This window comes from Amphibalanus amphitrite, unplaced genomic scaffold (genome assembly GCF_019059575.1).
Source record: "Amphibalanus amphitrite isolate SeventyFive unplaced genomic scaffold, NRLGWU_Aamphi_draft 000388F_arrow, whole genome shotgun sequence".
In the NCBI taxonomy this organism is placed as follows: domain Eukaryota; kingdom Metazoa; phylum Arthropoda; class Thecostraca; order Balanomorpha; family Balanidae; genus Amphibalanus; species Amphibalanus amphitrite.
This window is the reverse complement of record NW_024881882.1, coordinates 104,707-381,929: the sequence shown is the minus strand read 5'-3', so window position 1 is coordinate 381,929 and position 277,223 is coordinate 104,707. Positions and strand designations below refer to the sequence as shown.

Below are 277,223 nucleotides of genomic sequence, written 5' to 3'. Positions count from 1 at the left end.
TACCAAGTGCCTGCAATTGCATATTGCATAAGCCATAACGCCATTACAAATCAATATAATATGTACCAGTGGCAGATCCAAGGGGGCCACATGGGTCATGACCCCCTTGGTGCCCGGGGGCACCACAGGCCTGTCAGGGGCACCACCGGCCTAGCAGGGGCACTACCAGCCCGCCAGGGGCACCACAGGCCTAACAAGGGCACCACGGGCCTGTGAGGGGCCCCACAGGCTAGGCTTGTCAGGGGCACCCCAGGTCTGTCAGGGACACCAGAGACCTGCCAGGGGCGCCGCCGGCCTTGCAGGGGCACCATGGGCCTGTCAGGGGCACCAGAGGCCTAGCAGGTGTACCACAGGCCTTACAGGGGCACCTTGGGCCTGTCAGGGGCACCACAGTCCTGTCAGGGCCCAGGGGCACCAGCGGCCTAGCAGGGGCACCACAGGCCTGCCAGGGGCACCACCGGTCTAGCAGGGGCACCACCGGCCTCGCAGGGGCACCATGGGCCTGTCAGGGGCACCACCGGCCTCGCAGGCATCACGGCATCACGCAGGGGCACCTTGGGCCTGTCGGGGGCATCACGGGCCTGTTGGGGGCACTTTAGGCTTGTCAGGGGCACCACAGTCCTGTCAGGTCCCAGGGGCATCAGCAGCCTAGCAGGGGCACCCTACTGTTAACGCCAGACCCCTTGAGACCCTAATTTTTCGCGATTACTTTTAAATGCGTGAAGGAATTTCAACCAAGCTCAGGACATGGCCGTTTCAAGACAGGCCGAAACTTTTACAATTTAGATATTTTATCGCCATTTCAACATTTCAGGCACTTGTCATTGACTCGTAATGTTAAATTTCGAGCAAGATTTTCATCCGGTGTGTAGAGGCTATCACCAGTCAGTCTGTGATACGTTATGACGTCACAGCTAAGCCCCGCCTCTGTGGTCTTGGCCTGCGGCGGTTTCGGGCCGGCGCGCGGTCACTCTCGCTGTGGCGGGGAGCGGGGACGGGCGACGGTCGAGCAAGGGCGGCGCCACCGTGGGGGCAGTGGGGGCAGACTGCCCCCACTGGCAGGAGGCCGTGGGGGCAAGACTATGTTTTTGCCCCCACAAAGTTTGGCCGATGTTAAAGAGGGAACAGAAGACCTGCGCAACATTCATGATAGGCGGTTATGATAGTGCGCCTGTTTTTGACGGTCCCCGTATCAAGTGCATCAACAGAACGTTCGTTCTCGGACCGTCTGTCGCATATCTCCTACTCCCACTCATTCTCCTACTCATTTTCATTCACCAGAAGGCTGCCCTCGAGCTTGGCCTCGAGGAGGTTGAGAGGCAGTTTGTCAAAAGTCGGCCAGAGAAGAGATCACCCTCTTTTGGGAACCCTTAGACTGAGACTGAGCTCAGGGAGGTATGACAAAATGCGATAGGGTATGTATATCCTGGAAATCTGGAAATATATGTGAGTCGCCCTAATGGAATTTATTCTGGTATATCAATCATGTGTGAAAGAATCGCACAGATAAGTGCTACGGGACAAAAGATCTAGGTACTAATTATTGTTTTGAGGAATACACCATTTTACATCTCAACGAACAACAAAACGCTTTCACAGGTTTGTGTCTCGCAATCTAGTTTTATAGTTTTATTTGCTCGCGACCTTAACCCGGCCGGGCCCGGGGGGTAATCCCAACCACCGCAGCCCGGGGGTAGCCCCCCCCCCCCAGCGTAATTCTTTTTTCCACCCAAAGGAAGGCGCTATACGGAGAATATCCCATTGCGTCATTGAAAAGTGACTTACACCTCTCACCGGCCAGCTGGCTGCGTGGTGTAGTGGTGACTGGTGAGCACACTCGCCTCGTGATCTAATAACTAGGGTTCGATCCCCGCCGCCGGCCGAACTTTTTGGCGCGTTGTAGGTTAGGTTGTAGGTTTGTAGGTTGTAGGTTTGTAGGTTGTAGGTCTGTAGGTTAGGTTGTAGGTTAGGTTGTAGGTTGTAGGTTTGTAGGTTGTAGGTTAGGTCAGGTGAGGTTAGGTTATGTTTGTTTTTGTTTGGTTTGTTTACCAAGAAGCATCTTCGGGTATAGCGCCTTCCTTTGGTTGGAAAAAAGAAACACGCCCCCCCCCCCCCCCCACCTGTCTAACACCGTAAATAAGGCAGCTACGGAAACAAAAATGGTACAAAACGAAAGGTATCTACGATAAGATTCTAAAGCATCTAAACTTTTGACCCCAGGTCAAAAGTGGCGGAACGGGGAGGGCACCGGGGCACCGTGCCCCCCTTTGATCTTGGCATTTTAACATTAGCCCTATGGGCGTTGCATGGAAAGAATGGGACCAAAAGTCGGCAGTGTCTTGATTGATGGTGTTCCGGCGCTACTGCGTCAGGTCAATTTTCAAGGTCAGAAGTCAAGGTCAAAGGCAAAAACCGGCACTTTTGTGTTGGTCTCAAAGTACGTGTTTCAGAGGACGGCATGGTGCACAAAACCGGCTAAAATGGATGTTAAACGAAAGAAGAGAGTCTGGGGATTCCGACGATGTGCATAACATTCAAAATCAAGGTCACGGTCATGCTCAAAATTTACCACAAACTTTGCACTTTTTCTTATATCTTGTATACTAAATTCCGAGATGTACTAATTGTTTTGAAGCTTAGTGCTTTAGGTATTTGTGCTTTAGCTTACGTTACATGGCTGCTACAAGGTCAAAGTCACAAGAGAGTATCCTTGCTAGAGGATGTTTCACTTACTCAAGTCAGGTATAATAATTAAGACATGTTTTGCCATCCTGAGGCTCTAAATGAATGCTTAGAGCGGAATGGATCCCAGAATCGTGATCAGCGGCTAGGAAATCATCACAAACGACCTTTCATGTGTCAAAGTCAACCATAGGTCATTCGAGGTCACATGAGGCCAACATAAAACGTGACCTAATACATATGTCATTCGACGCGTCTCGACGAGACGAATGCGAAGGTAGCACTGCCGTAGCTCTATGACCATTTTTGTTGAAGTTATTTTCGAAAAAAAAAAAACACTTAAGCTCCTGCTCCAGCTCGGGGTCGTTGATCTGACCTCTGACCTCAGGTCACCAAAGTTACTTAAGCATTTTGTCTAGGTCAAATGCTACACAACCGTGCTCGTAATTTATCTTCATCTCTGAAACTCTTTTTTTGGCAGCTGGTTGAAGTTCACGTCTGTGACGTCGAAGTTTGTCGTGCAGGAGTCTAGAAAAATCGGCCCTGAGACGTTATCAAGGAGGCTAGGTCCAAATGTTTTGCTTCAAAAGATGTCAAATTAATGGGGGATAGGGTACAGCAAGTTTCGTCTTTCTATCCCTAAGCGTTCACGAGATATCGTAAATATTCGCCAGGGGTTGGTTAAGCTCAATACGTAGGTATGCATGAAACCTGAAACCATAATCATTTTGAATGGCAACACCTAGGGGCAAGGTGCTCATTGGATTTTGCAGATCGGCGTATCAGACAACAGTCGGGTCACCTCAAGCTTGCCCCCACTGGCGAAAATTCGTGGCGCCGCCACTGCGGTCGAGCGGTGCCGAAAGCCGGCGGAGTTGTGCGTAGCGTCTTGGCTGACAGTGCCCAGAGAGCGACATGATGACTAAGGAGTCATAAATGCTCAATGCGCATTGCTTCTACAATGCTGATATGTTCGCTGATATTTTTTTATATAAGCTGCATATGACGGGCAGATGGCATATAACTGACATAAGGTTAGGAAATATTCACCTGTATTTAAAGCCTATGGCGTTGCAGATAATGCGATAATGGGATGTCGGATGTCACCAAGTAGCTGCCGATTTGTACATCGCTATGCAACCATCGAACAACGCAATAATAAGTTAATTGCCTGAGCTTCACATCATACGGCTCGCTCGTATTTCAAACAGATACCCTACATCGAAAATCGTATTTGTTAGGAATCGTTAACGTTTGTTCGAAGCACGACTGAGTAGTAGGTTGAGGAGTGATGGTCCTCTTGGTCCTATATACAAGAGTCAACAAGAGCCTAACATTTACTTGACCGTCTGCTGCAATTGACTCATAGCACGTGAAGCGTCAGCGAAATTCATAGTCCTTCACAGATGACAGGGGTGTCGTTTGTACAGAGGTCGCTGATGGGCACGGGTCAATGCCGCAGTCGTGGGCGGAGCCTAATGTCATATGACGTAGAAAGCCTCTATCCAGGATGGAAAAACAGTTAAAATTACGAGTCAATGACAAGTGCCTGAAATATTGAAATGGCGATAAAATATCTAAATTGTAAAAGTTTCGGCCTGTCTTGAAACGGCCATGTCCTGAGCTTGGTTGAAATTCCTTCACGCATTTAAAAGTAATCGCGAAAAATTAGGGTCTCAAGGCGTTAACAGTAGGCCCGCCGGAGACACCACAGGCCAGCCAGGGTCCAGGGGCACCACAGACCTACCAAGGGCACCACGGGTCTGTCAGGGGCACCTCAGGCTCCCGTGCCCCCCCCCCCCTCCCCCGGATCCGCCAGTGATGCCACACCACGCGAAACACCGCCAACTCCCAGCTACTGCGCCATAAACACGTGCCAACAAGTCTTTTTTGAAGGTCGACTCCACTCGCGCAACTTTTGACTGACCCTCACTGCTACCATATTGCTTCCATATTATGCTGTGGAAAGCTTTACTTCACCAAGTGGCTAAAAACCTCCATCAAGGTATATTTTCTTGGCAATTTTTCTTACGTTTTGGGGGGGGGCCAAACAGGCCACTTTAGGCCTTTGGGGGGGCCATGGCCCCCGTGGCCCCCCCTGGATCCGCCAGTGGGTGACATGCCGTGGGCGGCTTTCGAAAGAGCGTAAAAAATAATGCAGAAGTTACATTTGTCACGTTTACCGTCTGGTCAAACGTCAGGTAACCAGAGGTCATCAAAGGTAAAATTTAGCCAATTTCCAGGTTAAACTTCGACAAGTTTCGACCAACCGGCGCATAGCTCAGGAACGTATAGAGCTACAGCGCCGTGGAAAAATGAATTCAACAGCTCTTTTAACGACCTTTTACTAACATGCCTCAGATTTGACTTAGGAACAATGGCTGGTTTTTGCCTCCTGCAAGGGACAAAAACTGCCCAAATAGACGCCTTTTGCGGGAACAATTTTTCAGCAACAACTTTTGATCCAAAACTTGTACCGGCTTATCTTTACAAGCATCGTGTTCCTGTCGTCGAGACACATAAAATGAACAATAACTTGATCCTGAAGGGTCAATTTGAAAGTTTTACCTCAGGTCAAGGTCATGAACTACCCGGAAAAGGTCGTGTTGCATATCAGTCGATCCGTATCGTCGAGCTGAAAACATATGACGTGTTTTATCACTCTAACATGCCTCTGTCAAAAGTTATTAACGAAAAACTGTTACACTTACCTTTTGGGGCGTTCCACGACAAATCGACAAGTGCCCTGCACCCTCATATTTTATTTTTTGCTTAAAATTGGTCTAATGGGTTGTGATGGGCGGGGAAGCCAGCTGTGGCAAGGATTTTTTTCTTCGAACAACGGTTTCCGAGATATAGCCTCGGGCAATTCCTGGATGTCGCGTTGTAGCCCTATGTTTGGCTGCCTATAACTAAAAAACTATTGGTTTTCTACGATAAAAACTTCATATGGTTCAACTCACAATCAACCAACAAACATTTTGGCTATCTCGGATTTTCAATTTTTGAACATTTTGATCACGTGACCTTTTGACCTATTTTTCGAAGAGTGACCTTGATATTTTCCCCACTGAAAGTTGCAATTTTGTCTGATGACGATTAAAGCCTTATCAATTTTCATTCATATGCGAAAATAAAAAATGTGGATATCGCCCTGCGTTGACCTCAGGTCAGGTCATTTTTATGACCTGTCCATTATTACGAGCGGGAGCGACAGCGAGATCTCGAGAATAAAGCAAGATAGCGACAACCGGTAAACGGTGCAGGATACAAATGGATAAGGTCTATAATTTTTACTCAGGTCATTTTCAGGTCAGGTCAAAGATGACGTCACAGGAGCAAAAAGGAAGTCAAAATTGCGGCACTACATATATATGAAGTTTTTCTCGAATAACTTTCAAGGTATCCCAGCTAGGAACAAACTAATAGCACCATCGTGATCCTCTCGTCGATCCGCATCGAAACATATGTATGTTGATCTCGAAAGGTCGAAAGGTCAAAAGTTGACCTTAGGTCACGTGACCTATTAGCACGTGACCTATAGGTCACGTGCTATTAGTTTGTTCCTAGCTGGGATACCTTGAAAGTTATGCGAGAAAAACTTCATATATGTAGTGCCACAATTTAGACTTCCTTTTTGCTCCTGTGACGTCATCTTTGACCTAACCTGAAAATGACCTCAATAAAAATTATAGACCTTATCCGTGTTTACCCTGCACCGTTTACCGCTTGTCGTTATCTTGCTTTATCCTCGAGATCTCGCTGTCGCTCCCGCTCGTCACGTGACCTAAGGTCAACTTTTGACCTTTCGACCTTTCGAGGTCAACATACATAAATTTCGATGCGGATCGACGAGAGGATCACGATGGTGCTATCAGTTTGTTCCTAGCTGGGATACCTTGAAAGTTATTCGAGAAAAACTTCATCTATATGTAGTGCCGCAATTTTGACTTCCTTTTTGCTCCTGTGACGTCATCTTTGACCTGACCTGAAAATGACCTCAGTAAAAATTATAGACCTTATCCATTTGTACCCTGCACCGTTTACCGGTTGTCGCTATCTTGCTTTATTCTCGAGATCTCGCTGTCACTCCCGCTCGTAATAATGGACAGGTCATAAAAATGACCTGACCTGAGGTCAACGCAGGGCGATATCCACTTTTTTATTTTCGCATATGAATGACAATTGATAAGGCTTTAATCGTCATCAGACAAAATTGCAACTTTCAGTGGGGAAAATATCAAGGTCACTCTTCGAAAAATAGGTCAAAACGTCACGTGATCAAAATTTTCAAAAATTGAAAATCCGAGATAGCCAAAATGTTTTTTGGCTGATTGTGAGTTGAACCATACAAAGTTTTTATCGTAGAAAACCAATAGTTTCTGAGTTATAGGCCGCCAAACATAGGGCTGCAGCGCGACCTGCTGGAATTGCCCGAGGCTATATCTCGGAAACCGTTGTTCGAAGAAAAAAATCCTTGCCACAGCTGGCTTCCCCGCCCATCGCAACCCCTTACACCAGTTTTCAACGAAAAATAAAATATGAGGGTGCAAATTTAATATTTTATTTGTCGATTTGTCGTGGAACGCCCCTTTTTTGACCCGAGATGACTCCAGGGACATAAGAATTGGTCACGGGTGCCATTTTGCGGTTCATTGTGTCATTTTTCTTTGTAACTCGGTGTTTATGATATAATGACATTCGTCCAAAAAAGCGCTGTTTAACTTTCTCTCATTGACCTACAATGGAGAGAACGCAAACCGACCTGACCATAGGTCACCGATATCAAAATTCTGTGAGATATATTTCATGTTACCTACTGTCAACAATTGTTGAATGTTTCAAAGCGACCTGTCGCTAGGAGTAGCTATGGCAGGCATTGGCACCTGTTTTGAGGTGAGGTCACTTAACCTGGCTTGGTGACCTGACCTTGAGAGGCCTTGGTCTGAAATTTCCACAGCATGTGTCAAAAAGGTGTATGATGAGGTGTGCCGCCGTTAGCGCTGTCGCTTTTTTAGATATTCGCGGAAAACCGCAGGGTGGGGGGTTATCACTTATCAAACATCCCCGCAGGACGCGGATTAATATAGGAACGCGGGTTTAGGTATAACATAAGTATTTGCCATAGTATTGAACCGGATCGACGGTTACCAGCAGCGCACTAAACTCTTTAGTGGGCCCTTCAAGCTTTTTATATCTATGGTTCTATGAGTCGCATTGAAGAATATTAAGTTGTCCGAGAGCGCTATTGATCATTCTTTCTAGACGCAGTCTATTGTGTGTCCAATTTCAGTTCTTTCACACATTTCCTCTCCCCGCAGGTTGTGTGTGGACGTCATCAGTTTTACTCCCGGAAAGTCCTCAATCAGGGCGCTCTGAACCTCAAGCTCACTCGAATCATCTCAACAGTATGATTCGCGAAACCAATCAAAGTAGGATTTTCTTAATACAATGCTTTCTCGCTGAATGATGGTGGAGAACAAAGCGAATCAAGTGCAATTTATGCCGTGAGTTCGTTGCCGCTTTTGTGATTGCTCAGTCAGATGGACCGAATTAGAACTGAATGTTGTAATTATGTTCAACATGGTTTGTTCCAATTTCTGAATGAATAATTTGAGCATTAAAAAACCTACAATGGATTGACTACAGCCCTTGTAAGTGTGTATGAAGTATCTACAATCTACATGTTCCGTTAGTATCTGCATGTCCTCTCTCTGTCTTGTCTCTCCTTCTGTGTCTCTATTTTTCTCTCTCTCTCTCTCTCCCTCTCCCTCTCCCTCTCCTTCTCTCTCTCTCTCTCTCTCTCTCTCTCTCTCTCTCTCTCTCTCTCTCTCTCTCTCTCTCTCTCTCTCTCTCTCTCTCTCTCTCTCTCTCTCTCTCTCTCTCTCTCTCTCTCTCTCTCTCTCTCTCTCTCTCTCTCTCTCTCTCTCTCTCTCTCTCTCTCTCTCTCTCTCTCTCTCTCTCTCTCTCTCTCTCTCTCTCTCTCTCTCTCTCTCTCTCTCTCTCTCTCTCTCTCTCTCTCTCTCTCTCTCTCTCTCTCTCTCTCTCTCTCTCTCTCTCTCTCTCTCTCTCTCTCTCTCTCTCTCTCTCTCTCTCTCTCTCTCTCTCTCTCTCTCTCTCTCTCTCTCTCTCTCTCTCTCTCTCTCTCTCTCTCTCTCTCTCTCTCTCTCTCTCTCTCTCCTCTCTCTCTCTCTCTCTCTCTCTCTCTCTCTCTCTCTCTCCTCTCTCTCTCTCTCTCTCTCTCTCTCTCTCTCTCTCTCTCTCTCTCTCTCTCTCTCTCTCTCTCTCTCTCTCTCTCTCTCTCTCTCTCTCTCTCTCTCTCTCTCTCTCTCTCTCTCTCTCTCTCTCTCTCTCTCTCTCTCTCTCTCTCTCTCTCTCTCTCTCTCTCTCTCTCTCTCTCTCTCTCTCTCTCTCTCTCTCTCTCTCTCTCTCTCTCTCTCTCTCTCTCTCTCTCTCTCTCTCTCTCTCTCTCTCTCTCTCTCTCTCTCTCTCTCTCTCTCTCTCTCTCTCTCTCTCTCTCTCTCTCTCTCTCTCTCTCTCTCTCTCTCTCTCTCTCTCTCTCTCTCTCTCTCTCTCTCTCTCTCTCTCTCTCTCTTAGCCGCCGCTGCTTAGATCTACACTCTCATCAGGACACGTCAACACCCGCCCCCTCCGACTGGTATGTATGAAAACACCGATCCCGCGTCCTGGGTGAACCGTATCACTGCCGGCGGCAGATCAGGGGACGAACTAATGAACGCTCTATCGGCAATGATCGCTCGGAGGCACGGCTGTGGGGCGCGTCATTGTCACCCGGGTCCTTGCCACGGTATGCATGGCTGGGCCGCTCCTGTACGGCTTGCTGGTGATGTTCACACCTGCCGCCGTTCTCAGTGACATCGCCGTCACCCTCACAAACTCCTCAGAAGCGGTCACAGGTCAGAGAGCTGCTGTCACTGTTGGTGCCCCGAGTGAAGATCAGCAGGCAGTGTTCACGGGTCACCAGGTGCCCAGGGTGTCGTACACACCGCCAGAGAAGCGGCACTATTGAGGCTGTACGAAGATGTCCCCGGTAAGGTCTGATCGGTAGCTTTATGACATATGTAGTACATATGTTACAGGCAAAGTGAAAACTCGGGCATTTTGCAAAATGTCTAGGCAATTTGCAAAATGCCTGACCGGCTGGGCATTTTGCAAAATGCCCAGGCAATTTGCAAAATGCCTGACCGGCCAGGCATTTTGCAAAATGCCTAGGCAGTTTGCAAACTGCCTGGCCCACCAGGCATTTTGCAAACTGCCTGAAATTATTTTCTCAGGCAGTTTGCAAAATGCCTGACATCGAACTCACACCAGCGACGATGCGTAAGCATTATTGTAAGTGCCGCTTACAGGGGTTAATCACAAGCGATACGCACCAAGTGGGAGGACACACAGTGAGACATTCTCCGGGTAGCGCTGCCGAGTTCAGGGTCACTGAGCCCCAGGCAGCGGCCCGACTACCGCGCCGGCTGCCGGGCGCCCGGCGCGGTTTTATCGGTAAACACGCGTTAACCCTATTCCTGGCGGGCTCCGCCGGGACAAGAAACTGGCGGGGGGGGGGGGGGGCGATTCGGCCCCCCCCCTGAGATCTCGAGAACGAAGCAAGATAGCGACAAACGGTAAACGGCATCGGATACGCACGGTCAAGATCTACAATTTTTACTAAAGTCATTTTCAGGTCAGGTCAAAGATGACGTCACAGGGGTCGAAAAAGTCAAAATGGCGGCGCTAGATATGGAGAGAGTTTTTCCCGAATAACTTTCGAATTAGTCAAGATAGGAACAAACTAAGGGCATCATCGTGATTCTCTCGTCAATCCGCATCGAATGATATATATGTTGACCTCGCAAGGTCAAGGTCAAAGGTTGACCTCAGGTCACGTGACCTCGAGGTCATCATGTATATCATTCGATGCGTCTTGACGAGCTGAACACAATGAGACCATCCACGCGTCTGTATCTTGTTCCTGTACGGAGTTATTGGCCAAAAACCTTTGGTGACCTTTGATGACGTCACATGACCTCACAGCTGCCCAACAGCAAAACAGACCTCAAGGTAGTGAAGGTTGATCGTATATGAAGTCATGTATGGTATAAGGGGCCATTTCCGACCCGTTTTAGTGGTAAAAACAGGGAGTTGATTTTTCCCCCATTGACTTATAATGGGGAGGTCGCGAAACTGACCTGACCTTAGGTCACCGATATCAAAATTCCGAGATATACAAATTGTACATACTGGTACCCTAACTAAAGCCTGAAGAGAAGAAATTGATCGGTCAAAAACTCTAGCTCTGGCGTGATTGCAAACTTTTCTGAGGTAGGGTCACCAAACCGCCTCTGGTGACCTGACCTGAGGTCAGATCAACTCAAAATTTTGAGACATGTTGCGTTGAAGCCTTTTAGGAAAAGTCAGAAAATTTGAGCTTCCTAGCTCAACGCGTTTGGGAGAAATAACCAAAAAACCTCAGGGGGGGGGGGCTCCTGAGGCCCCCCCCCCCCGCCAGGAATAGGGTTAAACATGGTAATGTTTCTAAGAGCCTTGCTGACTCTGGAAATACTTTGGGTAGATCTGATCAGAAAAGAATGTTCTTTCGATGTATGGTAGTTTGATTGGCGGGCCACACGCCTACATTATCAATGCATTGTGACTGTGTAAAGATGAACATGTCCGTTGAATGTAAAACTTGTTATTTCTAAGCGTCTTTTTATTAGAAAGGTGTGCACGTGGGTCGTGGATGACCAAAAACTTGCTTTTCTGGAAAAGCCACACATGTTCTTTTAGTCTATGGAATGTATCTCATCGCATTCCAATGCATTGTTTATAAATGCTGTTTTTCCTGAAATGTACCAAAAATGGCTGATTTGTCAAGATATAGACTATAGGCCGGAACACAGCACTCGCTTGCAAATCGCGTCGAACTCGCGTCAAGCGCGGAAATCGCCTCGTCCGCTGTGTTTTCACTTGCAATTCAGCTCACAACCCGCGTCGAAAACGCGTCCCGCTTGGAAAACGCTCTGCGCTCCCAAATCGCGGCTGAAACGCGTTGATTTATTGATTGCACTTGACCTTTGCACGTGACATCTTAGCATATCAATGCGTCTGTTTCATGACAAAATTTTGTGCGGCTTTCTTTCGATGAAAATTTTTTAGCTTTGATATTTTAAATGACCTTCTCCTCGATCATTGATTAAAATCAGCACAGGTTAAAAGTTACTTTCTTTCGTAGGAAATTCCTTAAAAACAGTTGATGCCATGCCACACAGGTAGTTCATCATGCCACATTGGAACTTAACTATAATTTGTTCAGCCAATTTTAGTATTTTAGTCAGTATTTGTTTGCCACGTATCATGGTCACAATCGGTTGTTCAGAAGTTTTTCAAACGAATACAACACCGCTCTTGCAAATCTAACAACTGTTATCGTTCAATCTAATCTAGCAATTCATTCAATCTAATAATCCAACGATTACCATCCGTAAGTAAACTATGTACATGTTTCTCCTTTTGCGTTATGCAAATCACAGGATATACTTAACCCTCGCCCGCACATGCCATTTTCCCATCCTAGAACGCACATGGAGGGGGGGGGGTGCCATCCTCCCGTGCCATTTCGTTCCTGTTGGAGATAGAGCTTCGTGGTAGGGACAAAAAGATTCTTTGGGAAGAGACAAATCCAATGATAACCAGTTTTACCTTCTCAGGTCAGTCATTGACCTTCCAGGTCAGGTCAAACTAAAAAATGTTGCTGTTTTGGGTCACCGTTGGATATCAAGTGCGCTGCTCATCATATAGGTACCGATGACGATGCCGTTTTGTGGTGCCAAACCAGTTAGAACCTCTTTGTCACACTATCCGACCAGGTTTTTGCTGCTGAGGTCCTTTCAGGTCAAGTTAGGTCAAGGTCAATGATATGTGTTTGCATGTCTGTGAGTGTATGTGTGTATAATGATGTGTGCACCGATTGTTTATGTGTCCATATTAAATGAGATCATGAAATGAGAAGGTTTTACCAAAAATACAGTCAAAGAAACTTCACGAAAAGTAAATTCAGCTTGCCTACTTATCGCATTGATTTTAAATGACGTAGGTTGACCTTGACCCTGACCTTGACATCTGTACATCGTCGAACAACATGTTCCAAGATAGGTGGAAGGTAAGACTGGCAAAACAGGCCAAAATCAAGGTGTCAAAGCTCACATGACCCATAGCCAACGCAAGATATTAACCCGGCACCGCCTGGGCTATTTCCGTACCCACGACAGCCTGGGGGGTCGGATCCGACCCCCCCCCTGTTATCTCGAGAACCAATGGTCGTATCGAGCCCCGCGAGGCGGCGTTCCAAAGGTCTCTACGAGACCTTCCCAAAGCACTCTTAAGATTTTAAGATTGAGGTCAACTTTCGGGTCAAGGTCAGGTCAAAGGTCAAATTCTGGGGTTTTGCATGATTAGGCTTACGGACAGCGGAATCGATAGCTGCTGCTCGAAACACACCACAAATGACCTCAAAGACCTAGTGAAGGTACCATGTGCGTATAGGGGTCATACTAAGTACGGGTCAAGGTCAGGTCACGAAAGGTCACGGTTTTCACTTTCTGCTACATGGGCGTGCGACACATGTTTTATGGCTTATTTTTCACGCCAAATCCGATGGTAATGGTTATATGTGACCCCAAGTCACTGTGCTGGTGATAAGTGTGCATTGAAAGCATAAAAAATCGTTTGTACCATACATAACTAAACGAGGGCTAAGAAAAAAGTCAATTTTTCAACTTTTTATTTTTGACATAAAAATGCACTTTTCTAGACGAGCTTTGTCCCAGGAATCTAGTGGTGCCATTTGTTTTCACATGCGATGTTCAGAAGTGCCTCTAATGCGCGAAAATGCTTATGACGTCACCATGCTCTATGCATGTTGAAGCTATTTTTTACAATTTGGGGGTCAAAAATCGAGATAGAAAGTTGAAATTTGGGACATCTAATGTTCTAATAGAGCTCTATAACATATATTCCGTTTTTTTGGAAATTCTCAAAATTTTGGATTTTATTAGCTGTTTTCCAAAAATATAGTTTTTTGAATTTTTAGGGGTGAAACACGCACTTTATGGAAAATCCAAGATGGCCATTTTAAAGAACTCGTTGAGCTGCGTCATTTCATGTCCTTAATTTGCAATTTGCTTAAAAACTGGATTTTTGGCGATTTTTTAAACATTTACCACTTTTTGACCGAAAACGCCATGTAGTTACATTACTAAAATCGATATATCTAAAAAAAATTTGAAACTTTTTTCTTAAACATTGCACAGGAGACGTCAAATTGATGAGGGAGAAAGTATGCCAAGTTTCAAGTTGATAACGCAAGCGGTTCATGAGTTATTCAAGAAAAACGGAGGGGGGGTCGGATCCGACCCCCAGGCGGTCGCGGGTTAACCCGCGCACCGACGGGGGGGGCGGATATCCGCCCCCCCTGAGGTTTTTCGCAAATAGCGGGAAAACCGCGGCGCGTAGCGCCGCGAAATTTGGTATGACTATTCCCTTATCAATTTTACACATGGTGTGCAAGTTTGAACCTCCTACCTTTCAAGGTCAGGTCACCAGGTCACTTTGAATGACCCAACCTCAAGTCACTTTTTTGCAACTTTGTCACCGTGCCAGAGCTACAGTAGATGTCGGAGGCCTTTGAAAGTCGCAGGATGTTATTAGGTCATTAGTAGCTACAATTTGTATATCTCGGAATTTTGATATCGGTGACCTAAGGTCAGGTCAATTTCGCGACCTCCCCATTATAAGTCAATGGGGGAAAAATCAACTCCCTGTTTTTACCACTAAAACGGGTCGGAATGGCCCCATATACCATACATGACTTCATATACGGTCAACCTTCACTACCTTGAGGTCTGTTTTGCTGTTGGGCAGCTGTGAGGTCATGTGACGTCATCAAAGGTCACCAAAGGTTTTTGGCCAATAACTCCGTACAGGAACAAGATACAGACGCGTGTATGGTCTCATTGTGTTCAGCTCGTCAAGACGCATCGAATGATATACATGATGACCTCGAGGTCACGTGACCTGAGGTCAACCTTTGACCTTGACCTTTCGAGGTCAACATATATATCATTCGATGCGGATTGACGAGAGGATCACGATGATGCCCTTAGTTTGTTCCTATCTTGACTAATTCGAAAGTTATTCGAGAAAAACTCTCTCCATATTTAGCGCCGCCATTTTGACTTTTTCGACCCCTGTGACGTCATCTTTGACCTGACCTGAAAATGACCTTTGTAAAAATTGTAGATCTTGACCGTGCGTATCCGATGCCGTTTACCGCTTGTCGCTATCTTGCTTCGTTCTCGAGATCTCAGGGGGGGGGGCGGTCATCCGCCCCCCCCCCCCGTCGGTACTAAGTTGGCGCAGACCCCCGTCGGTGCGCGGGTTAAGTATTTGTCATTTGGGTCATGACATGACCTGAAGAACAAGGTCATATCTCCCGAAACCAAAAACTACAGGAACTTAAAATTTTTCAGTGGACATCAGGAAAGGATAGAGGAGCAGCTATACGAAATCAGGCTTTTAGCTCTAAAAATGTTGAGTGCAGAGCAGAAAACTACCTAGGGGGGGGGGGGGGGGTGGCAACCACCTCCTCCCCCCCATGTGTGGGCGAGGGTTAACATGGCATTGCAGTCTTGTTTTCGAGTAAACGTGTTGCTCATGATATTTTCATTATTTTGTCAAAAATGGAGAACAGCCTATAAATTTACAAACGCAAAGTGTTTAATGCCTACAGAATAAAAAATTAAGTGGGAGATTCAACAACAGGATTGAATTGTAGCTAAATCACGGCATAATTTGGAAGTTGGATGAAATTCCTCTCGGTTTTCTACGAAACCACTTAGCCCTCGCCCGCACATGGCGGCATGGTTACCACCCCCAGGTAGTTTTTACTGCTCTGAACTAAATATTTTAAAAGCTAGAACCCTGATTTTTCGCTTTTTTTCGATTAGCTGCTTCTCTATCCTTTCTCAGCGTCTGATTAAAATTGCAAGTTTCTGTGGTTTTTTGTTTCGGATATATGACATTGTTCTTCAGGTCATGTCATGACCCAAATGACCAATACCCTGCAATATCTTGCGTTGGCTATGGGTCTTTTAAAGCTTATTTCCAAAATGCCTTGACATATTTTTGAAGCTTACCACGCCCCTATTTGTGGTTCAGCCTACGAAACAAGGCTGGCCCCAAGTCAAGTTAACCCGCGCCCTGCTGGGGGTCCTGGATTTCCACGCCCTGCTGGGGGGGGGGTGTTTGAACACCCCCCCCCCTTCTAACTCGGCTCCTGGGTCACGTAGCGATACGCGGAAGGCGGCGTTCGAAAGAGCGTCAAAAATAATGACGAAATCACTTCGGTCAATTTTTTGGTCAGGGCAAAGGTCAGGTCACCAGAGGTCATTGAAGGCAAAATTTCGCCGATTTCCAGGTCGAATGTCGAAAATTTCCAAGAAGCCAACGCATAACTCGGGAACCAATAGAGCTACAGCGCCGCGGAAAAGCGCATTCGATAGCCCTATTAACGCCCTTTCTGAGTAATTCTCTCAAATTTGACCTAACGTCAACGGTTTTGCCTGCAGGGGGCAAAAACTGCAAAAATAGCCGATTTTTTCGAAAACAGTTTTTCTGCAATAACTTTTGACCCAAGCCTTGTACGAGCTTACTTTTACCGCCATCGTGTTCCTCTCGTCAAGACGCATCGAATGAACTATAACTTGACCTTGAAGGGTCAACTTGAAAATTTGACCTCAGGTCAAGGTCATGACCTGACCGGAAAGGGTCATGTTGCATATCAGTCGATCCGTATCGCCGAGCTGAACACATCTAAGGCGTTTTCATCGCTCTAGAATGCCTCTATCAAAAGTTATTTGCGAAAAACTGTTAGATACCATTCGTGACCTGAGATGACCTCAGGGCATAAACAAGGGTCACGGACACCATTTTCAAGTTCAGTGTGTCTAAAACACTTGTAATTCGGTGTTTGGGAGTGTTTATAATGTCTTTCATCCAAAAGAGGCTCATTTCAATTTTCTCCCATTGACTTATAATGGAGAGGTCGCAAAATTGACCTGACCTTAGGTCATCGATATCAAAATTCTGAGATATACATTTTGTACATGCTATTGCCCTTAGCAATCGCTGACAGTTTCGAAGCGATCGGTCACTCGGTGTAGCTATGACAGACATTGAAAGTTTTTATGAGGTGAGGTCACTTCAAGTGACCTGGTGACCTGACCTTGAATGACCTTGGTCTGAAATTTTTACAACATGTGTAGAATTGATGTATGATAAGGTGTACCAAAAACGGCGGCGCTCCGCGCCGCCGTTTTTGAGATATTCGCGAAAAACCACAAGGGGGGGTGTTCAAACACCCCCCCCAGCAGGGCGCGGGTTAACGCAAGAGTATCTTTGCTAAAACGAGCGTGTGCGCCATTACGAGACGCAGCGATTGGTACCCGATTTCAAGGTCCCAAGACAACCGGTGACCTCTGAGGCAGGTCAAGTGGCCCAAGAAGCGGGTTCGTTTTTTTGGTAGGGGAGGATGGGGTAATTTGGCCGCTTTTTTAGGAAGCGCTGTAGCTCGAAACTGACGACATACTCGTACTTCTGCACTCTCTCAAGGCTGGCAGGTGTAGCATTCATTTTACTTTCTTATACACAAGCTGAAAATGATAGAGCAACTACTTATGACTGAATTTTGTCGTTCTACAAAGGTCTGCAAAGCAGCTAAATTGCCCCGCTAGCAGGGTTATTTGGCCGTTGGGGTAGAGCAATTTGGCCGGTGTTAATTTGAGGCCTGGGTTTTATGCTACGGGCAAGGCAGCTTCAGCGCCAGCAATGGCATGTGTCTTTTACGCATTTTTAGGCTGACTCGATGTCGGACTTATCTTCGAATGATTTTGACTCAGGTCTTATTTCAGCATTTTCCTGCACAACTGAGAATGTGCTTCCTTAGCATACACTGCTAAATCAAACATATGCATTTTATTTGTGGTGAGAAAAACGTTAACTGTTTATTCTAGTAAGGAAATAATCGACTAATTTCAATTAAAAAATTCTTAGCAATCAAAGAAATAACTCCACTCAGTCTCAAATCCTCACATCTCATAGGTCTCCGATGTCTGCAAACGAGTTGTTAATAGTGTTTACTAGCTGGAGATGTGACTATCAGTTTGGTTTGAGCAGAGCCCTAGCAACTTCGTCGTGCTGCTTTGCGCAGTGTCTTGATGAGCCCCTAGGAGACAGACTGTGCCGCAATGCCACCGCCAACGGCTATAAACCCAACCAGCTCGGTACGACGACCTTATCATTACATAGGTGTCGGAACCGGGAACGGAGGGAGCACCGGGGCACCGTGCCCCCCTTGATTTTGCCATTTTAACATTAGCCCTATGGGTGTTGCATGGAAAGAATGGGCAGTGCCCCCCCCCCCCTTAATTGAAGGTGTCTCGCCGCTACTGCTTACCAAGTCGGCCGTTCCAGCTTAGCGATCCTGAGAGCACCGTCAAAGCTGTTCCACTAGCACCGGGAAAATTACCCCGCATTGCCACTCTGAAAAGTTTTGTCTACAAAGTCGTTATGGTTTTACGGAAATACATGAAATTACTCTTTGAAACGCTGAACATCCTAAGCAATGGGACCACAATGTCAAAATTTGTCTACAGCCCGAATTCTACATGCCAGGCATATGATTTTTCGAACGGAAGTAAAAGTTACCATTTTCAAATCAAATTTAGGTATGTTTTACTGATTTTGAAGAAAATTACGAAGGGGAAATTTTTGAAAAAAAAAATTTCCACGGATTCCTCATTTTATGTTGACCGCAGTACAAGATACCTACGTGTTAAGATTTCTTTAAACATCGAAACATAAAAACTAAACAATTTAATACGTTGTACGTATCAAATTGTCAATCAAATGAATACCGATGTGCTGGAAGCAGGAGGCCACGCCGGTATTTAGTTAAAATTGCCGTAAGCCAAGGTGCTTTATTTGGTTTCCATGGTTACTGACGCGATTACGCTTGCATTTCGCGAGCAGAGAAGCTGAAAAGTTGAAACAGATTCAACTTTTCAGCTTGCAACTCGCGCCGGACTGATTTTGCTTGCGTTTCGCTCGCGTTTCGCTCGCGTTTTCCGAGCGGGATCCGGCGTGATTTCGCGGCGTAAAAGCGAGACGACCTGCGTGTTGGGAGCTGAAAATATGCTATGCATTGCAATGGGAGAAGCGAGACGCGATTTGCGAGCTGAAAAGCTGTGTTCCGGCCTTATTTCTTTCCACGTGACACGTGATTAACAAAAATGCTTATTGGATACGATGTCTCTGTTCTATCGATCGAGCTGGCAAGTGGCAACCCCGTGTCACTGCGGCCCTCTGTTGCCGTGATGTAAGTAAGCACGGGAAGCGAAGAATGTCGGGTCAATATTCGGCCGGTCGCCGCGTTTTTCCGCGCCCATGTTTTTTTTTTTCTGTGCCCTGCTCCGCGCCCCATCACAGCATTCGTACACACGCACGGCTACAACTCCGTATACGAAAAGTATAGGGAGACGTTGGCTCAATCTACACAGTCCATTCAGTAGTGGCTCCATCTCGACGGAAGTGGCCGAAGACGTGGATATATTCGTAAATATTGAATGTGCTTGGGGCTCAGGCACATGGGAACGACGTGGTCAACGCCTGTGGTAAACAAAAACGGTAAAATAAATGAATCACAACTCAGGCATTTTGCAAAATGCCTGACCCGCCAGGCATTTTGTAAACTGCCTAGGCAGTTTGCAAAATGCCTGGTGGGTCAGGCAGTTTGCAAATTGCCTAGGCATTTCGCAAAATGCCTGGCCGGTCAGGCATTTTGCAAATTACCTGGGCATTTTGCAAAATGCCTAGCCGGTCAGGCATTTTGCAAATTGCCTAGGCATTTTGCAAAATGCCCGAGTTTTCACTTTGCCTGTAACACATACATGTAAGGAACGAACTTTCAGAAGTCTGTGTTCAGTTCCTCTTAAAGAGACTATCCCACCTTCTAAAATGTTGTTAACCCGGCAGTTGCTGGGGTATTTCGCCACCCACCGTTTGCTGGGGGGGGGGGCGTTAAACGCCCCCAGCCGATAACTCGAGAACCAATAGGCGCAGCGAAACGCACGAGGCGGCAAACGAAAGAGCGCGACGAGACGCTTCAGATGAGTACTTAAAAGTTGAATTTTGAGGTCACAGGTCGGGTCAAGGTCAGGTCAAACACCTGAAATCGGGCTTTCAGTAGCATGGACTTCAGGACTTCACAATGGGCGCCTCTCGCCATAAACTCCGTCAAAACGGTGCACAATTCACCCTATAAGACCTACAAGAGTGTCAGCTCCATATAGGGGTCAGTCAAGCATAGGTCAGGGTCAAGGTCAGGTCAACCGGGTAGGCACATATCCCCGAAAATCAAAACTGATATTCGCAACCTGTGACACATGTTTTATAGGTAATTTGGGGCGTAGAACACGATGGTTACATTCATTTTATCATATGTGTACGTGTTTGGCTCAAAAACTTCAATTCAAGAAATTCATGTATCATGGTCGTGAAGTAGTCACGAAAAATTGCCAAGATTTAGTTCAAGATTTTGGAAAATGCGGAACGATAATCAATAATCGAAGATAGCCATTTGATTGATCATGGTATTGGCAGTCTAATGGCGTTTACGGCATGTGTGTATGTCTATTCTGTGATTTTATATGATTTTTTGAACATATGCCGTTTTTGGTCGAAAACTCAGAAATCATGACGTCACTAAAACCTCGATATCTCAAAAATTTTCCGACCGATTTTTTTGAAACTTTGTCACAATAAACTTCAATCAATTCCCTACAGGTACTCAAAATTTGGCGCGCCTGCGGCGCGCCGTTTTTTTGCTATGGCCCGGCGAAAAAAGTGGGGGCGTTTAACGCCCCCCCCCCCAGCAACTCGCGGGTTAAAACCAGTTAAATTGTGCCCGACTTTATAGATTGGATGACCAGGAACACGGTTCTGGCATTTATTTTTCATTAAACATCTTAGGCTTCCCATATTCCAAACACAAACTTTCAAATATGTGACGTCACAGCCCAAAATTACCTCCTTCCCCAGGGGGCATTCCACGATAGATCGTACCACTTTTTTCCAATTTGACACCCTCATCTCTCGGAATTTGACGAGAATGGGGTTGGAAACTCGATTTTTGAAGAATGTATAGAAATGATCAGACTATTTTTGCAGAATTTATGGTGCATACAGTTTCCTCATAAAAGCATTATGCTGAGAGAAATGGGGGAAGACAGATAGAAAACATATTTTTTAAAGTTCTTGAAAAAGACGCTCTTGATGCTGTTACGTCACATGTCACCTTCTGCGGTTGACAAATAATGGCGCATCTGGCGCACCACCGATTACATGTTATTTCTATATGTGAAAGAGGTTGTTTGTTTCACTCTGCCATTCGCGCTGTTTTTAGCTTTAAATTATCCTAAAGCATTCACGAATGAAAGGCTCAGTGTCAAAAATTGATGCGTCTGCCGTGTACTGTTCCCATTTAACACTGAGCGCGTGGTAAACATTTTGTGAACCTCGAATTTTCTAATGAAAAACATGATGAATCGGAAGATGCTGAAGGGCAAAAGCCTTTCCAATACGCATTTGGCCTAATTTACAATTAAAATCTTAACATTTCTCTAATCTTATTAATAATTGCTTTGTTCTTTTTCATAAAAATAAATTAAGGCGTTGAGAACCGAGGTAATTTCTATCTACCGTGCCTTAACTTACCAGCAACAGCAACCTATCTACGCCCTACGGTGGCAAGGGAGACTGTGAAAGAAGCGTAAGATGGATTCTAAACAATTATTTTGTGATATACTGAAGGGCAAAGTGCAGAGAAAAGCGTACAAGTCCTGTTTTGTGCCAGGCTGTTGCAGTAGCACTTATGAAACTCCGAAAACGATCTTCGTTTATGTCCCGAACAACATCACCCTGAGGAGATGATCGTCTGCAATAGCAAGAAGAGCTGATGCAAGTACTTTGAAATCCACTATCAAGTCGGAGATATTGTAATGATCACTGTGAGGTGAGATATTTTGTGCAAGGGCTGAGTGTAATGCCCAGGAGATGCCACCTCCATTCGCCCCCTGACCGGTCAGGGTTATAAAATTTGAGTGGATGGCGGTCCGTTTGGGGTTCAGATGTCAATTGTATTTTGTTACTGTCAAACAATACATGTTATGCTGGCAGCGAATGTGTGTAACGTCGGTTTTCGAAACAGAAGTTTGAACTGTAACGGCAGAGTGCTTGCTGGTCTCATCGTAAGTATTGTAACAGCATTGTAAGCATTGTCAATATTGTAAGTATTGTGAGCATTGATGTATGGTAATTGGTAGATATCACCTCACATGATCTCGCCCTCAGATAACCCTCTCCGGTGTCCCTGTCAGTAAATGGCACCTGGATCATTACAGATTAGATAATTTGTCATAATTTTTAAAGAATTGGGCGGTTTTGACTCGTTTACTCGAGGCAGGTCGCATTTCAATATTTTTCATAGGCTTGCAATGTAAAGGTCACGACTCTGACCTAACCTCAGGTCACAGATAAAAAATTCTGAGATATACAAACGACACATACTGCAGGTACTGTTTTGAAGACTTGATGAGAGGAAATAACTTCGTGAAAAACTCAAGCTCTGACGTGATTGCAAACTTTTCTGAGGTGGGGTCAACAAACCCGCTCTGGTTACCTGACCTGACCTGACCCGGCATTTTTTTTTTTTTTGCTGAGATGTGCGCAATGAGCATTTAGGAAAAGTCACCAAATATGAGCTGAATGTCTCGCGGCGTTTGACAATTGTACAAGAAAATCCTGAAAGGCCTCCCCCGTCCGAAATAGGGTTAATGTGTATATGAAGAGTTGCAGATGCTAAACATAGCCAGATCTAAGACTGCAGTTCCCAGCGCCGCTGCAACGTTTTTAAAACAAACATACATACATATAACATACAAACATGTTTATTTGCATCTGTTTTGGATAATAGCAACTCAAGGAGCCATCACCCGCGAGAACTGTTAGGATTTGAGATATATTTTTATTTAGACCATTAGTTTGGCTGTAACGTTTATTCATATTAGTTGGGCGGAGTTTGGTAGTTTTTTATTTAACTTGTGGTATGTTGTGCTGATTGCGGGTTGTTCAAACCTTTCAAATGTAAGGACCTTATTGAGCTCAACCCTACCCCCACACTACCCTCTGGACATTTTCCAAGCCCACAAGCATCACGACGCCGAGATGGCATGTAGCCGGGAAATCACCCTCGCCATCTGCTCTACATAGAGCTAATCGGTGTGGGGCGGCGTGTGGGGCGCCGCTTAGCCTATGGGGGTGCACTTCTAGTGGATGGGGGACGGGGGTGCACCTGCACCCCTTTCATATGGAAAGTTACTTCCCTGATTACAGCTCCCCGTATTGCACCTAATCAGGGAACGGCCAGCAAACGAAGGAACTATTTCTGGATGACAGGCGAATAGCCGCTCACGCAAGGAGCGGAGCTCCGCCCCGTCCAAAGTGGCCAACAAAGCAGAGACAGAGGCAGTATCACATCTTCCATCAAAGAACTGGTTTCTGGCTTGGAAGATGAGCTCCATCTTTGCATCTGAGTCGGTGCTGTCAGGAATCAGCTGGTCTAATGGAGTGAGACGACTAGCCATCGTATCGTATCAGAGCTGCCTGGTCCTCGTAGCATTTGCACCGATTCTTCTCGATCGGACTCTGAATTCTGTCCCTCCTGCGTATTACTTGAGGCATTGCTATGTAGCTAAATCTTTGGCAGTTTCGTTATCCGTGCTTTGCAAACAGTGCCATAACAACGCAGTTAATTAATCACCAAGCTTCTTTGCAAGTTCCAATACAGTTGAATCGCACGCGATTTGAGTGCAAAAATCAAGAGAAGTGCCAACTTGTTCCCGTAAAATATTTTGAATATTGACCTAGAAAATGAGTAATTTCCAGATAAAATAACAGCGAAATCAGTTTTCGGTTGCCAATAAAACTCACAGATATTGAAGCTCCACTATTAAAGGAACATTTTAGTATATGTCATTCTTGATAAAACTTCTTAGCCACGCAATACCAGCGCAAAATAAAGAGACACTGAATAAACGACCAATCACTCCGATTTACCATAGGGAAATACATAGAAAATGTATGCCTCAACTGCGCCAAATATACAGACAGCTATATACCTACATGTGACGTCATGATTAGCCCGACCAATCAGAAGCAAGTTGTTTTCAGTCACAATTAATCAATTTTTGAGCTAACTAGGCATTTTTTAACAAATTGATTTTAAATTAAATCATTAAAAATTCTGAGCTTTCTTATTTTACCAAAACATACAGAGCATGCAGATAGGTCCCAACCCTATTGGTCTCAAGGGTAATCAGGGGCTCTGAATCCACCTGTAACAATTTCAGGCTTATCAGATAGGCATTTTTTGAGTTATGGTGTATAACATTTTTTGGATCCTGCTTGCAGCGCTAAGTTTGGCGGGCTGTAACTCTAAGACGGATTATTCAAATGCCAAATGTTATATAACATTGAGCTTGCAATGAAACAGAGATTAACATGTATTTTTGAAATTTCGAAAATACGCTTTTTTATATATGACATATCGAGTTTTCTTTCATTTGTATTTTTTGGACTTTGGGACCAATTTTTTTTTGAATTTTTATTTCTTTGAAAAATATCTGGCTCATTGTAAACAAATATGCAAAAAATTAGGAAGGTGTTCTTTCTATAAATGTATTTATTTTACGTCACGATAACGGTTTCGAATAGTGATTTCTGGAGGGGAGCTTACAAATGGCGTGGTAAAGCTGCCTAGTGACATCACAGGTCACTGAAATTTCAATTGAAGTCTGAGTCATCTGAAAAAAGTGAAAAGAGGGTTCATCCAACCTCTTTCCTATAAGCGCGAGGGTGAAAAATGCTGTTTGGTTCTGACATTGTTTTGGACGCCAACGACCATAGCTGTCCGAGATGGAAGTTACAGGACGCATACATGGTGTCGTTCAGAGGTCTCACAACTTGTATATCTGGGAATTTTTCAAGGTTACATGAGGTCAGGTCGGTCACGTGACATCACTGTTATAAATCAATGGGGAAATATAAAAACTGTTATTTTGGCGCCGAGAATGATCTAAAACTATCCCACGTACATGGTATCGTGATTTCATGCACTCCTTGCAAAGTCCAATGATTTACTTTTGCATTGGTAACCTTGCGTGACGTCATTTATGACGTCACTAGGGTCGTACGAGTTTTTCGTCAATAACTCCCGATCAAATGGAGCTAGAGAGTCAAAAAAGCCACCAATGGACTCGGGAAGACCTTCCGAATCGAATGATATGCCATATGATACCCTTTGCCCAGCTTCGTGACCTGAGGGGCTCTGACCTGAACTTGATCCGAGGTCAACTGCTTAAAGGAAAAGGGCCACCTTCGTGAAATATGAAGATATCGTTGTTTTTCATTTTGACATTATTATTTTTCATTTTCTTTTTAAAACTGGTGCCAGAAGTGCACAATTCACGAAAAAGTATTTAAAACTATTTAACATATTGGTACTATGTTGATACTCTCTACGGCACCTACTGTATGATGGCATAGCGATGACGTCACACTCAAGCCAATCAGCGTTCAGAAGACAGACTCGTCGGATTGTGTCAGATAAGCTGATTGGTTAAAGCTGAGCTGGTTGGAGCTGATTGGTAAAAAACCAAAGCCTCGCCGCGCGTGGCTGTATTGTCGGATAAGAACGCATTCCTGGGATAAGGACGCATTCCTGGCGTATTTTCTTTTAAAATTGCCGATAACTACGAATGGAGGCCGAAATCGGCCGTAAGGAGGTAGTCAGACAGGTTTTCGGACACGGGCTACAAGATAGCTATCTCAGTTTCAATCCCCATGTTAAAGGTGGCCCTTTTCCTTTAAGTTGACCTCACCCTAGCAAAACGTATACCATTCGATGCACCTGAGCTAGGCGAGCACAATGATGCCAAAATCGAGGCTCTGCGGCCATTTTTTGCGAAGTTATTTACTAAAAACCGAACCAGTAACTTCAGTCGCTTGACCTGACCTCAGACGCTACCGGTTAAATTGAGACCTTAAAATCGGGTACCAATCGCTGCGACTTGTTGCGGCACACACGCTCGTTTTTTCCGCGAGGCTCTAGCTCTATTAGAAGCGAAACGGCGTGCTGGGGTCGTATCAACCCCTCCGAAACCCATTTTATTTGCGGGAAAATGAGGATTTTATAGAAAGAACATCTTTCTAATTTTTTGCATGTCGATTTGCAATGACATGAAGTTTATTTTGAAAAAATAAAAATTTGAAAAAAATTTTGGTCCCAAAGGTCATTAGAGGCAAATGAAAAAAGATTAAGGTTTTTGCTCAACAATGAAAATTTTTGTTTGGAATTTTTACATGGTAATATTAATTTTTGATTCATCGCAAGCTTAGTGTTGTTTACTGTTTGCTGGTAGCTTAACCCGTTCTTGAGCTATAGGCCATCAAACTCACCGTTACAAACCAAAGTTAAAAAAATGTAATGCAATATAACTCAAAAAGTTTTGATCTGAGAAGTCTGATATTTTGCCAGGCATCTTTGGGGCCTATGATTACCCCTAGGACGGATTTTCATTAAAATCTGAGAGATGAGGGTGACGGGCCTGGTACGATCTATCGTGGAATGCCCCCCAGGCCACATTACTGTCATAAAGCTGATTCTTTTTACTCTGTAGGCACCACAACAAAGTTCAGACCAAGTTTTAAGCGATTTTTCAACGAACAAACCCATTTAAATCAGAATGACTAAACGAGGTGACGTCACACTAACGGTCGCTCCATGTTGAAGATAGGGCCTTGTACAAGGCCCATTTTCAAATGAAGGGAACGAGTTTCTTCAACACCAAGAGGCCGCGGGGGTTGCAACCTAGATAGATAGTGGTTTCTGAACCTCGCCGCAAACCTGGCTATCTCAACTCAAACCCCATCTTAACCCTCGCCCATGTAGGGGGGGGGGGGTTGGTGCAACCCCCCCCTGAGGTTTTTCGGAAATAGTGCAAAAACGGCGGCGCGCAGCGCCGCCAAATTTTGGGTACCTTATGGGGCAAACCTTGCGCATCTTTTGATAAAAAAAAATTTGACCGGGTCATGTCAGGTCACGGAGTTATGACGTCACAAAGGGAACAGCCTCCGGCCGGATTTTCACAAACTGAGTGCCAACGCCCGAGGTTTCCTGCCGGTGGTACGGACATCGGTTGATGGATCGTGATGAAACTTCCCATGCATGTTAGGGCAAGTATTGGCTATCATATGGTATAAGAAACTTGACCGGGTCAGGTCAGGTCACGGAGCTATGACGTCACAAGAGGAACAGCGTCCGGTACTATTTTTGAAAAGCGCCCGAACCACTATTTTGCTTATTCTTGTCACCTCAATGGGAATATGCAGCAATATTAGCTTCTATAGGGAGCAAATGGACCTCCCAAATCCAAAAATACAATCAGATTTCAAAAATTTAAATTTTGATTTTTCGAATTTCTGCCGCCGACTGTGACCTTGCCGACTTCCGGCGCTCCCAACGCGCCATTTTTAGAGCTAGGGAAACGAAATACATACCAAACGATAGAGAATTGATCAAGGAACACGATAGTGAAGGTTTCAAGTCGATATCTCCCACCGTTTTGCCGCAATCGCCGCGGAAAGTTGAAAAAAGTCTATTTTTCCGAAAATTTGACCTTTGACCGGTCAAAAGTAGGTCAAATGTTGACCTAGGACCAAAAAATATACCACCAATCGCGAGATCTCGGCGAGAGCAATCCGTTGGTCTTTTCCGCTAAGCTCTACGACGCTCCGTTTTCAAACGCCAAGGGGGGGGGGGGGTCGCACCAACCCCCCCTGCATGGGCGAAGGTGGCAGATCGCCGTTTACGGGCGAGGGTTAAAGGTGGGATAGTCCCTTTAACTGTCATTACACGTATGACGTGACAGTTGATCAAAACACGTATAGTTTTTTGCCTGCGTCATAAAATAAGAACAAAGATAAATGTTAATCGTGTCATGACTTTTTGAGGCACATTATTTACTTATGGCAACCAAGGCCCTATATACCAGGTAGGGTCGTCCGGCGATTCTACCTGATCGTGACGTCAGCTCGTGACGTCATCTGGGGGCAAGTCTTGAAGTCCCGTTTAACACGCGCAGTGGAAGGGGGGGGGGCGGATTTCGCCCACCCCTCCTGTTTTTCGCCAATAACTCGCGCTGCAAACATAATATTAATGTGAAATTTCGGCTACCTGTCCAGAATTGAATTGCGGATCTTCTCGTGCAAGAAAAAAGAAAATCGGTTCACAACTTTTGTAGTAATAGCGGTGTAAAGTCAAACATCCTGCGCGCCGGGCGGCGCGGCGGCCGGCGCTAGCCGTTACGCGCCGCCTGAATTGTAGACTGTGCCGGGGCGGGACGGTTCCGTCTTTACATCGCGCTCCTTACCGCTGATTATATTAGATTCGCGTCGAATTCGGTGAGAAGACTGAGAAATGTACAGGCAATCATATGGTCAAAGAATTTTGAAAATCGGCCGGTAACAACTTGAGTTATGAGAGTGTATAAACACCAAATTGTGATTGCCGCGTTTCCCGCGTCGGCCGATCCCGCTTCAGCCGGCGACATCTTACCCTTAGCAGGCTTCTAACCATGGGTGTCGATTTGTATACCTTTGGGGGTGCTGCAGCACCCCCAATGCTCAAATGAGCACCCCCAATGGTTTTCCGGGCACCCCCAATGATTTTGTCCCTCAATAACTCCCACTAACTCTGCTTGAGGAAAATAATTGTTCTGCAGTCTTTCACTAATAAAAATAAAACAATTACGCAATTTACAAGGCATGAAATAAAGATGTAAAGAAGAAAAGTTAGTTTTAAGAAGAAGAGCGAAAAAAGACGTCAAGTTGTAAAGACACTGGTGTGGGTCCGTCGTACACGGGTGTCGGACCTTTAGAGCTGCTGGCGCGTACCCTTTACAAGCCAGCAGGGGGCTCCAGAGACCGGCGACGGGCCCTCAGAGGCCGGCTAAGGGCCATCAGAGGCCGGTGGTACCTTCAGAAACCCTGTGGGGTCGTCTTTAGAGACCGGGACGGACTTAGACGCCGATGGAGCCCTCAGTCGCCGGTGTGGGGCCTTCAAATGTCACCGGTGGCAGGGTGGCCGTCACATGCGCACTTGTGGGGCCTTCAGAAGCTACGATGTTGGGCCCTCAGAGCCGCCGATATAGGGCCTTAAGAGGCACTAGTGTGGGGCCCTCAGATATGGCAATGTGGGGCCCTCGGACTGGAGGCGTCGGTGTGGGGGCTTCACAGTCGCCGGTGACGGCCCTCACAGGCGCCGTTGTGGTGGCTCTCAGAGACACTGGTTTAGGGCCATCACAGGCGCGCATGGGGCCCTCAGAACTGTTGTTACGGAACGGGCCCTTCATAGGCCGACAAGAAGATATCAAGAGGTCACCGGTGCCTTCAGGAGCCTTGTGTGGTTCTCAGAGACTGGCATGGTGCGCTCAGACGCCGCTGGGATCCTCCGAGTCACCTGTGTGGGGCCGTCAGGGTCGCTGGTAACTGTCAAGGGCCCTCAGAACCGCCCATGTAGGGTTTTTAAAGGCATTGGTGTAGGGCCTCAGAGTTAGGGGTGTGGGGCCCTCAGAGACGCCGGTGTGGCGCTCAGGGGTGCCGGTGAGGGCCCTCACAGTCGCCGTTATAGGGGCCCTCAGAGAAATGGGTGTGAGGCCATTACAGGCGGGTGTGCAGCTCCTAGAGCTGGCCCTCTATAGGCCGGTTAAGACCCCCAGAGGCCCGCAAGTGGCCCTCAGAGGCTGGCTTGGGCCCTTATGGAGATCTTAATGTTGGTACTTATGGGCCCATGAGGTGTTCTTACGAGCCCTGTGGGGCCCTTCTGAGTCCAAATATAGCCAACCTGGACCCTCAGCGGCCAATTGGCGCCGCAGTGCCCCTCAGGCCCGAATAACCCGATGGGCCCCTGAACCTGATGGGGGGGGGGGGGCATGTGCCTCACGGGCCCACCTGGCTACGCCACTGAGGAAAATCGTAAACCCATAAATATCGAAATGCGATCACCTGTCATTTTTTTAGCGATTATTGTGATCGTCTGATTAACGCCAGAGCCTCCTAGCTATACCGTTGCCTCCCGCGCAATGTCCGCCCCTGTGGACCGCAGGGGCTGCTGCACCGGTGCTAACCGCGGTCATCGGTTTCTGTCACCTTATTACAGAGGTGGTGGGGCTGCTGCCGAGCTGCCGGCAAATGTACGACTTTTTTCGGAAAGATGTTTATGTAATGAGGCAGCCAAGTACTAGGACGAGCAGAATGATTTTGAAGAACGTTCAACCTTTGGGAAATATTAGTGGAAATCCCGGGATTATCAGTACCTTATGGGGATACCCAACCATGCCTTGTACGGTTGTGCCCCATGGCAAAGCTGCAATCTTTCACCCGGTGCAGGGGTTGAGCACCCCCAACCATTTTGAGAAATCGACACCCCTGCTTCTAACTGCCGTATTTATTGTTGGATTATCTAGAAATTCACCATACATACTCACAAAAGTTTGTTCTTTTGTATAGTGAAAGAAAAAAGAAAATCGGCCGGTAACTTTTTGAGTTATCGGCGTGTAAACGCAAAAAAGTCGCTCATATGGCAGATTTGACCACATTTCACCTCATTTGACCTTGAAGATATTGACCTAGGCCCTAGGGTCATGAAATTCACACACAACAGAGTTCCCCATGGCCCCCACCTACCCTCCAAATTTCGTCTTTCTAGCTCCAGTGGGAGCTGAGATCTTAGGGGGGGGGGGGCGACATCCGCCCCCCCCCTTCCACTGGGCGTAGTACTCGCAACCCTTCCACTGCGCGTGTTAAAGGGACCCTCCCACCTTCAAAAAAGTTAATGAATTGGCATGAAAGTGATGTCGCTCGGTTCAGAAAGAGCAAAAACGAATATCTACCAAATTTCATCGAAAAATATTCACCGGTTTTCAAGATATTAGACTTTTACTTTTGTTTACTTTTTGGGATCTCCGCTGTTCCTAGCGACTTTATTTGAAAGTGCGGCATTTGTTGCGCGCAAAGCAGCATATACCACCGCGTGCTACAAAACGTTTTAGTCAAACATTTAACGGACGTTAGAAAGCCTGATGACGTCATCAGATTCCCGTAATGGTTAAGAGATAGGGACCACGCTGGTCCCACCCTGCAAGTAAAGGGAAGAAATTTCTTGAACACCATAAAGCTGCGGGGGTTGAGACCAGGATAAATGGTGGTTTCTGAGCCTGGCCGCAAACTTGGCTATCTCAACTCAAAACTAATGTTAAGGTGGGAGGGTCCCTTAAGTCCTATGCAAATGGGCGATTTTTGAATCGCTGTAGAACAAACTGCTAAAGCTAGCACAAAGCTAAGTGTATCATCGGAAAGCCGAGACATTTTTCTTCGAATTATCTAAGAAGCGTTTTTCACTAAACCCATAAGTTTTCCCAAAAATGCGCAAAAAAGCCCCATGCCTCCGCAGCCTCATTTCCGCCGGCCGCCACGCCGCCGCGTTAGTGTAGACTGTAGTGGTTAGGATGCTTGCGCCGTAATCCAAAGATCGTGCGTTCGAATCTAGGCGCGGGTCGTTCCTAAATCAAAATTGCAAGCAGAATATGTGTTTTTCTTGATAAATCACTTATATTACAGCTAAACGTTCATGAAACTATCGATAACAATTGACTGAAACCCAAAATATAGAATACATTCTAATAAAACAAATTCAAATATGGCGGCCGTTGCGCCAGGCTCCGCCCCCGACTCCGCCCCTTCGTGTGACGTCATCTGTGCACTTGGACACGCAGGGAGATAGGGGACGACATGGGCCTGATGGCAACAATAATTATTGCCAATAATCCTTTAGTCACCCCAAAAGGCGTTATACTGGTTTAATATCGTGATTGTTATCAACACCAGTAATATTTGCCAGCGAAACGTACTATATCGTAATTGTCTTGTAACAATAATCGTTGTCTGATAAGGCTCTTGTCATTCAGGGTCATGGAATATATGAGCTTCATCGATGAAGATGGCAAGCCTCTCGAAGTGGGGACTCTAGAAATTGTGAAGGGAACGTCACGGAAGGGCGGAAAGAGGCCTGGTGCCTATGTCCATCGGTTCATTGACAATAAGACCCATCGGAAGACAAAGTATAACAAGGCAACCAAGGTTCTCATTGAGAAGGTACCGTAAACCGGGGTGACAATGATACCCGGGGTGACTATGAACAGGTCAGGGTGACTATGATCAGCAAGCCGTTTGGGACATACTTCAGCACTGCACTGTTGTTTGCCGTGTTGTTGGGGAAAGCTTGGGGAGAACGTACAATGCCCCTATCGGATCGGGGGACGGTCCGTGTTCCCCATCCCTTCCCCGACTGTATCGGTAATATGTTCAAAAAACATGGGAAATCATACCGATCCCCGTACGGGGAAAGAGCAGCATTCCCCAATCAAGCCCCACTGTTGGGGTTCGGTGGGGTAAAATATCAGATTCCCCGTACGGGGAAGGGTGCGTTATCCCCGACCCATTTTCTAGAACAGTTTGATTGGGGAAAAGTAGGGGAACTGTTGAAATTCCCCGCTCGGGATTTTACACTTAATCCCCAGACGAATCCCAAGCGCCAGTAGGAGCAGTGTCGCCTCAACACAGCGAGGGGAGGGGAGGGAGGGGTAGCAACGACCGACCGCCGTCGGTTCCGTCCGCACATCTGGTTGAGGGGCGTCTCCTGTCGCCATCTGTCATCGTGAATGGGGCCGTGCCGACGTGTCAGACGGGACGAACGGGGGAAGTCGGTCCAGAGTCACTGCGCCGCGCGGTTGTGGGAGCAAGCCGTGGGCTAGGTACCGCTCCAGGTCAAATCATGGTTGGCACTGAAGAGTGCGGCGACACTACAGAGCTGTGAACGAAGACGGTGAACGGCGAGATGTGGTGACCGCTTGTCTGACCAGTGCCCAAAGTCGTGATCTACCGCTGGGGTCAGTGCGTGAGAAGCTGGACACGGCACCAACGGAGGACGCAGCTCGACGAGGAAGGTATGCTGTGTTGGTAATGAACTAAAGCACTTAATTGTAACGAATCCATGACAGATATAAAATGACGATACTAACTCAAGTTTATTGTAAAAGACAAAGCTTTCGATACACACAATATCTTGATCACTGTCTAGGATATGCAGAATATGACGTAAAAATGACTGAGGTCATCAACCTCCGTCTGAGATTATCTTTAAATTGCCCGGACAATATAATGTCATCAGCCTAATGCTTCATCTGCTTCTGTTCTAGAGGGACGTCTGCCGGTTACGACCGGAAGGTTTCCGACGGGACTTGGCAGAACCCACAACAGCAGTATGAACCCGGCGTGAAGTTAATGCGTAATTGCTCGCATGAGCAACCGAAGAGCGACTTCCAGGCGAAGCTGGTAAGCAGTTTATGGGGGTGGGGGTTAGCTTAGAGCTGTTGAACAACCTGTCCTTCACCCAAGTCTTACGGCTGAGACACACTCTTTCTACAGCCAGAAAATCTCATGCGAGAGCCCATTAATTAAATACATGAAATCACGATCGCATCAACCGCTTACAGGGATGTGCGAACGATTGACGCGATTGTAATAAATGACATGCATTTTGAATAGGCTCTCGCACTCCATTTTCTGTCTTCGGAAAAAGCCTGTTTCAGCAGCTCTACTACACAGCTCTACTTGTGAAAGGGACTTCATTGTTATCTTGATAAACTAGCCACCGATTTTAACTGTCAAACGGCGTTCATTTAACTGTCAAGTGCTTTCGCGAAGAACTTCGTAAGGCGTAATATAGACGTAAAACATTTATTACCTAATGACTTTTCCTGGAATGAGAAATGTTTAGAAGTACAAATTTAATTATTGAATTTTTATTTCCTCTTTTAAAGGTAGTGTGCCAGCTTTCTTGGACCGTATGGAGTTAATGGCCCAGATAAGGAGAACCGGATTTTTAGAACTTATCCATACCTTCAAAACTCATGGAAACGTCTTAAATTCTTCAAATTTTGAGTACCCCAGTGCGAAATTCGCCCCGACGGGTTGTCGGTCGTACCCCAACCACATTTCACACCACTATGAACAATAAATGCACACACTGAAATCGCTATTACCGATATGCTCATCCAATCAGGTTTCGATAAACCCGTTCATCATCATCTCCTGCGGTTTCGAACACGCCTGTTAGGTGGCTTCTGATGCTCGTCGAGGTCGGAATTTCCAAATACGCGTGGTGCGTCGGGCCGCGCGCTCTGACTTCGGCCAAGAAAAATGCGTCAGCTGATCATTGTCATTTCTGCCACTTGCGTGTGGTGAAATGGGGTCATAACTTATAAGACGGCTTTTTCATATCAATTATTTTACATAAAATCATATTTCAAACCATAAATAATGTTCGACAGCCAAATAAAAGAAACAATACCAATACGGGCTTACAGTTTAAGGCTCGACATTGTGTTGTCTACGATTAGACAGCTGATAACTCATTCCCGTACGTCGTATGGTCGTAACACTATAATGACCTTTGCTTATTGTCACAAGTGCGCCGCATTCGCGATTGTTGCCCGACGCCTGTTTGCAGGTGAGCCCACTACAGTTGTTATACATATCTAAAAACCGAAAAACTTTTAGGCGAAAAAGGCACTATTCCAGGCCCATTTTTGATTTTTTTTTGCGATATTATGTAAAAACAGAAGCTTCTTATCCTAGGAAAAATAAAATGGGAAATCTTTCAAAGGTGGCACACTACCTTTAAAGTGATAAAAGTTGATCAGTCAAGCCTGGTAATTGGTGAGGATAGACCTTGACCCAGGTTCTGAAGCCCTGGCCTGGTGTTCCAAGTTCCGACTTTCGAAGGATAGGCCATTTTGAGTTGTTTTGGCCTTGGCGGAACTTTGGACGTGTTGACCAGTGGCCCTGGCTGGTTTTTGAGACCACGTGACTGTGGTGAAGCCTCGTTGAGTGCAGAAGAGATCCTAAACCTGCTGAAGCTTCATGATTGGTTTCTTGGACTTTTGTTTGTTTCTTTGAGCCATTAATTTGATGTGTAAAGACCATAACTTGTGTTTCTGATAGTTGTGGCAATGGCGCAAGATCTAACAACACTTATCAAGAGGAGAGTGGCTGCCAAAGGGTGGCTAACACGGACTATCAGTCGTGCGAACGAGGCCATGAAGGAAGATAAGCCTGATCGTGATGTGTTGAAAGACATTAAGATAGAACTGGAGATGCGCCTCAACACGCTGGACGAGATCCAGGGTGATCTGGAGATGATGATTGAATCTGAGTCAGAAATGTTGGATGATATAGAGAAAGCTGGATGCTTCCGTGACTCTGTAGTTGGTGTTATCTCGAGTGTGAACAAGGTGGTGGCTCGGGGGGAGACTGGGTCTGAGACTGGTGTCTCTGGCAGTCAGAATGTGAAGCTGCCAAAGCTGAACTTACCAAAGTTCAAGGGTGATGTGCTGGAGTGGCAGTCTTTCTGGGAGATGTTTGAAGCTGCTGTACACGACTCAGACCTACCCGATGTGACTAAGTTTTCATATTTGAGATCCTTGCTGGATGGGGAGGCAGCCATGTGCATTGCAGGGTTACCATTGAGTGCAGATAACTATGCTGCCGCATGTAAACTGCTGGCTGACCGCTTCGGTAGGACCGAACGGATCATATTTAACCATATTCAACAGCTGCTCTCCATCCCTGCCTCACGGTCATAGAATACTAAGGTAACACGGAGCCGAAGCTTCAAGCCAGAGGACACGGGAGGCATGCCGTCAGCTGATTGTGTACATGAGTTTACCCAGGGCCCTATGGGAGAGAGTTAACACGTGCTTCTATGGGGCGAATTCGATGCAATAAATGGCGCAGTAGCGACATTACTTTTGTTCGATGTCTCTCGGACGACAAAGATCCTACGCCGTTTGGCCAATCATATTCCATAATCGCAGCCGAGCCCCCGTTGACCTAGAACGGGATTGGCCGGACGACGTACAATCTTCGTCGTCCGAGAGACATCGAACGAGGGGTACATCGACTGAATATACATTGCGATTCAATATTCAGTGCCTAGGTATTTTATGACCGTGATTGCAATTTGCATTTGAGCTCAGCAGTCGAGTAAGTTGTGCCAAAAATACCAGAAGTGTTGCATGCCCTGGATGCAGAAAAAAAGATTGAGATGAGTGGATCAAGATGTTTCTTTCGTGCAGATGCATCAAGATGTACCTTTCACTTAAGATCCATGCAGGTGAGGTTCCAGTGAAATTTGAATTCGATAGGTACGTTAGGCGGCACGGGCGGACATCGATAGCAGCGCCTCTATCGGTCACTAGGGAAAGCTGGGCTGTAGGCGACGAAATACCGGCTGAGTTGTCACAAGTTAAATAGGTTTATAGACATCCGTCTTGTGAAAAAGTTGAACTTTTGCCTTCAATATTTCTACAGGCAATTTTAGAAGTGCCTTCACATAGATTACAAAACAATTTGAATTATTTTATTCACCTCAAGCCTTCCCTATTGTTCTTGATAATGCGGGAACTATTTCTAATTAGTGTTTCTAGCTTAGTAAAAGAACATATTGTGCAAACGATGAAAAAAGCATAAATGGAAGATTTTAAATGCAATTTTCTGTAACAAATAATGGTAAATTCTCTACACATCAAGGAAAAGGTGCACGCTAACTGATAATTTAAAGTTCTTGGGGCCAGTTGGTTTCTTCTTTTCTTACGTCGCCCCAATGGCCGCGAATACACTTGTGATAACGCCTATCGAGGTAGCCATTTTTGCTTTTGCTTTGATACTTGTGGTAAGGAAACATGATTATTGTTGCATGAACCGCCCACTGCCCATTGCTGTCTTGTCTCGCGTTTGATATCCGATCACCATTCTGATTCTTAAATAGGTAGCTCACCTTACCACATGGAAATCAGATTTTAGGAGGCCACTAGGCCTGTGGGGCCTGGTCTCAATGAGCTCCCAGTGCTTAGGACAGTCAGGCTCATATGTTGGGTAAGGTGAGGTTCAGGTAGGCCAGTATGCACTCTGCAAAGCATGGTAATTTCGACAAGATCTCGTCTGTGCCGGCTTGTCCGGCTGGTGAGGGTTTGGTGTAGCGTGGATTTAGCTTGGTGCAGTGCGGATTTTGTGTAGCGCGGTGCGGCTTTGGCCTGGTGTGGTCAGGTGGTGGGGGATGTAGTGTAGTGCATTTTAAATGTGGCTTGGTGATGGACATGATGGACCCAACAAAATGGATGGCCAAAATTGAAAAAAGCATTAATGGAGCTTTGACATGCAATTTAGTGTGCTCTCGGGCTGATAGGTGTGCGGTGGTCAGAACGGACTATGCCAGTGCTGGTGCCTGGTGGTCCCACCAATCATGGGTGTCATCCCCTGTTGTGACCCAGGGGGTCTAGTCAAAACCTTACCTATTTCTGCTAACCTAAACCTATTTCTTACAAATTAGGCAAAATGTGATTATGGTATAATAATAAAATGATTCAAAAGTCTTCATTTCACTCATCTATTAAACCTGGCCCTTTTTCAGGCGCAAGCTCTGGATGAACTTCTGCGGTGACGTCGGCATTCTTACAGGAGAACCCAAGATTCGCTGTACCTGTATGCATTTCAAAACTGAATAATTGATAGCAACAAGTAAATATTTGAAGTTGCAGCCAAATGCTGTGCCTTCTCTGCTGCAAGAACTACATGTCACCATTGAAGCAAGGTAAGTGTTAAAAGAAATTGTTCACCTTCTGTGAATAATTTGATGAATAAAATTTAAAAAGATGTGTTAAAAATGTGATGAATAAAATTTAAATGCATTCTGACTTGGAATTACACACTTCTTCTAAAGGGATTTCATTATTTTAATGAGTAAAGTTATGAACACTAACAGCTGAACAACCTATCAGCTGCAAGGGATTCTGCTCCTGGAAGTGCTCTCATCGCTGATTGGCCACTGTGTGTTGAAGAGGTTTCTGCTAGCTGTAAATGAGCACTAGAACATGAATTTAAGCACCAATATTCACTGATAAAAGGTGAATATCTCAAACGGTTCAAATATAAGGCTTACGCATATCTGTTCTATCAGACTGCTATCTCAGTTTAAAATCCCATGTTAAAGGTGAACTATTTCCTCGACAGGACCAGCTCGACTCCTGCAGTAGGACTCCAGCCTCGTCCAGTCGTCGCCGCTCGCCAAGACCTGCCGGACTCCTGCAATAGGGGTCCAGGCTGACCCGTTCGTCCAGTAACCGCCGCTCGTCAGCACCAGCTGGGCTCCTGTAGTAGGGGTCCAGCCTCGTCCAGTCGCCGCCGCTCGCCAAGACCAGCTGGGCTCCTGTAGTATGGGGCTAGGATGGCCCGTTCATTAACCGGTCCTGAAGTCACATCGCTGTCAGCCAGCCGAACTCAGTACATAAGTCACCAACCCTGAATGTTGCCAGCCAAAGTCGGCAGTTTTCCTTCGGACAGTCATCTCACCAGTGTTGTACAGTGTACAAGGTTAGTGACGCAGTTAAATGCGCCAATTAAATGCGAGGACGTGCGCTTGTATGCAGCGTTTTGTCATGTTGAGCTGCATGGGTGTCGATTTTTACCGAATTGAGGGTGCCCAGTGCCCACTGCCCGGGCGCAGCAAATCCGCCGCCGCCTTAGCGGTGACCTTGACCCGCACCGTCTGTTGGGGCTCCAAAGCCAAGCCAGGCGAGCCGGAGGGGAATTTAGAGAGCTTGAGCACCCCCAACCCGGCGGAAATTGACACCTATGTTGAGCTGTATGGATGCGTTTTAGCCTTCCGCCGTGGTGGTAAATAGCAGTCTACATGCAGAATTAGGCAGGCTTATTAACGGACTCATTATTTGATTCATTGTGTCACCTTTGTCGGCACGTGTAAGATGTGCTTAACTGCCATTGGCTCTCGGCCTGGCGACTTCTGGGGACCACGTAATGGGGATGACAATTGGGATCCTGTGCCTTAAGCCGGCCATTTACGTCCATGGCTATATACCCTCGTACTAGGGCCAGTTATGACGTATATAGGGATCCACGAGATCTTTTTTGATGAATGGGTTGTGCAGTGTTGAGATCCGCGTGTAACGTCACTGTTTGGCCAGTCTGCCCTCAAACGCGTCATCTTTACTCGTATTTTATTTACATGAACACTTTGCATGGTCCAGTGGTTTATATAGACATCTTCCTTGCACTAGCTAGTTTTATGTGGCCAGGTTGATTGCCTGTCAGCGCGGTCACGCTGTCGTCTTTCGATTGGTGCGCTTAAATGCGGCGAGATGAATGTAGGATTTCCCTATTTAGTACCTGCGCCCAGCTCAACTGGAGCCTTCGGACGGCGCACCTCTTGGCCGGCGTTGTTATCTGAAACTTATTATCTCGGGCGTATGTTGCAACTTGTTGATTGCCAGCGTCGTTGTATTACGTGCGCGAAAGCAGTAGCGGCGGAACACCTTCAATTAAGGGGAAGGGGGAGGAGGCACTGCCGACTTTTGATCCCATTCTTTCCATGTAACGCCCATAGAGCCCATGTTAAAATGCCAAAATAAAAGGGGGGCACGGTGCCCCGGTGCCCTCCCCGTTCCGGCGCCTATGCGCGAAAGTACCAACAGTTTCCAGTTGTTTGTGTCCCAATGTTTTTTATGTTTTTATTATGTACAGGGACCGGTTGTCGATATCAATGTTATCGGTTGTTACTGGACAGGACAAACGGCTAGACAAGGGATTCGTGTACAGTAGCAACTGCTGGTCCCCGTACCAGCATTGAAACTGCACCAGTACCAGCATTGAAACTAAATATAAGATATCTCAGAAGGTTGCGCTTTTGGAGTGAGTTGTGGTGCTTTACGCCGTACCTACATCATGCTTAATGAATGTGACCGTCGTGTTTGTGGGATCCCCGTCGGTACTAGTCAGCCCCACGAATCGTGGTAGATCATAAAATAGGCATTTATTTTAAAAGCGATTTTCCACGGCCTCTCAGCAGTAGCGGCAGAACACCTTCAATTAAGGGGGGGGGGGGGCACTTCCGACTTTTGGTCCCATTATATCCGTGCAACGCCCATAGGGCTAATGTTAAAATGCCAAAAGTAAAGGGGGCACGGTGCCCCGGTGCCCGCCGCCCGGCCCGTCGTAAACCATCCTATCGTAAACCATCGGACGCTCGACGCTGCATTGGCATTGGTACGATGTGCCGGTAATCGCTCGCCGAGAATGATAACGTGGCAGCTTTACTGATATGTAGGATTATCAATCAAATGTAATAGAAACGATATTAAATCCACTACCTCTTTAGAAGCTCGTGAAATAAGCCTGGCTATCTGGTTGTCGAAGCCAGGCAAATATATGCTTGGAATGGCATGTCCATTGTCCATGATATCATTTAATTGAATTATTTTCCTTCTTAGCACTTAAAATACATTCCAGCGACACAAAACTCCCAAAAGTCTGATATCTTGCCCGTGGTATCGTGATACGATCGGCGAGTACCTTCCTTCGCAATGTCCATGGCTATGCGAAGTCTAAGGTCGGCCTACATAGCCTTGGGTTGGCCTATGGTATTGCCTGTTTATCCTATTTCATATCGTATCTATGAAAATAAAGTGTTCACGATCGCATAGCGAAACTGAGAGCAAAATATTTATTTGCAAAACTCCGGCAATACCCCTCGCTTGATACTATAAAAAAACATTGCACACGATCATGCGAAGCCGTGAATCCTACCGCCTTTATTTAGCGCCGGCGTTCCCGCGTTAATAATTTCTCCTGAATCGGAGGACCAATAATCAGCTGACGCACCGTTGTTTTGATGTCGGCGGGCATGTTTTTTAATCCCACCCAGAAATGACAAACAAGCTCCCTGATTGGCCAGTTGCCGGCCAGTTGGACTTGAGCGGTCGCCATGGTGGTATCGGTTAATCGGCCGGCCTCGTTAGGTGTTGAATTATGTGTTTCGTTGTGCTAGATATTGCCAATTTGCTTTGATATTTGATGAATAATGTTAACTTTTTCTTTGGTGACCTCGCATACTAATACGACGATATTTAGATGCCGATTATTATCCATTAAACATCTTGGGACAAATGTGGCGATTTCCACGCCCTTTTGCAGTGCCCCTCCCCTTGTGTTGTGATTTAATAGGCTTGTAAGAACCAAGGCTACATAACCGCAGGTTGTTTGAAAAGACAAACACTATTCGTTAGAATTGTGTTTTTCTATTGAAAAACAACCGGAGCGGTCCTTCTCCGGGCTTAAACCGTAAGAACGAAGTCAACCATTTTTTAGTCAAGTGGTCATGATCGTCCCTACATCTAATGGATAATAGTCTTGCTCAAACTTATTAGGGATGGCCTTGTTATTAGGTACTGGAGGAAGCATAATAGTTACGATTTTGGAGTACGCAAACTTGATATTAAAAAATTCAGGTATTTTGGCTATATAAAATGAGAAGAAAAGTTCAATATCATTATTCATTACAATTGCAATAATGATAATATCATGATAATTGTACTGCCAGGTATTGATAATAGTCATGTCACGTCATGCCACTACACACAGACACAACACATTTTCATCTTAATGTATCTATCTAGGCATAATGTATTACAGGCATGTTTTTGCACACCCCTCATGTGCGAGTGGGCATGGCCTGTTTTACAGTTTAGTTTTGGCTGATTGTACTCAAATTTTGTAAGTGGCGTGGAAAGGTCACCTACATGTAAAGGGATGCAGAATGCAGATACAGTTAGTTGGGCACTCTTCTTAATTCAGTTTTGTGCACCACTTCCCGCTTTCACCATGCTGTGCCCACTCCGCTTTACAGTGGACAGCTGCTTCTGTGGCACGCATTAATCTTGCGTTCATTGAAACACTTAGTTTTGAGTGTTTTGACTCAGTTTTGTTGTAGCGTTACCTGTGTTTATGTTTTCAATAACTTGTTTTGGGCTTCTCATATTTATCTTTTTTTCTTGGCTTAGCAGGTTTAATGTAAAACAAGTTTAAGCTGACATATTTAGATGTTTAGATTACATGAGTGCATACATTTTATAAAAGCTATTTCAAAGTACTGTAGCCATGTGTAACATGCATATGTCTAAGTCAATGACTACTCAGCATGCTGCTTGGTGTTCAATGGTAACAGTTTGATTTGTTTTTGATATCAAATAAGATTTGGATTTTTGTTTCTGAGATTCCAATGTTATTTGTGGCAAATATTTTCCAAAAATCCTCCATCTAAAGCTTCAACTGAATTCTAAAATGCCTGCATTTTCACCAGAAACATTATCATTGATACCTGCTACAATATTTCATTTTGTCACTAGGTACCTGGACTTGTGAAAAGTGAAAACTGAAATTCATCCATGTCACCATTATCCTACGACCTATTCACCTAAATGGAATTGATCTTGTTTCACAAATGAGTTGTACAATGTCTATCAGCTGATGTCTATTGTCTATCTCTTTTTCAGCACAGAAGATCCTCAGTCATAGTTAACAAAATGGAAAAATTAGCTGTGTTTTTAAGATTCCAGTCATGGCCATCAACTGCTCAGGAAAGCAGCCCATAATCACTCCACAACAGGTATGTATGTTGATGCATGTACGTACATTGACATCAATGTCTGAATGCTGAAGAATTGTTGAACAGGGAACACATTTACCTAGCCTTTAAAAACCACAAATCCTACATTACTTACATGCCTAAACATTTTTCTATAGAACTTATATTATCTACTTTCATCTAAGGCTTTTTTACATTATATTCCCTCTGTTAAACATGAAAATATGATGAGTTATAGTATAACAAGCTGGTAATTATATCTGCCTTGTCAGCTTGGCCAACATCTGCATCATGTCTATCACAAAATATGACTGCTTTCCTGACATTTACATTTGTTCCACTCACCAATTGACCACTTCTACCATCTGCTCGCTCTATGCACAGACATTGTCATAGGGTCTGTTCCAGTCGCACTTCCTAACACCTCTTAACTCCTCCAAGATTGCTTCCCTGTTCCAGTGGCAGCTTTCGCCCCCCTACAAAGCCAAGAAGGGCCTTGCTCCAACCAGGGCTGCGGAGTCGATGGATTTACGGCGACTCCGACTCCGACCCCGACTACGACTCCGGCTTTCAAAAACCAACTCCGACTCCGACTCCGACTCCGGGCAGAAATGTCGACTCCGATCGACTCCAACTCCCGACTCCGACTCCGCACACCTGGCAGGGCTGCGGAGTCGACAGATTTTCGGTGACTCCGACTCCGACTCCGGCTGGGGTTTCCAATATCGACTCCGACTCCGACTCCGACTCCGGTCACAACTGTCGACTCCGACCGACTCCGACTCCGACTCCGACTCCGCAGCCCTGGCTCCAACCTCCTCTATCTTGCTCTTGGAGGAGTTTAGATGTGTTAGGAAGTGCGACTGGAACAGACCCATAGCAAAACAGTTTCATCTCCCTGAGTCTGTACTGTCTTTTTTCCAGGTTTCCAAAGGATCATCATTCATCAGCACAGAAGGGTGGGAAAGAGAAGGCTGTTCAAATTCTGAAAAGTCAGAGCTGCAAAGGTCAAAGATGCAGTGCAGTTGGCCCACTCAGAGTTTCACTAGTGGTTCTTATGTGGACTGGGGATTACACGCTGGATTGAAGTGGCCGGTCTGGAGCAGCTGTAATTCATCATTCGTGCTGATTGTGGACGAGTAAGAGCCCGCGTTGGCCCCGATCGGCGATCGCTGGCCAAAGCCCACCACCAGGTTGGTGATAGGCGTTGGCTGTAATATCTAGTGTCACTATGTGTGAAAAGGACAAGTTGATAACAAAACTTGTTGCGCCATGTTATTAACCCGCGCCCGGATGGCCCTCAGCCAAGTTGGTGGGGTGGGGGGGGGGGGGGGGCGTAGTAAAGACGCAGCTGGAAAGACGCAGTAAAATTAATATGTAGCTCGCTATTTTTCTTCAGAATCATACAGGTCATTTTCGATCAGGTCATCGCTGAGGTCACTGGAGGTTACCAAAAGTAAGATGATGACGAATTTTGGCTCCCGATTTTGACAACTTCACGAATTGGTTCGTAACTCGGGAACCAAAGAAGCTACAGCGCCGCGGAAAAGCGAATTCGATAGCTCTTTCGAAAATCTTTCAGGTTCTTAGATTTGAGCTAAGGTCAACTAGGGTTAAGCCTCCAAAGGGCCAAAACTGAACAATCGGCTTGCTTCGGAAATCGTCTTTTCTTTTAAAACTTTTGATACCAACCTTTTATTACGTTGATTTTACCGGCACTGCGTTTCTCTCGTCTTGTTGACCTTACAAGGTCAACTTAATAAATTTTACCTCAGGTCAATGTCGCAGAAAATGCCATATTGCATGTCATCGATTCGTTACATTGAAATTGAGATTAACATCAGTAGCGGCGGAACACCTTCAATTAAGGGGACATTGCCGACTTTTGTCTCATTCTTTCCATGCAACGCCCATAGGGCTAATGTTAAAATGCCAAAATCAAAGGGGGCACGGTGCCCCGGTGCCCTCCCCGTTCCGCCGCCTATGATTATGATGTTTTTAGCGCTCTGGCCACGTTCCATCTAAAATCAATGTACAAAAATAAACTGTTGGAGACGTTACATGACCTGAGATGACCTCAGGAGCATACGATAAATCCCGATGTTTGAGTGTTTTTGTTTCAAAAGCAGAACATTTCGAGTTTCTCATACTGACTGAGACTGGAGACGTCGCAAAGTTGACCTGACCCTAGGTCACCGATATCAAAATTAAAGATATTCAAGATGTTGGTTCTGATTCTCTCATGCAATAGCTCGAGTTTCAAACTTCTACGTCATGGTGACCTGACCTGACCTTAGGTGACATGGGGTTACATTTTTTCACAAATGATGCGAATCGATGTAATATACCTACATAAGTTATACTGAGTTGCGTGTCGTTTTATTTATGCAAGCACAAAATTGTCAGGTGTGACCGAAAACGCCCCCACCCACCTGGGGGAACGCTAAAGCAGTGGTGTATTATTCGGTGTATTCCACGATGCATCGATCGGTGTACTTGATAATGCATTATTTATTGTTGCGTGTCTACGCTTATGCTCTGTTCAGTGTGATCTGTGATAGGAAAACTACCGATATATCTCCACGCGCATGACTGAAAGAGCTGGCATGATCTATAATATTGTGCGTCTGTTTTTGTTTGGCATTTTATAAATACTGAGTCAGTTGTGATCGTTTGATGAGACACTGGGACAGCCGGCCTGTATGATCAGCGAACGGCAGGCGGCGGGGCGGTGGTCTGGTGGCTGCTGCATGGGACTGACACCAACAGATTCAGAGCTGCGATACGCGGACGTTATGTTCACAATATTTTTGCAAAATAATATATAATAGATGTCATCTCCTCGAAAATGTTCTTCAATCAATATGATGTTACGTCCTGGCTTATTCCATGGGGGCCAAAACCGATCGTTTTATGCATGCCTTTTCTGGGCCTCGTTCTCCTCTAAATGCGTGTAGGTAGCAATTTTATTCAAGGGACTATTGAAAGTGCCTCCGATTGGTTTTCAGCGTAGGTGGGATATGGCCGTTGAATGTGAGGCAGTCGATAAGGAACGTCGAGCTGGAACGGTCATTGGGTAGGCATGTGAAAGGCAGCAGTAGAAAACAAGGAAGGGAGACGTTTGGTGTGAGGTTTCAAATGCTCTATGCATAAGAAAAGTTCATTTGATTATATGACACCGTCCTTTTTATCGCGATACGTGAGCAACGCATGAGACGCTCACTGTTCAGACTTGTAGCGTTAGAGAATGGGCCGACAGGCTGAGAAGGGCTATTTCCGCGAAAGGATATTCTGGAATTTGAATTGAAAGGCATTTAGTTTGAAAGCATCCGTACTTCTTAACACGATACTGACTCATTTAAAATTTCAATTTTTCCCCATTGCGATAACATAAGAAACCGAGACTGCGGTGTCCCCGTACGTAGGATTCTGGAGACTGTCGGGCGGATGTTAGTGGCTAAAAGCTTTTGCTCTTTATTAAATAGAGAACAATCATTTCTTTCAATACTTTGTAACACCTAACTCGCTAGAAACAATCTGTACGGGGCACGGGCTTCCAAAAAATGTTATATTTAACATGTAAGATCCATTACAATATTTTAGCTGCCCTAACTTGTAAATGTAACGTATGCGTCATTATTGAAAGAGTGCTAAAGCATAGTATTCTATGGCTGACAAATATTCTGCGTCTGTCAGCCAAAACTGGCCAATCAGAGGCTTTGTTTGTCATTTCTGGGTGGGATTAATAAACATGCTGTCGGCGGACCGTGCCAGCCTGCCCTGCCCCCTCTGTACCTGACGTGCATGTTCTGAGGGGCTTACAGGATAAGCTGTTGACTCATGTGAGGGCTTTGGAGGCGCTAGGTGTGAAGGGTGATGCATATGGTGTGATGCTAGTACCTGTGATTTTACAAAGACTGCCATCTGCCATTAGGATGGAGTGGGCACGGGATGGCGTTGGACATGAGAGTGACCTGAGTTGGTTGCTGGAGTTCCTTGACTCAGAGATCGGGCGACGCGAGAGATCAGGTGCCTACTCTCAGCACCTGGCTGCTCCTGCTGCCTCGGAGTCGAGGCGCAGCCAACGTGTGACCCGACCACAGAGAGCCTTGCACCAACGAGCCCCTGCAGCTGCTGCGGCTCTCCAGGCTGTCTCTCCAGTCTGCTCCTTCTGCGGAGGACAGCATGTGCCAGCTAAGTGTGCTCACTTTTTGTCGATTGATCCAAAGGCAAGGTACCAGGAACTAGGAAGTAAGGGCTAAAAATGTGTGTATGTCCTGTCTGCAGACTGGACATCATGCGAAACAGTGCGCTAAGAGATGTGACTGTGGTGGCAGACACCACCCTCTACTGTGCTGGTGTAGGGGAACTGATGGCCCAGTGGGATCCAGGGGTGGTGAGGGTGCAGGTAGACCTCCTCAGTCCACCTCCTTCAGACCTCAGCGGTCTGATGGGGGAACGACTCAGTCATGTCAGGAGCCACAAGCTAGAGTGTCTCTGTCTTGTACTACGGGGAGCGTGTCACTGCTTCCCATTGCTCAGGTACTTGTTGAGGGCAAAGATGGCCCTGTACCTGCTACCCTGATTTATGACAGTGGGGCTGACAAGAGTTTTGTGACCGAGAGGCTGATGAAACAAGTGAAAGGGGAGTATCAGGGGTCAGTGGACATAACATGTGCATCGTTTGGTGGGGGTAGAACCTCAAATGTGTGTAATGTGTATGAGCTCAATGTTTCTGCCGCAAATGCTGCTTGTGTGCCGACAGCTACTAAAGTTCGAGTGGTGGAGGTGCCAGTGATATGCGCGCCACTGATGCGGCCTCGAGTCCCTGCCCAGCTCCTCCAGCCCTTCAGCCATCTCCAGCTCGCAGCAGACTGCACGTCGGACTGCCCACTGCACATTGACATTGTTGTTGGACAAGACCAGTACTGGTCACTGGTAAGATCTGGACTTGTCAGAGGCCCTGACGGGCTGGCTGCTATGGAGACACCATTTGGGTGGGTCCTCTCTGGTTCAGTGGAGGGGGCCCTGCTGGTGTTGACTCAGGTATGGGATGTCAACTGCTTCTGATGACCGCCCCAACTCCCAGTGCTAGTGAGATGTGGTCTCGGGATGGGTTTGATCCTGGTACTGAGATGGAGTCTGATGATGATGATGCCGTGTTGAAGGCGTTCAACAAGTCCATCCAGTATGATGGCAGCAGGTACGTTGTTAGTGTGCCCTGGAGGGACAACAAAAGTCAGTTGATGGAGAATCGTGATTCCGCACAAAAGCGGCTGATGAGTCTAGAGCGCAAACTGGACAGGAACCCCCAGCTGCGAGCTGACTATGATTCAGCTCTCAGTCAGATGGTAAGTGATAGTGTCATCAGTGAGGTGCCACCTGATCAGATGACGACCAGTGACGTCATGTTTTATCTCCCGCACAGACCAGTGGTTAAGGAAACCAGTAGCACAACAAAGGTGCGACCTGTCTTTGACGCTAGTGCAAAGGGACCCAACGGTATCTCTTTGAATGATGTAGTCCATGTGGGACCCTCTCTGATGCCGAACCTGCTGGAGGTGTTACTTCGTTTCAGACGATGGCGGTTCGGGTATTCGGCTGACATTGTGAAAGCATTTCACCAGGTTCGTCTGACGTCACATGACCGAGATGCCCATCGCTTCCTATGGAGACAAGGGGGCCAGATTCGGACCATGCGGTTCGAGCGGGTGACGATGGGTGTCGCCTGCAGCCCGTTCTTAATGAACGCCACCATCAGGTATCACCTGTCGCTGTACCCAGAGAGTCCGGTCGTCACCGAACTGAAAGAGTCGCTGTATGTTGATGACCTGCTGTCAGGCTCGGATACAGAACAGGGTGCTGTGGAGATGTTCCAGGAGGCTCATGAGATTATGAGAGCGGCTGGGATGGAGTTGTCCAAGTGCAACAGCAACTCATCTGTGCTGGCCGAAAAGTGTCAAAAGGGACATGTGACTACAGAAAGTGTGATGAAGGTTCTTGGGGTGACCTGGTGTAAGGAGGAGGATGTTTTCTCTTTCACAGGAGACGAGCTGCCTGCTGGCATAGTGCCAACGAAGCGTGTGGTCCTCAGCATGATGGCGCGGATCTTCGATCCAGTAGGATTTTTGACGCCATTTAGTGTGGTCGCTAAATGCCTGTTTCAGGAGCTGTGGGAGCTCCAGCTGGAGTGGGACGATGAGCTGCCGCCTGACTATGCAGAGGTGTTCACCAGGTGGTTGGACGGTTGTCGGATTTTGAAGAACATGAAGGTCCCACGATGTTTCACAGTGCACTCTGTTTCAGACTGGTCAGCTGCACCGTCTCTCGAGCTGTGTGTATTTGCTGATGCATCCCCAAAGGCGTATGGTGCATGTGTGTACATCCGTATCAAACAGCCTGATGACTCGTACAGCGTCTCCTTCGTCATGTCGAAGGGGAGGGTGGCCCCCCTGCGTCAGCGGCTCACGATGCCGCGCTTGGAGCTCTCGGCCTGTGTGCTGGCGGCTCAACTGGTGCAGTTTGTTCGTACGGCACTGCACTTGCCTGCTGACACACCGTACAGGTGCTGGAGTGACTCCATGATTGCTCTGGGATGGCTACGTGGTAACCCGAGCAGGTGGAAGCAGTTTGTGTCCAACCGGGTCAGCGAGATCCAACGGCTTACTGACACAAAGAACTGGTTGCACTGCAGGTCAGCCGAAAATCCGGCGGATCTCATGACACGCGGCCTGTTAGCAGAGGATCTGGTGGCATCCCCTGTGTGGATCAGCGGACCCGACTGGTTGAGGGAGGCTGATGGTGATCCGAGCGTGACGCGAGAGCCGGAGGTTGGTCTGGATATGACCGAGAGCACTTCTGTCCCGCAGAGACCAGACGCAGAGCCGGGTTCGACTCCGGACCAGGGACAGGACCTTGACACTGATGGTCAGCAAGAGGCTGATTCTCTGGATTCCCTACCAGAGTCAATTGTTTGTGACAATGTTGGTGTTTTCACGGCGGCGAGTGTAGCGGCGGGTAACACATCCGATTTTCTGCAGGTGGAGCGCTACAGTACGCTCAGCCGAGCAACCCGTGTCATGGGCTGGATCTTGAGATTTGTTCACAACGTGAGACAAAGATCGCAGCGCCGTCAGGGAGATCTCTCAGCCGAGGAGTTCTCGACGGCTCGCGTGGAGCTGTTACGCTTGGTGCAGGCTGACAGTTACCCTGAAGAACTGAAACTGCTCAGGCAGGGCAGTCCGGTGCACCGAAGTTCCCAGATTTACAGACTGACGCCGTTTCTCGGCTATGACGGGCTGCTACGTGTGCGCGGCCGTTTGCAGTTGTCAGAGTTTTCCTACGAGGAAAAGCACCCGGTGATTTTGCCAAAAGGTCACCTGGCCGTCCTGATTGTTCGTGAGCAGCACCTGTGTATGAAGCATGCTGGTGTGTCAACTCTGATAACTGCAGTGAGATCAGAGTTCTGGATCGTGGGTCTGCGCACCATCGCACGACGGGTCGTGAGGGGATGTGTCGCGTGCCGCAGGCAGGATTCTCAGCCGTGCTGTGAGCCCGCCGCCCCTCTCCCTCGAGACAGAGTTACTCAGAGCAGGCCGTTTCAGGTCTGTGGGTGCGATTTCGCAGGGCCAATCTTTGCTGTGGATTATCCTGACAAGAAGCTTTACATTTGTTTGTTTTGTTGCTCGCAGGTGCGTGCTGTACACCTAGAGTTAGTAGACTCACTCTCTCTGGATGATTTTATGTTGGCTTTTCGCAGATTTGCCGCCAGGAGAGGCGTGCCTTCAGTTGTGTATCTCGACAATGCCCGTACATTCCAGGCTGCTGAGAAGCTGATGCAGCGATATTTCGGGCGTCTCGCTCCCAGGTTCAAGTTTTCTGCCCCCCTCGCTCCGTGGTGGGGTGGGCAGTACGAGCGCATGGTGCGTAGTGTGAAAAGTGCTCTCAAAAAATCCCTGGGCCAGCGACACCTCAGTAGGGCCGAGTTAGAGACTGCCCTGACGGAGATTGAAGGGTGTGTCAACTCGCGGCCACTCACCTTTGTTGGTGATTCACCAGACGATCCAGTACCATTAACCCCCAACCACTTCCTGACGGGTCACAGCGTAGGCTTTTTGGCCAAAGAGGCGGAGGACCCGTCTGAGGTCAGACCTGATGAGCTGAGAGCTCGGTCACAGGTAAGAGAAAAGCGACTGCGAAAGTTCTGGTCCGTGTGGAGTCAGGAATATGTCAGAAATTTGCCGCTCTCAGTACGCAAATTTCGACCGCAAGGTAAGTTGGCGGAGGGCTCTGTTGTGCTTCTACAAGATGAGAAGCAGCCTCGCATGAAGTGGGACCTGGGCGTGGTGACCAAATTGTTCCCAGGGAGGGATGGTGTCTCCAGGTCCGCAGAAGTTAAAACTAGCAGGGGCAGAAAGACGAGAGCAGTGCAGCGGCTCCATGACTTGGAGGTCTCTGATCCAGAGTCGTCCTAGACCGGCCGCCTCATCCTCCCCCTGGTCCCGGTCCGCTTGTCCTGCCTGCCGCGGCGCGATGTTATGGCATTTTTTATTGTACATGTATCGTGTGTGTATCGTATGTGTTGGTGAATGATGTCGCGCTCAATGTAACGCTATTCACCAAGGGGGAGCGTGTTGAGAAATATAGGTATAGGTAGTGTGGCCGAGATGAGTACGCTCATCGCTCGGTGCAGCAGTGGCGACAGCTATAGGCCGATAGGCCGACGGGTGCTGCCGCCTGGTGGCACAACTCTTAGCCACAAATTACAGGTAGCTGAGACAGAGGACAGGACGTGCGTACTGCGTAGGATAGCTTGGGTGTGGTCGGCGTGGCGGGGTTGACACGTGAACGGCGCAGCTGAGACGAGTGCGGCGATGACGTGGCAATGTTGAGTTGGATTTGTTGTGACTGCGTGGCGGTCAGTTGTTGGTTTGATGGCTCCCGTGCCTGTGATGGGAGACCTTTGGGTGATTGATGCGTCAAAGTTCAAGGGCGCAATAAACCCAATTTGAATTTCGAATGTTTCCCGGTTGTGATCAGTGATGAAGATGGGAGCATAGGCGGCGGAACGGGGGGGGGCACCGGGGCACCGTGCCCCCCCTTGAATTCTGCAAGGGGGGCACCAATAGCAAGGTGCCCCCCCCCCTTAAATTTGATGTATTAGTACCATGGGCGGATTCGGGAAAACTCTAAGGGGAGGTTCATGAATCGAAGTGGTGCCCCTACCTATGCCCAAAATTAAAACCTCAACGGATTTCGGCCACTCAATTTTGGTGGTGCCCTATTTTCAGTTTTTTTCTTTATTTTTGGTTAGTCATGTGATGACTGGTGCCCCTGCTAAGCCGCTGGTGCCCCTGGAAAGACTGTGGTACCTACCTACCTTGCCCCCTGACAAGCCTACGGTGGGCCCTGACATGACTTAGGTGCCCATGGGCCCTGACAGGCCCGTGGTGCCCCTGACAGGCCTGTGGTGTCCTTGCTAGGCCTGTGGTGTCCCTGGGCCTTGGCAGGTTTGTGGTGCCCCTGTTAGAACGCAGGTGCCCTTGACAGGTTTGTGGTGCCTCTGACAATCCTAAATTGCCAACGACAGGCTTGTGGTGCCCTTGACAGGCCCATGGTGCCCTTGCGAAGCCGGTGGTTCCCCTGCGAAGCCGATAGTGTCCCTGACAGGCCTCTGGTGCCCCTGGCAGGTCTGTGGTGCCCCTGGAAGACCTGTAGTGCTTTTGCTAGGCCGATGGTGCTCCTGACAGACCTGTGGTGCCACTGACAGGCCCGTGGTGCCCCTGCTAGGCCTTTGGCACCCCTGGCGGGCCTGTGGTGCCCCTGTCGGCTGTCAGGCCTGTGGTGCTCCTGGCAGGCATGTGGTGACCCCAGGCCCTAAGTCATGACCCATGTGACCTCCACCCTGGGATTCGCCACTGATTAGTACTGCGATGGCTTCTTGGGAATTATACATGTAGGATAAATGGAATTTATCAAACGACAATAAGGAAGAGACAAACATGAAACACATAGGTACTTGAGGATCAGCTTAAAGTTAACCACACATCGGGCAGGGGTGTAATTTTCCTAAAATGATTGTGGGTGCCCAGCTGTAGGGGCGCCCGGCGCCAGGCCGTTTTGGGGCGCGATAGATATTCTTTATGTGGGAGCCTAAATTAACACCGAATTTGATAACATTGCTAGCCGAATGGCGCTTCAAGTGACGTGTCTGACTAAGCAAATACACGCTTAAAAGTGCAGAAACTGACCGGAAGGACGTAAAAAATATGTAGAGAGGCGCCATCCAGTAGGAGGGGCACCAAATGTGGAGGCGCCAGACGGTTACGACTTACGAGGGCGCCGTGAGACGAAAGGGCGCCATTCTCTTAGGAGGGCGCCGAGTGATTGAAAACGCTATGTGGTCCAGGGGCGCGAAGGGCGCCGCACAGTCAGTAGTGCTACGTTGGTGGGGACGTGGGGGCGCCAGATGGTTACGTGGGCGCCTTGAGATCATGAAAAGGGCGCCATTCTCGTAAAAGGGTGCCGAGTGATTGAAAACGCTATATGTGGTTCAGGGGCGCTGAGAGGCCAGAAGGGCGCCGAATAGTCGAGGGATGCACGGTGAACAGAGACCTAAGGACGCGAGACGGTCAGGAGGGCGCCGTTAGACCATGAGAATGGCGCGGTGCTGTCAAAAGTGCGCCATTCTCCCAGAAGGGCGCCGAGTGATTAAAAACGCATGAACGCGAGACGGTCAGGAGGACGCCGTTAGAGCATGCGAAGGGCACCGTGCTCTCGAAAGGACGCTTGCAGCCTTGTAAAAGACTTGTGGGTGCTTTTTCATCATTGTGGGGGCATAATTCAGGATTGTGGGTGCATATGCCCCCACAAAGAGATATAAAATTAGGTACAACCCTGCATACGGGGGTGAACTGCCATTTTCGTTTAGTAAAAAAAAAAAATAAAAATAAAAAAATCATCGTGTCAGGGCTGTGACGAAAAATAAGTGGCCTAAATCCGATGAGAAAACAGGATTTGGGGGTACCCTAGGTTTGGCTCCTTGAGCCATGGTGCCCCCCCTTGTCTCAAATCGTTCCGCCGCCTATGGATGGGAGAGCTTTGATTCCCAGACAGATACAGCTTATACAGCTTAGGCATACATTTTTTTCTGCATTAAGATAATATTCATTTATCTCCATAGAATATGGTAAATTAGTGCTGCTGAAGTTCGCTTTCGAAGCGTCTCTTCCAGGCATTCCACAGCTCTCGTGCCATTTTGGATCACGGAACATGGCTGGGCGCAGGACAGGTCGTCTGCGAGCTTGGACGGACCACGTGACCACCTCCTCCCCTCCCCCTCACTCCCGTCCCCTTCCCCAGCAGGGCGTCCGATCTAACCGCGCCCCAGGCAGTCGGCTCGGTCCGACCCTCCCTGGTCGAGCTTCGGCGCGGTGCCGCCTGAGTTTGTGCCGGGTGCAAAACTGGAGCAGTAACTAGCGCCGGAACTAGTAGTCAGCACGACCATCGTCAGATGGCAGGAGTAAATGGAATAAGCGGTTCCAGGTTTCAGAAGGAATGGGGCAGGAAAAAGCGCTGAAAACAATGTTTTGCTGATATAGCCATAAAAAGTTCACTGAATTTGGAGAGCAGCACATCAGTTTAAAGCAGGGATGCGGAGCCGTGGAAATTTCAGACGGCTCCGGCTCCGGCTCCGGCTCCGGAGAAAAAAATCGGCTCCGGCTCCGGCTCCGGCTCCGGGTGAAATGTTATGGCGGCTCCGACTCCGGCTCCGGCTCCGAGTAAAATGGTCCGGCTCCGGCGGCTCCGGCTCCGGCGGCTCCGGCTCCGACTCAGTACATCCCCTATGCAATCAATTAAATACGGGTGGAAGAAAAATTGGATTGGTTATACGCGTTACTCTTTGCCATGACCGGCTCATGACCGCGTCCCCGCGTAAACGCACCTCGGAGAGAACTGGCAGAACAAGGACTAGGAAGCGATGGCATTGGAAACGCAGTCGCCGCGAATCGGAGTTCACTGAACCATCGTAAGCTGACACCCGTCTCGGCAGAGACGGTGCTGGGAGTCGCAGTCCACTGCACTGGCTTGAAAACAATGGCCGTCACCTGATGACCGGTCCTCATGTTCTGGGGATGCAGTAGACGTGGGTGGGGGGGGGGGGAGGAGCAGACAGGAAGTTGATTGCGTACTGTGGGATACTGGGGATATTCGGCTTTTTTCATTCACTTGATGGCCCATGACGTAAGAACATACCATATGTTTCACTGCCTTGTACTGTCAAACCGAACTAGGTCAATTATTTTTTTCCTCTTCAAAAAATAAAAAGGAGCCGGAGTCGCCCCCTTTTTTGGCGGCTCCGGCTCCGGCTCCGGCTCCGGTCTATATTGTTTCACGGCTCCGGCTCCGGCTCCGGCTCCGGGCAAAATATGCCGGCTCCGGCGGCTCCGGCTCCGACTCCGGCTCCGGCTCCGCATCCCTGGTTTAAAGCCCTTCAGATGGTGGTTTTAATAAGCACACAATCATTTCCCAATTCGCCTCCAACGGTGTCACAAGCAAAGAATACGCTGAAATACTAGTGTGTACAGAAGCAACTGCGGGTCCCTGTACATTTCAGGAAAAGCATTATCATTTAAAAACAATGCATTGTAATGTAATGAGATGAAATGAATTCCATGGACTTCAAGAGCATGTGACTTTTCAAGAAATGAAGTTTTTGGTCGTCCACGACCCACGTGAACACCTTTAAAATAAAAAGACGTTTCCATATTACAAGTTTTACATGCAATGGGCATGTTCATCATTACACGATCATTATGCATTGATCATGCAGACGTGTGGCCCGCCAATCAATCTACCATACATGGGAAGCACATTCTTTTCTGATTAATATCAACCCAAAGTATTTTCAAAAAGTCATCTAGGCTCTTAGAAACATTGTACCGTGTTTAACGCGTGTTTACCGATAAAACCGCGCCGGGCGCCCGGCAGCCGGCGCGGTAGTCGGGCCGCTGCCTGAGGCTCAGTGACCTTGAACTCGGCAGGGCTACCCGGAGTGTCTCACTGTGACTGTCTGTGTGTCCTCCCACTTGGTGTGCATCGCTTGTGATTAACCTCTGTAGGCGGCACTTACAATATGCGTACGCATCGTCGCTGGTGTGAGTTCGATGTCAGGCATTTTGCAAACTGCCTGGGAAAATAATTTCAGGCAGTTTGCAAAATACCTGGTGCTGGTGGACCAGGCAGTTTGCGAACTGCCCAGGCATTTTGCAAAATGCCTGGCGGGTCAGTCATCTTGCAAATTGCCTAGGCATTTTGCAAAATGCCTGGTTTTTCACTTTGCCTGTAACATATATATATATATATATATATATATATATATATATATATATATATATATATATATATATATATATATATATATATATATATATATATATATATATATATATATCGGTATATATATATATATATCGGTATCCCTTTTCGGTGAGGATCTGACTCCTCCGGGTGTGACTAGGCTCTGTCCCTCTTCTATAATGCAAGCTTTGCATGCGCTTATTACCACTAACCCCTGGATCACTCTCTCCTTCTCACTATCTTCTTTGGGAATGGTGTAGCGGCCAGTCAAGCTACATTTAGTCTTGACTTCTTTGCCTCTTCTTATGACATTTTACTAACTTACTAAGTATTGTATTTAGCTTTGTTTTGTTTGCTTTCCTTTTTCTTAGCAGGGAGTGTCGCGACTTTCTTCATATTTTTGTCTTGGGAGGTGTTAACGTAAGGTGCTGTTGTCGCGTGGGTCAGTGGGTGGACACTCCTGGTCGTCTGATCATGGGCGGCGGCTTAGAAAAATATATATATATATATATATATATATATATATATATATATATATATATATATATATATATATATATATATATATATATATATATATATATATATATATATATATATATATGTTACAGGGAGTTTGAGAAATCCGTGAGTTTGCAAACTCCCTAGTGAATTTGCAAACTCACTGATGGGTCAGGGAGTTTGCAAACTCCCTAGGGAGTTTGCAAACTCACGGATTTCTCAAACTCCCTGTAACATATAGACGGTAAGTTTTTTGTTACGTAACTCCGCTTGCCGAGCGATTCCATTTGAATCAGTACTATGTCCTTTTAGTCACAGAAGCCGAAATCTGTAAGTTTAATCGCAAACGAGTTATACGACGACTTCTAACAGGGCTTTGATGTTTATTTGGCATCGATTGCTTATAAAATCACAACCCATTTATTCGATTTTAAAGGTAGTGTGCCACCTTTGAAAGATTTCCCATTTTATTTTTCCTAGGATAAGAACAAGAAGCTTCTGTTTTTACCTAATATCGCAAAAAAATGGGCCTGGAATAGTGCCTTTTTCGCCTAAAAGTTTATCGGTTTTTCGATATGTATAACAACTGTAGTGGGCTGACCTGCAAACAGGCGTCGGCAACAATCGCGAATGCGGCGCACATGTGACAATAAGCAAAGGTCATTATAGAGTTACGACGTACGGGAATGAGTTACCAGCTGTCTAATCGTAGACAACACAATGTCGAGCCTTAAAGGTAGTGTGCCAGCTTTCCTGGACCGTATGGAGTTAATGGCCCAGATAAGGAGAACCGGATTTTTAGAACTTATCCATACCTTCAAAACTCATGGAAACGTCTTAAATTCTTCAAATTTTGAGTACCCCAGTGCAAAATTCGCCCCAACGGGTTGTCGGTCGTACCCCAACCACATTTCACACCACTATGAACAATAAATGCACACACTGAAATCGTTATTACCGATATGCTCATCCAATCAAGTTTCGATAAACCCGTTCATCATCATCTCCTGCGGTTTCGAACATGCCTGTTAGGTGGTGCGGTAGACCGCGCCCAAAGCCAGGGCCCCGGTAACGTGAGGTAGCCGAGTCGGGGCAGCGTGCGCTGACCCGAGCCGGGGCCGCGCGTCCTCCCGGTGTCATGTGATAGCCCGGGGCTGCCCGCGGGGATGCGGTAGACCGCGCCCAAAGCTGCGGCCCCGGCTTGGGTCAGCGGCCCAGCGCACGCTGCCCCGACTCGGCTACCTCACGTTACCGGGGCCCTGGCTTTGGGCGCGGCTTCTGCTCATACTTTGTGGTGCGGTGGTGGTGCGTCGGGCCGCGCGCTCTGACTTCGGCCAAGATAAATGCGTCAGCTGATCATTGTCATTTCTGCCACTTGCGTGTGGTGAAATGGGGTCATAACTTAACCCTCGCCCATGTAGGGGGGGGTTGGTGCAACCCCCCCTGAGGCTTTTCGGAAATAGTGCAAAAACGGCGGCGCGCAGCGCCGCCAAATTTTGGGTACCTTATGAGGCAAATCTTGCGCATCTTCTGATAAAAAAAAAATTTGACCGGGTCATGTCAGGTCACGGAGTTATGACGTCACAAAGGGAACAGCCTCCGGCCGGATTTTCACAAACTGAGTGCCAACGCCCGAGGTTTCCTGCCGGTGGTACGGACATCGGTTGATGGATCGTGATGAAACTTCCCATTCATGTTGAGGCAAGTATTGGCTATCATATGGTATAAGAAACTTGACCGGGTCAGGTCAGGTCACGGAGCTATGACGTCACAAGAGGAACAGCGTCCGGTACTATTTTTGAAAAGCGCCCGAACCACTATTTTGCTAATTCTTGTCACCTCAATGGGAATATGCAGCAATATTAGCTTCTATAGGGAGCAAATGGACCTCCCAAATCCAAAAATACAATCAGATTTCAAAAATTTAAATTTTGATTTTCGAATTTCTGCCGCCGACTGTGACCTTGCCGACTTCCGGCGCTCCCAACGCGCCATTTTTAGAGCTAGGGAAACGAAATACATACCAAACGATAGAGAATTGATCAAAAAACACGATAGTGAAGGTTTCAAGTCGATATCTCTCACCGTTTTGCCGCAATCGCCGCCGAAAGTTGAAAAAAGTCTATTTTTCCGAAAATTTGACCTTTGACCGGTCAAAAGTAGGTCAAATGTTGACCTAGGACCAAAAAATATACCACCAATCGCGAGATCTCGGCGAGAGCAATCCGTTGGTCTTTTCCGCTAAGCTCTACGACGCTCCGTTTTCAAACGCCAAGGGGGGTCGCACCAACCCCCCCCCCCCCCTGCATGGGCGAAGGTGGCAGATCGCCGTTTACGGGCGAGGGTTAAGAGACGGCTTTTTCATATCAATTATTTTACATAAAATCATATTTCAAACCATAAATAATGTTCGACAGCCAAATAAAAGAAACAATGCCAATACAGGCTTACAGTTTAACCCGCGCCCCGCTGGGCTATTCAGCCATACGCGCCCTGCTGGGGGGGCAGATTCTGCCCCCCCTGTCTAACTTCCGAACCGATGGTCGTAGAAAGACGGGGAAAACGGCAATCGAAAGCTCTCAACAAGGCGGATCTTAAGAGCCCAAATTTTTTTGCTTAAGTAGGTCAGAGGTCAGGTCAAGGTCAGGTCAAGGGTACAAAATACAAGTTTCTACAGTATCGGCCTTGCACCGTAGTTGCCGAAGAATGGACTGAGACTGATTGCCCAAAACGTGTTCTTAGACTACCAAGACAATATTCGTTGCACACAATGTCATTCAAAGGTCAAGGTCAAGGTCAGGTCAGGTCAGGTCAGGTCACCAAAAACAAAATATAGAAAAGGGCATGTGCGACACATGTTTTATGGGTCATTTTACTCATGGAATTCAATAGGCACACTCAATAAGTTATATGGACCACCTCTGGATGAATTTCAGGTCGAGGTCAGGTCAAGGTCAGGTCAAGTGAGGTCAAATTTTGAAGTTGGTTGTTAAGGCCTAAAAAGGTGTCTAATCGATGCAGTTTTTCACGGCGAATCGAATGGTGCTATTTTTGTTTCCGTACGAGGTCTAGAACTTCCAAAAAAATCATTTTTCAAAATTTTTGTGTGTCGTGACGTCATAAAATTTTGAATAACTCCCACATTTTTCAACCGATTCTTCTAAAAATTGGTATGTAGGTGCACATAGACCACTTCTTTGACATATATTCCGGTTTTTTCGATAAACTCAAAATTTTGGATTTTATAAATATTTTCCCAAAAAAGTCAGTTTTTTGGAAAAATTTTGGCCAAAATCCAAAATTTTCAAAAAACCGAGATAGCCATTTGATAGACAAAGTAGAATCACGTATAACCTTTTTTGTTACGTCTTGATTCCTTTAAAAATGAAGATGTTAGCGGCGTTTGAAATTTTGCCGTTTTTGAGGCGAAAATGGCGAACATGACGTCACTAAAACGTCAATTTCTCAAAAATTTTCTGACGGATCTCGCTCAAATTTTCAGGGAACGTGTCAAATTGATGTATGATAAGGTACTGAAAGTTTGACGTCGCTAGCGTAACGCGTTTAGAAGTTATTGGCGAAAAACGGGAGGGGGGGGGGCAGATTCTGCCCCCCCCCCAGCGGGGCGCGGGTTAAGGCTCGACATTGTGTTGTCTACGATTAGACAGCTGATAACTCATTCCCGTACGTCGTAACTCTATAATGACCTTTGCTTATTGTCAGTGTCACATGTGCGCCCCATTCGCGATTGTTGCCGACGCCTGTTAGCAGGTCAGTCCACTACAGTTGTTATACATATCGATAAACCGATAAACTTTTAGGCGAAAAAGGCACTATTCCAGGCCCATTTTTGATTTTTTTGCGATATTAGGTAAGAACAGAAGCTTCTCATCCTAGGAAAAATAAAATGGGAAATCTTTCAAAGGTGGCACACTACCTTTAAACTGTAAGCCTGTATTGGTATTGTTTCTTTTATTTGGCTGTCGAACATTATTTATGGTTTGAAATATGATTTTATGTAAAATAATTGATATGAAAAAGCCGTCTCTTAAGTTATGACCCCATTTCACCACACGCAAGTGGCAGAAATGACAATGATCAGCTGACGCATTTTTCTTGGCCGAAGTCAGAGCGCGCGGCCCGACGCACCACCACCGCACCACAAAGTATGAGCAGAAGCCGCGCCCAAAGCCAGGGCCCCGGTAACGTGAGGTAGCCGAGTCGGGGCAGCGTGCGCTGGGCCGCTGACCCAAGCCGGGGCCGCAGCTTTGGGCGCGGTCTACCGCATCCCCGCGGGCAGCCCCGGGCTATCACATGACACCGGGAGGACGCGCGGCCCCGGCTTGGGTCAGCGCACGCTGCCCCGACTCGGCTACCTCACGTTACCGGGGCCCTGGCTTTGGGCGCGGTCTACCGCACCACCTAACAGGCGTGTTCGAAACCGCAGAAGATGATGATGAACGGGTTTATCGAAACTTGATTGGATGAGCATATCGGTAATAGCGATTTCAGTGTGTGCATTTATTGTTCATAGTGGTGTGAAATGTGGTTGGGGTACGACCGACAACCCGTCGGGGCGAATTTCGCACTGGGGTACTCAAAATTTGAAGAATTTAAGACGTTTCCATGAGTTTTGAAGGTATGGATAAGTTCTAAAAATCCGGTTCTCCTTATCTGGGCCATTAACTCCATACGGTCCAGGAAAGCTGGCACACTACCTTTAATGAAAACGTGACTCAAATTTCGTTTAAATGAGGCAGTGTTCATCCATAATTAACATTGAAACCAAGACTTCGGTTGAAAATCCGAATAAAATATTGAATGTGACTCAACAATGCTTTTGCAATTGCAAGGTACCTACCTAAAATAATGATAACAAAGGTTTCCTGTTCCCAAAGTTCCTAATATAAGAAAAGCAGTGTTGCATTTCTACAATATTTGAATGTGCAGAGAATCGTCCCCAATGAATCCGCTCACAGAGAGCTACGAACGAAAATTGGCCTGCCCTCAGTCACTCAGTGTTGCTCTCACAGCGACATAACCCAGAGCTCGTCCGTGTCGTTCAGGTGGGTACCTCCAGCAACCCGTGCAGTCAGGTGTATGGCGGGTCGAGACCGTTCTCAGAGCCAGAAACAGACGCCGTCAAACAGTTTCTGCTCGCTCACACCGACTAGATGGAGATGTATCTCTCATTTCACAGGTAAGTCATGAATTGTTGAAGGTGAGCTACTGAGCTATGGCTAGTTTGAGCATTATTATGAATATTATGGTGTTAGAAAATGACCTTATGCTCATGATACAATGAAATGAGAGAGAAATAAGACCAAAAATATTATGAAATATTTCGACTCTCGTCGCCTACATTCTGAGGATAATGCACATCCTGAAGACGATGCAAGTCGAATTATATTCATATTTTTGGTCTTATTCCACTCTCATTTCATTGTATCATGAGCATTTTCTAACACCATAATCAGGGATGCGGAACCGTGGAAATTTCAGACGGCTCCGGCTCAGTGGCGGCGCCACGAATTTTCGCCAGTGGGGGCAAGCTTGAGGTGACCCGACTGTTGTCTGATACGCCGATCTGCAAAATCCAATGAGCACCTTGCCCCTAGGTGTTGCCATTCAAAATGATTATGGTTTCAGGTTTCATGCATACCTACGTATTGAGCTTAACCAACCCCTGGCGAATATTTACGATATCTCGTGAACGCTTAGGGATAGAAAGACGAAACTTGCTGTACCCTATCCCCCATTAATTTGACATCTTTTGAAGCAAAACATTTGGACCTAGCCTCCTTGATAACGTCTCAGGGCCGATTTTTCTAGACTCCTGCACGACAAACTTCGACGTCACAGACGTGAACTTCAACCAGCTGCCAAAAAAAGAGTTTCAGAGATGAAGATAAATTACGAGCACGGTTGTGTAGCATTTGACCTAGACAAAATGCTTAAGTAACTTTGGTGACCTGAGGTCAGAGGTCAGATCAACGACCCCGAGCTGGAGCAGGAGCTTAAGTGTTTTTTTTCGAAAATAACTTCAACAAAAATGGTCATAGAGCTACGGCAGTGCTACCTTCGCATTCGTCTCGTCGAGACGCGTCGAATGACATATGTATTAGGTCACGTTTTATGTTGGCCTCATGTGACCTCGAATGACCTATGGTTGACTTTGACACATGAAAGGTCGTTTGTGATGATTTCCTAGCCGCTGATCACGATTCTGGGATCCATTCCGCTCTAAGCATTCATTTAGAGCCTCAGGATGGCAAAACATGTCTTAATTATTATACCTGACTTGAGTAAGTGAAACATCCTCTAGCAAGGATACTCTCTTGTGACTTTGACCTTGTAGCAGCCATGTAACGTAAGCTAAAGCACAAATACCTAAAGCACTAAGCTTCAAAACAATTAGTACATCTCGGAATTTAGTATACAAGATATAAGAAAAAGTGCAAAGTTTGTGGTAAATTTTGAGCATGACCGTGACCTTGATTTTGAATGTTATGCACATCGTCGGAATCCCCAGACTCTCTTCTTTCGTTTAACATCCATTTTAGCCGGTTTTGTGCACCATGCCGTCCTCTGAAACACGTACTTTGAGACCAACACAAAAGTGCCGGTTTTTGCCTTTGACCTTGACTTCTGACCTTGAAAATTGACCTGACGCAGTAGCGCCGGAACACCATCAATCAAGACACTGCCGACTTTTGGTCCCATTCTTTCCATGCAACGCCCATAGGGCTAATGTTAAAATGCCAAGATCAAAGGGGGGCACGGTGCCCCGGTGCCCTCCCCGTTCCGCCACTTTTGACCTGGGGTCAAAAGTTTAGATGCTTTAGAATCTTATCGTAGATACCTTTCGTTTTGTACCATTTTTGTTTCCGTAGCTGCCTTATTTACGGTGTTAGACAGGTGGGGGGGGGGGGGGGGGGCGTGTTTCTTTTTTCCAACCAAAGGAAGGCGCTATACCCGAAGATGCTTCTTGGTAAACAAACCAAACAAAAACAAACATAACCTAACCTCACCTGACCTAACCTACAACCTACAAACCTACAACCTACAACCTAACCTACAACCTAACCTACAGACCTACAACCTACAAACCTACAACCTACAAACCTACAACCTAACCTACAACGCGCCAAAAAGTTCGGCCGGCGGCGGGGATCGAACCCTAGTTATTAGATCACGAGGCGAGTGTGCTCACCAGTCACCACTACACCACGCAGCCAGCTGGCCGGTGAGAGGTGTAAGTCACTTTTCAATGACGCAATGGGATATTCTCCGTATAGCGCCTTCCTTTGGGTGGAAAAAAGAATTACGCTGGGGGGGGGGGGCTACCCCCGGGCTGCGGTGGTTGGGATTACCCCCCGGGCCCGGCCGGGTTAAGGTCGCGAGCAAATAAAACTATAAAACTAGATTGCGAGACACAAACCTGTGAAAGCGTTTTGTTGTTCGTTGAGATGTAAAATGGTGTATTCCTCAAAACAATAATTAGTACCTAGATCTTTTGTCCCGTAGCACTTATCTGTGCGATTCTTTCACACATGATTGATATACCAGAATAAATTCCATTAGGGCGACTCACATATATTTCCAGATTTCCAGGATATACATACCCTATCGCATTTTGTCATACCTCCCTGAGCTCAGTCTCAGTCTAAGGGTTCCCAAAAGAGGGTGATCTCTTCTCTGGCCGACTTTTGACAAACTGCCTCTCAACCTCCTCGAGGCCAAGCTCGAGGGCAGCCTTCTGGTGAATGAAAATGAGTAGGAGAATGAGTGGGAGTAGGAGATATGCGACAGACGGTCCGAGAACGAACGTTCTGTTGATGCACTTGATACGGGGACCGTCAAAAACAGGCGCACTATCATAACCGCCTATCATGAATGTTGCGCAGGTCTTCTGTTCCCTCTTTAACATCGGCCAAACTTTGTGGGGGCAAAAACATAGTCTTGCCCCCACGGCCTCCTGCCAGTGGGGGCAGTCTGCCCCCACTGCCCCCACGGTGGCGCCGCCCTTGCTCCGGCTCCGACTCTGGAGAAAAAAATCGGCTCCGGCTCCGGCTCCAGTATTCAGTACATCCTTTATACAATTAAATACGGGTGGAAGAAAAAAGACTGAAGAGATTGGTTCACGTTGCTTCTGTATTCGCATAACAAGGCTATTTTGAATATCACGTGTTTTACGGCCTTGTGCTGTCAAACCGAACTAGGTCAATAGTTTTTTTTTCCTATTCAAAAAAAAAGGAGCTGGAGTCGCCGCCTTTTTTGACGGCTCCGGCTCCAGCTCCGACTCCGGCTCCGCAACCCTGACCATAATAACTCATGAATTCCCAATTGTATTTCAAACATGCATACTGTTTGTGGTGCAACGCTTGTTTCCCTGGTCATTGCTTTCCAATCAAAACGCCCATTGCTTTGTTTCTTTTCGTTGATGCGTTTTGTTCTTATTTTAATGAGTTTTCGAGCGACGAACAGAGTACATAAACACAAATTATTGTGTGGAATTAACAACACGATATAGGATCATTAAATAACGTTGTAGGCTGCAGTGTCGCCAGCATTGCGTTCGTCCGTCACCCTGGTCTCGTGTTTCAGCCACAGCCAGCTGGTGCTGCTGCCGTGCGCGTTCGGCCTGGAGCGTCCCCCGCGTTGATCAATTTTATCAATTTTACGCGTTGATCACATACGATTTAACGAGGTGTAAAAAATGATTGACAGCAATTGCACGAAGCTTGTGTCTTCAGAGATGTTAACAAAGAATTATGGCAGACGTTGGTTGGCATAAATCAACGAAATATTTGCAATGCCAGAAGCCCAGTTTATTGTTTATAATCATTTTTTGTCACGGTAATATTATGAGTAATATTTTGTCGTAATACCCGGACTCCCGAAACCTGTTTCGATATCACATGACATGAATTCAAAACCTTATCACGCAATATAAAATAAATACCTGCAACCCATCCCTGCTACAATCATGGAGTTCAAGCAAAGGCAGCCAGCATATTGAAGCTCACAAACACCATAAAATTAACCCGCGCGTGAAGCATCTATCCCAGGGCGCCTTCTCTTCCGTTAGACAATGCCGCGCACCGCCGTCCCACTACAACGGTCCATCCAGCTGTGCTCAGTATCAGTCACGGAAGAAGGCCGGTCCTCGACGTCAGGTGGCTCAGGCGACCGCCGTGGCGCAGTCGATGTCATGGTTGTACGACTGAAAAAAAAACAGATTTAAGAAACACCATGCTCGGTCATCGTTAAAACTGGGGTTGATTGTTAACCTGCGCCCCGTTGGGGTCTGCCGAGCAACGCACCCTGTTGGGGGAGGGGGGGGGGCAATTTGCCCCCCTAAGATCTCGAGAACCACGCAAAATAGCGACAAGCAGCAAACGGCGTTGGATAGTCCAAACGGGGAACTACCTCGTGACCCAATTTCATTGACCTCGGTCAAACTGATGACGTCACAGGTCAGGGCAAATGTCGAATTTTCACTGTTTACAGGCATTTCAAGAAATGTGTTGTAAAATCGACTCAAATGCATTTCATTGAAAATCATCGATGGGGAATCGTTCGTCAAACACAGATTTTGCTATTCGAGGTCACTGATACCAGGTTAGGTCACAGAGGTCAGGCCACTGAGGGTCACAATATGAAAATATCATGCGATGCATGTTTTATGGTCCATTTTACATAGGGTAGTGTGGGGTAATTTGAACATATTTTTACGTCTTCTCCGTTGTACCAAATTCCAGTTCAACCCTGGATGAAGAAAAACTGCTTCAGTAGCGCAAGTGTCACTTGCTTTCACCATGCAAGCCTCATTTTTGGACGAGCCGAGCATACCTTGAATAGCATAGCCTCACTTCTCCACCAAGTCACGGTGTGTTCAAATTGCCCCACCGTGGGGTAATTTGAACATACTGCCTTTACCTGTCATAAAAACGATAGTCTCGCCAGCACCGATGTTGTTTGACCCATAAACAAATAGGCAGAACAATTATAAACATACCTTCACTTGAAAAATCAACACAACAGCAAAAATAACAGTTGCAGAGTATTAATATCTGCACGCTGCACACCGGTCAGTTGACAGAATTCGCCCCTCTTCAATTAACCCGCGCCCTGCTGGGGGGGGTGTTTGAACACCCCCCTTGTGGTTTTTCGCAAATATGTCAAAAACGGCGGCGCGGAGCGCCGCCGTTTTTGGTACACCTTATCGTACATCAATTCTACACATGTTGTGAAAATTTCAGACCAAGGTCATTCAAGGTCAGGTCACCAGGTCACTTGAAGTGACCTCACCTCATAAAAAGTTTCAATGTCTGTCATAGCTACACCGAGTGACCGATCGCTTTGAAACTTTCAGCGATTGCTAAGAGCAATAGCATGTACAAAATGTATATCTCAGAATTTTGATATCGATGACCTAAGGTCAGGTCAATTTTGCGACCTCCCCATTATAAGTCAATGGGAGAAAATTGAAATGCGCCTCTTTTGGACAAAAGACATTATAAACACTCCCAAACACCGAATTACAAGTGGTTTAGACACACTGAACATGAAAATGGTGCCCGTGACCCTTGTTTATGCCCTGAGGTCATCTTAGGTCACGAATGGTATCTAACAGTTTTTCGCAAACAACTTTTGATAGAGGCATGCTAGAGCGATGAAAACGCCTTAGATGTGTTCAGCTCGACGATACGGATCGACTGATATGCAACATGACCCTTTCCGGTCAGGTCATGACCTTGACCTGAGGTCAAATTTTCAAGTTGACCTTTCAAGGTCAACTTATAGTTCATTCGATGCGTCTTGACGAGAGGAACACAATACCGGTAAAAGTAAGCTCGTACAAGGCTTGGGTCAAAAGTTATTGCAGAAAAACTGTTTCCGAAAAAATCGGCTATTTTTGCAATTTTTGCCCCCTGCAGGCAAAACCGTTGACGTTAGGTCAAATCTGAGAGAATTATTCAGAAAGGGCTTTAATAGGGCTATCGAATGCGCTTTTCCGCGGCGCTGTAGCTCTATTGGTTCTCGAGTTATGCGTTGGCTTCTTGGAAATTGTCGACATTCGACCTGGAAATCGGCGAAATTTTGCCTTCAATGACCTCTGGTGACCTGACCTTTGACCTGACCAAAAAATTGACCGAAGTGATTTCGTCATTATTTTTGACGCTCTTTCGAACGTCGCCTTCCGCGTATCGCTAGGTGGCCCAGGAGCCGAGTTACAAGGGGGGGGTGTTCAAACACCCCCCCCCCCCCCAGCAGGGCGTGGAAATCCAGGACCCCCAGCCGGGCGCGGGTTAACAGAACGTCTATCATTTTTGTTCGATAAAAACTCTCCCAACCTTACTACATCTGTTAAAGTGGTGCCAATCGAAACCTGGACATTTGGAGTTCTGATTTTGTCCAATGTCCAATTCGGAATTGGTTGGACAAAGGTAGCAGACTGGACAGCATTGGACGATAGCTTGCTACACTTCAGCGCTTTTTATAAAGCAATCGTGCATAGCATTGATTGGCGAATGGAAAGCTTGTTAAGCTCTCAATATAATGAACACTTTTCGGCAGGTAAAATTACATGATAAGCAATATAAATGACGGTTTTGAGTGTTGATAGCTGCATAACATTCGAACATATTTGGACATATAGTTGACTTTAACATTTTTGGACGGAAAATCAACGAAAATGCCGGACATTAGACGGATATTAGACGTAAATTTTCTAAAACTGGCATCACTTATCTGCTACTGCTTTGGTTCGAAAATATTGGCAAAAAAACTGGGAGCGTTGTTTTTTCGGAGATATCCCTGTCTTCATTGAAATTCTCACACTATGTTCAAATTACCCCACGCTAAAAGTTATTTTGCCATTTTAAAAAACAGGGTTCAAAAGCAAATTTCTTGGATTGAAGGCACTGATTAGGTCATTATACAACAAAAGCCGTTGCGTATTAGGCGCTAGCAATGCAAGATTTTGCGCTGCAATGAAGTTGCAATGACGTGTTGTTAGGCGTTTTTCCTTGCGAAATTGATTTTTTACACTGTGCGTAAACATCTTCATTCCCTGAAACTTTAAACCCCGTTCATATGATAGCCCTTTTAGTTACGATAATTTCTCTCGTTGGTCTTATTGTCATACCACTTATGGATTTTCCGTAATTTTGTGTTATTCACACTATGTTCAAATTGCCCCACATGTTCAAATTACCCCACCCTACCCTACCATGTAAGCCGGAACTGTATTTCCACTGCCCTGGTCGGCACCTGCACACCAAACGACGCGCAAACCCGATCCTCTCCTCCGCCTGACCCCCACTGCCCGGCGGCCGCTGCAGATTACATACCAAATGCGATTATGTGGGTCAAGCAGCCTTTTGGGCCAGTTTAGGTTATGTTCTGGTGAAGGTCAGGTCAAGGTCAGGTCAAATTAGGTCAAATTTCAAACTTGATATTTTGCATTAAAGGTAGTGTGCCACCTTCAAATGATTTCCCATTTTATTTTTCCTAGGATAAGAAGTTTCTGTTTTTACCTAATATCGCAAAAAAAATCAAAAATGGGCCTAAAATAGTGCTTTTTTTCGCCTAAAAGTCTATCGGTTTTTCGATATGTATAACAACTGTAGTGGGCTGAGCTGCAAACAGGCGTCGGCAACAATCACGAATGCGGCGCACATGTGACAATAAACAAAGGTCATTATAGAGTTACGACGTACGGGAATGAGTTATCAGCTGTCTAATCGTAGACAACACAATGTCGAATTTAAACTGTAAGCCTGTATTGGTATTGTTTCTTTAATTTGGCTGTCGAACATTAATTTATGGTTTGAAATATTATTTTATGTAAAATAATTGATATGAAACAGCCGTCTCTAAAGTTATGACCCCATCTCACCACATGAAAGTGGCAGAAATGACAATGATCAGCTGACGCATTTTTCTTGGCCGAAGTCAGAGCGCGCGGCCCGAAGCACCACCACCGCACCACAAAGTATGAGCAGAAGCCGCGCCCAAAGCCAGGGCCCCGGTAACGTGAGGTAGCCGAGTCGGGGCAGCGTGCGCTGACTAGTGATGTCAATTACGGAAAATCGGAATACCGATACCAAACCAAATACCAACCAAAACCACGGGAAAATACCGAAACCAAACCAACTTGGGAAACTGAGGGAAATACCAACTTTTTACCGATTTCTCAGCCTCTTATACATTAGCGAGGGCTTATGATACCAACAAAATACCAAACACATTACGATTGACATACCAAATACCAAGTTGGTATCGGTTTGGTATCGGTATACCAACAAGTTGGTATCCGATTGACATCTCTAGCGCTGACCCAAGCCGGGGCCGCGGCTTTGGGCGCGGTCTACCGCATCCCCGCGGGCAGCCCCGGGCTATCACATGACACCGGGAGGACGCGCGGCCCCGGCTTGGGTCAGCGCACGCTGCCCCGACTCGGCTACCTCACGTTACCGGGGCCCTGGCTTTGGGCGCGGTCTACCGCACCATCTAACAGGCGTGTTCGAAACCGCAGGAGATGATGATGAACGAGTTTATCGAAACTTGATTGGATGAGCCTATCGGTAATAGCGATTTCAGTGTGTGCATTTATTGTTCATAGTGGTGTGAAATGTGGTTGGGGTACGACCGACAACCCGTCGGGGCGAATTTTGCACTGGGGTGCTCAAAATTTGAAGAATTTAAGACGTTTCCATGAGTTTTGAAGGTATGGATAAGTTCTAAAAATCCGGTTCTCCTTATCTGGGCCATTAACTCCATACGGTCCAGGAAAGCTGGCACACTACCTTTAAATGCGTATTGATTCGATGCAGCTCGTCATGGGGAGTCTAATGGTGGTCGTTGTTTTGCGCTACGTGGTCTAGAATTGCAAAAAAAAAAATAGATTTAAAAAATTGACGTCATCAATTTTGAAGTTTTTTTTGCTATAACTTGACCAAAAAAGAGGTATCGATATGAAATTTGGTATGTAGATAGAAGAGCGCATGGACTATCACATATATTCCTTTTTTTCGAAATTCGGAAAAAAATGTGGGATTTGTTTTGCGTTTTTCTAAAAAAAAAAATCAACTTTTTTAATTTTTGAGGGTCAAAATCCCAAAATTTTGAAAATCCGAAATCGCAGTTTTGTAGCGCCGTCTTTTCTCTACATGACAACATAAATAACTTTGAAATTGCTTGTTAACTGTAGCTTTTGTGAGCGTTTCAAGATTTCATGTTTTTTGCTCATTTTGCTCGAACATGACCCCAGTTTGACCTCAATAACTTCTAACCTAAGGTGACCTAAGACTTGAAATTTTGCTGTTAAGGTGTCAAATTGATGTCCGGGAAGGTACTGAAAATTTGGCTGCGCGCCGCCGTTTTCTTGCTATTCAGGAAAAGGGGGGGGGGCAAATTGCCCCCCCCCTCGCCCCCCAACGGGGCGAGGGTTTACATTTGCACTTTAAGTGAGGGAAGCGGTTAAACAGAGCCCCTAAGCTTTCGCTTTTTTCGCGAATAAGGCGCAAAAAGCGGCCGATCGCGACGAAACTTTCAGTACCCTCGAGTTACTCAAATTTACACGAGCACTTGGGTGTGGGGGGATTAAACTAAAAAAAAACTAAACTAAAAAAGAAAGAATACTGTTTGGGTCACCGTTGGAATATCAAGTGCGCTGCTCATCACATATCGATGACGCTGCCCTATTGTGGTGCCAAGCCAGCTGCAACAGCTCTTTGTCACACTATCCCACCAGGTTTTTAAAAGCTGAGTTTTGAGGTCAAGTTTTAGGTCAAGGTCAATGATAATTTGTCGAAATCTCAACGCTAAGGCTAACGTGGTAGTAGTTTATCTACATACATCATGCCAGTTTTCAAGCTAGACTGGCTGATATGACATTTGTGCTTAGCATGCTGATGTGCAGCGGAAGGGTGTGCCAGGTCACACAGATCATCCAAGGTTATTTATGTCGACTTATCCTGGGTCAAGTCATGGATGAAGTATTCCTAGATGTAAGAAAAAGGAATACCTAATCCATGGTCAAGTATATTAGGTAACCATGAGGTAATATGGCATTAGCAGGTCCCGATTTGCCCCACATTTGGGTCCTTGACTTGGCCTGGAAAGTCACCCAATGACTCAGCTCTTTGAAATAGGGTTTCATCGGCTTCCTCTCGTTACGAGGGCAACACGCAAATACGGGCGACGATTGACCCGCGCTCCACAGGGGGAAGGGGGGGGGGGGCTATTCATAGCCTTCCTCTCGTTTTTCTGCACTAGCTTCTACACCGCTAGACGTATCGACGCGAAAGTTTCAATACCTTCGGCTGCATCAATTTGATAACTTGTGTTAAAATATGAATTTAATAGCTACCATATGTTGTATGGCGGGCGGTTTGAGAACCGACCATGACTAAGTTGGGGGCCACTGTCCGCCGGCGCTCTGCGCCGCTGGCCGACGTCAAAAAAAATGGCCGACGTCGAAAAAAGTGGGGGCGTTTAACGCCCCCCCCCCCCAGCAACTCGCGGGTTAAATATACGTCATGTTGAACGGTATCTTTCAACATAACACCATAGGTGAGCCGGAAATGACGTCAGAGTGACGTCATGTTCGGCCGATTTCAACGCAATACTCTGAACTGCGGCAATCGCTATTAACCCGCGCCCCACTGGGGGGGGGGGGGCTATTCATAGCCCCCTCCCGTTTTTCTGCAATAACTTCCAAACTGCTTGACCTATCGACGCCAAACTTTCAGTACCTTCGGCTTCATCAATTTGACACCTAATGTCAAAATATGAACTTCGTAGCTACCATAGGTCGGCCGGAAATGACGTCAGAGTGACGTCAAGTTCGGTCGATTTCGACGCAAAACACTGAACCACGGCAATCGCTCCCAAGAGCTCAGTTTTTAAGCTAGATCCAATTTCTTTGCATGAGAGGACTCAGAATAGACTGCGCTATCAAACTGCTATCTCGGGTTTTCGAAATTTTGAACATTTCGAAAATTTAATATAACAAAATTCAAAATTTATATTTTTACATTTTTTCAAAAAGTTTTTGATTTTTTGAGAGAAAAAACGGTATATATGTGAAAGAACGCATTAATAACCAACTCTAGCAAGTTTTAGCTAGATATCTTCAAAAATGGTTAAGTTATACGCATTATTGCAAAAAAAAATCACAATTATTATTTTTTCAGATCAATTTTTCAGCACGTATATGACATCGTACGCCAATATAAGTAGCACCATCCTGTTCCTGAGCTCAATCTGCATCCAATAGACACCTTTTTTGTTGAAAATTTTAACTTCAAAATTGGACCTTTTTTGACCTGATCTAAGCTAAATTCGACTCAAAATGACCTCGAATGACACAGACGACATCAAATTCGAAATCTTTGGCCTAAATAGACCATAAAACATGTGTCACGTGACCGACGCATGATATAATATTTTCGTGACCTGTGATGGCCTGACCTTGACCTGAAAATCAAAGTACAAGTTTGGTACCCTCAGGGTATCTAGAGCATCGGTTCACGAGTGTGTGAACCAAAAATGAGCCTGATCTGACTTGTAAGATGGCGGCCAGAGCCCAAAACGTGAACAAGCCAAAATGCTAATAATTTTTACTTTGACCTGACCTGTGACGTCATCGGTGACCTCGAGGTCAATGAAATCAGGTTTAGCTCGACATTTTTTCCGGGGCTATTAGACGCCGTTTGAATTTTGACGATCGGCCCAGCAGTTTCGGAGATAGGAGGGGGGCTATGAAGAGCCCCCCCCCCCCCCCAGTAGGGCGTGTTATACGCAGACCCCAGTGGGGCGCGGGTTAAGGGTTGTATTTAGGCTAGATCCGATTTCTTTGCATGAGAGGGCTCAGAATGCACTGTGCTATTAAACTGCTATGTCGGATTTTCAAAACTATGAAAATTTTAATAATTATATTTATGAAATTTAAAAAATTATATTTATATCTTTTTCCAAACCTTTTTTACTTAAAACACGGAATATGTGTGATAAAACACATAATCATGACCTGTTGTAGTAAGTTTTAGCCGGATATCTTAAAAATGGTCAAGTTACACGCATTTTAGTAAAAATTTAACAATCGTAAGTGGTTAAGCGTTCTGAGGAATATCATCATGAGAAGTATGCGCATCTGGCTGACCTTATCCTCACTTCTGTATGGAAATATGAAATTGCCAAAATAAATTACTGTATTAAAAATCGAGATATTTCGAGCACAGCTCTTCGTCGGTCGATTGTAATTATTTACACACATAACAGGCACACAATGTCGAATTCGTCTCAAGTTCTTCAGTAATGTCGCAGTAAGAAATTTAAATACACAGATCCCGTGCAAATTGATCACCCTAGTTCCTACCTTAAAAATATATCTACACATAATTCCCCAGTTAAACTAGCAGTACATATATAGGTATCTTTCAAGAACCAATTCACACACATTTATATACATTATTTTGGAAGAAGCTGCCATGATGTAGTGTTATCGTTAATTTTGGGCCTGGCGTCTCGGATGAAGATGGATTCAGCGATTCTTCTATCCGCTTCGTCTTTGCATACACGCAGGATTTTGGCCGTCACCGAGATGTCGCGTCGATCCATCTCAGGGTGCTTATGCAGCGCATGCTCTCCTAGGGGAGTGTCCTCTTCTCTGTTAATGCCGTTCCTCCGATGCTCGTTGTAGCGGAGTCTAACTGGCCTACAACACCCTGAAGAAACGACTGGTCAAGACACGACTGAACCCAGCCCCCTGCCCCTCGGGACGAAGGTGCTGTCATTCATGCCAGGCGGGGCTACAGTCCAAGTGCACGACCAAAAACGTGGTATATGAACTTACCTGCAGTCACTGCGGCGACACCTACATCGGAGAAACGAGCAGGCCAGTTAGACTCCGCTACAACGAGCATCGGAGGAACGGCATTAACAGAGAAGAGGACACTCCCCTAGGAGAGCATGCGCTGCATAAGCACCCTGAGATGGATCGACGCGACATCTCGGTGACGGCCAAAATCCTGCGTGTATGCAAAGACGAAGCGGATAGAAGAATCGCTGAATCCATCTTCATCCGAGACGCCAGGCCCAAAATTAACGATAACACTACATCATGGCAGCTTCTTCCAAAATAATGTATATAAATGTGTGTGAATTGGTTCTTGAAAGATACCTATATATGTACTGCTAGTTTAACTGGGGAATTATGTGTAGATATATTTTTAAGGTAGGAACTAGGGTGATCAATTTGCACGGGATCTGTGTATTTAAATTTCTTACTGCGACATTACTGAAGAACTTGAGACGAATTCGACATTGTGTGCCTGTTATGTGTGTAAATAATTACAATCGACCGACGAAGAGCTGTGCTCGAAATATCTCGATTTTTAATACAGTAATTTATTTTGGCAATTTCATATTTCCATACAGAAGTGAGGATAAGGTCAGCCAGATGCGCATACTTCTCAAAATTTAACAATCATATTTTTTTCTTCAAATCATTGTTTTTCAGTACGTATTGGACATCGTACAACAATATAAATGGCACCATTGTGTTCCTGATCACAAACTGCATTCGATACAACCTTTTTGTTGAAAAAATTTCATCTTTTAACTTTGGCCCTCGTGGACCTGAACGTGACCTGACCTCGGCTAAATTCAAGTCAAAATGACCTCGAATGTCAAACGACACCGAATTCCAAATCTATGGCCTAAATGGACCATAAAACATGTGTCACCTGACCGGTGCTTGATATAAGATGTCCGTGACCTGGGATGACCTGATCCTGACCTGAAAATCAAAGTACAAGTTTGGTACCCTCAGAGTACCTAAAGCATCGAATCACGAGTGTGTAAACTAAAAAGGAGCCTGATCTGACTTGTAAGCCGGCGGCCGGAGCCCAAAATGTGAACAAGCCAAGCATTGATAATTTTTACTTTGACCTGATCTGTGACGTCATCGGTGACCTCGAGGTCAATGAAATTAGGTTTCGCTCGACAGTTTCCATGGCTATAAGACGCCGTTTGAATTTGGACAATCGGTCCACTAGTTTCGGAGTTAGGGGGATGGGCTATGAAGAGCCCCCCTCCCCCCAGAAGGGTGCGTTACACGCAGGCACCAGTGGGGCGCAGGTTAACCCGCGCCCGGCTGGGGGTCCTGGATTTCCACGCCCTGCTGGGGGGGGGGGTGTTTGAACACCCCCCCCCTTGTAACTCGGCTCCTGGGCCACGTAGCGATACGCGGAAGGCGGCGTTCGAAAGAGCGTCAAAAATGATGACGAAATAACTTCGGTCAATTTTTTGGTCAGGTCAAAGGGCAGGTCACCAGAGGTCATTGAAGGCAACATTTCGCCGATTTCCAGGTCGAATGTAGAACATTTCCAAGAAGCCAACGCATAACTCGGGAACCAATAGAGCTACAGCGCCGCGGAAAAGCGCATTCGATAGCCCTATTAACGCCCTTTCTGAGTAATTCTCTCAGATTTGACCTAACGTCAATGGTTTTGCCTGCAGGGGGCAAAAACTGCAAAAATAGCCGATTTTTTCGAAAACAGTTTTTGTTTTGTTCTATTTATAGCAAACTGCGACAAGTGTAGCACAAATAAAGCATGGTGTTAACCCGCGACCTGGTGGGGGGGGGCTATTTTTTGCCCCCCCCCCCCTCCAGACTTTTCGATATATCTCCAGAACCACTGCGCCGATCGTCACCAAACTTTCAGTACCCTCCCGGACATCAATTTTACACATTGTGACCAAAAATGTTTCCATAGGCTACGATAGGTTGGCCGGAAATGACGTCAGAGTGACGTCATGTTCTGCCGTTTTCGACCCAAAAAAGGGTTTCGCGGGAAGAGCTGTCAGGCCTATAGCTTTGCAAATACAGAAAAATGATACAGACATAAAAGCTGTAGAATGGACAGGGCTACAAAACTGCTATCACGGATTTTTAAAATTTTTGGATTTTGACCCCCAAAAATCAAAAAATAGATTTTTTGAATATAATAGCCGAAAAATCAAAAAAGTTTTTTGAACTTCGAAAAAACCGGAATATATGTGATAGTCCCTACCGCCTTCTATCTACATACCAAATTTGAGATCGATACCTCTTTTTTTGGCCAAGTTATAGCGAAAAAAACTGTTCAAAATTGATGACGTCAAATTTTCAAACTCAATTTTCAGCAATTCTAGACCTCGTAGCGCAAAACAAAGACCACCATTAGACTCCCCGTGACGAGCTGCATCGAATCAATACCCATTTTATGCAAAAATATCAACTTTGAAATTTGACCTTTTTTGACCTGACCTTGACCTGACCTCCACCAGAAAGTGACCTAAACCGTACCTGATGGTCTTATAACCAACACCATTGAGTTGGAAATGAAAAACTGGCCATAAAACATGCATCGCACAACCTTAGTAAAGTTGGGTTCATGTGGTGACCCTTGGTGACCTTTGGTGACCTGACCTGTGACCTGACCTGGTATGACCAGTGACCTCTAACAGCAACATATCTACTAGGCAACTGACGCCCTATCGCTGATTCTGGACAAAATGCGTTTTCCTCGGTGTTATAGCGCATTCCCTAGAAGACCCGTGAACGGTGAAACATTTCATCTTTGACCTGACCTGTGACGTCATCGGTGACCCCAAGGTCAATAAAATTTGGTTTCCTTCGACAAATTTGACAGGCCTTTCGAACGCCGTTTGAATTTTGCGGATCCGTCCAGTAGTTTCGGAGATACGAGGGGGGGGGGGCAAAAAATAGCCCCTCCCACCAGGTCGCGTTATAAACAGACCCCACCAGGGCGCGGGTTAAAGTACCTTATAACTTTCGGATAACTTTAAGGCTTTAGAGGTAACAATACCAAAGAATCACTGGTACGTATACGTGTGAGCAGGTTATGTGACACGAACAAATTCGGTACGTATACGTGTGAGAAGGTCATGTGACACAAATAAATTCGGTATTTTGACCGTTGACGCAAAAAGGTTGAGCTACCTGTTTTCTCGGCGTAGGATAACCCGTAAATGTAGTACCGATTTGGTACTCCAAAAATACCCAGATTTTGTGGCTAGTAATACCCTAGAATCACTGGTATTTGTACGTAATAATAGTTCATGCGAAACAATGAAGGGTATTGATACTCGTTTTCTGGAGGTAGGATAACCCGTAAAACTAGTACCGATTTGGTACTCGTGAAAAACCCGGATTTTTTAGGTAAAGATAGCTAAGAATAGCTGGTATTACAATAAAGCAGGTCATGTGATACAATCAGTTTAGGTAGTCTAACACTGACTGAGTAGATATAAACGTTTTCTCGGCGTTAAAGGGACTATCCCACCTTCTAAAATGTTGTTAAAACCAGTTAAATTGTGCCCGACTTTATAGATTGGATGACCAGGAACACGGTTCTGGCATTTATTTTTCATTAAACATCAGGCTTCCCATATTCCAAACACAGACTTTCAAATATGTGACGTCACAGCCCAAAATTACCTCCTTCCCCAGGCCACATTACTGTCATAAAGCTGATTCTGTTTACTCTGTAGGCACCACAACAAAGTTCAGACCAAGTTTTAAGCGATTTTTCAACGAATAAATCCCATTTAACCCTCGCCCTGGCAGGGCATTTTTCATAACACGGCCTGGCAGGGGGGGGGGGTCGATGCGACCCCCCCCCTCGCGATTGGCTCCTATGGCACCTAGAAACACCAAATTTGGTAGGTAGGTGGGACCCCTGGAGTTCTCGCCCCTGTGCAAATTTGGTTGCTCTATGTCAATATTTAGGGGGGTTTTGGGGGGTATAAATGTAAAAATTTCGCTAAAAACAGGTCAAAAGTTTTTCGCTTATAACTTTTGATCTAATTAAGATAGAGCAAAAGGAAAAGCACCAGTAAACTCAGCACGTCAAGGCGCGTCGAATGATATACTTTTTAGCTTGCTTAAGTGTACTTAAAGTTTTTCTTAAATTTTAAGTAAACTTAAATTAATAAATTAAGTTCAAGTTAACCAAATTGCATCATATCGCATATCATTCGATTCGGCTGATCACCAGGAACACAATGATACCATTTTTTAAGCTCTAGCGTCATTATGTGCCAAGTTATTGGCAAAAACGTCATTTGACCTCAGTTGACCTCATTTGACCTGACCCATGGATAAGTACACCAAACAAAGAAGCACCAAGTGACCTGCTGCTAAGTACCGTGGTTTCAAAGCACAAAAGTGATAGAACGAAGCGGATATCTCCAGTATTTTCCTAATTTAGTATTTTCCCATAGGCTTAACATAACGACGTAATGACCTCTAACTGACCTCAGGTCAGTGACCTCAAAAAAGCCGGACGATATGTTATACAACTCGATGAACTTAGCACATCCTGAAAGTTTGAAGGAAATCGGTCAAAAAATGTGAGTTGGACAAGTGCAAAAAGAAAATTGAAATTTGACCATGACCTTGTACCGGTTTTTGTGACCTGGTGACCTGACCCAAGGTCACCCGGACCTGAAATTTTCAGGTCATATGTAAAAAGGTTGCCCCATAGGCTGTGCCAAATTTGGCGGCGCTGCGCGCCGCCGTTTTTACGCTATCTTCGAAAAACCTTAGGGGGGGTCGCATCGACCCCCCTGCCAGGGTGAGGGTTAAATCAGAATGACTTAACGAGGTGACGTCACACTAACGGTCGCTCCATGTTGAAGATAGGGCCTTGTAAACCTCGCCGCAAACTTGGCTATCTCAACTCAAACCCCATGTTAAAGGTGGGATAGTCCCTTTAAAGGACCCGTAAATATAGTACCGATTTGGTACTCGTGAAATACCCATATTTTTAGAGTAAATATTTCTCTGAGTGTGATAAGCAGCGCACTTGATATTCAACGGTGACCCAAAACAGCAACATTTTTTAGTTTGACCTGACCTGGAAGGTCAATGACTGACCTGAGAAGGTAAAACTGGGTATCATTGGATTCGTCTCTTCCCAAAGAATCTTTTTGGTCTTTACCGCTAAGCTCTATCTCCAACAGGAACGAAATGGCGCGGGGGGTGGCAACCCCCCCCCATGTGCGTTCTAGGATGGGAACTTGGCATGTGCGGGCGAGGGTTAACCCGCGCCCCGTAGGGCTACCGGCGGACCCTACCACCCGTAGGGGAGGGGCCGTTTCGGCCCCCCCCCCCTAAGATCTCGGAAAGTTACCGGCCGATTTTCAAAATTCAAACGGCGTTTGATAGCCCTACCCGGGAACTACCTTGTGACCAAATTTCATTGACCTAGGTCAAACCGATGACGTCACAGGTCAGGTCAAAGGTCAGATTTTCACCGTTCACAGGCAATTCAAGAAATGTGCTGTGAAATCGAGTAAATTGGTAATTTATTGAAAACCATCGATGGTATATTGTTCGTCAAACACATACTTTGCTATCTGAGGTCACTGATACCAGGTCAGGTCACAGCGAGGTCAGGTCACCGGGGGTCACAATATGAATGTGTCGTGTGATACATGTTTTATGGTCCGTTTTACATGACAAATGCGATTATGTGGGTTAGGCAGCCTTTGGGGCCAGCCTAGGTCACGTTTTGGTGAAGGTCAGGTCAAGGTCAGGTCAAATTAGGTCAAATTTCAAAGTTGATATTTTTGCATAAAATGGGTATCCATTCGATGCAGCTCGTCACGGGGAGTCTCATGGTGGTCTTTGTTTTGATCTATGAGTTCTAGAATTGCCAAAAATTGAGTTTGAAAATTTGACGTCATCATTTTTGAACAGTTTTTTCGCTATAACTTGGCCAAAAAACGAGGTATCGATCTGAAATTTGGTATGTAGATAGAAGACGATAGGTACTATCACATATATTCCGGTTTTTTTCGAAACTCAAAAAACTTTTTGGATTTTTTGGCTAATATATCCAACAAAAATGCTTTTTTGATTTTTGGGGATCAAAACTCAAAAATTTCAAAAATCCGAGATAGCAGTTTTGTAGCCCTGTCAATTCTACACCTTTTATGTCTTGATCATTTTTCTGTATCTTCAAAGCTGTAGGCCTGACAGGTCTTCTCGCGAAGGTCTTTTTTCGTTCGAAAATGACAGAACATGACGTCACTCTGACGTCATTTGTGGCCAACCTATCACAGCCTCTGGAAAAAATTTTTGGTCACAATGTGTAAAATTGATGCCCGGAGGGGTCCTGAAAGTTTGGTGGCGATATCTCCAGCCGTTTAGGAGATATCGACCGAAAAGGACAGGGGGGGGGGCCGTTTCGGCCCCCCCCCCTACGGGGCGCGGGTTAAATGTTTGCGCCGTTTTGAATTGACCGCCAGTAATAAAACTTTTACCCTGGTCATTTCATCAAATTTTATAAAGCCAAAACGTTTTTCGCACTTATTCATCACCGTTAAATTCATTAAATAGTCGTAGGCAATTTCCGCTGTTTCCTTCGGATTCTAGCGGCTCAACAAAGGAATTCCTCCAGCTTGAATCACAATCTCCCTCCAATGTATGACGTATATGTATGATGCTGCCTTTCCCTAACGACAACTCAAGATTGCTTACACCAGCTTTATCTATTTGCAATGTGTGGTATTGTCATGTGACCGGTCGGCAGCGGTCGGCGGCGGTAGGCGCCGGTCAGCGCCGGACAGCGCCCGGCGACCGCAGCCCGGGGCGCTGTGACGTCACGCGCGTGACCTGGCGCCCGGGCGGGAGACGGGCCACGGCCGTGGCCGAGCGAGTGCACGGCGCACGCGGTGGTTCGGCCATATGATTTGCTTTCTCGACGTCATTGCATTCTTTTGTTACTCTCGTGCTTGTCGTAAATTAAACGTTTGAGTTCCAAGATTTCTTTCACGAACGAACGAACGAACGGTGAGGCACGAACGGTGGACAGCGCCGACACTACACAATGGTAGCTCTCATGACATTTGTGTGATATGACAAATCTCATATGACAAAGAAACATAGGTACACGATCAAATGTTTTCTTTCCATTCACTTTATATTTTGCAATCATGTGTAGTGTGCAAGATGTATGGTTTATGGTAGGACCCGGTTGGTTGGACCCGTCAGAAAATTTCCAGGAACCGGTCTGGACCCATATGGGTCCAGACTGGTTCTTTGGACCGGGTCCTCGGGTCCGCATTTTGGCACCTCTAGTCCTGACCACATATAGTAGGTTTTCTAGTAGTTATACTAGAAATTCCTACCAAAGTTTGTCCTACCCTTCACTCAATATACCCTGGGCGAATACGCGCGCGGCCTTGCACTTTGCAGCTCAGTCGCTAGAGCGTTGGACTCCGCGTGGCGAGAAAACGCGTCCCAGTTACAACAGTCCGAGTTCGAAGCATGACGAACGCTCGGTGTTTATGAGCACCCTGACGGGTACGCTCATAAACGGGTATGGTAGCGGTTGGTGGCAGGCCAGTCTAAGGCATTGAGGTCAAGCAGTGGTTTTGAAAAAGTGCGCCGAAGGCGCGCCAAATTTTCGAAACTGAACAGGATTTGAGAGCAATCTTGGCATTAGCGACCACACGCGGGCCTAGGATTGGAGATTATGGCAAGCTAAGTAAATGATAAATGCCTTTTGATTTGCAATAGTACGCCCAAGGCATATATAGAAGGTATAGTCACTCCCCCGCCGACCAATCAGAGACAGATCCTGGGTGACGTCACCCCTGATGCTCGCAAGGGGTACTCCATTCCTTTGCAACGTAAAAATGACTAGCTTCATTTGAAGATAATTGATGGCACTCTACACATACCGCTCAACCGTTGATGTCAATAGAAAGCCCTACTAATTTTCTAGCGACAAAGAAGAGCAGCAATATGCTAAGAAATGGCCGATTTTAAAGATATATACGATTTAAAAACCCTCTGCAGCAGCAGGAAAACAACGTAAAAACGCATCGAGCTTATATTTTTACTATGAATAAATTATTTTTCAGTAAGTTTTTAGATATGGTATAGATTAAAGTTTCAACTTTATTACAACATTTTCATTATTAGAAACTTTATTTCAAAATAATATTTTCGAAAATGGCAGCTGTTGTCAAGTGGCTTGGGAGCGATTGTGGCGCACTGCGCCATTTTTGTCCTGAGGCCCCCTTATGATGTCATCAAAAGTGAGTGACATGGGCCTGAGTACGCCCATGGAAGTCAACATTCGAAGAGCGCGAGTTTTCTTTTCTCGTATGGGAGACAGCGTTTTAGGATTTACAAGAGTGGAAAAGTTATCCCGGCCGCGCCGGGGTAGGCTGAAAGTTACCGCGGCCACGGCCGGGAAGGCCAGGGCAGGTTCTCCACCAGTGTTCGCCATAGGCCGGGCCAGCCCAATGGGCCATGGGCTGGGCTGGGCTACGGGCTGGACTGGGCCCTCAAGTATGAAGGATCGATGGGCTGTGGATGGGCTGGGCCAAGAACTGTTAATTGGAGTCAGGGACTCAAGGGCTCGCAAGTCGCAAATGAGACGGAAACTATAACTACATAGCTTATTACTGCGCAAGACTCAAAAACGAGTTAATAAAGCACGCATGCAATGTGCATTACGCATGATGCTCGCAAAGATTGTTTGTTTGCTACCTTTGGATACCTACATATATGGTATCAATAATTCCGTCCGCTCATTTTTGACGGGCTGGGCCAGGGTATATTGGGCTGGGCCGGGCTGGCTTTTACCATGAATGGGCTCGGGGTGGGCCGGGCTGTGAACCCATGGGCCTGAGTCCTGTTCGGGCAGCGCATCCTATTGCAAAATTTTGCACCACGCATGCGCAGTGTGCGCAGTAGGGGTCTCTCGGGTGCCAGGCTCTGCCCTTCGGTGTATGACGTCACATGTGTGACGTCGGCACGCGCACAATCTTTCAGTTTTGCGCAGCAAGAAAATAGCAGGGGGTGTCGAAGTCTAGTAGGAAAATCTGGCAAATTCCCTGCGTGACGTCACGTCGGGGATGACCGACGGCACCTTGCACTGAAAGATACGGCAGAACGGCTATTTTTGAAAAATGATTAAAAATACTTTTGTGCTGTTATGACGCATAAAACGCTTATCAGCATGTTCCTCATCATGTGATAAAGGCATATCCGTGGTCGAAAATAGCTGAGCCCCTCCCAATTTCCAACCACCGACCTCATAAGCAAAGGATGTAAGCGTAATCCTTAAGGGCGACTTTCCTATACATATCCGTACATATGCGTCCTTATGGAAATCGGTAGTGTGGCGATTGGCGACGCGCGCGACATCTGTGTGGCGACCAAGTGGCGACTGTGGCGACACCTGGTGGCTGCTTTTCTGCTGTATGTAGGCATTGGGGTTTTGCCAGATGTGGTTCCTACTGCTACACCAGTATGTTGACCCAATACTAGACAAGTTATTTTGCTAGTAAAAGGCAAGCAAATTGAAAGTTGATTTATAAAATTGCTTATAAATGATTACGAGATAATAATAAAGAAATTTTGATTGAATAATTATTTAAATAATCAACCGTGAAACTATATTCTGGTAGGTTTAGTAGAAATAAGTCCGTGCAACCTTGTATTTAGGGCCTTGGAAAATAGTAGCTGCAGGAGGCGAAAGTGGCGCGAATTAAAGTTTACCATCTTATATTTCTTATTGTAAGCGGTTTGAATGCTGTTTTTGGGTATCATTATCACTCTTTTCAGTGGCACATTGCTATTAACCACATTTGAACGCATTTTATTCAGTTATTGAACGAAAACCGCCAGTCCATCCGCGCCACGGTTCGTCACGCGTCGAATAATGGCTGCCGCGGCTCTCGGCTCTGGCGGCCCGGCGGAGAGTGGGCGGAGCCAGTGGCTGACGGTGGCTGACGTCATCCAAGTGTGCCGTCACACGCTGCAAAATATTTTGCGCGGAGCCGAACAGCACTCTGGGCTGGGCTGGACTATGATCTTGCGGCCCGTGGCGAACAAAGGGGGGTGTCGTCCCGGTTCTTCCCATGTATTATTCGCCAATCAGCTTAACACTACCGGTGACGTCACTGGAAGACCGCCAATCGGGGCCGGCCGGCCGGCCGGGCCCGTAGAAGGCCAAACGCAGACGTTTTCAAAAAAGCGCAAGCCGTATAGATACAGTGGTGGATGGATTTTTGCTGTGATTCGGCTCTCCAAGAGTGCGTCAGGGTACCAGGACCAGTCAGTGTGGCTAAATTCATTTTACGTTAGGGGGAGGATGTAGAAAAAAGGCCGAAAAGATGTCGTTATTTTCATAAAACTTGACTTCGACCCTTTTTAAGCACTGTTTTTATTTATGTCACGAGAAAATGATGTAGAAACATTAAATACTGATAAAACGTTGAAGACATTCTGATATTCGGGATGTCAAATGAGGTTTTTAAGTCGGGTCATATATTTGAACATTTTGGTTATTCGAATGATTGTCTTAGCGTGTTGTGAGAGTTTACGAGGTTTGTGTTGCCCTTGCTCCTAGACGTTTGGGTTCGAGGTTGTTATCATACCTAAGTCGTGACCGCCGTATGGATGTTTTTATTTACATTTTTAGGATGTCATTATACTTTTCACTATATGGGTGAATTTCCCCGCAACATTACAATTTTGGACACACTGCAGGACCTGGCCAAAGGTCATGTGAACCGGTATATGATAAAATCCGCTCACCACTTAGCCGCCGACTTCGACCCTTCACCCTCGTAAAACACAAAAGCTTGCCGGTTATCAATCCACCTGCATCTCTGCATCTGTTTACTACCTATATCGACTAGTTACTGCAGCCGTTTTGGAGCGGCTCACGGCCGGTAACACACCGGGCGTGCGCTAGCCGCCGGTGCTAAGCGCTAACCATTGAGTGCGCGTGGCCGAGGCCGACTGCGGCCCCGATGGCGCTGGCCCCCGACACCACCGGCGCGGCGCTGCTGACCCATGGAGGGGGGAGGGGGGCTGATAATTAGTTGAGCCGGAATTGGGATAGAAGCCGGTATGGGACTGGGATAGAAACTCAGCTAAGGGATTGTGTGGTGCCTTCGGTAGGCCCCCCTAAAAATCACCCGTGTAGGGCCCTCAGGGCCGCCGGTTATGAAGCCTTTGGAGGCAATGGTGTGGGCCCTCACAGGTACCGGTGTGAGGCTCTCAGAGGCATTGGTGCGGGGCCCCCAGAGGTGCCGCTGTGGACGCTCAGAGGCGCCGGTGAGGGTCCTCACAGTTGCCGTCGTGGGCCCTTAGAGACACTGCACTACTGCAGTGTGGGGTTGTCACAGTCGGGCGTGGGACCCTTAAAGCTGCTGGCTCGAACCCTTTACAGGTCGACAGGGGCTCTCAGAGACCGACAAGGGGCTCTCTAGAGGTCTGCGGTGCCTTCGGGAGCCCTGTGGAGTCCTTAGAGACCAGCAAGGTACGCTCAAACGCCAGTGGGGCCCTCAGAGTCGTCGGTGTGGGGCCCTCAAAAGTCACCGGTGAGTGGCCGTCCGATGCGGCTCCGGCGTTGAGCCCCCAGAGCCGCCGATATATGGCCTTAAGAAGTACTGGTTTCGGGACCTCATTCAGGGGTGCCGATTGCACTCAGAGGTGGCGGTGTGGGCCCTCAGCTAGGCACCGGTGTGGGGCCTTCACAGCCGCTGGTGAGGGCCCTCGCAGGCGCCGTTGTGGGGGCCTTCAGCCATTGGTTTAGACAGTCATTGCAGGCGTGTGTGGAACCCTTAGAGCTGCTGGTCCCTGATAGGCCGGTAAGGGCCCTTAGAGGCTTAGAGGCCGGCAAGTAGCCCTCAGAGGTCGCCAATAGGCCCTGAGAAGCCGGCAAGGGGCCCTCAAAGGCCGACAAGGGACACTAAAAAGCCGGTGTGGGGCTCTTACAGAGAGAAGTGTGGCTCTTCGGAGCACATAAGGTGTTCTTGCGAGCCCTGTGGGGCCCTTCTGAGTCGAAAGATGCCAGCGTGGACCCTCAGCCGCCAATTGGCGTCGCAAGGCCCCTCGGGCCCGAGAGGCCCCCTGATCCGATGGGGGCACGTGCCCCCTGTTCCCCCCCCCCCCCCGGGTGCAGATAGAGAATGCAATCGGCGGTGCGGGACACAACAATTGCAATAGTTCCTTCTGCCGTCGCGAGGTCGCCCATCCGACCCATATCCCATGATTGTCAACCCTGGGGCTCGGGTCGGCAATGTACCGGCAAGGAAATCATCTTTAGGAGAGTAAAACTTATAAAGAGTCATTAGTTGTCGTTACGTTCAGTAATAACAACTATACGGTGCCAAATGTACCCGACGTACAGCTTGGAGCCGGGCGCCGCCCGGTTTCCACCAGTGACGTCACGCTAATGCTTAGCGACCGGTCCATTGGAAATCGCGGGGTGATTCTACCTCTCTTATACGGCCTTGGGCGAACACTGTTCTCCACCCATGGCGTTATTATTTCCACAGTGTATATAAATAATTATTTCAAGTTCCAGGGACAATGTGCAAGATTTCACGAAAACCAAGTCCGGAGAGTAGCAATCGAGCCTGGCCCTGTCCCGTCAGGTGTCATGTTGGATAGCCCTCAATAGTCAATACCAGCTCATTCGTGCAGAGCTATGCAGGCCAGACTATCCAAGCGCACTGCGCAGACCTACCAAAGTCCGGTAGGGCCTGAATTTAAATTTCAAGCCCAGCGTGTTCTGAAATATGTTCAAAAACTTCGGCAATTATGTCTAAAATTGATAACATTTCAAAGACCAATCAATTCTACACATGAATCAGGTAGTATCTTTGAGAAAATCTTAAAGGGACCCTCCCACCTTCAAAAAAGTTAATGAATTGGCATGAAAGTGATGTCGCTCGGTTCAGAAAGAGCAAAAACGAATATCTACCAAAATTTCATCGAAAAATATTCACCGGTTTTCAAGATATTAGACTTTTACTTTTGTTTACTTTTTGGGATCTCCGCTGTTCCTAGCGACTTTATTTGAAAGTGCGGCATTTGTTGCGCGCAAAGCAGCTTATACCACCGCGGCTACAAAACGTTTTAGTCAAACATTTAAAAATCGTTAGATATCTGCGCTGACGTCACACATTCAGAGGGGTATTCCTATGCATTAGCCCCTCTGAATCAAAATGCTGCAATTTTGAAATTCAATATTTCCGATTTAAGGCATTTCTCGATGTTGTGAGTGCCGAAACCGGTAATTGTGAGCCAGGGACCCCATTTTGGCTATCTCAACTCAAATCTAATGTTAAGGTGGGAGGGTCCCTTAAGGTTTCACTTATTCTCGCCTTGTTTAACCCGCGCCCCAGTGGCGGTCTCAGCCAACTTCGCCCTAGTGAGGGGGGGCATATGTTACCACCCACCTCTAACTCAAAAACTAAGAGGGCTAGAAAGACGCGGTAAAAAGCAGTCGATAGCTCTCAATGCGTACGTTTGAAAGTATTTCAGTCATTTTTCACCTTAGAGCAATATTGGGGTCACCAGAGGTCATCAAAGGTCAAAATTTGCCAATTGTCATTATATTTTTCAGAAAACATGCCGCTATCTCAGGAACTATGGTAGCTAGAATAACGCAGGGAAAATCAATCGATAGCTTTTGAACTCTTCTTTTGAAAAGGTCATTATCAATATTGACCTCAGGTCAACGGTTTGGCCTCCAGAGGGCAAAAAGTCCAAAAATAGCTGTTTTTACGAAAAGTGTTTTTCGACAATAACTTTCGACTACAAAAAGCCACGACATTTCTATTGCCAGAATCGTGTTCCTCTCGCCGAGACGCGTCGAATGAACTATAATTTGACCTTGAAAGGTCAAGTTGAAAATTTGACCTCAGGTCAAGGTCATGACCTTACCGGAAAAGGTCATGTTGCATATCAGTCGATGCGTCTCAACAAGGCAAACACAATGAGACCATCCCCAGCGTTCTATCTCTTTCCAATCGCGAGTTATTGACAAAAAACTGTTTGTAGCCTCAAGTGACCTCGGATGACCTGTCTAGAGGCTATCAGCAAAAATAACACCTTGGTCATCACGAGTGGACTAAATCATTGTGATTCTGAAATATTTGGACTGTTCCGATGCGTACACACGGATCTAGAGGCCTTTTCATTTTTCTCCATTGACTTGTAATGGAAATGTCATGCCACTGACCTGACCTTAGGTCACGGATATAAAAAATCCGAGATATACAAATTGTAGGCGCCCATAACAGCATGCAATCCACCAAGTTTGAAACCTTTCTGACAAACACTGCAGGCTGGACATGATTGCAAACTTTTTTTTAGGCTTGGTCAGTTAACTTGACCTGGTGACCTGACCTGACATGACCTGGGGTCAAAAATTTCACACATTGTCCAAAATTGATGTACCAAAAGCTACCCCAAGCGGCGCGGCGCTACGCGCCGCGGTTTTTTATTCACACGCAAAAAACGCGACAGGGTGGTAACATATGCCCCCCCCCCACTGGGGCGAAGGTTAACATGGCTATGAAGTAAGAATATAGCGTTTTTTGGGAAAATAATTATAAAATCCAAAATTTTAGGTGTATCGAAAAAAAAACGGAATATATGTCAGAGAAGTGGTCTATGTGCACCTACATACCAATTTTTAAAAGAATCGGTTCAAAAATGTGGGAGTTATTCAAAATTTTATGACGTCAAAAATGACCTCTTACGGAAACAAAAATAGCACCATTCGATTCGCCGTGAAAAAACTGCATCAGATAGACACCTTTTTAGGCCTTAACAACCAACTTCAAAATTTGACCTCACTTGACCTGACCTTGACCTGACCTCGACCTGAAATCCATCCAGAGGTGGTCCATATCACTTATTGAGTTGCCTATTGAATTTTATGAGTAAAATGACCCATAAAACATGTGTCGCACCTGCCCTTTTTTATATTTTGTTTTTGGTGACCTGACCTGACCAGACCTGACCTTGACTTTGACCTTTGAATAACATTGTATGCAAAGAAAATTGTCTTGGTAGTCTAAGAACACGTTTTGGGCAATCAGTCTCAGTCCATTCTTCGGCAACTACGGCGCAAGGCCGATACTGTAGAAACTTGCATTTTGTACCCTTGACCTAACCTTGACCTGACCTTTGACCTACTTAAAGGGACTATCCCACCTTTAACATGGGGTTTGAGTTGAGATAGCCAAGTTTGCGGCGAGGTTCAGAAACCACTATCTATCTAGGTTGCAACCCCCGCGGCCTCTTGGTGTTGAAGAAATTCGTTCCCTTCATTTAAAAATGGGCCTTGTGCAAGGCCCTATCTTCAACATGGAGCGACCGTTAGTGTGACGTCACCTCGTTTAGTCATTCTGATTTAAATGGGTTTGTTCATTGAAAAATCGCTTAAAACTTTGTCTGAACTTTGTTGTGGTGCCTACAGAGTAAAAAGAATCAGCTTTATGACAGTAATGTGGCCTGGGGAAGGAGGTAATTTTGGGCTGTGACGTCACATATTTGAAAGTTTGTGTTTGGAATATGGGAAGCCTAAGATGTTTAATGAAAAATAAATGCCAGAACCGTGTTCCTGGTCATCCAATCTATTAAGTCGGGCACAATTTAACTGGTTTTAACAACATTTTAGAAGGGGGAATATTTGTTTCTGGTCCCTAAAAAGTTTTCTGTTTTCTGTTTCTGGCACTAATTGCTGATCAGCCCCAAAATGCTTATTCGACCCTAATATCTGAATCTGGCACCTAATTGCTTCCACACAGCCTAAAGTTGCCAGATCGTCTAGTTGAACTCCGTATTTGCTGTTTGCTGATTCAGCACCAAAACCAAAACATCCAGCACCTATTTTATTCCACGTTTGCCTACCTAATTCGCGTAATATCTTCCTGATTTTATGTATCCTAACAAACATGAACGTTGCATTCGGTGATGTCAAGTGCCATTTTCGCCAGTGGAGATAATGATTAATGCCATTTCTAGCCAAAAGAGAATCACTAGCCAGCTATGGTGCAGCATAGCAAGACGCTCCTATACCAGCCCGCTATGTAGAGACTAGAGATTATTGCACCCTCAGCCATTTTAACCCGCGCCCCGCTGGGGGGGGGGCAGAATCTGCCCCCCTCCCGTTTTTCGCCAATAACTTCTAAACGCGTTACGCCAACGACGTCAAACTTTCAGTACCTTATCATACATCAATTTGACACGTTCCCTGAAAATTTGAGCGAAATCCGTCGGAAAATTTTTGAGAAAATGACGTTTTAGTGACGTCATGTTCGCCATTTTCGCCTAAAAAATGGCAAAATTTCAAACGCCGCTAACATCTTCATTTTTAAAGGAATCAAGACGTAACAAGAAAGGTTATACGTGATTCTACTTTGTCTATCAAATGGCTATCTCGTTTTTTGAAAATTTCGGATTTTGGCCCAATTTTTTTTTTCAAAAAACTGACTTTTTTGGGAACATATTTATAAAATCCAAAATTTTGAGTGAATCGAAAAAAACCGAAATATATGTCAAAGAAGTGGTCTATGTGCACCTACATACCAATTTTTAGAAGAATCGGTTCAAAAATGTGGAAGTTATTCAAAATTTTATGACGTCACGACACACAAAAATTTTGAAAAATGTTTTTTTTTTTAAGTTCTAGAACTCGCACGGAAACAAAAATTGCACCATTCGATTCACCGTGAAAAACTGCATCAGATAGACACCTTTTTAGGCCTTAACAACCAACTTCAAAATTTGACCTCACTTGACCTGACCTTGACCTGACCTCGACCTGAAATTCATCCAGAGGTGGTCCATATCAATTATTGAGTGTGCCTATTGAATTCTATGAGTAAAATGACCCATAAAACATGTGTCGCACATGCCCTTTTCTATATTTTGTTTTTGGTGACCTCCCAGCCAGCAATTTTGCTCCGGGCCCAAGCAGGCTCAAGTGCGGATTGCCCGACATTTTTAGTCGGGCTAAAGTCGGCTAGGGCTTGGGCTAAAGTCGGCGTATGACACAAAAACGCCGACTAAAGCCCATGCTCTGCCGGAGGTATGCCCGCTCTGCGAGCTCCGGACAGCCGTAGTTTAGCCCTAGTTGAGCGACGATTGGCGTTAGCCCGATTTAAGCCCGAGCAGTGAATCCATTTATATAATGGAGGTTACTCTGGGCCCGAGCGGGCTGAGCTCCGGCAAGCCCACTCTGTGTGCCCTGTCTATCCCGACTTAAGCCATAGAAGTGAATGGGGTTTATACATTGCAAACTGCTGTGGCTTTGCTCGGGTTCAGCTCGAGTGACGGCTCCTGTTTTCTCAAGTCTCGACTTGACTTCATCTTGCTTTTGCTTCACACTGGATCAAGTAGCAAGGAGCAGCCAATGCACTTTCAGCAGGTTGTGCGGTTTCAATGCATATTTAAAATTGTTACGGTCACTCATATGCTCTGTTAACCGGTCATCGAGCATTGCGAAAGGAAAGTAGTGATTGACTTTGATTGAATGTATATTTCAAGCGACTGCAGACACTCAAATGAAACACAAATACATGAAACAGTGGACTGCAAACTGCAGCAATAATATGGCATGAGTCATGAAAAAAAGCGCCATCAAAATTATATAAAACCAGTAAAACGCCTTTTGGGCGAAGGACGAGCGAGCGAGATAGTGAGCCCTGCACGTGCGGAAGGGCGAGAGGGTACTTCCAACGGACTTGTGCAAAGCACCCTTCTAACCGGTCGCTAGCGGTGTGCCAAATTTGAGCGCAATCGGCCCAGCCGTTCCTGAGATCTGAAAGCGGCGTTCTGCACGTGCGCACGTGCAAACGGGGTCCAAACTGACTTTTGCACGGCACCCTCCTAACCGGTCCCCAGCCGTGTACCAAATTTGAGCGCAATCGGCCCAGCCGTTCTCGAGATCTGGAAGCGCCCCCTGCACGTGCGCACGTGCAGTAGCACCCTAACCGCAACACATTGGGAATGCATTGCCTGGTGGGTGCCTACCTGTATGCCAAGTTTCAGCGAAATCGCCCCGGTAATTACCGAGTTATTGAAATGGGAACAAATTTGACACCTCTTATTGTTGTATTTTGCACGTGCACTGGGGGTCACTCACATAGATCAAGAGTATCCGACCTTTGGTAGAAGGGATGCAGCTACCCTATAAAAATTACCGCAAGACAATCGCTCAAGCCGCTGCTGAGATATGGGCCTCTCAAAATCACTACTTTTGCAAAACTGCTTGAACACCCTTGACTTTTCACGTGGCACGTGCCACGACGGTCACTGAGATGTATCAAAAGTAGTCAATTACGGGGTAGAAGGGATGGGGCTACCCAGCAAAAAAGACCGCAGGGCAATCGGTCCAGCGGTTGCTGAGATATAAGCCTCTCAAAAGCGTTACAGGCCGGGCCGGGCCGGGCCGCTCATACTGAGATTTTTCCCTTATATTGAAAAGACTTCGCTTCGCTCGCTGCGCTCGCTCGCTCGTAACAATCAAAGGCCCGCTAGCCTCCCTCCCCGTTCATAATACTTGGTTGAACACTCAACCGAAAGCATAAAGTAAGGACAGCAAGTAATCGCTCATAAGACATAAAGCAATTAGCAAACAATCGTTTATAAGGAACTTCTTTCTGGTGAATGGGAGCTTTGGAGGCGTCTGGCTCCTCCACACACACACATCTGCAGTAGGTGGTCGGCCAGCTTTCGGCGCAGTTTCCGTATATGTAGGTATACCTACTTAATTATAAGCAGGCAGTTTCCGCTAAACCACTTGGCGAGGGCGACTGCGGCGTCCACCCGATCCTGGTTTGTATAACTTTTCCATTTTTTTTTTATAACCATTTGCTCTAATGGTACATACCTGAAAAAGAGATTAATTGGTTTAATTTACATTGCATGTTTGCTTGAAAATAACTTATTGTTGCATTAATACTGTAAAAGCACTTCTCATTGATCCGTATAAAATGATCATTCGATTTTCGACGCGGACAGAGAATGAGCGTACTCGGTGATAAGTAGATAAATAATTGTGTTTTGTATTTCATTTTCCTGGTTCAGAAGTGCTGGAATTTCACAAAGATATAAAGGCAGGGAATGCGGCTTTTCTGAGCGAGGGTATAAATCGCCAGGCTGAACAGCTATTCAGCTTCATGTTTGATGGCGTGAAACTCAGTCAAAATCATGACGTTTACATACCATCAAGCGCACCATTCAATACACTTACCTACCGTAAAACTCCATGCTAGTCCACTTGATAAGAGCAGTGAGCACTATCCCTTCTTCGCGCTGTCACACGCGCCCAAACATCAACCACCAAATGCCCCAACACCGGTGTGTCGTTTCGTCGCACAGCGCACAGACTGTCACAAACGCTGCACATGATTGGCGCAGAACTGCGCATGCGCGAACAGCCGAACAAGTATGGCTAAGCTCCGGCTTTACTCCAGTTAGCCGAAGGACACAGCCAGCTTGATCAGCCCGCGCTCCGCCCAAGTTAAGCCTGTTTTGGATGCGCGGGCAGATGTCGGGCTGAGCTACTGCTATCCGCACGTGGGTATAGCTGCGGCATGCCCCAGCTCAGCCCTAGTAAAAAATGCATTAGTTTTGATCAAATTGGGCAAACCCAAGCTAAGCCCAAGCTGCCCGACGTTTGCCACAGTTCAGCCCAAGCGAATTGCTGGCTGGGCTGACATGACCTGACCTGACCTTGATCTTGACCTTTGAATGACATTGTATGCAACGAATATTGTCTTGGTAGTCTAAGAACACGTTTTGGGCAATCAGTCTCAGTCCATTCTTCGGCAACTACGGTGCAAGGCCGATACTGTAGAAACTTGCATCTTGTACCCTTGACCTGACCTTGACCTGACCTCTGACCTACTTAAGCAAAAAAAATTGGTTTCTTGAGATCCGCCTTGTTGAGAGCTTTCGATTGCCGTTTTCCCCGTCTTTCTACGACCATCGGTTCGGAAGTTAGACAGGGGGGGGGGGGCAGAATCTGCCCCCCCCCAGCAGGGCGCGTATGGCTGAATAGCCCAGCGGGGCGCGGGTTAACGTGAAAAGTTTGGATCCGTCACTTCCAGCCAGGCTCTCAGGTCATAAACTGGAGCAAAGCAAAATGTAAACTCTGAACAGACATGCCACGCAACCGGCCCTCTTTTCAATATTATTAGCTTTCTGCAATCATCGTCTGACTCCATCTTGATCAAACGCAGCATCCGGTTTCTACAGGGGTGTTTGACTGACCGGCCACACAATAGCCAAAAACAAAATCAAAGCTTCATGCACACATATGACATAAGTAAGAAACGGATGAAAAAGGCACAACCACGGCACAACTCTGCGCGGCAAACAACGGACAATGTCCCACGCAAGATCCCGCGTTTCTTCAGCGGCCTTGAACGGAATGAAAACATTACATTTCTTTTTTGGAGCTATTTGATGACGTCAAAAAATACAATACCCGTTTTAATGGTCAAAATCGAGACAATTACTCACAAAAATGTTTCCCTTTAAGCATTACAAATAAATGCTTTTAAATATTTAAATGACGTTGTTTTTTCAAACAAATCAATATTATTTGCTCATATACATACAATGCTGAGATCACTACGGGGCTGTCTTAGAGTGTAGCTGCACTGGCAACCTTTAGGCTAGACTCCAGGGGTCATTATACCAGAACAACATGATTCTACCAGCCAGTAGTTCATTTTTCTACTAGATTGGTGCTACGCTCAGCATTTAGGTGCCAGATTCAGAAAACAAGAGTAAGGCGTACCGATGAATAGGTGCCAGAAACAGCTAATTAAGGTCATTTTCCATGATTGGTGCTGGTATCCACCAAATAGGTGCTGAGGACCAATTTTGGGGCGAGTCAGCTTTTAGGTGCCAGAAATAGCTTTTCTGGGACGCAATTAAATGGCGTCCTTTTAGAAGGTGGGATAGTCCCTTTAAGCAAAAAAATTGTGCTCTTAAGATCCGCCTTGTTGAGAGCTTTCGATTGCCGTTTTTCCCGTCTTTCTACGACAATCGGTTCGGAAGTTAGACAGGGGGGCAGAATCTGCCCCCCCCCCCCAGCAGGGCGCGTATGGCTGAATAGCCCAGCGGGGCGCGGGTTAAGCAAGAGAGCCTCTAAACGTTAAGTTTAGGTGAGAACGAACTTATGGGACACCCTGTACGCTGAATCGACTAGTGGTGCTTTTGTCTCGATCGGCAGAGTAGTTCCTGAGTTACTGAATACCTGCCAAAGGCGACAACGGTGGTATGAGACTGACCTCCCAAGGTCACCAAGGTCACTTGAGGTCACCATCTTCAAAAAGGCTAATAAAATTCTACCCCTTGATTCGAATGGTGTTTAGTTCGTCCCGATCGGTTAGTGGTATAGAATGGCTGCAAGGGTGGCGGTCGAAGGTCGAATAGTGTTGTCCAAATTTGGCAGCATTGTGGCAGCACACTGCTACGTGCTATCTGGCGCACGTGAGACATAACAAAGCGTAACCCAGTCAGGGGCGGTGTTTCACGGGACGCTGCTACCACGCTGCTATCAAATTGCGCGAGCTGACGTCACACTTGCGGTAGTGTTGGAGCAATGGGCCTGTTGATGTTACCATGGAAACCCAATTTGACACGTGTAAAACCAGCGTGCTGCTATCACCGGTGAAACAGGGCCAGGGTATATAGAACAACGGGTACACCAACCACGCGGAAAGCGCCCATTTTACCAGGATGAGTTACATGGAAGGTGATATATTTTTTGAATATGGAATAAATAGCGTATTCCACTCTGACGAGTAAAGCGAAATTCATAAAGCAGTTATTTTTAAATTATATGAACCAGAAATAACATACTAACCATAGTTTAAAACTTAGAATAAAGTTAGTTGAAAAACCTATAGTTGATACTAAAATGGAAGGAATCTATGGAAGGCGGAAATGGCGCAGCTGTTTCATTCTCAAAATGTGTTCGCAAGCAGGATTTACGTGATGCTAGCGACATCTATTAATTTAATCGGGGACGCTCATTGGCTGATCGACTCCGTGAGCAGTATCGCTAGCTTACGCTAGTACAGGGTTGAGGCAATGTGCGCATGCGCAGGAACTAGTGCCCTTATGGAGGGGCTTTTGGTACCTTGGGCAGCGCCCAATGCTTTTTGGACCCGTTACGGCCCCCGCATCGAAAAACGCTAGATAAAAAGGTTGTAGGGGAAGCTTTAGGCTACCTTTCCCCACAATAATATTGGCAATTTATCTTTTAGCTTACGTGTGGGGCTCGCTTGAAAAAGGTCGATTTAACATGCAAACCCTATGGGGTAGTAGTTTTTGAGCGCCCATTTGGCCTAATGATACCAACTGTTACAACCCAGTAACCCACTGTGAGTGGGGTTGGGAAAAGCACAGTGGAAAAACAGGTATGGATTATAGAGATCTTATAATATTATAAGATATTGATATTATAAGATCTTATAATATTATCATAAGATCTCTATGGCATGGATGAGTAACAGTAGGTAAGTAATCCATGAAGCAGGGAAGAGGATCACGTGACTAGTGTCCCAACCCTATCTGTAAGAATCTTGGCCCACTGAACGCGTAGCGACAATGTTTATTTCGCACGTTTGTATGTGGCCTTCTTGAGATTGTTTGATACATATGAGGCCTTAGGCAAGGCCGTACATAGAAGGTAGAACAGTTAGCCATTTGTTTACATCTGTGACCTTGACAGATGACGTCAGCGGGTGTCTACCAAATACCAATCTTCGCCAATATTTATCTTCGAGGATTGTATCCTCGAAGGAGCCCTCCCTATGTGGCAGCATAGATTATAGAACCGTAACCCCCTGGCCTTAGGGCTGTTCGGGTCTCTGCAGCATAGATCTGTGCTGCGTGCGTCATACTTTTGTGACGTCAACCGCCTGGCTCTGCCTGGCTTGATTGATCCTTTTGGTTTTGGACAATTCCAGAAAGTAATCAGGAATCAAACCTGGAGGCTGGAACATGGGAAGGCTGAATCTAGAGGCAAGGAACTTACCCCTAGACCAGAATGCTCCCCCAATCCAATCTGATTCTTGAGACTTGATTCTCTCAAAGCCTACTTAAATTTGCAAGTCAAAGTGTGACCCCGAAGTTGAGGTGTGTAGGTAACAAACTAAGGAAATAGTCATACCTAGTGTCTGCTGGGGAAGTGTATTATGCAATGACCAATTATATCACTTAGTTCAAAACTAACTGCGCTTATCAGCTGAGCTTGGCCTCTGGGATAGGTGGCTGCATTCTTGGCATTCTTCTACAGCCTGCTCACCATGTTCCTGCTCTAGGCACTTTTCGGAACAAGAAATGGAATATACCTATTTGCAGAGGGTGATTGTTGGGCCATGAAAGCTCCTAATTTTTGTGCTAGTCTCAGCTCAAGCTACAGTGCTGTTATTCCAGTTCAACATCCAGTACTACAATTGGTATTTTCCTTAAACATTTGTGAGCCACCCTTCAAATTGGGCCCCAAATTCACAAAATCATTCAGTAAAGCTCAGGTAGACAGTAGACACCTACTTTTCACTTGAAATGGTTGTTGACACTACTAAAATTTTAATTGCCTCCTTATCATGCACATGTCCCTCATCAATCACTATTGAATATTTGTTTCAAAACTTGAAAGCGAATGAAAACTAATAATCTTTCTATCTTGCAGAACTATTGATAACAGGATGTTGAACATGGCAAGTATAATGTGGAGGCCATGCTACTCAAGAATGATGTCTTCGAAGCCACCATCAAAACATCATCTAGCAAGGCAATTTGATAGCAGAACAAAACATGGCCTGGGTAAGAGTATTGTCAACCAGTAATGGGACACAACAATCAACATAGAAAATAGACCATGTTTTGCAAACTTAATATGTGCATATGAATTTGTATGATTTCCATGGTAAGTCATATTGCATCTCAATGCAATACCTACCCAGCCATTTATATATTAAGTTTTTTTTTCCACTCTACAGTGTTATCGAAGCACAGATGAGTTTAAAGATGACTGTCTTACAGTTTGTGCTCTGTATGTTACAGACTTTCACAATACTCTGAGATTTCATAAGGAACCAGAAATGGCTTCTATTTATCAGATGGATCCTGAAGCAAATGAAATGGGTTTACAAGCACCAGATAAGATTGCAGCAGCTTTTCAAAGGTTTGTCCCAACCCCAATGTTGATATTTCTGCACTACTATGAAGTATTTGCATTTGTGCTTATATTGTTATAAGCAACTAGCTCAAGATTGTGGTATTGTACAATGCACATATTATGAAGTGGGTAACATTAGGCATTTTGTCACTCAACATTTTCAACTCAAGCACTCTTTTGGAACTCAAAACAATGCAAACACACACCACAGATATACTTCACTGTGTGATCAGCAGCGCAACCAACCTGACATTCCAGGTACCTGATTATGGCATCCCAGTTATATTCCAATAGCTTACAAGTTTTGCAATTTCATTCTGTAGTCAACTGTACCTATCTACATGGTGATGTGCTTTGCAAGATTTGAAAACATTGTTAACCAGTAAAACGCCTTTTGGGCGAAGAACGAGCGAGCGAGATAGTGAGCCCTGCACGTGCGCAAGGGCGAGAGGGTGCTTCCAAGTTCCAACGGGCTTGTGCAAAGCACCCTTCTAACCGGTCGCTAGCGGTGTGCCAAATTTGAACGCAATCGGCCCAGCCGTTCCTGAGATCTGGAAGCGGCATTCTGCACGTGCGCACGTGCAAGCGGGGTCCAAACTGACTTTTGCACGGCACCCTACTAACTGGTCCCCAACCGTGCACCAAATTTGAGCGCAATCGGCCCAGCCGTTCTCGAGATCTGGGAGCGCCCCCTGCACGTGCGCACGTGCTGTAGCGCCCCAACCTTAACACATGCAGATGAATTATCTGATGGAGGCCTAACTGTATACCGAGTTTCAATTCAATCGGCCCAACCGTTGTGCCGGTATTGAGGTTGCAATTTTGGGGGTTCTTAAAAAATGTCCAACTTTACCACGCGCCAAGTGCGGTGGTTGGCAAGAACGCATGGTGGCCATCACACCACAGAACTTTTACGTCCAAGTGACATTCAGTAAAGAAGACCGCTTGTCAATCGGATGTCCCGTTCCTAAGATATTAGCTTTTGAAGAGCGTCCCCACGGCCGGCCGGCCGGCCGCTCATACTCAGGATTTTCCCTTAATTCAGTATGAACTCGCTCGCTCGCTGCGCTCGCTCGTAATTATTCGGGCTTCACCCCGTTGTCATTTTACTGACGGTCATCTGGATATCATCCAAATATTTCTTTTCCTCAGTAGAAGAGATTTTGAAATGTGAGACATGTGCCCGCCCCTTACTGACGTGTCTGCCTCATATCTGATCTGCAGCGAGTACCGCCGCGCACGGGCGGGAATGAACCGAGCTGCCGCCCGTCGCCTGATGGAGCGGGGCGTTCAGGAGCCCAACCTGCTGACGGCCGCTCAGAAAGCCGAAATGCGCCGACTGGCCGCTGATGACCCGGAGCACTGGCGGCCGCCGCGGCTGGCAACCGCTTTCGGAGTTTCGATCGGCGCCGTACAGGTAATGTGTCTCAAAATTGCTTTTGGGGTTATGAGTGAGCGAATTCAGGCCAGCTGCTGGCTTTGTACCCGAGCTCACTCACACTACCCGAGCTTGGTCGCAATTGCAGTTCCTTACACCGGTAGCATGTTCTTCCACAGTATTGCATTTCTATTCAATGACAAGTTGACTGATTGCTTTTGTTTGACAGAGGCTGCTGAAGAGCTGTTGGCAGCCGACATCGCCTAAGGAAATAGAACGTCACGACCGTAAAGTGGCAGCACGTCGTCAGGCGCTGGGCCTACCGGCGCCACCCGTACAGCCGCCCCTTGCTCCGTCTACCGCACCGGAGACCCCCCGTCGGCCACCGGGTCCCATGACGGCCCTGCTACATATGTTCTCACAGCCGCCCGCGGTACCGGCCGACGCCCGCGATGAGAAAACCCCGGCAGTAAGCGCCATCTACTCCAGGGATGATGTACTACAGTTTCCCGTTTCTGGCGCTGGTAGCGACCCAGGCAGTGAAATGCGGAGACTAGATGTGCCTGTGAATGTTGCTAGAAAGCATATGACCTTCAATGAGCTGAAAGAAGCCGAGAAAAATATGGAACGAAAAAAGAAGTTAAAAATCAGAAATAAACTTCCAAAGGTCTAAGCTTGCAATTCTTATGCCTTGAGATATATTGATATTTAGTAGCTTTCAAGATACATATTCCCTGAGGCCTGAGCTATTGATATTGTGATTTCACTTGGTGGGTGTATATAATGTTTTGATCATTTTAATAGGAGACAGTAATAAAATACTGTTTATTAAAAATGTTCCTTACATCATTGACACTACAGCTTCAAAGTACACTTGTGCAGAGCTTAAAGTGGGACAGGTCGAACTAAAACTAACAGACCTCGAGTCATCAACTTACTACCCATTATCCCACTTTAATAACCCAGAGCTCCACAACAGGTATGTGGAACTACACGAGACACATTTCACTGGTCCATGGCAACCATGTGTGCATTAAAACTAAGGCTGAGTCGTGCCTGGGGCTCAGAATCACAGGCGAGGGGAGCAGTTCCGCCTCTGGCACTGGCAGTGAGGGGCTGGTCGTGGCTGCGCTGACGGTAAATCACGCGCCGGTAGTGTTGGCTCGGAGTGAGGCCGGTAACGGCACTCCAAACGGCATCACACAACTGGTATATACACACACACGAAATACAGTTCACAGGTTCACTACACAAATCACTCGGTACACTCGAGACAAACTAGCATGCGATCAGCAACTGCAAAATAATGTGCATGTTCGAAATACAATACTTACACTAAGTTCGTTGCAATGAAACCTAACAAGTAACAAACCAATGGATGCAAAACGTTTCAGACCACTCGACCTCAGACTACACAAGCAAACGAAACACACGATCAGTAACACTTTCGGCTCGTCATAGGCACGTAATGTTGGCTGTCGCCATCATGGGACAGGTCCTCACCAGCATCGCGACAGAGGTTACTCGTCGTCGTCAGATATCAGGCCATTGTTGGAAAAGTTATCTGTGCTGCCACAAGCCGCCTCTTCTACCACCTGCCAACAAAGGTAAATGATAATTAACCAGTCATCAAATGTGTCATTCAAGGAAACCCAGTACAACCATTTACAAGAAAAAAAATATGACTGCCGAGGGGCCAAAGGACGAATGGTCTGGTGGAATTTCGGTGGGGTAACTGCTTATGTTTAACCACGGATCACGGAAAATCTGTATAACTACTAAGTGTGTACAAGCTATAGGCGCTAGGCAGTATTGTATCGATGCGGTAAAATCCTTGAAGCTATGCATAATTTCACCAGACAATATCTGTAGAAGTTGGAAGCCACTATATTCCGCCGATGGTGCGTTAGTGGTGATGAGTCGGCAGAACGCACCTCCGGCGACTGTGACCGCTCGACAGGCTGGTCCACGACCTCTGATGAACCACCAGATGAGGAGCCCTCGGACGAGCCGCCGGCCCCGCTAGCGGCACGTGGCACGGCTGTGAAGAAGCCGGCCACGGGACGCTGCCAGGAAGGTATCGGCTGCGGGTGGTACGAGTTTCCGCCGCCGCTGCCACCACCGGCTCGCTCTTTCCCTGGGAGACAACGCATGGTCACAAAGGTACAGCACGTAAGGTGGAAATGGGGTACTGACTGCTTCTTAATTGAGGTAGATTGTGTCAGTGAGCTTCAATAAATCAAACAGAACTGACCCATTATTCTAAAAATGGGCTGCAAAAGGCAAAGATGCAGTTGTTAAAAAGTTGAGAACACTCTTATAAAGACACGACTAAGTCTGCTATTCCAACATTGTCAGACATTGTGTAATTGGGCAAAAGTATTGAACAAGGTAAAGGTAACTTTGCAAAACAGCTGTTCTGAGGTTGCAACAAAATGAACCTTGCATTGTTAACTTATAAATATTGGTAGTTGAAGGCTGAAGCCAATTTTAAGAGCTTTGAGATTTTCTGGATTTTGAGTATAAGTAGGTACTCTACCCAGGTAGCATCCTCACCTTTCATTGAAGCACCCCTTGGTGATGAGACTGCTACTTTACGAGGAGCTTTTGCTCCAGTGGCTGAAACACAACTGGTGTCACTAAAACTCCACCTTAATTTACTATTCTGACTAAAGCAAGCATCATCAACCAAACAATAAATTATAAAAGCCATTGTACTTTTCTAGCTGAGCTATTAAGTAATGGTAAAACTTGACCGCACCTAGTAATCTTACATTAGCAAGCAAAATGCATGCTTGACAGGACACTGATAATTCAGGCTGACCCTAATACCTTCCAAGTGGACAAATTAAAGTATCCTCCATAATAATGAATTTGTGAATACTTCGGAACCATTCACATTTTCAAAGCAGCAGCAGGTTGCTTGTCAAAAATTATGATCACTGATAAGAAATCAACTCACCTTTGATGCCATCTGCCTTGGTACGCACCATTACAAAAGTTGGTTTACTGAAAAAGATGAAAAACTTGTAAGTAGTGGTATGGTTCAGACACAGTAGCATATTTTTATCCATTTACAAATTCCAAGGATTAGATCCACATGACTGCATTGAGCGTTACAGCCACATCAGTTGGGCAAACTAGACCTTTGGAATCAAAATATGGAGGCATCAAAAGATTGATTCCTTATGACCATATTTGGGCATAAATGCAGACCATTTCTAACTTACCAATCACATAAAGATAAGAGAGTGTTTCAAGAAGGAGCATGCCTGATCTTGAACAGAAATGCTTGAAGTATCTCCTAAGCAAAATAATATTGCTCCTATCACAACAATTTTAATTCTATAGGTAGTGAAAGGCAATCAAGAAATTGATTCACTTTGAACAGATAATCATAATATTGATTCCCCATCAGCTGGCTAATCATTATTTTGATTCACAGGTAATGTTAACAGATAGGCAACAATGACTTGCAAGAATACAGCATATATCTTGATATTATTCTCATTTAGTGGTATCCTCAGCACCACAACAGATACCTATAGCATTGTTGTACTTTACCTTCACTACATTTGATAACAATTCACAATTTTGAAATGTCAAGAATACAAAAACTGAAGCACCAGGTAAAAACCATATAATAAATATAAAAGCACTACAACAATGATAATTAGGGGTTTGAAAATTTCATTTTGCCATTTTACACAAATACTGATTGTTTAGTATGTGATTCATGATACAAAAATAGCATACAGTGTGATTTCCTCAAAACAGCTTTTACGTGATGGACAGTGCCTCTGTCTTTTTCCCATTCACAAGGCCAAAGGGACAATTTCTTAGTTTTGAGGTAACACTTTTTGCAAAACTACCACATTTTTCTACCTTTTTAAAGAAAAATCTCACCGTCATGGGCCTTTTTTCAACCGTAACGATACATTTGAAGTCAAAAGTGTACCCAAATGAATCAAAAAATTGATTCCATGCCCATATTTGGTCATGGCTCCTCCCACCAGAATCAAATTATTGATGCCTCCATATTTTGATTCCAAAAGTCTAGTTTGCCCAACTGACATAAAATTTACATATATATTTACAAACTTGAATATCAGACCCACATAGCTCATGGCATGACCATTAATGTGTATTTTGTTAACCATAAGCTTTCATCATGCATTAGCTACTTTGATTGGTAAAAATTACACCAAAAGGTCCCAGAAAAATTCATGCGCACGTCGTCGTTTCTTATAGGTATCTTGCGTCGTCCTACTTTAGGGGCTGAGGCAGCTGCAGTAAAAAAAAATACCAAGACTCCAGCAACGGACTGATCGTACTGTTCCTATTCACACATACTTAGATGTTATATTATGTGGGAATCTTAAAAACAAAATGAATGCTTGTAACTTACCACCTGACCAATACAAAGCCACAGCAGGCTCTCCCAACCCGACACGGCCCTGGCGCAGAAATGACTGTTTTCGCGCCACAAACCGGTCTGGCAGATTGAAAGTCGCGCCAAGTTCTTGCTAAACAGCTGCAAAAAAAAAACATAAACAACGAAATAAACGGTAGTAGGTAGTAAGGTATTTAAAGGTAGTGTGCCAGCTTTCCTGGACCGTATGGAGTTAATGGCCCAGATAAGGAGAACCGGATTTTTAGAACTTATCCATACCTTCAATTACCGTGAAGAGCTTCTCGAGCTAGAAGAGCGCAAGAAAAGGCGGTCCTCCGTCGTGATCCGTGGGTTGAGAGCAGGGTCTCCGAGTGAAGCTGCATCTAGATTCGGAGAAATCACAGTTTTTGATATCAGAAAAAGTGACACTGTCAGACATCTGCCGGATCAAGAATGATGCGGATTTGTACAGAGGCAACATCCACAGCCCTAGACAAAGAAGACTCATTCTGGAACAAGCAAAGGACCTGAAAAACTCTCAATTCTCACACGTTTATATCAAACGGGACCTCACGTACATGCAGCGCATGCAGCTCCAGACAAGATACCAGCAACGCCAAAGAGAGCACACCACCAGTCAGCACCGCAGTACTGAAGTATCCCAGGCCGAGGGGACAGCCAGCGCTCCTGGAAGGATGTCAGCGGAGAACACAAGCTCACCAGAAGTACAAGCTTCAACACCGCCAAGGAGCGGCCCCCCTCGGTCACTTCCGTCAACCGAGGCTCACGATCCTCCTCAAAGTGAGGTCGCGCTCTGGCAGCCCGGTGCACCTCGCCAGCCCTCAGACATAGCCGGCGAACCCGTCACTCAGGCTCCTCTGCAGCGGGTTACCGAGACGTCACCACTTCAGCCTGCCCCACCGCCTGGTCCCGACCCAACGCGCCCGGGCAATGGAAGCTCGGGAAACGGAGGGCGCTAGGAAAGGCTGAACATTCGTTTGCTATCACATTTACTCATTGCAACATGAACGGCTTATGTGGCAAACTACTGAGCTTACAAGACAGTGTTCTCCGTCCATGCTCAACAGACATACTGCTTGTCTCAGAGACTCATCTAACAGAAATCATAAGCAACGCATCCATTCATCTCTCTGGCTACACTGTCTTGCGCAATGACAGCGGATCATCTAGTACTCACGGAGTATGCGCGTTCATAGCTGAACACATACATTTCGATCAGGTGGACACATCATTCAAGAATGTTCTTTCATTTCGTCTGACGAAGTTCAACGTCTTTGTATACGTGATCTACAGACCTCCCTCACTCACAGCAGCTGAAAACAACTTACTGATCTCATTTCTCCAAGAGAGCTGCTTGGGGAAGGAATCAATTCTTCTTGGTGACTTCAACCTGCCGTCACTGAACTGGTCATCACCTGAGGGCATGCTAGGGGAGGGAACAGCGTCAGACATCCGCTTTTTGGACCTGTTTGACTCTCTTGGCATGACGCAGTGGATCACCGAGGCTACTTTCCCCCGCTCTGGTAATATACTGGATCTCGTCTTCACCACCGAGCAGGACAGAATTGGAGAAGTTTCGGTTCTCCCTCCACCTCCCGGAAGTGACCACTGCACCATTCTCTGTCGCTATATCTTCGACATCGACTTGCAGGAACGACCCACCTGTCCGGCCCCTCTCCTGGCTTGGCATAGAGGAAAGTAGGGGAGAGTGGGGTAATTTGGCCGGTGGTGTAAATTGGCCGCCCCCACCTGTACGATGTCTTATAAAAGTGAGTGAAATAACTCTAGTCTCTATTCATTTGTCATGGGTAGAAATAACTGGAGGACAAATGTCAAAACTTTGCCCCTCGTAGTTTTATTCAAAATTAATAAAACGTTAATTTCATTAGAAAATGGTAACTTTTACTTCTGTTTACAAAGTTGTATAACATGTAGTATTTGGGCTAAAAACGAATTCAGACATTATAGCGCCATTCTTGGGGGTGTTCAGCGGTTCCAAGAGCAATTTTATCAAATTCCGTACAGCCGTGATGACTTTATAGACATAAATTTTCAGAATGGCAATATGGGGTAATTTGGCCGGGACTAGTGGGGCAACTTGGCCGGTGTGCTCATGGTCACTATGCTGGGACGGCCGAGTTTTCATGGTCAATTGTACCATAAATGACATGATTCATGACCAACTTTGACTACTTTGATGCCTTACTTCCGATTGGTCAACTGTAAGAGCATGTGACGTCATCAAAGGTTACCAAACGTTTTTTGCTAATAAATCCTTACATAAAAATGATACAGCCGCACAAATGGTCTCATTCTGTTCAGCTCGCCAAGGCGCATCGAATGATATGCATGATGACCTTGAAATCACGTGACCTTGAGGTTAAGCGACCTGATGCAACGTGACCTGAGGTCAACCTTTGACCTTGACTTCTCAAGGTCAACACATATATCTTTCGATGCGGACTGACGAGAGAATTACGATGGTACTCAAAGTTTTGGCCTAGCTTGATTACTTCAAAAGTTATTCGTAAAAAACGGTGATCGCATCTAGGGCCGCTAATTTGGCTATTTTGACCCCTGTGACCCCTGAGCCAACCTCCAAAATGCAGCAAATGCGTCATAGGACACACGTCATTGCTGAATCTGAAGCTGACTCGCAATATAACAGAAAATCCCGACCGCAAACTAACACCGGCCAAGTTGCCCCACACCCCCGGCCAAATAACCCTGCTAGTGGGGCAATTTGGCCGCCTTGCAGACCTTTGTAATACGTCACAATTTCAATATAAGTAATTACTCTATCATTTCAAGTTCACTGTCCAGTAAAGTAAAATGAATGCGACACCTGCCAGCGTTGAGAAAATGCAGAAATGTGTCGTCAATTTTAAGTTATATCGTTTTCTAAAAAAAGCGGCCAAATTACCCCACTCTCCCCTATGATAAAATGAACAGTGCCCTCGCCGATGTTGATTGGGAGGTAGAACTTCGGTATTTATCAGCCCAACAGGCATTTGAGCATCTGCTGGTAATAGTGACTTCGTTGATCAAGAGGTATGTTCCCACCAGGAAACAAGGTTCCCAGTCCAAGAAGCTGCCTTGGAAGAGAAACCCCCCAAGCTCACTCAAGCAAAAACGGTCATCGGCATGGGCGGCCTACAAGAAAGCCAGAGAAAACTACGGCAGGAGAGCAGCAATCACCAAGTCTTTACTTACTTCATTCCAAGAAGTGAACAAGGAGCTACGCAGCTTTGCCTCGCGCTCTCAAATCGACTATGAGAAGTCACTGGTGAGTAAAATGAAAGACAGCCCGAAGCTCCTGCACTCTTACCTGCGCCACAAGAAGCAGTACCGTTCTTCGGCAGGTCCTCTGAAGGCTCCCTCTGGAGCAATCACAGACGACCCGAGCTCGATGGCGGATATCTTCATGAACGCTTTCGCAAGCGTTTTCTCGTCTGAGGTTCCGCGAAACCCCTTCACTCATCAGCTCTGCGACTCTGTGCTGGCAGAAATCGCTTTCACTCAAGCTGATGTTGAAGCAGTTCTTCGCCATCTGGATCCCAACTCAGCAATGGGCCCAGACGCCTTCCATCCACAACTATTGAAGGCGTGTTGTTCGACCTTATCATACCCACTGTACCTCATCTTCTGTCGAACATTGTCAACGGGCTCCTTGCCGCTGATGTGGAAACTCTCACACGTGGTACCAATATTCAAGAAAGGCTGTCGCTCGGACCCATTGAATTATCGTCCCGTTAGCCTCCTGTCAGTACCCGCCAAATGTCTTGAACGGCTCATTTTTCAAAGACTGCACTCGTACCTGATGGACAACTCTGTTCTTGATGACGCGCAATTCGGATTCAGGCCCGGACGCTCCACCGAGGATCAACTTCTCACGTACGATTTCATCTGTAAGCAGAGAGACAGTGGGCATGTAATTGATTTAATCCTGTATGACTTTTCTAAGGCTTTCGACATGGTGTGTCATTCGATACTCCTTCAAAAACTGCGCTGCATTGGGATTCGTGGCGAGCTCCTGACTTGGATTCAGGACTTTCTGACCGGCCGCACCATGCAAGTCGTGGTGAAACACTCACTGAGTTCACCAATGGAGGTGAAGAGCGGCGTTCCGCAGGGGTCCATACTCGGACCAGCCCTCTTTCTGATTTTTATCAACCATGTCGCGTCCCGCCTACACGCCGCCTACAAGATATTCGCAGATGACTTGAAAGTCTACATGTGCATCTCTGACTCAGGGTCCCATGCAACCAAGTTCCAGGAAGATATAGATCTCCTTCAAGAGACCGCAGCATCCTGGGGTCTGAGCCTAAATCAAAAGAAGTGTGCGGTCATGAGATTCCAGCGCAGGTTCCACACGTTAACGAGACCAGAGTATCACCTCGATGGATCAGTAGTTCGATGGGCTCGTTCCCATTTGGATCTTGGTGTCACGATCGATGACGATCTAAAGTTTCACGAGCACGCAAGAGTCGCTGCTAGGAAGGCTGGAGGCATAGCTCACAACTTCTTGAAATCGACACTATGCAGGGAGCGCGCCTTCATGACGCACGTCTTTGTGACACATATTCGCCCCATCATTGAGTATGCCTCGACAGTCTGGAACACAGGCTACATTGAAGACGTCCGACGGCTTGAAGCGGTGCAGAGGCTCTGGACACGTCACATCAAAGCAGGGGTAGCCAGTAACAGTTGGTAGCATTGGGCCAAATGGGCGCTCAAAAACTACTACCCCATAGGGTTTGCATGTTAAATCGACCTTTTTCAAGCGAGCCCCACACGTAAGCTAAAAGATAAAGTGCCATTATTATTGTGGGGAAAGGTAGCCTCAAGCTTCCTCTACAACCTTTTTATCTAGCGTTTTTCGATGCGGAGGCCATAACAGGTCCAAAAAGCATTGGGCGCTGCCCGAGGTACCAAAAGCCCCTCCATGAGAGCCCTAGTTCCTGCGCATGCGCACATTGCCTCCACCCTGTACTAGCGTCAGTTGGCGATACTGCTAACGGACACGATCAGCCAATGAGCGTCCCCAATTACATTAACAGATGTCGCTAGCATCACGTAAATCCTGCTTGCGAACACACTTTAAGAATGAAACAGCTGCGCCATTTCCTCCTTCCATAGATTCCTTCCATCTTAGTATCAACTATAGGCTTTTCAACTAACTTTATGCTAAGTTTTAAACTATGGTTAGTATGTTATTTCTGGTTCATATAATTTAAAAATAACTGCTTTATGAATTTGGCTTTACTCGTCAGAATAGAATACTCTATTTATTCCATATTCAAAAAATATATCATCTTCCATGTAACTCATCCAGGTAAAATGGGCGCTTTCCGCGTCGTTGGTGTACCCGTTGTTCTATATACCCTGCATCAAAGGCCTAGAACACAAAACATACGAGGAGCGTCTCAAGGTACTGGATTTATACTCGATCAAAGGCAGACTTCTCCGTGCAGACCTTATCAAGACCTGGAAAATCTTCCACGGCCTGTCTCCTATCAAGCCGTTGGACCTATGGGACATGGCTCCAGCCGGTCGCACACGTGGCAACACCCTCAAAATCAAGGTCCAGAGGCGCCAGCTCGACTCGACAAAGCGGTACTTCACGGACAGGATCGTTAAGGACTGGAATGCACTACCCAACTCGACTGTCACGATGAACTCTCTGGCGGAATTCAAGTCATCCCTGGCAGGAATACTTGGCGACAGGCTCTATGAGTACCTCGCCTGAGGACGTGAAGAAATGAAGAACCTGCCCGAGGACAAGCCCTTGGACCGCGAAGAACCACACTGCACAGTGCACACTCTTCACTGTCAAAACGACCCATCTACTCATACATGCTTCTATGCAGACGCACTTTTCCGACCCCCACGAGTCCTTCTCCTAAGAAACATCTAACGTGGGGCGTTGGCGCGTCTCTACCATACACGGTTTCCTTCCCCCTTCCAATTCCATTGGACCGGGCAGGGAAACCAAACAGGTGAGTTAAACAGGTGAGTTCAAAACTCATGGAAACGTCTTAAATTCTTCAAATTTTGAGTACCCCAGTGCGAAATTCGCCCCGACGGGTTGTCGGTCGTACCCCAACCACATTTCACACCACTATGAACAATAAATGCACACACTGAAATCGCTATTACCGATAGGCTCATCCAATCAAGTTTCGATAAACCCGTTCATCATCATCTCCTGCGGTTTCGAACACGCCTGTTAGGTGGTGCGGTAGACCGCGCCCAAAGCCAGGGCCCCGGTAACGTGAGGTAGCCGAGTCGGGGCAGCGTGCGCTGACCCAAGCCGGGGCCGCGCGTCCTCCCGGTGGCATGTGATAGCCCGGGGCTGCCCGCGGGGATGCGGTAGACCGCGCCCAAAGCCGCGGCCCCGGCTTGGGTCAGCGCACGCTGCCCCGACTCGGCTACCTCACGTTACCGGGGCCCTGGCTTTGGGCGCGGCTTCTGCTCATACTTTGTGGTGCGGTGGTGGTGCGTCGGGCCGCGCGCTCTGACTTCGGCCAAGAAATATGCGTCAGCTGATCATTGTCATTTCTGCCACTGCGTGTGGTGAAATGGGGTCATAACTTAAGAGACGGCTTTTTCATATCAATTATTTTACATAAAATCGTATTTCAAACCATAAATAATGTTCGACAGCCAAATAAAATAAACAATACCAATACAGGCTTACAGTTTAACCCGCGCCCTGGTGGGGTCTGTTTATAACGCGACCTGGTGGGGGGGGGGCTATTTTTTGCCCCCTCTCGTATCTCCGAAACTACTGGACGGATCCGCAAAATTCAAACGGCGTTCGAAAGGCCTGTCAAATTTGTCGAAGGAAACCAAATTTTATTGACCTCGGGGTCACCGATGACGTCACAGGTCAGGTCAAAGATGAAATGTTTCACAGTTCACGGATCTTCTAGGGAATGCGCTATAACACCGAGGAAAACGCATTTTGTCGGGAATCAGCGATAGGGCGTCAGTTGCCTAGTAGATATGTTGCTGTTAGAGGTCACTGGTCATACCAGGTCAGGTCACAGGTCAGGTCACCAAAGGTCACCGAGGGTCACCACATGAACCCAACTTTACTAAGGTTGTGCGATGCATGTTTTATGGCCAGTTTTTCATTTCCAACTCAATGGTGTTGGTTATAAGATCATCAGGTACGGTTTAGGCCACTTTCTGGTGGAGGTCAGGTCAAGGTCAGGTCAAAAAAGGTCAAATTTCAAAGTTGATATTTTTGCATAAAATGGGTATTGATTCGATGCAGCTCGTCACGGGGAGTCTAATGATGGTCTTTGTTTTGCGCTACGAGGTCTAGAATTGCTGAAAATTGAGTTTGAAAATTTGACGTCATCAATTTTGAACAGTTTTTTCGCTATAACTTGGCCAAATAAAGAGGTATCGATCTCAAATTTGGTATGTAGATAGAAGGCGGTAGGGACTATCACATATATTCCGGTTTTTTCGAAATTCAAAAAACTTTTTGGATTTTTTGGTTATTATATTCAAAAAATCTATTTTTTAATTTTTGGGGGTCAAAATCCAAAAATTTCAAAAATCCGAGATAGCAGTTTTGTAGCCCTGTCCATTCTACAGCTTTTATGTCTGTATCATTTTTCTGTATTTGCAAAGCTATAGGCCTGACAGCTCTTCCCGCGAAACCCTTTTTTGGGTCGAAAACGGCAGAACATGACGTCACTCTGACGTCATTTCCGGCCAACCTATCATAGCCTTTGGAAAAATTTTTGGTCACAATGTGTAAAATTGATGTCCGGGAGGGTACTGAAAGTTTGGTGACGATCGGCGCAGTGGTTCTGGAGATATATCGAAAAGTCTGGAGGGAGGGGGGCAAAAAATAGCCCCCCCCCCCACCAGGTCGTGGGTTAAGGCTCGACATGACGTTGTCTACGATTAGACAGCTGATAACTCATTCCCGTACGTCGTAACTCTATAATGACCTTTGCTTATTGTCACATGTGCGCCGCATTCGCGATTGTTGCCGACGCCTGTTTGCAGGTCAGCCCACTACAGTTGTTATACATATCGAAAAACCGATTAACTTTTAGGCGAAAAAGGCACTATTCCAGGCCCATTTTTGATTTTTTTGCGATACCTATTAGGTAAAAACAGAAGCTTCTTATCCTAGGAAAAATAAAATGGGAAATCTTTCAAAGGTGGCACACTACCTTTAAGGCCTTGGTAGTAAGCGTCCAATATTTACGAACTCATTTTCAATACTCACAGAATATCTAAGTAGAGGGATATAGCCGCTATAGGTGTAACTCACGCTCCGTAGGACTATCGGCGGACCCTGCCATCCGTAGGAGGGGGGAGGGGACGTTTCGCCCCCCCCCCCAAATCTTGGAAAGTTACCGGCCGATTTGGAAATTCAAACGGCGTTCGATATTCGATAACCCCACATTGGAAATATCTTGTGACCCAATTTCATTGACCACCCCAGTTCAACCGATGACGTCACGGGTCAGGTAAAAGGCATGTCATTCGATGTCATTGAAAATCATCGAATTGACATCGATGGAGACTTGTTTGTGGAACTCATATTTTGCTATTTGTCATTTGATGTCACTGCAGATTACAACGTTAGGGCACATAGGTTAGGTCACCGAGGGTCACAATATTGAATATGAAATAGTGTCGTGTGATACGTGTTTTATGGTCCATGAGAAATGCGACTATGTGGATTATTAACCCTCGCACCGACGGGGGGGGCGGATATCCGCCCCCCCCCCTGAGGTTTTTCGCGAATAGCGGGAAACCCGCGGCGCGTAGCGCCGCGAAATTTGGTATGACTATAACCTCATCAATTTTACACATGGTGTGCAAGTTTGAACCTCCTACCTTTTAAGGTCAGGTCACCAGGTCACTTTGAATGACCCAACCTCAAGTCACTTTTTTGCAACTTTGTCACCGTGCCAGAGCTACAGTAGATGTCGGAGGCCTTTGAAAGTCGCAGGATATTATTAGGTCATTAGTAGCTACAATTTGTATGTTTCGGAATTTTGATGTCGGTGACCTAAGGTCAGGTCAATTTCGCGACCTCCCCATTATAAGTCAATGGGGGAAAAATCAACTCCCTGTTTTTACCACTAAAACGGGTCGGAATGGCCCCATATACCATACATGACTTCATATACGATCAACCTTCACTACCTTGAGGTCTGTTTTGCTGTTGGGCAGCTGTGAGGTCATGTGACGTCATCAAAGGTCACCAAAGGTTTTTGGCCAATAACTCCGTACAGGAACAAGATACAGACGTGTGGATGGTCTCATTGTGTTCAGCTCGTCAACACGCATCGAATGATATACATGATGACCTCGAGGTCACGTGACCTGAGGTCAACCTTTGACCTTGACCTTTCGAGGTGAACATATATATCATTCGATGCGGATTGACGAGAGGATCACGATGATGCCCTTAGTTTGTTCCTATCTTGACTAATTCGAAAGTTATTCGAGAAAAACTCTCTCCATATCTAGCGCCGCCATTTTGACTTTTTCGACCCCTGTGACGTCATCTTTGACCTGACCTGAAAATGACCTTAGTAAAAATTGTAGATCTTGGCCGTGCGTATCCGATGCCGTTTACCGCTTGTCGCTATCTTGCTTCGTTCTCGAGATCTCAGGGGGGGGGGCGGTCATCCGCCCCCCCCCCCCGTGTCGGTGCGAAGTTGGCGCAGACCCCCGTCGGTGCGCGGGTTTTAAGCGACATTTGGAGCCATTAACCTTCGCCGGCCGAGGGGGGGGGGCGGGTTCCGCCCCCTCCCATAGGCTTGTTTCATGTTTGCGATACATCCGAACACGCCGGCGATAGAGTCTGAGAGAGCTGAAACTTCGCATACCTGACCTTTGATTCAAGCCGGATCTAAAGCCCGCGCCCCGTAGGGGAGGGGGGGGGGGGCGAAACGGCCCCTCCCTGTCCTTTTCCGTCGATATCTCCTAAACGGCTGGAGATATCGCCACCAAACTTTCAGGACCCCTCCGGGCATCAATTTTACACATTGTGACCAAAATTTTTTCCAGAGGCTATGATAGGTTGGCCACAAATGACGTCAGAATGACGTCATGTTCTGTCATTTTCGACCGAAAAATGACCTTCGCGAGAAGACCTGTCAGGCCTACAGCTTTGAAGATACAGAAAAATCATCAGACATAAAAGGTGTAAAATTGACAGGGCTACAAAACTGCTATCTCGGATTTTTGAAATTTTTGAGTTTTGACCCCCAAAAAATAAAAAAAACATTTTTTGTATATTTAAGTTTTTTTGAGTTTCGAAAAACCGGAATATATGTGATAGTTCCTACCGTCTTCTATCCACATACCAAATTTCAGATCAATACTTCGTTTTTTGGCCAAGTTATAGCGAAAAAACTGTTCGAAAATGATTACGTCAAATTTTCAAACTCAATTTTTAGCAATTCTAGACATCGTAGAGCAAAACAAAGACCACTATTAGACTCCCCGTGAAGAGCTGCATCGAATCAATACCCATTTTATGCAAAAATATCAACTTTGAAATTGGACCTAATTTGACCTGACCTTGACCTGACCTTCACCAAAACGTGACATAGGCCGGCCCCAAAGGCTGCCTAACCCACATAATCGCATTTGTCATGTAAAATGGACCATAAAACATGTATCACACGACACTTTCATATTGTGACCCCCGGTGACCTGACCTCGCTGTGACCTGACCTGGTATCAGTGACCTCAGATAGCAAAGTATGTGTTTGACGAACAATGTACCATCGATGGTTTTCAATAAATTACCAATTTACTCGAGTTCACAACACATTTCTTGAAATGCCTGTGAACGGTGAAAATTCGACCTTTGACTTGACCTGTGACGTCATCGGTTTGACGTAGGTCAATGAAATTTGGTCTAGTTCCCCGGTGGGGCTATCGAACACCGTTTGAATTTTGAAAATCGGCCGGTAAATTTCCGAGATCTTAGGGGGGGGGGGCCGAAACGCCCCCCCCCCCTACGGGCGGTAGGGTCCGCCGATAGCCCTACGGGGCGCGGGTTAACACCAACCGCATTTTCGGGTCAGGTCAGGTCACTAACCAGTGACCTATGACGTCATAAGTGGACCTCTGCATGGTCATCAGATGTCGCAACTTCGTAACGCCTTCACTGCCAGACATAGGCGGCGGAACGGGGAGGGCACCGGGGCACCGTGCCCCCCTTTGATTTAGGCGTTTTAACATTAGCCCTATGGGCGTTGCATGGAAAGAATGGGACCAAAAGTCAGCAGTGCCCCCCTTTAATTGAAGGTGTTCCGCTGCTACTGCTGCCAGACATAGGCGGCGGAACGGGGGTGGCACCGGGGCACCGTGCCCCCTTGATTTTGCCATTTTAACATTAGTCCTATGGGCGTTGCATGCAAAGAATGGGACCAAAAGTCGGCAGTGCCCCCCCCCCCCTTAATTGAAGGTGTTCCGCCGGTACTGCTGCCAGAGGAGCTTTCACTGGGAAATGAAACGTGCAGGACCTATGTAGTATCCAGTAGGAGTCTCACAACTTGTATACCTATTACCTATCTCAGATTTTTCTAAAAGGTCATATGAGGTCAGGGCATTTTCGCGACCTCACCAAGTCAATGGGGAAAAATAAACACTGCTATCCTGGCGCCGGGAACGATCTCCAACTATCTCAAGCACACCGAATCGTGATTTCATGCACTCCTTGCAAGGTTCGATGCGTCACTTTTGCAATGTTGACCTTGCCTGACGTCATTTATGACGACATTAGGGTCATAGTAGTTTTTCGTCAATAAATTTTTATAAATTTAGTCTGAACTCTTTTGAATGGAAGGGTTCACAAGGACAGAGTCTATGCTAAGCGAAGCGTGTTGCGTTGACCCTGCCCTCTGTATCCTATCCTACAAGCACGCAATTCCGGTTTTATGGCAGAATTTGGAGTTCAAACTTTAACGTGCGCACATAGCCGCGCACGGCCGGTCACCTCACTGACTTCGCCTGGCTACGGCCTGCCACCAACCTCAAGCATACCTGTCAGGTGAGGCCCATAAACGTCAAGCGCCCGTCGCGCTTCGAACCCGGACTGTTATAACCGGGAACGTGTGCTTTCGCCACGCGGAGTCCAACGCTCTACCGACTGAGCTACGGAACCGGCAACTCCCGATCTAATTGAGCTAGCGAGTTGGGAAAGCCACCAGTGGACTCAGGAAGACCTGCCGAATCGGATGACATGCGAAATGACCACCTTTGACCAATTTCGTAACCAGGGGGGGGGGGGGCAGGGCATATTTTAAGGCACTTCCTGCGTCCCATTTTGGGACACAGCCCTCTAGCCTGGGGACGTAGCCCCTGCTGATTTGACCCACTGCGTCCCTGCCCTGTCCGGTTCCCTGACCTGTGCCCTGCTGTCTGCCCTGACCTGTACCCGGCCTTCCCTCTAAAATGTCCTGTGCCATGCCCTGCAACCTGCCGTGCCCTACTTTCTGCCCTCCTCAGTGCCCTACTCTGTTCCTTGCCTTGTGCCCTTAGTCGTAGCACGTGCCCTCTGCTCAACTTTGGGACGCAGTAAAATTTGTTAAAATATGCCCTGGTGGGGGACGCTGACCTGACCGTGACCCGAGGTCAACATCCTGAGTTGACCTTACCCAAACAAAAAGTATACCACTCTACGCGCCTGAGCAAGGTGAACACGATGCTGCCAAAATCGCGGCTCTTTGGCCGTTTTTTGCGAAGTTATTCACCAAAAAACTGAACCGTACCTTGGGGCACTTGACCTGACCTCAGAGGTCACCGGTCGACCTAGAACCTTAAAATCGGATATCAATCTTTTTGTCTCGTAACGACGCACACGCTCGTTTTTTCCGCGACGCGCTAGCTCCACCAGGGGTGACACGACGAGGGGAGTTGTACCCGTCTCCCCTCTCCCCCATCGGCCGGCGCGTACGTACGTAAAAAAACAATAGGTCCGGCGAGGGTTAAAGGGACCCTCCCACCTTCAAAAGAGCTAATGAATTGGCATAAAGGTGATGTCACTCGGTTCAGAAAGAGAAAAAACGAATATCTTACAAATTTCATCGAAAAATATTCACCGATTTTCAAGCTATTATACTTTTACTTTTGTTTACTTTTTGGATCTCCACTGTTCCTAGCTTTTAGTAAAAGATTTCAGTAGCGGCGGAACACCTTCAATTAAAGGGGGGGGGGGCACTGACGACTTTTGGTCCCATTCTTTCCATGCAACGCCCATGGGGCTAATGTTAAAATGCCAAAATCAAAGGGGGCACGGTTCCCCGGTGCCCTCCCCGTTCCGCCGCCTATGAAAGATTTAAAATCGTTAGTTAGACCTGCGGCCTGCGCTGACGTCACACATTCAGAGGGGGAATTCTAATGCATTAGCCCCTCTGAATCCAAGTGCTGCAACTTTGAAATGATATGTTTTCGATGTGAGGTATTTCTCGATCTTGTGAGTGCTCAAGCCATAGATTCATGTTCAATTGGTTTATCTTCAGATCCATGGGATCATAGATCCAGGATAATTTTTTTCTCGTAGGATCCGGTGATATCATAGATCCTAACATGCAGTTTGCTTCGAGATTCATTGATATCATATATCCATCATTCGGAATTCGAATCCATGCATATATCTAGTCGAAGGACTGCACGAACGGCTCGCAAATCCTCCCACTAGGTCGCTGGCTAGTGGAGATCGGGGACGAAGTTTGCATCGACTTTGAATATCTGCCAATGTTTTCCAAAATTGCATTGCAGTGAGATGAACGACACGGAGTAGTCCGTAAATAAACTTCTATCAAGTATCATATTTACTTTGCAGTTCTAGTCATTTTATAGGTAAAGATAGTTTTAATCTTCAGGTAGGTGGATAGGTACCGGATGAGCACCTATAAGGTACCCATCAGAATAAAAGAAAAACATGAGTCATTTGTGTGAAATAAGTGAAAGATCACAGATGAGTAAAGCCTAAAGCTTTCCATTGAAATAGCAATTAAGGCACACACGTTTCTGCTCGGTGCACAGGCACTACCCTGGGTAGGTAATGGGAATGCCTAACGAACATGTATCAAGGCCCTTTCTCCTACCTGTCCAATTCTAATGCCTACATAGTGGTGTGACTAACCAACGTTAACTCAGTCAGGAGGTCACCGCCCTTTCCTTTCCAACCAGTGGACCTACCCTGCGGCATCCCCTCCGGCCGATCGCCTAGGGTTGGAGACGATTGGCGAATAGGGAGAGGAGACGGGGACGGTTCATTGAGGGAGTCGGGCTGGTGGGGAGTGCAGGGAACACAGGACTGTCCACCTCTCCAGTAGTAGACACCTTCGGTCACAGAAGTCACCGCTGTCGTCCGTTCGATCATCGGTGACGGCCTGCGAGAGATCATCTGACACCTGACACAACCGCTTTTACCGCCGTGGCACTATGCATTCCGTAAGTAGAGCCTTGAGCTTTTTTCTGTTTATGACTTATGACTTATGACTATGTTGCGCTCTAAACTGTCACTTGCGCTTGACTATCTTGCTCTGTAAACGCCATTACATGTTTATCGTTCAACAATGACTTTTTTAACAAATATTACCGGTTATTTTTTCTAATACCTAATGTTTCAAACAGTGAATAAATCGTTCCTCTTATTAATGTTTTCGTTCTTCTTCTAGTCGAATTCATCATTTGATGGTGTTCTTACATTTGTTGTTAAAGATAGCCTTACGTTCAGTGATTGGGAATTGCGATTGGTTCTAAAATTAATTACAAAATTAATATATTTCGGACACTGACCTTCCTCAGTTCAGAATTGCAAAACAAGTCATTTGGTCACAACAGCGCCAGAATATGTCGATAACCGCTAAGTTAGAAAATCACATATTGGTAAATCCTCGCGCAAAACACACCATCATTTAGTAATTACTTTTGGAACCTTTCGCCATTCGCAATCATTGAACATATGGTTATCTTTAACAACCAGTAAAACGCCTTTTGGGCGAAGAACGAGCGAGCGAGATAGTGAGCCCTGCACGTGCGGAAGGGCGAGAGGGTGCTTCCAACGGGCTTGCGCAAAGCACCCTTCTAACTAGTCGCTAGCGGTGCGCCAAATTTGAACGCAATCGGCCCAGCCGTTCCTGAGATCTAGAAGCGGCATTCTGCACGTGCGCACGTGCAAACGGGGTCCAAAATGACTTTTGCACGGCACCCTACTAACTGGTCCCCAACCGTGTACCAAATTTGAGCGCAATCGGCCCAGCCGTTCTGGAGATCTGGAAACGCCCCCTGCACGTGCGCACGTGCAGTAGCACCCTAACCGCAACACATGGGAATGCATTGCCTGGTGGGTGCCTACCTGTATGCCAAGTTTCAGCGAAATCGCCCCAGTAATTACCGAGTTACTGAAATGGGAACAAATTTGGCACCTGGGGCATTCCATGTCAACCGGGACAGCCAAAATCGGTCACCTCTGCGATTTTATTCAAAGTTGGTATACTTATTCGCTATTGGGTAAAACCTCTGTGGGTGAAAGGATTTTGTCATATGCCCTCGGGCTACAGAGATACAAGTCGCTAAACTTCTGCTTTTTGAGCAGAATTGGACGTGTATTGCAATCTTGAAAGATCTATAGCTTCAACATTTTTGAAGCTATTAATTTCAAACAAACTGAAACGGGTACATAAGGAGTTATGCTAGTAAAATTTGACAATGTTTACATTTTTTGGTGATTTTGAATTTATTTTATTTTGAATTAATTTCTTAAAATGTAATTTGTGAAAAATGGGTACCCTTCGATTTTGCTCAAATTTAGATATTGTCTTCCACTACACGTAAGGCACACGTGCTGAGAAAATTAGAGTGGGCCAACGATAACTTTGGATGATATAGCAACAAGTAGTGCAACGTAGCACGGGCGTTGGAAGGGGCCGATTTCGCTAACTCCACCTGTTTATCGCCAATAACTCACGCCATAATTATTATATTAGCGTCAAACTTTCAGTATCTGTCCAAAATCGAATTGCAAATCCTCCCGTGCAAGAAATAGGTAAATCGGTCCACAACTTTTCTAGTTATAGCGGTGTAAAGTCAAACATTCCTGCCGGAGCGGCTCGGCGGCCGGCGCCGGCCGTTGCCGCCTGAGTGGTAGACTGTGCCGGCGCAGGACGGTTCCATCTTTGCACCGCGCTTCTTACCGCTGATTATGATCGATTCGTGTCAAATTTTGTGTGAAGGCTTAAAAATATACAGGCAATCTAATGTTTAAATAAATACGAAAATCAACTGGTAAAATTAAACTATTAGCCATTAGGGTGCAAACACAATATGTGACTATGACGTTTCCCGCGTCGGCCGATCCCCGCCTCTGCCGGCGACATCTTACTCTTAGCAAGCCACTAACTGCCAAATTTATGGTAAGATTAACTAGAGATTCTCATAACACTACAAATGTCGTATAAAGGAAGAAATAGGAAAATGGGCCAGTATCTCTTAGAGCTATGGGCGTATAAACGCAAAATAGTCACTATAGCAAGTTTGATCACGTTTAACCTCATTTGATCCTGAATGTATTGATCTAGGGCCATGAAACTGGCACACGATAAAGTTCCCCACCGCCCCACCTACAATTCAAATTCCGTTTTTTAATACCTTATTTTGTCTAAACCGGGCTTTTCTCCCCTAGCGCTGGGAGAGTCTGGCGTATTTTCTTTTAGCAACCAAAGAGAGGCGCTGCCCGGAGAATGCCCAATTTCATCATTAAAAAACTGGCTTACGATGACCAGCTATTTTCGTGTCTTAGTAGTAAGTGTGCCGAATGTGCCCACCTCGAAATCTAAAGGTCGCTGGCTCGCAGCGCGGGTCAGCCTGAGCCCTGAAGTGTTTAACACACATTTGTTTTTGTGGCATCTGGCCAGCCGGCAAAGTTGTGAGGGCTAATGTTCGGATCTAGGTAGCATTTGACCAGTCGGCAACTGCCGTGAGGGCTGTACATATTTACGCGTGTTAGATTAGGTCAGGTCACGTCAGGTCAGGTTAGGTTTGCTTTGGTTTGGGGTAGGTAGAAAGAAGCATCTCCAGGTAGCGCCTCTACTTGGTTGCTAAAACGAAACACGCGAGTGCCAGACATTACGAAGTCCAAAAGACAGTTACGTAGACGTCGGCCCATTCTGGATTTTTTATATGATGTAGCTAATGTATAGGAGAAAAAAATATGTAAAAATCAGCTAAATCGAAGGGTACCCATTTTTCAGAAAATTAAAATTTATTTTTTGAATTTTAATTAAGTTCACTAATTAGTTAATTACGTCAATATTGTTATCCTCAAATTAAAGCCTGACCTATTCCCTCCATTTCACACTTTGTCTCGTGGTGATATGTCTAAAACTTCAATGTTTATGACGCTTTAAAGATGATAATGTGCCTTGCCTAAGTCAATGTTTGATGACGTGTATCTCGGAAACGTGACGTCATATCTTGACAAAAATATGTCTCCTTTCTTTTCACATATAGATGAGTAGTTTCACAAAGTTTCGCAAAAATCGGAGGGGATGAGGTTCAAAATGATCATTTTTTGTCCCACTTGACGTGGAATGCCCCACCTCTTATTGTTGTATTTTGCACGTGCACTGGGGGTGACCCACATGCATCGAGAGTATCCTATTTTGGGTAGAAGGGATGCTGCTACCCTATAAAAATTACCGCAAGTCAATCGCCCAAGCGGCTGCGGAGATATGAGCCTCTCAAAATCACTACTTTTGCAAAACAGCTTGAACACCCTTGACTTTTCACGTGGCACGTGCCACCACGGCCACTGAGATGTATCAAAAGTAGTCAATTACGGGGCAGAAGGGATGGGACTACCCAACAAAAAAGACCGCAAGCCAATCGGTCCAGCGGTTGTTGAGATATAAGCCTCTCAAAAGCGTTACAGGCGGGCCGGGCCGGGCCGGGCCGGGCCGGGCCGCTCATACTGAGATTTTTCCGTTATATTGAAAAGACTCACTTCGCTCGCTGCGCTCGCTCGCTCGTAACAAGTCGCTGCTCATACAGGTACTTTGTCATTTACTTATGTTTTTACCTACATTGTTAATGTCGCCCGATATTTCTTACTACAGTAGATACGACCAAGTTGTCTTGATATTTATGTTTTTATTTATATCGCAGAATGAAAAGCATGCATGAAAAGACAAAGATAAACATCTCATATCTGCCAATGTTTCAGCTCTTATTCTCGGCTTCGAGCTATGAGTCCACGGTCTCTGCTTGATACGCTTTTGACACCAGTCAGTATACAAGTAATTAGTCAAGATAAGCGAGATAAAAGACATTGATACGAGTCATTGATAACTCGTATATAAGTTGTGTGTAGTGGACAAAGCGCTAGCTTAAATGCCTACAGCGACTCATTCAACCTTTCTCTCTCGATGACCTTGATCTGGGACCAGCGTTTTGTGTCCCTACCCCGGCCAGCATCACAACAGGCGAGAGGGTAACGACCATTGGACCAAGGTCAGTCGTGCGCCCGCACCGTCCCTACCCACTCCCCGCACCCCTTCCCTACCACGGCACAAACTTCACCCTTCCACCGTGCCCCTCCCGGCTCCATGTCTCTACCGGATACGGGTGGGTGGGGACCAATGAAACTGTTCAGGTAAACAGGGATTGTCAGTGCTGTTCCTTCCCTCTATTCGCTCAACTAGGTGGGCTTAGAGACCTAAAGACTTTGACATCTGCGATTATTGATATGAAAGAGCTCTTATTCATAGAAACGCTTCTCTGTGTCTTCTGGCAGGTTTTCAGGGTGCTGCTTCTTTTACTGGGACTGAGCACGGTCGCGCTGTCTGCAAAGTTAGACCACCTCAGTCACCACCACGGAGAGTCTGACCTGGCGGACCAGCCTGGCCAGCCCGGCCAGCCCGGCCAGCACGACCAGCCCGACCGAAGCGGTCCGCACGGCCCGCTTCAGAAGGCCCGAGAGACGGCGCGACGGCCGGCGCTGTCCCGCACCTCACAGACTGCTCCGACGGAGCCACCCGTCGTCCCCATCGTTCGGCTCGATCACCTGCAACGAGAGGACGGCTCCTTCCAGTACGGATACCAGACCGGAAACCAGATCCAGGTACGACGTCAAATTATTGAAAGACAGGATAGTGAGATGCTGGGACAGAACAAGCTGTTCCAAATAATTCTAGCTATGCGTATGACTTATGTCAAGGACGCTGGAACGACCTTCTAGGATGAATCCATTTTCAAGGCAACGAAGGTATCCTTTTTGCAAACTATGTACTGAAGTCTCAATATTGTTTCTTAGTTTCTGATACTTACTATGTCAGTTTGGGTCCCTCTGACCATTGACCAGTGAGACATAGGTACGTCATAACTCGAGGGTTAGCCAAGGATACAAGACTCTTCCATGACCTCTATGTCCGTTTGTTCGTCAGGCGGACGTGGAGGGCCGCCAGAGGCAGATCGGAGACGCTGCCGGCACGGTGATGCGCGGCAGGTACAGCTACCTCTCTCCAGAGGGGCACCGGGTGCGGGTGCACTGGACGGCCGACGAGAACGGGTTCAGGGCGGTCGGCGAGAACCTGGGCCTGCCGCCGCAGGAGTAGCACTTCCAGGGGAAGACTGTGCCGTCCGAGACTCGGACACAGAACGGAGCCAGTGAGGGGTAAGAGGGAGGTCAACACTCCACAGTGAGGTCCCTTTTCCAGTGGCAGGGTCAGTGCGGTGACTAGAGTGTGCAGGGACCAAAGTGGTTCGGTGAGGCAGATAGCCCTTGTTTAGAGTCTGCTCAATGCTCATCAGGAGAAAGTGTGACAAGATTGTCAGCGGTCTAATTCACGATGTGAGATGAAAATACATTCACTCTCCGAGGACTATGCATTATACGGTTTTGTTTGATCCATTGCACCGAATGTTGTTATGATTTACTTATTTCTGTATATTCTTTCCCAATTTCATCCACGCAAAAGAAAAGGTTTCTAAGATGCAAGATCTCGAGGACGATGATGCATAAACAAATATTCGCCGTAAGGTGCTCCTTTGTGATATCATCAACATTAGGTATTCGTTGGCAAAATTGCCCGAATCGACCGACAGCGGGCACGACATTCCTACGCAATAGACAGCGGACACGCTAATGAAAATATTGCCGCTAGATGGCCTTGCAGTAGGCGCCTGAATTCATGCTGTACCGCAATGCATAAAAACACTACACGGGAAGCGTCCCACGATAACAGGTTATTTTCTTCGTGCTTCTTGTTTTACTGATTTCACTACTCTAACTATTTGGTTTGCAAGCTTGGCAATCAAAACTGTGTTCGGTATTGAGTGAGCATTTGAGCAATGTGCATTGAAATTTGATAAGAAGTGAGGACCATGCATGCAACAATAGAGGAGCCGGGAATGAGATAACAGCTTTCGGGTTTCACAAAAAACTCAGCTTGGTATGGTATGCAGGAGATTATAAACAATCTCTACCAGACAAACAAGGTGAAGTCTTATCCTGATAAAAGATATAATTAGGTATCCTTACATATATGAAAAATACTATCCTACCTAATGTAATTATTCTTATCGTACTATTAAAGATACTATATAATTGCTAACTTTGTATTATGTGCCCTCGTTCCTTGAGTGTTAGATTCTGGGACTGTTTTATGAATTATTTCGTAACTGAGAAATAAATGGATTACATCAAATGAAATATTGTAGAATTAAAATAAAATGATGCAAACACAGGCCTAGCCGGTTTTTATCTTGCAGCAGACATGACATTAGTCACATTACCAAGTTTGCTGTTGGCACATTAGAGCCTATGTTTATTTTGCACTTGTGCCAATTCAGATATCCTGGGTATGAAGGCACCTCAAGGTAACATTGAGCCATGGTGTCAAATTTAAGGTGGTGTGTTGTGTAACGTGCATGAATCAAACATCAAAAGAATATCGTTTCGTAATCTTGAGTTTCTTGAGTTGTCGTTATCCAACTGTCATGGATACTTTACATTCACTTTGTTTGTTTGTTTGTTTGTTTATTGAATAATCACCAACGGGCTTGCACCCAATGACAGGTGAAGTCGGACAGTAAAATTATAAAAACATACACGAACACACGACACTGACACACCGGACACCCCGACACTCACATGCACGTAAATCCTACCATTCGGAGGAGCTATATGTACAGCCCTCAGCAGACTGCTTGGTAGGTATTCTTTTTTCAACAAAACCGATAATAACTCAGAGGCTATGCTATCAGTTGGTCAGAACTCACTGCAAATAGATGCACCATGCTCCACTCCTTCGATTAGGTGTATCACTAAACAAAGTATACGCCTTGTGTGGCAACAAAATGCAAAAGTTTGTTTTGGGGGCAAATATAGACTTTTGGATTTTGTTGCCGAACTAGCAGGAAAATGAATACGCTGATGATGCCAATCTAAGGTGCGGAGTCTCGCGTGTCTTCCTGTAACGATTTGCGAATGACCGATAGCATAGTATTCGCATTATTCTCGTTTTTGTCGAAAAAAGAATGCCTACCACGCAGTTTGCAGAGGGCTGTACATAGCGCACCACCCTATTTCTGAAACCAGCTGTACCCTCCGTCCATATATATCAACATCTATGTAGGTACGTTGCTCCGCAGGAATGCGTTGCATCGGCTGGGAATTAAACGGAATTAAACGCTTCGTAATTTCTGCAAAGCGGCGATTTCCCTGGCGTGGACCGCGGGCGGTGCGTGCTGCACCGCTCCGGCTGTCTTGGATCACGCCGGTTTACACCGCCGTGCCATGCCTCGGCCCAGCTGGAGCACGGACCTCTGCGCGTGCCACACAACCGACCCAGACTATCCAATACGTGCGCTCCGCATCGACGACACTGGGCTGGCATGAACTAGGGTATAGCACCGTATGGGCCATAAAGAGAGGCATCTGGAGGGCCGACCAAAAAGGTGAACACTGAACTCAGAAGTCAGGGATATGATGTGGGTACGGTTGCCATTTTGCGTTTCACTACTCCATATAAACTTTTTGCATGATGCTTGCGAGTGCCTATGTGCCTAATAAAAATTACAAATCTGTGTGGTCGATATGGTTATGGCGGGCAACTATATTTTCATTTAGGTCAGCGTTCTACATAGACATGAAGTGGTGACCTCAATAACCCGGGTCTGATTTTTTACATGTGCGGAAAACATGTTATGAAAAGGCGTTTTAAAACGTTGGCATGTACACAGAAACAGTTTTCCTGCTCATGTACGTTTATTTACGTACCGAAGTACATTGTCTGGTGTTTGACTCTGAACTGTGCAGAATGCAGATGCCTGAATTTTGAGGAAGTCTGAAGCTACGCATGTTTCAGAAAACTCTTGCACCTTCGTTGGTCTTTTTCAGTGACCAAATTGAAAAAAGAGATTCCGATTTTCCACTCGGCACTATACGTTCTAGAACTTTCTCAGAACAAACTTTAGCTTATGCATAATGACCCGTCAATTTTTTTTTTCCTATGGCGTATCACAAACCCTTTGTCCTTACCCTTTGCAATCCACCTTCTCATTTTCATTGGTCAGTTTGAAGAAAACACGATTCCATGAGTGAGTGGTAGTATACGATATTATACTCTAATAACTAATTGATGTGTGATACCTATCGATAAATAATGGAAAAAATGGTTGTAAGGGGATGAACTCTGAGGCTCCAGCGCCCACAAAGGCCAAAAGGAGCAGTTCTATATCTTTTCCTTTTGGCTTTCCTGCACGCAGTCTTTTCAAAGTGCAATATGTACAAAAAACGGAGCACGCACCACGTGCAGGGGCCGGCCGCGGCCGGGGGCAGGGCCCGCTATTGATCTATCGCCCGCGCCGGCAGGGTCGTCCCTGCCTCCCCCACCCCTCCCCTGCCCTGTGGCGCCCGGCTCGGCGCCGGCCGGCCGGCAGCGCTCCGCCCAGTCGGTCTCGTACCGCGCTCGCCGAGGGTTGAACAGCGCTCGCTCCGCTGTGATCAGCTGACTGGTCTGAACCACCGCCCACTCCGTCCAGAGAACGTTCCCCGGTCGGTGAGGAGAGTTTGGTGTTTCTGAGTCTCAACTCTGATAACCCACAGAAGAACCTCTGTATAAGACCGCCTCTGTTCCGTGTTTGCCCCGCTCGCGGCGCGCGATCGACCCGCGGCGGAGCTCGCAGCCTGCCGGCCGACCGGAGCGCCCGGCCCGGCCCAGAGGCGGCCCAGACACGGTCGCCGCTGCACGTGGCACGTCTGCCAGCCGACACCGCAGCAGGGGCGCCCAGCTGAGCCGGCAGAGCACGCTATTTATAGGTGAGTCGACTGCACTACCCGGCCCGGTGAGCCGTGGCCCCGCCGCGCCGCCAACGATGCTGGAGGGGTTAGTGCCCCCAGGGCGACATGCTCTTATGAGATGGCTTGTTAACTGGCCTGGGTCGCGTTTCAGAAGGCGTTTTGAGCTCATCTGAGCCAGTGAAGTAGGGCAGGGTAAGTGCGGCACCGTAGGTCAATCCTATAGCACGGGGGGGGGGGGCTATTTTGGTGGAGAGGCTGGAATGTTGTCAGCATTGGCTATTTATACGCGTAGTACACTGACTTCAATACCATGGGTGCATCCATTCACATTCATGTGGGAAGCCAGACGCTCGGTGTCGTTTTGTAAGGCTTCCCAGCATTTTTAACCGCCGGCGGCCACTAAGCAATATCCGTTTTCGTCGCATTAATTACCAATTATTCCAGCCAGTAAATTTTTCAGTATCGCTTAATGAAAGATCAAGAAGCCTTCAGTTATTTTAGTGAAGACCGGTAACAGAAGGATGCACACTTGTCAAACGCTCCCAGAGAGAAGTGCAAAAACAAACCAGAAACAAAAGGTTACGTAACAGTCAACCTGGGGACAACATGCTCGGTAGATTCGTGTGTGAACGGACTATGTAATCTGTATATCACACAGCATATTGTTATTGGAGGGCAGCGCAATGGAAAGAGGGAAAATTAAACCACAAAATTGCATATTTGTTCGGAAGAAAGACAATTCTGAGTGAAATATGTAGACTGTAGTACTACAAAAAGCCGAGAGTAGGTAAACCTGTCACAACAACAAAATAGGTACCAAAAGCGATTTCGATTGTTATACCGGATGGGGTATGCATCACATCATGCACGGAGAGTTATTATTGCAAAGATACTCAATTCTAACCGACCGACATTACAGCCATGCCTCTGATACCGCCGAATGGGCGCAGGTCTGCCGGAAGCCAGTGGGTGACACGCGATAGTGGCCGCTCGGGTTCGGGGGCGGGTCTTAGTCTGGCGCGGTTCAGTGGCGCCCCAAGAGGGGGGGTCTGGGTATGCTGCCGGTATGTTGAGGGGCGGGGGAGGGAGGGGGGGGGGTCAAGGGGTGGGTCTGACGGTACAGCACCGCTTAGAGGGTATGAGTCTGAGTATAACCTTTTATACATAACTGGGGCTGGTTTCGGAAGTGGACATGACTTTCATATGTCTGTTCAGGATTAGTTTGTGTGTGCGTGTGGGGGGGCGGGGGGACGTGGGGCCAATGCCCCAGCCTAAGTCAGGTCGGGCATGCTTCGACAGTACAAAGTCGGCCCTCTAGTTCAAGGTTCGAGGCGCGGGTCAGGTTCGGCAGAGCTCAGGCTATTGTCTGCTTACAAGAGTATGACATTCAGCAGTGCAGGGTCGCCGGGGGCTGGGTTGGCGGGGGGGGGGGGGCGTTCCGCAGTATGCAGACTCGCCATGTGGTTGGGAGCAGTGGAAGGGGGGTGCCGATAGTTTATAAGTTAATCTCAGTCCTGGCGTGACTACCAGTTCGTAGTCTTTTTAGGCCTGCCATGGTTACTCATGAACTGTCTGCCGCGGCGCAGACTGCATTTTGTTAAAGGGGAGACTGCGTATTTTCGCAGTGTGGGATGATCTTCTGCAATCTGCAGTCTATTGGTTGTTGGGGACTCGAACATATGAAACTTTTAGTATGTGACTTGTCAGTGCAATCACGGCACATTCACATTTGCTCCAGTGCTTTACGAGGGTGTCAGCGCCCAGAGGCATTCTTTGGGAGAGCTTCCCAGCAAACATGCCCACATGGTTCCCATATGGGGCCCACATGGGCCCCCCACCTCTTACATATGGGTCCCACGTGGGCCACTCATGTGGGCCCCACATGGGAATGGCAGTGGGTGACACGTGGGACCCATATGGGCCAGCCCACGTAGGCCCCATATGGGACCCATGCGGCGCCCACATGGGACCCATATGGGCCAGCCCACACTGACCCCATATGGGACCCATTTGCCACCCACCTGGGAGTCCACATGGGACCCATTTGCCACCCACATGGGACCCATTTGCCACCCACATGGGACCCATTCGCCACCCGCATGGGCTACCCCACACTGGCCCCACATGGGACCCACTCGCCACTCAGCACCCGCCCTGTCCTACAATGCCTGCCCCACCCGGCCCCATTTACGCCACCCACCTGAATCTATGTAAACCCAATCCGCGGTACGCTCCCATTTGAAAGTGTCCCTCCCAGCCTGACGTTCAGCGGTGCTCTCGCACTGTCCGTCAATGTGCGATGTCATGCGAGACGAAATATGCTTCCTTCCAGCACTTTATTCCCATAAAAACAACAAACATCAGGCACAGTCCTGTATTTCTTTCTGCGCTCATCGAGACACAAGTCACTGGGCGGGCGGACGGCCTCGCCCCCGGTCTGATCGCTGGCCGTCACGGTCGCGGCAGTTTGTCAGCCACTTGCCGACGGCCTTTTCGAGATCCTTTTCTTGGCAGGTCACCGTCGGGTTCAGGTTGACAGCGTCTGTGAAATAAATAGGGCACACTAAGAAAGCCACAATGTAAGCACATTATCTGATAAGCGTTAAATGGACAGTCATTATAAAAAAAAAATTGGAAGCCAGGGAGCCTCCTTATTTTACTACCGTTGCTGAATTTCCATGAATCAAAAATGGATAGTTTGAGGACCAAAAATCGGGGAAACATTTTGCAAGAGCTTTTTGAACGAACCGTCACTATCAACTTGTTAACTTTTTTGCGAAGTGAAAAGTCCTGGGAAATACCTACGAGTATTTAATGGAAGTGAACGTTGAGGATAATGTGGGAAAAACGTGTTGACTTTATAAAGTTTAAAGAAAAGATCCAGGAAAGTTTTGTTATTGGAGGCCAATTCGAAACGGCGCACACATTGAAACATTGAGGATATTGATGCGATTTTTGCGATTATGCGATTATTGCGATTATTGCGATTATTGATGCGACACATTGAAACATTGAGGATATTGATGCGATTCAAAGCGTGCACACATTTCGTACATTGAGGGGCGATAGCGGGAGAACGGTGTCGAACTTCGAGAATCGGTCTTCAGCTCCTTGAACAGAAAGGTGGGGCCTACGAAATATCAAATTTAAACATGACATTGTCCCTTTAACTAATATTCGAAACAAACATTAAATGTTTCCCGTAATTTTCGCAGCCACTTCAAACGGAGGACCAGAGACCGACATTGGCTAGTTTTGATACAGACGGTGCGGAACGAGGAGCGCGATGTTTACTCATTAAATCGAATATCAACGCTGGTGTCAAACCATTTGTGACTGATGTCACGCATGGAACCTTTATTATGCTTTTCTAATTGACAAATTACTTATTTGAATGACCCATTCCCATGGTCGAACAGATTGGTGTGACCACCAAACTGTAAGGTACTCACGGAAGATCACCCGGAACAGCTTGGTCTTCCCAAGGCCGACCTTCCCGTGGCTTAATAAGGCTTTATTGGACACGCACACCACTCAGAGTCTGAACGCCAACTGGCCCGCCCAGACGCCGCAGCCCCGACAGCCGACCGGCCGGTCGGCCGGTCACCACCCCGGGCGGTGCAGAGGCGGCCCCAGGCCCCGTCCGGTGGGCCGAGCTCCGCCGGCGGGTCGCCCGCGCAGGGGCGGGCTCAGGCGACACAATCATACGACACAATCACAACATTGACTATCCAATATCAGCCGTAGCTGGTCTCACAAACATCAACTATGCGACTTCCTCACGTCGTCGAAGTGTATTTTGGAGGCATGAGACTAAACAGCGAGTTCTTGTTTCTTGTAATATCATACACATTGGACAGTGAAAAAATAAATAATGGGTTGCCCACATCCAGCCCACCTACACCCCACTACATGGGCTGCCCACGCAGTGCCCATGTTAAGCCCACCATACAGGAACACCGCGTGAATGCCTTTGTTCACCAAAATTCCTGGATATGCCCTCGTACATGGTGCAGGCAATCTCATTATCAATCATTATGCCTGCCAAAAAATGTGGGCAGCCCATGTGGGGCCCACATGCAGCCCATCTCTAGCCCATGGCCCACCTAGCCCACCATGCCCATCAACTGCCCATGTGGGGCCCACATGGGCATGCTGGCTGGGCGTTTGCCCATTTGGGCCCCATGTGGGCCCCGGAAGGATGTGCCCAGCTTGCTGGTGCCCAGTCTGCCCACATGCTGCCCGCATCCAGCCCAGATAGGTGTCGGGTCAGTTAACAAAGTTTTGTAGTAAAGTTTGCCCATTTGGGCCCCATGTGGGCCCCGGATGGGTGTGCCCAGCTTTCTGGTGCCCAGTCTGCCCACATGCTGCCCGCATCCAGCCCAGATAGGTGTCGGGCCAGCTACCAAAATTTTGTAGTAAAGGAAATGTTCATATCCCAGCAAACATGCCCACATGGTTCCCATATGGGGCCCACATGCCCCCCCACCTCTTCCATATGAGCCCCACATGGGAATACCAGTGGGTAACACGTGGGAACCACATGGGCCAGCCCACGTAGGCCCCATATGGGACCCACGCGGCGCCCACATGGGACCCATATGGGCCAGCCTACATTGACCCCATATGGCATCATGTATGAATTTGATATACTTGGAGTCCAAAATACACATGAACAACAGCCACCTTTTTTGCTTTTATGCACTTGGAGTAACTTAAATGGGGCCCACATGGGTGATCCATATGGGACCCACATGGGATGCCCATCTCCAGCCCACATGCGTTTGGCCCACCTGGCCCATTTATATCCCATATGGGGCCCATATGGGTAGCCCATCTGTAGCCCATGTCCCATGTGGGCCCATCTGGCCCATGTTCACCCCATATGGGACCCATGTGGGCATGTTTGCTGGGTTGACACTGCTGGAGAGATGCAGGTTGTTGATGGTCCATAGAGAATGCTACTTTTCTGTTGGTTCTGGCGTTTTGAACTAATATTTACACACCGTAACTCAGCAATGTATCGAGGCGTGGCAACGATAACCAGGACGGTCCTAGAAATTTGTTGCCTGCCAAATATTTCCTTAATGTCTGGGGCGTCTTAATAAAAGTCTTGAGTTGTCACATCCCCATGTCCAAATCCTATTGGTGCTATCTTGAGGAACGTTGCACTTCCCTCCCACTTCTATCTCGTTGAAGTTCAGCTGCACTGTAATTATCCCAGGTGGCTGACAGGGAGTGTCACTACAGCTGGTGACACGTGTCAGGCGCCTCGCTGACAGTGTCAACAGCTGCGGCACGTGCCCAAAATCGACACCGACCTGAGTGCGGCATCGAGCTAGACCAGAGGGACGTTTTAGTACACACAATTATTATGCAGCGCATATGAAAATTGCCGTGGTTGCTAAATTCACCTCAAGTGTTATTGAATGTCACGAAAAGTGCATACCGTAAACCGGGGTGAGTTGATATGGGGTGGTGAGTTGATATAAATTGCTCGAAAAATGTTAAAATGTGTGCTGCTCATCCATTTGTAAACCAATTTTTAGTTTTATTTTTCTGTGAAGTGAAGCAACCAATAAGTGATGCATATAGCTGAGAAAGGCATGCATGTGGTGCAGTGCCTTCTTAACACATTACTTTTTTCAAAGTCCTTTTTTTCTTCTGATTTTGAAACTAAGGAAAAGTCCCCACCCTACAGCAAAGACGGTGGATATTCATGAAACAACGTGCACTGGGAAAGAAACTACCATCAATTTACTGTTGATCCCAGGTAGTTTTGGGTTTCACCTATAACAACGCTTTTTTATAATTTTAAGAAAAGTGACAGGTGGTGAGTTGATATGCCATCAGGTGGTGAGTTGATATGCATGATAAAAGCTGATACCAGGCTGGTAGGCATGCAAATTAGCATGAAATATGGGTCTGACTCTGCAGGTAAGACAAAGTCAATTAGACCAACTCTTCTCCTTTTCTTTCCCCACATCATTCCATCAACCCCAAAAGCTTTAGTTTTTTCTGAATGCTTGAGACGAGGCCTGTTAGTATCACTGATGTTAGTTGTCGGACTTTCGTCCCCGTCTTGAGTTGAGATGTTAGTTTCACAACGTTTCAGCCAGTAGCTTCTCCGGCCGTAGTCAAGCCTGCCTCGATAGTGGAGAGGTTACAACCGTGGACCATCACCGGGGAAACCCGAGTTCGATTCCCGCTGACTACAGGAGCTTTCGAACTGTTTGACGCGTACGGCGCAACGCCACCAACATCCAGGTCCTTGAGGGTCAAAGAACACCTGACGAGTGACGACGGCCGGAGAGTAACTGGCCGAAACGTTATGAAACTGAATCTCAACTCAAGACGGGGACGAAGGTCCGACAACTAACATCAGTAACCCCAAAGTTTTTTTTTTTCTGTGGACATACCTAACATGCAAAAGGCACAGCACAGCTCCCTGTCAAGTCTCAAGATGGCTCCCTACAAGCTACAAAGGAACACTACGGAACACCTATATTACATACAGATTAAAAAAACTGTTATATTTATTCGTAGTTTCGAAAATGACAGAACTGTCATTTCTGTATGGCTGACAGCGCGGGAATTCTGATCTCGTGAAACTGATTAGTTTTCCTGCTTGGCAGTTGCCAACCGAGAATGAGAGGCAACATGAAATGGAACAAACAATATAAAGAAATTGACTGGTGTTTAGCCCTCGCCCGTATTCGTGTTTTGCCAGCGTTTAACGTATGGGGGGGGGGGGTCCGTTGGAATCCCATCGTCGTTTGGCCCCTGGTGGAGCTAGAGCTTCGCGGAAAAAATGAGCGTGTTGCCCGAGACGCGAGGAAGCCGATGATAACCAACTTGGTCATTGGTTAACCTTCCAGGCCAGGTCAATTACCCAGAAGTCGGGAAAATAGGGGGTTATTTGAAGTTCGTAAAGCGAGTTTATTATTTTTTGGCTGTTGCTGATCGCGAATGTCATGTTAGTTTTGCTCACAGATGTCTTCGTACATTTAGGCCAGGTCAGGTCAGGTCAGGTCAACCAGTAGGTATCCTGCCGGCTATCCATAGGGAGTGTCAAGTGTCAGCTACCACTGACGGTGTCGTAACATGTTACGAAGGCACTAAAACTACTTCATAAATGATCAAATGCATGTTAAATTCGAAATCGGCCCGAAAAAAACTACCCTAGAAACATGTAAAACTCCAAAAAGTGAACCAAGGTCACCAAAGGTCAATGACCTGACCTGACCTTCAGGTGACCTTGACAGTTGACACCCAAAATACTGCGTGGGACCAACATCATTTACATGTTTGGACGTTACAATCACAAAAAGACTGGAAATGCGCGGATAATGTGAGCCGACTACGCCAAATCGCGATTCCGGCCAAGCATGGTCTCGAGAATCAGGTCACAAGTCAAAAACCATTTGAGTCAGAGTCATGAAATCTTTAGAACATGTGTAAAATTGATAAACTCGAGAGGTACTGAAAGTTTCGTCGTGATCGGCCGCTTTTTGCGCGAGTTATGTGCGAAAAGCCGAGGTGGTCCGTTCGCCCGCCTATAAGTGCGAGGGTTAATTTTGGCTTTTGATGCCGAATTCTGTTTTATGTCGCTTAGAATACAGTCCGAATTAGATTCGCTTCACTTCACTTCATTAATATTTTGTTGACTACCAGTCAACAAAAGCTCAGAAGTATATGTATTCTTTCATTTCAATCCATTATTTCTGTCAGAGGCATATCAACCTTGACCCGCAACTGACAATGTGTTTTAATTACAAGAAAATACACTTGTAATTCCAAAATATATTGCCAGTTTTGATACCGTTGGCTTGAGGACACGTGACTAGCCAAGTTCAGAATGTTCTAAGTAAAACTAAGTATCATAAAGCGAAAAAATGATGCTGCTAAAATCAAGCCATTTTGATCGCGCTGTGTTGGACATGATTGCGTTTTCATGAATGTGAGGTCTGCTGCCAAACTACTAGCATTTTTCTAATGGTTTCTTTCAGGATGTGTTCTCTCATCCTTTTTTTAAACACTGGCATTTTATCAACTCACCTCTGAGCTTCTTTAGCCGAGAAATTTTGAAAAATCCAAAATCATATCAACTCACCCCCTGTGGGGTGGTGAGTTGATATGAACTTTGGCGTTTTAAAAAAGGGGCTTAATATATACATTTTCTATTCATTTTTGCTGATTGCCTCCCCAAGGCATGTGCCATGAAACTGGCACAAAAAGAATTCCGTAAATGAATGTGGCTTTTAACGAAATCTAGAATAACCTCAAAATCCATATCAACTCACCCCGGTTTACGGTACCTAATGCACATGCTTGAAATGAAGCACATTTTTATACTTATATGCGATTACGTAATATGTTATATTAGCACTTATATAACCAATCTCCAAGAGTCCAACAGCATTTTGTGACATTGTCCATCCCGTAACCCAACATATCAGCTATGGTAGCTATCTTGCTATCTTATTTTTTCTTGGATTTACATGTCCTCGCGAGTTATGATATCTTCATAATGAGCATCGATACTTAACCCGTTCACTGTTCAGCGTATAGTAGTCTCGGAACTCGGTTTGCTGAATATAGATACACCTCCGTTGAGGCACTTCCAGTGACTGGCAGCCCTGCCTGTATCCCCCGTAATCGGCCGTCCTACCCCGTACCCTCGTTATCAGCCGTCCTCATACACTGCCCCATTGCGTGGCACGGTCGGTAGCCGCACCGCCGCGCCACCGGGGTAAGAGCGATCGATCAAGGCCGAGGAGGACGGCCGTGAAACAGGCGCTCGTGGGGTGAAGTTTGCAGTATGCACAGACATGGCCTGTCTGGTCAGGGAAGGGTTATGAAAACAATGCGCAATCGGGGTATGAAGTTGTGTGACGCTCGCCTTAAAGGGACCCTCCCACCTTTAAAAAAGTTTATGAATTGGCATGAAAGTGATGTCGCTCGGTTCAGAAAGAGCGAAAACGAATATCTACCAAATTTCACCGAAAAATATTCACCGATTTTCAAGATATTAGACTTTTACTTTTGTTTACTTTTTGGGATCTCCGCTGTTCCTAGCGACTTTATTTAAAAGTGCGGCATTTGTTGCGCGCAACGCAGCATATACCACCGCGTGCTACAAAACGTTTTAGTCAAACATTTAACGGACGTTCGAAAGCCTGATGACGTCATCAGATTTAAGTGCCTATACCAATACATTGTGGCACTTATTTGCACAGATGTCAAAATCAAACTCAAATTTCTTTGCGATGAAGTAATTGCTGGAGAAACGGTTTTCACGGCACTGATTTTCAAAGAACGTCCATCAAGATGGCTATCTCAACTCAAATCTAATGTTAAGGTGGGACAGTCCCTTTAAGGTAAATAACTTTCAGCAAGTTACCTGCTTAAAAGTAAGAATGTAGAAGTTGCTTTGTTCTTTGTTGTTAGCTTTTGAGAATCGTGAAGTTGTTGCAGCCGGTCCCGTAGCTCAGTTGGTAGAGCGTTGGACTCCGCGTGGTGAGAGCACGCGTTCCCGGTTACAACAGTCCGGGTTCGAAGCGCGACGGGCGCTTGACATTTATGTACCTCCTGACAGGTATGGTTGCGGTTGGTGGCAGGCCGTAGCCAGGTGAAGTCAGTGAGGGGACCGGCCGTGCGCAGCTATGTGCGCACGTTAAACTTTGGACTCTAAATTCTGCCATAGAACTGGAATTGCGCGATCGGAGGGTAGAGGGCAGGGTCACCGCAACAAGCTTTGCTTAGCGGTGGCTCTGTCCTTGTGAATCCTTCCCATCAAAAAGGTTCGGGCTAAATTTATAAAAAAATCCAGCCTTTGGGAGCGTTTTGGTGTTTATCTTATAGTAAAAGCTAAGCATGTATTTTATGGAGCTGGACGTTACGATCTGAAGCATGCACCCATTGTTTTGAGCTATTGGTAATCAAAAACGTTATAAAAAACTTTCTTTTTTGCCTTACAATTCATGGTGGAGGAGTATATATTACTGACCGGGCCGACGAAATTATTTGGAAACGAGGTTTGCAAAATTGACGGAGGCCCGAGTGCGGAGCACGAGGGCCGGAGTCAAATTTTGCAAGCCGAGTTTCCAAATAATTTCGTACGGCTGAGGTCAGTAAGATTTTTCCTACATGCCGCATACCTGCTAAGTAGTTTCGACAGGTTTTGGTGACTTTTATACGATTGTTTTGTCCATAATTTCCTAACAGTGATTGCGCTACTGGCCTGCTGTGGATAAAGCTTAAAAGAAAATTTATAGAAGAAAATGCATCAAAATTCCTTATTTAAAAAAGAATCGCGTCTGAAAACATCAACTCAGAATGGCACAACAAGTGGATATCCAAGGAAGATAACACATGAATGATTTGCCACGACATAAGAACAAGAAGAAAGATAATATTCCTAGTGAATAAACGTGAATTTTTCATTGCTCTTGGAAGAATCTTTGCTTTATTCATGTGATCATATTTTGTTGATACCCTCTGGCTAAACTTCGTGAAATACATTATATTTTCATATTTTACATGTTTGGTTCGAGGAACGGACTACAAACTTTTGTACAAAATATTTCAAAATCCTTGATGAACAGAGCAGATATTGTTTACCAAAAATGTTAGTTTTCTAATTTTATGAGGCAAATATCATGCAATAAGGATGTCAATTATACGCTCCCTGTCAATTATACCTCTGGGCTAATGCGATAAACAATAGTTTAGAGGTCATTGCCCTGGGCAGTAAACCCGGGCAGTAAACTTTTGTTTCCTGCCCGGCCTATCAAATAACATGGCATTTTGACACCGACAGTTTCTTGGTCATAGTTTTACTGCCCGGCTCGTGCTGTGCTTAAGACATACCCCGGCATGTAGGAAAAGTTGATGGAACTATTTGCTGTGTTTGAGTCTGGTGAGTGGCGAATGTGGCGATGCAGCTACAATGCGTGTTTATCGGGCTCCCTGCGTCTGGTAGCACCTGGTAGCCGGTATCCTGTCGGACTCGGTCCTCCACAGCCCCTCTCCCCCCCGCCCCGCCCCCACCCGGCGGTGCCTCTGCCGGTGGCCCTTGACCGCCAGCCGCGGCCGGCGATCTCCGCATCACGTGATCACCGCGTGCCGCCCAGCCCCCAGTCACGTGGGCGGCTGTGAGCGAGCCGCCCGCTCCGCGGAAACGCGAGCGGAGCCGGAGGGGCGGGAGGAGCGGGAAGGAGACGCGAAGAGAGATGAGGACGAAGGGGAGGGGTAGTTGTGAACGGAATGAGTCGCTCTCGGTGTTGCGCTTAGTAAGAGGCGGACCATCTATCGAAATTAGAGTTGCAAAGTTTTCCCCAAAGGCTGCTACCGGCACCGCCCCGCCCCACAAAAATTTTCTGGGATACCGGCATGCTACCACGCCCCAAGCAAAAAACCGGCAAATTACCGGCATACTAAAAAACCTGCATTCTTGATTCTAGCTTACCCCTACAAGGGATGCCACATTTGGCATGCAGTACCTGTCCCACCCAGCAGCCATCCATTGTCCAAACCACAAATACCAGCAGGCTAATTTTGGCTGAGTTGGCCCCACAAATACCCACACTTTTGAAACTCAATTTCAGTCTATAACTGTTAAAGGGACCCTCCCACCTTCAAAAAAGTTTACGAATTGGCATGAAAGTGATGTCGCTCGGTTCAGAAAGAGCGAAAACGAATATCTACCAAATTTCACCGAAAAATATTCACCGGTTTTCAAGATATTATACTTTTACTTTTGTTTACTTTTTTGGGATCTCCGCTGTTTCTAGCGACTTTATTTTAGAAGTGCGGCGTTTGCGGCAGATGTTGCGCGCAAAAAGCATATACCACCGCGTGCTACAAAACGTTTTAGTCAAACATTGAAAAATCGTTAGATATCTGCGCTGACGTCACACATTCAGAGGGTATTCCTAAGCATTAGCCCCTCTGAATCAAAATGCTGCAATTTTGAAATTCAATATTTCCGATTTAAGGCATTTCTCGATGTTGTGAGTGCCGAAACCGGTAATTGTGAGCCAGGGACCCCATTTTGGCTATCTCAACTCAAATCTAATGTTAAGGTGGGAGGGTCCCTTTAAAATATCACCTGTGATCAAAGCGGTATTGCCTACAAAAAACTAACACATTCATCAAAAAGGCGAGGACAAAAAGAACTTGAATTACTGAAATGTGTTTCGAAAGACTGGACAGTGAGCACTGAGCAGTAATCACATTTACATTTCACAGGTGTTCTACTTTTCCACATTCTCCTAAAATGTTGCAGGCACCAGCCAAATGTTTAAAATCTAGATGGTCAAAACATAAACAAGTACAGATTCGGCCATCTTCCTGAGGAAGCGAGATCAACATCTACTGTTTCCTATCCACCATGGCTTGCTGGTTCGTGAATAAGATACGAATCATGTAAAAAAATGAGTTAATAACTCACTGGTCCTGAGAACAGTCACCAAATAATATGTATAAAAACGATATCTTCCAGCCTCTCCAACCTCAAACGGGAGCAAACAAAAGGTTATGAAGGATTTCGAAACAAATGCGCCATAACAGAGGCTTTTAAAGGGACCCTCCCACCTTAACATTAGTTTTGAGTTGAGATAGCCAAGTTTGCGGCCAGGCTCAGAAACCACCATTTATCCTGGTTGCAACCCCCGCAGCTTTATGGTGTTCAAGAAATTTCTTCCCTTTACTTGCAGGGTGGGACCAGCGTGGTCCCTATCTCTTAAAGGGACCATCCCACCTTAACATTAGTTTTGAGTTGAGATAGCCAAGTTTGCGGCCAGGCTCAGAAACCACCATTTATCCTGGTCGCAACCCCCGCAGCTTTATGGTGTTCAAGAAATTTCTTCCCTTTACTTGCAGGGTGGGACCAGCTTAGTCCCTATCTCTTAACCATTAGCGGTTTGTTGATGACGTCAGCAGTCATTTCAACGCCCGCCATTCCTTGAACCCGAGTTTTGCTGACCTTGAGCTCCCTTTTTTATCATCGTGAAATCCGTCGTCGGCGCTGAGAAAGCCTATTGCTTTTCATTTTAATTTGAATATTAGATGATACCCACCACTGGAACTTGGACTGATATTATACCAAGGCCGAAGATGATCAAGCTGCCTGCTATATCTGGAGCTTGGTGTTCAACTTCAACATGGAATGAAAAACAAAATATCAAAGCAAACTGGATATGGTACTGCAAGTTTAAGTCCAAAGAAATTTGAAGAGCTGACAATTGACATTAATTCTTTTCCCGCAAGGTTTCCATAGGAGATCACACCATGAAGAAATATTTTTGATGTTAACAGTTGAAAGGGGATTGATCTTCCAGTTTTGACGAAAGACGCTGCTGACTGTCTTTGGAAAAGGATGTCGGCATGAGGTGCAATTGTGCTTGTGAAGTGGTTATAACTGGTCTTTTCACAGTGTTAAATTAAATGTGCCATTGCAGCCAAGTGTGTTATCATGTAAGGTAAAATCAAAACTACAATGTTGGTTTTACGAGCATTGAGAAGGCTGGTAGGTAACACCTGCCTGTGCTCGTAAATCATGCTGCCAAAGTATTCTAAATTAATTTTATCATACACTTTTGTTGTCCAGAATGGTTGCACTATTGTTTGGTATCATATTATTCCATGTACAGTCTGTCTTAAAAGTACCGCGCAAAGTGGCGGTGGATCCATCAAGCCTGACCGAGAAAGGTCTGCTTTAATTTGAAAGTCACCGAACCAATTGAGCTGGGGAATGGACGAGGATGTCCATTGCTTCGGTGACCCAAATTTAGCAGGCCCTTCCTCAGTCAGGCTCGATGGATCCACCGCCACTTTGCGCGGTACTTTTAAGACAGACTGTACATATGGTAGTGTTACGTCCGACCAACATGTTACCAGATTTGAAGCTGTTACGTTACCTAAGTACCTAGGTACCTGTTTTTTTACTGGCGTGGTGAATGTCACCTGGATTTTGTTTTGAGGTGCAGACCTAGTAACTCTGACTACATGGGTTTGAAGCTATTATCTATTCTGTTTTTACTGGCCTGGTGAATGGCGACTGATGTTGTCCGTGGATGGCACTGAAACAAATTTTGAGTGTCAACTGCCATGTACAGTGTTTTAATACAATGCTGAGGGCTGAAAGTTGTCTTGTTTAGAGTGGTGAAAGTTCAGGATATGCCAGCCACCATGGTGGGTCAGAGTTAATGTGTTGCAGTCAGTTCGGCTTCGGCAAGCACACGGATGGGCATACGCATCAAGACCTGCTCTGCCATACTTTCAGCCAATTTTACCTAGGCAAGTCTTTTCTTTTTTTTCTGCCAAAAGCTATGACATTGTGAATTTCAGTGCTGTGGCCTGTGTGTAGCTTTCAGGAAAGCAATTCTAAATAAAGCTCTGATAAAGTGCATGAAATCAGCAATGCAGCCCTCTATTACATTTTCTACATCTTACTTGTTCCTTGCATTGAGAGAAAAATGCAATGTTATGAATTCGTTTATTCACATAATTTGACAAGCATGCAGTTACCTGCTACTATCACTGCACAAAACAGAGCAGAAAACATCAGTTGATCAAACACAAGACACAACAGAAGTTTACAACATAGGCCTGCCGAACCTGCTTCCTCCCACCACAGTTGATGCCATTTCCTAGCCTGGCTTGATGTGAGCACTGAATAGCTGCTTTGTCTAATTACAGCTCACTACCATTCAACTTAAACTACTCTCTTTAAAGTAAGAGTGAGAGCGTTCAGTGTTCATAGCAGCTCGACAGACGACAGACAACAAACATCTTGACAAACCAACCAGTATTTGATTTGGCTAATGATTTATGTGCCTGTTGTATCATGGCCAAACTACTTTAACAGCAATAATCCCTGTTTCATCTTGATCTTGCTTTTAATTCCATTTGAACTCAGATCTTGAAACAATCATCTGAAGTGATATCAGATACTGGCTTCTGTTTCTCTTGAAAGCAAGTTAAAACAACAATGATAAACTAAGGCAGGAGATGTGAGTTGTGGCAGTAGATTTTTGATTCAACATATGTCAACCTTATATTGCTTGAGACCTCTGTGACAGACAAACAAATATTTATAGTTTTTCGATAGTTTGGATTCTTGGCTTGATTTTGCAGATCAGCTGTGAACCTTGACTTTGAAATCACATAAATGTCATGGTACCCGAACGAATCCTCGCATGACATTTCTTCGTCCGCATTTCTTCGTCTACAAATCTTCGTCGGTGCATTTATTTGTCCATCAATGCTTACTCTTGCATATATTTGCGTTGAAGAAGAAATGCGAGCCGATTTTCATATACACTGATGCGAGACAAAGTAATGCGATACGAATAAATGCCCTGACGAAGATTTGCAGACGAAGAATTGCGATACGAAAAAATGCCATAAGAAGAATTGTCCTGGAATCCTTTGTTGGCCATCATATATTGACCTTGATAAGATAAACGCATCATTCGCGCAATATTTGTCGCACTTTGATACCAAATTATTGCTTCCAAATGCCGACGTAAAGAAAACCTTTATGTGACGTCATAGAAACAGCGGAGTTCCCAAAAAGTAAACAAAAATAAAAGTCTTATATCTCGAAAACGGTTGAATATTTTCCGGTAAAATTTGGTAGATGTTCATTTTCGCTCTTTGTGATTCACGCTACATCACTTTTATGCCAATTCATTAACTTTTTTGAAGGTGGGAGGGTCCCTTTAACCATTACGGGAATCTGATGACGTCATCAGGCTTTCGAACGTCCGTTAAATGTTTGACTAAAACGTTTTGTAGCACGCGGTGGTATATGCTGCTTTGCGCGCAACAAATGCCGCACTTTCAAATAAAGTCGCTAGGAACAGCGGAGATCCCAAAAAGTAAACAAAAGTAAAAGTCTAATATCTTGAAAACCGGTGAATATTTTTCGATGAAATTTGGTAGATATTCGTTTCTGCTCTTTCTGAACCGAGCAACATCACTTTCATGCCAATTCATTAACTTTTTTGAAGGTGGGAGGGTCCCTTTAACCAGCTGAATAAAACGCTGCAAAAAAAAAGTTTTACGACTGCAAGCCACTGCCTCGTGAATGATTATATTAATAAAAATTATCCAACACAATATTAAATTATAATGAAATCAACAATGTGAGTGTAATTCACTACAAGAAAATTCATTTCTCTTCAGTTATTCAACCAAAAAAGGGTATATGAATAAATACCTATTACGTCATCAGATTACATCCATTCATTAGGGGAGAGAGCATCTCAATCTTAAAAGTAAATCCTTGGTCACAGATAACAGTAGTACTACTGTTATCTGTACAGTAGTACTACTGTTATCTGTGCCTTGGTTGTATTATTTTGTGCCACTTTGTGTCAATTTTGCCTTCATGATGTGTTTTCTTCTAAAGATAAGACAAAATGTCAGTTCAAATCCATTTTCATTTAATTATGGGACCAGTCAGGCTCAGGGCTACCTAACACCTGCCTTTTCAGCTGGATTGTCAGTGTCAAATTCTTTGTAGAGTTTCTCAGACCACATCTCATGATCTCAAGACTCAAGGCCAGTTTCCAAACAATGTGTTTTTTGGTGTTTTGATTCTGCCTTTTCCCCTAGGGAATGTTGTCATGAACATTTATTTATTTTATTGTGTTATACATATTACCTACCATTAGACTTACTAATTGATCGTGCTTTTGCAACATGAATGAGCACCATTCCGATTCTTCCTTTTGTAGACCACAGTAGATTCTTGACAATTCTAATTATAACCAAGCCTGTGAAATGCTGAGGTCCATGTGTTACCCCTACCCTTAGCAATGGAACGTCTACCACAAAATGTATCTTGCAGTGGTTAATATTGCTGTTTTATTACAATTTGAGAGCCTCTTAGTGTCCAAAGTTTGAATCTTTTGCTGATATTTTTTTTGCACAAAATCAAAAATACCGGCATGCTACCGGCAAGACATGCCAGATACCACGAAAAAACCTGCGGTAGTGAAAAATTGCCGGCATGCCGGTAGTGCGGTAGGGAAATTTTGCAACTCTAATCGAAATGCCAGCCGTCCGTCTGGCCCATCGTGCTGTTACAAAGAACAACAAATCAATAAACAAAAACTGGTGGGTTTTCAGTGGTAAACAAGAAGTTTGATTGGTAGGTGTTTTTATTTGTTTATGCAAATACAAGAATTAAGCATTCTTTCCTACCTACTCTATGCAGAGGCGGATCCAGCTCAGAGTTTTTTTTGGGGGGGGGGCAACCATAACAACTTATCGATTCTTTCCATGCCTCATCCATAGGCGTAATGTTAAAATTATGCCGTTTTGGGAGGGGCAACTGCCCATTTTGCCTCCCCCCTGGATCCGCCACTGACTATGGATATTTTTTACGTAGAGGAAGGCATAGGTAACTCTGGGGATTTTGACCGCCGATTTTGAAGTAGACCGACCGCATTACTCCATCGCCGCAGGCGGTGTCCATGGGGATCGGACAGTGCACGAGCCTCTGACTGCCATCCATCCATCCATCCGTTTATTGGTAATACAAATTTAACGCATAATTTACATATATATAAAAATCAAAACGTCCGTATGTATGTATGTATGTATGTATGTATGTATGTATGTATGTATGTATGTGACGCGTCAGTCACGCTTGGCGGGCTATTGCTCCGGAACGGTGCGGGCTACGGGGGTGAAATTTTGGTGCCGAGTCGGACCCGTGCATCTGTTTGTTGTATTAAATTTTGGAGGGGGTGCGTGCAGCGGTGTGCACGTGGCAGACGCATCTTTGCGGGATTTTTGGCCGCGGCCGGCGCCGAGCAGACGGCACGCGCCTTAGGCTCAGTTTCTTCGCTTGCCAAACTGAGCAAAATCAGAGCCGGAAGGTCACTGACCTTTGGCAATGAATACCGGAACAGAGCACCGCCGGCCAAGAGGAGACGCAACATTTATCTGGCAATAACTCGGCCGCTACTGGGCCGATTTAAATGAAAATTGATTTATTACGCTGCGCGTAATGCTGTCCCTCTAGTTTACATATATAAAAATCAAAATGTCTGTACGTATGTAACGCGTCCGTCACGCTTGGCGGGCTATTGCTCCGGAACGGTGCGGGCTACGGGGGTGGAATTTTGGGTGCAAGTCGGACGCGTGCATCTGTTTGTTGTATTAAATTTTGGAGGGGGTGCGCTCGCCGGTTTGCACGTGGCGGGCGCATCTTTGCGGAATTTTGGCCGCGGCCGGCGCCGATCAGAGAGCACGCGCATTAGGCTCAGTTTCTTCGCTTGCCAAACTGAGCGAAATCAGAGCCGGCAGGTCACTGACCTTTGCCAATGAATACCGGAACAGGGCACCGCCGGCCAGGAGGAGACGCCAAATTTATTCTGGCAATAACTCGGCCGCTACTGGGCCGATTTTAATGAAAATTGATTTATTACGCTGCGCGTAATGCTGTCCCTCTAGTCTATATTATAAATCCTAAATAATCCGCCGCCGCCGTGTGCGACGTAGTCACTTTGTAGCGCTTATTGCGGCGGCGTCCGTTGACCTACGGCCGTGAAATTTTACAGCGATGTGGGCCACCTTTACACGTAGGTCGTATTAACTTTTGGACATGATGCGGCCAGGGGTGCGCCCGCGGCGCGTGCTCGCGCGCCCATAGGGTTAACATTAGAATTGGCAAAAACACGCTATTGCTCGGGAACGGTAAGGGCTACGGGGGTGAAATTTTCACTGCAAGTCGGACGCGTGCACTCATTTGTCGTATTAAATTTTCGAGGGTGCGGGTTCAGCGGTGTGCACGTGGTGGGGCCGCGACCGGCGCCGAGCAGAGGGCACGTGCTTTAGGCTCAGTTGTTCGCTTAAAAAACTGAGTGGGCCGGCAGGTCATTGACCTTTGACAACGAAGGCCGACACAAGGCACCGCTCGCCAAGGGGATTCACCAGAAAATACAAATAATTTATTTTTGCAACATCTCAGCCGTTTCTGGGCCGATTTAGCTGAAACTTGGACTGTCGCTGGTAGTGTAGGGTAGGGTAGGGTAGGGTAGGGTAGGGTAGGGTAGGATTGGGTAGGGGATTGTAGGGTAGGGTAGGGTAGGGTAGGGTAGGGTAGGGAATTGTAGGGTAGGGGTAGGGTAGGGTAGGGTAGGGGTAGGGTAGGGTAGGCAGACTTGTGATCAGCTCAGTTGAGCCGGCTCAAAAATCAGCTCAGCTCATGAGCCGGCTCAACATTTTGCCAAATTGTTGAGCTGTGAGCTGAGCCGGCTCTGTAATGCATTGAGCTGAGCTGCTGTCTGAGCTGAGCTGAATGAGCTTGAGCTGAGCTGAGCTGAATGAGCTTGAGCTGAGCTGAGCTGAGCTGAGCTGAGCGAGCTGAGCTGAGCTGATTGAGCTGAGCGAGCTGAGCTGAGCTGAGCTGATTGAGCTGAGCTGAGCTGATTGAGCTGAGCTGAGCTGATTGAGCTGAGCTGAGCTGAGCTGATTGAGCTGAGCTGAGCTGAGCTGAGCTGAGCTGATTGAGCTGAGCTGATTTAGCTGAGCTGAGCTGATCCAGTTCTAATTCTTTTCAGTTCATGCTTGGAAATTAACTCAGGATTTGATGCTTCAGCTATGAGCTAGCTATGGAGTGAGCAATTACACTGCCTTCGTGATCGCACTTAAAAATATCAAAACTCTAAAGAAATCAATATTAATCACTAATCAAGCTTAATTTATTTCATCCATGTTGCATGGAAATTGGAAGACCAGGGTCTTGGCCAATTTACAGGCTAATACAGCCAGTCTCAAGTTTCAAGTCTGACTGCAAGATGAATACCTACTGTCAGGCTTTGATGCTTCGCCTTGACCCTCTGCTCCGCAATGTACAATTCAGCATTCTTCACTTTGTTATTTAAGCAGTTATTTAAATTGATTTTATCGATAAGGGTTCTTACCTCTGCATAAAATATTTACAATTAGGAATTAGCAAATGTTCCTCTTCGTTGGTTGAATGTGGGCTAAGCAACCATATCCTATTGAAAGTGGGGTGGGGCAGAGGCGCTAACTGGAACTCTCACCTTCTGATGTCCATAATATGGGAAAAGCTCCCTTATTCACACGCCGACTATGAATTCTAATTGTGTTGACATTGCCTTGGTTGAGATCAGGGTGGTGTTTGGTTTCACTCAAGGTTTCACTGATAACAGCACGCTGCTATCACACGTGTCAAATGGGGTTTCCATGGAGATATAAACAAACTCTTATCTCCAAGTTCCAACACTACCCCAAAATGTAACGTCAGCTCCTGGCAGGGTGCCAAGAGCGGATGGCGGCGTGGGCGTGCTGCTCTCGGCCGTGAAACACCGCCTAGTTGAGATGATTCCATGGCGTTTTTTTCGTCTAGCAGATTTTCGTCCGACTTTTCTTCGTCTGGCATTTTTTCGTCTGTACATTTTTTCGTCTGTAAACTTTTTCGTCCAGACTTTTTTCGTTCGTATATTTTGAACTTATATGTTATGTTAACATCGCGGGTGCACACTCTGATAACATGTGATAACACTGCCAAGAACAGTCCATTTCATGTAACTATAGTCTGAGTCCAAGTAGACGCACGACTCGCAAAGTCTCAAGGTCTTAATGAGCTTATCTCTTTTGCCCATTGTGTAAGTTGCCTCGCTCCTTGTTAGAGGAGACTTACTTATGCGCCAAGAGTTGGTCTGTTTTTTAACCCTCGCCCGTATTGGTGTTTTTCCAGCCGCGAACGTATAAGGGGGCGGGGGTCCGTTGGACCCCCCCCCTTGCCGTTTCGTCCCTGATCGAGCTAGAGCTTCGCGGAAAAAACGAGCGTGCTGCCCGCGACGAGAGGAAGCCGATGATACCCAATTTTAAGGTCCTAGGTTATCGGTTGACCTTCCAGGTCAGGTCAATGACCCAAAAGTCGGGAAAATCGGGACCTGTTAGAACGTCGTAAAACGTGGCTGCTATGGGGTTTTTTCGGGGTGCTGATCACGAATATCATGTTAGTTATGATCACTGATGATGTCTTTATGCATTGAGGCCAGGTCGGGTCAGGTCAGGTCAACCAGTAAGGATTTTGCCGGGTATTCGTAGTAGCCTCTGACAGCTTCGTAACATGTTACGAAGGCACCAAAACTGCTTCGTAAATGTTCAAATGGTTGCTAAATTCGAATTCAGCTCCAAAACTAGCCTAGAAACATGTAAAACTCGAAAAAGTGAACCGAGGTCATCAAAGGTCAATGACCTGACCTGACCTTCCGGTGACCTTGACACCCACCCTAATGCATGGGAGCAACATCATATGCCATGTTTGAACACTTGAAACCACAAAAAGACTGCTAACGCGCGGCTAATGCGAGCCGACATACGCCGAATCGCGATTCCGGCCAAACATGGTCTCGAAAAGTAGGTCACAGGTCAAAGGTCATTAGGGTCAGGGTCATGAAATTTTCAGGATAGGTGTAAAATTGATTATCGCGAGGGTACTGAAAGTTTCGTCGCGATCGGCCGCTTTTTACGCGAGTTATTCGCGAAAAACAGAGGGGGGTCCGTTCGACCCCCCCCCTATACGGGCGAGGGTTAAGCATGTCCGATTTAAAAAGAACGACTGAGCGATCTAAGCGTGAATTTAACTGAGCGGAAACTGAGCTAAGCTGAATTGAGCGGAAACTGAGCTGAGCTGAACGGGAACTGAGCTGAGCTGAGCTGAGCGGAAACTGAGCTGAGCTGAGCGGAAACTGAGCTGAGCTGAGCGGAAACTGAGCTGAGCGGAAACTGAGCTGAGCTGAGCTGAGCGGAAACTGAGCTGAGCTGAGCTGAGCGGAAGCTGAGCTGAGCTGAGCTGAGCGGAAACTGAGCTGAGCTGAGCTGAGCGGAAACTGAGCTGAGCTGAGCTGAGCGGAAACTGAGCTGAGCTGAGCTGAGCGTGAGCGGAGCACAGCCGGTTTGAGCGGAGCGTGAGCTGAGCTGAGCCGTGTTAAACTGAGCGGGAGCTGAGCGGGAGCGGATAAAACGGAGTTGAGCTGAGCGAGCTCACTTTTTTCTTGAGCTGTCACAAGTCTGAGGGTAGGGTAGGGGTAGGGTTGAGTTAAAATAGGGCCTAGGGTAGGGTAGGGTAAGGTAGGGTAGGGTAGGGTAGTGTAGTGTAGTGTAGTGTAGTGTAGTGTAGTGTAGGAGTAGGGTAGGGGTAGGGGTAGGGTTGAGTTAAAAAAGGGTCTAACATACAAAAGACTTGGACACTCCGCAACTATCGCTATTATATTAAAAACAGCTACTCAAATCTACCCAAATAATACAGCTAAAATACAAGCTACTCACCCAAACTAATGCATCCGTCACATATAATTAATCAAAACATACAGTTATCGCGTAAACCTGTACCTCTAGTCTATCTATATTATAAATCCTAAAAAGTACCCCGCCGTGTGCGACGTAGTCACTTTGTAGCGCTTATTGCGGCGGCGTCAGTTGACCTACGGCCGTGAAATTTTACAGCGATGCGGGCCACCTTTACACGTAGGTCGTATTAACTTTTGGACATGATGCGGCCGAGGGTGCGCCCGCGGCGCGTGCTCGCGTGCCCATAGGGTTAACATTAGAATCGGCAAAAACACGCTATTGCTCGGGAACGGTAAGGGCTACGGGGGTGAAATTTTCACTGCAAGTCGGACGCGTGCACTCATTTGTCGTGTCAACTTTTCGAGGGGGTTGGTTCAGCGGTGTGCACGTGGTGGGGCCGCGACCGGCGCCGAGCAGAGGGCACGTGCTTTAGGCTCAGTTGTTCGCTTAAAAAACTGAGTGGGCCGGCAGGTCATTGACCTTTGACAACGAAGGCCGACACAAGCACCGCTCGCCAAGAGGATTCGCCAGTAAATACAATTAATTTGTTTTTGCAATATCTCAGCCGTTTCTGGGCCGATTTAGCTGAAACTTGGACTGTCGCTGGTAGTGTAGGGTAGGGTAGGGTAGGGTAGGGTAGGGTAGGGTAGGGTAGGGTAGGGTAGGGTAGGGTAGGGTAGGGTAGGGAAGGGTAGGGTAGTGTAGTGTAGTGTAGTGTAGTGTAGTGTAGTGTAGTGTAGTGTAGGAGCAGGGTAGCGGTAGGGGTAGGGTAGGGTAGGATAGGGGTAGGGTTGAGTTAAAATAGGGCCTAGGGTAGGGTAGGGTAGGGTAGGGTCGGGTAGTGTAGTGTAGTGTAGTGTAGTATAGTGTAGTGTAGTGTAGGAGTAGGGTAGGGGTAGGGTAGGGTAGGGTAGGGGTAGGGTAGGGGTAGGGTAGGGTAGGGTAGGGTAAGTTAGGAGTAGGGTAGGGTAGGAGTAGGGGTAGGGGTAGGTAGGGTAGGGTAAGGTAGGGTAGTGTAAGGGGGAAGGGTAGGGTAGTGTAACGGTAGGGTAGGGTAGGGTAGGGTATGGTAGGGTAGGGTAGGGTAGGGTAGGGTAGGGTAGGGTAGGGTAGGGTAGTGTAGGGGTAGGGTAGGGTAGGGTAGGGTACAGTAGGGTAGGGGTAGGGGTAGGGTAGGGTAGGGTAGGGTAGGGTAGGGTAGTGTAAGGGTAGGATAGGGTAGGGTAGGGTATGGTAAGGTCGGATAGTGTAGGGGTAGAGGTAGGGGCAGGGTAGGGTAAGGGTAGGGGTAGGGTAGGGTAGGGTAGGGTAGGTTAGGGGTAGGGGTAGGGTAGGGTAGGGTAGGGTAGGGTAGGGTTGAATTGAGTAACATCCTAACTTATTAAGGGCTCGAACAACTCGCATGCATCACCATCATACTTTATAGTTCAATTAAAAGCAGTTACCCAGTTCTACACAAATAATACCAATAAAAATGCAAGTTTCTACACCCAAACTAATGCATCCGTTTATCATACATATCAAAACATACAGTTATCGCGTAAACCTGTACCTCTAGTATATAGTAAAATAAGAGGAGGCACAAAAGCCAAAGGGCTTAAGTCTCGGTGCCGTGTGAATAATATGTGGGTGGTTTGGATGCCGAATAATGTTTTTTGATCCACTTGTTGAAGTCTGAGAGGGGCAATGCGGCAGCTGTGCTGATTCCTCCCGCCCTGTGCGGTGCCAACTGTGTCAGACCAAAGGCACACATTCAGACGTTGCCATGGAGCCGACCATGTGACTCAACCGTTCCGCACCGCTCGGCGGGTCAGCCGGGGCGCTTCCCGATGCGATACGACAGGCTGACATTTGATACGCTGCCGGCTTGTGCAATATGCAACTCTGGGGGCCGGGCGGTGGGTGTTAGGTAGTGATACGGCTGGCATGTGCAGGCTCGAGAGTGGGCCGGAATCTGATTACGCGAGCATGCTATATAGCACGTGCTCAATGCAATGGGAACAAACGACCCAGTAGTGGTTGCAACTTGCAGTTTAAAAAATAATTGTTAAAATAACGCCCGTGTTTGAACCATGTAACAACTGCAATAACGATTCAGCGTTATGTAATTTATAAATCGCCGCTTGCTGTTGAACATTGGCACTTGCATGACGGGAGGCATTTTTGGTATTAGCATTTAGCTTGCCCCCACATTGACATGAATTTGATTATTATTGACTCCTGCCCTAATGAGAAATGTCCCTATTCGCTACTTTAATTTCATTTTGTCCTGACATGTAGGCTGGAGCAAAAACAAACCTGTTTTTATTCAACCAGCAGTCTCAGTAAGACGAATACATGGAGACTATCTGCGTAAGGCTTTTGCTTCCTCGGCAATATGGAGGCTCCGTCCAAGAGGTCCTTAAAGGGACCCTCCCACCTTCAAAAAAGTTAATGTATTGGCATGAAAGTGATGTCCCTTGGTTCAGAAAGAGCGAAAACGAATATCTACCAAATTTCACCGAAAAATATTCACTGGTTTTCAAGATATTAGGCTTTTACTTTTGTTTACTTTTTGGGATCTCCCCTGTTACTAGTGACTTTATTTGGAAGCAATAATTTGGCAGCCTTAAAGTGCGGCAGACGTTGCGCGCAAAGCAGCGTATACAACCACGTGTTAACGATGGTTTTAGTCTAAGATTTAAAAATCGTTAGATCTCCGCTGACGTCACAAATTCTAAGGGGGCATTCCAATGCATTAGCCCCTTAGAATCCGAAAACTGCAAGTTTGAAATTCCATATCTTCGAATTAAAGCATTTTTCGATGTTGTGAGTGCCCAAACCGGTATTTGCAGGCCATGGCCACCAATTTGGCTATCTCAACTCAAAACTAATGTTAAGGTGGGAGTGTCCCTTTAAAGGGACCCTCCCACCTTCAAAAAAGTTTACGAATTGGCATGAAAGCGATGTCATCGGTTCAGAAAGAGCGAAAACGAATATCTACCAAATTTCACCGAAAAATATTCACCGGTTTTCAAGATATTAGACTTTTACTTTTGTTTACTTTTTGGGATCTACGCTGTTCCTAGCGACTTTGTTTGGAAGCAATAGTTTGGCAGCTGAAAGTGCGGCACTTGTTGCGCGCAAAGCAGCATATACCACCGCGTGCTACAAAACGTTTTAGTCAAACATTTAAAAATCGTTAGATATCTGCGCTGACGTCACACATTCAGAGAGGTATTCCTATGCATTAGCCCCTCTGAATCAAAATGCTCCAATTTTGAAATTCAATATTTCCGATTTAAGGCATTTCTGGATGTTGTGAGTGCCGAAACCGGTAATTGTGAGCCAGGGACCCCATTTTGGCTATCTCAACTCAAATCTAATGTTAAGGTGGGAGGGTCCCTTTAAAAATGCGTGTTCTGTACCCAGCGCACAGTGGAAGCCGGTAGAAGGTTAGATGGGTTAACATGCCGTTCAATAGCTACTGCACCGCCCACCGGCATGCGGGGTGTGGTCCCTTTCCTTTACGGCGCTCGGTGTCCACGACAACAAGTGCACGCTGAGCCTTGGCAGTGGGCTAATTCCAGCTCACTGCATGATAATCCAGTTTCATCCAGCACTGTGGCTGTTTGAAGCCGTATTTGGCAGAGCGTGAGTGCCGTAACGTGCTTAGTTATGGCCGTATTCCCCATTTATTCGTCCTGGTAATCGCGGCATAGTTTTCGTTAGTGCAACCGACGTCCAGCCTTACACCAGTTTCCAATTTTAATCTAGTTCTTAGCAGAGCCAGGTCAAGGTGAGTTGTATATAACTTTCAGTCTTCAGTGCCTTTTAATGCGTGAATAATAGCGTAAAAATATTTCGTTTTAATTTTTTAGGCCTGTCATGTGAATGCTAATAATTCAACGTAGACATCAAGTGTCGTTTCTGATATGCAATTTCATCAATATTTTAATGTTTTACAGGCAGTCTATAAAAACAAAAGTCTTTTTGATACGGTTCCTATAGTTCTCTCTTTCCAACGAGCTTAAAATTAAAACAAAACAAAACTTAGCTCCCGAGGTTCAAGGTTCTGTGGCGTTTTGGGGTGACGTGCCTCTGTAATTATAAGTTAACCTGTTAAATTGTTTAATACCGCCGCACTCGTGACGGTGGGCCGGCAGTTCAGCGGGTAACAGTGCCCACTGGGACGGCCAGGCAGTCGTATAGCGCTGTAAAGATCCTGCTGGGAACCGAAATAACGTCACGCCTGCGTGATATGGGACGTGGAGGAGTTTCGTCATTCCCCTGATGCAACCAGGCCCATGTCGTCCCCTATCTCCCTGTGTGTCCAAGTGCACAGATGACGTCACACGAAGGGGCGGAGTCGGGGGCGGAGCCTGGCGCAACGGCCGCCATATTTGAATTTGTTTTATTAGAATGTATTCTATATTTTGGGTTTCAGTCAATTGTTGTCGATAGTTTTATGAACGGTTAGCTGTAATATAAGTGATTTATCAAGAAAAAACACATATTCTGCTTGCAATTTCGATTTAAGTACGACCCGCGCCTAGATTCGAACGCACGATCTTTGGATTACGGCGCAAGCATCCTAACCACTACACTACCGCGGCGGCGTGGCGGCCGGCGGAAGGGAGGTTGCAGAGGCATGGGGGCTTTTTACGCATTTTTGGAAAAAAACTAATGGGTTTAGTGAAAAACGTTTCTCAGATAATTCGAAGAAAAATGTCTCGGCTTTCCGATGATGCACTTAGTTTTGTGCTAGCTTAAGCAGAATTTGTTCTACAGCGCTTCAAAAATCGCCCATTTGCATAGGACTTAAACGGGACTTCAAGACTTGCCCCCAGATGACGTCACGAGCTGACGTCACGATCAGGTAGAATCGCCGGACGACCCTACCTGGTATATAGGGCCTTGGATGCAACTGAGTCAACTCACTTCTCAACTTCTCAGTGATTTGTAGAAGTAACTCTTCTACGTCAGTTGGCTCCAAGTGACACGATAGGACGTAGCTATGATTGTTTAATGATGTTTGTTATCCCTTTTGTCGAATACATATATGCAAGTAGTGGAGAGCTTTCACGACAGAATAAGCAATGATGGCAACCCCGCAACGCCTACCAAAAACTCAAGTAATGCACCTAAAGAAACGCAATCAAGCGCTCTTTATTTCAAGACTCTTGTTAGTCACAACACAACGGAGGGGAGAATCGAGAATCGACCCAACAAACGAACCAAGCAGAAGAGGCACGGATCTTGTAATCGCGGAATTGGCATCGTCACTTTATCAATCACCAGTCAATGCGTCACTTTTCTGTCATTTCTATTTTCTACATATGGCGTCTTTTTTTCTCTACTGCTACCGGCTGTGAGGCCGGTATAGGGCATCCTCCAGGCTACCATTATATAACGCTGTTGTATTTTTAGTGTTTCCATGTGGTCCCCACAGAACCATTCGGTCACCGACCCCATTTCCATCTATCAGTCAGTCAGACTGAGTCAGAGCTGAACGCAGGCGAAGGTCAGCGCTCATGTGTCTGTGTCAGCAAGCTAGCTCGTGGTACGGCTTTTTGTGTAGACGGCGCAAAAAGACGTAATAACACTTGAGCAGCTCTCTTTATAGGTGTGATTCATCCCATCGACACGTATAAATCCACATTTCAACATGCTGAACAGCTGAAACAGATAGAGGGATGACATTCCGCTCTCTTACAGGTCAAGTGCTTGAAAATTAACTTTTCTTGTTATTAAACATGCTACAATGATATTTGTAGGGCACAGCTATTATTTTATTAGCATATAAAAATCTCGTTTTGCCATTTTTATACGCCCTTCCCTTGCCGTTAAATGTGTATTTCGAGCACGTCACTCCGGGACCCTTGACCTTTCCTCCTCCAGACAGCTAGGCCGTGGCATTCGTCAAGGTCGCGCAGTGGGGGCTCCCTTCTCGGTGCTTTGGAGGGGGAGGGAGGAGGGGGGGGGGGGGAGTGGATGGAACCGGTCGGACCTGGCGGTGTGCCAAAGACCCCGCCAAGGGGCTATCATCAAAGGGCAACGAAACTCGCCGGAATGCTACCACGGCCGGACAACACGTCACCACAAACTGGATTTTAGAGCCTCCAAGCGATGGAATTCTACTAAAATAAAGGACCTTACCCAACGACAATATGTCAACTGAGGATTCGGCTGGATTCTACCAAACGGAACAGGTCGTTGCCATGTGGAATTTTACCAATCGGCAGGGATCTACCCCGCCATAGGATATTACCAGTCCGGTGGAAATTTACCGAGCAGGGGCATTGCTCCGAACTGCCAAACACTATCCAACGAAATTTACCAAACAGCTGCAGCGGATAGCTAAGGAACTGCAAAAGGTTACCGGTGGAAATTTACTGGACTTCGCGTGGTTTTAGTTTACTGAAATGCGGAATATTGTTATCTAGTGGACGACCTACGATAAAATTAAAGCTGGCACAATATTGCAGACATGAAGCAACAGTTACTTAGTAACGGAATCCTACCGATGACCAATACCATGCGCTTCTCTGATGAATGACCATTGACCAGACAAGTTTACATGAATTCCGATCTCTTGCCATGCGATCCTGCCACAGACATGCTTATCATTGTTTAGTTTACAGGCTCGTTTCCGTACAGGTTGGCTCAAAGTCCATCACCATGGCGTAGGGGAGAGTGGGGAAAGATGCCCAGGGTTTTACTATGACATATATTTTTCGAAAATGACGATCGGAAAGCAAAAACTTGGAGTTTCAACGGAAGCCAACATCATTTTTCTCCAAAAATATCACACTTTCGTGCCTGAAATATGATAACTTTTTTTGCTATTAAGCATTTTCCTGAAGAAGTGAAAGGGGGCATCTTACCCCACAGGGTGGGAAAGACGCCCCTGGCGTTGGGGAAGATGCCCCATGCACTATAAGTGACATAAACGGGCACGTGAATCGCCTGAACGAATCAGTAGTCCCTTCGAACTGCAGTAGATACCAAACGTCATCGTAAGGGCCATCAAAAGTAGTCGTAAGGGGCTTCAGAGGTCATCGTTAGGGCCATCATAGTCCAGCGCGGCCAAACAAGCCTCCGTGGTGGCGTTCGGAGATCACTGTGGGGCCCTTATAGGTCTTCATGATGCTTGAGGGCCCTCGAGCCCATCGTGGGGACCTCAGATGCCAGCGCGGCCCGTGGAGCCAACGTGGGAGCCCTCAAAGGATGTCGTGAGGGGCCCTGGAGCCAATAAAGGGGCCCACAGATGCCGTCGTGAGGGCTCTCAGAGTCAGATGCCGCCCAAAAAGTCGCTGTGTGTGCCGAGAGACCGGCATGGGGAGCACCTGACCGTACTGGACTCTCAATAGTCCCAAATCGGCTTTTGTCTCTCATCACAAGTATGTAATAAATGATTTGACGGGCTGCTTGAAGGACAGCCTACGGATTTAGGGGGGCGTCTTTCCCAATCAGGACAGGGGGCATCTTACCCCAAGGGGCCGAAGCAACATTAAATCAGTACAATTTGTTAGCCATAAAACTACACCCTGAAACAAACTGTTCGGGACACAGTACACGCATGTTAATGTATCACGACTATAGCAAGGGACTCAAAAATTATCTGCTTTCTTTGATATTTACAATGTTTTGACACCAACATATTTTTTTAAAGCAGCAAATAAAAAACATGCAATCACCAGCCAGCCGTTGCCCAACGGAGCTTTGCAAATTTTTGTGCAGTTAACAAGGCAAGCTTCCGCTTTTCGCTAAGAACATTAATTTCCAGGTTCTATTCTTTGTTTCGCCGCTAGAGGGGGTGGGGCGTCTTTCCCACCCTGGGCATCTTACCCCACTCTCCCCTACCTACTACCTAATACCTATGTTCAGTTCGGAGTGTCCTTGCACGTGCACTCCCGTCTAGGATCGTCCCGTCTAAGGATCGTCCCGTCTAGGACCGTCCCGTCTAAGTCCCGTCTAAGGATCGTCCCAAGGGTGATCAATGATCATGACGCCCATGGTGTCAGTCGCCAGCGGATGGGGCGCCGCACTAGGAACTCCGAACTCCCCGGAATTCCGAACTCCCAGTCGGCCGGGATGCTGACGGGCGGCGGGGAGTGAGGGTCGGGGATATCTGGATCGGAGAGCCGGGCTGGGGCAGAGATGTCCGTCGAAGTCAGAGTGTCGGTAAGACAGAGATACCTGTACCGGAGTGCTGGGCAAATATCGATTACTGTATTGTAGGTCCGGCCAGAAAATGTTTGCAATTAGGCATATATCAAAAGACCGAGGATGGCGAAAATTCCTTTATCGATAGGAGGATCGAGAACACAGGGCATGTCTGGGTCGGAGAGACAGATATGTCTGGCTCGAGTGCTGTCTGTTTGAGCACCGTTCCCTTCCGCCCCCCCCCCCCCCTCACGTGAGGATGACGCAAAGATGGCTGCTCTCCAAAAGTCAGTCGCAGCTTCCGTTTGCGACACGAAGACGCCGGGCGACGCAGTGTTGCGACAGCCTGACCCTCAGCTCTTAGTACTAGGAACGGGAAACTGCACCCTAGTGTAAAGTCGAATCCAATGCTAGTGTCTTGTGCTCGTCACCGCAATGCAGAGCTGTCATGTTTTACGATGAGTTCTCTGACATCCACAGCGGGCTCCGTGTTTGTTTGGGTATCCAGTTCGCTCATTAATTACGTTATGCCACTCACCGTTGAACAGTGGTGATATACGGACTGACCTGTGACCCTGTGTTGCAGACGGAACGGCGAGGGCCGACTGCCAGGATGAGCAGCGGCGAGCCGTGGGACTACCCGGCCCAGGTGGGCCTCTACGACCCCGCCCTCGAGAAGGATGCCTGCGGCGTCGGCTTCATCGTCTCCATCGACGGCATCAGGACTAACAAGGTGAGAGCGGCTAAATTATACTAGAAAAATATACTAAAAAAGTATGAGCAGCGGACAGCCTCGAGGTCAGCGGGACTCGCTAAGAAACTAGCGTTGTAGGGATGGATAAGGGCACCCGGCTCAGTTATGTCAATTGTGATTATTGTGCTGACGTTCGTGCGTTGGCATAGTCATTTGTTTTTGTTTTTTTGTTTTTTGTTAGAATATTTTAACTTGATCTCTTATAATTTTGAATTTAGCTGAATTGAATATACAAATCAGTGAAATACCTACACTGTGAAGCGGAATGCATGCTTCGAACCAGGCTCTCATTTTGTCTTCTGTCTCAGATTCTGGAGGATGCCAAGAAGCTGTCGTGTCGCATGGTGCACCGTGGCGCCACGGGCTCTGACAACGACACGGGCGACGGGTCCGGCATCACCACCGCCATTCCGGACACCATGTACCGAGAGATGTGCAGGTAACTGTCCTCATTCCCACAGTGTATATAAATACAGTGGCGGCAAATGCGCTTGGTCACGTGACCAAATCTGCACGTGCGGTTGTGGCGAGGGCACTTCCCGAAACTCTGGTGCCAACGGCCTCGCGGCGCCCATAGAGAATACATGGGACCTTTTCTTTTCAGACCTATCGTGTCTAAACCAAGCCATTTAGTGCAAGGATACGACTGGTTTGAGATTCAGTAGTCTTTTAGCTACAAGTCGGCATAAGAAACGTATTTTTATCGGCAAAATTCGCTAAGTACCAGGTGGTTTTCCGATACCCTGCACGCCTCCTAACCCCCGGCGGCTGACCGGAGGAGTCGGTAGCGCTCCACTCACGACTTTTGGCGATAGCTCAAAACACCTTACAGCTAGAGGGCTGCTATTTGGCACATTTTATCCTCGCTTCCATACGCATCTTTGGAAACCAATTGCATTTCCGTCTCAGGTCAGATCACTGACTTATGACGTCACACGTGAACTTCTGCAATAGTCCCAACATACCGAAACTTCGCAATGCCCTCGGTGCCAGAGGAGCTGTCACAGCGAGATGATACTTACAGGACCTAGTATCCTCTAGAAGTCTCAAAACTTGTATATCTCGGATTTCTCCTAGAGGTCACATGAGGTCAGGCCGATCGCGTGACGTCACAATTACAAGTCAATGGGGAACATATGGAAACCGTAATTTTGACGCCGAGAATGATCTAAACCTAGCTCAAGCACATGGAACCGCAATTTCATGCAATTCTTGCAATGTCCAATGCTTCACTTTTGCATCTTTAACCTAGCGTGACGTCATTTATGACGTCACAAAGGTCACAAGTTGTTTCGTCAATAACTCCTGATAAAATTGAACTGGCAAGTCGGAAAAGTCGCCAATAGACTCGGGAGGACCTACCGAATCGAATGATATACGATATAACCTCCTCCGACCAACTTCGTGACCCGAGTGCCTCTGACCTGACTTTGACCCGATGTGAACACCTTATGTTGACCCCACCCATCAAAAGTGTACCATTTGACGCACCGGAGCATGACAAACATGATGGTACTAAAATCGCGACTCTGCGCCGTTTTTTTTATAAAGCTATTTCTCAAAACCCGAAATCGTATTTTGGCCCTCGGGGCACTTGACCTGACTCTCAGAGGCCACCAGTTGACCTGAGACTTTTGAACCGTGCATCAATCGCTGCGTCCCCTGTCCCGTAACGGCACACATGCTTGTTTTTCCCGCGAGGCTAGCTCAATTAGGGCGAGGGAGTCGTACCCGCCCACTGTCGCGGCCGGTAGGTATATGTAAAAAACTAAGAAGTCTGGTGATGATTGATGCAAGATTCTTACAGATATGGTAGATGAAGGTAGGTTATAAGTTATTAAAGATAAGTTATTAAAGACAAATTTGCAACCCTCAGTAGCCTTGATTTATGCATTATTAAGAGTTATAGAATAGAACAACTGCAATCTGCAGGCTCAGCTCTTCATGGTTTCTACCTATGCCTGCCAAACACAATAAAATCAATGGAAGAGTAATAATAGTTTAATTGTATTTTATTGATGCTATTCAAGTTTCAATGGTAACTATGCCACCGATGATTCAATATTATTTGCCCGGTATCATTTACCACCACACGTCTAAATATTTAGTATCTAAAATAATGCAGTAAAATAAGCTGCGCCACATATGTCGACAAAATCTGGTGCCAACTCAAGGTCAAACGGAAAACTGCTGTCAATTTAGCAGCACTTTGATTATCCAACTACAGTTTGATATTCAGGGTGCGTCGGTTTCGCCCAAACTTGCCCCAGGGACCAAGTCTGACACGCTGAGCACGAATCTGGTGTCAGAAATCCGCTATTCTCAACCGATCACCCAAATTTACCGTTTTTGAGTTCGTCCATCTACAGATTGACAAACTCCAGGGGCCATCAATTTCGCCCAAAAATGGGTCTAGGGGACCAAGTGTTACACGCTGAGCACGAATCTGGTGTCAGAAATCCGCTATTCTCAACCGATCACCAAAATTTACCGTTTTTGAGTTCGTCCATCTACAGATTGACAAACTCCAGGGGCCATCGATTTTGCCCAAAAACTAGTTTAGGGGACCAAGTCTGACACGCTGAGCACGAATCTGGTGTCAGAAATCCGCTATTCTCAACCGATCACCCAAATTTACCGTTTTTGAGTTCGTCTATTTACAGATTGATAAACTCCAGGGGCCATCGATTTCGCCCAAAAATGGGTCTAGGGCACCAAGTGTGACACGCTGAGCACGAATCTGGTGTCAGAAATCCGCTATTCTCAACCGATCACCCAAATTTACCGTTTTTGAGTTCGTCCATCTATAGATTGACAAACTCCAGGGGCCATCAATTTGGCCCAAAAATGGGTCTAGGGGATCAAATCTGACACGCTGAGCACGAATCTGGTGTCAGAAATCCGCTTTTCTCAACCGATCACCCTAATTTACCGTTTTTGAGTTCGTCCATCTACAGATTGACAAACTCCAGGGGCCGTCGACTTTGCCCAAAAACGAGTCTAGGGGACCAAGTGTGACACGCTGAGCACGAATCTGGTGTCAGAAATCCGCTATTCTCAACCGATCACCCAAATTTACCGTTTTTGAGTTCGTCCATCTACAGCAGTGGTCGGCAGGTCATTCGGGGTCGTGCCCCCTTTTTGGGCGCCAGGCAGGGCCATTACCCCCACCTACCAGACCCCATTGCTGACGCAACCAAGTTTACTGAAATTCCATACCGTCCTGGAACTCTGGGTATTTGTGCATTTCCAATGCATCAGATTTAAAACATGACACTTCCTCCACAAAACATTTAATGCCTATATCCCAGTAGCGGCGGAACACCTTCAATTAAGGGGGGAGGGGGGGGGGGTCACTGCCGACTTTTGGTCCCATTCTTTCCATGCAACGCCCATAGGGCTAATGTTAAAATGCAAAAATCAAAGGGTGCACGGTGCCCCGGTGCCCTCCTCGTTCCGCCGCCTATGCTATATCCCATTTAACCCGGCAGGCGGTGGGCCTCCCAGCCACCTTCCGCGCGGTGGGAGGGAGGGGGCATTTTTTTGCCCCCCCCCCGTATCTCCGAAACTACTGGACGGATCCGGAAAATTCAAACGGCGTTCCATAGCCCTGTCAAATTGGTCAAAGGAAACCAAATTTCATTGACCTCGGGGTCACAGATGACGTCACAGGTCAGGTCAAAGATAAAATGTTTCGCCGTTCACAGTGCTTCTAGGGAAAGCGCTGTAACACCGAGTAAAACGCATTTTGTCGAAAATCAGCGATAGGGCGTCAGTTGTCTAGTACATATGTTGCTATTAGAGGTCACTGGTCATACCAGGTCAGGTCACAGGTCAGGTCACCAAGGGTCACCACATGAACCCAACTTTACTAACGTTGTGCGATGCATGTTTTATGGCCAGTTTTTCATTTCCAACTCAATGGTGTTGGTTATAAGACCATCAGGTACGGTTTAGGTCACTTTCTGGTGGAGGTCAGGTCAAGGTCAGGTCAAAAAAGGTCAAATTTCAAAGTTGATATTTTTGCATAAAATGGGAATTGATTCGATGCAGCTCGTCACGGGGAGTCTAATGGTGGTCTTTGTTTTACGCTATGAGGTCTAGAATTGCTAAAAATTGAGTTTGAAAATTTGACGTCATCAATTTTGAGCAATTTTTTCGCTATAACTTGGCCAAAAAAGAGGTATCGATCTAAAATTTGGTATGTAGATAGAAGGCGGTAGGGACTATCACATATATTCCGTTTTTTTTTTGAAATTCAAAAAACTTGTTGGATTTACGGCTATTATATTTAAAAATCTATTTTTTGGGGGGTCAAAATCCAAAAAATTCGAAAAATCGAAATAGCAGTTTTGTAGCCCTCTTGATTCCACACCTTTTATGTCTGAAACATTTTTCTGTATCACTAAAGCTGTAGGCCTGACAGCTCTCCCCGCGAAACCTTTTTTTTTTTGGTCGAAAATGGCAGAATTCACGTCACTCTGACGTCATTAACGGCCAACCTATCATATCCTTTGGAAAATTTTTGGTCACCATGTGCACTAGCTACTCCCGGGAGGGTACTGAAAGTTTGGTGACGATCGGCGCAGCGGTTCTCGAGATATATCGAAAAAAACTAAAGGGGGGGGGCAAAAAATGCCCCCCCCCCCACCGCCTGGAAGGTTAACCCTTGTACGTATAGGGGTGGCGGGTGGTTTTTCGTTAAAAGCTCACGTAAAAGGCATTGGATCACAACCAAATTGTACCCTCGAGCCCATCATTTTTTTTTTATTCACCAGCCCGGAAAATATCATGACTTGAGACCAGTTTTACCAACAGAAAAATAACCGTCTGCCGGAATTTTTGCCTCAAGACCGCTTCATATACGGAGCGGAGCGTAAACACGATGGGCTCGTAAGCGGATAGGGCTTTACCGTTTACGCTCCATATGTGAAACGATCTTTAGTCAAAAATTCCGGCAGGCGGCTATTTTTCTGTTGGTAAAACTGGCCTCTGGACCCATAATGACCGTTGGCTTATGAGCTTTTTCTGGAGATCATCTTGAGCCATAAAATCTCACTTCAAGAAGTTATAGCGGGTCCCGATTTTCTCGACACTTATCATTGCCCTCTTGAATGAGACGGAATGACCAAGGACCTTAAAAATGGGCAGCAGCGGCTTCCTATTGTCACGGGTAGCACGCTCGTCTTTTTTATGCACAGCTCCATATCCGAGTCCGAGAGGCCGCGGGGGTCCGATGACGACTCCTCCCCCTTACGTTAGCGGCTGTTGAAACGCCAACAGACGGGCGATGGTTAAAAGTTGCAGCTGCTTTTGTACGACTGTACGGAGGGGTGAGATGGTGAGGCGAGCAGGTACATGAAAATTGGTATCTAATCAATGTGTGCTGTGCCTTTGGCCTGGGCTAACCTTTGAACCCTGGGATGCAACAGTCACGATGGCTCCATCACTGGAGCTACAAACTCTAAAAAGATAGGCTTTCTCAGAATCCCTCATTACCCCCACCGAAAGGGCTCCATTACCCCCAAAGGGGGCATACCCCACCATTTGCCGACCCCTGATCTACAGATTGACAAACTCCAGCTGGCACTCAAAAACGGTAAATTTGGGTGATCGGTTGAGAAAAGCGGATTTCTGACACCAGATTCGTGCTCAGCGTGTCAGATTTGATCCCCTAGACCCATTTTTGGGCCAAATCGATGGCCCCTGGAGTTTGTCAATCTGTAGATGGACGAACTCAAAAACGGTAAATTTGGGTGATCAGTTGAGAATAGAGGATTTCTGACACCAGATTCGTGCTCAGCGTGTCACACTTGGTGCCCTAGACCCATTTTTGGGCCAAATCGATGGCCCCTGTAGTTTGTCAATCTGTAGATGGACGAACTCAAAAACGGTAAATTTGGGTGATCGGTTGAGGAAAGCGGATTTCTGACACCAGATTCGTGCTCAGCGTGTAACACTTGGTCCCCTAGACCCATTTTTGGGCGAAATCGATGGCCCCTGGAGTTTGTCAATCTGCAGATGGACGAACTCAAAAACGGTAAATTTGGGTGATCGGTTGAGAATAGCGGATTTCTGACACCAGATTCGTGCTCAGCGTGTCAGACTTGGTCCCCTAAACTAGTTTTTGGGCAAAATCGATGGCCCCTGGAGTTTGTCAATCTGTAGATGGACGAACTCAAAAACGGTAAATTTGGGTGATCGGTTGAGAATAGCGGATTTCTGACACCAGATTCGTGCTCAGCGTGTCACACTTGGTCCCCTAGACCCATTTTTGGGCGAAATCGATGGCCCCTGGAGTTTTGTCAATCTGCAGATGGACGAACTCAAAAACGGTAAATTTGGGTGATCGGTTGAGAATAGCGGATTTCTGACACCAGATTCGTGCTCAGCGTGTCACACTTGGTCCCCTAGACCCATTTTTGGGCCAGATCGATGGCCCCTGGAGTTTGTCAATCTGTAGATGGACGAACTCAAAAACGGTAAATTTGGGTGATCGGTCGAGAATATAGCGGATTTCTGACACCAGATTCGTGCTCAGCGTGTCAGACTTGGTCCCCTAGACCCATTTTTGGGCCAAATCGATGGCCCCTGGAGTTTGTCAATCTGTAGATGGACGAACTCAAAAACGGTAAATTTGGGTGATCGGTTGAGAATAGCGGATTTCTGACACCAGATTCGTGCTCAGCGTGTCAGACTTGGTCCCTGGGGCAAGTTTGGGCGAAATCGGCGCACCCTGAATATCAAACTGTAGTTGGATAATCAAACTGCTGCTAAATTGACAGCTGTAACGGAAAATGTGGTCACGTGACCAATGTCCGGCAGCTGCTCATTCCTACCGCCATTCCGGACACCATGTACCGAGAGATGTGCAGGTAACTGTCCCCATTCTGGACACCATGTACCGAGAGATGTGCAGGTAACTGTCCCCATTCTGGACACCATGTACCGAGAGATGTGCAGGTAACTGTCCCCATTCCTACTGACATTACGGACACCGTGTACCGAGAGGTCTGCAGGTCCTCCCTGCCACCGTTATCCCGTGAGTGTACAGTGGGTCTATTTAAGATCTCCAGAGCCACCACGTGGCGCTACGGTCGGGGTAGGGCGAGTCCAAATATCGAGGGAAGTGAGGACACCGGTCATTGTGGGGAAGGAGGGAGGGGGTGGGGGAGTGACGCGGTATCACGGCGCATGTGGTGTGCGTAGCGCCGGGAGTGGGCCACCCAGGGCCGCCCGCCACTGCGCCGAGGCTGAGGGGAGGGGATGATGGTTGCGGGTGCGTTCACTCCGGTATGGTGGTATCCTGTTCATGTGGAACCAGCAAGAATGCGACTGAAGGGAATCATTATCTCAAACAAACGGACAAGCGAGAGGCAGCGCCAGTTCCAGCCAAAATCTTGAAAAATGATAATTGAAATCTAGGACGTATTAAAAGCATGCAACTATTCAGTCGATAGTTGCATGATGACAGTCTTAGGCTTTTCTAAAATGTTATTTGAGCTGGGTATTTTTCATTTGGCACGTTCAGTTGATGAGTTTATCGGGTCGAAAAGAATCCGAAAAGAAAGAGTTAAAATGGCTCCAGAAAAATGACCAAAAATATTTTCTTTAAAAATGAAACTAAGCTAGACATTTAATAGCGATAATCTTGACTTTTTTTTAGAGGATTTTGGGGAAAGATATTGGCGAAAGATGTCATCGTGCTTGTCTGTGTTGCAGTAGAAGAAAAGGTTTTGGTTCGTGTCCAGATAAAACCAGACCCGGGAGTGGGGCTCGAACTCACGACATCGCGTTCAGCTCACACTTCACAGGTTACCCAACCTAAACGCTACGAGCACCTATCGCCCTGCGCAGCTTGCTCAGTGCTACGGCTATAGTTCGGCCAAAGTGTCTGACGTCTGTCAATGTCACGAGGCGAAGCCCCTAGGTAAATGTCCGTCCCGGTAGCTCGGACAGCAGGGCGTTGGACTCCGTGTGGTGAGAGCGCACGTCCCGGTTGCAAAAGTCCGGGTTCGAAACCCGACGTGTGCTTGACGTTTTTGAGCTCCTGACGGGTATGGTTGTGGTTGGTGGCAGGCCGCTGCCAGGCGAAGTCAGCGAGGGGATCGGCCGTGCGCGGCTATGTGCGCACGTTAAACACTGGAATCTGAATTCTGCCATAGACCAGGAATTGCTTGATCGGAGGGTAGAGGGTAGGGTCAACGCAACAAGCTCAGCTTAGCGGGGACTCTTTCCTTATGATTCCTTTCATTCAATAGGTTCGGGCCAAATTTATATTAAAAAAGGGGGAGCCGAACCATGTCGGGTCGGGTTGAACCCGGAATTGGACCTGTGTCTTACACGCAATCATGGTCAGAGAAAACAGAGGCCAATTTCGGGTCAAATATTTTTATTAACTTATCTTATTGTTTTTTAGCTTACACGTATAATAACTTAAAGCTTTTTTTAATTGAGACTTTATGCACAAAAATGTGGCATTCGTCCGCTTTTCCTCGTCTCCTCTCAGCGACTTGATTTGACCTTAAATCTTACCAGCAAAAAATAAATCACCTGCGTGATAATTATTTGCCCAAGGGCGCCTACGGAAGAAACGCCAGCCGGTCAAAAAATTGGCGAACGATACGATATTTCTAGTGCTTGAATTATATTCAATGAAAATTTCAGGAGACATAAATAATCTTAATCCTTCGGGCGCTCGGAACATTCGCTAGCATTCCATTGTCAGCTGCATTACCAACATCATATTTGCATTACTTTGGGTTCATCATAGTTGACAGTAGATGAACCGGCCACAGCAAACCCATGCCTCATTATCCTTTCCTCCAAGCAGCCAAGCTAACCGGCCGCCCCGGCCCGGCCCACCACCGCGATATGGAACAACACTGGAGTGCGTCATTTGCCCGCGGCAGTGCCCCACCGCGCCGGGGCTGTTTGACAGGTCACCCGCACCGTGACCTCGCCAACCGCCCCCCCCCCCCCCTCGCCCACCTCCCCATCGGGTCCAGCTCGGTACTGACCTCCCCTTGAATTTGACATGGACTCGACTGAGGCTCGACGCCATCTAGTAACGTCTGGAGATCCTTACTAGATCCACTGTACATATTCACGACGGACAAGGTGAAATAAAAACAGCAATGTCGTTTACCTGCCGTTTCGAACCTTTGGCTCAAACACTGTCTATTTACATCCTTTTTTATTTTGTTCTGAAGGGATGAGCTGGGCTTCGAGCTACCCCCGCTGGGCCGCTATGCCACCGGCATCTGCATGGTCAACGACAAGGGAGAGGAAGAGTGCAAGGGCATCATCGACGAGTTCGCGAAGGAGTGCAAACTGAAGGTGAGGCGCCTTGATCTCTGCTCTCGGTCCATTTCAAAACCGTCTTTAATGAACTTTTGCATTTATGTTGATACTCGTATACGTAATTAGCTTGTAGCTCGCCTTATCTGGTTTTGTACATTCATGCCTACATTTACGAAATGATCTCCATCCCCCGGCTTATCAGCCGATTCTTTTCTTCCATTGTTTATTCTGCAAAAAAACGTCCATATTCTCGAAGTCTGACGCTCCTTGTGCAGACTAATTGCTGTAACCCTTCCACTGGCTCTTAGAATGTCGTTAAAATGTCCCACCCCTATGGCTTCTCCGCTCAGACCGACCGTCCTTCTTCTTCGTCAGGTGCTGGGCTGGAGGAACGTTCCCGTGGACAACTCCGGGATCGGCGCCACGGCCCGGCGCGGCGAGCCGCTGATGAGGCAGCTGTTCGTGGCTCCGCTGGATGCCAACATGCCCGACGACGTGTTCAAACTGCAGGTCAGTCGCGGATGTAACGAAGGGTAAATTGGTTTCCTTCCTAATTAATCTTTAAAGGTTTTGGGAATTATTCAAGAAGATAGGTGCAAAATATTACATTTAATTATTCAGATATTTCGGAATCGTTGTGGTACGGCTCTCGCGAGATTAAGCGGTAGGTTTTGCACTTTGACATTTCCGGTTATATCTCAGGAACTAATCGATCTACGATGAAGCCATTTTACACGATCATGGCCGGCTTGTGAACCAACAAGTCGATCGCATTTTCAACACTTAAAAGCTTAAAGGGACCCTCCCACCTTCAAAAAAGTTAATGAATTGGCATAAAAGTGATGTAGCGTGAATCACAAAGAGAGAAAATGAACATCTACCAAATTTTACCGGAAAATATTCACCCGTTTTCGAGATATAAGACTTTTATTTTTGTTTACTTTTTGGGAAATCCGCTGTTTCTATGACGTCACATAAAGGTTTTCTTTACGTCGGCATTTGGAAGCAATAGTTTGGTATCAAAGTGCGACAAATATTGCGCGAATGATGCGTTTATCTTATCAAGGTCAATATATGATGGCCAATAAAGGGTTCCAGGACAATTCTTATGGCATTTCTTCGTATCGCAATTCTTCGTCTGCAAATCTTCGTCAGGGCATTTATTCGTACCTATCGCATTACTTTGTCTCGCACCAGGGTATATGAAAATCGGCTCGCATTTCTTCTTCAACGCAAATATATGCAAGAGTAAGCATTGAGGGACAAATAAATGCACCGACGAAGATTTGTAGACGAAGAAATGCGGACGAAAAATTGTGCTACGAAGAAATGTCATGCGAGGATTCGTTCGGGTACCATGACATTTATGTGATTTCAAAGTCAAGGTTCACAGCTGATCTGCTAAATCAAGCCAAGAATCCAAACTATCAAAAAACTATAAATATTTGTTTGTCTTTCCCAGAGGTCTCAAGCAATATAAGGTTGACATATGTTGAATCAAAAATCTACTGCCACAACTCACATCTCCTGCCTTAGTTTATCATTGTTGTTTTAACTTGCTTTCAAGAGAAACAGAAGCCAGTATCTGATATCACTTCAGATGATTGTTTCAAGATCTGAGTTCAAATGGAAATAAAAGCAAGATCAAGATGAAACAGGGATTATTGCTGTTAAAGTAGTTTGGCCATGATACAACAAGCACATAAATCATTAGCCAAATCAAATACTGGCTGGTTTGTCAAGATGTTTGTTGTCTGTCGTCTGTCGAGCTGCTATGAACACTGAACGCTCTCACTCTTACTTTAAAGAGAGTAGTTTAAGTTGAATGGTAGTGAGCTGTAATTAGACAAAGCAGCTATTCAGTGCTCACATCAAGCCAGGCTAGGAAATGGCATCAACTGTGTGGGAGGAAGCAGGTTCGGCAGCCCTATGTTGTAAACTTCTGTTATGTCTTGTGTTTGATCAACTGATGTTTTCTGCTCTGTTTTGTGCAGTGATAGTAGCAGGTAACTGCATGCTTGTCAAATTATGTGAATAAACGAATTCATAACATTGCATTTTTCTCTCCATGCAAGGAACAAGTAAGATGTTGTAGAAAATGTAATAGAGGGCTGCATTGCTGATTTTGCACTTTATCAGAGCTTTATTTAGAATTGCTCTCCTGAAAGCTACACACAGGCCACAGTGCTGAAATTCACAATGTCATAGCTTTTGGCAGAAAAAAGAAAAGACTTACCTAGGTAAAATTGGCTGAAAGTATGGCAGAGCAGGTCTTGATGCGTATGCCCATCCGTGTGCTTGCCGAAGCCGAACTGACTGCAACACATTTAACTCTGACCCACCATGGTGGCTGGCATATCCTGAACTTTCACCACTCTAAACAAGACAACTTTCAGCCCTCAGCATTGTATTAAAACACTGTACAAAACACTCAAAATTTGTTTCAGTGCCATCCACGGACAACATCAGTCGCCATTCACCAGGCCAGTAAAAACAGAATAGATAATAGCTTCAAACCCATGTAGTCAGAGTTACTAGGTCTGCACCTCAAAACAAAATCCAGGTGACATTCACCACGCCAGTAAAAAACAGGTACTTAGGTAACGTAACAGCTTCAAATCTGGTAACATGTTGGTCGGACTTTACACTACCATATTTACATGGAATAATGATACCAAACAATAGTGCAACCATTCTGGACAACAATAGTGTATGATAAAATTGATTTAGAATACTCTGGCAGCATGATTTACGAGCACAGGCAGGTGTTACCTACCAGCCTTCTCAATGCTCGTAAAACCAACATTGTAGTTTTGATTTTACCTTACATGATAACACACTTGGCTGCAATGGCACATTTAATTTAATACTGTGAAAAGACCAGTTATAACCACTTCACAAGCACAATTGCACCTCATGCCGACATCCTTTTCCAAAGACAGTCAGCAGCGTCTTTCGTCAAAACTGGAAGATAAATCCCCTTTCAACTGTTAACATCAAAAATATTTCTTCATGGTGTGACTGTGATCTCCATATGGAAACCTTGCAGGAAAAGAATTAATGTCAATTGTCAGCTCTTCAAATTTCTTTGGACTTTAACTTGCAGTACCATATCCAGTTTGCTTTGATATTTTGTTTTTTATTCCATGTTGAAGTTGAACACCAAGCTCCAGATATAGCAGGCAGCTTGATCATCTTCGGCCTTGGTATAATATCAGTCCAAGTTCCAGTGGTGGGTATCTTCTAATATTCTAATTAAAATGAAAAGCAATAGGCTTTCTCAGCGCCGACGACGGATTTCACGTTGATAAAAAAGGGAGCTCAAGGTCAGCAAAACTCGGGTTCAAGGAATGGCGGGCGTTGAAATGACTGCTGACGTCATCAAAAAACCGCTAATGGTTAAGAGATAGGGACTAAGCTGGTCCCACCCTGCAAGTAAAGGGAAGAAATTTCATGAACACCATAAAGCTGCGGGGGTTGCGACCAGGATAAATGGTGGTTTCTGAGCCTGGCCGCAAACTTGGCTATCTCAACTCAAAACTAATGTTAAGGTGGGATGGTCCCTTTAAGACGACGAAGATATAGCCTGAAGCACACTAAATTTTCTAGGTGCAAAACCTACCGCTAAAACCCGCGAAACCTGTACCCTCATCGGTGAAATGGCGCACCGATGCGCCAATAGCCCGATAAAAATCTCACCTGTACGCTCCTCAGGTGTTTGTGCTGCGGAAGCGGTCGACGCACGCCGTGCCGCGGCCGGGAGTGCGCTTCTACATCATCTCTCTGTCGAGCACGACGATCGTGTACAAGGGTCAGCTGACCTCGCAGCAGGTCTGGACCTACTTCCTTGACCTCCAGGTGAGCCAGCACCGGCGTCCGTCCGACCGGCACAGCTCGCTACGGTGAGTGGGGTCCTGCTTCGGTGACTGACAGGGTGAATAGGTGGGCTCATGGGGTTCCAATTTACTAGACATGCGCTTTGTTCAGATTGGCGAGTGTTATGCGATGAATTGTCTACATTTCGATTTCATCAGAATCACTGAATCCTAGCTTTTCGGCTATTATTGTTTGTCACAACTCTGAGGGAGATTGAAGTGGTCAATATGTGATGTGTTCGTCCAATCATTTATGTCTAACATTGCTTTTAGAACGCATAGTTTCACCGCAGTGTAGCAACATACGGGGCTATTCGAGACAGATGCTCGCTAAGACGCCCGCTTGCTTTTTTATCGCGGCGTGTGATGTTGACATCCTTTTCACACACACAAATTGAGTTGCTTGTGTCGTCTGGGTTTTTGTCTAACTTTTGTCGCACGTGGGAGAAGCAAAAGCTTTTAATTTAGCAGAGCTAATAAATGGATTAGTCTGCAAATGCCGGGCAAGGTAGGAACGATGCGAATCACCATGATGCGTCGCGTCGGAATGGTGTGCTTTATTAGCGTTGGGGAGCGGAGCCTTGGTCAGTCTGGGTGGCGTGCCGTGTCGGGATCCATGTCCCCCGCGGAGAGAGACCGAGAGAGAGCGATAGAGACAGAGAGAGCTAGAGAGCGCGTCCGGTGGCACGGGTGTGTCGGCTCTTGCAGGTGTGGTGCGGAAGCGGGCTGAGGGCGGCAGGCACGCAGCCTGGCCGCCGCCGCCGCCGCCGACCTAACAGTGAGCGCGGGCCCTGTAAGCTGACGCTTATTCATATTCACCTTGTACTCACACATGCAATTCACTATAAACGAACCACATCGGGCTTGCCAACAGCTTAGGAATGGCGTGAAATAGTATAATAACGCTGCCTAGCAGTTTTATTACGTTGCAACATCTAACAACTTCTTACTCAAACGGAAAACATTCTTGGGAAATGTACTCAAGCATTTGCCTTCATAATTTATATGTTTATGATCAAATCTTGCACAATGGTACACAGCCATAAACATACGGCACAAACAGCAGCGTTCTGTAAACCTTGCTCAACCCAGTACGCCATCCGCGATGCCCTCATGTCAGTCTCTGCCAGCCGTGCCTGGGGACGCCGTAAGCCATTCTCTAACCTGGTACCGTCTGCCCGCAGGACCCGCGCTATGATACCTACCTGGCCCTGGTGCACACGCGCTTCTCAACCAACACGTTCCCCAGCTGGGAGAGAGCTCATCCGCTCAGGTAAGTTAGATGTTCTCCACTGAACCTCTGCTAAATTGCATTATACTATTCTCATCTTGCTTTCCTTCGATCCCTTGGATAGCGCCTGTAGAGCCCATTGAGTACGACACCGCGCCGCGTCACCAGTCGTTATCAGCGTATATTGAGCGCGGTCGCTGCCGCTGCCAAGACAACAACTGCGCACCTCTCCTGACCTGCGCCCGTCGCGATCCCCCGCCACAGTGCCCCAGCCGAGAATGCTTTCTGTCAGCATTAGTCAATATAGTGTCTGAGGCGCCAGCCAAGCCCAAGCTGGAGCACTATACACTAACTTCTCTGTTGGCTGGCCAGGGGGTATTGAGAGAGTTTGGAAAGAACGGTAACCGTGTCATGCTCCGAAGTGGCCTATCTCGTTACGTAATAAATATCTCATTGAGTGAAGCTGAAGGTGACAGACATGATGCAATTTAAGCAAGCCATTGAGCTATTCACGGAATTGCCTCTCACACCATTAGTTAATTTGTAGGTTTTATTACGGAGCCGGTCTAACTAGGTCGTTTTCAAACGGTCTGATATTTCAGGTCATAGTTTGCAAACGGCCGGTGTTTTCAGGTAGTTTCATATGGCCTGACTGGGCCAGGCCGTTTGGAAACGGACCGATTTTTCATACGGCCTGTAACATATATTCAGATTTCGACATCTGTCGTAGCTCAAATGCTGATGTGGCGCACTCAAAAGCCGGAATTGGTCCTTGGATGCCGTAAGGACCCTTTAAGAAATAAGTGACCCGACTGACCCATAGAGATTGGCCTGAGCTGTGACCGAAATAAGTCTTTTACCGTTTCGCAGGAAGGGACAAAAAGGTCCCTCATATGCTTCTTGTACAATTACGAAACAAAACAAGTTTTTTTTTCAACGAAAACTCAGTGAGTTTTCCTAAAAAATTTATTGCACATATTCCGTGAATGAAAAGTTGCCGGGTCATGTCAGGTCAGGCTGCCACAGCAAGTTTGTTAACTTGACAGCTCAATCGATATTTATGCAATAAGACCTTCTCGGGTGACGATAAGACATGACGACACTTTATGAAGGAAGCTAGTAAACCCGGTAGTTTCTCCATAGGCGCGGGAACCGGGGGGAGGGGGCAGTGGTGGCAGCTTCCCCCCCCCCCCCAACTCTGGGGCCGTGCGGGCGGTGCCCCCACAACTTTCAGACAGAATACCGCTCCTTTTTGCAAATGTTTTCTTTTTTTGTTGAAAAAGCCAAGGGATGAAAAATAAGTGGCCTAAAACCGGCGAGAAAACTATATTTGGGGGATCCTAGGTTGATCTCTATCATGGTGTGACCTCCCCCCCCCCCCCCCGTCTAAAAGTAGTTCCCGCGCCCCTGGGTTTCTCTACGCTATTGAATCACGCTGCTGATTCTAGTAAGTATCTACCTTCTCACATTAATTTTTCTTCGAGCGTTTTGGGGGGCCAAAAGATATGTTGGCCCCCTCTTTCAGGCTTTTTGGGCCCATGGCCCCGGTGGCCCCCTTGAATCCGCCAGTGGGGGCGGTGCCCCCACAACTTTCAAACGGAATACCGTCCTTTTTTGCAACTGTTTCTTTTTTTTGTTGAAAAAGCCAAGGGATTAAAAATAAGTGGCCTAAAACCGGTGAGAAAACTAGATTTGGGGGGACCCTAGGTTGATCTCTATTATGGTGTGCTCCCCCAGTCTGAAAGTAGTTCCCGCGCCCCTGACTTTCTCTACGCTATTGAATCACGCTGCTGATTCTAGTAGGTATCTACTACGCAACCTTCTCACATTAATTTTTCTCCAAGCGTTTTGGGGGGGGGCCAAAAGATATGTTGGCCCCCCCTTTCAGGCTTTTGGGGGGGGCCATGGCCCCGGTGGCCCCCCCCTGGATCCGCCAGTGACGGAGCGAGCGAAGCGAGCGTAGTCTTTCCTTAGATTAACGGAAATTTCTGAGTATGAGCGGCCGGCCGGCCGTGGTCACGCTTTTGCGAGGCTTATATCTCAGCAACCACTTGACCGATTTACACGCGGTAATTTTTGTAGGGTAGCTTCATTCCTTCTACCAAGTATTGGACTATTCCCGATGCATGTGGGTGACCCCTTATGCACGTGCCACGTGCAAAACGAAGAGGTGTCAGTTTTGTAATTGTTGCAATATCTCGGTAACTACTAAGCCGATTGCGCTGAAAGTTGGCATGTAGGTAGGCACCCACTAGGCACTGCATATACATGTGCCAGAGTTGGGGTGCTGCTGCACGTGCGCACGTGCAGGGGTCGTTTCCAGATCTCGGGAACGGCTGGACCGATTGCGCTCAAATTTGGTACACGGTTAGGGACCGGTTAGTAGGGTGCCGTGCACAAGTCAGTTGGGACCCATTTTGCACGTGCGCACGTGCAGGGTGCCGCTTCCAGATCTCGAGAACGGCTGGGCCGATTGTGCCCAAATTTGGCACATCGCTAGAGACCAGTTAGTAGGGTGCCGTGCACAAGTCAGTTGGAGGTACCCCTCGCAATTTCGCACGTGCAAGGCCCACCCTCTCGCTCGCTCCGTTAGTCGCCCCAAAAGGCGTTATACTGGTTTTAAAGCTCTATATCTGGGTTGAGGTCCACGGTCATGCTTGGCGTTTCAGCAGCCGTAGCGTTTGGCTATCGCGAATCTGGGCCTGGCGCTGGACCTGTTATGAACATGCAATATGCAGGAGCGGTTCCTCACGGACAGTAAATTCTTGGGACTCTTGGCGGGCTATCTTAGACTGCTAGACAGACGAGTGTCCATCGGGCATTGTTTACTGCCTTGCAACCGGCAGCCTCAACTTTGGGAGTTTGGACTGCTGGAAACGTTCAAATTACGTTAAAAGCGTGGCAGATTGTTTGTTTTACTATATCAACTTCAAGGACAGAACAATGATTGGATAGCCTCGCCAGTGCGTTCGCCACACATTGATTGCCTTGCTATTTTGATTTTTCATTGTATTTATTAACGATATCCATAAAATCTACCAGAACCGCGAATTACTGCCAGAAATAATAAATTACTAATCACTTAGCCATACGTCTTGCACTGTAACGCTCCAATTCCGCTATTCGATCAGCGTTGTCTTTGTTCTGGATTCTCCGAATATCCGATTGGACGTCAAATATGCATCATCCGCTTATCATCCCACGACCGCTAATGTGCCCCGCGGTAGTCTCTCCGGGGGAGTGTCGCTGCCAAAGCCAGCCAAGAAGCCCGGAGCGTCGGGTCGTCCATCCGACACCGGTCAGATCCGGTCCATCCGGCGCCCATTTCCTCGACACTCGACAGTGCGACCACTCCCCGCTCGATACTGGCGCGGGCTCGCACACTCCGCGCAGGCGCCCCCGATCCAGCGAAGCCCCCCAGAAGGCTGCAGCTTCCATGTTTGCATTGCGACGCGGCTTGGCGACGCCTATAAATATCGACGAATTGGACGGTTTAGTAATGGAGGGCAAGGAGTGGGATGGTCGAAGGTCGGGGCCGACGGTCCGTGGGTTTGCACCTCGACCTCTAGAGGTCTCGTGGTCTAGATTTAGACGTGGACTGGACCAAATCTGTCATCCTGTCCACGGTCCGGCTTAGGCCGGTCGAGTTGAGCCTGATACAAACCTGTTATTGCCACACAAGTGGCCAAATAGGTCAGCAATTGAATAAAGGCAGCGCCAATCTCGGCGCTGGCAGTCCTGTTTGTCGGTGCCAGTTTGAGATGTCGTTATAGAGCCGTGCACGTCATCCCGAAAACATCAGTGGACTGTTGAAAAGCCTCACGTAGAGAGTCATTCTTTTGGCATTTGGCTGCCACTGGAAACGTACCGATTTTTTTGCGGGATGCTGAGCTTCTCCGATACGTTTAAAGACATTTTTATAACAGCTAGTACCCGGTTTCTTATTTTGCTTTTTTGCGCTTTGTGCTCTGGAACGTTAGACGAAGGCTCGAGGCCCCAATAGTCTTGACGCTTTCTTGGACGATACCCCCTTGGGCAACTGCCAACCACCCTTCCATAACTTAGCTCAGTCCCCAGAGCATCTTCCCAGACACATCAGGCGGCCAGTGGGGGTCGCCCGTTGCTGGCATTGCGGGGAGGAGGTTCCCGTCGAATGGTTCCCTGTGCACCTGTGGGTTATTACGTAACGGCAATGTGTAGTGGCACATTTGTGTTATTTCATCCTACTGCCACCCTTGCCTCTTGAACGGCTCTTGACATCGATACTGCCCAGACCGATAGCACTAGTATTGTATGTTGTAGCACACCTGTGCCAAACAAAGCGGCTGGAGATTAAATGCTCCATAGATGCTGGCGGCTGTGCTACAACTGATGCCTGTTGGAAAGCTCGGGCATTATTTCGCAATGCTAGTCTGCCCAACTGGCAGGTTGCTGCCACTTCTAGTGAACTAAATTATGCAATTCATCAGAGAAACCATTTGTGCAATCAACTTTTGAATCCATCACGATTACATTTGCTTACATTTACATTTACATTTACATTACATTTATTTGCATTTTATTTGTTTGTGCACGATTTAAAAGAGTAAAACTCATTAAATGGCTCTGCGACCTGTGTTGGGGTCAGGTCTGACCTTCCTGTCAGCTGCCTCTGAGTTCTGGCCCGTCGCTGACCTTTCTCCTCCATCTGACCTCAGGATGCTGGCCCACAATGGCGAGATCAACACGCTGCGTGGCAACGTGAACTACATGAAGGCTCGCGAGGGTGTGATGAAGTCTGACAAACTGGGAGAGGAGCTGCCCATGATCTACCCGGTGGTGGAGCCCAACCTCTCAGACTCCGGCTGCGTCGACTGCGTGCTCGAGTTCCTCGTCATGGCCGGAGGACGCCTTCTGCCGGAGGTCAGTGGGGGCCGGGAGGCGAGTGAATAGGTTGGTGAGTGCGATCGCGCTCGTCTGCCATTATTTAGGGTCATGTGGGCCTCACAATTTCATCCTCAGCCCCACCAGTTATGCAGAGCGTTAGGTGCTTGGTCGTGTCATCCAGAGGTTTCATCCAGTCCATACTTATGTCCCGCAGCTCCAGAAGATACAACTCGACTTCACGTTATACTTTCCAACTAAAGATGCGACAAAAAATATGCAAATAGAACGAATATCATCCCTTCCAGGACGTCCTGACGAACATAGGGATGCAGATGTATTGTACGCGTAGGTGTTATATAAGACGTTACATAATATCTCCTACATTTGATCAGATCTCGACATTGTCGAAGCTGTCTCTGGAACGCACATTCGACTTCAATGCTCTCCGTCCAAATCCCCGATCTCTCGTCTAAATCCGTTATATTGGATAGTGCTCACCGCCTGCTCCGAACTGTTTATCCTGCAGAGGGGGTGGGGGTGGGGGGGGGGGTCTGCAGCCGCATCGTTGGCTGACCGGTCAGTGAGGCCGGCAGGGTGTCTGAGGGGGAGGGGCTGAAGCCCCCCCCCCCCCGGCGCCGGCGTGTCGACTTGGACCTCTGCCAGAACTGAGAGCCCCGGCCGACGCCCCGGCCGGCAGCTGGTGGAAACAATCAACGGGTCACGTGACGATGACTGCCCGCGGCCATCGGCACGGTCATGTGACTTCAGCAGCAGTGGCGGCGGAATAGGGGGTGCAGGGGGTGCAGCTGCACCCCCATCGAAAAACATGGGGGTGCAAACATATCTTTTTGCACCCCCAAACTCCGCACAATGGGCCCGTCGCACCATCCAATATATTTTCTCTTGAAAACCAGTGATCGGGAAACGAACACTGATGTGGAATCATCCGGGATGTCCAATATGGCCAGGTGCGCCCCATGCTAGTCTTTGGGGCCCCCACACCGGCTAGAAGTGTCCCGAGCCGCGTTTGGTACTCCACGTGGCATCTGAGGGCCCCCACGACGGCCTCAGAGGGCCCTTTTATGACGATCTCTGAGGGCTCCCACCTGACGGCTTTGTCCCCTGGGGCCCTACAACGGCCACTAAGGGCCCTCATGACGACCGCTGAGGGTCCCACAGAGACTCCAGGGCCCCAAGGAGACTCCAGGGGCCACGCTGACCTCTGAGGGCCCCTATGACGGCCTCTGAGGGCCCTTACGATGATTCTCTGAGGGCTCTCACGACGAACTCTGTCCCCTGGGGCCCTATAATGATCACTAAGGGCCCTCATGACGACTGCTGAGAGTCCCACAGGACTCCAGGGGCCCCACTGGCCTCTGAGGGCCTCTACGACGGTCTCTGAGGGCCCTCGTAACGGCCCTATACCCAACTCAAGTCTGAGGGTCCATTTGGCTTCAGACGGCCCAGCGACGGCCTCTGAGGGCCCCAACCCAACCAGGCTGCAGGGGCTATGCTGGCATCTGAGGGCTCTGCAACGGTCTATTGAGAGCCCTAACAACGATGGCCTCTAGCGGCCTTACCAAGGCCTCTGAGAGCCCTGCAAAGGTATCTGAGGGCCCATGAAAACCCTCAATATGGCCAAGGACCCTCATTACGACCTCTGATGATCCTCTCGAAGGCTTCTAAGGGTCCTCACAACAACTTCTGAGGACCCCAGGACGGTCCCTGAGGGGCTGAGGGCCCTGACGACGACCTCTCTGGGCCCTCACGATGGTCTCTAAGACCCAACACAAGCTCAAAAGGCCCACACTGCCGTCTGAGGGCCCCACGACGGCCTCTGAGGGCCTCAACGCAGGCAGGCTCCAGGGGCCATGCTGACCTCTGAGGGCCCTGTTGACGGCTTCTAAGGCCTAACGAAGGCTTCACGGGCCAACGCTGGCCTCTGAAGAACCTTACGACGTCCTCGGAGGGTCTCAACTCAACGCAGGCAGGTGCCAAGAGACATGCTGCCTGCTGGCCTCTGAGGGCCCCGCAGAGTTCAGATTCAGAGGATTCAACGACCTTTGTGGACCTTACGAAATACGAAGGTCTCTGAGAGCTCACGCAGGCTCCTGGAATTCCACACTGATTCTCAGGCCCCATGTCGGCTTGTTGAGGCACTTTATCTGCTCTTGGTGCCCCGTCGCCGGCCTCTGAGAGTCTCAATGTCGGAACTTATGGGGCCATGGGCCCACACCGGCTTTTATGGCCCCTACATCGACTCTTTGGACTCATGACCCATGAAGTGTGGGTCTAAGCGGCTTCTAAGAATCCCCATGCTGGTTCTAGTAGCCGCCAGCCGAATATTTGAGGGCTCACACGCGAGCTCCTGGGACCCCGTACATACCCCAGGGGTCTACCTGCCTCTAAGACCCCACACATACTTGTGGGGCTCAAACGCTTGCCCCTGAAGGCCCCACTGAGACCCCTTTCCTCTATTCAGTCCTCCGAACCGGCTCTTTAGGCTAAACATCGGCTCCTGTGGCCTCCATCCCGGCTTTGGAGGGCCCCCATACAGGCTTTTTTTGGGTCCGATGCCGGTTTCTGAGAGCCCTCAAAAGACTTTCGAGCCTATACTGCCTTCTGAAGCCTTTCAGCAACTTTCAAGAGACCGACCTTGATCGGAGGGCTCATTCAGTCTGGGGAGTCATGTAGGTCTCTGGAGGAGTGGTCTCTGGTGGATGTGGTCGGTTTCCAAGGGGCTTCTAAACACGGTCTTCTTGGAACGGTCTCGTAGGGCCCTCAATGGTCCACTGCGGATCCAGAAAAGTGGTTTGAGACGCTGCGGGTGGTGGCTAGACTAGAAGATTAACTGATAAAAAACCAGCTGCATTTGCTTCTTTATGCTTTCATTATTTGAGACAGGTAGGTACACTGCAATTTCAAACCTTTTACAGAACTTGTGTGTATGGGGATAGTTTTCCAAAATCTTCGTTTTTCACAAATCAATAATAATCACTAAAAAAAACTGAAGGGGGGCCCAAAACTTCCAGAGGGCCCCTTGAGAAAACTTTGCACCCCCATCCAAAATTACCTTCCGCCGCCACTGTTCAGCAGTTCATCCGAGCACAGGGTCACATGACTGATAGGGTTTCGGGCTGTTCTGTGAACTGTAGAAGCATTGAGTTCAGAATCTGATTTGTAGTGGTAAGCGATCGGTGGTTTTCTGTAGCAACTGCTCTCGGCTGGACCGATATCAGACGGCAGCGGCCGTGCAGACGTTGTAGCCCAGCCGATGATGGGACACTGGGGAGGGTGCCGGAGCAGCATACAAACGACGTCTGAGGCGTCGGTACGCCCCCGGCCATTGCCGTACCCGACAACGGGGTACCCCCGGCTGAAGACGCGTGGAAGTCACAGAAGAGAAGAAAATTCGTGTGTGAGGCGAGAGCACCCTAATGCCGCCTGGGAACATTGCAGTTTTTATCATCACTAAAAATATTAGTTTGCGTAATACAGAAGACCGAGGAGCACGAAATAACAATCAACAATTTGATGGTTAATGAATGATGGGTAAGGTCGGACTATTACTAAATGTAATTTTCACGGTCCTCTCACTTTTTTGTAATTCCTTCCGTCCACAATGCCGTTCTTTCGTCGACCGACGATGGCCCGGTCGATGACTGCTTATGTAACGTGTTATTGTTGCGTTCGTACCCGGGCACCGCAGAATGCTCGCCACTCGTTTGGACCGATGTTGAAATATTTCGTTTAGATTGCAACGTATCTTGGGTTGGACTTTGTGTGGTTTTGTGTATAATCACTTCAACTGACCAGATTGGTTCACGACATGTAAATAGGTTTTTACTGCGGGCGAGTGGGGAAAGGGGCTCAATCTACGGCTCATTGAAGCTGGCATTACGGATCGTAGCGGTGAACATACCAATCGAACACTACTCGGAAATAAAATCTTTGGTTAATTCTTTATCCCTTTTGGTCCATGAAAAGTCGTTAGCTGACGCTTATCCATTCAACCTGACTTCCGACTGTCTTAGCGTGACGTCACGGCTCATTGAGTGCCACTAAGGTGGTGAGGCTGCCGGCGAGCTCCAATAAGTGTTCTAGGCTGCTAATGTGTTCCGTTCTGGCTTCCTAAGAGAGTGAAGTCGATACAAGAAGATGCTTTCTTAAGTACCACTGTCGTGCAGTTTTCGATTAGTAGCAACACTAGGCCACGCTTGCTGACCATGTGCATTGCCAACATCTCTGATTGTTGACGTCACTGGGCACGACCGTCATAGGCAGCTCTGACGGCTGAAGAACTGGCGTTCTGCCACCATTTCCCCACCAGTCCTGCATTGACCTCTAAACTGACCTCTAAATTTAGCAACTGCCTCAAACATGAAACAGCGGAATGTGCTCAACATTGCAGGACTTTCTCTTTATCTTTGAGTGCCTTGTGTGCTGTGCTGGCTATTATCGTTGGTCTCGCTGACCTCTGACCTCCCCCGTTGCAGGCGGTGATGACGATGGTGCCGGAGGCGTGGCAGAACGACAAGTTGATGTCGCCGGAGAAGAAGCAGTTCTACCAGTGGGCCGGCTGCGCCATGGAGCCGTGGGACGGACCGGCGCTCTTCACCTTCACTGATGGACGCTTCATAGGCGCCATCCTGGACCGGTGCGTGTGCAGGGGACGGCTAGGGAACAAGGGTTAACGGGAGGTGACGATGGGAAACAACATCGGGATAACAAAAGGTGACGATGGGTAAAGAGCGGCTTGCGTCCCTGCGAGCCACAATCACCAGACACGAGAATTGTGAATCGCTAGGTGCTCGTATTACTTCGCATAGGGCCTGAGCCTAATGACAGCCCTCTTTGATATCCCTGTTTGCGCGCTATTATCTCTTGTTGTGCCGTGTGCGGCCGACGCTACCGTATCTGACCCCGGTTACATTCTAAAACTGGCCGTAACTACCCTGATAGCCCCTGTATGCCCGTGGTCGCTTACGTAATGTCCTCGTACTCCTCTCGGTTTCGTTGCTGTGCCGAGCATTTGGCACGCTGCCAGCACGCGGTCGCTGACATTTATCGAGAGTGCAAACAAGTTGCGCGCAGCCTGGTCGGCCCAGCACCGACGGAAGGTCTTTCATCGCGCTGAATGCCGAGTCCACTGCGCAGTTTCCATTTTTGGACCGGCATTGTGCGAGAGCTGAGCTGGTTCCAGTGGCCAAGCTGCTGCTGAATGTGGAACACACAATTTGCAGCTCGCTTCATATTTCTGTTGTATAATTTTCTGTAGACGGTCCGCTAGATTTTCGAGAAGGGATATAGGATAGTGTAATGTAACCGTCAAACTATGTTTCCTTATCGACAAAATACTCCTCAAAACCCCACGGCTGCTAACTGAATCAGCACTGATAGGGCGGTGATTCTCCGTAAGCTGCCCCGGTGACCGTATCTAAATAATTCCGCGACGATTTTCCGGGAGTTATGACTGCCCATGAGAGTGCGATCTCTTGGGGCCGCCAAACCCACTGCTGGCTACCGCCCACCGCCCACCGCCCACCGCTCACCGCCCACCGTCCACCGCCCAGCGTCGGCAGTCGACGCGGCGACTGTCGGGATATTTCCATTATAACTCGCGGGGACCTGGCAGGCGATCGTCGCCGCCGCCGCTGGCGCTGTGCTATCAATGCGCCGGGCGCCGGCCTCTGCAGGGTGGCCGCGCCGCACCACTGCCAGCTCAGTAGTCTGTTGGGTCGGCGATGCTGTCCAAGGGTCGGCCGCGTGCCGCCAGCCGCTGGATAGGGATACCGTGACACCGCTGGGTGTTGCGTTTCCACGCTGCACCGCGTGCGGCGTGCTCAGTGACAGTCGCTCCACCCGGGTCGGCCTGTGGGCTAGGCGAGAGATGACTTCTCTGAGAATATCACACTATCAACTGTTCGCCCCTCAATTGGTAAAAAAGGAGTATAGATGAAGAAATGAATTATAAGATGAAAGCTGATTTGTAAGGGCGTACGAGATCCATGCATCTATGACTACAGACCCTCAAAAGGCCTTTCAAAATGACTCCGTTCAGTAAATCCTTCTCATGGCTGGTTGCATCTTATAGACGTAGTTGTGCTGTTTAAATACCCCTTCTGCCAAATCTCATATTGAGCGATATAAAACCCAATGCAGAAATAGGTATAATCTCATTTTCTGTCGTTTGCCCCTGGAAAATACGAGCTCGATATGAGGTTGGAAATTATGCAGCCTATTGGATATTCGTCGACGCCGTCGTCCCGTTTATGTGTGTGGGCGCGGCTATGGATCACGTCTGGGGTTATTAGGGAGACTGAGCCAGTGTCGCCCACGCCGCCGTCTTCTACAGCTCCCGGCGCTACTCGGGGTCAGCGGCGGCTGGGCGGGGGGGGGGGGGGTCGGCGGGAGCGGGGGCGGTCGGCGACTGTAAAGGATGGCCTCCCGCCCCGCCTCCGCCCCCGCCCTCGGCAGTAGCCAGCCTCGGGATGAGGTCTGATCTGATGGATGGCTGCTCACTGGAGCCTGGAGCGGCTTTCAGCACTCTGCTTTAGATAAATGTTGCCAGATTCAGAAGTCTGGAAGGAAAGGAATTCAGTTCCTTTTTTAGACGGGTACATTATTTTGGTTTCGGCTTTTGGATACGAACGCCTTGCTTCTGGTTAACCGTATATGCTGATGATATTTGATTCGCATCTGTTTGCAGCAGTGAGTTAGCTCAATAACGTTAATAAGCAGCGCTGCTAAACGGAAGGAAAGAAAGAAATGACTTAACAATAACGTTTTTTTATATGTGAACGCTTGCGTCAATAAATTATCTTTCCATTGTTTTGTGACGCCTTCTGATGGTCATGTTTCAGAAATGGCCTGCGCCCGTCTCGCTACTACCAGACCAAGGACAACTACATGGTGATGGCGTCCGAGGTGGGCGTGTTCGACACCGACCACGCCAACATCGTCAGGAAGGTAAGGAACTCTACAAAACATCCATGATCGTCAGTAAGGTAAGGACATTTTCCATCCAGGGGTGGGAGTAAATTGCCAAAATCGTCAGGATGGTAAGAAATCCTGTGGTGGGATTATACTGCCAACACTGTTTTGAAGGTAGGACCACAAAATTACCCTCATGTGTCTCGGGGTGTGTAGGGCTGCCTGAAGCCTGGCGTGATGCTGCTGTTGTAAGCTGCTGGTGTATTGTGATCTGATGAGTTATTGTATGCCCATGTAACATGTGTCTCTCAAGTGTGTAGGGCCGTTTGAAGCTGGGCAGAATGCTGCTGGTGTACGGTGCTGGTGTATTTTGATTTGATGAGTACGTATCTCTCCCTGCAGCCTCCTGTATCGCTGTGTCCAGGGCCGCCTGAAGCCGCGCATGGATGCTGCTGGCATATGCTACTGATGTATGGTGATAAGAGCAGTAGGTATAAGCCCTGAACTTGAAACGCTCTTGTGTCTTTCCGTGTGTGTAGGGCCGCCTGAAGCCGGGCAGGATGCTGCTGGTGGACGTGCTGGAGAAGAAGGTGATCCGAGACGAGGAGCTGAAGCAATCCATGGCTACCAGCCGGCCGCTCGGCACCTGGCTCAAACAGATGGTGAGTGTCACTCGATCTTTGATCCCTTCCTGTTGGTCCTTGATCCTTGATGAGTGTCTGACCTCAGGGTGCGCCAGTCGAGTCCTGGAGTGACAGGAGGCAGCTTAGCCCAGTGTCGTCATTGTTGCTGAGCGGGTACGCGGTCTCAGCTCGCGACGCCTCCTCCATAGTGCTCCCTGCCACCTCTGCGACGGTGACGCAGCGGACATGGGTGTGGGGCTCCCGGAACGTGCCACTGCCTGCTCGCAGTGTCGTCATGCCGGGGGCGTGGCGTCGGTGTGATTGTTTGCTTTGGTTTATTGTTACTGCCGGAGTGGGTGCGTTGGAGACTTTGTCCTCTGCCCATCATCTCTGTAGTTGGCATCACCCTGCAACTCTCAAGCAATAACACTCTTCTTTAAATCAGTTGTGAGCAAGATTAAATAAAGTCTTTCATAATTAATTCTCATTTTGCTTCAGAAGAGTACTTTTGACATAACAACTCTCGCATCCTCGCGCTCTCTTTCTCATCACCGCTTGCCTGCGGTTTCGCCCTATAAGCCTGTTTGCTTGGCTGGGTGTTGCGGAGCTGTGTTGCGGTGTGGCTGGTTCTGATGGAGCTGTGTGTGGCTGTGTTGGAGCTGGCCCGGCCGATCCTCATACGACCTTCATTGACCCCGTGTTGTGTGTTCTCACTCTCACCAGGCCAGGCTGCAGGATTTCTATGACGCCCAGGTACAGTCTCTCACACAGTGCTCACCGAGCCGCCGTGACGCATGTATTGGTGCTGGTCCCCCGCTCGTCTGTTTTTGTGACTGCACCAGTCTAGACCCAGATTGCTGTATAAAAACGTTACGTTGCTTAGTTTCCTCACAAGTGGATTCAGAATTCCGGAGGGGGATGCTGGGTCATTACCTTCCTCAGGGACATTTTTACGCGTTTTCAATAGCAGTGCATGAAAAATAACATTTACGCGACAACCTCCCCCCCCCCGACAAAGCATCTAAATCCCCGGTAGTCCTTGAACCCGTAGACGTTGTCTTTTTTGATGATATTTGTCGTCATCGCTTTTCGTTTGAGGACTGTGGTGAATTATTGAACTGTGTTTATTGTTGAACTTCAAAGATGCTGTACACGACTGATGTTTGACAAGTTTTTTAATGAACGTCGCGGTGTTTTTGTCGTATTTGTAGAATGTTGGTGGCGTGGCGAAAATATTGTTTGATCGACTACTTACTTTATGCACAGAGTTATTCGAAGATAACCAAGGCGTTTTGAGTTCGAGTGTTTCGAGCAAGGCCTGTCTCGAGTTGGTAGTTAGAATGACTTATTCCGGGAAGAAGGCTTTCGTTTGATTTTAGGCGCGATTTTTTGTTGGCTGGCGGTTTCCTTTTTGAACTTTACCTTCTCGAGTTTTGTCTTACATGGATTACCACGGAGCGCGCTGCAGGTGGTAGACGATCTGGGTTTATGCGGCGTGTGTGGTACACTGTGATTAACTGTTTGTGGTGTTTTGTATGTGCTATTTATGGTGTTTTCCACATATTCTGAAAACCAGCCCCAATAACTCCAGTTCTATCAGCTCGCTAGTCTCGCCTTGCATCACGCTCACCAACCCATGGCTGTAAATACGTGGTATATGCTAGACGGTGGCGGTTGTACCATTGACTCACTGGACTGCTATTGGCTTCTGCCTGACTTACGGTGAAAGGCCTGTAACACAGAAGGCTGTTGGAACGTTGGCAGTGGCAGGAATTGCGGCCATTGGAGACCAGCCGTGGTCGAACAATGGAGCTCGCACAGTCGCGCGCCGGACGTATTGCCCCATCCGCTGCTGCTCAATAATGCAAGCCGCTGAACAAACATTTGTAAGGACGACCAATCAGTGTTGTTACCAGCGTAGTTATTTTGCACACACTGAACTCGATTCGCAGAAAAGCCTTGGATCTGCAAATAGTTGCTTATCTACGTGTTATTGGATGCTTTATGACGTGTGTCTTCTTCGGTTGTTTAAACGCTGCTCTCTACGCGTGTTACGTGCTTGAGTTATTTGCTTTTATCTTTGGCTGTTACTTGTGTGACAAAGCACATGCCTGCGTAAACTTTCATATTTTGATAAGTTACCCTTCCCGACTTGAGTCATATGAAGCCTTTTCAATGCGGTCGCAGACTATTTCTCGCGACAGACCCAGATCGGGGATGTTTTTTACTCGTCAGAATTAGCTAATCTCCCGACTAATAGCAGACTCAGCAGAAGCTGCAGATGGGTACCGGCTCTGTCATTGCTGAGCTGACGGTTCCCTTCATTTCTTTTTTTAATCCTTTCTGATAATGGATTGCTGCTGTTATTGCTATTTTTTAATATTCGACATTGTATGCCATCTCCACCAAGGTGCATGGATATAGTGTCTTCGATTTTAGTGTCCTTCCATCTACCAGTCTCTGGATTTTGACTGGTGAGCTCAGTAATTAATACGCCTTACGACACGTTCACCTTATAACCCGGCATTGTTGTCACCTGTCCCTATACATCCATCTCTGTTACAGCCATATAGCACTACAACGACTAGTTGACCTTTGCAGACCCTCGTGGACCTCAGCTGACCCAGCCGACCTCGATGACCTCAGCTGACCCAGCCAATCTCAGCCGATCTTCACTGACCTTAACCCGCGCCCCGCTGGGGGGGGCAGAATCTGCCCCCCCCTCCCGTTTTTCGCCAATAACTTCTAAACGCGTTACGCCAGCGACGTCAAACTTTCAGTACCTTATCATACATCAATTTGACACGTTCCCTGAAAATTTGAGCGAAATCCGTCGGAAATTTTTCAGAATTTGACGTTTTAGTGACGTCATGTTCGCCATTTTCGCCTCAAAAACGGCAAAATTTCAAACGCCGCTAACATCTTCATTTTTAAAGGAATCAAGACGTAACAAAAAAGGTTATACGTGATTCTACTTTGTCTATGAAATGGCTATCTCGGTTTTTTGAAAATTTTGGATTTTGGCCAAAATTTTTCCAAAAAACTGACTTTTTTGGGAAAATATTTATAAAAACCAAAATTTTGAGTTTATCGAAAAAACCGGAATATATGTCAAAGAAGTGGTCTATGTGCACCCACATACCAATTTTTAGAAGAATCGGTTCAAAAATGTGGGAGTTATTCAAAATTGTATGACGTCACGACACACAATTTTTTTGAAAAATGATTTTTTTGGAAGTTCTAGACCTCGTACGGAAACAAAAATAGCACCATTCGATTCGCCGTGAAAAACTGCATCGGATAGACACCTTTTTAGGCCTTAAAAACCAACTTCAAAATTTGACCTCACTTGACCTGACCTTGACCTGACCTCGACCTGAAATTCATCCAGAGGTGGTCCATATCACTTATTAAGTGTGCCTATTGAATTCCATGAGTAAAATGACCCATAAAACATGTGTCGCACATGCCCTTTTCTATATTTTGTTTTTGGTGACCTGACCTGACCTGACCTGACCTTGACCTTGACCTTTGAATGACATTGTGTGCAACGAATATTGTCTTGGTAGTCTAATAACACGTTTTGGGCAATCAGTCTCAGTCCATTCTTCGGCAACTACGGTGCAAGGCCGATACTGTAGAAACTTGCATTTTGTACCCTTGACCTGACCTTGACCTGACCTCTGACCTACTTAAGCAAAAAAATTTGGGCTCTTAAGATCCGCCTTGTTGAGAGCTTTCGATTGCCGTTTTCCCCGTCTTTCTACGACCATCGGTTCGGAAGTTAGACAGGGGGGGGCAGAATCTGCCCCCCCCCCAGCAGGGCGCGTATGGCTGAATAGCCCAGCGGGGCGCGGGTTAACTTACATTTTCTGACCTCCACCTACCTCCGTTGAACTCTGCTTTCCTCAGACCTGCGTCACTCACTCACTATCCGCCTCTCAGTACCCCCTGACAAGCTGTCGAGAGCCACTCGCGCAGCGCCGACTGACCTTATTACCTAGGTCCGGCTCGCCTACCACGGGCCTCAGTGCGATCAGTCGGTACTCAGTGCCCCCGGCCCGCGATTTTAGGACTAAAGTACGTATCGCTAAAGTACGTAGGACAAAAGTACGTATGCAAATGTTCGTACGCAAATATACGTAGGCGTTAAAGTTCGTATGCCAAAAGTACGTACGCAAATGTTCGTACGCAAAAGTACGTATGCAAAAGTACGTAGTGTATAAAGTACGTATGTCAAAAGTACGTACGCAAATGTTCGTACGCAAAAGTACGTATGAAAAAGTACGTAGTGCATAAAGTACGTATGCCAAAAGTACGTACGCAAATGTTCGTACGCAAAAGTACGTATGCAAAAGTACGTAGTGTAAAATGTACGTATGCCAAAAGTACGTACGCAAATGTTCGTACGCAAAAGTTCGTATGCAAAAGTACGTAGTGTATAAAGTACGTATGCCAAAAGTACGTACGCAAGTGTTCGTACGCAAAAGTACGTATGCAAAAGTACGTAGTGTATAAAGTACGTATGCCAAAAGTACGTACGCAAATGTTCGTACGCAAAAGTTCGTATGCAAAAGAACGTAGTGTAAAAAGTACGTATGCCAAAAGTACGTACGGTTCGTATGCCAAAGTACGTAGTGTATAAAGTACGTATGTTAGAAGTAGGGTATAGTCGTGTAAGTTGGGCCACTTTTTCTTTATTGCTGCTCTGTTGCCATACTGCAGGGAACTCATGATAAATTCATATACCAAATAATATAGCTTTGTCCATTTCGCCCATTTACTCATCAATAAATTTTGCTATGCCTTGTAACAAATGCTCATTAAATAAAGAATCAGAAAGGTATTACACATTGATCAACTTAACCCAAGGGTGGGGTACGTACTTAATACCCTACGTACATTTGCTATACGTACTTTTGTCCGTGACGTACTTTTGTCCACACGTAGGGTAGACCGGGGCAAGTCGCCCCGCCGAGGTAAAACGCCTCACCGATGTTTCTCGGAACTGGCAGGGTTCTGGGGAAAGATCCTCTCTTCTGTTAATCTAGTGCAGGGGTCGGCAAATGGTGGGGCATGCCCCCTTTGGCGGTAAATGGAGCCCTTTCGGTGGGGGTAATGAGGGATTCTGAGAAAGCCTATCTTTTTAGAGTTTGTAGCTCCAGTGATGGAGCCACTGGCGGATCCAAGGGGGGGCCACGGGGGCCATGGCCCCCCCCCAAAGGCCTAAAGTGGCCTGTTAAGCCCCCCCCCCCCAAAACGTCAGAAAAATTGCTAAGAAAATATACCTTGATGGAGGTTTTTAGCACACTTGGTGAAGTAAAGCTTTCCACAGCATAATATGGAAGCAATATGGTAGCAGTGAGGGTCAGTCAAAAGTTGCGCGAGTGGAGTCGACCTTCAAAAAAGACTGTTGTTGGCACGTGTTTATGGCGCGGTAGCTGGGAGTTGGCGGTGTTTCGCGTGGTGAGGCATCACTGGCGGATCCGGGGGGGGGGGGGCACGGGAGCCTGAGGTGCCCCTGACAGGCCCGTGGTGCCCTTGCTAGGTCTGTGGTGCCCCTGGACCCTGGAAGGCCTGTGGTGCCTCTGGCGGGCCTAGGGTGCCCCTGCTAGGCTGCTGATGCCCCTGGGACCTGACAGGACTGTGGTGCCCCTAACAAGCCTAAAGTGCCCCTAACAGACCCGTGATGCCCCCGACAGGCCCAAGGTGCCCCTGCGTGATGCCGTGTTGTCTGCGAGGCCGGTGGTGCCCCTGCGAGGCCGGTGGTGCCCCTGCTAGACCGGTGGTGCCCCTGGCAGGCCTGTGGTGCCCCTGCTAGGCCGCTGGTGCCCCTGGGCCCTGACAGGACTGTGGTGCCCCTGACAGGCCCAAGGTGCCCCTGTAAGGCCTGTGGTACTGGTACCCCTGCTAGGCCTCTGGTGCCCCTGACAGGCCCATGGTGCCCCTGCGAGGCTGGCGGCGCCCCTGGCAGGTATCTGGTGTCCCTGACAGACCTGGGGTGCCCCTCACAGGCCCGTGGTGCCCTTGCTAGGCCTGTGGTGCCCCTGGCGGGCTGGTGGTGCCCCTGCTAGACCGGTGGTGCCCCTGACAGGCCTGTGGTGCCCCCGGGCACCAAGGGGGGGGTCATGACCCATGTGGCCCCCCTTGGATCTCATCTGCCACTGATACATATCATATTGATTAATAATGGCGTTATGGCTTATGCAATATGCAATGGCAGGCACTTGGTACCCCTCACTTATCCCTCATTGGGGGCTCTGGCGGGCTCCTGAGGGCCCACGTCTATCTCCGGGAGCCCTAGACAGGCTCCTTTGGGTCCTTTCAGTCCACTATAGCATAAGAGGTCTCCATGCGAGTCCTATACATCTGAGGGCGTACCCTGACGTCTGAGGTACCCAACTGCAGCTCCAATGGTCTCTTATACTGGCGGATCCAGGGAGGGGGCATTTACGGCCATGCCCCCTTCCCAGAGGTCTAAAGTGGCCCGTTTGCCCCCTCCCCCAAGCGATAATGAAACATAGTTCAATCAGTGCCTGGCCCAGGAGCCGAGTTAGACAAGGGGTGTTTTACCACCTCCCGGCCCGCAAAGGGACCCAAGCACTGACTCGAAGCGGGTTAACTGGTCGACAAAGGCAATGGTAAGTGTTTACAAAGTAATATAAAGGCATGGGTCGGATGGGCTACCATTTATATATTTTTACTTTTAGTTAAAAAAAAAATATTCATAGTGTCAGGGCTGTGACGAAAAATAAGTGGCCTAAATCCGATGAGAAAACAGGATTTGGGGGTACCCTAGGTTTGGCTCCTGCATGAGTTGGCCCCCCCCCCCAAAACGCAAGCCTGGATCCGCCAGTGGATGGAGCCATCGTGGCTGTTGCATCCCAGGGTTCAAAGATTAGCCCAGGCCAAAGGCACAGCACACTATTGATTAGATACCAACTTTCACGTATGTACCTGCTCGCCTCACCATCTCACCCCTCCGTACAGTCGTTCAAAAGCAGCTGCAACTTTTAACCGTCGCCCGTCTGTTGGCGTTTCAACAGCCGCTAACGTAAGGGGGAGGAGTCGATCGGACCCCCGCGGCCTCTCGGACTCTGATATGGAGCTGTGCATAAAAAAAAGACGAGCGTGCTACCCGTGACCATAGGAAGCCGCTGCTGCCCATTTTTAAGGTCCTTTGTCATTCCGTCTCATTCAAGAGGGCAATGATAAGTGTCGAGAAAATCGGGACCCGCTATAACTTCTTGAAGTGAGATTTTATGGTAGAGTTGCAAAGTTTCCCTACCGCATTACCGGCATGCCGGTAAATTTTCACTACCGCAGGTTTTTTGTGGTATCTGGCATGTCTTGCCGGTAGCATGCCGGTATTTTTGGTTTTGCACAAAAAAAAAATTATTAGCATATGATTCAAACTTTGGACACTAAGAGGAAAATGTGGCATCTCTTGTAGGGGTAAACTGGAATCAACAATGCACGTTTTTTAGTATGCCGGTAATTTGGTGGTGTTTTTGCTTTGGGCGTGGTAGCATGCCGGTATCCCCAAAAAAAATTGTGGGGCGGGGCGGTGCCGGTAGCAGCCTTTGGGGGAAACTTTGCAACTCTATTTTATGGCTCAAGATGATCTCCATAAAAAGCTCATAAGCCAACGGTCATTATGGGTCCAGAGGCCAGTTTTACCAACAGAAAAATAGCCGCCTGCCGGAATTTTTGCCTAAAGATCGTTTCACATATGGAGCGTAAACGGTAAAGCCCTATCCGCTTACGAGCCCATCGCGTTTACGCTCCGTATGTGAAGCGGTCTTGACTGAGGCAAAAATTCCGGCAGGCGGTTATTTTTCTGTTGGTAAAACTGGTCTCAGGTCATGATATTTCCGGGCTGGTGAAAAAAAAAAATGATGGGCTCGAGGGTACAATTTGGTCGTGATCCAATGCCTTTTACGAGAGCTTTTAACGAAAAACCACCCGCCGCCCCTATACGTACAAGGGTTAAATGGGATATAGCATAGGCGGCGGAACGGGGAGGGCACCGGGGCACCGTGCACCCTTTGATTTTTGCATTTTAACATTAGCCCTATGGGCGTTGCATGGAAAGAATGGGACCAAAAGGCGGCAGTGCTCCCCCCTCCCCCTTAATTGAAGGTGTTCCGCCGCTACTGGGATATAGGCATTAAATGTTTTGTGGAGGAAGTGTCATGTTTTAAATTTGATGCGTTGGAAATGCACAAATACCCAAAGAGTTCCAGGACGGTATGGAATTTCAGTAAACATAGTTGTGTCAGCAATGGGGTCTGGTAGGTGGGGGCAATGGCCCTGCCTGGCGCCCAAAAAGGGGGCACGACCCCAAATGACCTGCCGACCACTGATCTAGTGTATGGGGCTTCTTGCCTCAGGCCGTGAGGTGTTTTGCCCTGGGGTTGGGGAAAATGCCCCATTTGCAGTTGCTTCACAAAGCACTTCCTAGCTGGGAGTCCGATCATAAGTGAATGAATTTGAGGGGTGGAATTTAAAGTAAAATGTCCAAAGAACACATTGAGCACAAATTTTGCCTTCCAGGTGATGTGAGACAAAAGTAGGTACATACCTATGTAGCAAAATAAATTATCTGTGGCGTCTTGCCCAAGGCTACCCTACTTTATACCCTACGTACATTTGCTATGCGTAGGCTTTTGTACGTGACGTACTTTTGTCCATACGTACTTTATACCCTACGTACTTCTGCGATACGTACTTTTGTCCGTGACGTACTTTTGTCCATACGTACTTTTTACCCTACGTACATTAGCTATACGTACTTTTGTCCGTGACGTACTTTTGTCCATACGTACTTTATACCCTACGTACTTTTGCGATACGTACTTTTGTCCCTGACGTACTTTTGTCCATACGTACTTTATACCCTACGTACTTTTGCGATACGTACTTTTGTCCCTGACGTACTTTTGTCCATACGTACTTTATACTGTACGTACTTCTGCGATACGTACTTTTGTCCTTGACGTACTTTTGTCCATACGTACTTTATATTGTACGTATTTCTGCGATACGTACTTTTGTCCCTGACGTACTTTTGTCCATACGTACTTTATACTGTACGTACTTTTGCGATACGTTCTTTAATCCTACGTACTTTTGCTTACGTACTTTTGTCCTACGTACTTTGGCGATACGTACTTTTGTCCTTAACCCCCGGCCCGCACCTGGTGCTCCCGGGCCGCGGCAGTCGACAACCCGTAAAACGTGACCTCTGCTGACCTCTGACCCTTACAGGTGACTCAGGTGCTGTGCTGACTGGATGACATTGAGCTGAACTTTCTTTTAGGGTCCATCCAGTTGAAGGTGTACATACCTGAACTTCCTGACTCCTTTGCTTATAGCCCAATCTTCTCGGATCTTAGCAAGAAACTTGGTTTGACTTAATCCCTCATTCAAAACTTAATCCTTCAAGGTCGCCACTTCAAACGGGTGACACCGTCTTACGTCTTACTTTAAACCCACACCTCCCTTCACCCCTATCTGTACCGGGGAACCCGTATCACTCGCGTTCTCCCCCACCTCACGTGCAGGTGACTCTGAACGACCTGCACGGCGCGCACAAGGAGCCATCCGCCGTGTCCCTGAAGCCTCCCAAGCTGGACCTGAAGCGTGTCTCGAGCAGCCAGTCTGCACTGGCGACCATGACGCACGCCGAGATGAGGCGCATGTTCGGTGGTGACCGCCGACTGGCCATGTTTGGCTTCACCGTGGAGACCATCACCCTGCTGCTGCTGCCCATGGTCACCACCAAGTGAGTAGCGCTGGAGGGAAGAGGGAGGAGGGAGAGAGAGAGGGGTCGAGGAAGACGGATGGTCAGATGAGACAGGGCTGGACACTATGACCCGTGTTTGGGGACATGTTGTCTGGGTAGGGTGGTAGGATGGTGCTGATTATTCATTGTTGTGTCGGAGAGAGCGGGCTTGGTGATGGATCTGTTTGTGGGCTCCGGGATTCAACGTGGCGGAAAATTAATGGTGATGGTTAATTGAATGTAACATTGCGTTCTTAATCATGTTTATGCTCTGCCTCTGATGGGTATCCAAACAGCCTTCGTAACTAGTCGCAGTAAATGTAACCACTCTATAGCTATTTCCCATCGCGTGACACTTTCTTCGCATGCACCGTGTCGCTTCCACTTGGAAATTGACTCGTTTCCTGCGTACAATGGTCCTGAGACTCGCATGTTTTCGCGCAAGACATACATATAATTCCGCGTTCCTTATGGTTTGTTTATTTTTCATTTACCAAAGTACCTATATTCTTACTTATTTTGAACGCGTTTTAGGTTACTTATGTCACGTACGGACAGTTCAGCAGCGTCCGGTTTATGTCACTGACACAATCCCATTGTCGCCTACAGGAAGGAGGCTCTGGGCTCGATGGGCAACGACGCGCCGCTGGCCTGTCTGTCCCAGTACATGCCGCTCATCTACAGCTACTTCAAGCAGCTGTTTGCCCAGGTCACCAACCCTCCGATCGACCCGTTCCGCGAGAAGATTGTCATGTCACTGGCCTGCCCGATCGGTACGTTCTGAGGGCAGTGCTGGGGGTGGGGCGGGGTGCGGATCAATTGTAGGAGCGTGGCGTGTCGGGAGGGGTTGGGGGGGGGGGATAATGGAGAGGAGCGAGACCGGTAATTGAGTGGATGAGTGTTCCCAACTGCCGCGCTGACGACCTGTTATCGTCGCAACGGGAGAACAATGCGAGCGAGTAGCTGGCAATATCATTATCGACGTTCCTTTGCTTTTGTTCGGTTAGCGGACTCTTGGGCGCCATAGCAGTGACGATGAACAAATTGAACCAATGGACTGCAGTTTTGCCAACACTTTACCTTGCTGTATGGACAGGAATTTTGTTACAACTTATATGCATACTTTGCAAGTTAACCCTGACCATTCCGTGAAATTATTGAAATCATTAGTAGTTAACTAACTTTGCCTAACGTCCCCAGGCTATTCAGTTTGCCCTGACCTGTGTGACCTGACCTGACTTGACCTGACCTTTCGCCGCCCCGCCAGGTCCGGAGGCCAACATTCTGGAGTCGAGCGAGCTCCAGTGTAACCGACTGTACCTGGAGCAACCGATCCTCTCTGTCAATGACCTGCAGGTCATCGTGGACTGCAAGTACAAAAACTGGCGGGTCAGTGCCGGCGGCGAACTGTGCATGAACACGAGCTGATATAATGTTTCTATATTTAAATTTTGTGGTAATTTCAAACATTGAGATCGATTATACATTCAGCTACCTTACTCAAGTCAGTCCCTCGCTTTACATTGGTAAGGAGTATGCGGACAATTTTATCGATACACGGCTGGAAATCTTGTAAAGTTTGTTTTGTTACCGTTAATTTTATTGGGGTCGTTTGTTTGAATTTTATGAAATACGTGGTTCACAATGGTCGTACAAAGGAGACCGTTGACCTCAACTGCTCCCGGCCGGCCGGTCCATAAATCACTCGAGCTCCGCGGCGCTGGTCAGCAGAGATGTTACTCGGACGACATAAGTGGCCGTATTTGACGTTGTCTAATGATCCCTCTGGTCGTGTGCGGACCACTAATGATGTCATACTCAATCACCGCACAGTGGAGTCGGTGTGACCTTTACAATACCACCGACAAATTGTGACATGTACGAGTGTCGCCCAGACGCATGCCTCCGTCCGACAGAATAATTAATAGCCTGTGGTGATTTGCAGCGATTGTGTTACTGTTACAAGAACTAATGTGACACATTAGACATGTATGACTTCCTGAATGATTGCATAGAAGTTAACATTGATATCATTAGATGCATTGACAGTCACGAGACCCGTATGAGACACGTAGGTCTTGTTAATGCCATAAAAGATTGTATCGTGGGACAAAACTTCTTTTTCATTTGCTCATAACGTGTAGTGCTGAATGTACCCCAACGTGTAACGAGATGCATCTGCTAACACACGTTTTCCATGTGATATGAGGATATCACACTGGGGTACGTTTGTCCGACGCATAGTACATCACATGAGGCGGCACATCACTCCGCCTATCCCGTCCCCTACACCTGCCGTCATCTATAATTTCCTGTTCCCCCGTTTCAGACGTGCGTGATCGACGTGACGTACCCAGTGGAGAAGGGCGCCCGTGGCATGCTGTCGACCATTGACCGGGTGGCCGGCGCCGCCTGCCAGGCCGCCAAGGACGGCTACCAGCTCATTGTTCTCTCCGACAGGAAGGCAGGACCCGAGAGGTGAGGAAAGGGTCAATGGTAGAGGGTGTAGAGTAATGCCAAAGGACGGAATGATCATCGAGGAACACCCTTCGGGGATATGTCACTGTCGAGCGACGAAGAGGCGCATATAGGGAGGAGTGTTGACTTCGAGTCATTGCCACTGCAAGTTAGGGAGGCCATTCCAAATGGATAACGGTACTGTTGATGTTGCCCGATGTGACTGTTGGTATAGAGAGATATTATTGCTGTTTAGAAAGGATGTAGGTGCGTGGACTGCGTGTTACGCGTCGATGAAACGTATTTATTACTGAGTGGAACGCCAATGTCATTCCCCGAGCCCTTACCGTGAGCCCTTTGCTTGGATTGAATGCCACCATTCCCCTTCTGATTGTGCTGCTCCGTTTCTCGTTCCCAGGGCTCCCATGAGCCCTCTGCTGGTTGGTGATGATCGACCGTACTCTACTCTGCTGAGTGCTGACCGTGCCGCTTCGTTCCGTCCCACAGGGTTCCCGTGAGCCACCTGCTGGTGCTCGGCGCCACCCCATCCCCTGTTGACCGCGTTTCGCTTCTCGTCCCCAGGGTTCCCGCGAGCCCCCTGCTGACCGTAACGTTCTTTCCATCCTCAGGGTTCCCGTGAGCCCCCTGCTGGTGCTCGGCGCCACCCACCATCACCTGATTGAGGAGCGTCAGCGGATGAAGGTCGGCCTCATCGTTGAGACCGGAGAGGCTAGGTCAGTGGACAAAGTCGCTTACCGTGGCGACTCTGCCATACTCACACTCTCTGATGAACGAGGTCGTTTGGACAGATAGTGGCGGTCGAGGAAGCGGTTGATCTTCTTCGGGCTATATTGGCCTGGGGGAAGAAGATCGATGGACGAGTTTGCACCGCCTCATAATTTCAGCTCAGGTCGTTCTGAGAAAACCAATTTTCGTTGAATGACCGTCCTATAAAGCGAAGCTATTTATGTACTTTACGAACTTAGGCATAATCTCTTTAAGGCATGAAATTTATTTACGAAATTGTTTCACGGGATAAGATGTCAATGACTGAAGTTTTAGAGATGTATGGTTATATCAATGGTAGGAGCTCGGGCATCTTCTTCAATCACTATAATATTTTGCCGTAACAGATAGTTGACGTGTCATGATGCTAAATACGTGTACAACACTAATTTATTCGAGACACCCGTTCGTTAGCTGCACAAACCCTGTTAGCGACCACCGAATGCCGCCCCACTCTGCCTGACCGCCGCTCCCGTTTCGTTTGTGCGTGTATGTGCTCGTGCAGGGAGGTGCACCAGATGTGTGTGCTGCTCGGGTTCGGTGCCGACGCCATCTGTCCCTACATGGTGTTCGAGATCATGGCCGCCCTCCGTGAGGAGAAGGTCCTGGATGAGACCTTCACCGACAAGGTCATCTTCACGGTAAGTGACGAACACACCTGTCTTGGAGGTGGGTAAGGGGAGGGGCGGGGCTGACCAAGACTATCGAAATCTAGGTAAAGTGTGGGTATATGGTGCTCGAGAGGACCTTTACGTTCGCACAGCAGACCGGGTATTTTTAGCGGATTGGTAGTTTGTGTCGACGCCAGGTCTAATGCCCGGATATATGAAGGCATGGCTCCTGGTTCTCGTGACAAGTCAGGACTATAAATGAGGCCTCTTGCACCAAACTACCTACCTAGGTAATTTCAGCTTTTACCTAGATTCTCTTGCACCAAACTACCTACCAAAAAACGCTACCGTGAAAATTTACCTAGAAATTCTACCGAGTGGCAAAGAACTTACCAATTGTTAAAATCCGACCGGCTGTTTTCCTCTTGCACCGAAAGCCGGAAAGAAGTACTCGCGGAGGAATTTTTGACGATTTGACGGTAAACGCGGGCTTCCAAAATAACTAGCAAAACCTTAGGTAAAATGATTCAATTAGTAACAATAGGCACAATACATATTAATCCACGGGTACTTTTATGTAAATTAGGCATTACAAAATGTTTAGACAATGAGAAATCAATATTTTTATGAGTGAATAATAATATAATTGACTAAATGCTCCATGGGTTCACAGAGGTGCTTCTCCGTACCAAGGCGATAAACCTCCGTAGCAGAACAGCCAGGTTGAAGACTCACTCGTTGCCATGGAAACTAAGCTTATTTGTTCAAGTAATTTAATATCAAAATAACTTCTATCGGTATTTACGTAAATAAAAAATGATTTCATAATACCAAAATGTATATTAATAAAAACAATATCCATTTAATTGTTTTCTTAAGTTACTATTTGTTTGCGCCCACAAATAATTCGTCGCCAAACAGCCAATCAAAACAAATCCTAAAAACCCGAGCTGTCAAATTTACCTAGGTAGGTAGGTAGGATGGTGCAAGAGAAGCTACCGCCGTAGGTAGTTTTACTAGGTAGGTATTTTGCCGATTCTACCTAGCTAGGTATTTTGGTGCAAGAGGCCTCAGGACATTGTGAACAGCCTGACAGGGAAATTGTGATATGTGGGCAGAGGCCTCTTGCACCAAAATACCTAGCTAGGTAGAATCGGCAAAATACCTACCTAGTAAAACTACCTACGGCGGTAACTTCTCTTGCACCATCCTACCTACCTACCTAGGTAAAGTTGACAGCTCGCGTTTTTAGGATTTGTTTTGATTGGCTGTTCGGCGACGAATTATTTGTGGGCGCAAACAAATAGTAACTAAAGAAAACAATTAAATGGATATTGTTTTTATTAATATACATTTTGGTATTATGAAATCATTTTTCATTTACGTAAATACCGATAGAAGTTATTTTGATATTAAATTACTTGAGCAAATAAGCTTCGTTTCCATGACAACGAGTGAGTCTTCAACCTGGCTGTTCTGCTACGGAGGTTTATCGCCTTGGTACGGAGAAGCACCTCTGTGAACCCATGGAGCATTTGGTCAATTATATTATTATTCACTCATAAAACATTGATTTATCATTGTCTAAACATTTTGTAATGCCTAATTTACATAAAAGTACCCGTGGATTATCGTGTATTGTGCCTATTGTTTCTAATTGAATCATTTTACCTAAGGTTTTGCTAGTTATTTTGGAAGCCCGCGTTTACCGTCAAACCGTCAAAAATTTATCCGCGAGTACTTCTTTCCGGCTTTCGGTGCAAGAGGAAAACAGCCGGTCGGAGTTTAACAACTGGTAAGTTCCGATGCCGCTCGGTAGAATTTCTAGGTAGATTTTCACGGTAGCGTTTTTTGGTGGATAGTTTGGTGCAAGAGAATTTAGGTAAAATCGGAATTTACCTAGGTAAGTAATTTGGTGCAAGAGGCCTCAGCTCTTCATGGCTACCGGCCCATTTGTCCGACCGGCATATTACTGAGTTTCTGGGGACTTGTCTCTGCCCAACGCGCCAGAAATAGTTAATGTAAGCTGCACTGTCGCCTTAAAGCGCTAGGCCCAGGTCATTCTGTTCTTTTGATGTGCCCTGGTAATCTGCAGATTAACACTTACTTTGAACGCAACTCAAACTCGTTTTGTGAGTAGTTGATGTAATAAAGCCTTGGAGCGAACCTTACGTAAAATGACGATCGTTATTCTTGTAACAGTTTAAATTAATTTATCGAACTTTGTTACGAGTGGACGATATTACGTTAATATCGTACTTTCATCGTGGAAGTCAGCGGCAGCCAGCGTTGCGGAGGTGATCAGCAAAGGTCACCATTTATTAATAACCCCGGACGCACTCGACAGTCCACAGACATGTGTGTGATACCGTGACGGCTTATCTTCCAGAACTACGTGGCGGCCATGTCCCGTGGCATAGCCAAGGTGATGGCCAAGATGGGCATCTCCACGCTGCAGTCCTACAAGGGCGCGCAGATCTTCGAGGCCGTCGGACTCAACCACGAGGTCATCGACAAGTGCTTCAAGGTAGGTGCTAGAAGAAGTCGGTCTCGGTACTGCTGTTGGTGCCCTGTTCTCATTCTTTGTCTGCTGATTCGTAAAAGTCCTAACACGACGTGTCTGATATTTTGTTTATTTGTTAATTTTCAAGCAGGCTAGGCTACTTCAGAGATATCCTCCATGATTGTAGCCCCGCTTATTCGAAAATCCTTCCACCATTTCATGTCATGTGTTCTTTGCCCAGTAGCGAAAAGAGTGAATCACACAGCATCCAAAACTGCAACCGAGTCTCACCAACGGTGTGTATCGTCGCGACTGGAGGATATGACTGGAGGATACTGTTCCCCGATACATTCATTCGTACCACTGTGTTTCTCCCTTCCCCAGGGCACGGCGTCGCGACTGGACGGCGTCACGTTCAAGATGCTGGCTGACGAGGCTCTATGCCGCCACCGTCTGTCCTACAATCTCCGAGAGTGTGACACCTACGTGCTGCCCAACCCGGGCTACTACCACTGGCGCAAGGGCGGCGAGAAACACATCAACGACCCGGATAACATCGCCAGTCTGCAGGTCGGTGGGGGGGGGGAGGGGATGGTGGACGTTGTGGAGGGGAGGGGTGTTAGGTGGAAGCAGAGTATATAGAACGTCGGTGGAAGGGTGGGTGGAGGGGAAGGGGATGACGGGAAGTGGATGGTGGGAGGTGGTAGGTGGACCGTGGACCGTGGACCATGGACCGTGGACCGTGGACCGTGGGTGGTTTGATGTGGAGGGTGTGAGCTGGACGTTGGACGGTGGGCAAGGCGATAGACAGCTGGGGAACAGGTGTTAGAGACGATGCCAGGGGAAGTAGCCGCGACTGAGGACGGTAGCTTCGGATCTTCAACAGTTCGTCATTTGGTGCTGTCTGCTCAAATAGTTCTAGGGATGTCTCGTTGCACCGTTCTCATCGTTCCAGTGATAGATTTGAAAGTTATCGCTTGGTGAGCGGTTGTAGTCAGGATTACCGTTCTAGTGGCGTATCTAACAGCCTGCGCTCCTCTCATCGTCCGACAGGCGGCAGCGCGCACCAACAGCAAGAACGCCTACGAGCGGTTCGTGGCGTCGAGCATGACCACGATCCGCGAGTGCACCCTGCGCGGACAGCTGACCATGGTCGAGTCGCAGACACCGGTGGACATCAGCGAGGTCGAGCCGGCCAGCGAGATCGTCAAACGCTTCTGCACTGGTCAGTGGTCGGTCACTAATGGCTGGGAGAGGGAAGAGGGGCTTTGGATGGAGTTACTTAAAGGACATTGGAAAAGTGGACACGAGAGAGATGGTTTGGTAAATGTTGATGTAGTTTACCTACTGATTAGTGAAGAAAGTGGAAAATGAGGAAGAAAGGTGAAGGACTGTTTATGCTACGATATTATGACCTCAGGCTCCAGTTGACTGTTGGTTGGAACTGTCATTACGCATTCTGTTACATGGATTGTTACATCACTGCAATGCACCACCGAGTGCACAGTTGTGACTAGTGATGTCAATTACAGAAAATCAGGATACCGATACCAAACCAAATACCAACCAAAAACCATGGGAATATACCGGAACCAAACCAACTTTGGAATACCAGGAATATACAAACTTTTTACCAAATTCGCAGCCTCTTATACATTATTGAGGATTCATAATACCAACAAAATACCAAAAACATAAGGTTGGAAATACCAAATACCAAGTTGGTATCGGTTTGGTATCGGTATACCAAAAAGTCGGTATCCGAAACCGAATGACATCTCTAGTTGTGACGCATTGTGTTTTTCGCTTTCCGCACTTGGCGCCACCCCACATTCCGTTTACACCGTCCGCTGTTGACTCCTCCCACCCTTCTCCAGGCGCCATGAGTTTCGGCAGCATCTCGTACGAGACGCACACGACTCTGGCCATCGCCATGAACCGGGTCGGCGGCAAGTCCAACACCGGTGAAGGCGGCGAGAACTCTGAACGGTTTGTGATCGAGGACCCCAAGAACATCAAACGATCGGCCATCAAACAGGTTTGTGCTGCCGGCTGGGAGGAAAACAGAGAGAGGTAGGAGGTATAGTCCCCGAATGGGACACGTTACTTGGGTTGGGCTGGCTAATTGTTAGATAATTTTGGTCCTCGATGTTCAAGGAAAGCGCTGCGATTAAATTGGGCTGGGGCCGCCAACCTAGCGTAGTGAGTACGAAACAATGCCGCTAGCTCTCCTTCTTCATGCTTGTCGATAACTTGCGAATTGAATTCTCTTTTTCCTTACATATGTTTCGTCAGTCGTCGAACTGTGTGGCACTTCCTGAAAGCGGATTTTTGTTGCCAATTACGGAGCCTCTGTGTTCCGGATCTATATGCGCACCGTCAGGTTTATGTTTATTTCCACCACCACTCACCACTATCCCCGTGTTTTTGCCAGGTGGCCTCTGGCCGGTTCGGAGTGACCGCCACCTATCTGGCCAATGCCGACGAGATCCAGATCAAGATGGCGCAGGGAGCCAAGCCCGGAGAGGGTGGCGAGCTGCCCGGACACAAGGTGAGACTTGGTGGGGATTGGAGATGAACCAGAGACTACATACGTGCAGGGCGCTGATTGAGTCGGGTTGCATGGTCGTTTGCGTCAATCAGGCAGCATTTCTGCTATTTTTCCACATGAGTTGGTTACCTTTGTTTTTGACTTGGGGGCAACAAAGCATAGACGACTTTGTGTCACCATCCAGTGTAATGGGTGAGCTTCGTGTATTTATCTTGCCATATTTGTCACGTTGGCTTGAATACTTGTGTGGTGCAGCTGCCTAACCCACATATCCATAGCTGCGTCCATAACTTCTTCCCCCGTCGATAGGTGTCTGAGGACATTGCGAAGACGCGTCACTCGGTGCCCGGCGTGGGTCTCATCTCCCCGCCGCCGCACCACGACATTTACTCCATCGAGGACCTGGCAGAGCTCATCTACGACCTGAAGTCGGCCAATCCAGCGGCCCGCATCAGCGTGAAGCTCGTCTCCGAAGTGGGAGTCGGCGTGGTGGCCAGCGGCGTGGCCAAGGTGAGTACGGTTGCTAGTGGCTTGTACAGTGGTTTAGCGTATTGGGACCTTGAAAGGGTGATCTGGCAATGGTGATTATAGGAAGCAAGAGAGATCAAACAGATGCAGTTAATTGTCATCAGAGGAAACTAGAGTTTGGCCACCCAAGTTAAGGAAGTGCTGATTAAGGTGGTTCACCATTATTGGTGTATTTTGCAACATTCAAAAGTGCCTTTTAAGACAAACAGTGGTACATTTCGACGAACACTGACCGCTGCCTGCGTAGGTTAATTATTCCCTTACTATCCCTGTCCCCCGTCCCGCTGACTAACGCCCCGTCGTGACCCCTCCCTTTCTGCCTCTGTCTACAGGGCAAGGCCGAGCACATCACCATATCGGGCCACGACGGCGGCACCGGCGCCAGCAGCTGGACGGGCATCAAGTTCGCCGGACTGCCCTGGGAACTGGGCCTGTCGGAGACGCACCAGACTCTGACGCTCAACAACCTGCGCTCGCGCGTGGTGCTCCAGGTCGACGGGCAGATCCGCACAGGTGAGAGTAGTGGGGGACTTTAGAGAGATGGGAGGGTGCGATTTGTAAAGGCGATAATCATGTCAGGTAATGGCGAAACCTCAGGTAGTTGCTGTATACTGTATAGTCTTTTAGTTGCTTGGGTTGTGTCGGATTTTATCGTTTCGGTGTAATGCGTAGTACTTTTAAAAGTTTTGGTTTTATCACGGACAGGAAATTTATTAGCACACGTTACAGCTAATTGCGCTTAACTTACATTTGTTAACAGCGGGACAGGCCTCATTGCCGTCGACCAATTTCTGATAGCACTATTCCGTCGTTAGTTGGTACCTGTTATCCTGGCCTTAGCTACATCCATTTAGCAGTGGTGAGGCTGCGAGCGGGCAGCGTCAGGTCTAGATGGCCCCGCTCCGGGTCAGTGAGGCTCACCTCCAGCTCAATATCGCCCGTGTTGAGCAGCGTGGCCACGGTTCCGCCGTCGGGAGTCTCGGCCACCACGCTGAGTAGGTCTCCCTGCTCCACGCCGGCGTCCAACACCGTGGAACCCGGCGGCACAAACCTGGCGAAGTGGCCCATCGCATAGAACATGGGCTGCTTGTAGAAACGCTGCAGCTCGTCGTCTACGATGATCGGAGAGTCGACGAAGTTACTCACCCAGTTGGGTCCGCCGTTCATGTCGAGCGCGATGTTCCAGTCGATCCATCCGGTCACCCAGTGGTTCAGGTCGCGGATGATGTCGGCAGCGTAGTTTTCGGCGCGATGCCAGCTGCCCAGCGCTACCTTCTGGATCTCCCACGGGTAGGAGCCCTCGCAAGCCTCAGTGTTGAGCAGAAACTTGTCCGGGTGGTGGTTGTGCGTGGCCGTGAGTGCGTCAGCAGGGAAGAATGGGTCTCCGTACCAATGCACGGCCACGCCGTCCACGTAAGCAGCCGCCTCGGGATCCGCAAGCACGACGTCGGCCCAGGCGGGCAGCAGGAATCGCTGGTCGTCCAGGATCATCACCTTGGTGGCGTTGAATCGTGACGCCCGCAGCGTCGGACCCAGGTTGGTTTTAATCCACTCTGTCTGCGACTCAGCCGTCCAGCCCATGCAGTTGAAGGCGAACTCGGGGATATCGCCGTCAATAGGCTCGTTCTGTGCCGTGACGCCCCACATAGAGATACCCTCCTTGTCATACTCCTCCAGGAATCGGACGAAGTAGTTAGCCCAGGTCTGATAGTACTCCGGCAGCAGGTGGCCCATGCCGTTCAGCGCACCGTTGCTTTTCATCCAGGCGGGTGCCGACCACGGAGAGGCGAACACTCGTACCTCAGTGTCAGACACGGCCAGCGCGCGGCGTAGGTACGGCAGCTTGTACTCTGTGTCCTCGTGAGTCAGCGAAAAGTTGGCCAGCACTGTGTCTCCAGCCACATCGGCGTACGTGTAGGGATGGGTGGAGAAGTCGCAGCCACCCATCGGGACGCGCGCCACCGAGTATCCGATGCCGTCCGGTCCATAGTAGGAGTTGATGAGCTGCTCCTGCGCAGCCTCGGGCAGCTTGACGATGTTGATGCCGGCGGCGTCGGTGAAGGCGCCGCCGAATCCAAACACCTCCTGACGGCGTTCGGCGCCCTCCAGAGCGATCCGCAGCTGCGCCAGTCGGTTGGCGTCGCGCGGCTCGGTGCTCCAGGAGGCAGAACTGAGCTGGAACCGCGCGCCGGCTCGGGTAGACGTGATGACTACGGCTTCACCGGCAGCGGGCGCCGGTACTTCAGGTACCGTGTCGCAGTAGGTCGCGTTACAGGCGCACACGACGCTGTCATGGCCGAACTTGACCGGTTCGCAGGGCACCGACTCCGCAGCGGTCGGTGAAACCAACACTGCTACGGCGAGCAGCAGCACCACCGCTGCCATGGTCGAGCTGAGGTCTGTGCCGGCGAGTGGCGTATCGCCGCTGAATCGGTCCGGTCGGACCACCAAGCTTTACTCCGTCCCCGGTCGCGCCGACACTGACACTGACCGAGGGCCCAGTCGGTAACGACCCTATCTCGGCCCATCTGCCCGGCGTCAGGCCTGGCGGCAGTGGCGTGGCTTTGGAAGGCGGCCAGTCGGAGAGTGGCTCTCAGGGGTTTATTTGCCGTCCCGACGGCTCGGAGCCGCTATCGGATGAGAGTTTGACAGCTGCGGAAACATTCGTGGCCGAACGGCGGCCGGGTCGGGGAACGGCCGCGGTTTGTTACCACAATGGACGTCAACCGGCGTTCATTAGTCTTCTCGGGACATGTTTGTTAAAAGTGGAGTATCGATGAAAATTGAAAATAATGGGGTGTGGATGATTCACAAAGGATTGCCAGTCGTCGTTTCGTGTATGATGTCTCAGGCGTGGCAATATTACGCTGCATGTAACAGACTCATGCCTATGGTTTGTAACCTCGTGAGCGTAAGAAATTGTACAGCCAATCAATGGTCCAGTTAAATCAAGTTCCAAATATCTATCAACCTCCAGATTGTAGAAGTTTATTCCTCATCCCCGTGTCGGTGTATACCTTATATGCATCGAACCTTCACCCTCACCATTTCCCCGTTTCTACAAACACTATTTTAGCGAAAACACTGGCCAGACAAAAACCACATTGTACGAGATGTCTAGAAGCCGGAAGCCCTTTACATCACCTACAATGTGCTGATAAATCCTGTCGGTGCTTGACGTGGTGCTCACTGCACACCAGTGCGGTCTCATCCATGACCTAACACTGCTGCCGTTCTTACCAGGATTTGACGTGCTGGTGGGCGCCATCCTGGGTGCCGACGAGTTTGGCTTCAGCACGGCGCCGCTGATCGCGCTGGGCTGCATCATGATGCGCAAGTGTCACCTGAACACGTGTCCGGTGGGCATCGCCACCCAGGACCCCGAGCTGCGGAAGAAGTTCGAGGGACAGCCGGAGCACGTCATCAACTACCTCTTCCTGCTGGCCGAGGAGGTCAGTAGGATGGCTGCTGGCGGCTCCAGTTATTCGGGGAGGAAGGAGGGAGAGAGCTATGTAATGCTGATGCTAGAGGCGATGAGTGTATTCAGCCTTGTTCTGGCCTTGTGCTAAGGTTAACCGTAACCGTGTGTCTCAAAACATCTTTCAGGTTGTGAATGCCTCGAACTGTGAAATGAACGGTAACACGCCATGTTTAACGGTACTGTTGATCTTTTAACTTTGATTGCCGTCTATTCCACAATGTAATTACTCCCCTTGTTCTCCAGGTCCGTGGCTATATGGCCAAGCTTGGCGTTCGCAAGTTCAACGACCTGATCGGTCAAACCCAGTACCTGAAGCTGCGGGACGACCTGCCGCCAAAGACGAAGCTGCTCAACTTTGCGCGTATCCTTCTGCACGCCCAGGACCTGCGGCCCAACACCAACATCCTCGGCGGCAGCGTCGCTCAGGTATGGTGGTCTCGAAGACTCACTCTTTGGGTTGTTTTCTGAGGACGGCTCACTCCTTAGGATGTTTGCTATCCTTGGGGCGTGGGGGGCTCTCTGGGCACTGTGCTACAAATGTGTACCTGGCTGGGACAGGCAGTCTTACATTTTGACGCGTCATTTTATCGACTCGTCTTTAAATTCTGTAATCGCTTTGTTGGTGTTTTCTACCGTTGGCTGTCGTTATGTCGTCACCCATTCTCTTGTTACTCTGTGCTGACGTCGTCACCACCCGGCAGGACTTCGAGCTGTCGACCCGGATGGAGGAGGGCGTCATCGCTCAGTGCATGGACGTGATCGAGGGCAAGACGGACCGTGTGCACATCCAGGCGGACATCATGAACAACTGCCGGACGTTCGGCGCCACCCTCAGCTACCACATCGCCAAGTGAGTCCAGCGCACCTGCACTGACACTGGAGGCCGTGGAGGGGGGGGGGGGAAGAGATACACGGTTCTAATTAAACGTCACAAGCTGGAACGTGATATAAGATTTAATACGAATCTTACTCATAAACTTGGAAAGCCTGTTTGCTTGTTTAGCGATGCATGGTAATTGGGTTTAGCAGTGGTATGTCCTTGATGTCGTCGCCCAGTTATACTCACAGTGATATCGCAATCCAACACTGCAGTCCCCGTGTGAGTGTCCCAGTCGAGACTCGAGAGTACATTTCGCTGTCTCTGATCTTTTCCCGTACCCGATCCCCCGACTGTCGCTCTTCCACCCGCTGTCCGGTCAGGAAGACACCCTGTTGTTATCTGTAATTTCTCGCACGCTAACCGTCGCACCTCTCCGTCTCTCAGGAAGCACCTGGACGCCGGCCTTCCGGACAACAGTATCCAGCTGGACCTGAAGGGCTCGGCCGGCCAGAGTTTCGCCGCCTTCCTCTCCAAGGGCGTGCACATCACTCTCGAGGGAGACGCCAACGACTATGTCGGCAAGGTGCGTAAAGGGATCGGCACTCTTATGGGGTTACACCTTGTCGGACTTGGACAGACAATTAAAAGTGAGCACTGACACTCAGACTTCACAACGAGAGTAATGGTCGGACAGTCCCAGGCTCTGCGGCTACTTTGCTATTTCGGTAAGGGCGAAAGATCTTCATTTCGACGCTGATTGATAATAAGACTGCTGCTTCTCATTTCCATCAGATTCAGTGTGCGCTTCTTTCCACATTGCTTGATTTTATTAAGTTCGTGTTAGTGCTTGGATAAGGTCACATCCAATCACGGGAGAGGAGCCGTGAAATAGTGGGGACGTGACTTGATTCGGCAATGAAGTCGGACTACAGAAGTCCTAATGCTAACGTTTTCATGGCCTCTAGATATTCCGACATCATTCTCAACATATTTACACCAGTAGGTATAACGCCTTTTGGGGCGACTAACGGAGCGAGCGAGAGGGTGAGCCTTGCACGTGCGAAATTTCGAGAGGGTACCTCCAGCTGACTTGTGCACGGCACCGCACTAACCGGTCTCTAGCGATGTGCCAAATTTGAGCAGAATCGGCCCAGTCGTTCTCGAGATCTGGAAGCGGCACCCTGCACGTGCGCACGTGGAAAATGGGTCCCAACTGACTTTTGCACGGCACCCTACTAACCGGTCCCTAACCATGTGCCAAATTTGAGCGCCATCGGTCCAGCCGTTCTGGAGATCTGGAATCGACCCCTGCACGTGCGCACGTGCAGCAGCACCCCAACTCTGGCACATAGATATGCATTGCCTAGTGGGTGCCTACCTACATGCCAACTTTCAGCGCAATCGGCCAAGTAGTTACCGAGATATTGCAACAATTACAAAAGTGACACCTCTTCGTTTTGCACGTGGCACGTGCATAAGGGGTCACCCACATGCATCGGGAATAGGCCAATACTTGGTAGAAGGAATGAAGCTACCCTACAAAAATTACCGCGTGTAAATCTGTCAAGTGGTTGCTGAGATATAAGCGTCACAGAATCGTGACCACGGCCGGCCGGCCGGCCGGCCGCTCATACTCAGAAATTTCCGTTAATCTAAGGAAAGACTACGCTCGCTTCGCTCGCTCCGTAATAAAAGGACTCAACCTTTTCGGCACATTAGGACTAACCGGTATGAGCGGACGCCTGACCTGACCCTCTGTCCGCCCGCAGGGTATGTCTGGCGGCGTATGAGCGGACGTCTGACCTTGTGACCTTTCCCCACAGGGCTTGTCTGGCGGCGAGCTCACCATCTACCCGCCCAAGGACATGCCGGAGGAGTTCCACTCCGAGGACAACATCATCGTCGGCAACGTGTGCCTGTACGGCGCCACCTCCGGCCGCGCCATGATCCGGGGACAGGCGGCCGAGAGGTTCTGCGTGCGAAACTCGGGCGCCACCGCTGTCATCGAGGTCAGGAGGGAGAGAAGGGTGCCGGGACGGGAAGGTGTGGGGCACAGCTGGCAAGGGGAATGGACAGCGGGAAGGGTAGGTGGGTAGGTACGATAATAGTGGTCATTGGTCATAGTATGGGGCTATTGTAGTGTTCCTGCCTAGGTCAAGGCTGGTCTTGCGGAGTTAGAATTGTTAACGTAATTTGGAGAATATTGCTCGCTCGAGACTTTGTCTGCAAGTTTGCCTGAAATGGTTATAAGAGGATGTCATTTGTTACCACTTTTCATTAGACTGAAGGCTAATTACGGTATTTCTCGGCGTAACTTTGCAACTTCTGGTCAAGAAGTCTTATTTAGCCGGCACTATGTTACCCGACACTCTAATTAGCCCCACATAATTAGGTGTAACATTTTACATTATTTTTGTGTTTGAAGCGTGATGCATCTTATCGTTCTTCCGTGCAAAGTTCAAATTGTCTTGTAACATCAGCATAATACAATTTCCTATCAACAAGATATCACACCAGCCACCCGGGTTCTCCGAGAAGCCCATTCCCTGACCGATCGGTCACTCTGATGTTTCCTATACAGGGCGTGGGTGACCACTGCTGTGAGTACATGACCGGCGGACGGGTACTGATCCTCGGACCCACCGGACGCAACTTTGCCGCCGGCATGTCGGGAGGCATCGCCTACGTGTACAGCGAGGTGGCCGAGGACTTCCAGAAGTGAGTGAGCCAAACATGTGGTACAGGAGATAGTCGTCATTTGTTTGTTGAGAGTGACTTGGGCTGTGCTCTAATTGGAAATTTTGCTGTCAAATTATGAGGCTTTTGAAAGATAAAACGTATAAAAAGTTCAATGCAGTGGAGTTTCACAGTCTGTAATACGCGCTGAATTGTTGGGTAGACCGTTGAGAGCCGTTCCGGTGTAATTCCGCATTAATATGTTAGCAGTGGGTATCAGCATATAACGGCATCCGCCTAATCGTAGTCCATCAATCAAAATGCTCGAACGCTCTTCAGTCATATATGAGGCATGCCTACCGCTTTTATTGCATTTACATAAATTGGTCGCTCTTTGCTAAGAAATCTACGTCCCAGAGCGTTAGAAGCGGCTACCAACCCCCGACTCACCCTGTCTCGCCTGGGACTTCGACAGGAAATGCAACATGGAGATGGTGGACCTGCTCCCCATGGAGAAGGAGGAGGACATCCTGTTCGTCGAGGCGCTGCTCCGGGAGTTCTCCGAGAAGACCGGCTCCCTGGTGGCCCTGCGCATCCTCGACAACTGGCCAGAGAGCGTCAAAAAGTTCACCAAGGTCGGTTACAGACGTAGCGTGCGTTTGTTACCGTGTGCTGCCAACCGTTCAGTGACTTATTTTTATGTGAGCTTGTAACGCGTATGACTGTGCGTCACTGTTTGGCATGTGTCCGTGTGTGACCGCGTATGATGGCTGACCATCTCCTAAACGTGTAAGCAGCACCTGCCCTTCTGACCGTGTGCGACCTGTCTTTGACCTATGTGACCGTATGTGACCGTGTATGACCTGTTTCTGGTGTCATGATCATGCAGCCTGTTTCTGTGTCGTGATCATCCATCCAGATGTTCCCGTACGAGTGTTGTCGGGCGCTGCGCCAGCTGACTCTCCTTTTGACCGTCTATGACCTGTTGTCCCACCGTGTGTGACCGTGTAACATTGTTCCAGGTGTTCCCTTACGAGTACCGGAGAGCGCTGCGCCAGCTGACTATCCTTCTGACCATGTGTGGCCGTGTGTGACCGTGTAACATTGTTCCAGGTGTTCCCGTACAAGTACCGTCGGACACTGCGTCAGCTGACTGTTCTTCTGTGTATGTGACCGGGTAACATTGTTCCAGGTGTTCCCTTACGAGTACCGGAGAGCGCTGCGCCAGCTGACTATCCTTCTGGCCATGTGTGTCCGTGTGTGACCGTGTACCATTGTTACAGGTGTTCCCGTACGAGTACCGTCGGGCGCTGCGTCAGCTGACTGTCCTGTGTCTGTGACCGTGTAACATTGTTCCAGGTGTTCCCGTACGAGTACCGGAGAGCGCTGCGCCAGCTGGCCGAGGCCGAGTTCAAGAAGAAGCAGCTGGAGAAGAAGAAGGAGGCCAAGGAGGAGTCTGACGAGGAGCCGGACGTGCTGGACATCGAGGACTCCATCACCGACCCCGAGAAGGAGAAGAAGGTGCTTGTCAAGCTGGACAAGATGAGGTCAGTCCTTTCGGCGGAGGTAGCTGTAGTCTGATTTCTATGTTATTTCGCTGGTTTCTAGCAAAAGTGGTTCGTATGCTAAAGCAGAATGGATTATGGAGTTGTTGTACCGCTGAATTACGATGCAATACCGAAGCTTCCTTTGAGAGGCATTGATTGCGCTGTATTTGGTGGAGGTCAATCATGCATGAAAATTGAAGAGTCATGCGTAGGCTTATCTTTTGGTTAAAATATTTGCAGACGGATTTGAATTGATCATAAAGGTGCCTTGGTTCGTGCGCTGTGTGCGTGGCCTTTCTTTTGTTTGTGCGGTCAGACTGTGTTCTTCTCTTCTAAACCTCGCCAACAAGCTGCTAACTTATCCAATCCAACCCCGCACGCACGTCGCACACACACAACACTTAACCCTCCTCACTCTCCACCCCCAGGGGCTTCTTGCAGTATGACCGTGAGAAGATCATGTACCGGTCGGCTGCCGAGCGGATGAAGGACTGGAATGAGATCTACAACCACAAGCTGGTGAAGAAGGGACTGCGGCGCCAGGCGGCAAGGTGAGTGGCACACGGATTGTGGCTTTCTCCGTGCTCGTAGGGGTAGAGACAAGAGTGCCATGCTTGCTCCTCGTCTTTACTGACTTGGTCATTTGCCGAAATTAACGGATATCTTGTTTCCGTTTGCGTTTTTCTTCCATGTTTAAATAGGCCAGGCTACTCGCATATGTGTATGGTTGCCATTGGTTGGTCTGTGTGTCGGTTCGTTCGCCGCCTGCTCACCGCTCGTCTTTCTGTCTTTAGTGTCTGACTGTTTTCTAATCGCTGCTTTGCTCTCTGCCAGGTGTATGGAGTGCGGCACTCCGATGTGTCAGAGCACCACCGGCTGTCCGCTGGGCAACATCATCCCCAAGTGGAACGACCTGGTGTACAAGGGTCTGTGGGAGGAGGCGTTGGACCACCTGCTGCAGACCAACAACTTCCCCGGTCAGTGTGGCAGATGGTCTGTGGGGGCACACCACTGGTGGAGACCTGCGCGTTCGGTCATGGATACAGGGATTAGATGGAGAGGAAAGATTGACTATGTTTGCCTTGTCAGCTCTTACCATCGCCACTCCTTTTTATCTAAAATGCTATATATGCTATTCTGTGTATGCATGGCAATCGTCCCGTCGCTTACAAAAGACAGTCTAATTTGGGCTCGTTACAGATTGCCTTGTTCTTATTTTTTTGCGTTAAGTACTAACAAATGTAATTGACGCACTTCATGCAAATGCCGCCTTATTCGCTATCTATTATTTTTGCGTATGGCTTTGACAAGGCGCAGTCCCACAAGCTAGTCGCCTGTACCGTTCCCCCTCTTCCGCTCCACTACCTTTCGCTGACTCGTCTCTCTTGGACAGAGTTCACCGGCCGGGTGTGCCCGGCGCCGTGTGAGGGCGCCTGTGTGCTGGGCATCATCAACCCGCCGGTTACCATAAAAAACATCGAGTGCGCCATCATCGACCACGGATTCGAAATGGTGGGTCATTGGGCGGTCCTTATGTCAGTATGGTAGGTCTTGGTCCTGAGGTCCAGAGTTCATCAGGGAGCATTTAAGACTCCTTCTTCCGAAGTAAGGACTTTGCTGTGCGAGGAATGACATCAAAAGATAAATGTAAGTGCAGTGCAGGAACATTATTAGGTACTTATTTTCATTAGAGACCGTGGTAGATTTACCATTCTCCCCCTCCACTGACGGTCGTGCCTTACCTTTTTTCTCCACCAGGGCTGGGTGCACCCGGAGCCGCCGCTCAGGCGCACCGGTAAGAAGGTCGCTATCGTGGGAGGCGGTCCTGCCGGCATGGCGGCCGCCGCCCAGCTCAACAAGGCCGGCCACACAGCTGTCGTGCTGGAGAGAAATGACCGCATCGGCGGTCTGCTCCAGTACGGCATCCCGACCATGAAGCTGGACAAGGGGGTGGTGGCGCGCCGTGTCAAGCTGCTCGAGGACGAGGGCGTTATGTTCGTCACCAACTGCAATGTCGGTGTTGACGTCAAGCCCAAGGTGAGACCGGCTCGGCACGTGGAGTCGTCGCGACTGGCGGCCATTACTCTATCAATGTGCTCCATGAGTGTGGCCTTAAACTCCGTCTCACTTTCAACAAAACAGCTGGATGTGTGAGACGTCATATTCCATCCCCTCATAAGATTGACAATGTTTACCTGTCCCGCAAATACTGTCAGATGAAGTACAGCCCTTTGCAAACTGCGTGGTAGGTATTCTTTTTTCGACAAAACCGAGAATAGCGCGAATACCATGCTATCGGTCACTCGGAAATCGTAACAGCAAGACGCGCGAGACTCAGCACCTTAGATTGGCATTATCATCGTATCCATTTTCCATCCAGTTTGGCAGCAAAACACAAAAGTTTATTTTTGCCCCCAAAACAAACTTTTGCATTTTGTTGCCACATAAGGCGTATAATTTGTTTAATGATGGACCCAGTCGAAGGAGTGGAGCAACGCGCATCTATTCGTAGTGAGTTCTGACGAATAATAACACATCCTTTTACTTATTCTTGGTTTTGTCGAAAAAAGAATACCTACCACGCAGTCTGCTGAGGGCTGTACGTCCTGTGCTGCCCTGTCTCTCTCCAGTCTTCACATTGGATGAGTATGAAACCACACCGGCGTCCCTTTGCAGGAGCTGCTGAGCGAGTATGACGCCGTGGTCCTGTGCACGGGTGCCTCTTGGCCTCGTGACCTGCCGATCCCCGGCCGGAAGCTGGAGGGCATCCACTTCGCCATGGAGTTCCTGGAGACGTGGCAGAAGAAGCAGATGGGTAACGACATCGACGAGACACGCCTCTCGGCCAAGGACCGTGACGTCATCGTCATCGGCGGCGGAGACACGGGCAACGACTGCATCGGCACCTCCCTGCGGCACGTACGTAACGGGGAATCCAAACTAATGGTGACCATCGCTGCTTTAGGAATATGACCTCGGAATATGTGGAGATGGACAAGCGTTTTAAGTTGGACGTTTTGTATGATTATTGAGTCGCATTTAGTGCATTCTGCTGCAAGGGATAGCTAAAAGTGGGTCCATTCTTCTTTTGTCATGCGCACACGCTAGCTTGCCAGGCAATCTTATCAGGCTCAGGCTCAGCTGGGAAGCTGACCCTGATGACATGACTTGAGCTGGTTCGGTTAATATATTCCTGCCCGGGGCCGGGATGATTCAATAAATGTCACCGAGGTTTTTTAGCGAAAACTCCGAGGGCCGTTAGGCCCGAGGTGCTTTTCGCTAAAAAAGTGAGGTGACATTTATTGAATTCCCGGCCTTAGGGCTGGAAGGTCTTTCCCATACCTGCCAAAAAGCTCACAACTATAATTGATAGTGACGTCAGCAGCCGTGTGGTTCAACGCGTTTAACCACACCCCTTGAACCACACGGCTGGCAATATTAAGGCACTGCATTAAACTTTGAAAAGTGTGGTACAGTGCACGTGCCATTAAAATGCCTGGATGTCTCGATTTAATCATGCAATGTAGCAGGTATGGGAAAATCATCTGCAATGGTTTTATATGGAGTCGATTGTCAACTCGCCGAATGTCTGACCTATATGCGTGCGTTTTCGGCAGGGCGCCCGCTCGGTGACGGCATTTGAGATCCTGCCGCGGCCGCCGGACTCGCGCGCCAGCGACAACCCCTGGCCGGAGTGGCCCAAGGTGTTCCGCGTCGACTACGGACACGAGGAGGTCAAGGTCAGTTAGCTGATGCCGCTTGAAGGTAGCGATATCTGAAGTTTGAATTTGAAGCTATCGATACATTTCGGTTATTAACTGCTGCTACGTAAATGCTCTAACATGATTTGCACTATGAAGTCGGTAAATCATCTTAACCCGCGAGTTGCTGGGGGGGGGGGCGTTAAACGCCCCCACTTTTTTCGCCGGCCCATAGCTCAAAAATGGCGCGCCGCAGGCGCGCCAAATTTTGGGTACCTATAGGGAATTGATTGAAGTTTATTGTGACAAAGTTTCAAAAAAATTGGTAGGAAAATTTTTTGAGATATCGAGGTTTTAGTGACGTCATGATTTCTGAGTTTTCGACCAAAAACGGCATATGTTCAAAAAATCATATAAAATCACAGAATAGACATACAGACATGCCGTAAACGCCATTAGAATGCCAATACCATGAACAATCAAATGGCTATCTTCGATTATTGATTATCGTTCCGCATTTTCCAAAATCTTGAACTGAATCTTGACAATTTCTCGTGACTACTTCACGACCATGATACATGAATTTCCTAAATTGAACTTTTTGAGCCAAACACGTACACATATGATAAAATGAATGTCACCATCGTGTTCTACGCCCCAAATTACCCATAAAACATGTGTCATAGGCTGCGAATAACAGTTTTGATTTTCGGGGATATGTGCCTACCCGGTTGACCTGACCTTGACCCTGACCTATGCTTGACTGACCCCTACATGAAACTGACACTCTTGTAGGCCTTATATGATGGATTGTGCACCGTTTTGACAGAGTTTCTGACGAGAGGCGCCCATTGCGAAGTCCTGAAGTCCATGCTACTGAAAGCCCGATTTCAGGTGTTTGACCTGACCTTGACCCGACCTGTGACCTCAAAATTCAACTTTAACCCGGCAGTTGCTGGGGTATTTCGCCACCCACCGTTTGCTGGGGGGGGGGGGGGCGTTAAACGCCCCCAGCCGATAACTCGAGAACCAATAGGCGCAGCGAAACGCACGAGGCGGCAAACGAAAGAGCGCGACGAGACGCTTCAGATGAGTACTTTAAAGTTAAATTTTGAGGTCACAGGTCGGGTCAAGGTCAGGTCAAACACCTGAAATCGGGCTTTCAGTAGCATGGACTTCGGGACTTTGCAATGGGCGCCTCTCGCTATAAACTCTGTCAAAACGGTGCACAATCCATCTTATAAGGCCTACAGGAGTGTCAGCTCCATGTAGGGGTCAGTCAAGCATAGGTCAGGGTCAAGGTCAGGTCAACTGGGTAGGCACATATCCCCGAAAATCAAAACTGATATTCGCAGCCTGTGACACATATTTTATAGGTAATTTGGGGCGTAGAACACGATGGTAACATTCATTTTATCATATGTGTACGTGTTTGGCTCAAAAAGTTCAATTTAAGAAATTTATGTATCATGGTCGTGAAGTAGTCACGAAAAATTGCCAAGATTCAGTTCAAGACTATGGTAAATGCGGAACGATAATCAATAATCGAAGATAGCCATTTGATTGATCATGGTATTGGCAGTCGAATGGCGTTTACAGCATGTCTGTATGTCTATTCTGTGATTTTATATGATTTTTTTAACATATGCCGTTTTTGGTCGAAAACTCAGAAATCATGACGTCACTAAAACCTCGATATCTCAAAAATTTTCCGACCGATTTTTTTGAAACTATGTCACAATAAACTTCAATCAATTCCCTACAGGTACCCAAAATTTGGCGCGCCTGCGGCGCGCCGTTTTTATGCTATGGCCCGGCGAAAAAAGTGGGGGCGTTTAACGCCCCCCCCCCCCAGCAACTCGCGGGTTAAAGTACTCATCGGAAGCGTCTCGTCGCGTTCTTTCGTTTGCCGCCTCGTGCGTTTCGCTGCGCCTATTGGTTCTCGAGTTATCGGCTGGGGCGTTTAACGCCCCCCCCCCCCCCCCCAGCAAACGGTGGGTGGCGAAATACCCCAGCAACTGCCGGGTTAATCTCGTTCAAAAATTACGAGAGAACCACTTCATTCGCTCTCTATCAATCTTGTGTAGCTGTAAGTGCGTTCTCCGCTCACCCAGACTGTATACTCTACTAATGGCCCCTGACGCCCTTCCCTCTCTGTCTTACAGCACAAGTTCGGCGCCGACCCGCGCCACTATTCGATCATGTCCAAGGAGTTTCTGTCGGACGACTCGGACCGCGTCTCGGGCGTACGCACCGTTCGCGTTGAGTGGGTGAAGGACGAGGAGGGACGCTGGCAGCTCAAGGAGCAGCCCGATACCGAACAGGTCGGTACTGTACTAACGACTTAACTTAAGCTTCATGCATACATAAACTTGACTTCTAGTCTTCTTTGGGCTTACTAGAATGTATTCTCTCCTTTTTTGCTATATTTGATTTTGTCCTGCCACTTATGGATTTTTACTTTTCAATTTACAAATACGAATCTCTGAATGTTCTGCCTTGAAAACTCTCTGTAAAGGTATAGTAGGTACGTAATCCTCTTGTGTGGCTTGTGTCTGGCATTTCAAGTTCATAGTTACCTATTGTAAAGTGTGCATTTGATCATATGAGCGTCCCCTTGTTTTCCCTTAACACATGACATACCCTAACACATGAATTACGAGTATATCTATCGTCTGTCACTCAGGTGTTCAAGGCGGACCTGGTGATCCTGGCCATGGGTTTCCTGGGCCCGGAGGCCGACCTCATCAAGCAGATGGAGCTCGAGCAGGACCCCCGCTCCAATGTCAAGACTCCGCCGGGAAAATACAATACCAGCTTGCCGGGCGTGTTCGCCGCGGGAGGTAAGGCAATCGGGAGAGCCCCAGCGCGTCAGGATATTTACGTGGACTGTGACACGCGTCTTAGTACTGTCCCCCATTTGTAAGAACTTGAAACCACTGCATTGCCAGATAAAGTGACTGTCGAAATAAGATTGCCTTAGCGGCGTTTTTTTCTTATAAATGTGTTTTCTTTTACTTTTTTTTTTCGTTCCTGCCAGCGTGTAATGCAGCCTGCCCTTCCACGTACAGCTCCCTTTGACCTGTTATTGCAGTCATTTCCCATTGAGGCCAGCCTGTTAAATCATTACATAACTGCCTTTTCTAACTATTTCCGAACCCCTCTGTCCGAATAGACATTCCCGTAACCGAGTGTCCCCTCCCTGTCTGACTGGGTGTGCCTCCGGCTCTCGGACTTCAAGTCCCTCCCGTCTTACATTCGTTTGCCCTGTCTCGTTGCAGACTGTCGCCGCGGCCAGTCGCTGATCGTGTGGGCCATCTCCGAGGGTCGCCAGGTGGCTCGGCAGGTGGACGAGTTCCTCTCCGACGGACTCACCATGCTTCCCAGCGAGGGAGGTATCATCCGCATCCCTGCCATGGGCGAAAAGAAGGCCTGGGACCCGCTGGAAGACTACGAGATACCCGTGTAGGCTACTAGCAGTCAGCGCCGCCGCTTCCGAGCCACTCTCGTCACTCGTTGCCCGAAGCCGCCGCCGGCTAGACTAGTGCTAATAGTGGCGTGCTCAGTAGCACCGGAGGGCCAGCCGGCCCAGCTCGACATCCTGACCCCCGTCGTGTGTGCGGTTGATCGTCGCTTCTTGTTTGGCTTACGGTGCTACGAGGAGATATGGCTGGCGGTTGGGCTAGATGCGCTGGCGTGAGACGGTGCCCCTGTCGTGTAGAATGGGTAAAGCGAAGTGGCCCCGTGTGCGTTCGCGGCAAGAGCTTTGGGTGCAGTGGCCGGACGTCCGTCGGAAGACAGGGCGCGGTTTTTTGTTAGTTGATCTGTGTGCAGCCTGAAGAATGGATTAGTGAGGCTGTCGGAAGAAGAGTAAACACGTGCGCATGTGTCTCCCTGGAGGGCTGAGACGTTGAGTGAGATTCTGAAGCACGTTTGCTGTGAGAGCTTTGTGAAGTGTGCGGTCGAACGGCGTGGCCCTCGACCCGTTCGAGCAGTGTGTGTGTGTGTGTGTGTGTGAGTGCGTTTGTAAGACCAGCGTAGTGGTGCCCTTTGTCCGATACACCTACGCGAAGTGGTGCCCGTTTGCATAGTGGTGCCCGAAAATCGGGCACCACTATGCTGAGCATCACAACGCCTTCCTTATGTCGTGATATAACGTCTGTATAAATATCAGATGGGCCCCTTTTTACTGGATTTTGCCATAAAGAGTGTGACTCAAGGTCACGTGACTTCCCTCGCGTTCACACAAATCCGCCGGGCATTTCAGCTTTCTGCTGTGCCATATTGATGACGTATGAAAGAGATGGTACTTTGTGATGATGGAATGGGTAGGTATTTTGCATGTACAATTGCAAATATTTTGATGTTTTCGGTTTTGGGTGGCAGGTAGATTAAATAATAACAAATTCATACCTAGCGTTTTTAAATAGGTAGTAAATAGGCACCTTGAAATGACAACACGCCCATCCAGAAGTACTGGTGTCCAGCTCTATCAACTACCAGTCCGCCATTCGCGCGCTGGGCGACTTCGATTTCGACGGTAAGATCTAGGCAATTGTCTATCAATAAAAATGCTAATTTGTATTGTTTTGAGTGTTAAATGTGCAGATGCCTTGTACTTAAAACCATTTATGTCTATCTAATGACTCAAAATGACGTTATCCCCGCGGTTTCTTTTGTTGCCCGCGTCGCTTTGGTCTCGGCAGTTGCTAAATATAAAATGCCTGAAAATGCCTACCTATCGGCTTGAATGTTTTACTGATCATAATAGAGGTAACATCGAAAATATTTATTTGAATATTTATCTGGATGATATGAATATTACAAGAAAATAGTAAAACAAGAACTTAATATAAATACAATTGTCTTTTTACTCGTAAGAATGACTATTCTTCAAAAATGAGCCAAATGGCTGTTCCATTTTTTGTGATTTGTTAAATCCTGGCGCAATTCATGGATTTTCTTTTGTAGTAGGTATCGTATCCAGATTTAGTGCCTGTTAACGTTTGAATCCAGCCTCAGGATTACATTTGTAAATTACCTAATATCTAGGTGAAATGCTTGGTGTTTGATATTGCACAAACGTTAGTCGCAAAGCAGGCATCACACTCCTTTTTGCAACCGAGGAGAGGCGCTATACCCAGAGCTTTCTTATCAAACCTAACCAAACCAAAAATAACTAAACCTAACCTAACCTTATCTACAACCTACAACCTAAAATCTACCACCTACAACCATAGGCGCGGGAGCCGGGGGGGCAGTGGGGGCAGCTTGCCCCCCAACTCTGGGGCCGTGGGGGCGGTGCCCCCACAGCTTTGAGACGGAATACCACACTTTTTTGCAAATGTTTTCTTTTTTTTTTGTTGAAAAAGCCGAGGGTTGAAAAATAAGTGGCCTAAAACCGGTGAGAAAACTAGATTTGGGGGTACCCTAGGTTGATCTCTATTATGGTGTGCCCCCCCAGTCGGAAAGTAGTTCCCGCGCCCCTGCCTACAACCTGAAACCCACAACCTACATCCTAACCTACAGCACCTCCCCTTGGTTGCAAAAAAAAAAAAACAAGCATGATGCCTGCTATACCTACTACCAGTGGTGGATCCAGGGAGGGGGGGGGGGGCAAAATGGGCATTTTCCCCTCCCAAACGGCATAATTTTAACATTACGCCTATGGACGAGGCACGGAAAGAATCAATAAATTGTTATGGTTTGCCCCCCCCCCCAAAAAAAAAACTGAGCTGGATCCACCACTGTATACTACTACCGCACAAACTTGCTTTTTTGGTCTTGGGCCAAAAGTAAGTTCTTGACCCATCAGTAGGTAAGTCACTTGGGCTTAGCGACAAGGACAAAAATGAACTTTGCTTTTGAGCATGGAAAAAGGTCACTTGGATTTTGGGGTCAAAAGCAGCCAGCCTTTGAACTTTGCGACAAGCTTTTATGGACTTGGGCAAATGTTGCCTTTCAACTTAGCAACAAGTCACTTTTGGGGTTAGTGTCAAAATTTGCTTTTGGGCATAACGGAAAGGTCGCTTTTGGATTTTAGGTATTGAAGCAGCTTTTGGCTTAGCGGCAAATAATTTTTTGACTTTATTTAGCAAATGTCATTTTTGAGTTCGCGAGAAGTTACATTTGGGTTTAGGGTCAAAAGTCGCTTTTGGATTTTAGGGGCTAAGGCAGATTTTTGACTTAGCGACAAATAATTTCTTTACTTTGGATAAATTTCGCTGTTGAGCTTAGCGACTACTCGCTTTTGGGTTTTGAGTCAAATTTGCTCTTGGGCATAGCAGAAAAATAGCTGATGGGTTTTAGGGGCTGAAGCAGCTTTTCAGCTTAGCAAAAAAAAATTGACTTTGTGGAAATGCCGCTTTTTGGCATAGCGACAAGTTACTTTTGAGTTTAGGATCAAAATTTGCTTTTGGACATAGAGGAAAAATAGCTTTGGATTTTAGTGACTAAAGCAGCTTGTGGGCTTAGCGACAAATAATTTTTGAACTCGGGACAAATTTCTCTTTTGACCTTACCTTAGTGAGAAGTCGCTTTTGGGGTTGGTGACAAGATTTGCTTTTACACACAATGAGTCTTTTGGGTTTGGGGGGGCAAAAACCCAACTTTTGGCTTTGAACGGGGTCTTTGTACATGGAAGATAATGTTCAGTGAAATGAATACCTATCTATGGTTTTTGTGTGAATAATGTAGGTCAGTTTATACCAAAATATAAAATCTCCACCAAAATAATCCAAAATCAGAAAATAAAGTACCTTGTTTATCACCCAAGTTTAACTGCGAGTCTGTGTTGCCAAGCCAAGTGCCATTGTATAGGTACCTACCTGTTTACAAGGGCAGTTCCTAACTTGATTTTTTTTTTTTACTGATTCTGAATTGCATAGAACATATATCTTATCTTTTTTCTCCATCTTCAGAAGGTAATATTCTCAGTGCTAAGGCACCCATTGCCTATAGCATTTGTGTTGTGTGTAAATAACAGGTAATTATTGTGAAATAAATCTTGCAGACTGACTGTGTAGAACTTCAGTGGACTGGAACCAATCAGGACTCTGCTTTACCAAATTATTACAATTGCAAGTTGCAACTGATTCTGCTTCAGACCCCTAAAGTACATTCTTTTCTGGGCGCTGGTGTCTGATGCCAGAGGCTGGCCAATATCTACCTTTTTATGATATTGGCAAAAACTAACTGGCGTCCATTATGGGAAGGGGGGGGGGGACCACTTGGGACAAGGACGATTTTCATGCTCAAAAAGATGTTGAGTGGAGGGATGTGCATTCCGCAGTTTGCAGGCCACTTGCCGCAGTGGGCGTTAGCTGGTGCTTGTTCGGCCGGCTCGGCGCACCGGTAATCGTGGCAGCGCCTGGGCCAGCGGCTTGACACGGCCATCTTTGGTGACAACCAGCATCACGTGTTGTACTACCTGCGCGGCCGCTGCAGCGTGCTCGACGCGAACGCACTCTCGCTCCGGCCGCAACTGGTGGGTGCCGAGCCTCTGAACCCGTGGGCGGACGGTGAGGCGCTCCAATATCGGCAGGTTGGCCACCGGGCCGAGCGCAGTAGCGTCGCCGACAGCTGCAGCTGCCAGACGCGCTGCAACTTGCAGCCGCGTTCTCTGGACGACTTGAGCTGCGTGCAGGCTAACCTGTGTGGAGTGTGGTGGTCTTGTTATGGTGGCCGCTGCGGTCCCGTACCGCCACGGTTATCGCTGGCTGTGGGCCGCTGTGTCAGCAGCCGCGCGACCCGTGCCGACTGGGCGCGCCCTGCGGACCGCAGGAAGGGCACCTACAGGCGCAGCGCCGCCACCCGGCCCAGCTACAGCTGCCACTGCGAGCTGCGGCCCGGTTACACGGCCGCCGACCCGCGCTGCGTCCTGGACGACGCCTGTCTGGCCCAAGCACCCTGTCTGCACGGCGACTCGTGCACGCCCGGCTGGGCCGATAACACAGCGTTGCAGAGTTCGTTTTGGCTCGGTTTCGAGCTCGGCTTCTCGTTTGGTAATCGGGTCTACCGTCTAGATACTCGTGGTTGTCGGCTATAGCTATATTCGTTCGATGCCGGGGAGAGAACTTCGGTCGGGTCGTCTCCCCAGCGACACTCTGGTGACAACTGAAACGGGCAGTGGCGGCGGAACACCTTCAATTAAGGGGGGGGGGGGGGCACTGTCGACTTTTGGTCCCATTCTTTCCATGCAACGCCCATAGGGCTAATGTTAAAATGTCAAAATCAAAGGGGGCACTGTGCCCCGGTGCCCTCCCCGTTCCGCCGCCTATGCAAACGGGGTCGGAAGTATGCACCACGGTCAGGGCCACACATGGGCTGGGCCCCACATGGACTGGACTGCCGCGCCCTGCAGACGGAAACGGACGGAGAGAATTAAACAACACCGACGTTAAAATACCATCAGACAGCGAATAAGAGGGAGAAACAGGTGATAATCAAGAAGGTCACAGTAATGCCGGCATTTTGAAGAACATAGGAAAATCACGACAGGCTTGTACGGAACACACAGCTTTACGTGAACGACAGTCTGGTCGGGTGCACGGTTGAGGTGCCTCACGATTAGAGGTGGCAAAATGTGGACCCGAGGACCCGGTCCAAAGAACCAGTCTGGACTGGACCCATATGGGTCCAGACCGGTTCCTGGAAATTTTCTGACGGGTCCAACCGGGTCCTACCATAACTATACATCTTGCGCACTACACATTATTGCAAAATATGAAGTGAATGTTTCTTTGCACACAGTAGCTCATGAGTATTCCCAGTGGGAAATAGGCTGTTTTACATGATGCAACTAATGATACCTACAAGCAGTTTTTATTAATTGACTTTTGGGGAACGGGTCCAACTGGTTCCGATTCCAACTAAGACCGGGTCCGACTGGTTCCAGAAATGTCCAGCCGGGTCTGGTTCGAGTCTGGTTCCCAAAATTTTCATCTTTTGCCACCTCTACTCACGATCCCTGTGGCTGCGTTCAGGAGCCGGATGTGGAGCCGGATATGAACCTGCGACGTCGGAAGCGGCTGCTTGCGCGACCCCAGCTCAGCCCCGAAAGTACTATCTGGGCTTGGGTGCCAGTGGGAAAATGTAAAATTCTGCTGCCAAACGGACCATGCGAGTGGAAAGTTCAGGCCTGTGAAATTATACTGAATAGAAAATTCATATATTTTTTAAAGTAAATGCGCTAAACGTATTTATATATATCATTATTATTATGGGATAAACAATGGGAACTATTTTTAATTATATTTTCTTCTGAATGGCTACACGTGTTTCGACAAAAAATGCATTTTTCAAGCCTTAATATCCAAATGACAAAAATTAAAACATTGGCCCAAATACACATCATGCAAGTGAATAAAGTGACATAACAGACAGTAAATTCGTTCGAAGAAACATGTCGCATTCTATGTCGCACCCCTGTTCGCCAGATCCCTTACGAGTAGCTGAGCCGTGTACCTACTACCTACTGAGTTTCACTTTACCAACATTGCCATTGAAAGTTAAAAACGGAGAAATGAATACTGCCTCTAAAGCCTGTCTATGTTTCTTTTGCAACCCTTTACACAAAATTGAAGTTCCATTCCTGTCTGGAAGGTGACCTGCCTCGTCGACATGGGGTACAGTATGTAACGTACCCAAGGGGGGCCACGGGGGCCATGCCCCCCCCCCTGAGCGCCGAAGGCGCGAGGGGGCCCCTGCGGTCCAGGGATAACTCTGGTGAACCTGCACGCCGAAGGCGTGCTGGATCCCCGTGCCTTAATTCCAATACTAGACAGAACGTCTTTTACTCGAAAGAAAAAAATATCAAAGAGGGATTCCGTCACAGTGACGAGCCCACAGCACCCCATCCTAACTGAGGGCCACTGGTTACCTGAGGGGTCCCCTGGTCACCTCAGGGGCCCTTGGGCCATCTGAGGGGCCCTGGTCACCTCAGGGGCCCCTTGGTCACTTGAGGGGCCCCTGGTTACCTTACTGGTCACCTGAGAGGCCCCCTGGTCAACTGATTGACTCCTAACCACCTGAGGCCCCCTTGGTCACCTGAGGAGCCCCCTGGTCATCTGAGGGGTCCCTGACCACCTGAGGGGCCTCCTTGTCACCTGAGGGGCCCCTGGTCACTTGAGGGACCTCTGGTCACCTGAGGGGCCCCCTAATTACATCACTGGGTCACCTGAGGGGCTCCCTGGTCATCTGAGCGGCCCTTGATCATCTGAGGGACCTTTTGGTCACCTGAGAGGCCCCCTGGTTACCTGATGAGCCCCTGATCTCCTGAGGGGCCCCCTAGTTACCTCACTGGTCACCTGAGAACCCCCTGGTCATCTGAGCGGATCCTGACCATCTGAGGGCCCCCTGGTCACCTGAGGGCCCCCTGTTCATCTGAGGGCCTCTGTCCACCTGAAGAGCCTCTTGGTCGCATTAGGGCCCCCTGGTCACATATATGGTGCCCCTGGCTGGCTATCTGAGGGGCCCTTGTCACCTGAGGGGCCCCTGGTTACCTGATGGGCCTCTTGGTCAGCTGAGGGACCTCCTGGTCACCTGAGGGGCCACCTGGCCACATAGGGCCCCTGAATATGAGGGGCTCCTGGCTATCTGAGGGGTACCTGGTTATTTGACGGGCCCCTGATTATATGATGATTCCTACTTACTTGAGGGGCCTCTGATCACCTGGTTGGCCACTGGGCAGTGGTCTGAAGTAACCCTGGTCGGTCACCTGATGGACCGTGTTTAACCGGGAAGTGTCTGGTTATCTGCAAGGCCCCTGCAGCCATATGAAGGCCCTTAGTTACCCGAGGTGCCCCTGATGTAACTGGCCCCTGTTGATAAGAGGGTTCCCTGGTCACTTAGTGGGATCTGGTCAATTGAAAGTCCCCTAGTCACCTGAGACGCCCCTGATTAAGGGGGTCCCTGATCACTTGGATTCAGTGGCATAGCCAGGGGGCTAGTGGCCATGTGCCCGTTATCGGGTTTAGGTTCCATCGGGCCCGAGGGGCCCTATGGTGCCAATTGGCGGCAGAGGGTCCACGCTGACCATCCTTCAGTTGAAAAGGACGCGGCAGGGCTTGAGAGAGCAACTCGTGGGCTCTAATGTAGCCACACTTATCTCCAGAAGGGCCCCACACTCGCTTCTGAGGAACCTTTGCCGGCCTCCGATGGCCTAGCTGGCCAATGAGGGATCAGTAAGAGCCCCACATCCGTATGTTATGGCCTCACGACCCACACCAGTGCTTCTGAGTGCCCTCATAACGGCGCCTGCGAAGGCCCTCACCGCCACCTCTAAAGGTCGCCGTCCATTGGTTAGGAGCGTATTTTGCGCATAATCATCCATGCCTAGTGCGCACTGAAAACTTGAAGTAGTTTAAGTCGTCAGGAGAAGTAAAGTAATCTTGAGTCGTCAGCGCATGATTCGACGCCCAACAGCCGGCAAATAATCAGCTGAATCGCGCTTTCGGCGCTGAACGGCATTCGGCGCGCAGCTCATAGACCCCAACGTTAAATTCAGCGCATATTCAAGCAGTGGACGGCGGCCTTTAGCGCCCCACACCAGTGCCTCTTGAAGACCCGCATTTGCGGTTCTAAGAGCCCCCACACCGGCGCCTTTGAGAGCCCTCCGGTAGCGCATCTGACGGCATTTACCAGCGACTCTGGCCGGATTCTGAGTGTCCCTTGTCGGCCTATGAAGAGCCACCAGTAACTTTCAGCCCAGGTCCCCACAGGCACAGTACCACACATGCCTATGATGGCCCCCACCAGTGTCTCTAAGCCCTAAGGCCCCCACAACGGCGCCTGTGAGGACCCCACACCATTGCATCTGATGGTCTTTCACTGGCACCTCTGAGCGCCCCAGACCAGTGCGAGGGACCTACACCGGCGACTCTGAGGCGTTCGCTCGCTACGCTCGCTCATAAAATTATGTGCATATTATGCATACCTTTCAGGCAAAATGACGTTTTCGACTTCCAATTTTCCACATTTTCTTAGGACTAAGACCGTTACAGATGGGCCCGTCTGCAAGGGACAACTGGGCCCACTGTACCCAGCCCCCCATGAAAGGTTCTGGGCACGCCCCCTGCCATAGGCGGCGGAACGGGGGGCACCGTGCCACCCCTTGATTATGGCATTTTAACGTTAGCCCTGTGGGCGTTGCATGGAAAGAATGGAACCAAAAGTCGGCAGTGCCCCCCCCCCCCCTTAATTGAAGGTGTTCCGCCGCCACTGCCCCTGTCTGAGTTGGCAGGGGTCCCCCGGATGACCAGTGGGCCCTTTGAGAGCAGGTGGCCCCTTCTGGGCAAAATCATGGGTATGTGCCTGATGCTGTACAAATGCATTAGACAATCTATGATGCCTAAGATCGCTCTTGTGCCATCTATGCCTCTAAATGTTTCACCTATGAAACTTTTATCGCATGCACCACACGGAATTTGTAAATCACACTGCCCTAGCTCTCGGTGGCTTTCTTCTTTCTTGACTGAACTAGGTTCTTGGTCGGCAGACCGGCTGGAGATGAAATATTGAATGATCATTTCACAAATCTTCCTATAACTTCAGCTTCCTTTGATGCCGGTACCGAGAGGTAGTTCTTTTTGCCGTTTCTTCTTTCTCTTGCCCTTCTTCGAATTTTTATCACTTTCTTCTCTAAACTATATAGGAGGCCTGGTGGTACTTGAGCTTAATAAATACTTTCTTGTTCTATAAACTGTTAAGAGCAAATACGAAAGGCCCGTAGATAGAAGCCCAATTACCACTTCTGTTTTCGTTCGGCTTCTGTGGGCTGAGTGAATTAGGTCATTTTTTGTTGGTCGGCTTTCTGTGAACTGAGAACGCCGCCTTTTTACTACGGTTCCAGATACGCGTGTCCAAAAATGCTAGCGTACCGTTATCTTCCTCTTCGCAGGTAAATTGTATCTTTGGGTGAACGTTGTTGATCTGGCCAAGCAAAGACATCAAATCCTTGTCGTTGTTTGTGATGATCAAGATGTCGTCGACATACCGGAACCAGGTAGTATCGGTTCCGGCTATGCGTAGAAAGTGATCTGCTTCTAATATTTCCTAAATATGCAGGCGAGTACCGGGTTCAAAGGTGACCCCATCGCCAGTCCGTCAATCTGCTTGAATTCAGCGCCTTCGAACTCTAGGGCGCCGAACTCCACACAGAGACGTACTAGCCGAATGGAATCAGCTTTGGGCACTGGCAGAATGATGTCTGGGTTCTGGTCCAGTGCCCTTGAGTCGCCCCAGCTATAGGCACGTTGGTAAACAACGCCTTGACATCAAAACTTGCGAGCTTCTTGTCTTTGAGATCTTTGCGGTTTAGAATAGAAGGCGATCAAAATTCGAAGAAGGGCAGGAGAAAGCAGGCACGTACCCAGGATTTCGCCCAGGAGGGGGCCACCTGCTTTCGAAGGGGCCCCCCACAGTGTATAGGGCCCCCAGGTTCCCCGGGGGCCCCCGGGAGTCATGAAGAACCTTTCGATGGTGGGGGGGGGGGGGCATAGTGGGTCCGGTCTCTCCTGCAGACGTAGGTGAGAAAACGCCACGTGTGTGGGAAAACGCAATTCAGTTCTTTACAACCTAATGCAGCATTTGGTTGTGATTTCTCGCGTTCAACTTCATCAAAGTCAATTAAAACGGTCTCTGTAACGGTCTAAGCCTTGAGAAAATGTGGAAAATTGGAAAGTAAAAATATTTTTGCTTGAGGAGTGTGCATGAAACGCACGGCATTTTATGAGCGAGCGCCTCAATTACTGAACATCCTCCAATTCCGGATATGTAGGTATATAATATAATAGTGGGGAATAAATGTCTCGTTATCGGAATTCCACTATCTGGCAACTAGCCCTATGTAAACGCGGCTATTATATGTTTCACTAGGAATCGAGCGCAATTGTAGGTACTTTTAGCCAGACAATAAATGTTTGGGTAATTCTGGGACACTCTGTAATTAATTGGAGGAATAGGACTTAGGAGGAAATGCGAATGCAAATCGACCCACATCCCTGTGTTAGCCAATGACGCCTTTGGGGCCAAGGTTGGGGGGTATTCAGTTTAGCCTTTTTGTTTTTCTGTGATATCTCCGGCACCGTGAAAGATATTGGCTCCTTCAGATGAGTGCCTACTCCAGTCACTACTTATATCCAGTAGCCAGTAGCCACTCAGATGATTTGGGATCAATCAGGTGATAAGCGTACTTTCAGACGACCAGGGGCCCCCAGTCGACCAGGGGTTCCCAGGCGACCAGGTCTTCCAGATGACTAGGGGCCCCACTGCTCCAGGCGACCAAGGGCCAATGCGATCAGGTCCCCAAAGCGATCAGGGGCCCCCAGGCGACCAGGGGGCCCCCATGCGACCAGGGGGCCCCCATGCGACCAGGGGGCCCCCATGGGACCAGGGGGCCCCATGCGACCAGGCCCCCGGCTACCAGGGGCCCCCAGGCGACCAGGGGCCCTCTAGGTGACCAGCGGCCCTCAGGCGATCAGGGGCCCCCAGGCGACCAGGGGATCCCAGGCTACCAGGGGCCCAAGGCGACCAGGGTCCCCCAGGCGACTAGGGGCGACCGGGGGCCCCAGGCTACCAGGGGCCCCCTGGGCGACTAGGTACCCCCAGGCGATCAGGGGCCTCAATATCATGCAACCAGAGGCCCCCATGCGACTAGGGCCCCCTAGGCGACTAGGGGCCACAGACTATCAGGGGCCCATACGACCAGGCCCCGGGCTATCAGGGCCCCCTAGGCAACTAGGGGCCCCCAGTCGATCAGGGGCCTCATGCGACCAGAGGCCCCCATGCGACCAGGGCCCCCTAGGCGACTAGGGGCCACAGGCTATCAGGGGCCCCCATGAGACCATGCCCCCGGCTACCAGAGGCCCCCTAGGCGACCAGGGGCCCAGGAAACTGTGGGCCCTTGGATGACTGCAGGGGCCCCTCGGGTACCCAGGACACATAAATGAAACTTTAATATCAATTTTTCTTCCGAGTAAAAGACGTTTTATCCAGTGTTTAGAAAAATATCCTGGGTCCTGAGGGGCCCCCTGAGCGCCTTCGGCGCTCAGGGGGGGGGGGCCTTGGCCCCCGTGCCCCCCCCCCCTTGGGTACGTCACTGGGAGAAAGAAACGACAAAAATAACTACCTCTTGATACTGGCGTCAAAGGAAGCTGAAGTTATAGGAAGATTTGTGGAAGGATCATTCAATATTTCATCTGCAGTCGGTCTGACAGTCAAGAACCTCGTTCAGTCAAGAAAGAAGAAAGCCACCGAGAACCAGGGCAGTGTGATTTACAAAATTCCGTGTGGTGCATGCGATAAAAGTTACATAGGTGAAACATTTAGAGGCAAAGATACGCGGACAAAAGAGCACAAGAGCGATCTTAGGCATCATAGACTGTCTAATGCATTTGTATTTTGTACAACATGTCGACGTGGCAGGTCACCTTCCAGACTGGAACGGAGCTTCAATTTTGTGTAAAGAGTTCCAAAAGAAACATAGACAGGATTTAGAGGCAGCATTCATTTCTACACTTTCAACTTTGAACGGCAGTGTTAGTAAAGTGAAACTCAGTAGGTACGCGGCTCAGCTACTTGAAAGGGATCTGGCGTACAGGGGTGCGACATACAGGGTCTTTCATAATGAATGTTACTTTTGAATATTTAGTTAGGAGGTCTTAATTTATCACTTTCGCGTGAATTTTATATGCGTATTGTTGCAAATTGATTAGGGTTTTGTCCCAAAAATAAAAAATTCACGCCAATTTTTCTTCACGGAAAAGCAGAGTATGTCGACACCACTAAAACGCATTACGGATTACGGTCGACGGACAAGTCTTCATCCATTGGCTCTCCCCTGCGTCAACACTGAACGGGGTGGCTTACCTCAGGCTGCTCAAGGAATGCTTCTGCCTCAGGTCAGGAACAAGGTTCAAAGAGACGGCCTGTGGTTCCAGCAGGATGGTGCCACAGTGCGCACCACGGCAGCTGTTGCGCCAGTGGCTGATCGAAAATTTCGAAGAGCGCGTTATCAGCCACCTCACCGAGCGACCATGGCCACCGCGGAGTCCTGACCTCTCCCCGCTGGACTACTGGTTTTGGGGAGTCGCATTGGCAGATCTTAGACAAAACCCTCCTGCAGCCATCCACTGCGAACCACAATGGAGAGGTTTGCTGGAAGCCCGGACCCAGACGTTGTGAGGCGCGGGGTGCGACACCTTCGTCAGAGGGCCGAAACCTGTGCCTTAATTAAGGGCGATACAGTGGAAAATTCCTGAGGAGCATTAAAATGAAAGTTGTGTGTGCAAAAACGCTAATGTGTTTCTGTTCCATGTGATGGTACATATTACATGAGGAACATATATGTCCTGAGAAATAGCTCTTTCAAAAGTAACATTCATTATGAAAGACCCTGTAGAATGCGACATGTTTCTTCGAAGGAAGTTACTATCAGTTATGTCACTTTATTGACTTGCATGATGTGTATTTAGGTCAATGTTTTAAATAATGTCATTTGGATATTAAGGCTTGAAAAATATTTTTTGTCGAAACACGTGTAGCCATTCTAAAATAATATAATTAAAAATAGTTCCCATTGTTTATCCCATGACAATACTACTTGTCATCAGATCTTATTAATAGATACCATTCATGATTGGATTGAAAATAACGCAAGCAAAGGTCTTAGCACCAAAGCGAACTTATAATTTGACCACATGTGCTACCTGGAAGTAACATCACATGCACTTTTTGTGGGTGGCTTCTTGTGCGACTGCAAGCGACGGCGTCCTCGCACGGCTCGGCTAGCTGCGCCGTGCGAGGACGACCCACGCTGCCTCGTGTACGATGTGTGCTTGGCCGGGCCGCCGTGCGCCGCCGGAGCCCGGTGTCTCTCACTGGTGTCTTCCAACGATGCATCCCTCTCCCACAACTCACTTCACACAAACACATTTTGTGTCACTATTTTACCAAGTTTCACCTCCGTCCTGTTGCGGTGCCCTTCACTCAGCGACAGATTGTATTCTATCCCGTGAGGACGCCGTTCTGACTACGTACATCGCCTTTTTTCGGCTGCGAAGTCAACCCTCTGACCAATAATGATGATTTTGTTTGGCCTGTTCCAGCAGACAATCCCAGGTCGATGTCCGTACTCTCACGTCCGTCCGCGAGTTGTCGCGCGGTCCACCAGGGAGAGGTGGCAAGCAGACTGTCCAACTGGCTGGTACTGCATCGTTATAGGGGACCGCTGGTCCGAGCCGCTACCAGGGAGGAGGCTGTTGACACTCATCAGCTCTGGTCGGGCCACTGGGGATGATCGGAGCAGTATCTTCACCGGATTGAGAGGAGATCAATGTCCGAGTTCGCCTAATGTAACGACAATGAATGCCAAGCTGGCCGCTGCCTGGTCTGCGGTGAAGCAGTGGACACCTAAGCGCACGTGTTGCCGGAGTGTCCGTGCTTTTACGGCCCTCGGCTGTGTGCGCTATGGAACATCGTCGGCGCGGCCCTCGATGTCAAGCGCGACGACGTGGTGGTGACCTTAGCCGCCGGCTACGAGGCCCGCAAGAGGCTTGTATTGGCTACGGCGGTAGCTGTGGGGACACAGCAACAACGACATCAACAGCTGGCGGCGGAAGTGGCCCCGGAGCTACGCACCTGCGGACATAGCTACCGCTGATCCACATCTCAGCTGATGATGCTCAACAGGTGGGTACTGTGTGGGGGGGGGGGGGGAGGGGGGAGGGTACCGAAGGAAGCTAGGTCATGTTCGCCCAGATGTATATGTTGAAATGGCTCGGCTGATAGTTGGTGCATCTGTTGTGGGGCTAGTGGGGAAATCTCGAGCCTCGTATAGCAGTTGTGCGACAATTGTGTACCGTACCATGTACCGCCAGCGACGTTGGGTACTTACAGGGTGTCCCAAAAGTTTTTATACACCTATTTTTTTTCAAATTACTGGTCATTAAAGAAAATGCTTCACTTTTAACATGGGGTTTCGACTGGAATAGCAGTTCCATAGCTTGAGCTGAGAAAAGCACAAATCAGGAGCTTTTACGCCCCAACGATCACCCTAGGCAAAGAGATTCCATTTCTCGTCCTGAAAAAAGCCTTTATGAGGAAAGTGTGCCTCAATTGAAGAAATAGGTACCTTAGAATGCAGCCAGTTAAGCGTCAGCCAATCAGCCTGCTGCGTACAGCCAATGGGTTTGAACCAATTGGGTTGATGCAACCCCCTAGTGTTTTTCGCGAACAACATAAAAACGGCAGCGCGTTGCGCTGCTAAATTTTGCATGCCGTCTGAGGCAACCTTTTCGCACCTTCCCTGATAATTTCAGGTCTATCATTTTAGGTCAGGTCACCAGGTCACCGAAACCGGTACAATGCAGGGTAAAATTTGACTATATAAGCGGCAACGGTATCGCTAAGTTTATCGTTCATAGCGTAAGAACCGCAGGACTTAGCGCCACCAAATTTCAAACTCAACTTGGAGCAGCCATTTGACACGTGTCCTGGGAGTTTTGTGTTCCAGTGGCTTCAGGTCAGGTCACAAGGTCACAAAAACCGGTAGGTACATGGTCAAAATGGCACTGAAAATACGTTTTTTTGTCAATGAAATCTCGAGTTGTCCATCAATTTGATTCAAACTGGCAGGGTATGCACAGCTTACCGAGTTGTATAACGTACATCCAGGTTTGTGAAGTTCGGTTGACTTTAGGTCATCTAGAGGTCACGACAATTTTTTAAGAAAGTTTGTCCTAATAGCTCCAATTGTAAAAAATATGCTCCATTTTAGCGTTTTTGTATTGTAATCCCTCGGTTTAGCTCAATTGAGGATGAAATTGGTGTTTGTTTGCTAAAAAAAAAAAAAAACACCGGTCGGGTCGTCTGAGGTCAAATAAGGTCAAACTACGTTTTTGCTAATAATTTAGCACACAATGAGGCTAGAGCTTCAAAAAGGCGTTATTGTGTTCTTTGTAATCAGCCGAAACGAATGATATGCGACATGATGCAATGTGGTTAATTGCGTCATGTCGTTAATAAATTAATTTAGATTCTCTTCTAAATTAGAAAGTTTTAGACACTGGTAACCGCTTCTATTGCGCTCCGTAGTTTGAAGGGCGTTAATTATGGAAAAGTGTAAGCTACGGCAGAGCTTTATGAAACGAGGCCCAGAACAAAAAAGTTGTGAGTGCCAGCCCCCCTCTCCCAAATCAAGCAAAGTTGGGGTGCCCGGCCCCTGCTGGCTCCCCCGTTGGCGACGCCCGTGATGGTATAGCGTTATGTCAAATGTCTTGCGATTTAATAATTGATTCGGTTATAATTCTAGACAAGTTATCTATCACTTTTGAGTTTTAAATATGGGTGAATACGAGCTGTAAATCTGCAGGAAATGGGCGCCAGTTAGGAATCATTTTAGATGAAGTTGATCGTCTATGAAATAAGTGTGCGCCAACTAGTTTTTCAGTAATTCAGTAAGCGATTCTCGTGCTCTGTTCAAAATACAGTGAGGGTCGAACTAAAAAAAAACGAACTATAATATCAGTTCCCTTCTGTTTTGACTCCTGTGGTGACTGACTCTCCAGCATTCTCTGTTCGGCTGTCGAGTAACAACCTTTGCGTTGAAAGCTCGGTATTCGCCCCAGCCCCCTTCATGTATCCACTGTGGGGAGCAACTCGCAGTGGCCCATGTTCTGCTGACTGACGTGCCGCCGGCTCTCCCGGATGCGGTCACACCACCTCGGGCATCCTGTGCCCACAGTGACTCTCTTAAATTTTATCTCAGACAACTCGCGCTGGATCCATAACGATGGCTTATTTTCCTTTATCCGCGCAGCCAACTTCCCCGTTACTTTCATTTCCTAAGCATCAAACATAAATTAGTAAGTAACTTAAGACGCATTTAAAATCTCCGTTATGGGCGCAAAATGACCTTGCAGTCGGCGCGCCCCTAACCCCCAACAAACAAACAAATAAACAGCCCTCTCCTTCGTGTCAGGTCGGTATTTGACCTAACTACTTACACGTGTCATCTCGGTGTTCGACCTAGCCTCTCTTCTGTGTCAGCTTGTTCTTTCACCCAGCCCCCTCTCCTTGTCAGGTCGGTATTTGACCCAGCCCCCACCCCTTGTCAGCTCGATGTTCGACCCAGCCGCCTCCCTCGTGTCAAGTCGGTATTTGACCTAACTACTCCCCTGTGCCAGCCTGTATTATAACACAGCCCACCCCTGTGTGATACCAGACGGAGAGACTGAGGCGCTGGACAGCGAGTCTGTCTGTGGTTGTGCTGAAGACGGCGTCGGACGACCATCAGTTCCGGCTGGCGAATCTAGCCAGCTCCGAGCCCGTCCAGCTGCCCGACGAGTGCTTACCAAAACAGCCGCTCGCTGCTGCCGTGCGCCAAGATGGCCGTCCACCGCCACCGATGCCGCCACTCGCTCGCCAAGACGCCCGTCCATTGGTGCCACCGCCCCACGCCCACTTGCGCTCTGCCACCGTTGACTGCGGCTAGCCGAGATTCAGGTTCAAGGTTTAGGCATACCTACATTAATGTTAATTGCCTATATTCATCGAAGCGAAGGTGTGGTGACAAAGATGCCTATGGTGGTGAAATACGGTGTACGCAGCTCCTGGTGATGTTTTTATTGCCCTTAGCTTGCCATCCAATACCTATCATCATTTGATCATGTATGCTGACTTGAGTGGCTGATATTTGATAATATATAGCATGAAGTGTTGCAAAGTATTTTGATAAAAAATCGAGGTGCTGGGTGTGACCTTGGCTTCTACTTTTGATGAAATTCGTAGCTCTAATATGTATGTATATAAGTGTGTATTGTCATACCCAGCGAAGTGGGGACCGATGTATGACGTCATTAATACGTCATACAGCCCGGGCCCCACTAAGCTGCGTTTTTAACATCGTCCAATTTCACATTGATCCCGTTAAGAAGTATGCAATCTGAATCGGTAACCCAAGAGAAGCATGACCATGTAACCAAATTTATTCTAGCACAACAAATAAAAAATTAAAGTCGGACCCCACTCCGCTGTAAATCAACATGGGCACCACTATGCCGCACCTTACAAACATGTGTGAGTGGGTGTGGTGGAGCCAGTCAGTCAGTCGACTCTCGTTAGAAATAAATGGTTTCTCTGCCACCATTGGTCGCTGTGCCTGCGTGTAGAGGTTGTGTATACCCACAGATGTGTAGTCAGGATATCGTCGTTGCCAACAGTCTTCCAATATTCGAACAGCTCACGTATTCGTCGCAGGCATTAGTGGGTCCGACTCAGCTTTATGGGTACGCTGTAGGTATGGACAGCTGAGCTGTAGAGGATATGGTGCTGATGTAGCTGCGTATCGTGACCTCACAGTCAGCAAAATATATTCATGTGCGGCGAGGAAGTTTGAGCGAAAAGAGACACGCTTGAGGACAAGCGTTTAACGGCATTCGCTTGCTAGCTGTGCTGGAAAAATTGTGAAATTATATGTGAAATATCGAATTTTAAACATCAGCTAATCAATCCAATGATTGCCATACATTTCTTTTGATTTAATGGGTGGAGATGACGGTGTTTCATTTTTTTTATTTCAATATTCGCCGAATGAATTAACATTAATTTCATTTGAAGATAAAAGCGCAGTGGCAATAAGGGATCTTTTTGTCATGTACAAGCATAACCGATTAAACGACACATACCCCATGATTGTCCACTCCCTGGTTACCTACGGGCTACGAAGCGTCATCTGACCACAGGACGATTTGGCCCCCATCGCAGGCGAAATACACCCTACCGGCGTACTGTTGAACTGCTGGTTCGGGGACTGGCCGCAAGGCAGCAAGTAACTGAAGATGAAGCTCAATAAGGTAGTGATCCGGTCCGATCGGTTTCAACTGAGTGCGACTGCAAAGTCTGACTCAGTCCCAATTGGTTCACGACCTGTGCTATAGTCTGTTTCGTATGACTACCACGATGAGCCCTCGCCGGACCTGTCAGTTGTCTGCGTCCTTGCGGTTCGGCCGAGAAGGGGGTGGGGTGAAACTTCCCTAGCCGTTTCGACTCCGATTGGGCTCGAGCCTCGCAAAAACATGAATGTGTGCCTTCGCGAGACGCAGCGATTGGTACCCGAGTTTGAGGTCTTATACCAACTGTTGAGCCGTGAGGTCAGGTCAAGAAGTAAGAACCCTTTAAGTTCGGTGGAGGCTCGACGGCTCGTTTTTTCGGTTGCTTAATGTAACTTCGCCAGAAACGGTCATATAGAGCAGCGATTTTGACACCATCATGTTCTTCATAGTCAGGCGAGTCCGATGTTGTGTTTTTTATTTGGTTGAGGCCAACTTAACCCGGCAGTTGCTGGGGTATTTCGCCACCCACCGTTTGCTGGGGGGGGGGGGGGGGCGTTAAACGCCCCCAGCCGATAACTCGAGAACCAATAGGCGCAGCGAAACGCACGAGGCGGCAAACGAAAGAGCGCGACGAGACGCTTCAGATGAGTACTTTAAAGTTGAATTTTGAGGTCACAGGTCGGGTCAAGGTCAGGTCAAACACCTGAAATCGGGCTTTCAGTAGCATGGACTTCAGGACTTCGCAATGGGCGCCTCTCGCCATAAACTCTGTCAAAACGGTGCACAATCCATCTTATAAGGCCTACAAGAGTATCAGCTCCATGTAGGGGTCAGTCAAGCATAGGTCAGGGTCAAGGTCAGGTCAACCGGGTAGGCACATATCCCCGAAAATCAAAACTGATATTCGCAGCCTGTGACACATGTTTTATAGGTAATTTGTGGCGTAGAACACGATGGTGACATTCATTTTATCATATGTGTACGTGTTTGGCTCAAAAAGTTCAATTTAAGAAATTCATGTATCATGGTCGTGAAGTAGTCACGAAACATTGCCAAGATTCAGTTCAAGATTATGGAAAATGCGGAACGATAATCAATAATCGAAGATAGCCATTTGATTGACCATGGTATTGGCAGTCTAATGGCGTTTACGGCATGTCTGTATGTCTATTTTGTGATTTTATATGATTTTTTGAACATATGCCGTTTTTGGTCGAAAACTCAGAAATCATGACGTCACTAAAACCTCGATATCTCAAAAATTTTCCGACCGATTTTTTTGAAACTTTGTCACAATAAACTTCAATCAATTCCCTACAGGTACCCAAAATTTGGCGCGCCTGCGGCGCGCCGTTTTTATGCTATGGCCCGGCGAAAAAAGTGGGGGCGTTTAACGCCCCCCCCCCAGCAACTCGCGGGTTAACCCCAGGGGGAGGCACTCGCCTTGGCCGGATATGGGCCAGAATGTCTAACGATTTCCGCCATGTTGTGTATACCAAAGTCTTGAAAAGTTGATCACTGCAATCAAACTGCAAGCATGAAGCAGCAGCACTTTTGAGTAGTGTACCTCTCACTAAACTGCACCTCTGCTACCGTACATGCAATTTATATGTCTGGTATACACAACATGGCGGAAATCGATAGACAAAAACAAGTCACCAATGCTCCTTCCAGTATATATTAGAGTTCAGTGGTTAACCCGCGCCCCGCTGGGGGGGGGGGGCAGAATCTGCCCCCCCCTCCCGTTTTTCGCCAATAACTTCTAAACGCGTTACGCCAGCGACGTCAAACTTTCAGTACCTTATCATACATCAATTTGACACGTTCCCTGAAAATTTGAGCGAAATCCGTCGGAAAATTTTTGAGAAATTGACGTTTTAGTGACGTCATGTTCGCCATTTTCGCCTCAAAAACGGCAAAATTTCAAACGCCGCTAACATCTTCATTTTAAAAGGAATCAAGACGTAACAAAAAAGATTATACGTGATTTTACTTTGTCTATCAAATGGCTATCTCGGTTTTTTTGAAAATTTTGGATTTTGGCCAAAATTTTTCAAAAAAACTGACTTTTTTGGGAAAATATTTATAAAATCCAAAATTTTGAGTTTATCGAAAAAACCGGAATATATGTCAAAGATGTGGTCTATGTGCACCTACATACCAAATTTTAGAAGAATCGGTTCAAAAATGTGGGAGTTATTCAAAATTTTATGACGTCACGACACACAAAATTTTTGAAAAATGATTTTTTTTGGAAGTTCTAGACCTCATACGGGCACAAAAAAAGCCCCATTCGATTCGCCGTAAAAAACTGCATCGGATAGACACCTTTTTAGGCCTTAACAACCAACTTCAAAATTTGACCTAACTTGACCTGACCTTGACCTGACCTCGACCTGAAATTCATCCAGAGGTGGTCCATATCACTTATTGAGTGTGCCTATTGAATTCCATGAGTAAAATGACCCATAAAACATGTGTCGCACATGCTCTTTTCTATATTTTGTTTTTGGTGACCTGACCTGACCTGACCTGACCTTGACCTTGACCTTTGAATGACATTGTGTGCAACGAATATTGTCTTGGTAGTCTAAGAACACGTTTTGGGCAATCATTCTCAGTCCATTCTTCGGCAACTACGGTGCAAGGCCGATGCTGTCGAAACTTGCATTTTGTACCCTTGACCTGACCTTGACCTGACCTCTGACCTACTTAAGCAAAAAAATTGGGCTTTTAAGATCCGCCTTGTTGAGAGCTTTCGATTGCCGTTTTCCCCGTCTTTCTACGACCATCGGTTCGGAAGTTAGACAGGGGGGGCAGAATCTGCCCCCCCCCCCCCCCAGCAGGGCGCGTATGGCTGAATAGCCCAGCGGGGCGCGGGTTAACCCTCGCCCGTATTGTTTGTTTTTTTCAGCCGCGAACGTATAATGGGGGGGGGCCGTTGGACCCCCCCCCCCCTTAGGGGGTCCAGGGGGGTCCGTTGGACTCCCCCCCCCCGCCATTTCACCCCTGATCGAACTAGAGCTTCGCGGAAAAGACGAGCATGTTGCCCCGACTTGCCCGTGAAGAGAGGAAGCCGGTGATACCCAATTTTAAGGTCCTAGGTCATTGGTTGACCTTCCAGGTCAGGTGAATGACTCAAAAGTCGGGAAAATCAGGACCTGTTAGAACGTCGTGTAAAGTGTGGCTGCTATGGGTTTTTTCGGAGTGCTAATCACGAATGTCATGCTAGTTTTGATCACAGATGATGTCTTCATTCATTTAGGCCAGGTCGGGTCAGGTCAGGTCAACCAGTAGGGGTTCTGCCGGGTATTCGTAGTAGGTGTCAACCGCCTCTGACAGCTTCGTAAGATGTTACGAAGGTACCAAAATTACTCCGTAAACGTTCATAAGGTTTCTAAATTCGAATTCAGCTTAAAAAACTGGCTCAGAAACATGTAAAACTCGAAAAAGTGAACCGAGGTCACCAAAGGTCAATGACCTGACCTGCCCTTCAGGTGACCTTGACGTTGACACCCATCCTAATGCATAGGGGCAACGTCGTATACATGTTTCATGTTTGAACGCTTGAAACCACGCGAAAAGACTGCAAACGCGCGGCTAATGCCAGCCGACATACGCCAAATCGCGATTCCGGGCAAACATGGTCTCGAAAGTAGGTCACAGGTCAAAGGTCATTTGGGTCAGGGTCATGAAATTCTCAGGGTAGGCGTAAAATCGATCAACTCGAGAGTACTGAACGTTTTGTCGCGATTGGCCGCTTTTTACGCGAGTTACAGGGGCGGATCCAGGGGGGGGGGGTCACATGGGTCATGGCCCCCCCCTTGAGGCCCGGGGGCCCAAAGACCTTCCAGGGGCACCACCGGCCTATCAGGGGTATCACAGTCCTGACAGGGGCACCACAGGACCGCCAGGGGCACCACAGGCCTAGCAGGGACACCACGGGCCTGGTGCCCCTGGGCCCTGACAGGACTGTAACGCCCCTGACAAGCCTGAAGCGTCCCCGGCAGGCACGTGGTGCCCCTGACAGGCCTGAGGCGCCCCTGCAAGGCCGGTGGTGCCCCTGGCAGGCCTGTGGTGTCCATGGCAGGCCTGTGGTGCCCTTGCTAGGCCTCTGGTGCCCCTGACAGGCTTGTAATGCCCCTGGAAGGACTGTGGTGCCCTGGGCCCTGACAAGCCTGAGGTGCCCCTGACAGGCCAGAGGTGCCCTTGCTAGGCCTGTGGTGCCCCTGGCAGGCCTCTGGTGCCCCTGACAGGCTTGCGGTGCCCTTGGAAGGACTGTGGTGTCCCTGGGCCCTGACAAGCCTGAGGTGCCCCTGACAAGCCTGAGGTGCCCCTGACAGGCCCGTGGTGCCCTTGTTAGGCCTGTGGTGCCCCTGGCAGGCCTCTGGTGCCCTTGCTAGGCCGCTGGTGCCCCTGGCAGGCCTCTGGTGCCCTTGCTAGGCCGCTGGTGCCCCTGGCAGGCCTCTGGTGCCCCTGCGCCCGGAGAGGACTGGTGCCCCTGAAAAGTCTGAAGTGCCCCTCGGCAGGCCCGTCGTGCCCCTGACAGGCCCAAGGTGCCCCTGCGAGGCCGGTGGTGCCCCTGGCAGGCCCTCTGGTGCCCCTGGCAGGTCTGTGGCGCCCCTGGCAGACCTGTGTTGACTGGTGCCCCTGCTAGGTCGCTGGTGCCCCTCACAGACCTGTGGTGCCCCTGGGCCTTGACAAGCCTGAGATGCCTGGCTATGACAGGCTCGTGGTGCCCCTGATAGACCAGTGGTGCCCTTGCTAGGCCTGTAGTGCCCCTGGCAGGCCTCTGGTGCCCCTGCTACCCCTGCGCCCTGAGAGGACTATGGTGCCCCTGAAAAGCCTGAAGTGCCTCTCGACAGGCCCGTGGTGCCCCTGGGCCCTGACAGGCCCAAGTTACCCCTGCGAGGTCGGTGGTGCTCCTGGCAGGCCTCTGGTGCCCCTGGCAGGTCTGTGGTGCCCCTGGCAGGCCTGTGTTGACTGGTGCCCCTGCTAGGCCGCTGGTGCCCCTCACAGGCCTGCGGTGCCCCTGGAAGGACTGTGGTGCCCCTGCCCCTAGGGGTGCTCATGGGCCCAACAGGCCCGTTGTGCCCCTGACAGGCCTGTCGTGTATACTTGCTAGACCTGTGGTGCCCCTGCTTCCTGGCAGGCCTGTGGTGCCCCTGGCGGGCCTGTGGCGCCCCTACAAGGCCGTAGGTGCCCCTGACAGGTTTGTGGTGTCCCTGGAAGAACTTTGGTGCCCCTGACAAGCCTGAAGTGTCAAGGATAGACCCTTTAGACGCCAGGGTCAAGTTCGTCGGACTGACAACGATTTGCTTACCTGATAACGTTCCTGGTAAGTACTCATTACTCAGCGTCCACAACATATATACACATAGCACATTCATATATACTTGCTTACAATTGGTAAAAGTGGTTGTGGCTAAGAGGTAAGATACTGACTAAAAATAAAAAATAAAATAAAAAACTGAAAATGGGGGCACCACCAAAATGAAGTGGACGAAATCCGTTGAGTTTTTAATTTTGGGTATAGGTAGGGGCACCACTTCGATTCATGACCCTCCCCTTGGAGTTTTCCTGGATCCGCCCCTGGCGAGTTATTCGTGAAAACCGAGGGGGGTCCGTTCGACCCCCTCCCCATACGGCCGTGACCAAGGTCAGGTCGAAGTCGCTCAGTTCACGAAGTTCGTCAGAGGAGATCATGCCGCACATCAATTAATTGGACAGCTATTTCGGAGTCCACTGGTGGCTTCACCGACTCAAGAGCGTTCAATCATGATCGGTATTTTTTACCGAAAATTCCGATGCATTTGATGGCGTCGCATATGACGTCAGCTAAGATCAATAATCATAAAGGCATCGGTTCTTTCAAGGAATGTGTGCTATTCTATTATGATTTTATGTGCTTGAGCTAGTCTTAGATCATTTGTGGCGCCAAAGTAAAAATTGCAATGTTTCTCACCGGACTTATTTAACCCGCGCCCTGCTGGGGGGTGTTTGAACACCCCCCTTTGTGGTTTTTCGCGAATATCTCAAAAACGGCCGCGCGGAGCGCCGCCGTTTTTGGTATACCTTATCATACATGAATTCTACACATGTTGTGAAAATTTCAGACCAAGGTCATTCAAGGTCAGGTCACCAGGTCACTTGAAGTGACCTCACCTCATAAAAAGTTTCAATGTCTGTCATAGCTACACCGAGTGACCGATCGCTTTGAAACTTTCAGCGATTGCTAAGAGCAATAGCATGTACAAATGTATATCTCAGAATTTTGATATCGATGACCTAAGGTCAGGTCAATTTTGCGACCTCCCCATTATAAGTCAATGGAAGAAAATTGAAATGCGCCTCTTTTGGACGAAAGACATTATAAACACTCCCAAACACTGAATTACAAGTGGTTTAGACACACTGAACATGAAAATGGTGTCCGTGACCCCTGTTTATGCCCTGAGGTCATCTTAGGTCACGAATGGCATCTAACAGTTTTTCGCAAATAACTTTTGATAGAGGCATGCTAGAGCGATGAAAACGCCTTAGATGTGTTCAGCTCGACGATACGGATCGACTGATATGCAACATGACCCTTTCCGGTCAGGTCATGACCTTGACCTGAGGTCAAATTTTCAAGTTGACCTTTCAAGGTCAAGTTATAGTTCATTCGATGCGTCTTGACGAGAGGAACACGATGCCGGTAAAAGTAAGCTCGTACAAGGCTTGGGTCAAAAGTTATTGCAGAAAAACTGTTTCCAAAAAAAATCGGCTATTTTTGCAGTTTTTGCCCCCTGCAGGCAAAACCGTTGACGTTAGGTCAAATCTGAGAGAATTACTCAGAAAGGGCGCTAATAGGGCTATCGAATGCGCTTTTCCGCGGCGCTGTAGCTCTATTGGTTCCCGAGTTATGCGTTGGCTTCTTGGAAATTGTCGACATTCGACCTGGAAATCGGCGAAATTTTGCCTTCAATGACCTCTGGTGACCTGACCTTTGACCTGACCAAAAAATTGACCGAAGTGATTTCCTCATTATTTTTGACGTTCTTTCGAACACCGCCTTCCGCGTATCGCTACGTGGCCCAGGAGCCGAGTTAGAAGGGGGGGGTGTTCAAACACCCCCCCCCCCCAGCAGGGCGTGGAAATCCAGGACCCCCAGCCGGGCGCGGGTTAATATCTATTATAAAGGTTAAGCTACGTGACTGAACCGAGCTCATATGACGTATGGGAAAAAGTGCGAGACAAACAAGCTTTGAGAGCTCGGGAGGTTGTAGGTCGACGATCGTATTCCACTGGTATTCACTGTCCCACCTACCGTGTGTTGACGGTCACATTCCACTGGTATTGACAGTCTACCTACCGTGTGTTCACTGTTGTATTCCACTGGTATTGACAGTCCACCTACCGTGTGTTGACGGTCATATTCCACTGGTATTGACAGTCCACCTACCGTGTGTTGACGGTCATATTCCACTGGTATTGACAGTCCACCTACCGTGTGTTTACGGTCATATTCCACTGGTATTTACACTCCCACCTACCGTGTGTTGACGGTCATATTCCACTGGTATTGACAGTTCACCTACCGTGTATTGACAGTCGTATTACACAGCATTCAGTCCCACCTGCCGTTTGTTGACAGTCATATTCCAAAGATTTCCTGCCATTACAGAGCTGTGTTTAAAGCCACGTAGTGCCGCCTAAGCCGGTCTCCTCCCTGACCGGCTAGCACTACTACGGCCCTCCGCTCCACTCCCTCCTACACTCCGCTCCATTGGGCTCGGCCGGCCGGCCGACCGACCGGCCCGCTCCATCCGTTACCAACCGCGGGGGGTCCGGCGGGCGTCAAAACGTTGATTGCTCGCAGCAGGGCGCGCGCGGTTAAAACGCATAAAATAAGACAAAACACCGTAAATCCCGGGCGGCGTGCAACAATTCGTCAACACCTTTATTAAAGCGCCGGCGCCGGCGGCCCGGCCGAGGTGCTGTGCTGTGTGGATCGGGAATGGGAGAGGGCTGGGTGGACCGGGTGCTGTAGGGACGGGACACGGAGTGGCGGCTGGGAAACGGGGAGTTCCGGGGCTGGAGACATTGATGTTAGGACAAAATAACGATAACAGCTTGTCAATTAAGAGGGTAGTGGAAATGAGGAGACGAGAAAATGAACCGAACAGAAAGGCGATGATTCGTCAAAGTGAGGTACACATACGTGTTTAATTTGGATCATGAATGCCTATTGTTTAATAGCAATCCTGTTCGTGAGAATCGTTCAGTTCACTAAGAATTGCGTAGCTGATCGTATCGTTCATTAACCGGAGGACCAAAAGAGTTCTTAGATGAATGTCTATTTCTGGATTACTCGTCACACACTGCACCTCAATCGAATCGTACGACGCCGGCGCCGTTGCGCCGGCGGAGCCGCGCCGTCGTCGTCGTATCGCCGCGAACTGCCGAGCCGGCCGGCGGCGGCCGGCCCGGCGCGTTGGGGCCGGTCAGCACACATATGTGCTCCAGATGACCCCCCAGGCCCTGCAGAGGACCACGTGGACGGCGGGGCTCGGCCGTGCCCGCCGCGCGCTGCCGTCGCTGTGCGGCACGGTACGTTTTCTCTCGAACATGGCCGGCCCGAATTTTCGCGTCGCTCGCGGAAATTCTAAACGTAAGAGAGAAAACATTAAGGAAACAACAAACAGCTGCTCGCAGGCAGCGTTTCCGTTCGTATCGTACAGCAATAAACGACCGCTAAAGCTAATACTGTAAACTACATCGGCTGCGCCGCGCGTCGGTGCCAATCTAAGGCTGCTACACTCTAAGGCCGTTAACTACTAGCTCGTACAGGCCGACCGGCCGAATGCGCCGGGAGGGGCACTATGACAGTGTGAACGCGTAGCACTGTCGAACGGCTCACAGCTGTTAGCTAATGGCTAATCAACAAACAAATGACAATTGACACAAGCGACAGCGCACAGAATGAGCGGCTCATTCTCACACACGCACACGTCAACCTAACACGAATGACGGACGCAGTTAACACTCACAAATGTCCAGACTCCGACGCTGCTCGGCGGCGGCACACGGTGGTCGTAAAAGACTCACTAGTCGCCCCACTCGCGCACACATTATCCCTCTGAGTCCATTTACTGTCCGTCACCATCGCACTCGAGACGGCAGAGACGAGAGACCGGCCGCCTATAGCGTCCAGTGGCAGTGGCCACTTCAACCACCCGCACTCGGCCGTCGGCGCCAGGGAACACGTTCACCACTCGCCCCACAGGCCAGTGTCCGCGGGGCAGATTGTCGTCTGTCACCAGCACTAGCTCCCCGAGCTGCACGTCAGCCGTGTCTGCGCGCCATTTCACCCGCGTGGTGAGTGTCGGGAGGTATTCCCGTCGCCAGCGCCGCCAGATGTGGTCGATTAACACCTGGGTGTGCTTCCAGCGCCGTCGGCCGCACAGGTCACCGTCGACGAACACACCGGGCGGCAGCTGGGGAGACGCGCGACCGATCAGGAAGTGATTGGGGGTGAGTGGCTGGTAGTCGCCCGGGTCGGTGCTGATGTAGGTCAGCGGACGGCCGTTCAGGAGCCCTTCCACCTCGGTGACGACCGTTCGAAGCGTCTCATCGTCCACGGCTCGGTCTCCCAGCACAGTCGTCAGTGCGCGTTTGGCGGACCGGACCAGTCGCTCAAACACGCCACCAAAGTGCGGTGCTCCTGGTGGGTTGAACCGCCACTCAACTCCTTCTTGAGACAGCGTGTCCGCTATCTTTGTCTGGTTCCACTGTTGCAGTGCCTGCCGCAGTTCCCGCTCACCAGCACGGAAGTTTGTGCCATTGTCCGAGCACACGAGGCTGACGTTGCCCCGTCTCGCCATCATTCGTCGCATGGCCATGATGAACGAGTCGGTGTCCAGTGAGTGCGCCAGTTCGATATGGACTGCTCGGGTAGACAGGCAGGTGAACAGGCAGCCATATCTCTTTTCTCGTTTGCGATGTTTCTTCACCGTCAGGGGGCCGAAGAAATCCACTCCTACACGAGCGAAGACCGGGGCCGGCTCGCCCACTCGGAAGGCTGGTAGATCACCCATCAGCGGCGGCGCTGGCCGGGCTGACCGTTTCCGGCACAGCATGCAGGCACGTGTGTACCGCTTCACTGCAGCTCTGCCACAGATGACCCAGAACTGCTGCCGCAGGTGAGTCAGCACGTGTTCAGCACCGGAATGGGCGAGCTTCTTGTGTCGGTCGGTGATGATCAGCCGAGTGATGTCTCCGCGTGCAGGTAGTATCACCTGGTGCTTGACCTCGAAGTCCATCTGGGCGTGGCGCAGCCGGCCCCCGACTCTCAGTAGGCCGGTCGAGTCCAGGAAGGGTGTCAGCTGATGCAGTCCGCTGTTCGATGGGAGCCGTCTTCCGTGCTGGAGAGCTGCAACTTCATCGCCGAACTGCTCGGCCTGTGTGCTGAGCAGCCAGACACGCTCAGCTTCTCTCAGCTCTTCAGCAGTCAGCGGTCCCGTCCGCCGATCAGCTGCTGCTCGGCTGCGGCTGTTGTGAGCGAAGCGGCGCACCCACGCTGTCACACGCAGCAGCCTGAGCCATGATGAGAACCGGCTGGGGTTTATGGCCGGCTCAGCTCCCCCAGTGGCGCAGGCTATTACCCTCATTTCGGCCGTTTCCTCGTCTCTCGGGCGCTCCGTCGTGCGGGGCGGCGCGGCGGGCCAGTCCTGGTGACGGCGCCGTAGGAAGGCCGGACCTTGAACCCACACGCCGCCGGGCGCCAGCTCCGTCACCGAGCAGCCTCGGCTGCATATGTCCGCTGGGTTCAGTGGCCCTGGCACGTGTCGCCATTGAGTCACGTCTGACGCATCCTGGATCTCGGCGATGCGGTTTGCGACGAAGGTGTTAAACCGCCTGCTCTCGCTGTTGATCCAATGGAGCACGGTGGACGAGTCGCTCCAGAAGACGGTCTCGTTGATGGCCATATCATGCTCTGCCTTGATGGTGTCAGCCACGCGGACGGCCATGACGGCGGCCTGTAGCTCCAGTCGAGGTATGCTGAGCTGTTTGATGGGTGCGACTCGCACCTTGGACATCACGAAGCTGCAATAGCCGGTGCCATCCTCGAGCTCGAACCGCAGATACGCCACCACACCGAACGCAAGCTCAGAGGCGTCACCGAACACGTGCAGCTGACAGTTTACGATCGCTCTGTCGTCAGGGCGATAACAGCGGCCCACTCGCACGCAGTCCGTGTCGTTCAGCTCCCGCTGCCAGCTGTGCCACTGAACGAGGAGTTCACTGTCGCTGATGGCCTCGTCCCAGTCCCATCCGCCGAGCCAGATCCTTTGGATGAGACATTTCGCACGGACAATGAACGGAGCCAACATGCCCAGCGGGTCGAACACTGCTGACGTGATGCTCAGGATGGAACGCTTGGTGTTCCCACTGTCGACTTTCTTGACCTTGAACCTGAATTGGTCATCCTGAGCGCACCAGTGAACGCCCAGCGTCTTCATCCATCTGTTCTCACCGGTCAGGTCAAGGTCGCGTGACTCCTCACACTTGTCCTCAGGCGCCACGTCCTTCAGCACCACGTCTGACGTGCTCGTCCATTTTGTCAGGTGGAAGCCGCCGGCGCTCAGCAGAGAGTTGAGCGAGTTGACCAGCTCCCGTCCCTCTCTCTCGGTGTCGACGGAGTCCAGGTAGTCGTCCATGTAGAAGCGGCTGACGATCTTGTCGGCCGCCCGAGGGTGTTTGTCTCTGCCGTCTTCTGCGCACCGTCGCAGCACGTAGGTGGCCGTGCTTGGTGATGACTTTGCACCAAAGATGACCACGTTCATTTGATACGTCTCTGGCTCCTTCGTCATGTCCATATCACGCCAGAGAAACTGCTGTGCCTGTCGGTCCTCAGCACGGACGGCTATCTGGTGAAACATCTGTTTCACATCAGACGCGATCGGCACGCGGCCCTGTCGGAACCTCATGAGCACACCGGTGAGTGAGTTCAGATTGTTGGGTCCAGTGATGAGATTGTCGTTCAGTGACGTGCCACCACACCTCGCCGCCGCGTCGAACACGACACGCACCTTCCCTGGCTTGTTGGGGTTTTGAACGGCGTGGTGGGGCAGATACCACGTCCGCCCGTGCGTGCGCTGCTCTCCGCTGACCTTGCTGGCGTGACCTTGGGTGATGTAGTCGTTCATCGTGTCTCGATACGACCGACAGAGGTCAGGGTCTCGGTCCAGGCGTCTCTCCACCGCCTTCAGACGCGTAAGAGCAGTCTGACGGTTGTCTGGGAGTTGCACCTCGTCATCACGCCACAGGAGACCGGTCTCGTATCGGTCGCCGGTCTTTCTCGTGACGCTCTCCAGAATGGACATGGCTCTCTGATCTGCTTTCGAGTGCAGTTGTGCACCTTCGTATTTTGTACCGAAAGCCTCGGTCGTCCAGAACAGCTTTACTTGATTCTGAAGTTCGATGAGCGCACTCCTCTCGTCACTGACACGTACATGGTGCACAGCGTGTTCACCTTGTTCATACATGGAACGCCCCGGCACTCGCCCGGTCACTGACCATCCCAGCACGGTTTTTACCGCGCACGGCGTCCCCGGCGGCCCTTCAATCACTTCCCGTGGCACAATTAGTTCGATGGCGTCCGTCCCCAGGAGCACCTCCACCGGGTCGCGGGTGGCGCTGGGGAGATCCAGGTCGGCCAGGTGCGGCCATTCCTCCTTTGCCACCGTGCAGTCCATGACCTTGGCTGACACGTTTAACGTCGGCGTCGTTTGGGCGTTTTGTATGCAGTGCGCCTTGCCGTCGCCGCCCACAGCCTCAACAGCAAACGATACGCGCCGTGACTGCATCGTTTGGTTGCCGTTCAGAGTGCTCAGCAACACTTTGCCCGCGGGCCCCGAGATGCCGAGCCGGTCACACAGGCCGTCGGTGACCAGTGTGACCTGGCTTCCTAAGTCCAATAGCGCGTTTGTGGTGCGGCTACCTGCCGGACCATTCACGGTGATGGGTACCACCTGCAGCAGAATATGACCGCGAGGTTCGACCGACGCTGTGCCGACGTGTTTGGTGGATGACGGCGTGCCACCAGCGTTATCACTCCGCGGAAACACTCGTCTGCCGTTGTGCAACAGCGCGTGATGACGCCTGCTGCAGTGCTCCGCGTCACATCGTGCATCACTGGGACACGTAGCGCTGATGTGATCGCGGCCCAGGCAGTTGAAACACAGTCTGTTTCTGCCGACAAACTCTGCCCTTTCACTCACAGTCAACGCGAGAAATTTGTCACAGCGCTGGAGCTGGTGTGTTTGCTGACACATGGCACAGCCGGCGCTGTTCCCGTCCGCTGATGGTTTTATGGCCGCCGTCCTCCCCCGCTTTACAGCCGCCGGCGTGGGCCGCGCCGACGTGGTGGTAAACACGCGTCTCGGGCGGCACTCAGCGTCGTTAGCCTCGACCTTCGGCGGCTGCTTGGTGGTCACGTTCAAGGCCAACCGACCAGCTGACACATGACGGCGAAGCCATTCGTCGAGATCGACGAGCGTCGGACGAGTGATGCCGTTTTCCACCATGTGCTCGCCCCACCTCCAGGCGAGGGAGGCTGGTAGCTTCCCAGTCACAGTGGTGACGTTCGTGGCGGCAGCGAGGTCGTGCTCGTAGTGCAGACACTGTAGGACGCTCACCGCGGTGTGGAGCTCACGAGACAGCTCTGTCAGCGCTGACAGGTCGCCATCTTTCACCGCCCGCGCTGTGAGCAGTCTTTTCATCGTGGCATGTATCACACGGGACGGGTCACCAAACTCTCGCTCCAGCTCACACAGGGCGGTGCTGTATAGACTGGCGTCGCAGAGCATGCCCCGCACAGACTCTCTCGCCGGCCCCGTCAGGTGAGTCTGCAGATAGGTCAGCCGTTCTACGTCGGTGAGGTCGGCGCGGTCGTGTACCAGCGCTTTGAAGAGGGCTATCCACCGCGGCCACTCGATGGCAGAGCCGCCGAACTTCTCCAGCGTGATGCGCGGCAGATGTGGGACCGCTCTGGTGTCGTCACGGGACGGGTGCTGCAGCCGCACCGCAGGTGGAGGCAGGGTGCCGACAGGAGCCGTATCCACTGGCGGCACATGCAGCTGAGACTGAGCCAGCCACTGTCGGGTGCGCGTGGTTGACTCGTCCGTTTGTCGAGACACGTCCACCAGTGCCGGTGGCTCAGTTGCAACCACCGGAAGACCAGCGACGGATGGTGCAGCGGAAGAACGAGGGTGCTGCGAACCCCGCTCCTCCTGCTCCAGCAGCTCCAGCTCCAGCTGACGGCACTCAGCTTCATCCTTCGCCGCCTGTGCCTCCAGGGCTGCCTGCGCCTCTGCCTGCTCCGCCTGCCGCCGGGACTGCTCTGCCTGCGCCTCCGCCTGTTGTCGGGCTTGCTCCGCCTGTCGTCGGGCCTGCTCCGCGTCCGCCTCCGCCAGACGCCGGGCCAGCTCAGCCTTGGCGGCGGCGGCGCGCTGGGCCTGTTCCGCCTGGAGCTGGCTAAGTGCAGCCCGGCGGCGGGCTTCACTGAGACCGGAGGACGCCGTGCTGAAGCTCGCCTCGCTCCTCGTGTGATACGAGCTTCGGCGGCTTTGATGTGATTTCGCATCACTGGCATGTCGTGACCGCTTGTCAGACATTGTACTCACAGTTCACAACACCGCGTCGTCACTGTAAATCCATCACACTAGTTCACTGATATCCGGCCCGGAGGACCGAAATGTTCGTGAGAATCGTTCAGTTCACTAAGAATTGCGTAGCTGATCGTATCGTTCATTAACCGGAGGACCAAAAGAGTTCTTAGATGAATGTCTATTTCTGGATTACTCGTCACACACTGCACCTCAATCGAATCGTACGACGCCGGCGCCGTTGCGCCGGCGGAGCCGCGCCGTCGTCGTCGTATCGCCGCGAACTGCCGAGCCGGCCGGCGGCGGCCGGCCCGGCGCGTTGGGGCCGGTCAGCACACATATGTGCTCCAGATGACCCCCCAGGCCCTGCAGAGGACCACGTGGACGGCGGGGCTCGGCCGTGCCCGCCGCGCGCTGCCGTCGCTGTGCGGCACGGTACGTTTTCTCTCGAACAAATCCTTACGAATTAATTCCTATTGGCTATTGATATGAATGTTTCATTTTATTCTACCATGCGTGTAACCCACGCCCTGTTGAGAGGATTACGCCAGCTCAGGTCTCAGCCGCCAGCTTCGCCATGGCTCGGGCCTCGGGGGGGGGGGGGGGGATTTTGCAACTGCCTTTGAATACTAAGAAAGGTAGAGAGGCGCAGAAAGAGAGCAATCGGAATCGATAGCTCTCTGAAGTTTTCTTAAGATTGATTATGGTATTTTTATTTGTTCAACGCTGAGGTCACTTCAGGTCACCTAACCAAAAGTAACATTTTTCCTATAAATTTTTCCCGATTTCGACAATTTTACACAAATCGGAGTAAACGTAATCCAAAGGAGCTAGGGCGTCGCGAAAAGGCGCAATCGATAAGTCAAAGTCTTTTCGCGAACATGTCTTCAGATTTGACTTAAATATGCAGATCAACGGCTAGGGTCAGAGAGTGGTAAAATAGACGATTTTTGCAAAAAAAAAAAAATGCACCGCCTTTGGGCCCGAAAACGAAGGCATTGCATTATTTTACCATCATCGTATTTCTCTCAAGACCCGATGAAATAAACGTATGGGGTTTAAAGGTCAACTTGAATAACTTTTTGACATGAGCTCAAGGCAATGACCTGGCCGGAGAAGTACATGTTGCGTATTGCGTATTGATTGACCCGTTCTGGTGAGATGAATACCTTGCAAGTACTTTCATCGCTCCGGCAAGCCTGCACCAAAAACTGTTATTATCGAAAAACTGTCGGTAATCTTCATGACCTAACATGACCTTTTGAGTGGCCGCTGGCCATCAGTTGCACCCTTCCAATTGAATATACGCAGAAATACTATGATTCTGAAAATATTTAGTGGTTGTAACCTTTTTAAGGAAGTGGCCGTTTGTACTTTTTCGTTGCTTATAATGGTTACTGGTGAGGTTACAAAGCTCACTTCAACTCAAGTCACAAATATGTACACGTAAAAATATGGAGTGTGGCCAGACGGCCGCCCCCCCCCCCCTCCCCACTACCACCCCAGTAAACATGCCGACGTCGGCCCGACGTCGGCCGACGTCGGGGTGACGTCGGCAACTCGGCATCAGCATGCCAACGTCGGCCCGACGTCGGTCCAACCTCGGCACGACGTCGGCTGGATGTCGGATATGCCCGCATGTTCCGACGTCCAGCCGAGGTCCAGCCGACGTCGGGCCGACGTCGGACCGAGATCAATTGCTGAGGTCCAGCCGACGTCGGGCCGACGTCGGGGCGACGTCGGACCGACATCGGCCGCTGTTTTGACCGTTAAAATAATATTAAATACATGTTTCATGTTTCATAAAGAGCTTCTGTATTCAAAATATCCTCAGGAAACTCAAATCTTCCTCCACGCCGCAACCCCCTGATCCGGACTGGACGGGAAACTTTATCCCATTTGGGAGTGCCCGTAAGCCGAGCTCGCCCGTTGCCGGGTGCGGTGAGTGCTTGGGGGCTGCTCGGCCTTTTGGTCAGGCTCAGCCCCGGCAACTCACCAGGGCCGGGCCCAGTTCAGATAGAAAGGCCAGTCGGCAAGTGTCACTTTGCCAAAGTGCCACTTATCAAAGGGACACTTTGGGAAACGTTGGTGCAGGTGTGTAAGAGTGGCTATATGAATCCATTGTGGGGTCGCCCTTTCCAATAAGTGTCACGTAACAGCAATGGGACCAGGGACTCTATATGAACTGGACCCAGGGTGCTCGCCAAGAAGACCAATGTCTCCATCCTATGATCCTTCCGGCTCTGAAATGGTCTTGTCAGACCGAAAGGGCATAACCCAACAAAACAAACCAAACTCGTTGGCTGGCTGCGTGGTGTAGTGGTTAGCGCACTAACCTCGCATTCGATTGACGCGGGGTTCGAGTCCCATCGCCGGCTGATGCTTTTGGCGTGTTGTCCCAGTAAACATGCCGACGTCGGCGACTGGGGGCTCGAATCCCGCCGCCGGTTGATATTTTTGGCGCGTTGTCCCAATAAACATGCCGACGTCGGCCCCGTCGGTCCAACGACAAACGATCTCGTCTACCTCGGCAAACGATCTCGGCCCGACGTCGGCTCGACGTCGGCTGGACTTCGGCTGGACGTCGGAACATGCGGGCATATCCGACGTCCAGCCGATGTCGGGCCGAGGTTGAGCCGACGCTGGGCCGACGTCGGGCCGAGCCTCGGCCCGACGTCGGGCCGACGTCGGCATGTTTACTGGGACGGCAAAGGTTTACGATTGCGTGTGGTTACATATTTTCTTCCTGCATCTAGTAAGCACTAAACGATATTCATTAATCGTCTGTAATTTCGGTACTACAGTTTTTCATAACATTTCTATATACTACCGGTGTCACATCGACCAAAAAGACCGTAAGTAAATGGGATAGACGGACCACCGCTGATGGGGCCACACATCAGCGATCATCGGAGGTGTGATCATCGGAGGTCCATGAGGGCTCGACATAGGCCCTTCATGGGTCGGTATAGGCCCGGTGGGTCCAGTGCACGCCTATCAGGGGCCGGTGCTGACCCAACAGGGCCCAGTGGAATATAATGTAAGGCTGTCTAGGGACGTTGAGGGCTCATGGAGGCCATATAGGACCAATAGGGACCACATAAGTCAATCAGGGGCCATTTAGGCCAATAAAGGCACTTCAGGGGACTTGAAAAGGTCATTCAAGAGCTGTGGTGGGCCCATGAGGGGACGGCATTGGTCCAGCAGGTGCAGTCAGGGGATGTTGTAGGGTAGCCTGGGGCAAGACGCCCCAGATAATTTATTTTGCTACATTACTTTTGTCCTACATCACCTGGAAGGCCAAATTTGTGCTCAATGCGTTCTTTGGACATTTTACTTCAAATTCCACCCCTCAAATTCATTCACTTATGATCGGACTCCTAGCTAGGAAGTGATTTGTTAAGCAACTGCAAATGGGGCATTTTGCCCCAACCCCAGGGCAAAACGCCCCACGGCCTGGGGCAAGAAGCCCCATACTCTAGATTAAAGATTAAACATGCTAGTTGACTTAAATCTCATATGAGAGGTCTGTTAGACCTTGGGAAGCACGGCACTGAAGTTAGCTCCTTCCATCCTATCAGGTGTTCAGCTATGACACTATTGTATGAGCAGGTTTTTCACCTGCCTCATAAGGCCAAATAATAAATTATTGCAATGGAAATCTTAACAAAATACTTCCTTTGCCATTCAGTTGCTGAGAAAAGTACATATAAATGCATAGAAACTTACTGTTAGCCAGCTACCGAACATTAGGAAGTGGGTAGTCCGAACAACACATGAGGTAAAACGCCCCATGGGGCGTTTTGCCCCGCGACCTACTGGCAGAGGTGAATAAAGCCCAAAAGCTGTCACCTGCGCGATGTCTAGCTGTCACGAATTTTTTACAAGTCATCTTGAAACAGTAGGTACCTTTTTTACGTTTTCTCATCACCTTTGAAGGCCAAATTTCGGCCTCTGGGCATTACAACGAATCACCACATTTCAGTGACACAACAACAAAAAATCAATCACTTTCTTCCAACTTACCTAAAGGTCTGATCGACTTCCTAGCTCCTCCGGGCTCCTGGCTTCCAGATCCAGTTCAATCAGAACTCACGAAAGGATTGTCAGCTTTGTCACTGATTCACTTGCCTTTGCTTCAGTAGTCAGAACCAATTATCAACGCTCCTACCAAGTTTCTGGGACCGATGGTCATGGACCTCACCCCAGTTGTGGCCCAGATGTGACGTCCCCCGTCCCAGGTCCTCCCCTACTCCGGCGGCGGCCAAGGCCGCACCGCTCAACCGGCGACGAGCGGGGACGAGCTGTCGCGCTGTCGCCGTTTTTCCTCCGTTGTCTATGGCGATTCACAACGCACCGGCTGTCGCACCGGCGGGATTTTTCAGCCCCAGCTGTCTACAAAGAGATGACGCTGTTAAATTTTTGTGCCGTGGTCCATAGTGGCTCTCTATGGGAAGACAGCTCTGATTTTAGCGGAAACGGCCTAGTTATCAATTTTAGATGCATTAACTAAGATGCTCGAATCTGTCTCCTTATTCCTATGGCTGTCACCTACGCACGCAGGCGAGTAGCCGGTTTTTTTCACCTCTGCCTACTGGGGCGTTTTACCCCATCACGTAGTTCGGTCAGAGAACAACGCCTTGCACTCCAGCAAGGCATAATTTAACACGAACCAACCCGGCATTATAAGCGTTAGATAAAGTTGTTCAAAATACATAAAAGTCGTTAACCTGATGTGGACCATAAAAGAACGCCATGATGCATAAGCTGACAACAAAACATAAAAATCACTCCAAAAACACATTTTTGGCTATATCTCCCTAAAGATTCATCACAATTTCTTTCCAGTCTGCTCATATAATGATCATATAATGCACGTTTTATAGAAGAGATGATGTTTCTCCAGAACCTTGCCAGTTCCGAGAAACATCGGTGAGGCGTTTTACCTCGGCGGGGCGACTTGCCCCGGTCTACCCTACGGGTTTCTCAGTGGCCCATTTGGGCATATCAGTGACCAATTTGGACCCAGCAGGGGGCTTTGTAGACCTATCAGGGGCTGGTGATGGTTCATCAGGGGCCAGCGTTAGTCCATCGGGGCACGGCATATGCCCATCAGAGTTAATTGCGAGCCCACGCTGAACAATGATGGCCCTTCAACGGCCCCTAATGGATCTACATTGACCCATGGGCCATGATGTGTCATGTATGCCCCTATGACAGGCCTACTCAGACCCCTGATGGACATTCCCGGCCTCTGATGACCCTATACTGAATGCTGATGGGGCTCTAAGTTTCTCCAATAACCCTTCGTCAACCCATTATTACCATACGCTGGCACTAGGGGCCCCACATCAGCCGCACGGCAGTCCGTGCCATGACAGCATGTCTTTTCGGCCGATATTACATCGGTAATATTTATTAAAATCATGATTTTATGGTGTCATTATATAGCTAACAGTCATAAGAAATATATTTCAACTCGAAAACAGCTCCAAACAGCATATAATTTTAAAGAAACTCCTCCGAAATCCAAAAGCCTATTCGGGTCCATAGAGAATAACTGCGGTCCCCCGCAATTTCGTCACGAGCGTCGGACCAATCAGCGTCGAGTACTGCCGAGCGCTGATTGGTGAATTTTCCGCTAGCGTGTAAGTACTGCTCGCGGAACAAGAGTTCGTCGACAATCCTCCACAAACGTCTGTCACCATTTTTTGTAATGCTAAACAGCCGGAGCGTACCCCCCTGGTTCTAACTTTCTTAAAAGTCAAAATATTAATTTGTTATTTGAAGACAGTTTCCTAGATTTGCTTTGACTTGCTTGGGACAATACAACATTATTACATCTCATCTCTCAGCGTCATTTTTCCTGCTCCCGTCACGTAGTCCCATTCCGACGCCTAAGAGCTGCCGATTGCGATGCACGTATCATCCGATGCAGCAGCGTGCAGAGGCAATCACTGAGAGGGTGTGGAGGTGTGGACACCGCCACAGATCAGTACGGCACCTGGTCCGACCGCTCCGTGTCAGAGAGAGCCCTGAAATACCACCCTCTGCTCGACCCGTGACGTAACCACTCACACTGAACGCTTTATGGTAATTGCATATGAATACTCGCTCGCTCGCTCGCGCGGCGCTGCCCAGTGCGGCTCTGACCTGTGATCGAGGCGCCGACACAGATCATCGCTCAGTGAGACCATATCGGCGCCGGTGCCAGACCGTCAGAGAAAGGCCGATCGGGCCGGGCCGCCGCCGCCCGGACCGGCACACCGCAGCGTTTATGGGGTGCTAAATCGGCCGACTCACCTACGCGGCAATCGCCTGTCTGCTTGATTCTCAGCCGGAATGATATCTCAACATCTCGACGATTCGTTTATGAAGATGGGCGTCGGGTTGTATTGTGATGGTCGCCGACGCGGGAGTGCTATGACCGATGTGCTGTGCTGACGCCCGGAGCGGGGCTCTGGTGGTGCCGGGCCGCGGGGGAGGAGGGAGGTAGGGCCAGCAGCGCAGCAGGAGCTCTGGTACTTACTGACATCACTGGTGGTAAGTACCGACTGCGCTGCTGGTAAGGACCGGCACCATAGGTACCAGCACTATTATAGTGAACAGAGGACTACTTTCGGAAAGGACGGCTTCAGCAATTCCAGTGATCAGGATAAGCGCGGCAAATCTGATTGAAACCGCTGCGTGGCTAGACAAAATTTATTGTTATTCTAAGCTTTAAAAAGCAATAACTTTTAGCGATTATTGAAGCAAGGCTTCCAGTTTAATCAATTATATTTTAATTAAATGTTATTCATAAAATTTCATAAAAGTGATTAACAAAATTAACGAAATGTTAAAAAAGTATATACAGGGTGATCCAAAAAAAATGAAACCCCTAACTTAAATGTCTATAAGTCAGAAAATTTTCACTTTGTTGATAAATTGCAAACACCATTAGAAAGAGCGTTCAATTCTCTATAAAACCAAGTTAATTGTACTTACTTATTATAATAAATATTGCCCTAGACATACAGGGGCGGATCCAAGGGGGGGGTCACATGGGTCATGGCCCCCCCCCCTTGAGGCCCGGGGGCCCAAAGACCTGCCAGGGGCACCACCGGCCTATCAGGGGTATCACAGTCCTGACAGGGGCACCACAGGACCGCCAGGGGCACCACAGGCCTAGCAGGGACACCACGGGCCTGGTGCCCCTGGGCCCTGACAGGACTGTAACGCCCCTGACAAGCCTGAAGTGTCCCCGGCAGGCACGTGGTGCCCCTGACAGGCCTGAGGCGCCCCTGCAAGGCCGGTGGTGCCCCTGGCAGGCCTGTGGTGTCCATGGCAGGTCTGTGGTGCCCTTGCTAGGCCTCTGGTGCCCCTGACAGGCTTGTAATGCCCCTGGAAGGACTGTGGTGCCCCTGGGCCCTGACAAGCCTGAGGTGCCCGGTCATGACAGGGTCGTGGTGCCCCTGACAGGCCAGTGGTGCCTTGCTAGGCCTGTGGTGCCCCTGACAGGCCCAAGGTGCCCCTGCGAGGCCAGTGGTGCCCCTGGCAGACCTCTGGTGCCCCTGGCAGGTCTGTGGTGACTGGTGCCCCTGGAAGGTCTGTGGCGCCCCTGGCAGACCTGTGTTGACTGGTGCCCCTGCTAGGTCGCTGGTGCCCCTCACAGACCTGTGGTGCCCCTGGGCCTTGACAAGCCTGAGATGCCTGGCTATGACAGGCTCGAGGTGCCCCTGATAGACCAGTGGTGCCCTTGCTAGGCCTGTAGTGCCCCTGGCAGGCCTGTGGTGCCCTTGCTAAGCCTCTGGTGCCCCTGACAGGCTTGTGGTGCCCCTGGAAGGACTGTGGTGTCCCTGGGCCCTGACAGGCCTGAGGTGCCCATGACAGGCCCGTGGTGCCCTTGCTAGGCCTGTGGTGCCCCTGGCAGGCCTCTGGTGCCCTTGCTAGGCCCCTGCTACCCCTGCGCCCGGAGAGGACTATGGTGCCCCTGAAAAGCCTGAAGTGCCTCTCGACAGGCCCGTGGTGCCCCTGACAGGCCCAAGTTACCCCTGCGAGGTCGGTGGTGCTCCTGGCAGGCCTCTAGTGCCCCTGGCAGGTCTGTAGTGCCCCTGGCAGGCCTGTGTTGACTGGTGCCCCTGCTAGGCCGCTGGTGCCCCTCACAGGCCTGCGGTGCCCCTGGAAGGACTGTGGTGCCCCTGCCCCTAGGGGTGCTCATGGGCCCAACAGGCCCGTTGTGCCCCTGACAGGCCTGTCGTGTATACTTGCTAGACCTGTGGTGCCCCTGCTTCCTGGCAGGCCTGTGGTGCCCCTGGCGGGCCTGTGGCGCCCCTACAAGGCCGTAGGTGCCCCTGACAGGTTTGTGGTGTCCCTGGAAGGACTTTGGTGCCCCTGACAAGCCTGAAGTGTCAAGGACAGACCCTTTAGACGCCAGGGTCAAGTTCGTCGGACTGACAACGATTCGCTTACCTGATAACGTTCCTGGTAATTACTCACTACTCAGCGTCCATAACATATACACATAGCACATTCATATATACTTGCTTACAATTGGTAAATGTGGTTGTGGCTAAGAGTTAAGATACTGACTAAAAATAAAAAATAAAAAGAAAAAAACCTGAAAATGGGGGCACCACCAAAATGAAGTGGACGAAATCCGTTGAGTTTTTAATTTTGGGTATAGGTAGGGGCACCACTTCGATTCATGACCCTCCCCTTGGAGTTTTCCTGGATCCGCCCCTGTAGACATATGCCTATAAAATTTGTGTCACGAAACTCAGTGAAACGGTTTTGAACATACTATGCGCAAATTAGTGATTGACGGTTTGCTGTTCTGACCATGTCGCTTGTTGGAGGTTCATGAATAAAAATAGCTCATTCACGTGCTATTGTAAGGAAAGAAAAGACTGACCAAGATACCTATAAGAAACAGGTAGATCGATGTTTGAAAGTAAAGCCCCAGTCACAAATTTGACGCACCTGTGACATTTCCTGACACCCACGTGACTATTGTATTAACTTTTGTGTTTGCGATGTTTTGACCTTATTTAAAGTACTGAAAGCTCAAAATGAATGATTAATGTTGTTTAAAGCAGCATATTAATAATTATGTTTGTAAATTATCGATAAGCTGCTTATAGCAGGTCACGTGATTGCTACCAGATTATGTGCTCAGAAAGCATCTTTTCAACTTCGATTTTGAACAATTTTTACCTCCTTTGAGGCCAAATGATGGACGGTTTGAGGCACACGATGAAATGCTGAATCTATTGATGCCAAAATTTGTTCGTTTTTTGCATTTTTAGACTAGTATATCCTGGCTCAAACTTTGACCAGTTTGTGTGTAAACCCTATGGTGAAGGGAAAACTTCACGCCCAGCAGACGTCTTAACAGTGCTGCCAAATCGTGTTTGGTGGGGGTCGAGACTGACGGCCTGCTGGGACCAGTTTCCCAGAGACTGCTGGCCCGCGCAGTCGGAGCTGTCCCCAAGCAATTGCAGGCCTGCGTGACGGCCCCCGGAGCTCGCGTTGAGCACATGCTGTGATGAACAGCGGAAGCTAGGACGCGTGTATCTGTTCTACTGTGTGCTTCTGTGTTAACTTTTATGAAATAAAATTGAATTTGGATGTGGTGTTATTCGCAAAAAGACAACAGATAGAGTGCTAACGGATTTCAGCGCATTGTTAACATTTAGCGGTTTCGTTTCACTCAGTTTTCTGACGTTCATTCCAAAAGCTTATAGTGTACCAATGCTTTACAACAGACATTCACCAATTTGACGTGATTTTATAGAGGATTTAATGCTCTTTCTAATGGTGTTCTCAATTTGTCAATAAAGTGAATACTTTCGGACTTAGAGACATTTTAAGTTAGGGGTTCCAAATTTTTTGGATCACCCTGTATATATATATATATATATATATATATATATATATATATATATATATATATATATATATATATATATATATATATATATATATATTGTTCCGGAGGATCCCGGATAATACTCTGGTGTTACTCTCGAAAGTAAAACAGCAGAAATAGCATGTGCCTCCATGCGCGAGGAACTAAAGACATTTGTGCTAAAATAGAGTGGTTTTGATGTCTGAAAAGAGGTGAAATACAAAACGAGAGAAATGTGAAAACAGTTTGTGAATATAAAGTTAAGTTTAATTAAGCTATTAAGAAACAAGAACACAACGCGAGAACACTATCATAAACATCTGGAGCCGTATTGACCCGGATTCGCCGGTGATTAAGAAGTCTTTGAACGCCTTGTGCAAATTTAAAGAGTAAATGTGAAGTAACGTAGGTAACTGGTGTCTTGAATTGGCTTTGAGTAATGTAAGTATCTGTTAAGCATTAATTAAGTGTACTCTTTGACAAGATGGCAGGGAAGAAGAAAAGGAGAGCTGACAATACAGAAACTGCCGATCAAGATAACTCGGAAAGTTCAGATAAATCAGATTCAACGATGCCTCTGAAAAGGGACATTAGCAAGACTATGCGTGAATTTCACCGAACACAAAGACGACTCACTTCACTTGTAGAGAGCGGTGAGATCACAACTGGAAACTCAACCGATGCACTCGAATCACTAGAGGATTTGATCGAGCATATGCATGGACTGACGGAATCACTTTGTGAAGAAGTAAGTGATCAAGGCGAAAAGGAAGAACTTTGGCAGGAACTGGAGCAGGTTGAGAAAGAATCGCGAGAAACCATTCGGTTGACCAATAAAGCCATTCGCGAGAAGATTAACCCGCAGCCTGCAAACGCACCAAGTTCAACTGATGCGAGCACGTCCGGAACCCAAGCAAACAAAGGAGTGAGAAGAACGCAGATGGACTGGACCACCCATGGTCTAAGAAGTCCTCAACTGCCGGTGTTCTCTGGAGAGGACTATGAAAATTGGAAGATAACATTCGACGCATTTGTGGGAGACGAGGACATCCCGGAAAAATTCAAGATGATACAGCTCAAAGCCTGTCTCGGCGGTGACCCGCTGAAGCTCGTCAGCCGATACAATCCCACGGCAGCCGGGTATACAAAGGCCAGAAGCGAGCTGGAGCGCAAATACGGCGGAACGGGAAGACGGATCAGACGTCAACTTGAAGAGATCCGAGCGATGAAGCCGGTACGAGCCGGAAACTGCAAAGACTTGGATGATCTTGCTGACTGCGTCCAGAACCTAGTGACCAATTTGGAAGACAGTGGATGTGTGGCAGATCTGACCGAAATGTCAGCATACTACATTTTGGTCAAGGAGAAGCTGCCGGCATCATATTTGAAAACCTACAAGCGGTGGCAACAGGATGGGAACAGGACGGACAGTTTGATTCTATTCGCTGACTGGCTGGCAGATGAAGCTGTATGTGAGCGGGAGGCGCAGGAGATAAGCTTGGCCGGTCAGCAGAGACCTGAAGGCAGAGGCAAGGCGGAGACCGTACCGAAGAAGCCGAGAAGAGTTTTCAGCACGGAAACCGTCGGACAGCCTGAACGAAGAGCAACGTGTCTGTACTGCAACGAGCCGCACAGTCTGGATAACTGCCCGCACTTCACCCGGTGGACTGTCAGCAGTCGCTACCACTACTGCAAAACTAACAGGATATGTTTCCGCTGCCTGTCTGGCCATCATCTGGGGCGTAACTGCCGGCAGTTCAATGGCTGCTCGGTAAATTCATGAGAAGGCACGCACCACACATTGCTGCACGCTACAGCCAGGCCCGCGACTACTGGCCGTGAGGGAGCCATGGGAGGTCGATCGGTACCTCACGAAGCTGAAGTAGCTGGTGCAGAACACGTCCCATCCACCCAGACACAGAGAAGTTCCAAGCAGTCGTTTCGCACAAAGAAGTCATCTGGAGACGCTCAATCGAACCCCGATCGAGTGGCGTTTCAGACGGTGCCAGTGAAGCTCTCTGCGAATGGGAGATCAGTCATTGTGAGTGCACTTCTGGACCCGTGTTCCGATGCCAGCTACCTGACGGATGCCGCTGCGAATGAGCTACAGCTGCAGGGAGAAGATGAAGATGTGGACCTGGAGACGGTGAACGGAAGCTCACAAGTGAGGATGAAGAAAACTCACGTGCAACTCAGCTCAGTGGATGAAGGCTACAAGGCCAAGCTCAGCGCATTTGTCATCAAAGATCTGTCCAGCGCATCAACAAAAATCGACTGGAACCTGATGAAAGACCGCTGGGATCATATGAAGAAGATCCCGTTCCCGACCGTATCCAGGAAAGGCGGCATTGATATGCTTATCGGCCTGACGGGCGACACCATGTCCCTGTTTCTACCTGAGGAAACCATCCAGGGGCCTCCCGGTGATCCAGTGGCGGTGAAAACCCCACTGGGCTGGACCGCCTTCGGGCCGGTCAGTGGAGCCGAAATGGAAAGCATCAAGACCCTGAGAACCCATATCCGAAGCAAGCTGAAAGTGGAAAATCAAGAAGAGATTAAGGCCATGCGAGAGATGACAGAGCTAGAAGTGATCGGTGTAAAGGAGCAAAAAGAAAAGATTCTGTCAGTTGAAGACAAAGAAGCGATGAAGAAAGTTGAGAAGATGAAGCATGAAGAAGGGCGATATGAAGTGAATGTCCCCTGGCGAAATGATGAGCCCAATCTGTCCGGAAATTTCGGATATGCGCTCAGCAGGCTGAGAAAAACGGAGGAAAATATGAAGAAACGTAAAGATGAAGCCATGGAGAAAAAGTACGGTGAGATCTTCGAAGATTACGTGAAGAAAGGCTACTTTCTGAAGATAGCCGCCGGTGATGAAAACTGGACAGCCGCCACTTGTGAAGGGTGGTTCTTGCCTCACTTTCCAGTGATAAGACAAGACAGGGCAACAACAAAGATCAGACTGGTCTTCGACGCTGCGGCAAAGTACCAGGGAAGGAGCTTGAACGACGAGCTGTACCCAGGTCCTTCAATCTGCAGCGATCTGATCGAGATTCTACTGGGATTCCGGCGTCATCCCATCGCTCTGACGGGTGATGTCGAGGAGATGTTTCTCCAAGTGAAGCTGGCGACCGCAGACAAGAAGTATCACCGCGTCCTATGGCGCGACGGTGAAGCAGAGAGGGCGCCAGATATATACGAAGCCCAGCGATGGATATTTGGAAACGCGGCTGCACCTTTCGCTGCTCAGTATGTCATGAATGAAAATGCTCAGATACACGCTGCCGAGTTCCCTCTCGCAGCTCAAGCCGTGGAAAGATCATTCTACATGGATGATGCGCTCTGCTACTTCAAAACTGAAGAGGAAGCCAAAGAAGCAAGAGAGCAGCTCACTGATGTGATGAAGCAGGCAGGCATGCACATACGGAAATGGCGAAGCAGCAGCTCGGATGTAACAGCAAGTATCCCGGAAAAGGAGCGCGCTAAGGAGCCGGAATTCAAGATCGAAGATGGCCCAAATCAGACAAGCAAGACGCTGGGTCTTCTGTGGAATGCTGATGAAGATACTCTTGGAATCTGCGCTACCACTTCCTCAGATGCCGCGCCTGAAAACCGGCCAACAAAAAGACTCTGTCTCAAGAAAATAGCTGCGGTTTTCGACCCGCTGTGTCTGATCTGCCCGCTCACCATCACCGCCAAGATCATCTTTCAAGAGACTTGGGCTCGCGGTCTGGATTGGGACGATCCACTGCCGCCCGACATGGAAGCTGAATGGCTGACCTGGCTTGAAGATATTCAGGAGGTGAGCTCATTGACTGTCCCAAGGTGCGTTCATTCATTTTCCAGTGAAAACGCACAACAACTGCATGTATTCTCAGACGCATCGGAGCAGGTGTACGCCGCTGTGATTTACGTCGTCACTGACTGTGAAGAAGGGATCGTGTCAAGAATAGCTCTGGCTCGAGCTAGGGTCACACCAAGGTCAAGAAAGGTCACCATACCTCGACTCGAGCTTATGGCTGCGCTACTTGGCCTGCGGCTCGTGAAGAAGGTCTGCGCTGCGTTTGAGATTCAGCTGACGGACGTGGTGTTCTGGTCGGACTCGCTCAACGTTATCTGCTGGATAAAAAATGACGTCAAGCGCTTCCAACCGTTTGTCGCCCACCGCGTCTCAGCGATCCGGGAGTTCACGAGTCCTGATCAGTGGAGACACATTCCTGGAACGGAAAATCCAGCAGATCTCCCCAGTAGAGGTGTCAAGCTGGAAGACCTGAAGCACATCAGCCTCTGGTGGGAAGGACCTCCATTCCTTCTGGAGTCACCTGAGAACTGGCCAAAACAGAAAGACATCTCTGAACAGGCATGCGACCCCAGTGAGTTCCGCAAAGAAAAAGTAACTACTCACTCAGCGCGGGCGAAGGAGATGGACACAGACTTCCGGCTACAGCCAGCACGCTACTCGAAGTGGATGAAACTCATCAGAGTGACAGCATGGGTGCTCCGCTTCGTGAAAAGGCTGAAACAAAGAAGAACCAAGGCTGAATCTGAGAACTCGGATAGCTCCTGTGGTTCTCTCTCGAGTGAAGAACTGACTCAAGCCGAGTATTTCTGGTTCCTGAAAGCTCAGGAGTGCTTCGAGGACGAGCGACGTCATCTGCAAGCACAAGAGGAAGACAATGACGTAGTGCACTCAAGGCACGTGTGCAAAGACAGCAAGATCCGTCGCTTGTGTCCAGTGCTGGATAGCAACGGTTTAGTGAGAGTTGGCGGCCGTCTACAGCAGAGTGGACTGTCCTTCGACGCCAAACATCCGGTGCTGCTACCGAAGCATCATGACGTGACGAAGTTGTTCGTGCGATACGTTCATGAAGATGGTGATCACGAGCTGGGAATCGAACACACCGTCTCTGAGCTTCGTCAGAGGGTGTGGATAATCGGCGCCAGAGAGCAAGTGAAAAAATGCATTTGGTCATGCCCAGAATGTGTGAAGAGGCGCCGACTACCCAGAAGCCAGCTCATGGCTCCAAAACGCACCAGTGAAGTAAAGGGGCCCTATCGGGCTTTCTTGAGATGTGCAGTGGATTTTGCTGGGCCGTTTGAAACCAAGCAGGGCCGATGCAAGTCAAGAACCAAGCGCTACTTGTGCCTCTTTCTGTGTCAGCAGACCAGAGCGGTGCATCTCGAGGTCGCCTTTGGCCTTGACACAGACAGCTTTCTCAGAGCTTTCATGCGATTTGTAGCTGTTGTTGTTGTTGTTGGTTTTCCCTCCATCCGCGGCAGAGCCGCGGTGTAGCTTCAGCTCTGGAGGGCCCTGAAGGCGGCCACCAGGGCCGCCACCGTGTCGCCGCGCCTGACCTCCTCCACCGTCGGCAGTATGTTGCCGACCGCCGGGATTCTGAGGCGAACCCCCATCAGTCCCGGGCAGGTCAGCAGGATGTGTCGAGGTGTGTCGGCTTGCTCGCCGCACAGCGGGCAACGAGCTGCAGGGCAGTCGAGGTTCCTGCACTGTGGGCAGTCCGCAGATGGGTTTCGTCCGATGGAATCGCTCTGCGAGCGATTTGTAGCTCGCAGAGGTGTACCTGCTGAAATGACCCCAGACAATGGGAAGAACTTCATCGGAGTGAGCCGTGAACTACAGAAGCTGGCGAGCAGCTTGGACCAGGGCGACATCACAACGAGGACCGCGCACTTGCGTGTCAAGTGGAAGTTCACGCCTCCAGGCGCTCCTCACTTCAACGGAGGCTGTGAAGCAATGGTGAAGAGCGCAAAACGTGCGCTTCGGAAGACGCTGGAATCGGCTCATCTCAGCGATGAAGAGCTACAGACAGCGTTCTGCCGCGCTGAAGCTCTGCTTAACTCGAGATCTTTGACGAGTGTCTCATCTGATCCGAATGACCAGCCGCCCATCTCTCCGGCGTCGCTCATGTTGGGCCAAACCAGGCTCGACTTCATGCCTGATGATGATGGAGATGCAGAAACGACAAGAAGACGCTGGCGGCGCCTGCTGCAACTGAGCTCGGAGTTCTGGCGACGCTGGATTCGCGAGTACCTCCCAACTCTGCAAGGCAGGCAAAAATGGACTGAGCAATCTGAAAACCTGCGTGAAGGTGAACTGGTGCTGTTGGTGGATCCGAATGCACACAGAGGACTGTGGCCGCTAGCCAGGGTCACGAAGACGTTCCCAGGACCAGATGGGCTCGTCCGTGTTGTAGAAGTTAGGACGGCAAAAGGTGTATATAAGAGGCCAGTCACGAAGACTGTTCGACTGGAGCTGGATGTCTGAAAAGGATGACTGTAGACGCCATCGGTGGGTGACTGTCATGATCCAGGGATGCAGCTGATGTGGTCTGAACTCTGAAGTGATTCTGAATGACCGGAGGTTCATTCAGAGTGGGGGGTGATGTTCCGGAGGATCCCGGATAATACTCTGGTGTTACTCTCGAAAGTAAAACAGCAGAAATAGCATGTGCCTCCATGCGCGAGGAACTAAAGAAATTTGTGCTAAAATAGAGTGGTTTTGATGTCTGAAAAGAGGTGAAATACAAAACGAGAGAAATGTGAAAACAGTTTGTGAATATAAAGTTAAGTTTAATTAAGCTATTAAGAAACAAGAACACAACGCGAGAACACTATCATAAACATATATATATATATATATATATATATATATATATATATATATATATATATATATATATATATATATATATATATATAAGCTATTAAGAACTCGGAGCAGCAGAGACAGCGGAGAAGACAGACACCAAAGCAGCCGCGACAGTGTCTCCTACGGCTGGCGTAGCTGAACAGTCTGCTGCGGGTCCAGTTGCCCTCCCTAGTCCCGCGCCTGAGCACCGCCTGAGGACAACAGGAGCAGCAGAGGAAGCAGAGACAGACACCAAAGCTACCGCGACAGCGCCTTCTACGGGAGATGGAACCACAAGCTCGACTTCCAGAGGAAAGAAGTCTCCTGAGGCTGAAGCTACAAATGAAAACCAAGACGGCGTGTTCACCAGGACAAGGAGTCGTAGCGGACGTCAGATAGGAGACGCTTCCTCTCAGATAGCAAGTCGTGGCTCGGAGATCACCGCGAGCTCAACTGAAACAGAAGGGCCTCAGCCGTCGAATGATATTGCGCCAGGTGACCCACAGAGCAGGGGTGAGCTGAAAGTATTTTACCAGTCGATTATGTCGTCTGCGTATAAGAAAGATGAAAAAGCAATTCGTAGCATTGTGATGAATAACTGTGTCCCCATCAACCCGAATGATAACCTGAAAATGATCATTTACTATAAGAGCCCCACTGTATCTAGCCTTGTCATGAAAAACAACTTGAGTCACGTTTCATCGTTGTTACGGTCGACCAATGTAGTGTACAAGTTCAAATGCCCTGTTGGTGACTGTGTACACTATTCCAATCGTGCCTACATTGGACACACCGTAACAACGATGAGCCGTAGGATCACAATGCATCTCCAGGACGGTGCACCTTTGCGACACATGCAGCAGGAGCACAGCCTGGAGCTCGCGCGAGATATGATGGTGCAAAACACATCTGTCTTAGCACGATGCTCGAACAGGAAGAAGCTGCAGGCTCTGGAGGCCGTGTATATTCGTGACAGTGATCCCTGGATCAACAGGCAAATGAACTTGCGTGGTTCGCTGATGGTGTTTGATTCGGCGCCTCTCAAAGCCCGGATCTAGATTCCCTAGACTCTAGCCACGTAGGTCTGTAGTAGCTAAGAGTTAGGACCCCATGTATGTATCCGACAGTAGAAGTGCTCCTGTTGAACGCAGCGTGCAACATTGCATTTAACTAGTGGAGTGTAAGATGATTTCACCCAAGATTTCACCGTGCCGATAGCGACTAATGTGCATCATTTACGATTATGCGAATCATTTATAGCATTATTTATCCCATTCCTGTGTATATGTTCGCCTGAATTTATCACCTGATGATGTTCGATGTCCGAACGAAACGTCGTATATAATAGAGAATCATTCTCCAACATCCTTTCTGAACATAATAGTGAAACAAGACAGCTAATCCGACGAATCGAGAACCTTCATAAGAAAGTCAACAACGCTCAAACTGCTGTTAATTTTAATCTCAAATATATATATATATATATATATATATATATATATATATATATATATATATATATATATATATATATATATATATATATATATATATATATATTAATAACTTAAGAGCTTAGCACACTTGATCACCGACATTCGTGAGATTGAAGTGTAGGGCTTTGCGGAGAAACTAAAGGCCTGGCTTTTCTATGCGTTTTCTGCGTGCGTTTTTTGCGAGTTTGCGTGTTTTGAATGATATCGTTCTAGAAAAAAAGTTATTACCTACTTATATAACTCCTTTAATATTTGAATAAAAGTTAATAAAACTTTTATAAAAATTAAAAGTTTATATGAAAAACATATAGCAAAACCGTAATGTCGTTTCTTTCTAGAACGATATTACGCAAATCACGCAAACTCGCAAAAAAACGCACGCAGAAAACGCATAATGTAGCCAGGCCTTAAGAATGCGTGCGCGATGCGCAAGCAGCATGACTGGTCTGCCTTGGTGGGCAGGAACTGAAGGAAGGTTATAAACTTGCATACCTATAGAATATGCCGAATATTTGCTGCGAGGTAGGGGAAGCGGGGGTAGCACCGCCATGTGGGAAACACCGCCATCCTCTCTATCGGCAAAACTCTGAATTGTAAATGTAAACACCCGCCATTTCGGTGTCCGAACGGAAACGGGACGCCGCGTGAGGTAGGTTTCGCTAAGATTTATTTGATTTTGAGATCGCAATTGCCCATTTGGTGAATTTCAAACCATCGTTGTAATCATTTGGCATGTTTGAGCAGGAAGTAAGTGGTCATTTCAAGTCAAAATGCCTTGATTTTTACGTTAAATTTGAGGGCATGAAGTGCTCTTTGTTGAGAAAGGAATTACAGAAGAATCGCGTCCCGGCTTGTTTTGCTGTCGGGGCGTTGTCGGTCCATGACTGTGAGTGGGGTAACACCGCCATGCTCGGCGGTGCTACCCCAAGGGGTGGCAAAATGGATAAAGCCGCAATGATGATTCACTCAGCTTGGAGAAGAGCTTTAGTTAGGCCGCAAACGTCGCCTGTTTTTTAACCTCACGTTTGACTTCACTGGATGTTTCGAAATAAACGTGAATTTGTCATGCTTTGTATGCATATTGTCCGCAACAAACAGTCTGATCTGTGACAAACTAACAACCAACTCTTGTGTGTCTTATATGAGTTTGAGTTACTATTTCAGACAGCAGTAACGCTTCCAAGGGTGGCTGTCACCGTAAGGCCGATCTGTGGATAACATCGCCATCAGTGGCGGTGCTACCCGCACATTTTTTGGAGGACGAAAAATGCAGGACTTGTTTTCGACGTCTGTAAAGTAGCGAAATTTTATAATGGAGCGCTGGAAACTATGCCAACATGTAGGAAAACATTCCTACTTTCACATGAATGCAAAAGAGCTTCGTTTTTACTACGCATATCAGCTCGGTGAGCAGAAATGCTTAAGGTGGCGGTGCTCCCCCCGCTTCCCCTACGGCTAATAGGTACTTACCTACCGGTAATAAGACTAACTGTATGAAATGTCAAATGATATCAAGTAAAAGTTCGATAAACGGGTAAGTATTTACATAAAGATAAGAACCGTGAATTTATATTGTGCTGCGTACATTTGATCCAACCGTAAATGTAAGATAGCGCGACATTCATGATTAAATGGTCGATTATTTCTCACCCGAAGTGTTCATTCTGAATTAGGCGATTGTCAAGTCGGGAGCACTGCACGCGCTGAGCGTTTGTGTTACGCACGGCACTGATTCTCCTGAAATAGGCCTTCTGCAAGGCTGACATTTGGCCGGCGGATGTTGAATTATATAATCACAATTCGCTCCCTGTCGACACCGGGTGCGTGACACTTGACAATGTCAATTTAGCGATGGAGTGGGCGACGCGATGGCTGTTGAGATCACTTTTTAAACGGTACAAACCACATTACTCAGATAGCGACAACGTCGCATATAAGTTTCTGGTGAGACGTATGATACGAATTAAATGTGAATTTCAAGAGCACTTTTGTATGCAGCCATGATAATTTGATTTTTGTATTTTTGTCGATTGTTATTTCGACCAATTTGTGGTCGATATTTATATTGCTAAACTACCTAATGCATCCAAGATTTCTTTTTCATAAACCGAAAAATAGCTTGCGATCATAATAACAAAAAGATACGCCATATTTCGGCATGGACAAGAGCTCCCCTCATGTGTTCGTATGCCTAAAAAAAAACAGCACTTTGGCTCAGCCATTTTACTGTGGCGGTTGATGAACCGTTTGCTCAGCCGCGCAGTGGTTTGCCCATTTGAGCGCCCGCCCAGTGTGAGCGCTCTCTGACGAGCCTTCCTCTGGCCCGGGGAGCTGTCAACGGTTTCCGCCGCGCTGCTACTGGTGACGGGCCGACACGGTGCGCCGGCGACAGGTCACGTGACCGCCCGAGGCCGTCTCACACAGCAGCCTGTCGCCGTGGGCGGCGTGGGCAGACGTGCTAAATTTGGCGCCCGCAGGATTCGGATGTCGACTGTCGCTCAATTGCAGAGAGAGAGAGAGAGAGAGAGAGAGAGAGAGAGAGAGAGAGAGAGAGAGAGAGAGAGAGAGAGAGAGAGAGAGAGAGAGAGGAGGTGACTAACCGGTGTGTGGAGGCTCCTAAAATCTGTTCTCGACACGTTAGTATGCTAATGTTGATGGAAAAAGTCTTCCTTACACCAACTTTCTGATTAATCAGATAAATGCCAAGCTGCGTCACCCTGTATGGTCAAAAATATAACTTGAAATTTATCGGACATAGCTGACCTTCAAGGTTTGATCTAGAAATAGTTACGCAGTGCAAGGCTGATATCCGCAGGCGCAGGCTCCCTTCACCAAACATTTGCGAGTGGTCAATCAAACCACTAAATACCTAAAGCTCTATGTTATACTTGTTAAGCGGAGCCAGAGTCCGAATTTGCTGTAAAGATGCCGTATTGTTCGTGCATCAATTATGATCTGGTCCTCGATATCCTCACTCGAGGTTGTGAAAATCATGTTTCATTCAAAATTCTGGAGGGATCGAACGTCGTTTTAATTTTGAAGATATGACAAGGAAAGGTACTTACATGTTACCGAGATAGGCAAGGGCCTCGCAAAGATCGCCATCATGAAACATATTCCACTCTAGTGGGTAAGAAATTATTTCACACAAAGAAGTTATTTGACTGTTGTTGTTTCAGTTGTTTCATTGTTTCATATTATCAAACCCGTCAGCGTCCAGCGATGAAAATATACTTCAGGTGCAATATTGAAGTGTCATATCTATATTTGTTATGGTCTTTCTTGCAGCCATTGGGAAAGTGGTATATCTATGCAGCACCGTTTCCAGCAGAACGGCTAATGAAATTAAAGCAGGGAAAAGTCACAACGAATCTTGCATTACGTAACCAAGTGGCATACGATGGCTCAGATCAAGCTAGTCAGTTAGCCTCGTGAGTCGAGGCGAGAGGCCGTGCGGCTCAGTTCTGCGCCCGGGAAAGGGCGGGCTGTGGCTCGTACAAAAGGTGACTGTGATTGATTACGAGCGAGCGAGCGCAGCGAGCGAAGTGAGTCTTTTCAATATAACGGAAAAATCTCAGTATGAGCGGCCCGGCCCGGCCCGGCCTGTAACGCTTTTGAGAGGCTTATATCTCAGCAACCGCTGGACCGATTGGCCTGCGGTCTTTTTTGTTGGGTAGCCCCATCCCTTCTACCCCGTAATTGACTACTTTTGATACATCTCAGTGACCGTCGTGGCACGTGCCACGTGAAAAGTCAAGGGTGTTCATTTTCAAGCTGTTTTGCAAAAGTAGTGATTTTGAGAGGCTCATATCTCAGCAGCCGCTTGGGTGATTGACTTGCGGTAATTTTTGTAGGGTAGCAGCATCCCTTCTACCCAAAATAGGATACTCTCGATGCATGTGGGTCACCCCCAGTGCACGTGCAAAATACAACAATAAGAGGTGCCAAATTTGTTCCCATTTCAGTAACTCGGTAATTACAGGGCGATTTCGCTGAAACTTGGCATACAGGTAGGCACCCACCAGGCAATGCATTCCCATGTGTTGCGGTTAGGGTGCTACTGCACGTGCGCACGTGCAGGGGGCGTTTCCAGATCTCGAGAACGGCTGGGCCGATTGCGCTCAAATTTGGTACACGGTTGGGGACCAGTTAGTAGGGTGCCGTGCAAAAGTCATTTTGGGCCCCGTTTGCACGTGCGCACGTGCAGAATGCCGCTTCCAGATCTCAGGAACGGCTGGTCCGATTGCGTTCAAATTTGGCACACCGCTAGCGACCGGTTAGAAGGGTGCTTTGCGCAAGCCCGTTGGAAGCACCCTCTCGCCCTTCCGCACGTGCAGGGCTCACTATCTCGCTCGCTCGTTCTTCGCCCAAAAGGCGTTTTACTGGTAATTATCGGTGGTGAAGGCGCTCTTTGGTTGGGAGGTCTTGAAGTCATCATCCATGATTGAAAGCTACTTTGTGAAGTGCTGTGTTGAGAACTACTGCCAATTATCAACAATAAGGCAGGTAGGGCATTTTCTCTGAACATAATGTAATATTGGCCATTATCACTGGCACACTGGTACATATTTGGTGCATATTAGGTGCAGATTTAGTCAAATTAAGTTCATAGCTGTTTGTTTTTGCTTTTTAGTAGGTTTCCGCCTTAGGAAGCAATCGTAGATCCTTTGAATGGTTTATCAAGCTATCAGACGTTAATTTCCATTACAATATTCCTCTGTTACGTGTTTCCGGCTGTTATTCCATTGACATAATTTTCAAATATCATTCCAAAACAAAAACAGCGACAAGCACGTCTCCTTTATCCAATGAAGAAAAAAAACGTGACACGGAAATGGCAGTGCATGGTTAACAAACAGTTCTGTAAGACGGTGTTGCGAGTCTAAATAGGTACTAAGTACCTATTGCTTTTTACTGATTGACACTGTTTGTTACTTGTGATGATCGAAAGGCTCTCAAGTTTCAGCAGCGTTTTGATACAGGGTGATCACGAAAGAATGACATAAAGTAAGCCCCCACGGGAGACACATAATTTATATTTTTACACATAAACAACACACCGTTAGATTGACAAATGTTGGACATTTGACATCACACAAACGGAAGTCAGTTATGATACTTGGTTTGCCTACAGGAGGTGCTCGAAGTTCCCTAGCTTTTCCTCGCGGCAGAGCTCGGCCATACTTCCACTCCGTGCGCCTTCTTGATTTGAATCAGTTTCTGTGGATTTGTCGTTGACCAGGAAACCGTATTCTTCCTATTGGATACTGGCTGTAGTATAAAGCACTTTTCGCCACTCCAGATCACCCCTTCGAATCATTCTTTCCGCTTGACCAAGCCAGAAGGTGCACACTTTCAGTCTCGAGACAATGCTGTCAGAGGAGAAGACGGTCTTTAGGATCGGACGGTGTGATTCCCAGTTCAGTTTCTGGCGGTAATTTGTCCATACATTCCAGAAGGACATTTGCATGTCTCCTGAAGCCATGCGAACGTGGATATTGTGTTGATTTTGTAGAATTGCTATGGACTCTCCACCTCTGTCAGCAATCAGCAAGCACCCAGCACCCTTGGCCACCCTACTCTGGATTTTTCCTGCCTCCACTTCAGCTTTTACCCCAAAACAGCTAAAGAAGCCGCGAAGCGAGCTCTAGATCCTTGATGAGCTGAAGGCTGCCGTGAG

General features: G+C 48.2%; 7 protein-coding genes and 2 long non-coding RNA genes across 15 annotated transcripts; 4 read left to right on the top strand and 5 right to left on the bottom strand.

The window, feature by feature from the left end:
* Nucleotides 1–48,174: 48,174 nt before the first annotated feature.
* LOC122390259 lies at nt 48,175–61,512 on the top strand. Its single transcript, XM_043382998.1, has 2 exons — nt 48,175–49,980; nt 61,405–61,512. The coding sequence occupies exons 1-2, from the start codon at nt 48,175–48,177 to the stop codon at nt 61,510–61,512; spliced, it is 1,914 nt and encodes a 637-aa protein (XP_043238933.1).
* LOC122390258 lies at nt 61,513–100,613 on the top strand. Its single transcript, XM_043382997.1, has 5 exons — nt 61,513–61,538; nt 97,912–98,045; nt 98,286–98,406; nt 99,625–99,817; nt 100,008–100,613. Exons 1-5 carry the CDS (start codon nt 61,513–61,515, stop codon nt 100,449–100,451), a joined length of 918 nt encoding a protein of 305 aa, XP_043238932.1. The 3' UTR covers nt 100,452–100,613.
* Nucleotides 65,153–74,062, bottom strand: LOC122390243. The gene is made up of 2 exons (XR_006258115.1): nt 73,515–74,062; nt 65,153–65,564 (listed from the first exon to the last, which is right to left on the bottom strand). It is a non-coding gene; the product is annotated as an uncharacterized LOC122390243 (long non-coding RNA).
* On the bottom strand, nt 100,590–104,549 carry LOC122390242 (PCNA-associated factor-like). 2 transcript variants are annotated; one of them, XM_043382976.1, is made up of 5 exons: nt 104,451–104,549; nt 102,741–102,787; nt 102,335–102,397; nt 101,713–101,915; nt 100,590–101,373 (listed from the first exon to the last, which is right to left on the bottom strand). In XM_043382976.1, exons 2-5 carry the CDS (start codon nt 102,769–102,771, stop codon nt 101,299–101,301), a joined length of 372 nt encoding a protein of 123 aa, XP_043238911.1. In that variant the 5' UTR covers nt 102,772–102,787; nt 104,451–104,549; the 3' UTR covers nt 100,590–101,298. The 2 variants fall into 2 exon arrangements, with proteins under 2 accessions (XP_043238911.1, XP_043238910.1); XM_043382975.1 differs by lacking the exon at nt 104,451–104,549 and adding an exon at nt 104,187–104,307.
* A 13,873-nt stretch (nt 104,550–118,422) lies between these two features.
* Nucleotides 118,423–124,087, top strand: LOC122390268 (endocuticle structural glycoprotein SgAbd-2-like). Its single transcript, XM_043383016.1, has 3 exons — nt 118,423–118,652; nt 122,995–123,321; nt 123,644–124,087. Exons 1-3 carry the CDS (start codon nt 118,644–118,646, stop codon nt 123,812–123,814), a joined length of 507 nt encoding a protein of 168 aa, XP_043238951.1. The 5' UTR covers nt 118,423–118,643; the 3' UTR covers nt 123,815–124,087.
* Nucleotides 124,088–127,152: 3,065 nt separating this feature from the next.
* Nucleotides 127,153–238,178, top strand: LOC122390252 (glutamate synthase [NADH]-like). Of its 6 annotated transcripts, XM_043382986.1 has the most exons (44): nt 127,159–127,521; nt 158,585–158,731; nt 159,061–159,191; nt 167,965–168,091; nt 168,431–168,565; nt 171,770–171,913; nt 173,115–173,203; nt 177,859–178,063; nt 182,524–182,684; nt 184,891–184,996; nt 185,500–185,622; nt 186,307–186,336; nt 195,150–195,370; nt 195,980–196,143; nt 196,638–196,759; nt 197,700–197,848; nt 198,457–198,561; nt 199,119–199,254; nt 201,614–201,751; nt 202,112–202,297; nt 202,781–202,952; nt 203,605–203,765; nt 204,162–204,278; nt 204,588–204,788; nt 205,139–205,319; nt 208,050–208,258; nt 208,531–208,713; nt 208,989–209,137; nt 209,552–209,690; nt 210,931–211,116; nt 211,689–211,825; nt 212,259–212,418; nt 213,143–213,330; nt 213,759–213,881; nt 214,165–214,307; nt 214,724–214,842; nt 215,089–215,367; nt 216,007–216,249; nt 216,948–217,070; nt 219,197–219,355; nt 219,718–219,874; nt 220,313–221,571; nt 234,140–234,719; nt 237,253–237,748. In XM_043382986.1, exons 2-42 carry the CDS (start codon nt 158,612–158,614, stop codon nt 220,498–220,500), a joined length of 6,309 nt encoding a protein of 2,102 aa, XP_043238921.1. In that variant the 5' UTR covers nt 127,159–127,521; nt 158,585–158,611; the 3' UTR covers nt 220,501–221,571; nt 234,140–234,719; nt 237,253–237,748. The 6 variants fall into 6 exon arrangements, with proteins under 6 accessions (XP_043238919.1, XP_043238921.1, XP_043238920.1 ...); XM_043382984.1 differs by lacking the exons at nt 234,140–234,719; nt 237,253–237,748 and adding an exon at nt 238,107–238,178 and having other exon boundaries at nt 127,153–127,521; nt 220,313–221,049; XM_043382985.1 differs by lacking the exons at nt 234,140–234,719; nt 237,253–237,748 and adding an exon at nt 238,105–238,178 and having other exon boundaries at nt 220,313–221,045.
* On the bottom strand, nt 129,862–131,102 carry LOC122390255. Its single transcript, XR_006258117.1, has 2 exons — nt 130,956–131,102; nt 129,862–130,045 (listed from the first exon to the last, which is right to left on the bottom strand). It is a non-coding gene; the product is annotated as an uncharacterized LOC122390255 (long non-coding RNA).
* Nucleotides 205,491–207,292, bottom strand: LOC122390254 (lysosomal acid glucosylceramidase-like). Its single transcript, XM_043382993.1, has one exon. It carries the CDS (start codon nt 207,189–207,191, stop codon nt 205,647–205,649), a length of 1,545 nt encoding a protein of 514 aa, XP_043238928.1. The 5' UTR covers nt 207,192–207,292; the 3' UTR covers nt 205,491–205,646.
* A 9,814-nt stretch (nt 238,179–247,992) lies between the features above and the next one.
* Nucleotides 247,993–253,521, bottom strand: LOC122390257. The gene has a single exon (XM_043382995.1). It carries the CDS (start codon nt 253,519–253,521, stop codon nt 247,993–247,995), a length of 5,529 nt encoding a protein of 1,842 aa, XP_043238930.1.
* Between the last annotated feature and the right edge of the window lie 23,702 nt (nt 253,522–277,223).

Coding starts and splice junctions, on each gene's coding strand:
- LOC122390259 (XM_043382998.1), top strand. CDS start 48,175: ATGCGGTTCGAGCGGGTGACGATGGGTGTCGCCTGCAGCCCGTTCTTA. Junction 49,981..61,404: donor GCACCATCGCACGACGGGTC/GTGAGGGGATGT, acceptor CGTGTCGTTCAG/GTGGGTACCTCCAGCAACCC.
- LOC122390268 (XM_043383016.1), top strand. Junction 123,322..123,643: donor AGACCGGAAACCAGATCCAG/GTACGACGTCAA, acceptor TTTGTTCGTCAG/GCGGACGTGGAGGGCCGCCA.
- LOC122390254 (XM_043382993.1), bottom strand. CDS start 207,191: ATGGCAGCGGTGGTGCTGCTGCTCGCCGTAGCAGTGTTGGTTTCACCG.
- LOC122390252 (XM_043382984.1), top strand. CDS start 158,612: ATGAGCAGCGGCGAGCCGTGGGACTACCCGGCCCAGGTGGGCCTCTAC. Junction 158,732..159,060: donor ACGGCATCAGGACTAACAAG/GTGAGAGCGGCT, acceptor CTTCTGTCTCAG/ATTCTGGAGGATGCCAAGAA. Junction 214,843..215,088: donor TCGACCACGGATTCGAAATG/GTGGGTCATTGG, acceptor TTTCTCCACCAG/GGCTGGGTGCACCCGGAGCC.
- LOC122390257 (XM_043382995.1), bottom strand. CDS start 253,521: ATGTCTGACAAGCGGTCACGACATGCCAGTGATGCGAAATCACATCAA.
- LOC122390258 (XM_043382997.1), top strand. CDS start 61,513: ATGGAGATGTATCTCTCATTTCACAG. Junction 98,046..98,285: donor CAGAACAAAACATGGCCTGG/GTAAGAGTATTG, acceptor TGTATGTTACAG/ACTTTCACAATACTCTGAGA. Junction 99,818..100,007: donor TTTCGATCGGCGCCGTACAG/GTAATGTGTCTC, acceptor TTTGTTTGACAG/AGGCTGCTGAAGAGCTGTTG.
- LOC122390242 (XM_043382976.1), bottom strand. CDS start 102,771: ATGGTGCGTACCAAGGCAGATGGCATCAAAG. Junction 101,916..102,334: donor AAGGGGTGCTTCAATGAAAG/GTGAGGATGCTA, acceptor GTTGTCTCCCAG/GGAAAGAGCGAGCCGGTGGT. Junction 101,374..101,712: donor AGCGGTCACAGTCGCCGGAG/GTGCGTTCTGCC, acceptor CTTTGTTGGCAG/GTGGTAGAAGAGGCGGCTTG.